This window comes from Chlorocebus sabaeus, chromosome 16 (genome assembly GCF_047675955.1).
Source record: "Chlorocebus sabaeus isolate Y175 chromosome 16, mChlSab1.0.hap1, whole genome shotgun sequence".
NCBI lineage: Eukaryota > Metazoa > Chordata > Mammalia > Primates > Cercopithecidae > Chlorocebus > Chlorocebus sabaeus.
In genome coordinates this window covers 47,330,953-47,619,310 of record NC_132919.1, presented here as the reverse complement: position 1 = coordinate 47,619,310, position 288,358 = coordinate 47,330,953, and the positions used below count along the sequence as shown (strand labels likewise).

General features: G+C 43.9%; 2 protein-coding genes, 1 long non-coding RNA gene, 1 other non-coding gene and 1 pseudogene across 13 annotated transcripts; 1 reads left to right on the top strand and 4 right to left on the bottom strand.

The window, feature by feature from the left end:
• Positions 1-3,757: 3,757 nt before the first annotated feature.
• Positions 3,758-7,579, top strand: LOC140708721 (large ribosomal subunit protein uL18 pseudogene; annotated as a pseudogene).
• Positions 7,580-17,680: 10,101 nt separating this feature from the next.
• Positions 17,681-21,835, bottom strand: TOB1 (transducer of ERBB2, 1). Its single transcript, XM_008011460.3, has 2 exons — positions 21,531-21,835; positions 17,681-19,627 (listed from the first exon to the last, which is right to left on the bottom strand). The coding sequence occupies exon 2, from the start codon at positions 19,482-19,484 to the stop codon at positions 18,447-18,449; it is 1,038 nt and encodes a 345-aa protein (XP_008009651.1). The 5' UTR covers positions 19,485-19,627; positions 21,531-21,835; the 3' UTR covers positions 17,681-18,446.
• A 20,387-nt stretch (positions 21,836-42,222) lies between these two features.
• On the bottom strand, positions 42,223-61,173 carry LOC103242915 (uncharacterized). Of its 2 annotated transcripts, XR_012088815.1 has the most exons (4): positions 61,076-61,173; positions 59,029-59,170; positions 46,293-46,347; positions 42,223-42,658 (listed from the first exon to the last, which is right to left on the bottom strand). It is a non-coding gene; the product is annotated as an uncharacterized lncRNA (long non-coding RNA). The 2 variants fall into 2 exon arrangements; XR_005238840.2 differs by lacking the exon at positions 46,293-46,347.
• Positions 61,174-117,414: 56,241 nt separating this feature from the next.
• Positions 117,415-280,487, bottom strand: SPAG9 (sperm associated antigen 9). 9 transcript variants are annotated; one of them, XM_073004939.1, is made up of 31 exons: positions 279,965-280,487; positions 240,396-240,516; positions 215,338-215,408; positions 204,120-204,214; positions 198,201-198,351; positions 187,826-187,867; positions 177,375-177,582; positions 176,382-176,481; positions 170,470-170,591; positions 163,655-163,712; positions 162,468-162,620; positions 161,314-161,365; positions 157,505-157,635; positions 155,546-155,602; positions 154,208-154,381; positions 152,015-152,144; positions 150,895-150,984; positions 150,504-150,671; positions 149,191-149,362; positions 145,870-146,088; positions 145,098-145,293; positions 142,516-142,641; positions 141,076-141,156; positions 140,300-140,367; positions 138,190-138,338; positions 135,461-135,632; positions 132,729-132,842; positions 131,468-131,506; positions 130,378-130,554; positions 126,313-126,462; positions 117,415-121,623 (listed from the first exon to the last, which is right to left on the bottom strand). In XM_073004939.1, the coding sequence occupies exons 1-31, from the start codon at positions 280,265-280,267 to the stop codon at positions 121,508-121,510; spliced, it is 4,005 nt and encodes a 1,334-aa protein (XP_072861040.1). In that variant the 5' UTR covers positions 280,268-280,487; the 3' UTR covers positions 117,415-121,507. The 9 variants fall into 9 exon arrangements, with proteins under 9 accessions (XP_072861040.1, XP_008009642.2, XP_008009643.2 ...); XM_008011451.3 differs by lacking the exon at positions 131,468-131,506; XM_008011452.3 differs by lacking the exon at positions 187,826-187,867.
• LOC119622232 (small nucleolar RNA U13) lies at positions 258,471-258,574 on the bottom strand. Its single transcript, XR_005238902.1, has one exon. It is a non-coding gene; the product is annotated as a small nucleolar RNA U13 (small nucleolar RNA).
• Positions 280,488-288,358: the final 7,871 nt, after the last annotated feature.

Here is a 288,358-nt window from a genome sequence, read left to right as displayed (position 1 = left end):
TCACTCCTCACCTTCCTGCACGCACTTGGCTCTCTCCTTCCTGCTCTGACCCTCAGTTTGCCTCTTCAGAGGCCTATTCCTGAGCGGCCTGTCTCCAGATCAGTCCCCAGGGCCTCTGGGGCAGGGCAGCTTGGCTTTTTCCACCCTCTGCCTCCCCCAGCACCTCCAGCCTGCTAGGACACTCTGCTCCATTGTCTAGCCAGCTGCTCTGTAGTCTGATGTCATCCCCCGGACAGTGGGGCTGGAGACCAGGGATGGAGTGGACCCCGACTAGGGAAGGGGGAGAATAAGTCCACAGCCTCGGTGATTGCCTTAAGCCGTGGGGAACTCCGTCCGTCCCCTTGTCCTGTTGCAAAACAGCAGCATGCGTGAGCACGTCCTATGTGCCAGGCACCAGCTCTTGTAAGGCCCACTGCAACTGGAGGAGACAGAAGGCTATTTTGTAGGTAGGAAAATTAAGGCTAGAGGGGATAAGAAACCTGTCCCAAATCGGGTGAGTGGCAGAGCCAAGACTTGAATCCTACCAGTCTGACTTCAGAGTTTTTGATTTGTTTTGTTTTGTTTTTAAGATGGAGTCTCACTCTGTCACCCAGGCTGGAGTGCAGTGACGTGAGGTCGGCTCACTGCGAACTTTGCCTCCCGGGTTCAAGAGATTCTTGTGCCTCAGCCTCCCTGAGTAGCTGGGATTACAGGCATGTGCCACCATGCCTGGCTAATTTTTGTATTTTTAGTAGAGACAGAGTTTTGCCATGTTGGCCAGGCTGGTTTCGAACTCCTAACCTCAGGTGATCCATCTGCCTCGGCCTCCCAAAGTGCTGGGATTACAGGCGTGAGCCACCGCACCCAGCCCAGAGCTCGTAATGCTCATGTTATGTTGTTTCTCCTAGCACGCAACACACACACACACACACACACACACACACACACACACACACACACTCTCACACACCCTGCTCTGGGCTGGGCAGTTGGAGTCCCATTAGGACCCCGAATGTTTCTAAAGAGGCTGCCTCCCGTCAGCACACACAAGCCACCCAGGGCTGTTTACAACCTCCCCGTGTGACAAGTATTTCTATCACACACACAAGCAGTCCTGGCCTACATTCATCAGCCTTCTGCCTACTCATCCTTCAAGACTCAGCTCCTTGGGGAAGCCTCTGCTGTCCCTCGGCTGCGTGAGCACTCCTCTCTGAGTCCCTCTCCCTCTGTGTTTGTGCTGATCCAGATCAGAATCATTGCCTAGGGCCTCCAGGAAGCTGTGGGCCCAGCTCTGAGAGCTCATGGAGGGGCCTGCTGGGTGAAACAGAGGGTCCTGGGAGCAGGGGCCATGCAGTGCTGCTGCGCTGAACAACCACAAGCCTAGAAGGGGCCTCTCTGGGGTCCTTCCTCTTTTCTCCAGCTCCACCTCCTGTTACCTCCTCCTCCTTCTCTTCCTCCTACCTCTCCGAGGAGTCTGAAGCTTCCCTCCTACTCTGGATAATTTGTGATTAATGCAGGCAGGAAGGGTGGCAGGGTTCCTGGGCCCTATTCTTGGCTGTGGCCTCATTCTGGAATGTGCCCTGAGGTCAGGTGACACTCCTCACTCTGGCTGTGTCAGGAGGAAGAGTAAACCTCCAGCCGGCATCTCCTGAGGGAGAGGGCAGGGTGGGCAGGTGGGCAAACCCCTCACCCCTCTCCTGCCTGCCTCCCAGGCTCCCGAGGCCCTCGACCCATTTCAGGGTCACGTTGGAGTCCCTGTGGTTCCGTCCCAAATTACCCCGGGACACGGAACTCCACTAGGTCTCCAGCAATACTCGGGCCACCCTCAACCCCACTTGGATGAGGGAAAGCAGAACCCAGCCCAACACAGACTAGCCTCTCCCGGAGGTGGGGCCTCTTCCCAGGTGTCTGTCGGGGCAAAGTGGGTACTTGCATGCTTTTGGCCCTTTTCAGGTCTTGAGGACACGGCCAGAGACCCGACGGGAGGAGGTGGACCCACCCCGATAACTTGTTTTCTGTTTTGGTGTGAGGGATGCATCCAATTCTGTCCATAGTCTAAGCGAGAGCAGAGGGTGGTGACTTTATCTCATTTCTGTGTGGGTAGCCTGGAAGCGAGGAGGGGCCTGGGGTTTTCTCAAGGACCCTGGGCAGGGGAGAAGCACAGTGCCAGCAGTGGGGTGGACGTGAGGATGCTAACCCCTGCGCCAGGCACTTTACGTGGACTGTCCAGTTGAATCCTCCCAACCCTCTGAAGGCACCATATTCTTTTACTATTTCACCACTTGGCAGATCACACTCTAAGCTGTAACCTTCAGGAGGGCAAAGACCATGCTTTGTTCACCTGTACGCCAAACACAAGCCTGACCATGTTCATTAGGTGTTTGTTGAATGAATGAATGAATGAATGAATGAGGCAAGCCCTATAGGCTTTATGGAGGAAAAGAGGCCTTCTTAGGTGCCATTTTACAGGTGCTGAATCAGAGACTCTAAATATTTAAAGAACCCAAGGCCATAGGGTCATTCAATGAAAGAGCCAAGATTCAAAGCCAAGTCTGTCTGAGTTCGGTGCCTATACTCTTATCATGATGTCACATATGTATTTTAACCATCGCAGTTAAAGGTTGAGGACCCCAAATGGCAGTTCCCCTTTCTAAACACCCATAACCACCACTTCCAACTGGTCCTTGACCTCTAGGAGTACCAAGAGTTTATAGAAGTTTTATAAAGCCATAATTTCCAATACTGTTAGTACTGAATTCATGTAAATGAATTTAAATTAAATAAAAATATAAAATTCAGTTCCTCAGTTACGCTAATTATGTCTCAAGGGCCACGTTTCATGTGGCTAGTAGCTGCCATATTGGACAATAGGCAGAATATTTCCAACATTACAGGAAATTCTATTGCACACCCTGTTATAAAAGATTGACACGAAATTCTCTTTACTCCCATTGTCTCATGACCCTGGTCTCAGCCTCAGTATCCCCTCATCTTTTCTCTTGAAAGGCTTATACATCTTTTTTCTTTTTTCTTTTTTTTTGTTTGAGACAGAGTTTCACTCTCTCACCCAGGCTGGAGTGCAATGGTGCAATCTCGGCTCACTGCAACCTCTACCTCCTGTGTTCAAGTGATTCTCCTGTCTCAGCCTCCCAAGTAGCTGGGATTACAGGCGCCCACTACCATGCCCGGCTAATTTTCATATTTTTTAGTAGAGACGGGGTTACGCCATATTGGCCAGGCTGGTTTCGAACTCCTGACCTCAGGTGATCTGCCTGCCTCAGCCCCCCAAAGTGCTGGGATTACAGGCGTGAGCCACTGCGCTTGGCCGGGCTTACACATCTTCATGCAAATAAAGTTCTTCATGGCCTCCCTCAATACCCCAGAGTTCCCAAAGAGGGACACAAATAAGCACGCACACATACACACACACACACACAGTACCAACAGTCACGACATGCAGGTGAAGATGAGTTCTCCAAACTTTTAGCTGAATATGGTAGGGGAGCTGCTGATAGGAAGGAGACAGTGGGAATGAGAGGCTAAGTCCTCCCATGGTACAGCACAGTGCCCATGACGGCTGCTGCCTCCCAGGAATCAGTCTGCCACCAGGCCAGTTATTCAGCAGCTCTTCAGAGACACCTATGCTGCAGCTGTCATCTCGTTTCTTGCATGGAAGTGCTGACTAAAAGTCTAATAATTATTTTGTTAGTGGTCATTGCCGCTATAAGTGAGCTGCATAAGCATTTAAAAAGAGGGCCTGGGGGCTCTGTTCCGCAGGATGGGGGTGGTTAAAGATGTCAAGAACAAGGCCTACTTTAAGAGATGCACGGGAAATTTAGAAGATGACAAGAGGGTAAAACTGATTGCTATCCTTGGAAACACTTGGTGATACAGGATAAAAACAAGTACAACATGCCCAAATACAGGAAAAGTCATGTAACTAGTAGAGATATTATTTGTCAGATTACTTATGCTCATATAGAAGGGGATATGATAGTCTATACAGCTTACACACATGAACTGCCAAAATGCAGTGTGAAGGTTGGCCTGACAGATGACACTGCAGCCTGTTGTACCAGCCAGTGCTGGCCCGCAGGCTTCTCAATAGGTTCGGCATGGACAAGATCTATGATGGCCAAGTGAAGGTGACCAGAGGTGAATTATAATGTGGAAAGCATTGATAGTCAGCCCGGTGCCTTCACCTGCTATTTGGATGCAGGCTTTGCCAGAACTACCATTGGCAATAAAGTTTTTGGGGCCCTGAAGGGACCTGTGGATGGATGCTTGTCTATCCCTCACAGTACAAAATGATTCCCTGTTTATGATTCTGAACGCAAGGAATTGAATGCAGAAGCGCATCAGAAGTACATCATGGGTCAGAATGTTGCTGATTGGATTCATTACCTAATGGAAGAAGACAAAGATGCTTACAAGAAACAGTTCTCTCAACACATAAATAACGGCATAACTCCAGACATGGTGGAGGACATGTGAAAGGAAGCTCATGCTGCTATACAAGAGAATCTAGCTGTGTTAGTCTGTTCTTGTGCTGCTATAAAGAAAAGCCTGAGACTGGATAATTTATGAAGAAAAGAGGTTTAATTGGTAGGCTATGCAGGAAGCATAGCGGCTTCTGCTTCTGGGGAGGCCTCAGGAAACATACAATCACGGCAGAAGGCAAAGGGGAAGCAGGCACGTCTTACATGGCCAGAGCAAGAGGAAGAGAAAGAGAGGGGGGAAGTGCTACATACTTTTGAACAACCAGAGCTCCTAATAACTTACTCACTATCACGAGAACAGCACTGAGGGATGGTGCTAAACCATTCATGAGAAACCACCCCCATGATCCAATCATCTACCACCAGGTCTCGCCTCCAACACTGGGGATTAAAATTTCACATGCGATTTGGTGGGGACACAGATGCAAACCATATCACCAGTCCATGAGAAGAAGCCCGAGAAAGAAGCTAAAAAGAAGAGATAGAACCGTCCCCAAATGTCCCCTGCCCAGAAGAAAGATTGGATAGCTCAAAAGAAGGCAAGCTTGTTTTCTCTGAGCCCGCTCTCACAAGAGTAAAGGAGCAGGCTGTGAGGACTAAACCAAACAACAATTTTCTTTCTGGTTTTTTTTTTTTTTTTTTTTTTTTGAGATAGGGTCTTGCTCTGTCACTCAGGCTGGAGCTCAGTGGTGCGATCTTGGCTCAGGGCAACCTCCACCTCCCGGGTTCAAGCAATTCTCCTGCCTCAGCCTCCCCAGTAGCTGGGATTAAAGGCACACCCCACCACACCAGGCTAATTTTTGCATTTTTAGTAGAGACGGAGTTTCGACATGTTGGCCAGGCTAGTCTCGAACGCCTGGCCTCAGTTGATCCGCCTGCCTTAGCCTCCCAAAGTACTGAAATTACAGGTATGAGACACCACTCTTGACCCCAGACAACAATTTTCTGTGAGGATTTTTCAGATGAAGACAATCAACATATTAAGCAATAAATAAGTAAATAAATTAATTAATAAATTAATAAGGGACCAGATATTTTAGGCCTCAAGGTCCCCAAATCTCCTTGCTGTCCAGGATGGGTGGCAGTGAGAAAAGATCACAGTCATGGCAGAGCATGGGCTCAAATACTGGCTTTGTGACTTTGAGTAGTTAACGTCTCTGTGCCTTAGTATTATCATCTATACCACAGAATAATAATGGTACCCATAGTGCCTCTCCAGGGTAGCTGGTCCTGGGCCTCATTGCTTCAGCTTGTTGGTGATAATTGCTGTTGCATGTCCCTGCCCATGATTGGAGCAAGAACCAGGAGGGGAGAACAGACCCCTCTCTCAGAGCAAAGCCAGAACAGATGCAGTCTCCTTTGCTGACAAGGAAAGAGTCCAGGAGGAGGGTAGCTGGAGAAGAGAGGGGGAGAGGAGGAGGGCAGGAACAAGAAGAAAAAGGAGAAGAGGGACAGGGAGACGCATACACACATACGCACACACTTGGGGTTGTGCAGTTGGAGGCCCAGGAAGCAGAGATAAAGTGTAGTAATTTGGTTAGAGATGGGGAACCTCTGAGACCTCCATGGAAGCCCTAAGAACATTCTGAACCCTTCATTCTTGGCTCCAGTACCTTGGGGCACAGAACGAAGCTCTCATTGACCCTTTATTTCAAGTGCCACTCTCTATCTCAATGTACCACAAGGGGCAACAGAATAAAAGGGGAAACAGCCTTAGAACCCTGGTATGATCAATAACAGACTCAAAGCAATCTTCACAATCATTACAACCAGCAATTTTACCCTGTGACCCTAATAAGCGCTGAAGCTGGTGTTTATGGATGACTAGAACACAGCTTTAGTGAGACTCACACAGATGGCAACCCATCCCTGTCCCGGGCCTCATAGAAGGTGGGCACCCTTTACCAATTAGATGCCCTTTTGGCAGAGTTAATAATTTCCGTTACTAAGAGCTTACAGCACTTAATATGTGTTCAACATGCATTGTCTCATTAAATATTTACAACCCTGTCATGTGTATATATTTTCACCTCCATTTAATAGTCTGTCCATTTCAGAGATAATGAAACCGAGGCTCAGGGAGATTGAAAAATTTTCCCAAACCTAGGTGTGTCTACAGGACTCCAAAGGCCACATACTCAACCCCATTTGTGATATTTTCCACCACAGATTCAAGAGCAGTCAAGTCTGGTTTCGTCTCATTTTTGTGTCCTTCCTTCTCCCTGCTAATATACCAGGAAGTTTTACTTCCTAGGATTCTCATGAAAAGGCACGTTTATGGCCAGTTGACCTCCCCTAAATAGGCTGAGCACATGTCCTTGAGGCTAAGCCATGGCGGGAGAAGGGGAGGATTTGAGCCCTCTCTCACCAGAGTAAAGAGAGTTCAGGTTATTCAATGTAGGGAAGAGGATGATGCTGAATGCTTTATTTATCTTACATACTCATCACACCAACCCTAACAAGTAGAATTTGGAACCCTTTTACAGATAGGAAATCTGAGGTGGAATCGTTTTAACAGTGCACTGCTACTTAAGGTTGAGTTTGGGATTTGATTCAAAGTCTGACCCCAGGCCAGGCATGGTGGCTCACGCCTATAATCCCAGCACTTTGGGAGGCCAAGGCAGTGGATCACCTGAGGCCTGGAGTTCGAGACCAGCCTGGCTAACATGGTGAAACCCCGTCTCTACTAAAAATACAAAAATATCAGCCAGGTGTGGTGGCGGGCGCCTGTAATCCCAGCTACTCAGGAGGCTGAGGTAGGAGAATCCCTTGAACCTGGGAAGTGGAGGTTGCAGTGAGCTGATATTGCACCACTGCACTCCAGCCCGGGTGATAGAGCAAGACTCTGTCTCAAAGAAAAAAAAAAACAACAACTCTGACCCCAAAGCCCATGTTCTTTCTCATAGAGGATCACTAGGAGTAATGTTACTTGGAGGCTGAATGAAGCCCCCTACACCACTCTAGAGCATTCTTACATCTGCAGGGAGAATAGTGGAAACGTGTCCCTGCTGGTCAAGTGGGTGCGAGACAAGGGTCAGACGCTGGTGTCTTCTGTGCCAAAGCAGGATCCATGCTCTGTACAGAGTAATGATGCTCCCTGAACAGTCCCAGGTCACATGAAGGAGCTTGGCCAGCTTGTGGTGGTATTTTCAGTGGATGACAGAGTGTTCAGCCACAGAGAACTTAGGGAAGCCTGGGGAAGGACATTGCCCGGGGAAGCGACCCAGGCGAAAAGTTATTTGGGAATGTTAATTTCTGGCTGAAATTTGTACAAAGCTTTCCCTTCAAAGCCTCATTCTTTGATTTATGTTCAAACCGGAAGATATTACAGGCGCCCAAAAAGCCAAACTGGAAAAGGAAACTACTGAGCTCCACAGACTTGTTACCTCGGCCAGGGGTAGGGTGTGGCAATGGGAGTGGCAACTGGGAGTGAGCTGGGGGTGTCTGAGTTTCTGCAATGAACACACACTTTCCACCACCACCAACTTCTGGAAGGGTGGTACCTGCGGTGAGCCCTGACATCACAAAACCAAAAGAGGCTTTGTCACTAAAGGTAGGAAAACAAATGAGATGACCCCTAGAGGGAGCTTCTAGCCTGAGGAGGTTTCTAGATTAAGCATGAAACTGAAACTGTCTTGAAAGCAAGGAATTTGACATCCCTCTGACACAGCCTGACGCCCCTCTCACTCCCACCTCTTCCTTCCTTGGACTTCTTACCGGTCCTCCCCATCTCACTCCCGGGTTTGATGAATAAAGAAGTTTTAAACTATTTCTCTTTCATAATGTTTCTGTACAAAGCTTGAAACAGTGAAAAAATAAGTTAAAATGTTCAAATTCAAAGCAGCTTCTCCCAGGAGAGATGGGCTGGCAGCAGAGCTTCTATTTCTGATTTCCTCTGCCTGTTTCCCCAAGGGTTAGCAGCACACATTCTTCCTACTGTGGATACATCTGATGAAGAACACACACACACACACACACACACACACACACACACACACACACACACACCAGGACCAAGGTTTTCCTCTCAACTCCCTGTTCTTTTACTGGAGCTGGGAATTTGAGGGAGCCCAGGCTTCTCCAGGTGCTTCCAGTGGACACTGTACCCATTCTTCATAGCTTGATATCTCCTCCCAGATCTAGAATCTCTTAGATAGGCACAGTCTCTCCCTTTTTTTTTGTTCATATCCCTACATATTCCTGTGTATTATGATTATCTGGGCGTGTGTGTTGTTCTTTGCTACTGTGTAAGCTCCTCTAGAGGTTCTGAAGGATTATATATATCACTACCAGTTCCTAACACAGGAGATGCTTAATAAATGTGTTGAGTAGATGAATACAGGAGCTGTTTCTAATCATATCTCACCTTGTTTGAGAAAGAATTTAGGGACAAGAATGGAATCTGACCCCAGGGCAGCCACTTGAGTCAACATCACCCTTTTGCTATCACAAGTACTAGTAAAGTTCAGGACCCAAGACTTCAGTATGTGAAGTGCGTATAGCTGCTTCTCAACAAATCTAATCATCCAGACAGCAGTAGTGATGTAAGTAAGTAAAGCTAGCACGTAGCTCTCAAACTCATATCTTATTCCATTGTGTTTTTGTAACCGATTTCCCTTTCCTAATTGTGCCTGGCAAAGGCTGATAGTAAAATAAGTTTGGGATTGCTGAGCGAACAATCACAAGTGAGGTTTGCAGGAGAGGGGGACCAGGCACAAAGTGCAGCTTAGATGACTTCTGAACAACCAAGTGTGGCTCTTTTTAGAAAATCGACCTGTTGAGGTCAACCAAAGGAGCAGGATAGTGTAATGGTTAAGGACCATGGACTTTGGAAACAGAATCCCACAGTTCAAATCCTAGCTCCACTGGCTGTGACTGTTGCAAGCTCTCTGCCTCCACTTACGTATCTATAAATGGGAGAAACAGTACAACCTTCAGAGGGTTGTTATGAAGCTGAACAAAATTTAAATGGGGCAGTGTCTAGCACATAGCAGATGCATATAAGGGTTGCCATTATTATTACTGAGCTTTTGAGGTTTGTCATTCCCTCTGGATTCCGTAAGACCTTGTGATAGTATAAAAATCATCCTTCAAATGGGCAGTGCTTTACATAGGAGCAGCTCCCCATCCTCCTTGAAAATCTGGAAAAAAAGCATACATACAATCTTCAGGAAACTGTGGTGTCAGAACTTCTGCAAAGCCTCCTTCCGGGGAAACTGATCTCCAGGGCAAGTTGTCAGGCAGTGTATGCGGAAGCTCTCTCCTTTACTATCCTTTCCACCTTTCCCAGGCCCTGGAAGCAAAAGCAGATAGAGGACATACATCCTGGTCCCTTGCCCACTGCCAGACCCTTCTCCTTTGGCAGATGCTCCTGAGGAGATAAGCTCTCACTTCCATCTCTCTATTTCTTTTACACAAAACTAAAAAAGTTCTTTGAACTTTAGTGGTTCAGAAAATAAACAAGAATCTTCTTTCTAAGTCACCAAAAAAAGTTTCCTTCCTTTCTTCCAGACTTTTTCAAGATTCACAAAGAAGAATTTCCCCAGGTAAAATCCTTTATAGCTGTGTGAAAACTGGTTGTTCTCAAAATCTTTAAAGAGCCTCTGGTGACACCTTAGTTTCTAGAAAGGCTGACTGCAAAGATTGCAGCTATCTTAAGCCTTGTATTAAAATGGTTTAAGAGATTCCCATCATGTTTTCTGGAAATAAAAAGAAATTAGAATAAAGTAAGTCATCAGGGCTCCACAAAACTTAGAATGGCAGGTAGTTTGCAAAACGGGGAGAGTTTTTTTTGGAAAAAGAGCTTTGAGGGCAGTAGGCAAATCCGGATAATCAGAGTGAAGAAAGAACAGGCATTCTCATTACAAAACAAAGCAAAATTCAACCTTCATCCTTACTAAAAATGCATTGATGGGGCCGGGCGCAGTGGTTCACACCTGTAATCCCAGCATTTTGGGAGGCCAAGGTGGGAGGATCACAAGGTCAGGAGTTCGAGACCAGCCTGACCAATACGGTGAAACCCCATCTCTACTAAAAATACAAAAATTGGCGGGGCGTGGTGACGACACATGCCTGTAGTCTCAGCTACTCAGGAGGCTGAGGCAGGAGAATCACTGGAACCCGAGAGGCGGAGGTTGCAGTGAACTAAGATTGTGCCACTCCAGCCTGGGTGACAGAGCGAGACTCCGTCTCCCCACCAAAAAAAAAAGAAAGAAAAAGAAAAAAGAAATGCATTGATGGCTAGTGGGGGGGTGGCAAGGGAAAGCCATCTGAAAGGAACACCTACATTTAGTGCAAAACAGAAAAAGATGTTCCTATGCCTAGGAACTACTGAACCTGTGTCACAAGGTATCTGGACCCTGTACTAAAATGTACAATATTTGCAGGGCACGATGATTCCATTTCTTTTATCTTTTCTTTTCTTTTTTGTTTTTGAGATGGAGTCTTGCTGTGTCGCCCAGGCTGGCATGCCGTGGTGCGATCTCAGCTCACTGCAACCTCCGCCTCCTGGGTTCAAGCAATTCTCCTGCCTCAGCCTCCCCAGTAGCTGGAATTACAGGCATGAACCACCGTGCCTGGCTAATTTTTGTATTTTTAGTAGAGATGGGGTTTCACCATGTTGACCAGGCTGGTCTTAAACTCCTGACCTCATGATCCGCCTGCCTCGGCCTCCCAAAGTGCTGGGATTACAGGCATGAGCCACCACACCTTGCCAATAATTCCACTTCTTAAACCATACTGACATGATACTGATAGTATTCCTTTCTATCAGTATCCAGAAGTCATCCACTTATACTCACCATTTGCTAGAAAACAAGCTAGACTGACGCCATGTCCATTCTTGACACTCTTTCTTTCTGGCCTAAAGGAAGCACGAAATTGTTTTAAGTCAGCCTTCCCACTCCAAAAGGGTGTGCACCATAATTTTCCAGCTTTCTCACTAGCACTAAGAAAGAGGAAAAAAGACCTCAAGAGCTGTAGAAGGGCATGTGGAGAATCAGCGTTTAAAAATAGCTGCAACCTGATGGCTGGGAAGGAAGTTTATGTTTAACATTCAGTGCAAAAAAATAAAATAAAATAAAATCAATGTCTAGCTCATTTTGTCAGTGTGGTTTTTCCACAATTATTTTTTGAAACACTTGAAGAGTCTATAGGCAGAAGGGATGTGACCTACGGTATATGCCAAGGTTTGTCTAAAAATATTTTACACCTGTTCTCTGCACTGCACACTGGTCATATTTTATCAGTGAAGTAAGTACTCATCATGCCAGACGGAATGTGTTTTTCCTTCCAAGTCCTCTATGTTTTTCCCTTTGGTAAAGCAAACCTCCTCTTTTCTACCTGCACTAAAATAAAGCTAGCACCATTATCCATATGACGTATCCACCACCAAGTTACATTTTAACTACTATTCCTCAGGCAATATTGTTTAAATAAGAACAACTATGTCAATATTTTTCACAACAGCATGGACATTTTAACTTAGCAAACTCTTATGGCTGCTCCCAAAAGGAAATGTCAACTAGTATACTGGGTTGCCAATTGTATGAAAGAATCAACTTGCCAATTGTGTGAAAAAGAATACACTGGTTTCCTTCAGTGCCTCAAAACTAGAAATACAAACTCCATGATATTTATTTTTATGAAAATAATTATATGTATTTTATGAAACATGAGCTTTTAGAATATTACTGTAGAATTTCAATTTTCTGTTGACTCAAATAACTGACAGCAAAATGTGCATATAAGAAGGCAGTTATGATCTTCACTTACTTTCCTGATTTCAAAAGGCAGCAAACATGGCTAGAATTCTGGACTTGATGGCTTCTAAATACTGTGAGCCCCTATGGACACATGTTCTAGTAGTTCACTGACAACTCTTAATAGCAAATGATTAGTTCTCATAGCTCCTCAAGGAAGCATATTGACATCACTGTACTCATTTTGCAGATGAATAAACTGAGCCATCTGAATCAAATGACTTAATACAATTAAGCAAGGAATTTAGACCCATAGTTTCAGTTAGCCACTAGAGAGGGACTGCCTCTTGATTAAATGGTTTCGTCTGAGGCTTGCCTAGTTGTGAGATAATCTCAAAGTTCTCGCTAACAGACTATATATACAAACCAAGTCCTCTAAGACATAAAATCTTAAAACTCAAATACGGAGAAATGGTTAATATAGGTTTTACTATTAATACTTACAAGTCAAATTCCATTAATAAGACTTTCAGCCCAATCTAAACCACCTAAAGCTCACCTAAGGGGTCAGCAATATTTGCTCCAATCAAATGCCAACTAACCCAACAATGTAAATAGTATTTAGTATAACAGGGTTTAATCCACATAGAAACTACAGAAATTCTCCTGAGCCATTTTTAAAATGGGCTTTTCTCTTTACTGTGCAAACATGTTCAAAACTAATAGCAACAATCAAAGGTATGTAAGCTTGTCCACAACAGCTCATGCTTCTAAAATGTGACTTTTTATTTTAAACCAAATTGTATTTTTTTTTCAAGAAAGGCTTTCAGAATGAGTTTGAAATGAGAAGTCAATTTGTTTATTTAATGTTTTAAAACAGGCTGGTCATGATGGCTCACGCCTGTAATTCCAGCACTTTGGGAGGCCAAGGTGGGTGGATCACTTGAGCCTGGGAGAGTTCAAAATCAGCCTGGGCAACATGGTGAGACCCCAAATCTACTTTAAAAACTATAATTTAAAAAAAGTTTTTAATGTTTTGAAATAAAAGTAAAAAGACCATGAATCACAATATTTATATGTACAGAAATCCTTAAGGTAGCTTTTCAAAGTAATTTAAAAACAAATCATAGGTACTAGAAACACATTGTTTGAAGGTGGGTCACTTGGCCTTGCTTTAGAGTGTTTATCAATAAGCACAGACAAGGAATGGTTGTGAAAATAGCCACAGGAGGTTAACGGTTACAACTTTACTTGTAACCGGCCACTAAATCTATAGTCAGGGAATCATCCGGTGGTTCTGAAAAGAGATGTAATTTATATGACTGAATTATGAAAACCAACAAAACTAGAGCATTGCTGGATGCAGTGACTCACGCCTGTAATCCCAGCACTTTGGGAGGCCGAGGCGGGTGGATCACCTGAGGTCAGGAGTTTGAGACCAGCCTGGCCAACATAGTGAAACCCTGTCTCTATTAAAAATACAAAAATTAGCCGGGTACTCAGGAGGCTGAGACAGGAGAATCGCTTGAACCTGGAAGGTGGAGGTTGCAGTGAGCCAAGATCGCACCACTGCACTCCAGCCTGGGCAACAGAGCAAGACTCCATCTCAAAAAAAAGAAAAGAAAAAAAAACTAGAGCATTGATATAACAATGATTTCTAAAAACATTTCCCTATTGCCTATGAGTTCAGTTTATAACCAATGGAAATACAAAGTCTCACTCAAAACATCATCATGGCATATTCTGAGCATGGTTAACAGCCTTCCACTAGACCCTTCTCATTAACACTTTGTAAAGATTCTGCAAATTACATAGCTAATACATCAAAAATGGTGCTATTACCCTGACTTCAAATCAGAATAACAACTAATCTGAGGGAACAAAGCATAGTGCTTAGGAGCACGAACTCTGGAACCCACTACCTGAGTTCGAATCGCCAAGTCCGCCATGTATTGGCCATGCAATCTTGGGTCAGTGAAGCTTTCTGTGCCTCAGTCCCACCCCTCTCCCCCCAACCCAGTCTGTAAACTGGGTTAGACCTACACTTGACACATAGTAAGTGCTATATGTTTATTTCCTGATTTAAAAGATTAAAAAAAAAATGGCTCCAACTACATGTTTACATAAGCCACTCAAAAATGGCTTCAAACTGGGCATGCAATTGGAAAATGCGCTAATTTTCCAATTGTATGCCCACAGATAATTGATCCTAAATCCTCTAAACAACAAGATGTAATCTTCCTAATATACCACAAAAACTAAAGCACTCTGATCTCAAATGACCTCCTGGGCCAAACTGATTCAGCATCAACTGATTGATATACTTAACAACGCAATGGGTTTTATTCAGCAGTGACCATTTTACATACTTGTCTTCTGTTTTCCTTGTATCTGTTCTTGCACTAGAGTTGTTACCCAGCGTCTGACAAAAACATGCATTTCCAGTCAAGCAAGGGTACATATCTGATGTTCCATGCCTATGCTATTTTATGTTTGTGTAGGGAAAGGATATAAAGGAAGGTTACCAACTGGCATTTTACTTCATTAGCTTAAGTATGTCCAATGAGACATACGTTGTTTCTTTCTGTGTTAGTGACTTATTTTAAAATAATCGAAGTCCTGAAGATTTATTAAGTCTCTCAATTAAAATGCCAGTACCTAAGACATGTATATGGGAATGGGATTTACACCCAACTGGAAAAACATTATTTTATTTTCTTGAGACTGAGTTTGGCTGTTGTCACCCAGGTTGGAAGGTAATGGTGCAATCTTGGCTCACTGCAACCTCCGTCTCCAGGTTCACGTGATTCTCCTGCCTCACCCTCCCAGCCTGTAGCTGGGACTACAGGCGCACGCCACCACACTGGCTAATTTTGTGTTTTTAGTAGAGATGATTTCACCATGTTGGCCAGGCTGGTCTCAAACTCCTGACCTCAAGTGATCCACCTACCTCGGCCTCCCAAAATGCTGGGATTACAGGTATGAGCCACAGCACCTGCCCTGGAAAAACATTTTAAACTCAGAGTAGCTTTAGTTTCACCTTTAAAAGCTAAGTTAATCACAGTATATATTATCTTTAAGGAGGCATTAGGGCCAGGCGCGGTGGCTCAAGCCTGTAATCCCAGCACTTTGGGAGGCCGAGACGGGCGGATCACGAGGTCAGGAGATCGAGACCATCCTGGCTAACATGGTGAAACCCCGTCTCTACTAAAAATACAAAAAAATAAGCCGGGCGAGGTGGCGGGCGCCTGTAGTCCCAGCTGCTCGGGAGGCTGAGGCAGGAGAATTGCGTGAACCCGGGAGGCGGAGCTTGCAGTGAGCAGAGAGCGGGCCACTGCACTCCAGCCTGGGTGACAGAGCGAGACTCCGTCTCAAAAAAAAAAAAAAAAAAAAAAAAGGAGGCATTTTGAAAAAGGCCTATATTTACATTTGCCATCTATTATAGGCGAAAAGGAGATTTCACAATGTACCTGATTTCAGAAAAGACAAGGCAGGGCAGAAAAGGAATACACTAAACTTAGAAAGCCATTTTTTTTGTATAATATTCCTTACTCATCCATGAGCTATGAAATCTGTAAGGCAACATTTTGGACACTGAGGGTACTCAGAGGCTGCTACAGTATCTGTAGCTATAGGAGTCAAAAAAATGGGAAAGGCCTATGAAAATAATGAATTCATCAAATTGTCAACCGAAACAGTCTCCACACAGAGAGTCAAAAGCGTGATAGCACCATGGGGAGAAAATGACTTGGAACTAAGACGTAAGCTTTTCTCAGATGTGCTAGACAAAAAAGCACCTTTTAAAAAATTCCCATTCCTAATGAACAAAAACGGCATGAAAACAGGGCCCTTGTTCATTTTTTTAAAAATTATGAAGTCCTCGCCGGATGCATTGGCTCACGCCTGTAATCCCAGCACTTTGGGAGGTTGAGGTGGGGGATCACTTGAGGTCAGGAGTTCGAGACCAGCCTGGTCAACATGGTGAAACCCTGTCTCTACTAAAAATACAAAAATTAGCAGGCGTGGTGGCAGGCACCTGTAGTCTCAGCTACTTGGGAGGCTGAAGCAGGAGAATCACTTGAACCCGGGAGGTGGAGGTTGCAATGAGCCGAGATGGTGCCACTGCACTCCAGCCCGGGTGACAGAGCAAGACTCCATCTCAAAAAAAAAAAAAAAATTCTATTGTTTATGTACTGTCCAGCTGCCTTATGATTTTCAGAAAAAGCACATTATACTTGAGCCTTTCTTCATTTGTAAGTAGAGTTTTCTCCCAAGTCTGTAACTTTATCAAAGTCTGTAGCAGAAACTAGTGCTTAAAGCCATTACCCTGATTGTTCTTACAGCTATTCAAACTTCGTGATCACAAAAGCATGTAAGTGGTGTTGGCAGACCAGATCTCTGCTGCTTGCACCCAGTATTCCAATACTTCTTCATAGCCTCATTCTGTCCACTAAAGAACAAAAGCCTCACCATGGAGCTGACGAACAGCTTAGCTCTGTTATTTCCAGTGCTTGTTTCCTTAAAACCTTTTATTGCTCTACACTGCATGGGTAAATGACAAAAGGCTTTTGTAGACTGGTGTCCAAAAAGCTCATGAGACCAAATTTATTTCACTGGTAACCCAGGCAGTGCTGGTTTCTTACTATAAAAGTACATATAAAGTTTTTTAAGACAGCTTTCTCACCAATACTGTGTCAACACTGTATCAATGGACATTTTTAACTTTTCTCACCAATACTATGTCAATACTGTATCAATTGACATTTAGTGAAATGACTCATTTAACCTTAGTGGTCTTCCAACTCTTCAGTTTTAAAAAATTCCATCCTCACCAAGTCTCTCCAATTTGATACAATGTCAATCTCTCTAAATCCTTCAAACCAGCAGGCTGGATACCCACTCACAAAAAATTAAATACACAAGCGTTTTTGCTGGGAAAATGAAAATCCTAACATCTAACAATCTGTCCAACTGTGAATAGATTTTGACCTTAAGATCTCTAGCTACGTGCAACGGCTAAACTTTAAAGATTAGTAAACTGATGTAAATTTTTCTTTTTAAAGTTCAGTCAGCCGCTTTGTCCGAGCAAAAACAGAAAACTGATCCAATGCTCTCTCCATATAAATTTCAAACAAATCATCTCAGATTACACGAAGAAATTTCATCTTATCACCTGACTCCCCCATGTCAGCATGACATTTTAAAACTTGCTGTATAGCTAACCATACCATACCACCTCTATCATGGGGTAGACAAATGTGGACTGAAGAGGGCTGTTAAAAAAAAAAATAAAGTTGTCCCAAGCACTGGTCAGGCTATAGTTTTGATAGCATTTTTTATGTGGCAAACCACGATCTGGTGCATTAGTAGAGCAACTGATTTCCATTATTCCTTCCTGACTCAATGAGTCAGGCCTTTTTCCATCATTAGCATTTACAACATAATAATAACTCCAGAGGTCGATCTTCAGAAAACACTTAAAAACAAAGACCACAATAGGCGTTTTTAATTTTAAAGAATTTTAATACAAACTTAATATAAACTATTTCAGTCCCTCTTAACATGTAAGACACTGACTCAAAATACTTTTTTATACCTTTTTTTCAAGTATTGCACAATATAGGTACAAAATTAATATTTACGATTACATTTTTCTTCCATAATATATAGCAAAAATCTTTAAACTTTTAACAGAAAATACATTTTTTTGAAAAAAGCAAATATTCGTACATTTTAATTCCACCACTAAAGGAATATCCTGTACACAATTTTTAGAATAGTTGATGTCTTTAAGATGGATATTGTACAATTTCAGTAAAAAAAATACAACATGAAGCTGCTGCTGTCACAGATCACTGTAGTAAAAAGATATAAATGCAATACCATGTCGTAGAAACAATATATATATATCCTCTGATATTTTACAAACTTTGTACTAAATTAAATTATACAATTAGAAAAGACCAATAAACCCACTTATTAGTGCCAATTTTTATAAAAAAAAAAATCAGCCATGTCCTTGCTATATCTTAAATACTGTAAGAGGCCATATCTGAGAGTATACTTTAAAATATACAGTCAGTATAAAATAACTTTGTGCTTGGTTGGCAAATGAAAAATGATGCATGTTTTATTATTTTTTTAACCAAGCTTGAATGTATCCTTACTATAAGCTTAAAAAAAAATTTCTCAAGGAGGTAAAAAAAAAAAACAACAAAATCCCCCTTGGGCCCGTGCATTTTAACTTGTACGATACATTTTCTTTTTTTTAGTTAGCCATAACAGGCTGGAATTGCTGGTTAGAATACTGCATGTTATTTAAGCTAAAATTCAAGCCATCTACAAAAGACTTCTCATTGAGGCCTCCATAGGCCGCAAACACATCAAAGGCATTACTGTACTGGAGAGGACTGAGGTTAAGGGGGCTGTCACCTGGGAACATTCCATTGGTACTACTACCTTGACCCTGCATATTAGGAAAAATAAATTCCTTGGCATTAGGAGAAAGAGCAGAGGTTTTCTGCTGTTGTTGCTGCTGTGGTGGTGGTGGTGGCGGTGGCGGCTGGGCTGGCTGCTGCTGTTGCTGTGGCTGCTGCTGGCTACCCAAGCCAAGCCCATACAGAGAGTGCATTGAGGAAGAGATGGCTTTCTGCTTCAAGAGGTCATTCACATTCAAGCCGAGGTTGATAGGAGAAGTACGTGCAACCTTGTTGCTACGGCCGCTATTCTTCATTTTGGTAGAGCCAAACTTGGTGGCAGCAAAAGTGGCAGTGGTAAAGGTTAAAGGCTGAGTGGACCGGGGCATGAAGGTAGGGCTTACAGCAGCAGAGTGACCAAAAGGAGGCGATGGAGAGCTGGACACTGATGAGGCTGGGTCACTTATGGGCATAAAAACCTGGGCCTCTGGGTTAAAGCTGTTTTTGATCTCCTTATCCAACTCACATCCATTTTCATTATTATCATCCACGTAAAGCACCTTCACTGGTCCCTTTTCACCAATTTGGTAAGAAACCTCAAATGGGTCGATCCAAACACTAAGATCCTGTGGCAGATTGCCACGAACATCATCAATGTCCAAACCACTCTCTTTGGATGCTTGTTCAATCACTGGGTCCACTTTCTCCCCTATGTGTATACATCTAAACCCCGATCCTTTGTATGGCTTTTCAGGATACCAGTGCCCTTCATATTTCTTCTTAAGAAGTCTTTCAAGTTCTTCACCAAAAATGTTGACACGTCTCCTGGGAAGCTTATTGTACAAATATGAAATAATAAAATTTAGTGCTACTTGGATTTCAAGCTGCATAGCTGCTACGCCACAAAATTAGGTTTCAACTCCCCCACCAAAAAAAAAAAAAAAAAAAAAAGTTCAGTTTGTGGCAGAGAAACAAATTTTCATTCAAAGTGCTGGTATTAGTAGATTATCCTTCACCTTGAGTGATCTTGTTCCTTAAAACAAAACGAAAGCAAACATATCCAAATAAGATAAAGGTAATATAAGTCCCATGACCTTTCCCCCCACAAAGTAATTTCACCTTAAAAAATGTCTAATATCCAGTGTTAGTTTGCTAAGGATAAAAAGAAGAAGAAAACGTCTACTAGGACAGAAAGCCTGAAAACTGTAAATAGTACAAAATATAAAATAGAAAATTGTTGATTAAAGTTTAAAATCACACAGGAAAATGTAGATTTACAGATGAAATAATGTTTTTGAAAACCTGTTTCTGAATAGAGTTCTAAGAAGAAATATCTCTAGAACATGTATTCTTCTCCCCTCAATTCTCACAAGAATATTTATTGTACTCAGCATCCTCCCTCCACCCCCATAGATATAGATGCCACTTTTAGGTAGTAATTTTTATTGTTATTCACCAACTTAGAAGTGAATCCACGTTTTAGTTTACTTTGGACATATACTATTTAAATCTGCTCTGTCATTGACATTTAAAAATCTGGTAAGTTAGGAAAATCATTTTAATTTCCATAGTACATGATGCTAAAATTAAAGACACTGAGTACTAAATGAATTTCATCCTAGTGAATAATTATGAACCAAATTATTCTATATAGTTTCGGCCTTAAGTATATAAAGAGCATACAATATAACAAAATCCAGCTTCTCTGGGTCTTTTGTTTTCAATGTGTATTTTTCTAAATCTGAAAATACCTATTAGGCAGCAAGTATAACAAAAGCAACGACACAAATTAAAACTATTGATTATTCTGTTTAAAGGCCAGGGTTTCTGAGTTTTAGTCTGATTTTAAAAAACCTCCGTCCGTCTTCCCTTCCTCCCTCCCTCCCTCTCACGGTAACAGCCGGAGAAGCAAGTATGGTAAGGTCGACCTTTAAACGTTTGCTGGATCAGCACTGGGTGGGGATAAGAAAAGATCAAGGGCAAACAGAAGATATTTGCGAAAGGGATCTATTTGCACACTGAAGTTGATTTAAAAGGACGTTTAAAAATCAAGTTGGTCTTAATTCGTCTGTTCTATTTTCCATATTCGTGGTAACAAAGGAAAAAAGAATCCCTGGCTGCCCCTAAACTACAAACACTTTCCAAGTAAAAAGCCTGAGTGCCGGCAGAGGCAGCTGATTAAGCCCAATTGCTTGAAGGTGCAGCCGAGCAAAATTCAGGCTCGGTGGAAGGTAGTTACAAAGCAACGCCTTAAGACAGGCAGGAGTGTGAAGAATTACATAAACAGCCAGTTAGATCTCATTAGATTTCTGCTCACAGCGCTCGGAGCCCAAGCGCTACAGCAGCAGCAACAGCAAGAGGAGGTGGAGGTGGAGGAGGAAGAGAGTACGAGCCTCCTTGGAGGAGGAGGAGGAGGAGGAAGGCCCGGGAAATGGAAGAGCAACCTCTCCCGGCTGGGCACCCAGCACCGAGCAGGTCGGGGCGCCGGGTCAGCCGCTCCCCTCCCCCGCTGTAACCCGACCCGCCGCTCCCCGCCCCGCGGCCCCCGCCCCGGGCTCCTGGGACCCGGTCAGAGCCTGGGGGAGCACCGGTTCCCCGGCACCATTTTCAGCCTCGCGGCCACCGGCCCCTCGAACCCCAGCGTTCCACCGCGAGCTCGTCGCTCCTCCGGGCGCCCCAACCCCCCGATTCCCGTCAGCACGCCCCGGGCCGCCCGTCCCCGGTCAACTGCCCGGGCCGAGCCCGACACGTCGGTGGCCCCTCGGAGCCGCTCCCCTCGGGTCCCGGCGCTGGCCCCTCGGCGCCCAGGGCCGCGACCCCGCCGTCCCGAGCTCCCGAGGGCCCAGGGCTCGACGCCGCTGCAGCCCCTCCTCCGCCGCCTGGGCCTGGGGCTCCTGTCTCCTTGCCAACCCCGCCCGGCGCCCCGAGATACTTACGGGCTGCTTCGGGGCGGCTTGGACCACAGACCCGCGGCTGGGCGGGGAGCAGCGCGGCAGGGCGGGGGCGCGGGAGGGTCGGGAGCGGCGAGCTCGCCGAGTGCAAGACGTCGCCGCTGCGGGGCTGAGGGCAGAGGACGGAGGCCTCGGGCGGGCCTTGGGAGCTCGCCGATGGTGGCTCGGGGTGGCGGGCGCGGGGGTCAGACGAGCGCGCTCACTTCTCCACACAGCCCGGTGCCCGGCCCAGCGTCCCCGTAGTGCGCCCGCTCCACGCCGGGCCAGAGCTTCACTCCTTCTGCCGCGGCGCGCGCCCCGCCTCTCGTTTTATGGCCTCCTCCCCGCCCCCATCCCCCTCCGTCGGGGTGCGCGCGCCCGCCAAGCGTCACACAGCTCCCGCGGCGCAGCCATTCCCTGCGCTCCCCGCCCCGCACCCCGGTCCCCCGCCGGCCGGCTCCGCCCCTGCCCTGCCCCCCGACGCCATTGGCCAAGTCCCGCCTGCCCCTGTCCGGACGCGCGGTGGACGCAGGGGTGGGGAAGCCGCACCCTCCGGGCTCCAGGAGGGCCAATGAACCGACAATCGGAGCACTGGGGACGGAATGAAGAGAACGTTTGGAAAGGGACTGTGGGGCGAGACGTGCCAAAGAGAGAAAGGGGTGGGGTAGGGCGGCTGACACCCGGTTTAGGCGGAGAGCGCCGGGCAGAGGGGGAGGAGGGCGAAGCCGGTGGTGAAGCGGCCGAGGAGAACCGGGGCTGGAGGAGCCCAGGACTCCGGGAGGGCGGCAAGGGCACCCAGAAAATGCCCTTTCCGCGTGGGGCTGCAGCCAAGGAGGATCCCGCTCATGGAATAGCTAATCAGCCTCCAGCCCACCCCACGGCGGGGTAGAGAAAGGGCAAACTGTGACCGGGATTCGAGCACCCGATTAATTGAATATTAATCACCCTAAGGCCTAGGCCAACCGCCACCCAGACAGTGGCAGCTGCAGAACCCAAAGTCGTGGAGCCGGACTGGGGGTGGGGAAGGGAGGCCGCCACAGCTCCCGCCCCGCCGGCAGTTTAACTGCTTCCGCAGCCTCAGGCCTCCCGGTGAGACCCTGGCTGCGACTCGGATCCGTTTATTCCAAATGTCCCAGCCCACGCCGTGCCCAGGGTGTGGCGACACGAGGCCAAATTGCGTATGTATCTGTGTCCATGTCTACACACACGCATGTGTGCGTTTCTAGGGCTTGCTGGAACGCAGGTGCACAGAATAAACGCGGTGCCTGCCTGTAGAGTGCGTTTAAGATCATTCTCTGCTGAAATATGTGCGGGTACCTAGGGAGTGGGGTAAGAGAGGGACTCGTGGCGGGGGGCGGGTGCCTTTTTCACAACCTGCCCCAGAGAAATACACGAAATTACATCGAGAGTGGAATCGAGCGTCCTTCTCAGCTAAAAATACTACTCACAGGTAGCAACGACGCCTGATTGGCCGCGCTGGTCCCTTCGCAACCAAGCGATTGGCTGCCTGGTATCCAGGAGACCGACGTCAAACTCCGACTGGGAAAAGGGGAAAGTCGGTGGGGAACGAAGGAGGGGATGGGGAGAAAGAAGCAATGAATGAAACGCCCATCGCCTGGCCTTCCCCTTTCCCCTTTCCCCTTTCCCCTTTCCTCTCCATTCTTGGAGCACTTCCTGGGAAAACACCCGTTGGGGCGCCGCCTTCCCCTCCAAACGGGGCCTGTACTCTCAACCTGCTATAAGGAAGTTAAACCGCAGCTCACCGAGGAGTAGGGTGTCTACGGTGCGGGCCCGTGTAGACCAGCTGTGCTCCTCGGGCACAAACCCGCTGTACATGTCAGGCCTAGAAGCTTTCGGCTTTATGGACGCAAAATCTGGTTGGAGCCGCCTTCTCCACCCTGACTCTCCCGCCTCTCCCTTTTAGAAGGAACCGCATTGAGAAAGGGTATTTCTGAAGGCTCAATGCGTAGGAGAAGGGGAGGGAAGATGGGTTTGTGGAATGGGCTGAGGGTGGGGAGTGATCAGGTGACTTATTTCATGTTTATTGTACAAATTCCTAAAACATAGTTTTACTAAGTCCTTAAATTATGATTAATGTGGTTTTTTTGTTTTTTTTTTGTTTTTTGTGTTTTTTTTTAGTGTTTGGGTTTTTTAGTTGCAAACAAAAGTGGAATTGAACTGTGAAAGTATGGCAAAACTGTGAAAGCATTTAAATGAAAATGTCCCTTCCTCTGCATTGAAATGTCATCAAAACGTCAAATATAAATGATTTGTTCAGTTTTCTTTTATTATTTGTTTGTTTTTGGTTTTCTGTAATGACAATTCCATCTGTAATAAAAGTGAGTTAAATTTTCTAATTAAGCACAGAAATTTCAAGAAACTAGATAGGGTATTCTTGGAATGCCTTATCAAAAGAAACACTTAATTTTTCACGTGTTCTAGAAGCACAACTTCTCTTACCATTAGGCAAATAATGGTACTATACTAAACATCTAGAATTGTGGGACCATGTGTCTTGATTAGTAATTTTATATTTGGGGGCTGCATATTAGGCGTGGCTGAGATTAAAACGTCTAAAGATATATGAATTGTAATTTTGTCAAACTTATCTGTACTTTTCAAGAATTCTCTCAAGAGAAGGGACAAGTTCTCTTTTCTGAATGTCTTCAATCTGTTATTCCAGGTTTAAAATATGAGAGCAGTCATCTGATAGGTACTGATTAAATATCAGTAGCATTAAAAGCATTTTTAAGTCAGAAATGTAGATGTCAAAAATTTATGAGTTATTGCTGCTTAGCCCAGGAGTGTAAGAAGATGTCTGACCAAATATGAACACACACACAAACACACACACACGAAGGCCCCATGGCATACTGGAAAAAGCAATGAAGGGTGGGTACTGGGAGATCTGAGTTTCACACCAGTTTCTATCAACTTTTAGTTTTCTCACCTATAAAAAGGGTTGAATTAGATCATGTCTAATGTCTCCTTCAATTAAAAAAAATTCCACACTTGGCCGGGCGCAGTGGCTCATGCCTGTAATCCCAGCACTTTGGAAGGCTGAGGCGGGAGGATTACCTGAGCTCAGGAATTTGAGACCAGCCCGGCCAACATGGTGAAACCCCATCTCTATTAAAAACACAAAAATTTGCCGGATGTGGTGGTACACGCCTGTAATCCCAGCTACTTGGGAGGCTGAGGCAGGAGAATTGCTTGAGCCCTGGAGACCGAGGTTACAGTGAGCTGAGATCATGCCACTGCACTCCAGCTGGCCGACAGACTGAGACTCTCTCAAAAAAAAAAAAAAAAATCTGCCCTTAAAACTCAATGTTCCTAACATATATAATGCAGCTCTTTTTTCAAATACAGATTGCAAGGCCAAGCATGGTGGCTTATGCCTGTAATCCCAGTACTTTGGGAGGCCAAGGTGGGTGGATCACCTGAGGTCGGGAACTCGAGACCAGCCTGACCAACATGGAGAAACCCTGTCTGTACTAAAAATACAAAATTAGTCAGGCATGGTGGTGCATGCCTGTAATCCCAGCTACTCGGGAGACTGACACAGGAGAATCGCTTGAACCTGGGAGGCAGAGATTGCAGTGAGCTGAGATCACGCTGTTGCACTCCAGCCTGGGCAACAAGAGCAAAACTTTGTTTCAAAAAATAAATAAATAAAATAAATAAATAAAAATAAAATATATATATATGGATTGCAAATACAAGGGAAAACCAATTCACATCTCTGAACATTGCCAGTCACGAGGTATAAAATGTTCTTTATCCAAGTTTTGCATATGGCTTATTACTATCTAACATTTACTTTGGAATTGTGCAGGGGAGTGGAGGGCTAACTGCTAGTTGTGCAGGGAATTAGACTTATGGAAGAAAAAAGAATTTGATATTAGGCTCCAAGTGTATTACAATCAAGAGGTATTCCTCTCTCTCAGCAAATGACAGTCACTAGAAACTACAGCCTTTGCCTTTCACATCCCTACATTCTACACAATTCCCAGTGGGCCCTTACAACAAAGGTAATTGTTTGGTAAAAAATAACTTCCAATATCTTTGTAAAATACAGTTCTTGAAAATGCCTTGAATTATTACCTAATCCACGCAAGGACACACACACACACCCCTTGACTTCTGAGATACAGACATCCTAAGCTTTCTGATTCTTATGTTTCCCTATAAATTGAGACAGGGTTACAGGAGAATAGCTATCACATGGTGTGTAATTATTAAGACTCATTTTTTGTTTGTTTGTTTTTTGTTTTTTGAGATGGAGTCTCGCTCTGTCACCAGGCTGGAGTGCAGTGGCACAATCTCGGCTCACTGCAACCTCTGCCTCCTGGGTTCAAGTGATTCTCCTGCCTCAGCCTCCCAAGTAGCTGGGATTACAGGCATGTGCCATCACTCCCAGCTAATTTTTATACTTTTAGAAGAGATGGGATTTCACCATGTTGGCCAGGATGGTCTCCATCTCTTGACCTCGTGATCTGCCCACCTCGGCCTCCCAAAATGTTGGGATTACAGGCGTGAGCCACCGCGCCCAGCCAACTCATTTCACTTCTAAGGAATCAACCTTTTACCTTTATTTGAAAATTAGACAGGCAGGGTGAGGTGGCTCACATGCTCGTAATGCCAGCGTTTTAGGAGGCTTAAGGTGGGAGGATCCCTTGAGCCTAGGAGTTCGAGACCAGCCTATGCAGCACAGTGAGACCCCGTCTCTATTTTATTTAAAAAAAAAAAAAAAAAAAAAAAAAGCGGGAGTGGTTGTGCATACCTGTAGTCCCAGCTACTTGGAAGGCTGAGGTGGGAGGATCTCTTGAGACCAGGAAGTCGAGACCAGCCTATGCAGCATAGTGAGACCCTGCCTCTATTTTATTTTATTTTTATTTTTTAAATTAGCTGGGCATGGTGGTGCACACCTGTAGTCCCAGCTACTTGGAAGGCTGAGGCGGGAGGATCTCTTGAGACAGGAGGTTGAGGCTGCAGTGAGCAGCGCCACTGCACTCCAGCCTGAGCAACAGAAGGAGACCTTGTCTCAAACAAACAACAAACAAAAACCCATAATGTTCTTATCGTGATTTTTATTTCTTTCTTTTTAGACGGTCATGCAACATAAATCATAGCACATACATTTTAAAATTAATTTTTTTTTTTGAGATAGAGTCTCACTCTGCACCCTGACTGGAGTGCAGCTCACTGCAGCCTCCCGGGTTCAAGCGATTCTCCTGCCTCAGCCTCCTGAGTAGCTGGAATTACAGGCATCTGCCATCGTGCCTGGCTAATTTTTGTATTTTTGTAGAGACAGGGTTTCACCATGTTGGCCAGGCTGGTCTTGAACTGCTGGGATTACAGGTGTGAGCCACCGTGCCTGGCCTAAAATTAACTTTTTAAATCATGCGCCAATCATTGAGTTATTGAAAACCAAGTAAACCAGTTCTTTTCTAAACATTTCTCAAAAAAAGGCAATCCAGTTACGTCTGAGGAAACCTCAGTGTGGTTTCCTGTGGCTTTTCACATGGGTTTGTAGTGGAGGGCTATGTAGTCTCCAGAAGACACTGGCACACAGACATTTGTAATTAAAAGATAACTAGATAACATTGAACGAGCCTACTAAAGCAACGTGGTCTGATAGGAGAATGTCTCCTTATAATTTGCTCACTTTCTATTATCTTGATGAACAAAATCCAAACCAAATATTGCAATTTCTTTCCATTAGCCAAGGAGAAAGATTTTGATTTCAGTAAAGAGATTATAGTGTGGATTCTAGGAGTGATACAGTGTTCATGACATTCTAAGTACAAAGAACATTTATATAAAGTAATCTGAGAGCAAATGTTATTAGAGTACTTTAAATACATTTAAAGCATGGGTTGCATATGTTATTATGCAGCTCTGCTAACTAAAATAGAATGTAATTTTATATATATAACCAATTGTGGCAGACACTATTGCCAGCTCACCCGTTTCCCATGCCCCATCCTCATTCCCCTGTCTTCCTAACTAAAGAGGCTAGAAGAGCTAAATGCATGTTTTCCCAGGCTTCATTGCAGTAGAGGTGGCATTGTGACACTGTTCTGCAGATAAGACGTAAACAGAAGTCAGCTGGGATGGTCTCTGAGAGTGCTAATGCTTTTCTTATCAGAGGGGTTTGTTCTAGTTACTATTGCTGCATGAAAAACTATCCAAAATACCCATTTATTGTGGCACAAAATGTCCATTTTATTATCCCCTTGGATCCTGTAGGTAAGAAATTCAGGCTTGGTCTGGTGGCTCATGCCTGTAATCCTAGCACTTTGGGAGGCCAAGGAGGGCAGATCACTTGAGGTTAGGAGTTCAAGACCAGCCTGGCCAACATAGCAAAACCCCATCTCTACTAAAAATACAAGAAAATTAGCCAGCCATGGTGGTTTGTGCCTGTAGTCCTAGCTACTCAGGAAGCTGAGGCAGGAGAATCACTTGAACCCAGGAGGCAAAGGTTGCAGTGAGCCAAGATAGTATCACAGCACTCCAGCCTGGGTGACAGAGAGAGACTCCGTCTAGAAAAAATAAATTCAGACAGGGCACAAGGGGATGGATGGCTATCTCTGCTCCACAATGTCTGGAACCTCAGCTGGAAAGACTCAAATGCTCAAGTATCATCTGAAGCAGGTCTAACAGAACTTCCTCCAGTGATGGGAATATGCTGTAACCATGCTGTCAAATATAATAGCCACATGTGGCTCTTGAGCACTTGAAATGTGGCCAGTGTGACTGAGGAACTGAGTTTTTACTTTAATTTAGTTTTAATGAAATTTAGATTTAAATAACCACATGTGGACAGCAGCTTCTGAATTGGACAGCACGGATCTGGAGGCTTTTTCAAAGCACATGTCTAGCACCTGGGTTGCAGTGACTCAAGGGCTGGGCTTAGTTGGTACTGTTGTTTGGAGCATTTCCACATGGCCTCTGAATTTCCCCTGTGGTTTGGGCTTCTTACAGCGTGGCAGCTGAGAGGAAGCAGAGGAGTTTCTGGAGAGTGAACTTTTTACAAATTAGAACAATTTTTTTTTTAAGTTTTTTGTAGAGATATGGTCTTCCTGTGTTGCCCAGGCTGGTCTCAAACTCCTGGCCTCAAACAGTCCTCCTGCCTTGGCCTCCCAAAAAGCAGTGGGATTATAGGCACGAGCTACCCTGCCTGGCCACCATGGAAGCTGCCACCATGGAAGCTGCATGGCCTTTTATGACCCAGTCTCATAAGTAACAATGCATCACTTCCATTATACCCTAATGGTCAAAGTAACCACCAGCCAGATTCAAGGGGAGGGGACATAACCACCACCTCTCAAGGAGGAGTACCAAAGAATTTGAGGCCATTTAAAAAAAAACACCACTGGGTCACTTCTCCCTTCTTCCTGCCTTGAACATGGATCTCATGGCAGGAGCTGCAGCAGCTCCTGCTGAATAAACCATGAATAAAATGCAAGTTAATCACAGGGATAGGGGTTCTCACCAATGCTAGTCACTGCCTGGGTCTGGTCTGCTTTTTAACCGACATTAAGTGTTCCATGACTTGCAGCTGAAGTATTTTCAGCAAAAACACGAATTTTACATCTTTTAAGGAAAACTGAACTTTTCCAAAAAAGCCAAAATAAATTTTTTTCCTCTAGTCTAAATTATCAGGGCTTCTTTCTCATTATAAAACCTGGAAATGCTCATTATAGCAAATTTGGAACACACAGAAATAAAGAAGAAAATAGCAATCATCTTTAATCTCTCCACGCAGTGCTAACCATCTTGCTCCATTTCTTTCTGAATGAGTTTCTGTCAAATACGCAATTTTCTATCCTGCAGGTCACTTAACATTGCATTTTTCCTGTTTTCTCCTGACATTAAGCATTTGTCACAATCATCATTTTTAATGACCGCATATTATATTCCACTCTATGGATTTAGAATAATTTATTTAACCGTTGCTGGGCACGTAAGTTGTTGAAACCATTTCTGTATTAAAAACAAACATATTTAACAGACATTTTTATATGTAAATCTTTAACTGCCGCTCTAATTATTTCCCTGGGCTAGATTCTATAAGCAAAGTTAGCCGGTGGAAGAGAAGGAACATTTTTTAAGGCTCGTAACATAATGACAATCCACTTTCCAGAGAGATTGTACTTTTTTACCTTCCCAGAGGATTCGCACTGCAAAATCACTACATTTTTAGACAGCACTGCCTACTAAAAATTTTTTTTTCTATCCTTGGCTAATTTGGTAGGTAAAATGATATCTGTTGTTTAATTTTTATTTCTTTGATTACATGTAGGATGAACAAAGTTTGACATGTTTGTCAGCTCCTTGTACTACTGTTTCTATAAATTTTTTATCTATGCCTTTTCTCCATGTTTCTCTTAGAGGTCTTTATGTTTTGCTTCAATTTGTATGAGTATCTTGCATATTGTGTACCAGATATGTGGCTGAACAGGATGCTGGTCATAAACCTCACTCTAGAACTTGCCCAAACATTTTAAACATGTGATTTTGATGCCTAGAACCTTGATTTTTGATCTACTATTTCACTTTATAAGGTTCTGACCAACTCCTGGGTTATCAATAAATGCTTTAAAAAAAAAAAAGCAAGCCAGGTACAGTGGCACCTATAATCCTAGCACTTTGGGAGGCTGAGACAGCAGAGAGGATCATTTGAGGCCAGGAGGTTGAGACCAGCCTGGGCAACATAGCGAGACCCCTGTCTCTACAAAAAAAAATATTTTATATATATATATTAGCAGGGTGTAGTGGCGAGCACCTGTAGTCCCAACTACTCAGGAAGTTTGGATCCCTTGAGCCCACAAGTTCCAAGCGGCAAAGTGATCATTCCACAGGACTCCAGCCTGGGTGACAGAGCAAGACCTTTTCTCAAAAACAAACAAACAAAAACAGTTCTAATGGTCTTTACTTAGGCCTCTGTCTTCTTGATCTTTCTGTCACATTTCACACTGTTTGCTAATAACTGCTTCAAATATTCCCTTTTAAGACTTTGCCCATTGTATCGACATTGGATGTCCCAACATGGCCCCCACTTCCTATCTCAGCTGCAGTGGAGCATAGAAGAAAAACTATGAATTTAAAATCAGAGAATTTGTGTTTGGGTCTTGCCATACCTGGTATTAGTTAGGTATGGCTGCTCGGAGTCTCAGCCCTCATCTTATAAATAATTAGAAGCAATAATTACCCTCGGAGTTGTGTGAGAATCAAATGAGGTGACACTTGTGAAAATGCTCTATGAATCGTCAAGCCCCCGATAAATGTGAATATTTTCTTCCTTCCTCTCCTCCTCCCTCTTCCCCTCCTTCCCTACTCTCTCCTCCTCCTCTCCTCCTCTTCTTCCTTCTTTGCTTGTTACATCTGGCAGAAATTCAAGTACCATTTGATTCAGCTCAAGCAAAAACACATGTGAAATTGCTTTTAAACTACAAACAAGTATTATTAACACTTCTGTCAGAAACGGTGTTGCCAACTCAGTCCTTTTCACCTTCAAAATACCTCTCAGAATCCCATGCCTTGATGTTTTATATTATTATTTAATTATTAGTTTATTTAGCCTTCCGTGTGTTTATGTCCTAGCCTTTGTTGGATTCTAAGCACTTTTTGTTTTTGAGACGAAGTCTCGCTCTGTCGCCCAGCCTGGAGTGCAGTGGCACAAATCGCAGCTCATTGCAAGCTCCGCCTCCCAGGTTCACACCATTCTCCTGCCTCAGCCTCCTGAGTAGCTGGGACTACAGGCACCTGCCACCGCGCCCGGCTAATTTTTTGTATTTTTAGTAGAGATGGGGTTTCACCTTGTTAGCCAGGATGGTCTCGATCTCCTGATCTCGTGATCTGCCCACCTCCACCTCCCAAAGTGCTGTGATTACAGGCGTGAGCCACCGCACCTGGCCGGATTCTAAGCTTTTTAAGAGCAGAAAGCATGTACCTTTACATGAGCTTTATAGTGCCTTGCAGTCAATCAGTATTGACTGATGGCTTTGCTAGGTCACTGCTTAATCCAGTGAAAGAACACAGAATATTTGAGGAAGGGTAAGCGGTTCAGAGGGGCTGCTGTGGATGGTTCCGAGGTGAGAATCTAGAGAGGAGGCTGGTTGGTAGGCAGAGGCCAGATTACCAAGGGTCTTGTATTAGGAAATCTGGAATTTTGCCTTTAACAGATGGGAAGATGTTGGGTGATTTTTCAGTTGGGAAATGACATTACTGGAATTCTGTTTGGAGCACATTTTATTTATCCCTAAATGCCCCAGAGCCTAGTACAGTACTTGATACTCAGGAATTGCCCTGCCAATGTGTGTTCAATTGCTAGACGTAGTTCTATCACCCAATGGAATATTCTTCAATTGTTTGCTTGTTCTGAAGAAGAAATACTTACTGTCTTTTAAGGAAGACATAGACCCCACCTGGAGACCAATACTTCTACCCACTTGGGAACAAAAGGAAAAGTTTTGGCTGGGCGTGGTGGCTCACACCTGTCATCCCAACACTTTGGGAGGCTGAGGCGGATGAATCACTCAAGGCCAGGAGTTTGAGACTAGCCTGGCCAACATGGTAAAACCCCATCTCTACTAAAAATGCAAAAATTAGCCAGCTGCTGTGGTGCGTACCTGTAGTTCCAGCTACTCTGGAGGCTGAGACATGAGAATTGCTTGAACCCAGGAGGTGGAGGTTGTAGTGAGCCGAGATCATGCCACTGCACTACAGCCTGGGTGACAGAACGAGACTCTGTCTCAAAAAAAAAAAAAAAAAAAAGGAAAGAAAAGAAAAAAGAAAAAATTATGTGGCAAGGTACAAGTCAAAAAACTTTTTGGTTTCTGAAAAAACTAAAACCTTTCTGTAGAAAATTCTACTGTGGTACCAGGAGGGTTGGTTTCTTTTACCTTTCCTTGTTATTAGCCTAGACAACATCTATTCCCCTTTCTTCCAGCAACAGTTGTGGTTTTTGTTTGAGAACCTATACCTCTCCCACTCTTTATCCATGAGCTTCCATTGGGACTCTTGCCAAGGCAAAAGCCAGGGAAAGCATGGCATTCTCCTAAGTACTGTGATGGGTTTAGGGATGGCTGGTCAGAGCCAATAACTCAATTCTGGGACTTCCGTCTGAGGTATTGGGATAAGGACTCTTTCCCATGAAATATGAACCTGGAGGTTTTCGTTGTTGAGGTTCCCAGGGCCATCTTAGTACCACCAGGAGAGTGCCTGTCAGAGAATGCAGCTAACCCAGTTAAAACCAAGAAACACCAAGTCCTAGAAACAGCCTTTTGAGCAGCCCCTGAATCAACTTTACCTGAACTTTCAGCTACAGGCTGTCTTAGCATTGGTTCCTAAATAAGCAGAGCCTGAGGCAAAGGGTTTTGTGCTACCACTTCATTTTTTATTTTTATTTATTTATTTATTTTCACTCTGTCACCCAGGCTGGAGTGCAATGGCGCTATCTCGGCTCACTGCAACCTCTGCCTCCTGGGTTCAAGCGATTCTCCTGCCTCAGCCTCCTGAGTAGCTGGGATTACAGTTGTGCACCACCACTCCCAGCTAATTCTGTATTTTCAATAGAGACAGAGTTTCGCCATGTTGGTCAGGCTGGTCTTGAACTCCTGACCTGAATGCGATCCACCTGCCTTGGCCTCCCAAAGTGCTGGGATTACATGCGAGTGCCACCGTGCCTGGCCTTATTTTATTTTATTTTTGAGACGGAGACTTACTCTGTCCTCAACCAGGCTGGAGTGCCGTGGTGTGATCTCAGCTCACTGCAACCTCCGCCTCCCAGGTTCAAGGGATTCTCCTGCCTCAGCCTCTCTAGTGGCTGGGATTAGAGGTGCCCACCACCACACCCAGATAATTTTTGTACTTTTAGAAGAGACAGGGTTTCACCATGTTGGCCAGGTTGGTCTCAAACTCCTGACATCAGTTTGCTACCACTTTAATAGGGAGTGAAATCCCAGGAAGCAGGAGAGAGGGGCAAAGAGAGTAAAACAGCAGAGGAGGAGAACCTATTCCAGGTTGTGTTATTAAACCAACTGCTGTTAACTACAATTGTTTGATTCCATGGATTAGTCCTCCAAGAAGCCGTATAAACTGTATCCCTTTATATGTGAGAAAAGAAAGGGGAGAATTCATCCATTGGTTCCCATCTCCCGCTGGTCAAAGAATTTATGCCATGTTGCATAACTGTATTTATTGCATGGGTGTGTGTCCCGTCTCTCCAAGAGGCCTGCATTGTCATGAGAGCAGGCCAGTAGCTTCTACTGCCCTGTGCCTACACCATCCACAGAATGCTTAGTAAATATTTGACTGAACTGACTTCATAAAGTTCAGCATTCTGCTATTTGATCATTTGCATCCCAATGTGCTTTCCCCAATTTGTGCTGTTTTATTAACCTGTTAAATGTTATCATTTGAGTAGTACTTATACAATCAATCGCCTGTGATTTCACATGCTCAGTGGCATTTGGATTCTAAAGCCAAATCATTATCCTTCTATTCTCAAGATGGTTAAAATGAAAAAATGTTAAATGACATGTAAACTAGCTCCAAGAGATCTGACGTTGACCAACACAGGGATTCCAGAAACTAAGAATAGAGAGACCAAGGGGAAGGAAATAACTAAAGAACTCAGAGAAGAAAAAATTGATATATCAGTTAAGTAACAAAGTTTCGGCTAACATAATTAATAAGCTTGACTTAGTAGATATCGATGTTCTTATGGGACTTTCCACATATAGACATTCTTTTCAACAACCCATGAACTAGTTTTAAAATTGCCTGTGTAATATGTAACCAAGAAAATTTACGTAAATTTCCCCAAATAAAAACCTTATGACCCATACTGTTCATAGATCATCAAAGCTAGAAATTAACAACAAATATAGCAAAACATCTCTTTACTTGCATTTGTTTTTTCAGACAGGGTCTCACCCTATGCCCAGACTGGAGTACAATGGTTTGATCACAACACTTTGGAAGGTTAAGGCAGGAGGATCGCTTGGGCCCAGGATTTCGAGACCAGCCTGGGCAACATGGTGTGACCCCACCTTTACAAAAATTTTTAAAAATTACAAAAATAAAAAATAGAAACAGAGCTTATTAAATGATTAAGAGCATACTGTGTACAACTACATTAAATTTACAATGCTTAGGGAAAATGTAAATCATCTAAATTGATTTCAGAAATAGTATCAAACCTAAATAGACCACCAATAATGGAAAAAAACTGGTTTAACATCTACCTCCGAAAAAGACACAAAGCCAAGGTGGTTCTATGGTAAGCTCTGCCAAAAAAATTCCTTTCAGAGCTTAGGGAAGCATGAAGGTCTTACAAACTCACTCTATGAGTTGGTATAACACTGATATCAAAGTGAATAATGATTTGAGCAACAACAACAGAAGATAAAACCAGGCGCGGTGGCTCATGCTTATAATCCTAGCACTTTGGGAGGCTGAGAGAGGCAGATGGCTTGAGCTCAGGAGTTTGAGACCAGCCTAGGCAACATAGCAAAACCTTGTCTTTATAAAAATAAAATACAAAAATCGGCCGGGTGTGCTGGTGTGCACCTGTAGTCCCAGCTACTTGGGGGGCTGAGGCAGGAGGATCACTTGAACCTGGGAGGTCAAGACTGCAGTGAGCCAAGATCACACCACTGCACTTCAGCCTGGGTAACAAAGTAAGACCCTTTCTAAATAAATAAATAAATAAATAAATAAATAAATAAATAAATAACCAAAGGCTAAATTTGTTTATGAACACAGATTTTAAAATCCGAAATGAAATATTAGCAAATTGGATCCGTGTACTAAAAGTATAATGCAAGGATGGCTGAACATTAGGATGTCTGTTAATGCAATTCGCTATATTAATAAACCAAAAGGGAGGAATGACCTTTTCAACTGATGCAACCAAAAAAGCATTTAATGAAATCTAATCCTCTTTCATGATTAAAAACAAAACAAAACTCTCTTTTTGTTTTGAAATAGAGAATGACATGTCTTTAACTTGATCAAGTATCCATTAGAAACCTACAGCAAAGGTTGTACTAATGGGGGAGCGTTAGAAACTTTTTGTTGTTGTTGTTGAGACGGAGTCTCACTCTATCGCCCAGGCTGGAGTGCAGTGGTGTGATCTCGGCTCACTGCAGCCTCTGCCTCCCAGGTTCAGGCAATTCTCTTGCCTCAGCCTCCCAAGTAGCTGGGATTACAGGTGCCTCCCACCACGGCTGGCTAATTTTTGTATTTTAGTAGAGATGGGGTTTCACCATGTTGGCCAGGCTGGTCTCGAACTCCTAACCTCAAGTAATCTGCCCACCTCTGCCTCCCAAAGTGCTGGGATTACAGGCATGAGCCACTGTGCCCGGCCTAGAAACATTTTAAACATATTTAAAATACTGAGACAAGCAGGGTTGATACCTTTGCCATTAGTATTGAGACAAACAGGGTTGGTACCATTGCCATTATTAAACAAGCCTAGAGTATCTAGCCATTTTAATAACACAAGAAAAGGAAATAAGAGGTATACATCATAAGAGGCTGAGGTGGGAGGATCACTTGAGCCCAAGAGGTCAAGACTACAGTGAGCTGTGATTGTGCCAGTTCCCTCAGCCTGGGTGACAGAATGAGACCCTGTCTCAAAAGAATAAGAATAAGAATATATATATATATATATATATATATATATATTTTTTTTTTTTTTTTTTTTTTTTTTTTTTTAAACAGAGTCTTGCTTTGTTGCCAGGCTGGAATGCAGTGGCACAACACAATCTCGGCTCACTGCAACCTCCATCTCCTGGGTTCAAGCAGTTCTTCTGCCTCAGCCTCCCAAGTAGCTGGGATCACAGGCACGTACCAAAATGCCCACCTAATTTTTGTATTTTTAGTAGAGATGGGGTTTCACCATGTTGGCCAGGCTGGTCTCAAGCTCCTGACTTCAGGTTATCTACCCACCTCAGCCTCCCAAAGTGGTGGGATTACAGGCGTGAGCCACTGCCCTTGGCCTAGAAGAATAATACTTTTTAATATTGTTGAATAATTTTGATGCATCTTGTACTTCGTGGCTGTTGGTGAGTTGGATTCATATAGATGGAGAAAATACTATGTACCAGGCATTGTTCTTCCTGCCTTACATTTAAATTTTCACAAAAACCCTATGAAGAAGATATCATAATTAATCCTATTTTATAGATGAGGGAACTGAGGCACAGTGGGGTATGCACTGGGCTGCATATAAAAGCGCACAGCTGGTAAGTGGCAGAGCTGAGATTTGAACCTCAACCATTTTGCTGTAGAGCCTATGGCTTAGTCACATGATATGATATCCTTGGAAGATAAGAAAGTCAAGAAAAAGAGTAATCTCACCTTTATTAAAAGTAGGCTGAGTGCAGTGGCTCATACCTGCAATCCAGCTCTTGGGGAGGATGAGAGGGAGAATCTCTTGAGGTCAGGAGTTCGAGACCAGCCTGGGCAACACAATGAAGCCGTATCTCTACAAATACATTTTTTTAATCCATCTGGTTAGACAGATGGTAAGAATAAAAACAAGCAAACAAAAAACAGGTGTGGTGGCGTCCACTTGTAGTCACAGCTACTTGGGTGGCTGAGGTAGGAGGATCTACTGAGCCCAGGAATTCAATGTTACAGCAAAGTATGATTGCACCACTGTATTCCAGCCTAGGTGACAGAGCAAGACCCTATCTCTAAAAAGAAAAAAAGTAGGCCAGGCGCAGTGGCTTACGCCTGTAATCCCAACACTTTGGGAGGCTGAGGCAGGCGGATCACAAGGTCAGGATATCGAGATCATCCTGGCTAACATGGTGAAACCCCGTCTGTACTGAAAATACAAAAACAAAATTAGCCAGGTGTGGTGGCAGGTGCCTGTAGTCCCAGCTAGTCGGGAGACTGAGGCGGGAGAATGGCGTGAACCCGGGAGCGGGAGCTTGCAGTGAGCCGAGATCGCACCACTGCACTCCAGCCTGGGTGACAGAGTGAGACTGTCTCAAAAAAAAAAAAGAAAAAAGAAAAAAGTAGAAAACATGCTTTGGTGCATAGGAGAAAGTAGTTACATTTGGTGAGGGGTAGCTCTGCGGGTGAGTGAAGGGACACTTCACTTTTGACTCCTCTCTTTATATGTTGCTTGGATTTTCCACAGTGGTCAGTTACCTTTGCAATTAAAAAGAAAATTTTGTTTTGTTTTGTTTGTTTTTTGTTTTTGAGACAAGGTCTCACTCTGTCACCCAGGCTGGAGTGCAGTGGCATGATCATGGCTCACTGCAGCCTCAGCCTCCTGGGCTCAAGTGATCCTCCTGCCTCAGCCTCCTGAGTAACTGGGACTAGAGGTATGTCTAGTCTTCCATGCCTGGCTAATTTTTTTTTTTTTTTCCTATGTTGCCCAGGCTGGTTTGAACTCTTGGGCTCAAGCAATCCTCCCACCTTGGTCTCCTAAAGTGCTGAGATTATAGGTGTGAGCCACCATACCTGGCCTAAAATCAAATATTAAATACATTGTAACATTTATTATATTTATGTATTATATATACTTTTTGTATAATTTGAATATATACATATATCATCTTTATATTTGGGGCTGACTTCTTTGTTTATGTAGTGTTTGTTTCCAAAAGCTTCCTTTATTATCTCTCACAAAAATGAGAACAGAATGCACACACCACACCTATCTGCCCCACATTCCAAAACCATTAATTTATCACATTGGAAGAGATGTTTTGTTTTTTTCTCTAGGTCTCTTCTGTGAACAGAGATTGATTTTTGTGCATTCTGAAATACCTATTTATTATAAGAACTCTGTAAATGGTTAGCTAACATGGCTTTAATTCAATCCTAACATACTCCTTAATAGAGAGTTAGACCTTTTGTCCTGTTTCCCAGGATCTGGACTCCCATTCCATAAGCATCGCTCACAGGACTACTCTGCTTGCTGGGTGCAGGAGAATAGGAGGCTGAGTAAGCCCCAGGCTAGTGGGACAGACACTTCCCAAGCCAGAAACCCAGGAGTCTTCTGGGACACCCCCTTTTGCTCACTCTGTCCCTAATCTCGAACTGGACCCATCTGCCTGACCTCCTACCTATTGATCTCATCCCTTCGCCACCCTGCAGGCCACGAGCACCTCCTCCCTGGACCACCACACCAGCCGCCTACTGGTTTCCCTGCCTTCCCTCCTGCCCCCATTGCTAACACCTTCTCCACCCCACAGCCGAGGGATGGATCTTTTAAAAATGCAAGTCAAGCCTAGGCAACATAGCAGGATCCTGTCTCTACAAAAAATAAAATATAAAAAAACATTAGCCAGGTGTGGTGGCATGCACCTGTAGTTCCAGGTATATGAAAGGCTGAGGCAGGAGGACCCCTTAAGCCTGGGGGTTTCAGGCTGCAGTGAGCTATGATCGCACCACCGCACTCCAGCTTGGGAGACAGAGCAAGACTGTATTAGAAAAAAAAAAAAAAAAAAAATGCAGTCCAGGCGCGGTTGCTCACACCTGTAATCCCAGCACTTTGGGAGGCTGAGGTGGCCAGATCACTTGAGGTCAGGAGTTTGAGACCAGCCTGGCCAACATGGTGAAACCCTGTCTCTACTAAAAATACCAAAATTAGCTGGGTGTGGTGGTACACACCTGTAGTCCCAGCTACTCAGGAGGCTGAGGCATGAGAATTGCTTGAACCCAGGAGGCAGAGGTTGCACTGAGCTAAGATGGTGCCACCGCACTCCAGCCTAGGCAATAGAGCAAGACTCCTTCTCAAAAAAAAAAAAAAAAAAAAAATTGCAAATCAGTCATGTTCCCATCGCCCTGCCTCCATTGGGTTGAACCCATCAGTGTCTCCCATGACTCTTAGGGTGAGGACCAAAGCCCTCACTGCAGTCTACAGACCCTTGAGGATCTGCTCCCTGCCTGCCTACCCAGCAGCAGGCCAGAGCTTGCCCAACCTTCCTCCACCCTCCCTTACTTCCTCAAATACACCATGTTCCCTCCCACTTCAGGGCCTTCTGCTAGTCCTGCCTGCAGCCTCTCACTTACTCCTCTCACCTCATTCATCCCTATGGAGCTTAGCATTCGGCTTTTATTTCCCTTCTTCAGGGGAAGCTGCCCCAGTCCTATTACAGCAAACCCCCAGCTATTTGCTCCCATAGTTCCTATGCAGTTATTTATTCAGTAGCTGTCTCCACCACGGAGCATTGAAGTCCAAAGGGATAGGATCTGTGTCTGCTTTGTTCCTTGCAGTATCCTGGGACCACAGCACAGAGCCCAGCTCATACAGGACTTAATGAATGAGTGAGTGAATGAATGAGTGAGTGATCTGGCTGTATTACCAGACAGATTGTGGTAGGGGCAACAGGTGCTGTGGGGGTTTGGGAGGCTGTCTTTGCCTGGGAGGTAGGGAAGGCAGGGCAGAGCCTAAAGAAGCCTTGAAGGGAGAGTGTTGCTTCATGGGCAGGGAAGGGAAAATGACATTCCAGACTCAGCCCCTATACAAGTGTGAGGCAGACTCCTATGGTTGTCAGGTCAGAGTAGGGAGAGGCAGAGATAAGGCTGTAATTGTGGGTGAGCTCAGCCTGGGAGGAGCTCTGCATACCAAAATAAGGACTGAACCTTGTGTAGGTAATGGGGGAGCCTGGGAAGGTGTTAGGCAATCTTTCCCCACTCCCTCCCTCTTTCCGTCTCTCCCCCTGCTTTCTTTCCTCCTGGAGATAGGGAGCAAGGTCTCCAGGGGCCAGGCAGGTGCTTCTGGTTGGAAAGGCCATGACCAGGACTTGCTGGGTTCATTTGACTCAACGGACCCCTTTCTTGGCCCTGTCCCCAGATGTGTAAGGTAGAGCTAGAGTCGTAGAAAAAGGGAAACACAGTCCTCAGGGCCACTACACTCACCCAGCAGGGGTCTGGGAGCCCCTGAAGCACCCAGGACCCCAGCCTCAAAAGTGGATGCTGGAGGGAGGAGTTGAGGGAGCAGGCACCCATCAGTGAGAATGACGAGTTAACGGCACGGCTGACAAGTGTCTGGGGGTGTGCCACCTCCCTGTGCTTCTTCTGAGCTGTTTGCTTTGCCTTGGTACTCTTGAGGGGTTGGAAGTCCTCAGTCTTCAGAGCTCCAGGTTTGGGGCACAGACAGGATCCACTTTGCTCAAAGCCAGGCAAAGGCTCCTCTCTCTGAGCAGAGGTTGCTGGGTCACAGGAGCTCAGGGTGGCACTGCACTCGGGATTCGCAGCTGCCTTGACATCACCAGTGTCCCAGGTGAAGGTACAAACTCCTGGCCTGAGGCGAGGCTGAGGGAGACAAGAGTCCACCAGGCTAGGCCAGCACTTCCCATGGGCTTAGACCCCTGCTCTCCTCCCTCCTCTGCTGACGTTTCAAATCTTTCAGAATTTCAAAACCATGGGACCTATTGGCTTCTAAGCTCCCCATCCTGCTCTTCGGGTTTAAGTTGTGCTTTCTCTCAACAGCATTCATTGAGTGCCAGCTCTGTGCAAAGCCCTGTGCTAATGTGCTAGGCTCTAGAGTCATAAAGATGAAAAATTTTCTTTTATTAAAACAGAGAACAGTCAGTCTTTGTTGCCCAGGCTGGTCTCGAACTCCTGGCCTCAACTGATCCTCCCACATTGGCCTCCCAGATACTGAGATTATAGGCGTGAGGCACCTTGCCCAGCCAAGGAATACTTTATGATGTTTTCAAGAGTCTTACAGTCTAGTTAGGGAAATCAACACAAACAGACCCTTTCAGAACAATGTAAAGACCTCAGAAGAGGTCAAATTCTAGGGGAACCCATGTGCTTTTTTTTTTTTTTTTTTTTTTTTTGAGAGGGAGTCTCACTCTGTAGCCCAGGCTGAAGTGCAGTGGCACTATCTCGGCTCACTTCAACCTCCACCTGCCGCAGCCTCCTGAGTAGCTGGGACTACAGGCGCATGCCACCATGCCCAGCAAATTTTTGTATTTTTAGTAGAGATGGGTATTTACCATATTGGCCAGGCAGGCCTCAAACTCCTGACCTCAAGTGATCTACCCGCCTCGGCCTCCCAAAGTGCTGGGATTACAGGTGTGACTTTTTACTATCTATAGGTAACTGCTATATATAATGCGTGATCTATAATGCATGACCCAACATTTTGTCATCTTTGCAATCCTTCTTGATTTTATTTTTTTCTGTAATATTTTGGGGTTTGAGATTATTTCCTTTGGTTTGGCTACAAGGAAGGCTAGATGTGCTTCAGAGTCTCCTTGAAATTTCTTCTGCATTATCAACCAGCTCAATCTCCTCTGAATTAGACCTTCTCATCTGGGAAAGGCAGATCTTTAACAGGTAGCTGGAAGCTACTGAAGGAAAAAGCCAAGATGTAGTTTCTGAAGAGTGGACAGGAGGGTCCCTGGCCATAAATATGTCCTTGATAAGGGCCTGAAATCCCACTCTTAGAATTTTATTTTTTTGAAGTTGTACGAGCACCCGGGAAGAATACCGCCTTAAATCCTGACCACTTATCAACTCTGTAAAGATTTGTTTATAGCCAAGGGTTCCCACCATGGGCCGAGGAAGAGCAGGGGGGCAGCCAGCTTTCCAGGCAGGCCCTAACATGTTATCCAGATTTTGAGGTTGTTTTAGTTATCCGCTGTGTAACAAACCACCACAAAACGTAATGGCTTAAAACAATGATTTATTGTTTCTCACAATGCTGTGTGTTGGCTATTTCGACAGTTCTATTGGTCTCACCTGGAGTCACTCCGATGGCTACAGTCATTGTAGATTAACTGAACTTCATCAAGGTGCAGTGGTCTCAAGGTTATGAGAAGGTGATCATAGAGGCAGGAAGACCTGTGGCTGGGCATGGTGGCTCATGCCTGTAATCTCAGCACTTTGGGAGGCCGAGGTGGGCGGATCCCTTGAGGTCAGGAGTTTTCCACTTTCTTGTGCCCTTCTGCTTAAACAACCTTTGTGCTTCAGCAAATTAAGTACAAGCCCAATAAAATGCAGCATGAATACAAGCATCAACAAATTAATGAAAATAACACACAAAGGGCAGCCTTGTCTTAGGATGGGAGGAGAAGATGCTTGTTTTTGAGGAAAGGTCTTGTCGTTTAGGATGAATATGGAAGGAGGGTCAGGGAGAAGAGCACCTGCAGACCAAGACAAAAGGAGAATTGAAGGCAAAAAAAAACCTGTGAAAACAAAAGGTGCTGGCGATGCTGACTCCTCCCCCAGCTCAGAGCTGTGTTAAGGGCTGAATGGGACAAGCTGGAGTCCCGGTGCGGAGATTTCTTTTCCAGGCTGGACTGACCCACAGGGGCCATCACCCAATCGCTTGGAGGTGAAACCAGTTTAGCCCAGCCTTCAGACTTTTCTGGAAGCACTCTGTATTTTCTGAGTGATTTCTAACTCCCTGGGTGTGTGTGACCTCTTCCTTGTCACACTGAAGCCTCCTTGAGGGAGGTGTCCGGGGGGCAGAAATGGCAGTGAACCGAAGATCGGGCTCCCTGTCGATCTGGGTGACAGAGAGACTCTGTCTCAAAATACTAAATAATAAAAAAAATTCAAAGCAACGCATATACTGTAAATGAGTTTTACTAGTTTTCTTGCGGAGGGGTGAACATGGAGAGTTGGAAGGAGGAAGGAAATTCAAAAAATGGAAAGATGATCTGAATACATCCTGCCTTAGACAGCTTCCAGGTAAGTCCAAGAGACAGACTTCAACACAGACCTGGGCTAATTGCCCATATTGCTCCCTGCCCTGGGGCCTATTGTTTTCCAGATTGCGTCCTCACTTGGGACTCAGTCTTCTTCTCTCCCTCACCCCCCTGTGCAGTCATTTCAGCCCAGTTGCGGAACAGCAGAACATGAATGGAAAAAAGATTGAGTCCACACTGCAGTAGCTGCAAAAGATGATTTAAGATCTAACATTCTGAGCAGTTTCCAGACAGTTGAGGACAAAGCCCAGGCTGGGGTCCAGAGGTGGGGACTGGGCAGGAGTAGAAGCAGTCAGAAGGCAGGATCAGCCAAAGCCCTTGAAGAATGCCAAAGGGCAAACTGCAGAAAGCGAGTTCAGGTGTCAGGTCCCAAAGGCCAGAGGGAGAGGACCCAGGGGGCCCTAGAATGGAGTGGGAGCAGGTTGGGCTGGAAGTGGGAAAACCATCACCCCCATGAGTGACCAGGAGCATTCCCAGAAGGACTGCACAGGTGCCCACTGTGATGGCGTGGATGGGCTACGTCAGCACAGGTGCTCAGGCCAGAACAGACACTTCATCCCTGGCCACCCAGCCTTGGCCATGGTCCTCACAACCAAGCCCCACAAGGTAGCCCCGAGCCTAGGCAGAGGAGCCCTGGGCGTGAATGCATCCTGAACTCTGCCCATCAGCCCGGATCCATGACAAAGTTTTTGTTCATCAGCTACAAACTGGGAAAAAAAAAACCCAAAAAACAAAACAAAAAAACCCATAAATGAGTTTAGTAATGTTAATTTTTGTTTCTAGTTTAAATTCTGATATGATGGCTGTTTTACTTTTGGTGATAAGATGGCTTTTCTTTTATGAAGGCATGCTGATGGGAGGTGATAGGGCTTTTTCTGGTTGTTTGAATTGCCTCACTAGGCCGGGAGCGGTGGCTCACGCCTGTAATCCTAGCACTTTTGGGAAGCCAAGGTGGGTGGATCACCTGAGGTCAGGTCGTTCGAGACCAGCCTGGCCAACATAGTGAAACCCCATCTCTACTAAAACACAAAAATTAGCCAGGCATGGTGGCACGTACCTGTTAATCCCAGCTATTTGGGAGGCTAAGGTAGAAGAATTGCTTGAACCCAGGAGGCGGAGGTTGCAGTGAGCTGAGATTATGCCATTGCACTCCAGCCTGGGTGACAGAGATGGTGTCTCAAGAAAAAAAAGAAAAGAAAAGAAAAAAAAGGAATTGCCTCACTTGGCTAAATTTAAAGTTGACAATATTGCTTCCCCGACTTGAGGAAATTTTTTTTTTTCTGAGACAGAGTCTCGCTCTGTCACCCAGCCTGGAGTGCAGTAGCACAATCTCAGTTCACTGCAACCTCAGTCTCCCAGGTTCAAGAAATTCTCCGACCTGACTCCTGAGTAGCTGGGATTACAGGCCTGCGCCACCACGCCTGGCTAATTTTTGTATTTTTAGTAGAGACAGTGTTTCTCCATGTTGGTCAGGCTGGTTTCAAACTCCCGACCTCAGGTGATCCGCCTGCCTCGACCTCCCAAAGTGCTGGGATTACAGGCGTGAGCCACCGCATCCAGCCCGAAAAATTTTGATGAAGCATCAAATCCCAGTCTGGTTACCTCTGCTATAAGAAACTAAGAAATCCTGTCCCTGAAACCCAGATCCTGGCTGCCAAAATAACACCATTATCCTCGCCATCAGCAATCACAAGGACACTTATATGGCATGCACTTTGGGCCAAGCTCAGCCTCAGCTTTTGCATACACTAATGAACTCCTCCCCTGTTTTGACCTCTTGCCCACTTACTATCTGCCGGATATCTTGATTCGGCTCTCTCTGCTCTGGGCTCTCACAGATCCCACTGTCACCTGAAAGCCAGTTCCAATGGCTCCCTTACTACAGGTTTCTGCAGGTCATATCCTGAGATTAGTTGCTGTCTTAAATGGAAGCAAAGGAAAGTGCTTCTCCACTAAGGTAGAAGGAACCTCCATTTCGAACTCTGTCACTGCTGCAAAATGTCCCTTTTTCCCAATGCTGCTAGGAATCTGACCCATTGACTTCTGTGGACCTTCAGCAAATATGTGTTCCCTGGACTCTGGCTGCCTACCTGGAGGCTGACTTTGCCTAGAAGTTTGCAGGCCCCTCTCCTTTGGAGATCTGGTACCTACTAACACCCCATCACATCCTTCATTCTTTCCTAGCTTTATCCAAATGACAGTCAAGCTGCCTGAGGTTAAGGAGGATGATCTTGGAGTCCTGCATATAGATGGTGTATGAGATTTAAAGAAGGTGTGATTTTAAAAAAAGAAAGTTTGTGGGACCCTATTTATTTTATGTTACTTAAAAAAGAAGAACCAGGATGCTGAAAACGAGGCTATTGATTATAAATAAGAAGAAAACGCTAGTCGGTTGAAATAGCCAGTATGGTCTTGGTCATTCATAAGGAAAGAATGGTCCCTATCCTGGGAGCTGGCTTTAGAAGAATCTACTGTGGCAGAACTGGTCAAATCCTCCACCATCTAGTACCTACAAGCTTTCAATTTCCTGCCAACAAGGCACCAAGGTCTGCCTGAGCCTTGACGTCTAAAAAGCTCATAATTGGCCAGGCGCGGTGGCTCATGCCTGTAATCCCAGCTCTTTGGCAGGCTGAGGCAGGCAGATCACTTGAGGCCAGGAGTTCAAGACCAGCCTGGCCAACACGATGAAACCCTGTCTCTACTAAAAATACAAAAATCAGCTGGGTGTGGTGGCTCGTGCCTGTAATCCCAGCTACTCAGGTGGCTGAGGCTCAAAAATCCCTTGAACCCAGGAGGCAGAGGTTGCAGTAAGCCGAGATCGAGCCTAGGTGACAGAGTGAGACTCCGTCTCAATAAATAATAAATACATAAATAGCCCACGATTAAGCCAGGCATGCTGGTCCATGCCTGTGCTCCCAGCTACTCAGGAGACTGAGGCAGGAGAATCCCTCGCACCCAGGAGTTCAAGGCTGCAGTGCACAATGATTACGCCTGTAAATAGCCCTGGCAATATAGCGAGACCTCATCTCTAAGAAATAAAAGCCAAAAGGTCCACAATCTGACTCACCAAAAGGTGTGTGTTCGAGGCATTATCTGCAGTGCCTGGCTGGACCTACTGAAGCCTGGGGAAAAAGGAAAAATCAATAATACAGGTTCTGTCTTCATTGATTATTTTGATATTTTGCTTCTCATGGATTTTTTGCACTAATTTGGATGTTGAAAATATTGCATTAAAATATTATTTATCTGGAGTATTGGGTTTTTTAGGCACTCCCTTAAATTTTGTGCCTAAAGTGAGGGCCTCACTCTCCTTGTCACAGTCTTGGCGCAGTGATGTCTACAAAGGCTAATAAGATTTACCTGTTACCAAGCTCCTACTCTAATAAACATACTTAGCTCATTAGATTAGCTAGTTGATACCAGCCCCATCAGCTCACATCATTGCTTCCCTGGCCCTTGTTTATCCAGAAAGTAGAGTCCTGCCTCAAAGTTCTTAGCCAGTGGCCATGGCTGTACTCTTCACTGCCAAACCCTTTCCAGACCCTTATACTGACTGCCTGGTTGGGCCTCCCACCGACGCTGTCAGACCCTCTGAACACTATGCACAACCCTAGGAAGGAGCACTAGGTTCCACCTAACTCTGGGTCCCTGACACTAACTCCCCAGCCCAACTGGACTCTTTCCCATTTATCGAGTCTGAGTCTCCTGAGCTTCATTCCACCCTCCCAGAAGTTTTTCCTTTACTGCTTGCCTCCTGGTCAGGTCTTCCCTGAAAAAATTCCGCACCTGTGTGTGAATCTTTCTGATTTCTGGGTCTCATGCCTCCCCTAAGCAATGCAAACCTTGAGTCAAGTACTGCGCTCTTGCCCCAGGCCTGGGATTGTTACGTTAATAACCACTGAGAGCATACCATGTGCCACTGACCCGTGCTGTCCTTGTGTTAACACACAGGCACCTCATCGTAACCCTATGAGTAGATACTATTGTCATCTCCACTTTACAAATGAGCAAACCAAAGCCCAGAGAGGCAAAGTTATCTGCCCAAGGTCACACAGCTAAGAAGTGGCAGAAATGGGCTATGAACTCAGTTTCTAGAGCCCAACTCTTAACTATCAAGTTACCCAGCTTCTCCTTACAGTCTAAGAAGTCCTGCATGGAAAGTGTGGAATCAGATGAGACTCAAATTCAAATCCCAGATGTTCGGTTTATGAGCTCCGTGGCTGTGGGGTGTCACTTTAGTTCTCCTGGTCTCAGCTCCCTCATCTTGCATGGCTTTGTAAGAAGTGACATTAGACCCGCAATACACAGACACAACCATCACCCCCAACCTTTCCTGCATGAAAACCCTAGCAACCACAAACATGCTGTGAGCAGGGCCTAAGGCACTTAATTCCACACTCTGGAAATGTCAGTAACAGCTGAAAAAAATAAAGCCAGCTGTATTTGTAAAGCATTTTACTGCCGATGGAGGAAGTGAAGTGCATGCTGCATTTGAAGGTTTGAGGCATGAACTCTAAAGGCTGGCTACCGAAGCTGAAGCCTGGATTCCACAATTGTGTGTGACTTTGGGCAAGTTTCTTTCTCATTTTAATTCCTTCCCCCCCCCGTTTTTTTTTTTTTTTTTTTTTGGGAGATGGAGTCTTGCTCTGTCTCCCAGGCTGGAGTGCAGTGGCACAATCGTGACTCACTGCAGCCTTGACTTCCCGGGTTCAAAAGATCCTCCCACCTTAGCCTCCCAAGTAGGTGGGACTACAGGCGTGCATCACCACAGCTGGCTAATTTTTTTTTCCCAGAGATAGGGGTCTTGCTATGTTGCCAGGGTTGGTCTTGAACTCCTGGGCTCAAGTGATCTTCCCAGCTTGGCCTCCCAAAGTGCTGGGATTATAGGCATGAGCCACCATGCCCAGCCTGGGCAAGTTTCTTAAATTCCCTATAGCTTAGTTATCTCATCTTTAACGGAGGGAGAATAATAATAATAGCACTACCTTGCAGAGGGTTGTTGCTGATTATAGAGTTAATAGACATGTAACAGCCTTAGAATAGTGCCCTGAACACAGAGTAAGCGCTTCAAAGTGTAAACTGATTGGTCTCTGAGATAAGGGGAACTGGTATGTCACCACCATTTTGCAGTCCGGGAAACAAAGACACTGAGGGGTTGAAGGATTTGCTCAATATCCCTCCGCTCTTGCAGAGTGGACCCCAAATTGAAATTCAGAACCTCTGGTTACAGGGTTGCTGGCTCCTCCATTTCATCCAGGAGTTTCTTATTTCCATTTCTAACATGACTGCAATTGGCTCTAATTCCCAAGCCACGGGTTTCCAACCTTATTAATGCGCTCCTGCAAAAGCTAGGCTCCTCCTCACAGGCTCTGCTGCTGTGCGGAGCAGGCCCGGGCTGCTGTACCTCACTGCTCCCCGACGGAGTGCTGCACAATGATGACCTTTGGTGGGGCAGACATTCGCCTCCATCAGGCGCCTAATTATGCAAACCCTGAACATGGGACTGAAGAGGAGACTGGCCTGCCCAGGGACGATTGATGAGGCTGGCTGGTTTTATCTTCCCCATTGTATAGGCCAGAGGCTTCATGACGGGAGCAGCTCAGCTGCGGTATCTCGGTTGCTTTGTTGCAGGCGCTGGGGCAACGAAGGGTGAACTGGGTTAATATAATGTGCTGGTGACTCACTCCCAGGAAAGAACCTGTGATGGATCATTAAGCTGTCTTGGAACTTATTTCAGGCCCACACCCGCAAGATGAACGCTCTCAATTTGTTTATCGGGTCTCCAACAATAGGCCACTATTCTCCTTCCGCACAACTCAGTTACACAATCTTTCCCCTCGCGTCTTTCAGCCACCTACTGAAAATCTGTCTGTGCGCTGAGCACGCGCTCCCCATCCCTCTACCAAATGCCTGGCTGGCGCGTCATCCCTGGCTCTAATGGGTACATCCACTTCCCTAGCGCTGGCTTCCCCTAACATGGAGGGACTTACTCTCCTTCTTGAGCCCGCATGCTGGCAGATTTGGTTCTTTCCCTCTCCCTCTGCGCTGAAGTCTTCTCACCCTCACTGACCCCACACTGGATCTAGACCTCTGAATGGTCCGTCCTAGTGCCTGTCCAGGCTCTGCCAGTTCCCCTTTAATCCAAAGTTCTTGGGTTGATCCTTTTTAAAAAGAAATTATTTTATTCTTTCAAACTATATATAAATAAGTCATGTTTATTATAGAAAAAAGAAATCAATTATAATCTTGCCACTCAGACATAATCTCTGTTAACGTTTTTGGGGTGGGGCATGGTGACTCATGCCTGTAATCCCAGCATTTTGAGAGGCCAAGGTGGGAGGATTGCTTGAGCCCAGGACTTCAAGACCAGCCTGGGCAACAAAATGAGACTCCATCTCTTCAAAAAAATAAAATAAAAAATAAGCCAGGCGTGGTGGTGTGCACCTGTGGTCCCAGCTACTCAGGAGGCTGAAGTGGGAGGATTGCTTAAGCCTAGGAGGTCAAGGCTGCAGTGAGCCGTAATCGCACCACTGCATTCCAGCCTGGGTAACAGAGCAAGACCTGCTCTCAAACAACAACAACAAAAGCACGTTTTTAGGGTATAATCTCTTGGACCTCCCCTCATTCCAGAATTCGCCTCTGTGCCCATCTTTGCTGGGACACCTCTGATAGGTGCCCCCATGGTCTACTGGAAGTATGCAAATGCCATTTCAGCTAGTTTTTTTCTTTCAAAGTCAGTAAGATAGGGACCTGGCAAATGCCACTTCTTAGTGAGCATGTATTGCAGGATAAGATGTATTTGCCAGCTTGCATGTGGATCTAGATTGTGGAATCACCTTCCTTGTGGCCTCTGCACATCTCCAAGTGAGAATGTCTTGCCTGCATTTTTGGAATAGCCTCCTTCTAGTTATGTGGCCTCCAGAGTGAGCAGAACAAAGACGCTAATGCATAGGATCACTCCTCTGATTGCAGCCTTCCGTGGCTTTGCATCCTGATTTGGGACAGGCTCGGGACCCTCACCTGCCACCTGTGTCTCTTCAGGGTGTGAGGCTTTGCTTGCCTTTCCAGTTTCTTCACTTGCCACCTTACCGAGGGTGTTCACGCTGTAGCCTCATCAGACAATTTGCTCTTCCTGGAATGGAATGGTTCTTTGCACCCAAGGATTGTTGTACGGGCTGCTCCCGCTGCCTGGAGTCAGTTTCCCTTCCCTGTTTCTTGTCTGACTAGTATTCCTACTCTTCCTTCAAGGCTTAGTCCAAATATCATCTCCCCTAACTACCCTGCCCCATCTTATCTCCTGTCACTTACGCGCGTCTCCTCTGTGGAGACGTAACAGGCCACTGTTAGACTTTGCCTCATTAAAAATCTGTCATCTGTCTCCCTCACCAGACTATGAGCTACCTGAGGGCAGATATTGTAGTTTTTCTTTTTTTAGACAGGGTCTCGCTCTATCACTCAGGCTGGAGTGCAGTGGCGCAATCGTGGCTCACTGCAGCCTTAACCTCCTGGGCTCAAGTGATCCTCCTACCTCAGCCTCCCAAGTAGCTGGGATTATAGTCATACACCATCGCACCCAGATAATTTTTTTATTTTTTGTAGAGACAGGATTTCATCATGTTGCCCAGGCTGGCCTCAAACTCATGGGCTCAAGTGATTCACCCATCTTGACCTCCCAAAGTGCTGGGGTTATCGGCGTGAGCCACTATCCCTAGCTAATTTTTGCATTTTTTGTAGAGACAGGGTCTCACCATCTTACCCAGGCTGGTCTTGAACTCCTGGGCTCAAGCAATTCACCTGCCTCAGCCTCTCAAAGTGCTAGGATTACAGGCGTGAGCCACCACTAGGGATTGTATTTTTTAACTCTTTTTTTTTCCTTCAGCCAGTCACAAAAAAATCTGGCCCACAATACATATTGAGTTCAAGAAGATTTTTTTTTAACTGACTAGAATAAAAGAATAAAAACTATACCTATAGCTGCTCAATGTTATTGTTGCTTAAGAGGTGAGCATTTTTATTAGATCCAGGTACAGAATAAATTTCTTTTTTTTTTTTTGAGACAGAGTCTCGCTCTGTCACCCAGGCTGGAGTGCAGTGGCGGGATCTCAGCTCACTGCAAGCTCCGCCTCCCAGGTTTACGCCATTCTCCTGCCTCAGCCTCCCGAGTAGCTGGGACTACAGGCGCCCGCCACCTCGCCCGGCTAGTTTTTTTTTGTATTTTTTAGTAGAGACGGGGTTTCACCGTGTTAGCCAGGATGGTCTCGATCTCCTGACCTCGTGATCCGCCCGTCTCGGCCTCCCAAAGTGCTGGGATTACAGGCTTGAGCCACCGCGCCTGGCCCCAGAATAAATTTCACAACTGACTCAGACAACAAGTTTTACACACCTATGATCTTAATGCTTTACATTATGTAAATTACCTCATGTGAATTACTTAATTTAATCCTATCTCAACCTCACAACAGCCACATGAGATGGGAATAATTTTAAGTTATAGATTAGCCAGACTCAGGGATATATCAGGATCTTACAAATAGTAAATAACAGGACCAGAATTTGAACCAAGGTCAAAATTATGATCGTTCTCTAAACCAAAATGATTAGGATTCAATTGTCTTTAAAGTTTTCTGGGGCCAGGCACAGTGGCTCACCCTGGGAGGCCGAGGTTGGCGGATCCCTTGAGCTCAGGAGTTCAAGACCAGCCTGAGCAACATAGAGAGACCCCGTCTCTACAAAAATACACAAAAATTGGCCAGGTGGGATGGCACAGACCTGTAGTCTCAGCTACTTGGTGGGCTGAGGTGGGAGGATCACTTTGAGTCGGGGAGGCTGCGTGAGCTGAGATTGAGCCACTGCACTCCAGCCTGGGTGATGGAGTGAGGCTCTGTCTCAAAAATAAATAAATAAATAAATACATAAATAAATTAATAAATAAATATTTTTGGATGCAGAAATTTGTTTCCAAAAAGGAATGTCCCTAAACTGGACCCCTTGGTCACCTGGTTCCTCATAATTTAGCAGCTGAATAATCACGGGTTCACATCCTTCTCAAAGGTTACTGGGTGTGGTGGCACATTCCTATAACCTCAGCTACTCAGGAGGCTGAGATGGGATGATTGCTTGAGCCCAGGAGTTTGTGTCCAGCTGGGCAGCACAGTAAGACCCTGGCTCTTTTAAAAAAAATGTAACTCGGTGGCTCAAGCCTGTAATCCCAGCACTTTGGGAGGCCGAGACGGGCGGATCACGAGGTCAGGAGATCGAGACCATCCTGGCTAACCCGGTGAAACCCCGTCTCTACTAAAAAATACAAAAAAATAGCCGGGCGAAGTGGCGGGCGCCTGTAGTCCCAGCTACACGGGAGGCTGAGGCAGGAGAATGGCGTGAACCCGGGAGGCGGAGCTTGCAGTGAGCTGAGATCCGGCCACTGCACTCCAGCCTGGGCGGCAGAGCGAGACTCCATCTCAAAAAAAAAAAAAAAAAAGTAACTAAGGTACTTATGACGAAATCTTTTCCCTTCCTTCGTCTCAACTATGATAAACTTTCTCCAGTCATCTTTCCTCAACCGAACATTTTCTGCATAACTTGGAAAAGTGGTAGATTGTTACCACAAACAAGGGACTGCTCGTCCAGGTAGTATATCGGGTGCAATGACGTTTTGAAGATCTTAACAGAGGGACTGTGATACTGGATGTTCTTTATGTGTAGAAAAGGGCCTTGTTCGACTTAAAGCTCTCATTCACTCAAAAACATTTACAGAGGACTTAATAATCACAGATAATAACAGTAGCTAATGTTTATTGAGGGCTTAGTATGTGAGAGGCACTGCTCTGCCTGCTTTATGAATAGTAACTCATTTAATCCTCAACAACCCTCAGGCAGGAACTATTGTTAAGACAGTCTATAGATGAGCAAACTGAGACAGAGAGGGCGAGTAACTTGCCCAAGGCCACGGAGCCTATAGTATGCTGCCTCTCCCCCCATGCACAAGGCTCTCAGCCAGCTTAGGGTAGATGACACAGGTCCTGCCCTCATGGAACTTATGTGCTCGTGCAAGAGAGACATGGAACAAGGAACTTCGGTACTTGGTTCTGGGGACGCATGCAAGGTGATAAGAGGTATAAGAAAGAAATGTTGGGCCAGGTATGGTGGCTCACACCTGTAATCCCAGCACTTTGGGAAGCTGAGGAGGGCAGATTGCTTGAGGTCATGAGTTCAAGACCAGCCTGGCCAACATGGTGAAACCCCCATCTCTACTAAAAATACAAAAAATTAGCTGGGTGTGGTGGCACACACCTGTAGTCCTAGCTATTCAGGAGACTGAGGCAGGAGAATCGCTTGAACCTTGGGAGGCAGAAGTTGCAGTGAGCCGGAGATTGCATCACTGCACTCCAGCCTGGGCAACAGAGCGAGACTCCATCTCAAAACAAACAAACAAACAAACAAACAAACAAAAAAAGTTGGACTGCTGGACTGCTAGCTGATGACTTTAGAGGAATCAGAGGAGGTGACATTTTAGCTGGATCCTGAAGGATAAGTAGGAGTTCAGTAGGTTGACAAGGGTGGGGTTTGTTGCGGAGAGTAACCTTTGCAAAGAGGATAAAACACGTAAAATGTGGAGGTGGAAGAAGAAGAACTTGTTGAAGAACAGCGAGAATTGCTGAGTGACTGGCTCCCAGGGTCCACAGGGGAAGCAGCAGGAAGAAGGCTGGAAAAGTAGGTTGGGCCAAATCATGGAGGGGCTAAAGGAACTGTACATTAGTTGGTGAGAAAGGAAGAGTTACTGGAGATATTTAAACAGAGGAGCAGCATGATTACATTTGTGTTATACTTATGAGCAGTGGGGCAGATGGACAGGGAGGTGAGAGTTTAAAAAGGAAACCAGAAAATCCATCAAAAGGCAGTTGGAGGATCACACCTGTAATCCCAACATTTGGAAAGGCCAAGGCAGGAGGATTGCTGGGGTGCAGGAATTTGAGACCAGACTGGGCAACATAGTGAGATCCCATCTCTTAAAAAAAAAAAGTTAGCCTGGTATGGTGGTGCATGCCTGTGGTCCCAGCTACTCAGGAGGCTGAGACGGGAGGATTGCTTGTGCCTGGAAGGTCAAGGCTACAGTGAGCCGTGATCACACCAATGAATTCCAGCCTGGGCAACAGAGCAAGAGCCTATCTCATAAATAAATAAATAAATAAATAAATAAATAAATAAATAAATAACTGACAGTTAGAATTAGCTAAGAAACACATAATCCCCCAAGGAAGGAATTGGTTGGCAAAGTATTTTAAGAAGCAGAATCAATAAAACTCAATGACCCCAAAGCTTCTCACCTGGGCCTGTGTGAATGGGGAGGACATTAACCTTGGCAGGGAATAAAGGAGGAGGAGCTCATTTGTTTGTCTATTTATTTGTTCAACAGACACTTGGTCAGAGCACAAGAACCTGCCTCAGGTACTGGGGCTACAGCGGCGATTCAGACACAGGCCTGCTCTCACAGAGCTCGTAGCTTCATGGGCAAGGCAGACAAGTAAACACACTGATTACAAGGCAAAGTAGTGTGTGGGCCACCCCCTGAGTCACAGTCTGATGGTGACATCTTGACATCTTGCCCTTGCTGGCATGGCCAGCCCTAGAGGCGGCACTGGTTCCTCTGGTCACTCTGCCACCCCCTCACTGAAGAGGTCCACCCTGGCTTCCTTAGGGCACAGGGGAAGAGCCTGATGTGGACATTTGGTGATGGCAGAGCTGGAGCCAGGGCACAGCTGCTATGAAGGCAGGGCAGAAACTGGGCCTTCCAGTGGGTGAGCCACATGAGTGCCCATCTGGGAAATCCAAGAGCCAAATGCTGGTAGAACTGGATAGAAACACCTAATCAAGGCTCTGGGGGGAACAGAGCCAAGAGTTTGTTTTTAATTAATTTATTTTTTTTTAGAGACAGGGTCTCACCCTGTTGCCCAGGTTTAAGTGCAGTGGTGCCATCGCAGCTCACTGCAGCCTTAAATTCCCAGGCTCAAGCAACCTTCCCACCTCAGCCTCCTAAGTAGTTGGGACTACAGGTGTGTACCACCACACTCAGCTAGTTTTTAAATTTTTTTGTAGAGACAGGGTCTCCCTATGTTGCCCAGGCTGGTCTTGAACTCCTGGGTTCAAGCGATCTTCCCAGCTTGGCTTCCCAGAGTGCTGGGATTAGAGGCGTGAGCCACTGTGCTCAGCCAAGAACCAAGAGTTTAAAGCTGGGCAGGTATGAGACAAGAACAAGCCAGAACATCCAGGGATGATTGCCCTAAACCCCAGGGAACTCGCTGTTTTCCCTCACAGCTGGTATGCACATAGTACTCGGGTTCTAGGGGCTGGCAAAGAGGGCCAGAAGTAGCCCTCTAACCAGTGTGCTGGTTTCTACATGCTGCAGAGAAGTGGCCCAGTCATCACATCCTTTTCCATCCTCCCAGATAACCCGCATCAGTTCATCCAGGTGTGCTGTGGATTGCAAGGCATGAAGATCGACTATCTGTAATTGTTTCTGCAGGAGGCAAGCTGCAGGAGACAGAGGGAGGTAGAGCGAGAGGCCAAGTACACAGAGAGCAGGGCCTGTGAGGAGAGGATTGTTGCCCACTCTCCCTCTCCAGTTTCCTCTCTTTAGAAAGAAAAAGGAATGGACAGAGTCAGCAGAATCTGGAGGCTGCGTTGAAGCTGCCTGTGCTTCTGAATGAAGCAGCCGGTGCCACTCGACCATCTGGGACACCTGTGGAATTCAGGGCCCCTCTCAGAACATTCAGGGCATGTGGACAAGGTCAGCTGCAGGGTGAGGGAGGAGGATAGAGAAAAAGATTACAGGAAGTGAGCAAGAAAGGGAGCTGCAAAGAGAAAAAAGAGAGCTGGAGAGGAGTAAAGAGGTGAAGGTCCTGTTTCCTGTCCCTGGATTCTTACTGCTCTGCTCACAGCAGCTTCATTTCACACAGTGGCACCACAGCTGATGTGGCCCCTTGGGGAGGTAGTAGTGGCGGGAGAAGGCTGGGCTGGGGACCAGCTGGGTGTGTCATGAGTTTCTGAACCTGGACTACCTGAAGCCTGATGCTCCCTGATGGGAGATGACAACAGGTGGACTGAGCCACTGAAGGGAGGGAGGCAACGTAGGAAGGGAAGGGATGCTACGGCAAGCATGTGGTTGAGGACACTGGTGGCTGGAGTCCTGGGAGTTCCGCAGTCTCCTTTTGGGGTTGATCGGAGCCTTTGGCAGCTTGGGCAGCAGCCATTCATTGCTGTCTTTTCATTTTATTAACTTTAATTTGTAACTGGGTTGATCAGCAACTGTTCTTCCTGGAGGGTGTAATTAGGGTTATAAATAAAGCCAAGTGGAGAGTTTGGACAACCAAGGGCTGTGTATTCTGTGCCACAATGAGCCTGGGGCCCCCCACGACACCCTCCCTGGAGGACGCCATTTTCCAACAATAGGTTTGTCGCCTCATTGACTCGAAGGGAAGACTGAAGTTGCACAGAGCCTCATACTTCACAATTTGGAAGGAGTCAGCTTTGGCAACCTTGATCTTCTAGAAACCAGCCATTTGGGGGTATTTCCTGGTGGAGATTTTTTAATTTAGAGCCCACAGCATTTAATTCATCCCAGATGTCCCAGCTTTTCCTTGACACCCTCCAGGTATAGTGCATGTTCCTCTCCACCTACCTCGTCCAGGCTGGACCCAACGTCCCTCAGATCTGACTGCTTCTCTCCACCCCTGCTGCCCAGGCTTTAGTTCAAGAACCACTCAGTTTCCCTCTGGATTATTCCTTGGTCCTCCTGGTCTCCCCATGGCCCTCTCACTGTCTCCAACATAACCATCCTAAAGTACAAATATCTCCTTGTTATAGCACTCCAGGACAACCCCAAACAGCCAGCCCCTCACATCTCTTGCCTTTGCACATGCAATTTCCTTCTCTTTGAATCTGTGTCTCTCTCTTGCCCTTACACGTCCGTCATTGCTGGGTCTGAAATTGGTCCTTACTGTCTTAAATCCTGTGTGTCAGTGTCATTCTGGATTTGCAGATGCATCTTGGACAGGGATCGTACCTCTGAATTTTTTTCTCTAAGGTCTAGCCCAGATAAGGCCCATATATAGATGTCCTAGGTGATAAGGTTCTAAATGTTCTACATGATAAAGCTGCTGCTATATATGTGGCTAAGTATCGAAACCAGCACTGTCCAATACAACTTTCTGTGGTGATGGAAATGTCTTATGTCTGCCATGTGCAGTATGGTAGCCACTAACAACACGTGGCGATTGAACATTTCAAATGTGACTATTGCAATGAAGGAACTAAATTAATTGTATTGAATTTTAACTTAAGTAATTTAAATTCAAATAGCCACATGTGGCTAGTGGCTACCATATTGGACAGCACAGGTTTGGCTCAAGCCAACTTGGAATAAGGGTTAGTTAACAAGACTTCCTACCTGTATCAAATTCAGTACCTCACAGCTATTTTTCAGTCCTTGAATAAAATAAATAGCAGTAATAACAATATTTAATCAGGGATTAAATACTGTTTTGATAGCTCAGACTGGGGCAATGTCAGAGGTTTATCATCCCAGGCAAACTTTTGATAGTCCAGGGCAATTTCATCTGTTTAAAACATGCTGAGACTGGTGGGATCTTGCCAGCAAGTGCCTTCTAAAGAAGGTGGAACATGGCCGGGTGCAGTGACACACACCTGTAATCCCAGCACTTTGGGAGGCTGAGGAAGATGGATCACTTGAGGTCAGGAGTTTGAGACTAGCCTGGCCAACATGGTGAAACCCCATCTTTACTAAAAATACAAAAATTACCTGGGTATGGTGGTGCACGCCTGTAGTCCCAGCTACTCGGGAGGCTGAGCCAGGAGAATCACTTGAACCTGGGAGCCAGAGGTTGCAGTGCACTGAGATAGCACCACTGCACCCCAGCCAGGGTGATAGAGCGAGGCCTTGTCTCAAAAAAAGAAGAAGAAGAAAGAAGAAAGAAGGAAGAAGGAAGGAGGAAGAAGGAAGGAGGAAGAAGAAGGTGGAGCATGATGAACCCAGCTAAGTGAGCTACTGCTACTCCAGGCATGAGCAGTGGTATTCCCCAAGCAGGGGAGAATGGTTTCTTAGGTATCCTGAAGTGTTAGAGAAATTATATCCCAAGAGTCTTACAATGATCTGAATTTATCCTACAAAGGTTATTTATTGGCCCCACTCTAAAAACTTTAAAACGGGTAGAAAAAGGACTAGCTCAGCAGATGTTCAGTGCCAGCCTGTTAGGTTTCCTTAACTCTTGCTCCAAGCGTAGATCCTTTCTGCTGCCTGTACTTTCTTGCAATGTGTCTGAATATAAAAAGAAAGCTTAATCCTTGTCTCTGGGCAGCTGCATCCCTTGAGTTAGTGAAGCCCGGAGCTCACTGGTGACTAATGGCAAGGTGGAACAATGGGTCAGACAGGGAGGTAAGAGCAGGGGTGGGACACTGACAGCAAAAATACAAAGTTCTCGAGCTCCAGTACCTACCCCAGTTATCAGCCTGTGCTAATGAAAAGCGAAGACTCAGGAAAAGAAACTCAACTGCCTTGGCCTCTGGAAGAAACAGTTTTGATGGGGGCTGGGGGAGCAGCAGGCAGGGGAATAGGATGAGGCTGCCAGCATGGCAGTAGCTCTGTTTAAAAACACACTTGGACAGGCGCGTGGCTCATGTCTGTAATCCCAGCACTTGGGGAGGCTGAGGTGTGTGGATCACCTGAGGAGTTCGAGACTGGCCTGACCAATGTGGTGAAACCCCGTCTCTACTAAAAATACAAGAATTACCTGGGTGTGGTGGCGCGCACCTGTAGTCCCAGCTACTCAGGAGGCTGAGGCAGGAGAATTGCTTGAACCCAGGAGGCAGAAGTTGCAGTGAGCGGAGATCGCATCACTGCACTCCAGCCTAAGCCACAGAGTGAGACTCCATCTAAAAAATAAAACAAAAACACTCTCACAGGATGGGAAGAGCTAGCAAAAGGAAAATAATTATAGCATTTTAGCCAACACAGTATCTGCTTAAATTCACATATAAATAGATCCTTAAGCCCTTCCCTACTCAGCATAGCCGCTTTAACCTCATCCATGAGCAGGGACTTTGAGGGGGCAGGAGAATGTTTTCTGGTGAAGCAAAGAACCACCCCCACAACCAAAGCACCATACAAACTTACCAAAAAAAAAAAAAAAAAACCTTGCTCAGTCCCTGGGGAAGAGAAAAGGCCAGGATATGGAACAGGGAGGGAAGGGCTGCATTCAAAATCCCGTCCTACCCATACATTGTAAAATGGTACAACCACTTTAGGAAACAGTTGGGTGGTTTCTTTAAAAGTGAAACATACACTTACCATGTGACCCAACAATCCCTCTTCTAGTTACTAATGCGAGAGAAATGAACACATGCATCCACATGATGATTTAGATACTAATGTTCATAGCTGCTTTATTCATAATAGCTGCCAACTGGAAATAACCCAGATGTCCAAACACAGGTGAATGGACACACAAACTGTAACATGTCCATATAATGGAATGTGTTACTCTGCAATAACAAGGAAAGAACTATGATAGACACAACAACATGAACGAATCTGGAAATCATTAGGCTGAGGAGGAAAAGTCAGATGTAAGAGTAGAGTAGAAACTCTATGGTAATGTATATGAAACATGCAAATCTGATCTGTCAAGACAGAAAGCAGATTGGTGCTTGCCTGGGGCCAGGGAAGGGGCGTGACTGACTCACAGGGGGCCACGGGGAACCTTTCAGGGTGACAGAAATGTTCTCCACCTTGGATATTGTGGTAGGTTTGCAAACATACAACAGTGCACCTACAATGGGCACATTTTATTGTGCGTAAGTTAGACCTCAACAAAGTTGACTTAAGAAATAATTCCTTCCTGAGAGCCTGGCCTACGAGGTGCGGGCAAACAGAGGGGCCTCCCTCAAGGCGCTGGTGAGATTGCCAAGCTGGAAAAACGGCTCGCTGGCAGCCTGGAAAAGGCCCTTCTCTGGCTCTTGATCCTTAAAAGGCTGGAATTTCTGGCTGAACAAGAAGGCCTGGGCCCAGTCCCCAGGGGGCAGCTTCTCCTCAGCCCTGGGCAGGGTGCCCGGCCACCCCTCACACAGGTGCTGGCTTGCTGCCCAAACACAGGACCAAGGGGCCTGGGCAGGCCCCCACAGCCCTGCTGGGGGAAGAGGAGGAGACCAGACCGTAGCCAGCCCAGCCTCAGCCCTGGCAGCCTGTGGCTGGCAGGGCCTCTGCCTACACAGCAAGCTCTCAGAGTGCGGGGATGGGAGCAGCGCCCAGGCACCCACCCAGCTCCCCCAACCCAGAGTGTCACCAGTGACCTTTATCCTGAATGGGGATGGTTTTAACAGCCCCTAGGGAGAGTCAGGGCATCTGTGACAGGACAGGGTCTGAGTCCCGGACTTTCACCTCTCAGCCCAGCGCCCTTTTCCCCACACCAGCCCAAGCTCCCAGTGATTCGCTGGGGGAGGGATTTCTAATGGGGCTGGTTCTGAAGAAAAGCTCTCTAGGGCAGGGCCTGTGAAACCCAAGGACTGACTGCTGCGGGGGCTGGGCAGCCTTTGGGGACAGAGGAGGGGAGAGGGTGGCGGGACCTAAACAGCTGCAGCCAGTGCCTTGTCCAAGGGCAACCCAGCCTCCCAGGTGTGGGCATCGCCTCTGCCTCTGACCTGAGTCTCAGACCAGAACCAGCTGAGGCCTGGGTGCTCCCTTCAGACCCTTCTGGTTCTGCAATTCAAGGTCCAAGTAACCCCCTGTGGGGTCATAGAGAAGCTTGCAGAGGGTGGAGCCTGGGACCCGATTCTGCTCACCCTGGGTTCTGTCCAGCCAGTACCTTCTGGCAGCAGGGATCCTCCGGGGTCCCAGGAGCCCTGGAACCTCCTCTGCTCCCTCTGGCTCTGGCTCTGTCTCCCGCCCCACCCCCTTCCCTGTTGCCACCTGTGCCTGTTTTTCTGGCCTTGCTCAATCTCTCCAATCCACAGGCTGTTTGTTCCCAGGGGTCGCCTCCCCTTATCTCTAAGGCAGCTGCTGGCCATGGCCTGAAGGTACAGAATTCATTGTTAACTCTTCAGCTTCCCTCACACACTCCACCCCCAAAAACCATAGCAGCAAAGAGCACCAGGGAGAGCCCAGGGTTGGGGGCTTAGGAAGTCTGTGGTCTGGCCCTCCCTGCTGTGTGACCTTGCCTCATTGTGTGATCTTGAACTGGTCACTTACCCCCTGCACTTCTGTTTTCTCATTGGTAAAATGAGAGCATTTTATGTTTTTATTACCCCAGCTCTGCCCCTCTTCCCCTGCCACACACACACTCACACACTCTTTCTTTCTCTCTCTCTGTCTGTTTTTAAAATGTAGGGCCATCAAATAGCACCTATCCAATAATTACTAATTCAGGAGCTGATTTTTTTTTTTTTTTAGATGGAGTCTTGCTCTTGTCCCCCAGGCTGGAGTGCAATGGTGCGATCTCGGCTCACTGCAACATCTGCCTCCCAGGTTCAAGCGATTCTCCTGCCTCAGCCTCCCAAGTAGCTGGGATTACAGGTGCCTGCCACCACGCCCGGCTAATTTTTGTATTGTTAGTAGAGATGGGGTTTCCCCATGTTGGCCAGGCTGGTCTCAAACTCCTGACCTCATGATCTGCCTACCTCAGCCTCCCAAAGTGCTGGGATTACAGGCATGAGCCACCGCGCCTGGCCAGGAGCTGATTTTGTATGAAACAAAACTAATCAGAGCTTCTGAGCAGCATGTCCTGGTTTTGTTTCATACAAAACAGAATCCTGAATTGGTAATTACTGAATAAATGTACATTTATCATGTTCCTCATTATAATTCCAGCAATGAAACTTGACATTTCAGTTAAGCCCATGAACCCTTCTCACAGATAAATGTTCTATTTTCTGTTAGGGTTTTAGAAAGATAAAAAACAGCAACAGGTGTCTTTCTCCCTGGTCTTTTCTGATCTGGGGTGGGGCGTGGGGAGCCAGGAACAGGTGATCTTCCAGACCCCTTGTATTGCTGGGTTAGGAGGCCCACGTGTGTCCCATTGGTGAATACACTAGTCAATCATTAGGCCCATCATCAGTCCAACCTACCAATGCCTGGCCCCCATCAGAGACCAGTACAGAATAGAAAAGGGCCAGCAGGACCGGGGTGGAAAACTCTGCTCCCATTACAAACCCTTCTGCCTCTGCCTGCCCAGCCTGCAATGAACACCGGAATTCAGAGCTACTGCCAGTGGAAATGGGAAGGGACCACTGCTGTAGGCACCTTAGGATTTCTCCAAGGGATGAGAAAGACTGGTTAAGAGTCCAGGGGGCACGGTGGCTCACACCTGTAATTCCAGCACTTTGGGAGGCTGAGGCAGGAGGATCACCTGAGGCCAGGAGTTCGAGATCAGCCTGGCCAACATGGTGAAACCCCATCTCTACTAAAAATACAAAAAATTAGCTGGGGAAGGTGATGGGCACCTGTAACCCCAGCTACTGGGGAGGCTCAGGCAGGAGAATCGCTTGAACCTGGGAGGCAGGGGCTGCAGTGAGCCAAGATCACACCATTGCACTCCAACCTGAAAAACAGAGTGAGACTCTGTCTCAAAAAAAAAAAAAAAAAAAAAAAGGGCCAAGCACAGTGGCTCACACCTATTATCCCAGCACTTTGAGAGGCTGAGGCAGGCAGACCATGAGGTCAAGAGATCAAGACCATCCTGGCCAACCTGGTGAAATTCTGTCTCTACTAAAACAGAAACAAAAACAAAATACAAAAAAGTTAGCCGGGCGTGGTGGCACGCGCCTGTAGTCCCAACTACTCAGGAGGTTGAGTCAGGAGAATCACTTGAACCCGGGAGGCGGAGGTTGCAGTGAGCTGAGATCGCACCACTGCACTCTAGCCTGGGGTGAGACTCCGTCTCAAAAAAGAAAAAAAAATCCATTCCCGACTGGATACTCCACCATGATGTCTTAGAGGTGCCTCAAATTCAATCTGTTTAAACCACCCCATTATTCTCCCTCTGGGGATGGAAGAGATGCCCCTCTGGCTGGACCCCCCACCTTTACATCTGACCATCAATCACCCGGGCTCTGCCTTCTGACCCTTAACTCCCCTCAGCCCCTGTCAGGACCTCTACGCCAGAGCTCCAGTTCCTAATGGTGTTTTCTCCTTCACCTTCCTCAGCCCAGGCCTCGCCAGGGCCCTCCTGGCTCGTGATGGGGGTCTCCCATCTTCCCACCCAGCACCACACTGAAGCCAGGGGGCTTGTTCACATGACTTGTGATTGATCATCCATAGCCTTTGTCAAAACCTTCAGTGACTTCATGCAAAGACACAGCATGTGTGCGAGACAATGGGGAGAAAAGCAGGGAGTAACTGAAGTTGTTGGGGGAAAGGTGGTGAACCATTGATCACTCCAGACCTTTAATTTCACAAATGAGAAATCTGAGACTCAGAGAAACAGAGTACCCAGCTCAAGGTCACCCAGCAAGGCAGAGGCAGACGGTGTATTTGGGGAACAGTGACGCTCTGTCCCACCTAGCATGCTGTCCACCCCCCATGTCCTCACTGGGCACTGCACTCCAGCCACATGGAGCTTCTGTGTGCCCTAAACTTACACCTCTTTCACCCTACTTCCTTCATGTAGGCATGTCCTTCCTCCCCTCCCCACATCCACAGTCCTAGCCACTAGCCCAAGCCCAGCTCAAGTGCTGCCTCCTCCAGGAAGGCTTCCCTGAATGCCTGTGCTGACCTCCTCTGCGTGCCTCCCCTCCCATCACTCAGCATTCTCAGGTTTGTTCAGAATCATTCTTGGGCATGTCCTCCAGGAGGGGTGGGACTTGCCTTACTCACCTTCATATCTCCAAGAGCACCCTACATAGTGCCTGGCCTGTCACAGGTGCTCAACAGGTATTTCTGGAAGGAATTATCATTACATTTATATTGTCGGCACTGACAGTTGAGTCAGCCACTGCGCTCAGTGTACGAGTCAGAACACAGGCGTCTTCAAAACAGGCCCAACGATTAGCCCCATTTCACAGATGAGGAAACTGAGGCTCAAAGGAAATTGATTGCTTGCCCTGGGTCTCACTGCAGGAAGGAGGCAGAGTTGAAACTTGACCCTGAGTGCAGCTGATTCTAAAGCCTGTGACTCTCTTTTTTTTTTTTTAAAGACGGAGTCTTGCTGTGTTGCCCAGACTGGAGTGCAGTGGCATGATCTCTGTTCACTTCAACCTCTGCCTCCTGAGTTCAAGCGATTCTCCTGCCTCAGCCTCCCAAGCAGCTGGAGTACAGGCACACACCACCATGCCTGGCTAATTTTTGTAATTTTAGTAGAGACGGGGTGTCACTGTGTTGGCCAGGCTGGTCTCGAACTCCTGACCTCAGGTGATCTGCCTGTCTCTGCCTCCCAAAGTACTGGGATTACAGGTGTGAGCCATAGTGCCCGGCCCAGCCAAGCCTGTAACTGTTAATCTCTGTGTTCTCTCTGCAGCAGGGATGACAGTGATCCTGGAGGCTGGCTGGGAAGCTGGCTGGGACTCTGCCACCCCCAATGGCCCTTGTAGCCTTGGGGAGTCCTGTGATCCAAGGCCGGAGGACTGAGTCCCCTCCAGGTCTCATAGCAGATGAATAGCAGGTTCGCCCAGGCCTGTTTTGTCGTGGACCCTGCCGCATTCAGAGGCCGCCCTCCTCTGTGGTTTAGAGCATGCCCTGGAATCCCTAGCATAGCCAGGTGATGAGAGTTCCCCGCTGGCCGCCTGCCACAGGAACACAAAGTACCTTTGCACATAACCTTTCTTTGTCCCCTGCTGGTGACGGCAAATAGGGCAGGCCCAGGGCAACGTGGTAAGGTGACAGAAGTTTGTTTTGGACAGTGTTTGCAGCTTCTCTGTTCCTTTTCCACCAGGGGTTACCTCCTGCTGGCTGACCCCTTCCTGTGCTGCGGGCTGGAATATAGGGTTTAACCCTGTTATAACCCAGAGGAACACAAAAGGAGGAACATCAGGCTTTATGGAGAGACTGGAAATGAAGTGGAGGTTTTCCTTGCTCATGAAACCTGGCTCACCCTACAGGTAGTCCCAAAGAGAGCTTGTGATTTTCTTTCCCCTTTGGTCCTCCCACCCCTTCAGAGCTCTCTGGGAAGCAATGCTCTCTCACTGCTTTCCCTCCCCTGATCAGAGTCCCTGTGCCAAGGCTCCCGGGTATGGGGGCTGGAAAACCTCCTGTCCCTTCCGCCACTCCTGTGTCCTCCAGGGAAGGGGTCTGGGATCTCGGGGCTCACCCCCACCTGTGTGCCAGCCCCTGTGCTAGGCCTGCACAGACATCAGCTCGCTGATCACTACGAGAACCTCAACACTTCTCCCCATTTCATGAGGACACCGAGGCTCAGAGGGGTTCGTGATACTCAAGATCACACTGCCAGAGCGTGAGTTGCTGGGATTTGAACTTTGGTCCGTTTGGCTGCAAAGCCCGTGCTGCTACGATTCTCTCTTTCCACTTGCTGCACCCCATGTCCCTCTGGGCAAGTCTGACAACCTAGCTGCCCTCAGCTGCCTGGCCCCGTGGCATCCCAGAGGGCGAGGGGAGCACAGGGACTGGGCACAGAGGGCAGCTGGGGTCAAGGCAAGGGGGCTGCCCAGCACAATGGTTCTGCTCTAGAGGTGCGGTCAGGCTGCCTGGGTTGGTATATGCCTGGGTCTGTCATCGTGGGCAACGTGACCAGCCTAAACCTCAGTTTTCTCTTTTATCACCTATTCCTGTTTCTGGAGACTCTTGTGAGGATTAAATGAGATAAAGTCCAAGCCAAGTGCTTTGCATAGTGGCACAGGGTAGGTGCTCAAGAAAAGTTTGTTGTCTGCCTGTGGTTTGGGTGGGGGCAGGGTGGGGCTATGACGGTGAAGAAATGACACAGAAACCCACAGGAAACTTCATCACCTAGATGGTAGATGGATGGCACACACAAGGGACGTAACAAAATGAGAAGAAAAAACTTTTACATTTTGGCTGAGCAAAGGCAACAATATAATTACCATCATTTGTAAAAACTGCCTCCCATTAATGTCTAATTCCCACAAAGCGCAACAATGATTATGTTATTAACTATGTGTCAGATTAACTTTGTTGCAGGTTTTATTTGATTAAAACAGTGAACTCACAACACGTACGCTCATTCTTCATAGTTTGTGGTTTCTGGAGCATAGTCTTCTGTTGGCAACTTTTTCTAAATTAGAAGGTATGTTTCTGGGTGTTTTTTTGAAATTTAGTTATCTGGAGTCCCAAAGCACCCAGGGTGGGGGGAAGGGCTCAGAGCTTCCTATTAGCTTTCACCTTTGGATTTGCTAAGGCCAGTGATGAAAGATGAATTATGTATCCATATTTTCAAGACTTTGGGGGCTGGGCTTGGGCTTGGGCTTGGGCTTGGGCTGGGTGCTGTTCCTCATGCCTGTAATCCCTGCACTTTGGGAGACTGAGACAGATGGATCACATGAGGCCAGGAGTTCACGACCAGCTTGGCCAACACAGTGAAACCCTGTCTCTACTAAAAATACAAAAATGAGCCAGTCATAGTGGCAGCACCTGTAATCCCAGCTACTCAGGAGGCTGAGCCCGGAGAATCCCTTGAACCCAGAAGGTGGAGGTTGCAGTGAGCCAAGATCATGTCACGGCACTCTAGCTTAGCCAACGGAGCAAGACTCTGTCTCAAAAAAAAGTATTATTCGAATATAATATTCAAACAGTGGAACCTGTTTTTCCAAGGCAATCTCATGCCGAACCCCCATGTATAAATCACAGAAGAGTGGAGCTGCTCGAGGCACTGTGAGCTGCTGCCTCCAGCTCCCAGCCTGGAGATCACTCAGTGGCCAGGCCCTGGAGCACAGAGGGTGAAAACCCAGCACTATCAGTCTGCAACTCACATTTTCAGACCTGATTCTTTTTCTTTCCTGTTCTCTTTTCTTTCTTTCTTTCCTCCTTCCCTCCCTCCCTCCCTCCCTCCCTGCCTCCCTCCCTTCCTTCCTTCCTTCCTTCCTTCCTTCCTTCTTTCAGACAGAGTCTCACTGTGTCTCCCAGTCTGGAATGCAGTCTCAGCTCACTGCAGCCTCCACCCCCTCAGGTTCAAGCAATTCTCCTGCCTCAGTCTCCTGAGTAGCCGGGATTACAGGCGCCCACCACCATGTTGACTAGTTTTTGTATTTTTAGTAGAGACAGGGTTTCGCCATGTTGGCCAGGCTGGTCTCAAACTCCTGACCTCAGGTGATCCACCCACCTCTGCCTCCCAAAGTGCTGGGATTACAGACGTGAGCCACCGTGCCCGGCCTCACACCTACTTTTCTAAACCTGCAAATGACACTGTAGGTTGCTTAAGGGCCCATGTACATAGTAAAAGTATGAAAACATGCATAGGAAGTGCGCTGGTTTCAAGTCAGTGGTCTCCTCTGATGAGGGAGGAAGGAGGATGGGCACTTCAGTTCTGTTGCCAAAATTCAGTTTTTTGATTGAAAGAGACCTGAAGAGAATATAGTGAAACACTAACATGTATTCAAACTTAGTGGTGGGTTAGTGGCTGAGATATTAATCTGTACTTTTCTGTATATTTGAAATCTTTTACAACTTTAATTTGAAACCTTAAGAAGGATAAATAAATAAAATCTGATCTCACCTTAGGCAGAGAATTTTTTTTTTTTTTTTTTTTGGGACAGAGTCTCGCTCTGTCTCCCAGGCTGGAGTGCAATGGTGTGATCTCGGCTTACCGCAACCTCCACCTCAGATTCAAGTGATTCTTCTGCTTCAGTCACCCAAGTAGCTGGGACTACAGGCATGTGCCACCATGCCCGGCTAATTTTTGTATTTTTAGTAGAGATGAGGCTTCACCATGTTGGTCAGGCTGGTCTCAAACTCTTGACCTTGTGATCTGCCCGCCTCGGCCTCCCAAAGTGCTGGGATTACAGGCGTGAACCACCGCACCCGGCCAGGCATAGAATATTTTTAAATGATCAAGTAAAATGTAACTTTCCCTCCCCACAACACTCTTGGTAATCCCTAAGGCCCCCCCCCACCCCGCCCCCCGCTTTCTGCTCTGGTAGTTCAGGAATGTAGGTGCTCAGTTGACCAAGGGTCAGGAGTTCTGGAGAAGCGGACAGAAGCTGAGCTTCAGTAAGTATTGACTCTACCTTTGGGGTATCAGGTATGTGGGGGGCCCAGGGAATTGAGACCCAACCCTGATTCAAGAGGAGCCTGATGGGGGTGAGACCTTTCATGGATAACCTGGCCTCAGGGATGGCTGTGATGGGCCGAGGGAGGAGGAGGGACCTGCCGCTCTCTAGCTCCCATGCCCCCAGCCTGCGGTCTCTGGGTGGACGGAGGCCCCTCCTCTCCATCGCTCACTGCTCTTCCCTATCCCTTCGCAGCTTGACTCTCCAATGCACTGCGGATGGCCTTGGACCCCTCTGGCCGAGTTTTGGGGAGTTCAGCTCACCCCTCTGAATGTGTGTGTGTTCTCCCCTGGGCCCCATCTCTGGTTCCTCCCAGTCACCCTTTCCCCCACATCCACTGATGAGGCCCCAAGCTCAGAAAGTTTAGGAGACCTGCCAGGGTCACCCTTCTGGGCTGGGCATGGCAGGAGGAGGGTTGTGGGAGGGCAGCCGTGTACCAAGTCCAGTGAGGTTATTTCACCCCAACAAACAGGTCCTGCTGGTTTGCCATTTGGAGAGAGTTTGGCCCCAATTCCCATGGGCTGGTTAAATGGTAACTTATCTTCAGTTTTTTGTGGAGATGTTACAGGGCACAGGCCACCAGCTAGGCCAGAAAAGCCGTGCGAGGCCCAGCTAGCTCTGGGCATTGGACTGCAAGCCACGCTTTGCTTCGCCCCTTCCCTTCCCTTCCCTTCCCTTCCCTTCCCTTCCCTTCCCTTCCCTTCCCTTCCCTTCCCTTCCCTTCCCTTCCTCTCCCTTCCCTTCTTCTCCTCTCTTCTCTTTCGAGACAGAGTCTCACTCTGTCACCTAGGCTGGAGTGCAGTGGCACGATCTTGGCTCACCACAACTTCTGCCTCACAGGTTCAAGCGATTCTCCTGCCTCAGCCTCCCGAGTAGCTGGGATTATAGGCACCCGCCACCACGCCCAGCTAATTTTGTAGTTTTAGTAGAAACAGGGATTTTCCGTGTTGGCCAGGCTGGTCTCAAACTCCTGACCTCAAGTGATCCACTCGCCTCTGCCTCCCAAAGTGTTGAGATTATAGGCATGAGCCACCGCGCCTGGCTCTTTTCTTTCTTTCTTTTTCTTTTCTTTCTTCCTTTTCTTCCCCATTCCCCAAGGTCTTACCCTGTTGCCCAGGCTGGAGTACAGTGGCATGATTACGGCTCACTATAACCTTGAACTCCCAGGCTTAGGTGATCCTCCAGCCTCAGCCTCAGCCTCTCAAGTACTAGAATTACCAGGACTACAGACACATGCCACACCTGGCTAATTTTTTTTTTTTTTTTGAGACTGGGTCTGGCTATGCTGCCCAGGCTAAGCAATACTTATTTTCCTTATTTTTTATTCTAATAAGATTCCAGAATCTTCCCCTTTCACATGTCTTCCTAGCCAGATGAGTAAGAGCAAGGAGTGGTGATGTTAATAACAGAGTGACACAGCCATTGAGGCAGATTTCTTAATCAAGAGCAGCTGTGCCCATTTTACAGGAGGAACAACTGAGACAGAGAGGAGTGAGGTCACTATGAGTCACTAGCCTTTCTGGCCTAACTCAGACTTGGCTCAATATGGCTGAGCCAAAGAGACAGAGCAGGCTGGGGGTGGGGATGGAAAGAAACTCTGGTTCTTCAAAGAGAGTTGACTGTCCTTGAGTTGACAACTCCAAAGAGAATTGACCATCTCAAGTGTGAGATGGGGATGGGGGCCCACTCCTTCCCTTTATTCAGTGCCTGCCTGATTAGAGCTGGACATATAGGATCTCGTCTGCTCCCACAACCACCATCTAAAATAGGCAGAGCAGGTTTTACTTGCCCTGTGTTACAGACAAGGAAACAGAGTCTGCAAGATTAGGAGCCTTGTCCAGTTCCACAGCTGGTCAGGCCCAGGGAGACCAGGCCTCTGGACACCAGCTCAAGATGCAGGCTGCGATTTTCAAGCTTATACCAGGCCTGACTCTGTTTCCAGCAAAAGAACCCCAGGACACAATGTTTCTGGGCTGAGTGTTACATAGATCAGGGGCTAAGGACTTGGGAGGACCTTTCTTGAAATTAACAGCTGCTTCGAGAGTGAGGCTTCCGACCAACCCTTTCTTCATTTCATCTGGGTCTGGTTTGGCAGACGTCCACCCCCAGCCCACAATCCCAGGTGGACACAGGGAGTTCTCTACAGCTTTTGGAGGCCCTGGGGAGGAAGAAGGCTCGCTCACCCACTCCTAGACAGTGTGTGTGAGCCCTCAGGCGCCCAGGGTGGGCAATGCTTCCCAGGCAGAGAGGGCATGCAATGCAAGTGAGGTGTTCATTAGACAGACCCGGGGCACTCCAAGCCCCATAGAGTGACTCACTTTCTCTCTTGGTACCCCCCAAATGACCCTACCTTCCTCAGCAGGTCTTGTGAAGGTGCAGTGACACAATGTGTGTGAAAAAGGCTTGAGCAGGGCCTGGTGCACAGTAGGTGCTCAATAGCTCCCCGCCCCGGCCCCCAACCACGGCTTCCTCTGCCCCTGTGCTGTGATTTCAGCCTCAGAGGAGCGGGAGACCCCAGGATTTCCCCAGGAGGGAGTCTGGCATCCTCGCCATCGTGGTTGGCCCCTGTGCTCACCCATCGAGGCCACTCAGTGCTGTGCTGGGGTGGGAGATTCTTTACTGAGGAATCTGCAGAGGTCAGGGGGAAGCAGGAGCCAGGGCCACAGGGAAGGCCGGCCAAGGACAGCTGCCCACAGCAGGCCACAGCTGGGGCCCTCCCCACACTGCAGTCTGGCTTGTTTTTCATGCAAAACCATGTTATGTAAATCAGTGCTGGGTTGAGCACACTCAAGTCAGAGTCAAGAACTGGGTCCCCCACCCCCCATTCAGGGTGTCTGAAGGCCTAGGCCAGCATGCTCATTATTCAACCACAGCAGGTGGCCGAGCCAGCTGGGCTCTTCCCCAAATGCTTTCAGGGAGGGACCCTAGGCCTAAGACGTGGGGTCCACAGCCCTGAGGGGAGGGGGCAGAGGATGCAGCCTAGCAAAGCCCAGTACCTGGTGAGTAGGGAGGGGTCCTCCCAGATGGTTCCAACCTTTGACCCAAATTCCTCCGTCTTGGAGGCAAAGGGAAAGGATGTGGCTGATCCACCCAGAGCCCAAGGCCAGCCACCATCCTTTCATGGAGCCAGGCAGCTTCGAGAAGCCACTGAGGCTCCTTGTGCTCCTCGTGTGGGCACAAAGTGTGGACTCCTGGAGGGGGTCCTTGGACCTCTATCTCAGCAGGGACATTCCTCCTCCCCCCACCTTCCAGACCTCCTGCTCCAGATGCCTGGCTTCTCCAGGGCACCCCAATGGGTGGCTCTGCCACCCCAGGACACTGGACTGGGACCACCCTTTCAGAACCGGTTTGAAGCCAAACAATGACACGTCGCAGCCCAGCTGAGCCGGAGGCCTCAGCAGGGTGATCACAAGTAAGGCTGTGGCCAAGAGGGGCATAGGTGCCAGGGACTCAGAGGCAGGCACGGCGCAAGTGCCAGCAAGCCCCTACTGCCTAGCGTGGCGGCCCCGTGGCTTCCTCTCTTCCCCGTGACCTGACCGCAGCTTTGAGGGCAGCACTTGCCCTCCCCTCCCAAGCAGCAGGCCCCTTCCCTGGCCCAGCGGTGAAGCAGGGTGACTTCCCCGGGGAGAGGAAGCAGAATGATGGCCTGCAGCCTTCCTGCTGCAGGGGGCACTTCAGGTCAGAATGGCTGGCTCAACCTCATGGAAGCCTCCCCCTGGATTGATAAATGACCGCTGTTGTGGCAGGAGGTCCACCTTCCCACAAAGGGAGCCAAGAGCCCAGAGGGGTCCCTTGGGCCCAGGGAGGGCGGGACACAGGCGTCTGGGTGGAAGTTGGACAAAGTCTGGCGGAATGGGGCACCAGGGCACAGGGAGACCGTGGCTGGGACACTGAGTGGGGACAATCCCCAGCAATTCCTTTGGAGATAAAGAGCCTGTGGCAGGTCCCAGGCCCTGACAGGAGACAGACAGGAGGGGACAAGCTGGTGGTGGGGGTGAGCTGGCTAGGCAGAAAGCTCTGTGGACACCTGAGGCCTCCTCCTGGAATTGCCCCAAGCCGTGTGGCTAAGGCCTAGGGAGACCCTCACCATGTGGGGTGGGGGCCCCTAGCCAAAGCTGGGAAAGGGCAGGGCCTGCAGAGAGCCTCCTGGGGACCGCAGCAGATCAGAAGCCCTCGAGGCCTTTCTGAGCTCCCCGCTGCCTGGCTTTCCTCTTGCCCAGCACACCGTGGGTGGACTCCAACCTACGGTTTCACTGATCTCAGAAGGCCCCACCCTCTCCCTCTTTGTGCTTCTGACTGTTTATTTCCTGCAGAGGAGTCGGCATTACTGCCACTGAGAACAGAGATGGCTCACAGAGAGAGCCTGCCCGCAGGGCACAGAGGACCCTTGCCTGTACCCCCCGCACCCTAGCTCCATCCTAATGCCTGGATATAAGCTTGGGCCTGTGTCACAGCTGCTTCCTGGGCCTCCAAATCCTCATTCCTGAGCTGAGGGTGTGAGACCAGAAAATCCAAGCCACCATCCAGCCCCAAATGTCTCCCCATCCCATGACTCTCTTCCCCAAATAACACGTCTCCCCAAATACCTCTCCTTCCCAGTGAGAGGAGGTGCAGTCTGGGGTGGGCAGAGGAGGGTTTTGGATAACTGTGCCTTCTCCTTCCCAAATCCCAGCCTCTCCTTCTGGATCCCACACCCAGGGACCCGGCAGTCATGGGGCTCAGGGTGCTCCCCAGCCTTTACAGTTTACCCATCCCTGCATAGTAGCTATGATTTCATTTCCTCCTCACTGCAAGGTAAAGATCGTTAGTTCTCTTTTATAGGTGAGGAGACTTAGTCTCAGACAGACCCTGAATCTTGCTCAAAGTCACCTGGCCAGTCAGGGGCAGGACTGGGTTTTGAACCCAGGGGCAGGCCCTCTCTGCACCCCCCGCATCGGTGCAGAGCCCTGGGTCGCCCTCCTCCAATGTCGTTGTGGTGTGAACAGCCAGGCGCTTTCATTCAGGGCCTGACTCTGCAGCCGCCAGAGCCTGGTGATGTCAGCGTTGCCATGGAAACCCTTCCCCGGGCGTCAGGCAGGACCAGCCTCCCCAGCGCAGTTTCCCTTTGTGTGGACTTTGCAATGCGTTGCCAAGGCAGTGGGGCCTGCTGGGCGGGTTGGCATGGGGTGGGGAAGGCAGACAAAAACCCACACTGCATCCCAGCAACTGGCAGCTCACAACAGGGCCCACGGTGCTTGTGGGAGGGAGGGGCCGCAGGCTGGTGGCCTAAGGCGTGAGAGTCAGTGGGCGGGGGGGTGGCCCACACCCCTGCTCAGGACCCCAGCCTGGCAACAGCCTTTTGGTGTCTTTAGTGCTCTTTTGGGGTCCTGCTGCACTTGGGCCTGGGTGTTGTGAAAAAGGCAGACCTGCTGGGCTGGGGTGGAGAGGAGTCAGTAGTGTAAACAAATCCCCAAGGCAATTTGGATATGCCACCAATTCCGAGGATACCTTCGGGGGAAGAATGACATTTATTGAGCACCTAGCTATGCCAGGCAGTCCCTTCTGCCTATTTTCTTTCTTTCTTTCTTTCTTTCTTTCTTTTTTTTTTTTTTTAAGACAGTCTCACGCTGTTCCCCAGGTTGGAGTGCAGAGGTGCAATCTTAGCTCACTGCAACCACCTCCTGGGTTCAAGCAATTCTCCTGCCTCAGCCTCCTGAGTAGCTGGGACTACAGGCACCTGCCACCACGCCTGGCTCATTTTTGTATTTTTAGTAGAGATGGGGTTTCACCATGTTATCCAGACTGGTCTTTAACTTCTGCCCTCAAATGATCCGCCTGCCTCAGCCTCCCAAAGTGCTGGGATTACAGGCATGAGCCACCACGCTCAGTCCCCTTCTGCTTATTTTCTCTTGCATTATAATCCTCACAGCAACCCTGAGTGGCAGAAGGGGACAGAAGAAAAATTTTTTGTGTGGTTTTTTTAAAAAATCCTCTTTTCCAGAGGAAGACGCTGAAACTCAGAGAGGTTAAATCTCTGCTTGCCCACGGTCACTTGGCTTAGACGTGGCGGAGTCCGGATTCTAACGCTGTAGCCTCCTTGCCATCCAAGCTGGGCCTGCGGCCTGGCAGTGTCCGCTTCCTCCTACTGCTGGTTTTCCAGGAAGAATCCTAAAGTACCTTTGGAGAGTGGGCCAGCTCTGTCCGAAGCCTCCCACAAGCTCCCAGATCTAAGAGGGGATTGAGCCAAGTGAGAATCTCCAAGCCCAGGCCCCTCCCCGCATTGGCTGCCTGCAGAGGCTTAGAAAGCCTGCCCAACCTAGTAAGGAAAACCAGTGCCCTGGCCAGAGTCTCTGCTGTCCTCCAGCCACCTCGGGCCTCCAGTCACACCCTCCTCTGTCCTGCAGGCTGCCCCGGCCTCTGTACTCCTTAAAAGGGCTCCTGAAGCCTCTGCTTCCTCCCCCTGCCCAGGGATAGGTGGCCTCTGACCCAGTCCATGGAGATGCTCCCTTCTTGGAAGTTTCCAGGAAGAGAAATTCAGTGACCTTTGCTGGCGATGTTGCAGAGCCTCCATTTACAACCGACAGCCTTCCTGTGTCCACCCTCCACACTTCTACTTTCTCTGAAACCTGGTTCCTTAAGAACTCTTTCTTTCTTCTTTCTTTCTTTCTTTCTTTCTTTTTCTTTCTTTCTTTCTTTTTCTTTCTTTTTTCTTTTTATTTCTTTCTCTCTTTCTTTCTTTCTCTTTCTCTTTCTTCTTTCCTTCTTTCTTTCTTTATCTTTTTCTTCTTTCTCTTTCTTTCTTTCTTTCTCTTTCTTTCTTTCTCTTTCTTTCTTTCTTTCTTTCTTTCTTTCTTTCTTTCTTTCTTTCTCTCTCTCTCTCTCTCTCTCTTTCTTCTTTCTTTTCTTTTCTCTTCTTTTCTTTTTTTTTGAGATGGAGTCTTGCTCTGTCGCCCAAGCTGGAGTGCAGTGGCACGATCTCTGCTCACTGCAACCTCTGCCTCCCAGGTTCAAGTGATTCTCCTGCCTCGGCCTCCCTGGTAGTTGGAGTTACAGGCGTGCACCACCACACCCAGATAATTTTTGTATTTTTAGTAGTGATGGGGTTTCACCATGTTGGCCAGGCTGGTCTCAAATTCCTGGCCTCAGGTGATCTGCCTACCTCAGCCTCCCAATGTGCTGGGATTACAGGTGTGAGCCACTGTGCCCAGCCTCTCTCTTTCTTAACAACCTCTCTGAGGGATCAAGGGGAAGGAACCCTGCCCTTCAGCCCCGGGGCCCTATTTTGCCTGCTAACTCTGAAGCTGAGACTCTGCCTGATGCCACAGCCCCAGGATCCAGGCCCCTCCCTCTCCACCTGCATCTCCTTTATTTCTCATTTATTTATTCATTTTTTTTGAGACAGGGTCTTGCTCAGTCACTTGGGCTGGAGTGCTGTGGCACCATCACAGCTCATTGCAGCCTCAACCTCCTGGGCTCAAGCAATCCTCCTGCCACAGCCTCCCAAGCAGCTGGGACCATAAGCGCCCACCACCAGGTCCAGCTAATTTGTAAATTTTTTTGTAGAGAGAGGGTCTCCCTTTGTTGCCCAGGCTGGTCTCCAACCCTTAGGCTTGAGTGATCCTCCTGCCTTGCTCTCCCAGAGTGTTGGGGTTACAGGCACCATGCCTAGCTGTGAATCTCCCTTATTAAAGGCCAGCAAACACTAGTGACCTCCATTGAGAGCTGGTGAGAGCTGACCTCATGCCAGGGATGCCAGGAAGGGTTGGATGGTGAATGATGTTGGGATTCAGCTTGTGCTGGGCACAGCTAAAGCCAGCCAGGGTTCCAGTCCCAATCATGACCGGCCCTGCCTGTCCCTTCATTGAACCAGTATTTCCTGAAGTCTGTGCTATGTATTAGGAAGCATTTTTTTAAAGTCCCCAAATAAGCCAATGATGGAGAATTAATAAAAGCCAAACAACTGAATAGCTGTGACCCCTGTGTCCCCATCATAGAAGAATGCAACCTAGTCATCGTTCATATTTGACTTTGGGATGAAGAGGAGGCATACTCCCGAATGCTGACAACGGTCATCCCTAGCTGGTGGCATTTTGGGTGACTTTTATATACATTTGCCATGCTTTCCAAACTTTCTTTGCTGTAAGACGAAATTTTTATAAGCAGAGGAGCCCCAGCAAGCCTGAGTATTTGTTGAGAGCCTCTTAAGGAAAGCTCGTCGTCTACAGCCTCTGGGTCTGGAGGATGGGGCAGAGGTCAGCTGGTCCATGCCTTCTCCTCCCTACAGGGGCACACCCAGACCGGATGATAAGTTCCCCGGCCCCACTTGTGCAGCCTGGGTGAGGCTACCTGGGTGGAGAGCCCGGGCCCAGGCGGCCCCTGGAGACTCTGACCCCAGCCAGAGTTCATAACAACCGAAGGACCAGAAGACAATGAATGGGTAACATCCAACATGGGCCGTATAACCTCCTCCCTGGTCCAGCCAGGCTGGGAAGCAGAAGAGATGGGGGTGCTGGTTGTCTCAAGGAGAGGGACGCCAGTGTGGAGCCATAATGCCTCTTGCACAGGCCGTTGGGGGAATTAAATGTGATGGCTGGCCCACAGGCCACAGAGGAGGAGGCACTCAGTAAACATTGCTGGGCACGTGGATAAATGCACAAGTTGGCCGTGCTCCCTTATGGGGCTGGAAATCCTCTCCACACTGCAGAGTTGTAAAATATCCTCTCCTTTATGATCTAGGTGAGAAGCACTCTCTGCTTCTGAATTCTCCCACACAGGCTGCAGCAGGATGCCCATGGCTGAGGCAGCCAGAGCCACTCTTGATATCTGGCTCCTGAAGGTCTCTCAGTGCCCTGGGGCCCAGGCAGCCCCTGTTGGAACTGCCACGTCCAGTCCTACCAGAGTCCAAGCTGTGGCCACAGAAATGAAAAGGGTGATAGCTTTGTGGGAAACTCAAACATTAAAAAGAATAAAAAATAAAAAACCTGTGAAGGCCAAAAGAAGTCCACCTGTGGGCTGCAATCTCTGTTCTAAATTTTAGCATTGATCTTACTAAAACAACACCTTTGCATTTTTATCGAGGCCTTTCTGGGGAATGATTTCCTCCAAAGAGAGAGACCCCAGTGGTGGGAATCTCAGGCCCTTTGGCCGTGCCCAGGTGGCACTAGGCATCTGTGTGTCCGGTGCTGACTGGCCAGCCGTGTTCCCCAGAATCCATCCGCAGGCACCAGTGGATATGAGATTTTGGCAACAGCCCAAGGCATTGAGGTTTTGCCAGAAAATAAGGTAGAGGCCTCTCCGGAAGCAGAGGGTGTCAGCTATGCCCTGTGTTTGCAGAGACCATGTGCTGCAAGGCTGTGGGTTTGGGATTCTGGGGCAGGTGGAGTCCCAGAAACATCCCCTCCCCAGGCTAAGCAGATTAAGGTTTCCACCTGTTCTTCCCTTCAATAATCCCTGCATTTGATTCTCCAACCAAACAGGAACAGGCCAGGGAGAGATGATCATGATTTCCATTTTGCAAATGAAGAAACTGAGGCTCAGCAAGTGACTTACCCGAGGTTGTATGGGGACTAAGTACAAGCCCTAAGAATTAGGACCATTTTATAGCAGATCTCCCAAAGGCCACAGGTATCTTATGATATTCTCCCCCAGGAGACTTTGTGGCTCGTGTGGCTAATGAAATTTCTTTCTCTTTGTAAATTTTATTTCTCAATCATTCATTACGCAAACTTCATGTTAATATCTATTACAAGAACCTCCAAAGACCAAAAGATAATCCATAACCCATGAATGTCATTATATTGTATTTTCACATTCTACCCTCCAATCATTGTTCAGAGGAAAATCCTTTTCCTTGCCTCCGAGATGCACAGTTTTCAAATTTCTAAACTACAAACGTGCATTTGTTTGTTTTGAGACAGGGTCTCACTCTGTTGCCCAGGCTGGAGTTCAATGGCACCATCATGGCTCACTGAAGCCTCAACCCTCTGCGTTGAAGCGATCCTCCCGCTCAGCCTCCCAAGTAGCTGGGACTACAGGCACGCACCACCGTGTCTGTCATTTAAAAAACCTTTTTTTGCGGGGGAGAGACGGGGGTCTCACTATGTTGCCCAGCTGGTCTCAGACTCCTGGATTCAAGTGATCCTCCAACCCAGGCCTCCCAAATTGCTGGGATTACAAGCATGAGCCACTGCGCCCAGCACAAACGTGTCTCATAGTTGATGTATACACACAATGTGCCTGCAAATGTGTGTGCATTTTCTTTCCACCAAAAAAAACCTGTCTTTGTAAATCAATTATGTGTCATATAATTAAGGAAATAGGATAGGTCATTTTGTAGAGAAGTAAGAAAATCATCAATATGATTTGCTTCTCACTTCATTCACTTCCCTTTATATCCCCTGGCACTGGCCAAGGTTTTAAAATAAAGACAATTCAGTATTTCCTAATCCCTGGCCAGCTGGCCACCTGGCCACCCCCACACCAGGCACTTGGGCACTGGAGCTAACTTTAATATAAATCAAAACAGCAAGAGGATGTGTATAAGCCTCTGCTCTAGAAATTCCAAGGGGAAATGAGAAGGAGAGAAACTAATGTTTAATGAGCATCTGCTATGTGCCAGCCTTGTGCGGTGGCATTGGAGGAGTGAGAAGGGCTTCTGTCTCCAGATTGTAAAGGAGAGGATGTTTCACAATTCTGAAGTTGGAGGGAGAAACGTTTCCAACTGAATTAAGACAGAAGGGCCCTGGCCCTTGGTAATTAATCAAAGTAAGGTTTTCTTTTTTCTTTTTTTGAGACGGAGTCTCGCTCTGTCCCCCAGGCTGGAGTGCCGTGGTGCGATTGGTTCACTGCAAGCTCCACCTCCAGGGTTCACGCCATTCTCCTGCCTCAGCCTCCCGGTAGCTGGGACTACAGGCGCCCGCCACCACACCTGGCTAATTTTTTTGTATCCTTAGTAGAGACAGGGTTTCACAGTGTTAGTCAGGACGGTCTCGATCTCCTGACCTCATGATCCGCCCGCCTTGGCCTCGCAAAGTGCTGGGATTACAGGCATGAGCCACCACGCCCCGCCCAAAGTAAGGTTTTCTTTTCAAAAAGTGTCTTTAAACTGACTATCTCTTGTAAAGCTGGTGATTTTCAGATGTGCCCTGTTCCCGTAGGCACCAGCTTCGCCTCACAGCGCCTGGGTCTGAGATGGTGCGCCTCAAATTGTGCTGAGTCAGAATCACCTGGTGGGCTTGTTAAGCTGCGGCTGGCAGGCCCCACCCCCAGAGACTCTGATTCAGCAGGCCTAAGGCGGGGCCTGAGATTCCGCATTTCTAACAAGCTCCCAGTGATGCTGACGCCACTGGTGCACTTTCGGATCACCTGAGGAGCTTTTGAAAAAAGGCTGGTGCCCGGCTCCCACCCCCAGGATCTGATTTCGTTGGCCTGGGTGCAGCCTGGCGTGAGGCGTGCCATGGCTCCACAGGTGATTCTTATGTGCTGCTCAGCCTAAGGGCCACTGGGTTTACCAAAAGAAGCCAGTAGACATGATGGGCGTTTCCTGAGCCTCTGAGATTCCTTGGATTTCAGGGACAACCTCCTCAGTCTTCCCAGATCAGGGCCTGCCAGGCAGAGAGTCTCTGAGGGATGGAGGGAAGCTGTCCTATGCGAGCCGTACTTCCACACCTGTATCTTCCATACCAAGTCAACTGTTTGCTAATGCTAGCGGGGAAAACCGTGCGAACTGATTACTAAGATTTCTGGCTTCTCTGGCCAAGCTTCTGGACCACATGGCTGTTGCCAGTGCTCCCTTAGATGGCACACACTTGCCAGCTTGCCACAGTACCCATCACCCCCTCGTGTGTTACCCTCCTTGGCCTGAGACTCACTGATTTGAGCTACCTGGCACCGCTGATTGTCCATCTTCCTGTTTGTGGTTGGGTGTGAATGGACAGGTGCTTTAGGAATGGGAACTCAGATCAGTACTTTCAAAGAAAGACAGGAGACACGGGGAAAGGACTCTGTGTGTGCTTTGAGGATGATGGTGAGCTCAGGCCCTGCTCTTAGCCTAGAAGGGGTGGGGGATGTTAGACTGAAACCCAAGAGACCTGTAATCTCACCCCAGTTGTGTCACTAATTTGCAGAGTGACTTTAGGTCACTAACACCATCTCTCTATGCCTCAGTTTCCTCATCTGCAAAGTGATTAAGGGTAAGACATGCTGAGCACCCGTGTCCTTCCTATTCTAGGAGCTGGAGAGAAAAGAGTCCAAGTCTTATAACTAAGAGTTGGGAGGAGGGGGACCCTGAAGCCTAGGGAGGGAGACAGCTGGGCCCCAGGATGTGGGCTGGGAAGGAGGCACGGCTTGTATCCAGTTTAACCGCAGGCCCGTGCCATCCCCAGCTCCTCAAAGCTGGACTCTGCTCCCTGCATCCATGTGTGCAGGTGAAGCCTAATTCTTATACTGACTCTGATGTGAGGTGCTGTGGGTAGTGGCTGAACCCTGGACTCTGGAGCCGATGGGGCCCAGTCCTGTGGCTCTGCCACTTCCTGGCTGTGTGGTCTCAGGCAGGTTACCAACCCCCCTGGAGTCTCAACATCTCACATGTAGCATGGGCTAGTAATGGGTTGCTGTGGGAATCAAATGAGCTGCACCTGGAAAGCATTTAGCTCTGTGTGTGGCAGATGCTCAGGGGTCACCGTCACCAGCGTTAAGAGGAGGCACTCAAGTTGTACCTGGGGCCTCGTTTATGCCCCAAAAATCTCAGCCCCAACCCCAAGATGTGTCTCTTTCTCTCTCTCTTTTTTTTTTTTTTTTTTTTTTTTTTGAGACAGAGTCTGGCTCTGTTGCCCAGGCTGAAGTGCAGTGGCATGATCTCACTGCAACCTCCACCTCCCGGGTTCACAGAATTCTCCTGTCTCAGCCTCCCAAGTAGCTGGGATTACAGGTGTGTGCCACCACTCCTGGCTAATTTTTGTATTTTTAGTGGAGACAGAGTTTCAACATGTTGACCAGGCTGGTCTCGAACTCCTGACCTCAGGTGATCCACCAGCCTCGCCCTCCCAAAGTGGTAGGATTACAGGCGTGAGCCACTGCACCCAGCCCCAAGATGTGTGTCTTGATAATAGGGATCCCACTGCCCTCCTTAATTCCTATGATTGAGCCCAGCTTCCCCGAAATGGGGGTCTGGCCCAGCCCAAGTTCACTGAATGGCTGTCAGACTCCCTACAGACCTGAGCTCTTGCAATCAGGTCTCCCTCTGCCCCTGCCCTAGTTTCCTCTGCCACCTGCCATACTCAGGTGCCCTGAAGCATCCTGGACATGGAGTCAGACAGTATAATCTCCCCTAGCTGTATGACCTTGGGCAGGTTACTTAATCTCTCTGTGGTTTTGTAAAAGGGGAATAATAACTTCCACTAGATCCTAAGCTCCTCGAGGGAAGGGATGGCGTTTGCTTTATCTACCAGTGTATACCCAGCATCTAGTCCAGTGCCTGGCACATAGTAGGTACTCAAAAAGTATTTGTTGGATCAATGAATGGGTGACCTAAGGGACTAAATTGAATAATATATGTGAAGCACAGTGCCAGGCACACAGTAGCCCCTAAATTAATGTTTCTTGGAACTGCACCTATGTGACTCCCTGAAAGTCTGTATTTTCCTTTGCGCTTTCTTGTGGCCTACATGTTGGGACACATTCCAGGAACTTGGACCATGGATCATTAAGACCTTGGTCATCATACTTGGCCCCCTACCAATACCTCTCAATTTCAGCAACAGAGCCATCCCCAGGGCCTGCTCCACAACCCTGGCCCACCTTATCTATCCTAACGAACTCAACAACCACGTGTGTGTGCATCCATCCATCCATCCATCCATCCGTCCATTCACTCATTCATTCATTCAACACATTTTAAGGAGTGTCTACTATCTCAATACTTCCTCCCCAGGCTCCCCGACAAGCTATGGATTCCTACACAACATGGGTTACTGGATATTTCCACCTGGGCCTGCCATGATGTTGTAAAAGGCCAAACCAGTCCCTCCTTTTCTCATACCCACATTTCCTCCAGGGCTCTCTAAGCTGATGGTGCCACTGCCAGCCTGGTCACCCAAAAGGGGAGCCCAAGAGTTACCCATGATACCTCCAGATGGGCACCCAGGCCTGACTATTTATTTCCTATGTTCTTCTCAGATATCGTCCCTCCCAAATTTTCTGCCCCATTAGCCTGGGAATCTCCAAGCTCTTTTTCCTGAGTTTCTCTCTCCTCACTGCTCTATCCCCCTTTCTCTCTCCCTCCTATCTATCCTCTCAATGCTGCTCCCAGGAGGCTCCATTTCCTGGCCCCACCTTCAAGCCTCCCAATTGCTTTCTGTCCAACCTGTTGGCCTGTGCTGAAGCCTCCCACAGTCTGGGGGCCCTGTGACCTGCTTAGCCTCATCTCCTGCTCTCTCTGTCTCGTATGTCATAAAGAGTCCCCTGACCAGTATCATTCTGTGTCACCTCCAGGGCTTACTCCTTCTGCCTGGAATGCCTTTCTTTCCTCAGTTCACCCCTTTGTTTGGCCAACCCTTACTCACCTTTCAAAGCCAGTTCAATGTCACCTGCTCCAAGAAAACTTTTCAGACCGCACCCAGCCTAGATTACAGACTCTTCAGCTCTGCTCCCATCTGACCCATGCCTGACTCCCTCGTTGTAGTTACCACATTATTTCATAATTATCTACTTATGTGTCTGGCTTTTGCAGGCTTATTCATTGTTCTACCCCTCTGTGCACAGTGCGAGTAACCCCCTTTGCAGATACTATTGCTCGGTAACGAATCACCCCATAAGTTAGTGGCTTAAAAGTGCTATTTAATTTTGCTCATGGTTTTGTGGGTCTAGAATTTGGGAAGGTCTCAGCCAGGCAGTTCTCACTTGAGTCCTGCCATGGGCTAGAGTTACCCAAAGTCTCAAGGGGGTGCATGAAAATGGGCTTGGGTTCTACCATGGCTGCATTGGATGCTGGCGATTGGCTGGGATTTTGCCAGGCTTTCCACTGACGTGTTACATGTGGCCTCTCGAGTACAGCAGTCTCAGGGTAGTCAGACTTCCCCTGGAACCAGCGTCCCAGGAAAACCAGAAGGAAGATGTATAGGCTTATCTAATCTAACCTTGAAAGTCAGGCAGTATCGCTTCCATCACATTCTATGTGTTACAAGTGAGTGGCTAAGGTCAGCCCAGATTCAAGGAGAGGGGACAGAAGCCCTGACTTTCAATGGGAAGAGTGTTGAAAAAATTTGCAGACATGCTTTAAAACCACCAGAACCCTCAACACATGTTTGTTGCATAGATGGTTGAAGAGGTGGATGCCAAATTGCTTTCCATCTATCCCTATCCTGCCCCATGAATACCTAGTTTTCTTTTCTTTTCTTTTCTTTTTTTTTTTTTTTTTTGAGACAGAGTTTCGCTCTATTGCCCAGGCTGGAGTGCAGTGGCGCCTTCTTGGCTCACTGCAACCTCCACCTCCCAGGCTCAAGACGAGGTCTCATTATATTGCCTAGGCTGGTCTGGAACTCCTGGGCTCAAGCAATTCTCCCACCTTGGCCTACCAAATTGCTGCGATTACAGATGTGAGCCACTGCACCCAGCTAGTACTTAGTTCTTTTCTTCCTGCCTCTTTCTCCTGCACCACTGTGACTCCGGCACATTTGAGGATAGGCAGAGTGGCCTGGTGGTAGAAGAACACAGGCTAGCAACCTATAGCTTCTGCCTCCATGTGCCTGCTGCCAGCTGGTGTGAGATGCTAAGACAAGTCCCTCTCCTGTCCTAGGCTTCAGTTTCCCTACCCAGAGAACAAAGTGCTGGGCCAGATATTCTCTAACATCCTCCCCACCTCCCACCTTCTACTCTAACTTTAGGCATCTCCATAGTTCCTACTTGCTTTCTGAAAAGGCAGCTGGAAGCACAGGCCAGCTCCATTCTGCAAAGCTGCCCTCCCCGCGTCATGTCTTTGGGAGTTAGCGTCTTAATGACAAGCACACACAGTACATTCTGGTGTGAGAAACTCAAATACTACGGAAGTATGCAGAGTAAAACGTGAAATTCCCCCACGACCTTCCTTTACGCCCTGCCTCCCTCCGAAGGTGGCTGCCTCCACAGTTCAGCGATTGCCCCGGCAGCCTTTTATACACCTACTGTCCGGCAACTTGAAGCTTTCTCAGAAGCAGAAAGCTTTGCTTGGGATATGTGGTTCGTTTTCTCTTTTAACACATAAAATCATACTGTCCATATTTCTGCAACTTACTCTTTTTCATGTAATTATGTGTATAGGACATCTTTCCACCACATACCCAGCCTTTTTTTCTTTTTTTTTTTTTGAGATAGAATCTCACTCTGTCCCCCAGGCTGGAGTGCAGTGTCACAATCACAGCTCACTGCAACCTCTGCCTCCCGGGTTCAAGCGATTCTCCTGCCTCAGCTTCCAGAATAGCTGCGATTACAGGCGCCCGCCACCACGCCCGGCTAATTTTTGTATTTTTAGTAGAGACGGGGTTTCGCCATATTGGCCAGGCTGGTCTCGAACTCCTGAGCTCAGGTGATCTGCCTGCCTCGGCCTCCCGAAGTGCTGGGATTACAGGCGTGAGCCACCGCGCCCAGCCTTTTTAAAAAGATGCTCTATAATTTGAGATGGTAGGGATGCTGCAAAGTTCATGTGACCATTCTCCACATTGTCAAATATTTTGGTAACTTCCAGTTTTAATTATTTTCTACAGTCTTGCAAAGGGCATCCTCAGGCCATGTTCAGCACTCCCCGGAATTGCAGGGCTGGGGGACACTCCATTCCTGCGTCCTAGAGAGCCTCTTTCAAGCAAGCACTTTCAAGCAAGCAAGGAGTGCAAATCCTCCTGCCTGCAGATTGCGGGCTGTGTGGCCTGGGCCAACTCACTGGAGCTCTCTGAGAACCTCTGTGACGAGCCGAGCTAACAATAGCCCTGCTTAGCAGCCCCGCGGCGGCTGACACGGTGAGGCCGGCAGGCCCGCCCCAGCCCGCCCTCCCTCCGCGGTTCGGGCAGGGGGGCAGGGGGTGCAGGGGCAGCAGGGCCCGGCTGGCTCGCTGCGGCCGCTTATCAGAGCCGGCTCTGGCGCCGGTTACGTAACCGGGCGGCTAATGCTGTTTTACTTGTCGATGGAACCCAAATTAAAAGAGGAAATTATTGTCCTGATGCTCAACTCGCCTAATCCCCATCTGTCTCTCCTCTGGTCCCCCGCGCTGCTGAGAGCTCGCATCTAAAGGTCTTGAACGCGTTCCAGATTTCTAATTTCGTTTGCTTATGCAACCAAAAATATTATGGCCGCGTTTCCTGGGGGTGATGAAGTCTATATTCTGGGCTACAGGCACACTAAAAACGGCAGCGCCAGGGCCCAGCGTCGCTCGCGCGTGCACCACGCGCCGGCTTTTTTTGGTTCCTCCGAGGCGCGGGCAGCTCTGCCGCCGCGGGGGCCGCAGGAGGTGGGGGCTGGACCGGCCCGGAGCTCGGGAGGGTCCGGGATGGCCCCGGGGAGCTCAGGCCCCAGAGTCGGGAGGCAGGGGCTGAGCGAACAAGGGCCGGCGTGGGGCTCCCGGAGACGCGGGGGCCCTTCTGGTCGCAGCTGCCTGGGTGACCTCTTGGGAACCTCAGCCTCCTCCTTGTTTTTTCTTCGACTCCGATCCCTGTGTGCTGAATCGAGGCTGTAGTGAGCTGTGATCGCACCACTGCATTCCACCCTGGGTGGCAAAGGGAAGATCTTGGGGGGGGGGGGGGAGAGAGAGAGAGAGAGAGAGAGAGAGAGATGAGGGAGACATTAACCACCCTGGAATATTGTGTAGATAATTTTTTTAAAAACAGGGTAGATCAAGATGTATTAACATGTATCAGATTGTTAAATTTCTTTAAGAAATAAAGTCATGGCCGGGCGCGGTGGCTCAAGCCTGTAATCCCAGCACTTTGGGAGGCCGAGACGGGCGGATCACGAGGTCAGGAGATCGAGACCATCCTGGCTAACACGGTGAAACCCCGTCTCTACTAAAACAATACAAAAAACTAGCCGGGTGAGGTGGCGGGCGCCTGTGGGAGGCTGAGGCAGGAGAATGGCGTAAACCCAGGAGGCGGAGCTTGCAGTGAGCAGAGATCCGGCCACCGCACTCCAGCCTGGGTGACAGAGCGAGACTCCGTCTCAAAAAAAAAAAAAAAAAAAAAAAAAAAAAAAAAAAAAAAAAAAGAAATAAAGTCATAGCAAAATAGAAAAATACAGAATATGGTTCAACTTGAGTTTTTTAAAATCCATGGAGTGGGGAGAAGCAAAACAGACTTCAGTGTTTTTACCCCACTTCTGTATTGTCTGAATCATCTGAAGAGACACCGTTCATGTATTTCTTGCATAATTTTAAGTATCTGCTTTTAATGATATGAGGAACGGGGGAGCAGGGGCCTTCCTGATCCTGTAATTCTCTGGAAGCAGTGGTCAGATCAGGAGTGGGACTGGCTGCAAGGTTTCTCCCCCCACCCCTGACCCCTGGCTGGGGCTTCAGGATGTCTGACCACAGTGTTCTGAGGGCCTCTGACCATCAGGAGGCCACTGGAAGTCTTACGGCTGAGGGAGGCATGGGTACCCAGCCTGGGAGGCCCGAGGCGGGCCCTTGCTGAGGGCAGAGCAAGGGCCCTGGAGTCAGAACCCTGGCTTCTAGTCCCTAGAGCATTGGCTCAAATGGCAGATTCTCCCTTGTTCCTGCGGCCACTCTGGGTCTTGAGACCGGTGGCATCCTCTGCCCTGACAGCCAGGCCAGGGCCAGGGCGAGGAGGAGCCAATGGACCTGGCCGGCTCCAAGGCTGCGGGGCTGGGTCTGAGGCCTCACCTCAGCCAGTTCTGGAGACGTGCCCCTTGACTTGGCTTCTCCGAGTGAGGCCAGGCTCCCTGTGGGCCCCAGATGCAGAGAACCAGAATATGTTTTCCAAGCCACGAGGTACCCCCCACCCCTGAGATGGGCCCAGCCTGTGTGCGTGGCACTCATCAACCAGATGCTTGGAAACATCCGCACAGTTGCTGGAGAAGCAGCAAAGAGGCCGCTTGAATACAGGGAGCCATCACCCATAGCACATCAGACTTCTCCAGGTGGACACCGAGGAGCATGGATTCCGACAAGGCGTTATACCTTCAAATCAGGTTCTAATAGCCAAGAATTGCAGGAACCCGTGATGAACTAACTTAAGCAGGTTTCTTTACTTTGGGACTTCTCAGGACCTTACCTACGCTTGGGTACATGATGACTCTCCATGAAGGTGTAATGAGTGCAACTGTTACTAGAAACCCACGGACTCAGGAGCCCTTTTCTTCCAGAGCATCTCACAGGGCTAGAGGGCTCCAGAACACTGAGCCAGTGAAGGCGGGGAAAAGGCACGGAGGGTGCAGGACCATTGCAGATAGAGTTTGGGAAAACTTAAGAGGAGGATAAGGCCTGGCACAGTGGCTCACACCTGTAATCCCAGCACTTTGGGAGGCCGAGGTGGGTGGATCGCGAGGTCAGAAGTTCAAGACCAGCATAGCCAAGATGGTGAAACCCCGTCTCTACTAAAAATACAAAAATTAGCTGGATGTGGTTGTGGGTACCTGTAATCCCAGCTACTCGGGAGGCTGAGGCAGGAGAATCACTTGAACCCTGGAGGCAGAGGTTGCAGTGAGCGGAGATTGCGCCACTGCACTCTAGCCTGGGAGACGGAGCAAGACTCCATCTCGAAAAAAAAAAGAGAGAAAAAAAAAAGATAAGGATGAGTAAGCACTGTCCTGCACCACTCAACAAGGGGGATATGTCCTGAGAAATGCGTCCTCAGGCAATTTCATCATTGTATGAACATCACAGAGTGCACTTACGCAAACCCAGATGGTGGTATGGCCTACCACACACCCAGGCTACTGCGCCTAGGCTACACTCTCAGAGAGCTTGTTACTCTACTGAATACTATAGGCAATTGTGGCACAAAATAGTATTTGTGTATCTAAACATATCCATACATAGAAAAGGTAGAGTAAAAACACAGTATTATAATCTTATGAGGTGGGGCCCAGTGGCTCATGACTGTAATGCCAGCACTTTGGGAGGGTGAGGCAGGTGGATCACTTGAGGTCAGGAGTTCAAGACCAGCCTGGATAACATGGTGAAACCCGGTCTCTACTAAAAATACAAAAAAAAAAAAAAAGAGCTGGGCATGGTTGCGGGTGCCTGTAATCCCAGCTACTCAGAAGGCTGAGGCAGGAGAATCGCTTGAACCTGGGAGGCAGAGGTTGCAGTAAGCCGAGGTTGTGCCAGGCACTCCAGCCTGGGCGACAAGAGCAAGACTCTGTTTAATCATCATCATCATCATCATCATCATCATCATCATCATCATCATCGTGTGGGCCACTGCTTTAGCTGCAGTCTGTAGTTGACTGAAGCGTTACGCGGTGCATGACTGTATAAGAAGGTGTGAGAAAAGTGGAGGCCACCTCCACTGTGAGAGATTGGTTTCAAAATCACGCCTGTCAATAGAACGCAGGTGGGTGGGTGGGAGGAAGCCCGTCAACTGAGCAGGTGTGGGACTAACATTCATCTCTTTTCTCAGAGTTTGACGCCTGGGCTCATGCACATACGTGCACCTACCGAGGCACATACCCCAAGGTACACACACACAAAGCTCACATACAAGCATGTGCTCACATGAAACACACACAAGCACACAGGGAAGAACATACATCTCCTCATGGGCACTCTCGCATACAGCAAAGCACACACCCATGCACACCCCCAGGGGTGTGCCCACGCAGACCCACCCGCCCAGGCAAACCCATACAAAACTCACGGAAACACAGATGGAGGCACGCGCATCCGCACACGTGAGCCGGAGCACGCACAGACATGCACGCAGCACAATACACATGGACACTCGCGTACACGCACTGGGGTGTGCGTGCGGAAGAGAGGTGCAGGCGCATGCTCAGAGCACACACCTGCATCCACACACTACGCCCTCACAAGCACAGCGTGTCTAAGGCCACAACAGCTTCCCTGCCTCTCTGTGGAGGTGGGGCCAGTGGGGGTGGGAGTGACACTGTGTTTTAGAGGGAAGCTGAAGGACTCCCAAGCACGTTGAGTAAAGCAGTTCACAGAAGGCATATGTCCTTTGAGTATTTTTATCTTTAGCACTCATATGTCTAGCAGAGTCTGGGTGGCTCCATATTGCTACCAGGAAGGAGGACAAGTGGCTGGATTTGAAAGCAGATGGCCCCTGGGTGCAGAGGAAGGACACCCCTTGCTCCCTCCCCCGCCACACCACGGCGTTTCCTACCCCAACATATGGGGTCCCCCAAAGGCCTGTGCAGGCCACCTGCTTCCCACCAGGAAAACAGCTGGCAGAGCAGACTCCCCAGCCCCTAGCTGGATGCCTGAAGAGAGGTTCCGACAGCCCGCAGTCCCTAACCTACCCCCTGTCTTGGGAGCTCAGGTCTCCAGAGCACTTTGGGCCAGGACCATCAGTCTTGGGTCTGGGCTGTGACCCACTGTGGGGGGCTCTCTGCAGCTGCCTCGAATGTGTACATGGGTGGTGTTTTCCACTATCCCTGAGCTGGCAGGAGGTCTGGGCACGTGCCCTGGCCCTCTGTTTTGGTCAAGGACAAGCTGATGGATTTCCAAAGCTATTTAATCCCTGGGTTCTGACGCACCCGGTTCACCACCAAGCGGGATCTAGTGCCCACAATCTGATGTCAGAGGGCGGGAGTGGCCTTGGCCAGGCCTTGGCATGACTCCATCCCCCTGCCCACATGGCAGCGTGGTGGAGCCGGCAGGGAGCAAGAGGCGCCCAGAGCCTTCGCCTCTTGAATCACAACCATTTGTTAGGCCCGCAAACATCAGCATGGCCTAGAAAATGAGGTAAAACAATAACAAGGAAAAATAATCAGGTGCTATTAAGTGAAAAGAGCAGATAAGCAAAACATTATAATCGTGTTTATTTGAGAACAGTAATATTTAGGCAGAGGGAAAAAACTGGAAAAACCAACAGTGACTATCTTTAGAAATTTACCATTCAACAAATATTTACGGAGTACCTGCTGTTAGTCAGACTGTTTTAGGTCCTGGGAATATAGTAGTGAAGAGACAAAACCCTTTAAGAAGCTTATATTCTAGAGAGTTAACAGGCAATAAACAAAATATACAAGTTCAATATATTGTCAACTGCCTGGGCTCAGTGGCTCAGACCTGTAATCCCAGCGCTTTGAGAGACCGAGATGGGCAGATTGCTTGAGTCTAGGAGTTGGAGACCAGCCTGGGCAACATGATGAAATGCCATTTCTACTAAAAATACAAAAACTAGCCGGGTGTGGTGGCTCATGCTTGTAGTCCCAGCTACTTGGGGGGCTGAGGTGAGACAGTCACTTGATCCTGGGAGCTCAAGGCTGCCGTGAGCTGAGATCGAGCCACTGCACTCCAGCCTGGGTGACAGAGTGAGAACTTGTCTCAAAAAAAAAAAAAAGTAAGTTAAATCGTGTAAATGGTGTTAAGTACAATGGGAAAAGGCTGGTGGGTTTGGGAATTGTGGGTTGGGGACTGTAATTTTTAATAGATTCAATTTTTTAAGATCAGTTCCAGTTTTACAGAAAAATTAAGAAGACAATATAGAGCGTTACCCCCAAACCCTCCCTCTAGCTGCACCCAGTTTCTCCCATCAGTGACAACTTACATTAGTATGGTACATTTGTTGCAATGAATGAACCAATATTGATACATTATTATTATTATTATTATTATTATTATTATTGGAGACAGAGTCTTGCTCTGTCACCCAGACTGGAGTGTGGTGGTGCGGTAATGGCTCACTGCAGCCTCGACCTCCTGGGCTCAAGCCATCCTCCCTCCTCAGCCTCCAGAGTAGCTGGGACCACAGGTATGCACCACCACACCGGGCTAATTTTTGTCTTTTTTGTAGAGATAGGGTTTTGCACGTTGCCCAGCCTGGTCTAGAATTCCTGGGCTCAAGCAATCCTCTTGCCTTGGCCTCCCAGAGTGCTGGGATTATAGACATGAACCACTGCACCAGGCCTTGATACACTATTTACCAAAGTCTATAGTTTATTTAGATTTTCTGGGTTTACCTAATGTCCTTTTTCTGTTCCAGGATCCCATCCAGGATCTCACATTCTATGTCATTGCTTTGCCTCCTGAGGCTCCTCTTGGCTGTGACCATTTCTTGGACTTTATTTTTGATGACCCTGACAGTTTTGAAAAGTCCTGGTTTGGTGTCTTGGAAGATGCTGCTATATTGGAATTTGTGTTGCATTTTTCTCACGTTTAGACAGGGGTTATGGGTTTTTGGGCGTCTGATCACATAGCCGAGGTGCCATTTTCCTCATGTATCCTATCAGAGGTCCTATGAACTGGAGTTATGAAGATGCTGACTTTATCGCAGGTATCTGTCAGGTTTCCGCACCGCAGAATGACCCCCTTTCTCCCTTTCCACACTGTACTCTTTGGAAGGAAGTCACTGTGTGCAGCCACACGTAAGGCCTGGGATGTATGCTTTCAGCCCCAACTCATTTAGGGTGAAATAGCGACATAAATTGGCCTGCCACGATGGCTCATGCGTGTAATCCCAGCACTTTGGGAGGCCGAGGTGAGCGGATCACCTGAGGTCAAGAGATGGAGACTCTCCTGGCCAACATCGTGAAAGCTTGTCTCTACTAAAAATACAAAAATTAGCTAGGCGTGGTGGCACATGCCTGTAGTCCCAGCTACTTGGGAGACTGAGGCAGAAGAATCGCTTGAACCCGGGAGGTGGAGGTTGCAGTGAGCTGAGATCACACCAATGCGCTCCAGCCTGGGCAACAGAGTGAGACTCCGTCTCAAAAAAAAAAAAAAAAGACATAAATTACTTGAAATTCTTCTGCATGGGTTTTTTCTGTGTATCTTCTTCCCATTTATTAATTAATCCAATCTCTTATTTATAATGGACTCATGGATATTTATTTATTATAACCTACTTGGGTTATACTACTACTTCATTTTGCTGCCCAATTGTTCCAGGGTTTGGCTGTTGGGAGCTCTTTCAGTCGGCTCCTTCATCCCTTTGTTACCCCCATTCCCAGCACCAATGCGGTTCTTTTCTTCTTGAGCCCTTCCTTAACTCTCTGGCACTACACGATGCTCCAGGTTCATCTTGTGCATTTTCTGTCCCAGTCCTGGAATCAGCCGTCTCTCCCAGGAGCCCCAGATCCTTTCATTGAAGAACGGTATTAGAAACCAAGGTACTAGGTGTGATCTTTTTGTTGTTATTGTTTTGAGACAGAGTTTTTCTCTTGTCGCCCAGGCTGGAGTCCAATGGTGTGATCTCAGCTGGGTGTGATCTTAGCTCTCTGCAATTTCAGCCTCCGGGGTTCAAGTGATTCTCCTACCTCAGCCTCCTGAGTAACTGGGATTATAGGCACCTGACCCCATGCCTGGCTAATTTTTTTGCATTTTGTATTTTTAGTAGAGACAGGGTTTTGCCACGTTGGCCAGGCTGGTCTCGAACTCCTGACATCAGGTGATCCGCCCACCTCGGCCTCCCAAAGTGCTGGGATTACAGGCATGAGCCACTGCACCCAGCCTGATCTTTACTTTTTAACATGGTGGTTAGTGAAAGCTCCTCTGAGAAGATGACACGTGAATTAAGATGTAAAGAAGTTGAGGGGCAAACCATGGGAGCTTTAAGGAGGGGACTTCAGGAAGTGGAGATACCCCTTGCTCCCTCCCCTGCCACCCCACAGCCTTCCCTCCCACTGGGTCCCCCAGAGGCCTGCCCAGACCACCTGCTTCCCACCAGAAAAATAGCCAGCAGGGCAGCAGGTGCAAAGGCCCTGGGGCCGACATGTGCACTGCGTAGTCAAGGAACACAGGCCAGTGAGGCTGGAGCCAAATGGGCCGTGGAAAGAGATGGTGTTGGAGAGGTGGGGCAGGAGCAGATGATAGAGGGGCCGCCCGACAGAACCTCGGCATGTAGGGAAAGCAGACAAGTGACACCATCAACTCACTTTTTAATAAAACCACTCTGGCTACCATGCTGGGGATAGCATGAAGGGGCAAGGGCCGATGCTATTTTAAGAATCCAATGAGTGATGATGTTGGCTTGGATTGGATGGTAGCAATGGAGGTTGGGTGAGGGGCTCAGTTTCTGAAGGCAGAGCCAACAACATTTTCTGACAGATTGGATGCTGGGTGAGAGAGAGAGAGGGATGGTGCTAAGGTTGTGCCTGATCATCTGGAAGGAGGCAGTTGTGATTAGTCACACTGGGGGAAGACTGGAGGAGCTCACATGTTGGACACATTAAGTTTGAGACTCCCATCATCCATCCAAACAGAGATGCTGAGTTTGTGTTTAAGTCTGGAGTTCAGGGGAGAGGGTGGCTGGAGGGATGACATGAGAACGGGCTCCCAGCCCAGCCCACCAGGTGGTCCCTAGGCAACAGATTTACACCCGTTGGCTTAGGCTGAATCCAACACAGGACCTGGACCAAGGAGCCAGCCCATAACCACACGGGGAGGGAGGCAGCTTTGAAAAAAACCTGGCCCCAAGTCCCGGCAGGTGGAGCAGATGCTACATGCGGCTCTCGGTCAGCTTCCCAAGGACCCCCGGCCTTGCTCTGCATGGGGGTGCGCCGCAAGCACCCAGGGCTTAGAACGTGGAGAGGCCCCAGGATGAGGACTGGGCTTTCTCTCCATCTGAGCTGCTCCCCAGGGCAGAACTTGGGGGCCACATCTACTTTTTCCTCAGCTCCCAGCCTCTGGCTCCTCGCCACAGTCATCAGAACTGCTGAGTGGAAAAAGGCACAAGGCCATATCCAGAGGGCAGCCTCTCTGACCTTTGGGAGGTGACAGCACCAGGTCACTGGACTCCCGAAACAGGAGGAATGGAGAGGAGAGGAGGAGCGGGGAGGAGAAGGGAGCGAGGGAGGAGAGGCCAGGGGACAGGACAGAAGAGAAGGAGAGGGAGGAGGAGGGGAGGGTCCAGAGGCGAGGGGAGGTAGGAAGAGGCTGGTGTCCTGGGCTGTGTCCTGGCCCCACAGCCTGGTGAAGGGGCAGCTGACTGCAGGGGTCCTTCTTGCCACCTGCCTGTCTCTCACATGCCACATCTAGTCCACCAGTCCATGCTGTGTCCACCAGCCGTGCCGTGGGCTCCCTCTCTTCCCTCGATGATGCCTCCACCCTGGTCCAGGCCACCCCTCTCTCTGACCTATGCCTCTGGAAGAGCCTCCTCCCACTTCTGTCCTCTACAGTCTGTTCTCAGAGCAGCCAGAATGATCCTTCTCAAACGAAACCGAGATGAGGCCATCGCTTCAGAAACCCTCTCCCTTTCCCAGAGTGAAAGGCCCCCCTCAGGCCTCCGAGTCTGCCCTCTGGTCTGCAGTTCCCCCTCCAGTCCTCCCACAGCAGCCTCCCTGCCGCTCCTCCAGCAGCCCAAGCAGGCTCACAGCTGCCGCAGGACCTCTGCACTTGCTGTGCCCTCCAACCGGCCTGCTCTGCCCAGCAGGCGCCTTGCTCCTTTGCTTCCTTCAGGTCAGCACCGAAGTCTCCTCCTCAGAGAGGCCGCCCTGCCCACCCAGTCTGAAATAGACCCCTCCCACCACCGCCACTGTTCCCTTCCCCAGCTTACTTTTCTTAAGACTTACACCACTTTATATATATATGTATGTATATATATATAAAGTGTATATATATATAAAGTGTATATATATACACATGCAGTTTATATATATATACACTTTATATGTATAAGAAAAAATATATATACTTTATATATATAAGAAAAAATATATATTTTATATATATATAAGAATATATATATATATATATTTTTTTTTAGACAAGGTCTCCCTCTGTTGCCCAGGCTGGAGTGCAGTGGCACGATCTTAGCTCACTGCAACTTCCACCTCCCAGGTTCAAGTGATTCTCGTGCCTCAGCCTCCTGAGTAGCTGGGATTACAAGTGTTTGCCACCACGCCTGGCTAATTTTTGTATTTTTAGTACAGATGGGGCTTTGCCATGTCGGCCAGGCTTATATAAGTATTAACACTTCCCCACTGGAGTAGAAGCTCCCTGAGGACCAGACATTTGTTTTGTCCACCAACGCATCCCGGCACCTGGAACAAGCTCCAGCAGGTGTGGGCTCCATGAATACCTGTTGAATGAATGCATGGCCATGCCTCACCTTCTATGGTTCCCTAGGGCTGGCTCAGGGAAGTTGGTTGGGCCTGGCTGTCCTCCTCAGGCCCAATCAATTTGGCTCTCAGAAGTTCTTAGACCAAAGTGGAACCTATCACACAAAAGATGGGAAGGACACCGGGCGCAGTAGCTCACGCCTGTAATCTCAGCACTCTGGGAGGCCAAGGTGGGCTGATCACTTGAGGCCAGGAGTTCGAGACCAGTCTGGCCAACATGATGAAACCCTGTCCATACTTAAAATACAAAAAAATTAGCTAAGCGTGGTGATGCACACCTGCAATCCCAGCTACTTGGGAGGCTGAGGCGGGAGAATCACTTAAACCCGGGAGGCAGAGGTTGCAGTGAGCCAAGATCACACCTTTGTATTCCAGCCTTGGTGACGGAGTGAGACTCTGTCTCAAAAAAAAAAAAAAAAAAAAAAAAAGAAAGAAAAAGAAAAAGAAAAAAGAAAAAAAGAAACATGGGAAGGAAATTCACCAAAACCTCTGCAAGCGAATGACTCCTTTCTCCCAAATCTGTAATTCCACCATGTCTTCCCCAATCCATTCCTCACACCTTCCTGATGCCTCCTCTTCCCCCATTCCCCAGAGCCTGCTATGCCCCAGGTCTTTCCAGGACACCTCTTTTATTTTTATTTATTTTTATTTTTTGAGACAGAGTATTGTTCTGTTGCCAGGCTGAAGTGCAATGGTGTGATCTCAGCTCACTGCAACCTTCATCTCCCTGGTTCAAGCGATTCTCATGCCTCAGCCTCCCAAGTAGCTGGGATTAAAGGTGCCCACCACCACACTCAGCTAATTTTTGTATTTTAGTAGAGATGAGGTTTTGCCATATTGGCCAGGCTGGTCTCGAACTCCTGGCCTCAAACAATCCACCTGCCTCAGCCTCCCTAAGTGCTGGGATTACAGGCGTGAGCCACCACTCCCAACCCAGGACACCTCTTAAACATCTCTGTAGTACCCCTCCTCTCTCCGGCCCACTGCCTCAGTGCTTATCAGCTCAGGGACCCCAGTGGTCTCCAGGGTTTGCTCTCATCACCACAAGGCAGTTTCCACAGAGATCCAGAATGATCTTGCTAAAAAAGCACGTCTGATCTGCTCACTCCCAGGCTTAACCCCCTTCACTGGCCCTCAGGATTAGGTCCAGAGTCCAGAGCCATCTGCCCCTGCCCTGTCTCCACGCTCCTGCTCCCTCCTGGGCTCTTCCTGCTGAAGCTCCTGTCTGACTCAGCCGCATACCCGCCGCCAGCCCCTCGTGCCCACAGCACCTGCTCCTCCTCTCTCAGCCCTCTTCTTGCTTGATTGCGATTCATTGTGTTACTGCCATCCAGACGGCCCATTTTGAGTTCCTGCGTGCAGCCTGCCTGGATGGAGACCTTAGCCTCTGCCCTGAGTCCTGGTTGCATGGGAAGTTCTCTGGTCTCAGCTTGGATGTTTGTGGGTGGGGAGCAGCTGCGGTGGGTAAAGGGTGGCTGATGAGGATCATGGGGTGTGCTGAGGCTCCCTGGTCCTTCCCTCAAGGACACCACTGCTGACACCACTTGTCCCCAGGCTCTAGAAGAACTGAGTCTCTCTCTTGTCCAGGACCTGCCAGGGAAGAGGCTCTTAGGCTCTCATCTGTTGAATGGTTGAACAGATCACTCTAAATAGTTACTGTAGGTGATTTTTGTTTTAGACATCACTGTATTTTCCATAAATAAATCATGTCCATCTTTTTTCTTTTTTGAGACAGGGGGCTCACTTGGTCACCCAGACCGGAGGGCAGTGGTGCAATTATGGCTGACTTCAGCCTCAACCTCCCAGGTTCAAGTGATCCTCCCGCCTCAGTCTGAAAGTAGCTGAGACCACAGGTGTGCATCACCACACCTAATTTTTCTCTCCTTCCTTCCTTCCTTCCTTCCTTCCTCCCTCCCTCCCTCCCTCCCTTTTCTTTCTTTTCTTTTCTTTTCTTTCTTTCTTTCTTTCTTTCTTTCTTTCTTTCTTTCTTTCTTTCTTTCTTTCTTTCTTTCTTTCTTTCTTTCTTTCTTTCTTTCTTTCTTTCTTTCTTTCTTTCTTTCTTTTCTTTCCCTCGCTCTCTCTCTTTCTCTTTCTTTCTTTCTTTCTTTCTTTCTCTCTCTCTCTCTCCTTCCTTCCTTCCTTCCTTCTCTTTCTTCTCTTTCTCTCTCTCTCTCTTTCTCTCTTTCTTTCTTTCTTCTGTCTTTTCTTTCTCTTTCTTTTTTGAAACAGAATCTCGCTCTATCCCCCAAGCTGGAGTGCAATGGTGTGATCTTGGCTTACTGCAACCTCTACCTCCCGGGTTCAAGTGATCCTCGTGCCTCAGCCTCCCAAGTAGCTGGGATTACAGGTGCCCACCACATCCGGCCAATTTTCGTATTTTTGTAGAGACAGGGTTTCACCATGTTGGCCAGGCTGGTCTCGAACTTCTGGCTGCAAGTGATCCACCCACTTCGGCCTCCCAAAGTGCTGGGATTATAGGCATGAGCCACTGCCTATCATTTTTTTTTTTTTTTAATAGAATGGGAAACAAAAACTTACCTTGGAAAATCATTTTTACTGAAATGTTGATTAAAAAGTAACACTTCCTGTATCTTCCAAAGCTGACCAGACACACACCCAGGCCCTGCCATCCCTGCCCTAGGTATTCACCCAACAGAAATGCATTCATATGTTCACAAAACACAGGAACTAGAATGTTCATAGTGGCACTATTCACCATAGCCAGGAACTGGAACCTCCCCAAATGTCCATCAGCAGTAACATGGGTGAATACATTTTAACAGAGTCACACAATGGCAAGCTACCAGCAATGGGGACGAACAGCCCTTGACTGCCTGTGAGAGTACGGACAAACCTCACAAACATAATACTGAACAAAAGAAACCAGACACAAAATGGCACCCACTGTATCCTCACGCAGTTCACAGAGCACTACTGTGCTCCACCTACACACAGTTCAGAAGCAGGCCAGAGTGCCTGTGGGCTGAGTAAGGAGAGAGGCTGGACTCGGGGATAGTAGGTGGAAGGGGTCTTGGGTGCCGGCGAGGTGCTGTTTTTCAATTTGGGTGCTGGTTGTATGGGTATGCAAAGCATGTGCAAATTCTTTCAGTGGTACACTTTGATTTGTGCAATGTTCTGTGTGTGTACTTAACTTCAATTTTAAAAAGTCTTTAAAATAAAAGTCATGTCTCTTGGAGCAGGTTAAATCCACCTCCCTTTTCTGTCCAAGGGCAGGTGGAGAGCAGGTGGCTGGCCTCCCTGGGGCACAACCACGTGTCCCCTCGTGGGTGCTACCAGAGTCCCTCCCCAGCCTGAGACTCCTGAAGCCCCAGACTCAGGGATTTTCTTTCCACTGAGCTCTGGTAAGTCCCACCATCACAGACCAGGCCTGTGTGGGCCCCAGAAGCAGGACCAGTGTTAGCTGCAGCCTGGCCCTCACTGGCTGAGTTACTCCGGGCCTCCCTTGCCATCGGCCACCCCCAGGCTTGGTGCGGAGGCGAGAGTGCAGGGGCGCAAGCCGCCTGGGTCCCCGGGTTGTGACAGGCGGCCTCCCTCCACCTTCTTGCCCCTGGTCGGGGGTGGGAGCGGGGCGGGGAGGTGGGGCTGCCGGTGCTCCAGGGTCCCCAGCCTCTCCCCACCCCCCGCAGAGGGCAGGGAAGCCCTGGACCTAGTCTGACCTTGCGCGCCAGCCCCAGAGGTCGCCGCGCTCTGCTGTCGGGGTTCAGGTGCCCGCGGTCGGGCAGGGGAGGGCGGTAATTAAGCCGGCCCGGCGGCCGGCGAGGGGCGCGGGTCCAGCGCGCTGCCCTCCGCCGCCACCCGGAGCGGTTATTTATAACCGCGGGTCGCGTTACCTCCTGACCTTAAGCTGGGGCCGGCGATGCGCAGCGATTAGCATCTATCTCCTCCCCGCCGCCCGCTGCGAACAAACACCCCTCTGTGCGCCCTCCCCGGCCCGCCCCGCGGGAGGCCCTGCAGGAAGCAGGATGTTGACCCGGAGCCTCCCTGCGCTCCTGCGGCGGCCCCGCCACGTGTGAGTGGCAGGCGGTGGAGTGCGGGTGGGGGGGAGAGGGGGAGCAGGAGCTTCCCGAGTTACTAATGTCCTGGTCTATTCTGAGTGACTGCCTTATTTACAATATAGGGCTCCGCAGCCCGGGTCTGCCCAAAGGGGTGCCGTCTCTTAAGCCAGTGGGGACCAGCCCACCCTGGTTGCGGCAGCACCTGCACAGGTGGTCCCAGAATCACAGGCTGCAGACCGCGTCCTCCATCAGCCAGGCCGTCGTTGCTCGATGGCAGCTAAAGGCCAGCGGGAAAGGTGGCTGCTTCGGGGTCCCACAGCCATGCATGGCGGACCCCGGCTCCTGCCTGGTTTTCCCCGTTGGCTCCCAGAACTCCTGATTCTGGTCTGGAGAAGCCTCGTGAAAGGAGGCTGGGGTTGGAAGATTGGCCCATTCATTCAACACATTTTTATGTTATGTATTTATTTTTGAGACAGGGTCTTGCTCTGTCAACCCAGGCTGGAGTGCAGTGGTGGGATCAAAGCTCACTGCAGCCTCAAACTCCCAGGCTCAAGTGAGCCTCTTGCCTCAGTCTCTGAGTAGCCACCATGCCCAGCTAATTGTAAAATTTTTTGTAGAGAAGGTTTTGCTATGTTCCCCAAGCTGGTCTCGAACTTGTGGCCTCAAGTGATCCTCCTGCTTTGGCCTCCCAAAATGTTGGGATTACAGGCATGAGCCACTGAGCGCCTGGACCATTCAAAACTTTTTTTTTTTTGAGTCGGAGTCTCACTCTGTCGTCCAGGCTGGAGTGCAGTCGTATGATCTCAGCTCACAGCAACCTCTACCTCCTGAGTTCAAGCAATTCCCCTGCCTCAGTCTCCTGAGTAGCTGGGACTACAGGTGCCTGCCACCACGCCTGGCTAATTTTTGTATTTTTAGTAGAGATGGGGTTTCACCATATTGGCCAGGCTGGTCTCGAACTCCTGACCTTGTGATCCGCCCGCCTTGGCCTCCCAAAGTGCTGGGATTACAGGCGTGAGCTACTGTGCCCAGCCTCAACACCTCTTTTTAAAGGCACCTGCTAGGTGCCAGGCACCTTGCCAGGCAAAAATCCTTATCCTGTGGAGTTGACAGTCCAAGAGAAAAAGTCCTTCCCTGGAGCCTGGGGCCCTGTGATGGAGGCAGTTGCTGAGGGCCTTGATGTGTGAGTCCTGGGGAGGAAGACTGAGGCAGGGAGTGGGAGGGCTGGGCTGATGATGCATTGTAGGACTGCAGCCTGCGCTGGGTATTTGCTGAGCAAGGCCAAGGCTATGTGAGACACTAACATCCTGGGCCTGTGAAGGCGTAGGCCCAACAGCGTGTGTACCCCATGCCTAGCTTAAATGACCTTGCACCCAGGGCAGAGGGTGAAAATCTCACCCAGTCTTGGGAGTCATCCTGGAAGAACTCATGGAAGAGGACCCACTGAGTCAGGACGTTTGAGGAGCACATTGAGAGCAGAGGGAGCCTGGGCTGCCCGCCTTTCTGCCATGCTCTCAGGCACTTGGGGGCACTTGGGAGGAGTTTGCCTGTGTGACGTGACCAGCCCTTGACCACTCCTTGCCCTCTCTGGGCCTCAGTTTCCACAAATGAGCAGTGAAGGGGTCAGCTGAGATGAGGCATTTCAACTCTGGTCGCCTGTGCTTCTGGTCTAGGGACACCCGCTAGGCCAGAGACTCTCCCACCAGAGCCTGGCTCAGGCCGGGTGCATCTGTCTGATGAAGCCCAAGAGGCTGGGCCAGGTGGACCAGGAGTAGCTGTGGCTGTGGGTAGCTGGTGGTGCCAGAGTGACTGCCGCTTCCTGGCCATGGGATCTGAGACGAGTCCCAGAACCTCCTTCCTTGAGCTTCAGCGTATGAGGGAGTGGCACATGCACATACGTGTGGGAGTCTGGTGTGCTGGGTGTGCCTCAGTGGGTAGGTGGCTGCGCAGGGGAGTGTGTGCTTGGCGTGTGTTTATGTGGGGGTGTAAAGAGTGTCTGCAGCAAGTGTGTAGGGGGTGGGCCTCACGCATGTAGGTCAGGTATGTATAGTGGGGGTGTGGGCAGATATCGGAGGAATGTCTTAGTGGTCAGGGGGAGGCTTGAGGCAGAGTAGGAAGGCCTGGAGGGGCCCCTCCCTCACTCTGCAAATCCCCCTCTGGCCACATGGTCAGCCTGTGGCTGGTGTGCCCTGACCAGTCAATGAACTCAGGGTCTGGGAGAGTCAGCGGCTTTTCCAACCTCTTTGCCAAATGGGATGTCAGCATGGGGGCAGGGGTGGTGGGGGTGCGGGCTGGGGAAGGTGGCAATGACTTCATGACCAGACTGCTGAGCAGCTGGGGAGAGGGGGCAGGGTGCCGGAGGCCGGCTAGGTGGGGGATCCATTCTGGGTGGGGAGGCAGCCCAGGCTCATGTTCCTCAGGACCCCTGGATTCCCTTTGTGGGGAGGACCTCCTGGAGGGTCTGCAGGGGGCTCCCTTGGACTGAGAGCCCTCCAGGGGCTGTTACATGGGGTCCCAATAATCTAACAACAGCTCTGGAAGGCAAGGCCTCTTGTCCCTATTTGACAGATGAGGAAACTGAGGCTGGGAGAGGCAGCCACACAACTGGAGTGAATGGTGAACTGGACTAGGAACAGGGGTGGGCGCGTTTCCCACGCTGTCCCACAGTGACACAGCAGGGGCAGGGACAGCCCTTAAAATCCAATCCTCTGAACACCTTGAATCCTCAAACCTCAATCCATCCAAAAGAGGCTCCATCTTGGGGAGGCCCTTCACACACTTCTCTACAATTCGGGGGACTGTCGGCCTCAATAACCACATAGTGGGGCCACTACAAGTCAACAGAAGCCTTTATATCACCCAGCAGACCCTCTCTCCAAAACCACAGCAGACCCTGTCCCCAACACAGACTACGCCTGGTTCCTACTTCCAGAACGCCGCGCTCCAGCCCCAGCATTGCTGACTCACGGGGTCAGGCTGGCGTTGCTCCTCTGTGGGGCTGGAGGGGCCCCAGATCACAGACCTGGGGGTGGGTGTGAGCACTGCTTTCGTACACAGAAGCTGAGGTCAGCTTTTGGGCTGCTCTTTCTTTAGCCATTTACTAGTTTCCCATCGTAATAATAACTACCCCTATCTAAGCTTTATAGCTCAGCAAGGACTTTCACAAACATTCTGTCACTCACACCATCCTTGCACCAGCCCTGTGATGAGGAGTTAATATGCCCATTTTATAGAACAAGAAGCTGAAGCTCAAGGAAGGAGGTTCTGGGACTCGTCTCAGATCCCATGGCCAGGAAGCAGTGGCCACTGGCATTCCTGACCCTGCCCAGACCAGCACCTTCCACAGCAGAGACCCCCTCCAAGGAGCAGGCGACGTGTGACTTCCCCATGGGTGGACTCTGCGCTGCAGCGTCGGCTAGCGGTGCCATCTTTAGTCTGGGAGCTGTGTGAAGCCTGCTCCCCACCTTCCCCTCCTGCAAATATTGGGGGAGGGGCACGGAGGAGTGGAAGATAGAAGCAAAAGTGGCAGTGATGGGTGCATGAGAGATTGGGAGATATGTGCTGGGGAGGGGGTCCCCTGGAGCAGAGCTGGCTGCCCTTGGCACTGGGCCCAAGCGGAGGAGTGGCAGGACCAACAGTTCCTGGAGCACAAGTCCATCAACAGGTGCCCAGTGCCAGCCATTGCCATGTTCTCATCTGCCCGCAGCAAAATGAGAAAAACAAGGACAATATAGTAAAGTTTTACTAAAGCTAGGTTTACTGAATCCAAAAGACTGCCCTTTTATCTGAGCTTTGTATTTTCAATCTTGTGTGTGTCTGTGTGTGTGTCTGTGTGTATGTCTCCGTGTGTGTCTGTGTGTGTGTGTGAGCGCAAAAGGACCTTTCCTTTGACATTTCCTTTTAATGACCCCAAACTCAGCAAAATTAAAAAAAAAAAAAACTGGTGACTAGCTGGTGTGGTGGCTCACGCCTGTAATCCCAGCACTTCAGGAGGCCGAAGTGGACAGATCGCTTAAGACCAGGAGTCTGAGACCAGCCTGGTCAACATGGTGAAAACCCATCTCTACTAAAAATACAGAAATTAGCTGGGTGTGGTGGCAGATGCCTGTAATTCCAGCTACTTGAGAGGCTGAGGCACAAGAATCGATTAAACCTAGGAGGTGGGGGTTGCAGTGAGCTGAGATGGCGCCACTGCACTCCAGCCTGGGTGACAGGCTCTGTCTCAAAAACAAACAAACCTGGGGACTTCAGCAGATCCTAAACTTTTTTATTTTTTTGAAATGTTAGTGATCTGAGAGATCCGAAAGGCTGGGACCCACTGAGCTAGCTTGTACATGGCTCTCGGTGAAACCTGGCACGGGGGGTGATGTTTTTTAATTGAGGGATGAATCTGAACAGCTGGAAGCTTCTCCCAGGCTGGAGGAGGGGCTGGGTTATTGCCCAGACTCGGCCCCTGAGGCCCCAGCCTAGGCATCCCCAGGAAACCTGAGCAGAAGGAACATTCACGTAACTGTACTGGGAATTCTGAGAAGGGCCTAGGAGCCAGTTCCCCATGCCACACACCCTCTGCTCATCCCTGACCGGGAGCCAGGAGGAAATGTTCCCTTAAACCCCACCCCGGCCTCCCCCAGCGCCCCCAAGGCCGGTTCCAAAATAGTCCAGGCCCTTGGAGGAGACATCATGGGTTAAGCTGGCTGCCTGTCCCCTGAGAGGACATGGCAATAACGCTGTGGCCGAATATAGAGGGACAGTAGACACTGACATGGACCCTGCGGCCTGGGGAGGCTCGCAGGCTCCACGGTGCCTGCTCCACCCCCATCCCTTCTGAGTCTGGACAGCTGGGAGGCTGGCGCCCCTCTCCTTGCCCAGCCCAGCCCAGCCCACCTGGGGACAGGTCCTAACAAGCCCAGGCAGAACAAGAGGCTGGCCTAGGAGGGCCCAGGGCCTGGGCTGGGTATGAGCGTGGGGACACCTCTCTCTGGGGACTCAAAGCATTTTATAAGCTTAACTTCCCACAGGACACCCCGAGATCAGGAGACCAAGCGGAACCAGGGTGTCTGCTGCAGAGCCACTCCCGCTCTCTGTTCTCAGCTTCCGAAGGAGAACAGGGCCATAAAGCTGGGGTGTGGGAGGCTGAGAGGAGGGCAGGAAGCCAGGCCAAACCCCAATAAACTGCTGGTTGAATCGAATCACAAATAATTAGTCCTGATGGCCAAGGTTGCCTCCACCCTCCTCTCCTGGGAATTAAAAGTCAAAGGGCAGAGCTGCTGACGCAGATGTCAGGGGAGACACGAGGTTTGGAACAGCTGGGACTCAGCTCCCAGGCTCCGCTGCCCCAGGTCGCAGGCCACAGTCGCCCTGGACACGGTGTCCCCCAGGTGGGCCCCTAGAGCTGCATTCCCAACTCAGGGAAGGGGGCTTTGCTCCCCCACCCTTCCCCTGGCGCTAGTCACCACAGCTTGACTCCAGGTTGATCAGGCTGCCCTGAAAACTGTTGCCAGATGACGGCCTGGAAGAAGCAGTTCCCAGCCTTTCTCCCTCCCACCCCTATAAGAGGAGGAAGAGATCTCTGCCTCCCTGTCAGAGGCAGGGGGAGCCTGGCTCCCTGAAACCCGCTGCGTCCCTTCCCCTAGGTCGGCCTTGCCGCAGGCACACCCTGGGCGGCTGCACGAGGTCTGCGCACCAGCGGTGACCCCAAGTGGTCAGTGCAGGACTTGAACCTGAGCCGTGGGCATGGCTGCTGCAGACTCATCACTGCAGCCTCAGCCCACAGCCAGTGACTTGGGAAGCCCTGCCGTGCGAGTGGTTTGGGGATTTGATCTTGGTAAGGCTGTTGCTGGCGTTTAGAGGTACTTCCTAGGTGCTGATTTTTCCTAATTGAACGGTGGCTGGATCTGGGCCTAAAGGTCCTACTGTCAGCAAATCCGTGTCCACATGCCTAAGAATGAATTCATCATCTTCTAGCCCTAAACCGGCTCCTCCTCCTGACTTCCCTATTTCTATTAATAGCACCGCCACCCTCCAAACCTCCAAGTCATCTTCAGCCGCTCCCCACACTGGGCGGGATGCCTGATCCTGCCCCTCCTCCCCCCGCAGGTCACCCTTGCATCCCTCTCCTGGATGCTCGTGGCCTCTCACCTATGTCACTGCCATCCTCAACGATGCTGCTGGCTCAGACGTGGGCAGGGGACCCACCCCTCCTCCACTTACTGGCTTCGCGACCCCGGGCAAGTTACTTAAACTCTCTGAGTCTCAGCTTCCTCAGCTGTAACGTGGGGCTAACAATCACAGCCCTTCTCTCACAGGGCATTGCATGAATTAAATGATAGGCTGGGTGTGGTGGCTCACACCTGTAATCCCAGCACTTTGGGAGGCCCGGATGGGAGGATCACCTGAGGTCAAGAGTTCCAGACCAGCCTGGCCAACATAGTGAAACCCTGTCTCTACTAAAAATACAAAAATTAGCCATGCCTGTAGTCCCAGTTACTCCGGAGACTGAGGCAGGAGAATCACTTGAACCCAGGAGGGAGAGGCAGGAGGCAGAGGTTGCAGCGAGCTGAGATTGTGCCACTGCACTCCAGCCTGGGCGACAGAGCCAGACTCCATCTCAAAAAATTTAAAAAACAAAACAAAAAATAAGTAAATAAAAGAATTAAATGATGGAATGGACTAAAGACCCTATCATGTAAGAAATGCACAATGGGTGTGGATTATTAGAAATCATCCAGTCCAATGCTCCCATTTTATAAGCAGGGAAACTGAGGCCCAGGTGTCTTTACAACATGCTCCATAGCCAGGGACTTGGAAGTTCCTGAATCTTGAAGCTCTTCCACTCTCCTCCTCCACCATCATGGCATTCTAGAACCCAGAACAAAAGGCCAGCTCTTGAGTCCTGTGGGCCCCTTCCTCTGCTCTCAGGGGCAGGTAGGCTTGGGTAAGTGTGGTAGTCACCCAGTCACACGAAGTATGTTCTGGAATGGGACAACCACAGCTGGTATCCAGCCGGCTGAGTCAGGGCCACCCATCTGCAAGGTGATGAGTGAGGCTCAGCACGTGGGCTGGCACAGCTGCCTGCCTCAGGGCACACAGAGGCGTGCTCACATGGCAGCTGTCCAAAAAGGGCAGACGTCTCTGCCTTTGGCAATCCTGCCCTCACCTCCCTCTCCCCACACACACCGCACCCCAGTCCCAGGGTGATCACACCAGGGTCAGAGGAAGGAGGGCAGGCTGATTCAGCCTCTTCCCATCTGGATCTGCTTCCCTGTGGGCAGGTGTCCTTAATATTCTACCCATGAATGAGCACCCGGCACCCACAAACTCCTTGAAATTGAAGGCGGGAGCCTTGTTCCAGGATGAGGGACATAGCTGTCATCAGATTTGGGGTTTTACTCCCAAAAAGGCAATAGGAAGAAAAGCAAGTGGGCTGGGCATGGTGGCTCACGCCTGTAATCCCAGCACCTTGGGAGGCTGAGGTTGGTGGATCACCCGAGGTCAGGAGTTCGAGACCAGCCTGGCCAACATGGTGAAACCCCACCTCTACTAAAAATACAAAAATTAGCCAAGCATGGTGGCACGAGCCTGTAATCCCAACTGTTTGGGAGGCTGAGGCAGGAGAATCACTTGAACCTGGGAGGCAGAGGTTGCAGTGAGCCGAGATCGCGTGCCACTGAACACCAGCCTGGGCAACAGAGTGAGACTCTGTCTCAAAAAGAAAAAAGAAAAGCAAGTGGACAGGCTTTAGAATCAGATGATCCAGGTTCAAACAAGGGCCCATCCTAGAGTTGGCACCTATTGTCTACGACAATGGTTCTCAAGTAGGGATGATTTTGCCTCCTAGGAACATGTCTGAAGACACTGGGTATGTTACTGGCATTTAGTGGGCAGAGGCCAAGGATGCTGCTACATGTATCCTGTAATGCACAGGGCAGACCACACTGCAAAGAATCACCCAGCCTCACATGTCAGTACTGGTGAGGTTGAGAACTGCTGGTTGAGGTGTCCTGTCAAATGAGGAAATCTGTGCCCCACAGCCGCCCTGGGGACTAAAGGAGGGAATGGATGAGGAATCCAGGACTGGGCCCAGCACACGCTCCACAGTTGCAAGGGATCTTCCTCTCCTAAGGACGTTTTGGCCTGGGACATGGTAGCTAGTGGGCAGAGGTGGAGTAGGCACATATTTTGGCTTTCACGAGAGAACTTTGTGAAATGATCTTGATGCTCCTGCCTCACCCAGCTCATGCCAGAGTTTCTCTAGAACAGTCCCATGCTCATTTATCAACAAGGAAAACCTGGGCATGGTAGCTCACACCTGTAATCCCAGCACTTTGGGAAGCTGAGATAGGAGGATTGCTTGAGCTCAGGAGTTCGAGACCAGCCTGGGAAACGTGGCGAAACACTGATTCTGCCAAAAATAAAAAAAAACTAGCTGGGTGTACTGGTGCGTGCCTGTAGTCCCAGCTGCCTGGGGGGCTGATGTGGGTGGATAGCTCGAGCCTGGGAGGTTGAGGCTGCAGTGAACTAGGATTGTGTCCCTGCACTCCAGCCTGGGTGACAGAGGGGAGACCCTGTCTCAAGAAAAAAAAAAAAAAAGGAAAAAGCGGGCTCTGGAAGGAGCCAGCCACCGTTGCCCTCTGGACACTCACCCTCTCACCCCTCAGGCTCCAACAGGGTTCCATGTGACCCGTCCCCAAGGGGAGAGGAGACTGCGGAGAGGATGGGAGGCAAAGCACCTCCTTCAAGCTCCAGGGAGGCAGGAGGATTTGTTTAGGAGCGGCCCTGTGCAGAGGCAGGGGCATGGCTGAGAACACCTTGGGAGGTGGTGTGAAGCTGAGTCTAGGAGCCGTCAGCCCTCCCTGCCACTCAGCTCAGCGGCCACTTGGGTAGCTTCAGCCTCAACAGCCGTGGGGTCAAGTGTCTCCTCTACAAAAATAATTCCCATATAAGTCATTGCCCTCACTCCTGGGACTGGCGGGTGCACCCAAATCGGAGTCACCACCCGGCCCCCTTAAGCATCGCCTTGCTGGCTTATCCATCACAGGCGGAAGAGCTGACAAGGCTACCACAGCGGGAGGGAACTGACCTGAAGCCGCAGGGAGAGATGGGACCCTGAGGGCCCTTTCTGGCATTACTCATTTGTTGGGTCTGGGGGATTAAAACACACTGTCCCTCTCTGGGTCTCAGTTTAACAGAGAGGAGACCACCACCTTCCCAACCTCAGTGACGATGTCAGGCTGCGGGTGGCGCTGGGGCTCTTGCGTCTGTGTCTGGAGACGCAGCTGACTCCCTGACAAGCCCAGACATGCAGCTGTTCCTGCAGAGGAAGCAGCAGGAACGGGGGAAGGGCAGAGCGCTGAGGGAGGGGGAGAGGGACCAAAGGACACCAGAGTGACTGCGTGCAGCGAAGTGAGTATGAGCAGAGTCCCAATCTCCAGCTCCCTTCTCCAGGGAAGCATTTTTGACTTTATTGGAAATTTCCTCCCATGTGACATCTGACCTCTACCTTCTCTTCTACAGATGAGCTCTGCTAATCCCAGCGGGCTGAGACACTGCGACTGCCCACCTGTCCCCAGGTGCCCCTTCTACACAGTCCCATCCCTTCCCAGGGATGCTCAGTGGCTGCAGCCAGCCTTGCTTTCTGCCACTCAGCCCTTGCAGGGGCTCCAAACCCCAAGAGGGCAGTCTGGGCTGGGGCTCCTAAGGCATTATCCCATCACGCACATTCCAGGCCAGACCCTGAAGGAAAGGGGCCCCGGACCCAAAGGCTCCTGCTCACCAGAGGCTCCGCCCAGGGACTCCTGTCACCTCTCCCGCCACTCCAACTCCTCTCTGGCTTTTCTGTCATCTCCCGATGCCACAAACCTTCTGACTTCCTCCCTCTTCCCCACTGAATTTCTTCTCCAGGCCCTTCCCTTCCTCAACTGGCTTCACACTGGACATTGCCAGCTGGTAGGATCTGCCTGTGGCTCTGCACAGGAGGCTGGGCAAGGGTGGAGAAGGCTGGGGCAGCTGTCTCCATGACCCCCGTGGGGGCGAGAGACAGAAGCTGCATCTGGGACCTATCGGCTGCAGTTTGGGGCATTCATACCCACGTGAACGTCCTGGAACAGCCCTGAATCTGGGCATCAAACTCCAAGCTTGAGAATGGCGAGCACTACTATTAGGCGCCCCTTCCTCTAGGCCTATGCCCACTCCCCTGTGCCCACGGAAACCGTGTAGTCCACGCTGGCTCTGACTCATGTGGGTGTCCTGACCGAGTGAGGCGGAGGCAGCAAGGGCCCTTTACTCTGTGCACTCCCAGCTCCCCATCCCGGCCAGGGCAGCCTCGACCCTCCTGCCCGCTCACTGTGCCATGTGTCAGGTGGCTGGGGTCATGCTCTTCTCCTTTCTCCATCAAGAGGATCCAACAGCATCTTGCAGCTAACACTGGGGCGTGGGAGTGAGGGAAACAAACATGGTACACACTCTTCGGCCCTAATGTTTAGAATCATGGGGCAGAAAATCATCCTAGAACTCATCTAGCCCAATGGTCATTTTACAGAAAACAGGACAGAGGGAAAATGACCAGCCTAAAGCTCATGGCTACTCAGGGTAGCTGGGACAGGGGTCTGGTTTCCTGGCATGGAGCCCACAGTGTCTGGATGTGCTGGAACTCGGCATGTCCCCTGACAGTTAGCTGCAGAGGTGGCGTGTGGGAGAGGAGGCTAGAGAATAGGCTTGGACGTTTCGTCCAGGCACACAGATCCTCTCTCCCTAATCCTCAGCCCCTCCTTTTCTCCCTTTCAGCAGCAGTTATAAAATCCAGGAAATAAATGTGGATTGATGGCCTACAAAGGGCTTAGTTAGTGCTGTGACCTGCTGAGTTATGTAACTGCTATTTATTATCGGCCTTGGATGAAGTTTCCATTGAAGCAACTCACTAAGCTGATTCCGTGACATTTCTTTTAGCCTTGTTCAGAAGCAGCAGCCACAGAAATTCTTCTGAAACTTCAAAGACTAGAAATTGGTGGCGTGGATGCTTTTAAAGATTCCCTTCTTTCATCCTTTTTTTTCTTTTTCTTTTTTTTTTTGAGATGGAGTCTCGCTCTGTCACCCAGGCTGGAGTGTGGTGGCGTGATCTTGGCTCACTGCAACCTCTGCCTTCCAGGTTCAAGTGATTCTCCTGCCTCAACCTCCTAGAATAGCTGGGATTACAGGTGTGCACCACCACGCCAATTTTTGTATTTTTAGTAGAGATGGGGTTTCACAATGTTGGCCAGGCTGGTCTCGAACTGCTGGCCTCAGGTGATCCACCTGCCTCGGAGTCCCAAAGTGCTGGGATTACAGGCATGAGCCACTGGGACCAGCCCCTTCTTTCATTTGGGTCAATGTTTGTCTCGTTCATATCAACCCTGTTCACCTCAGTAATGGTGCCAGGCTTTAGGTCCTTGGGTCCCTGGGCTATGGGCTGCATGGTGGGGGCTGAGAGAAGCTGTTTTCCCTGCCCCTGGCAAAGGAAAGGGGTTGAGAAGAACCCAGGGCAATGAGAATCTGGAGCAGCCAGTGGAAAATGCACAGAATGAAGTCAAGATTCTAGTCCAACCACTCTCGGGCTCAGGTTGATTATCAGTAAAGTGAACCGCTTCCCTCAGCTCTACAACTTGACCCTCCATAGTGCAGCACCCTCCTTGGTCTGGCTTGCTGTCATGCAGGGGTTGCCAGCCCAGTGAGGATGAAGAGGAGGGCCGAGGGGCTGGTAGGCTCTGGGTGCTGGCAAGCGGAAGAGAGGAAGGTTAACACCAACATGGCGCCACCGTGTGTTCAAAAGGGAGCAGAGCTGGGTCTCTCTCCAGCAAGGCAGCTTTCCTCTCTCCAACCCCTTTCCTGCTCTGGGAGTGGGTGGTGGTGGACAGCCGAGGATGTTCCTAATTCATCTTCACCTCTCAGCCATTCACCTTAGTTGCCAAAGGGGCCCTTGGGAGAAGCTCCCTGAAGGCTTTAATGCCATCCTAAAGTAGACTTTTGGAGACTTCCAAAAGGTTCAAGAAGGAAAAGACCCAAAGTAAGCCCAGGACCCAGATAACTCAACAGTGTCTCTCTTCCTAATTAAGACAGATTCCTCCCAGTCATGGAAGGGTTCATCCCGACGCCTCGGCATGAACGGGTGTGTCAAACAAAGCAGCTTGTACCAAGTGGTGCAGGTTACATGATTCCCTCCATTAAGGATCTGGGCACGTTTGTGAATATTGGGATCTGGCTGGGCATGAAGGCTGCTAGTCCACACAACCCAAGTTGCATTGGAAGAGATGGCCCACCCTCAAAGGATGTCACCTTCAACATAGCCTTACAGGCATCCAAGTCAAGTCTGTGCTTGTCCCCAAGGACAACTGGGGACCCAGAGAGATGAGATGACTTTTGATAGAGCAGTGGTAGGGAGGGACTCGAATCTACAGTTCTTTTTCTTCTTTTTAAAATAGGTTTTGCTATGTTGCCCAGGCAGGTCTCAAACTCCTGTGTTTAAGCAATCTTCCGGCCTTGGCCTCCCAAAGTGCTGGGATTACAGGCGTGAGGCACCATGCCTGGCCTTACTTTTTACTTATTTTATTATTTTATTTTTTTCGATGGGATCTTGCTCTGTCGCCCAGGCTGGAGTACAGTGGCATGATTTTGGTTCACTGCAGCCTCAACCTCCTGGGCTCAAACAATCCTCCCACCTCAGCCTCCTGAGTAGTTGAAATTACAGGTGTGTGACACTATGCCCGGCACATTTTAAAATTTATTTTTTGTAGAGATGGGGGTCTCACTTTGTTGCCCAGGTTGGTCTTGAACTCCTGAGCTCAGGCGATCCTCCTGCCTCAGCCTCCCAAAGTGCTGGGATTACAGGCATGAGTCAGCCACTAAGCCTGGCCCCAAAACCTACAGTGATCTTTACTGTGACTTGGTTTTTGAGATGCTAACTTCCAGCTCACATCTTAACACACCAGAGGGGTCTCTGGGAAGAAACAGCTGTCACCCTGTGGTCCCAGAAACATGGCTTTAAGATGGGTGGGAAGGTCTGATAAATCCTCAATCGAGTGAAGCCCAGGACTGGGTCTGTAAATCAGGCAAGGCCTGCCTAGAGGCATCTGCCCAGTTTCTGCTCTTCTCCAGCTAGGCTCCTTTAGGAAGGATCCATGTTTGAGATGTCTTTAAGAATCACATGCCACATTTCTGCTCCTAGTTCCTTACGAACAGCCTCAGGTAAACTCTCCAAGACAGAAATGTAGACGGCCTACACAGTAAAAGCCTGCTTGCTCAGAAGCATACCAGGCCAAAATGCACCAACAGGCAAACAGCTGAAAATGCTCTCCTGGATTTGGAACTCAAACCCACTGTCACTGGTCTGGGGCTGGCCAAAGGCAGGGGAAAGTCAGCTTGATGAGAAAGAACAGCAGGAAAATAAATGGAGGCCTCTATGGGGGAAGGATGCAAGTATCTGTTAACTGTTGAGTAATACTTCTTTACATGATCTCATTGGTTCTTTCCAACAATCCTGTGAATGAAAGACCATCATGACAACAGAACTGATGCGGAAATTCAAGTTTCTGAAACACCATTCCACTCTCTTTGGGTATCTCTGTACCTGAGACGTCCTGCAAAAAACCTTAATCCCACTTCATATTAAAGCCATGTTTCAGGAACCCCAAGGTGACAGCCCTTTCTCCCAAAGACCCCTCTGGTGTGATATCTGAGCCAGAATTTTGCATGCTTGCTTAGGAGGAGCGATACCAAACTTTTTAATCATGTAGAAAAGCATACGACCGTCCTCGCCACTGTTCCACACTGTTGTCCATCTGATGACGCTAATATCTTATTTGGTCCTTTTTATCTGCTCCACCCACTTATATGCAGTGATTGAGAGTTTAATTATTGTCATAAAGCATTATGAGCAACAGATACTGAATAAATGTTCTGATGGCATCTGACAATGTGAAATTCACCACTCTTTCATGCTTCAATATGCCCCTCAATGTGCCTGCATAGGAATGAAAGGTACTCTTAGATGTAAAAGAGAATATGAATTATCTTGTGTTTAATTTTCATGGAATACTCCTTTTCCTTAAAATGGGGTGGGGTGGGGCAACAGAGAACAGTATTCCCCCAAAAGGTCCAATAGGCCCAAGCGACCCCTGCTTCCTAACACAGTTCTGTTAGGAGAGACATGGCCTGGAACACCGGTAAATAGAATAGAGATAAGAATATTCTGCATTCAACAGGACTTGCACGCAGTTTTTCTTTTTATCGCATTACAAAGTAGATACCACACCTACATCATTCGTTCAACTACTGCTTCTAATATGCAGCCACAATACTTGACCATGTCATCATTTCCGCGTCTGCTTTCCTTGACTAGCCCAGTATCCTTGAGAGTGTCATAGTCATCTTCAGACACCTGGCATCTAGGAACCTCAAAAGTCTGCTACTGAGAGCCTAGCAGGGCCAGGTGGCAAGAACCCTTGGGGGTGTCACTCTTCTGACAGTAAGGAAACTATGAGTGAAGGGTCACAAAACTGGGAAACAGGAGACCCAGGTTCAAACCCAAGTCTCCTGATTTGAGATGTGGCACTTGCCCCAACACACCTGCAGTAACCTCCTGTGTTCAGTTGTTATTGTACCGCCCGATGACGCACCTGAGCCTTTACTTGTCTCAGTTGGACCTCTTTACCAATGGGCAAGGCCACACCTGTGGTTAGGCCTCTGGATCATCTAAAAGCCGTAACACTCTAAAAAGGGGGTTTCTTTTTTTTTTTTTTTTGAGACGGAGTCTCGCTCTGTCTCCCGGGCTGGAGTGCAGTGGCCGGATCTCAGTTCACTGCAAGCTCCGCCTCCTGGGTTTACGCCATTCTCCTGCCTCAGCCTCCCAAGTAGCTGGGACTATAGGCGCCCACCACCTCGCCCGGCTAGTTTTTTGTATTTTTTTTTAGTAGAGACGGAGTTTCACCGGGTTAGCCAGGATGGTCTCGATCTCCTGACTTCGTGATCCGCCCGTCTCGGCCTCCCAAAGCGCTGGGATTACAGGCTTGAGCCACCGCGCCCGGCCTAAAAAGGGGGTTTCTATGAAGATCAACTGTGAATTTATGGAAAATAAATTTGGAAAACACTATCAGATGTTATGCAAATGCAAGCTAGGCATGATAACAACTAGTTATGAATTTTTCTAGAAAAAAAAAATCAGGAAATAGCCCTGCCACATGAATACAAACTAATGGGAGATAAAATTGTTTCCTTTAAGCTTTTTTTTAATGTAGCAATTAAGTTCAAAATACCCTATACTTCAATTGCACATGAGTCAGGAAGGAAAGACTACTGGGGTGAGCCATGCTGGCAGGCCGTGATGTGCAGGTTTATTACAACTGGCTAAGAACGAAGGAAGCTCTGTGCTCCTGGAAGACAGATGTTTGTGAAGCCACCAGGGCTGTTGTGAGGTTTTTTGAGACTGGGTCTCACTCTGTCACCCAGGATGGAGTGCAGTTGTGCAATCACAACTCAGTGCAGCCTCGACCCCCTGGGCTCAGGTGATCCTCCCACATTAGCCTCCCAAGTAGCTGCTAGGACTATAGGTCCATGCCACCTGCATGGCTAATTTTTTATTTCTCATTTTTGTAAAGACAGGGTCTTGCTATGTTGCCCAGGCTGTTCTTAAACTTCTGGACTCAAGTGATCTTCCCACCTCCTTTCCCAAAGCACTGGGATGACAGGCATAAGCCAGCATGCCCAGCCTGAGTTCCTCTTGGGCAGATGTTCCTCCCAAATGGAAGGATCAGAATCACCTGGTAATTTTTTCTCCATGTTCCCTGATAGAGTCTGATATTCTTCAGAGGAGAGAAAAAGAAAAAAATGTTTATTCTGTGAAAAGCTCCCAGGGTGATTCTGGCCATGCCTCGCTCTCCTGGCTTAGCTGAGAACTACAGCTTCTAAGTTAAGTCGCTGTCCCCACGGAGTCAGGGCTTCTTTGTTCCACTTCTCCTTTGGTGCCTCAAATCAAATGATAACTTTTTATATTTTTTTGGAGACTGGCTCAATCTCCCCTGGGCTCAGGGGATCCTCCCACTTTGGCCTCCCAAGTAGCTAGGACTGCAGGTGCACACCACTACACTCAGCTAATTTTAAAAATTTTTTTTGTAGAGATGGGGTCTCCCCATGTTGCCCAGGCTGGTCTTGAACTCCTGGCCTCAAGTGATCTGCCTGTGTCAGCCTCCCAAAGTGCTGAAATTACAGGTGTGAGCCACTGCGCCTGGCTCCATAACTCCTTTATGTCTGTGGGTGGGAGTGAATGTTCTGTGATTACAAGCAAGGAGCTAAACTATCTGGCTTCTTTTGTAGAGTGTCATTCTGATAAATTGGAAATTCTAATTAATCCGATCCCACCCACCGGCTCTCTGGGCCTCATGAGGGACTGGGCGACCACGGACTCGCAAGCAGGAGTGGTCCTTACCTGTATAGACAACAACCAGGCAAATCAGAGCCAGAGCCACAGAACCAGGGAGGGTCAGAGCTAGGAGTTTTTAGATTACCTGACTAAGCCACCCTACCTTTTAACACATAAGAAAACAAAGGTCCAAATACATTAGAGTAGCATCCTTCAACCTCAGCTACATATCACACTTACCTATGACACTTTACAGATGCATGGGCCCAGACCCCACAGGAGGGTCCGATTCCACAGCCCTGTGTGGGGGACTCCGGGATACTATGTTAAAGGGATTTGCTAGGGTCACAGCCTGGCTTATACAGCCTTCTTTCACACCATACCACTGTGTCTTTCTAAAGAAAACGAGTTTAAAGCAAAACTGTCTCAATTACCCTGTAATATGTAAGGCATTCTGAGAAGTCCCCTAACTATAAATCCTTTCCTAATACATCGGCTGCTGCTGAAGATTAAGTCCAGGCCCCTTGTGATCTCCAGGCTTTCATGCCTGCACCGAGTCTGAGGGATCAGGTGCTGGTTAAGGAAGAGCCAGAGGGCTGAAGCACTCTCTCTCCACTAGTCTGAAAGATAGTTCTTCCACAAGGGTGACACTGCAGACTACTGTTCCAGTGATGAGGCTGGTGCGCCCACCCTGTTCCCCAGGGACTAAAGGGCAGGCAGGGTAAGGTCCTATAAAGACCAGGAATGAGCTGAGCTAGTTATTATATTCTAGGGCATCCAACCTCACTGAACAGATGACTATGCCTTCATCTAGTGAACGGTCCTATTAACATGCCAACTGGGGCAACTTCTACTATCACGTTAGAACCCCACGTTTCTTGAAGGCACAAACAAAACACTGGATGAGACTAAATCTCACCGCACTGAATCTGGATTCACATTGTGCTGCCGCATGATCAGTTTTATAATCATTCTTCCTTCCCGAGTCTTGCCCAAGCAAGTGGATCACAAATAAGCACACTGCGTTGTTAAAATTACATTACAACCTGCCACTTATTCTTGAATAATCTGGCAAATAGTATGCCTTAGTATCATGTGTGGGCTGTTACTCAGGGATCCCACATTTCTCCAAAGCCCTCTTGTCTATTCTTGAATCTCATCTGAACACGTGAGCCAAGCCGACCAGCATGAGTGTTCCCCACTGCTCACCTTCAGCTGGTGCCAAATGGCAACAGTCCTGGCCCTCAGGAATGACATGTGTGATGGGGAAGATTATTGGACTTGCAAATAAAAACCAAGTTCAGATCCCCAGGAACGGTAAAAACAAAACAAAACAAAACACACTAGACCTCATACATGTTCATATACATATTTATATATATTTCATGTACAAAGTTACATTCCGAACCCCAGGGATTCCATAATAGAAATAAATACTGAAATAACTACATTGCTAAATGAGCTTTTTGCTCATAGAAATGAAGCTCAGCCTCTAAGAGACAGCAAGTGGGACATTCTAGAACCCATTTTTCAGATTATAGAGGCAAGTAAAATTCTGATAGAATGTCTTGGACAAAAAATGAATTTGGAACATAAAATGGTTAAGATATATTCAAATATTGAGAAATGTATGACAAATTAATAAAACCTAATCTTTTAAGAGAAAAGACAGACATTTAGTGTTACAGAATAGCATAACCCTGTTAGAAAAGCATTTATGATTTCCACATTTAATTTTCTCTTCTACTCTTCCCATGTTACAAAGTGGGACCAAATGAGTCCCTTTCTGAACATGATCAATTAAGAAGAGCCCCAAATCTGGTTGAGTCCTTTGGTAACGGTCGTAATACTCACAAGGAAATAAATATTCAGTTCCATGGCATTTGCAAGACACATGTTCTTTAGGACAGTTAATCTTATGAGACATCTGTTTTATTTTGTTACTAAGGCAGCCTATGTTAAAGGGTCTAGTCTCAAATGTAGGAAGACCTTTACAATAAATGAACAATACAGTAACTGAAAGAATTGATTTTAGCCTTTTCTATGCAAACACAATCTGAAAAGTTATGTGCTGCATGTTATGCTCAAAATGTTTTACACTCTCCACAAGCTGCAATTAAGAGATTCATTCCTATTTTTAAAATTTAGATCCACATGAGTTAGAGAAAAATACTCTCAAAAGTGAGTTCCTAGAGAACATTATCCCTTTGCCTCACAGAGATTTTAACCCGCATTTAAGAGTAAGTATTAGGTTGAGGCATATGATATTGTCGCTTTTGCAGATCAGCAATGGTTGAACACTGGCAGTTTCATATGGTTCAACCTTGCACATGAACCAAGTGTAACAAAATGAGAAACCTTCAAGTATCCCTTATTTCTTCCAATAGGGGTACACTCTTTTTTTGTACGGTGAGACCAACCCAAAGTACGGAAGCCTCTTCTTTCCCTTGATGTGGTAGCTACAGGCAGTTAGTTACATTCCTTTGCTGCTTGTGAGAGCTTACATTTTGGCATTTTCTTCCAAAAGTTACCACGTTGACCAAAGTAAACATTACAAGAATATGAACTTGTTATTGGGGGAAAGGGGAAGTGAAGCAATCTGTAGAAAATATTTAACCAAAATTACAAACATAAGGACAAGCCTTTAAAGCAAATTATACAGGCATTATTGTCCTCTCTCTCTGGTCCCTGCAGTTAATTAACAGGGCCACAGATAATCTGACATCTTTAGATAAAATAACTACACAGCTATATTACTTAAGTTAAAGCCAGTAAGTTCAAAAAAAGCAATTACAACCATTTTACATGTTTGTATTTTTCATCTTTAACTCCTGATTTCCTAAATTACATTCAGTCATACAAACATGGCTGAACAACAGCAAATGGGATCTGACTCTGGGATGTTTACTTCTTGGGATTAAAATCCCCAAACACTTTGGTGTCTCTTTCTTGTGAATCTATACAACATTTCCAATAAATGTTTAATAATGATTTTTAAAAAGATATTGCCAAAAATGGCTCAGATTTAAGATGAAATAAAAACATAGCAAACAAGCTATGGAAAAGTAGCCTACGTTTTGGTGCCCTGAAAAAAAGTGACTAAGTAGCTCAAGCAAAAAATTATTCTTTTAATACAGCTTTTACCAAACAGTTTTAATACATGAGTGGCTACAATTTTATTGTATACACAATGTGCTTATAGTCACATGTGGCCCAATGGATCCAAATGCCTCCTCTGGCTCATGAAATCCCATATATTTCACCATCTAATCATGTATATGCATAAAAGCCACTGGTATATACTTTTTACAGACATCTTTGTATAATAGTTCAGGAAAAAAAAATCAGTGGTACTTAAGAATAATTAGACAATTTGAGATCTACGTTTGCTTTTTCTTTTCAGTAGTCCTTCTGATGATTAGGGGGCCTTTATCCCATAGGTTTATACTGTTAAAACAGTACATAAAATTACATTTAGCTTTGCTTCGGCTGGGCGTGGGGGCTCACACCTGTAATCCAAGCACTTTGGGAGGCCAAGGCGAGTGGATCATCTGAAGTCAGGAGTTTGAGACCAGCCTGGCCAATGTGGTGAAACTCTGTCTCTACTAAAAATACAAAAATTCGCTGGACATGGTGGCACACACCTGTAATCCCAGATACTTGGGAGACTGAGGCAGGAGAACTACTTGAACCTGGGAGGTGGAGGTTGCAGTGAGCTAAGATCACACCACTGCACTCCAGCCTGGGCAACAGAGCCAGACTCCGTCTCAAAAAAAAAAAAAAAAATTATATTTAGCTTTGCTTAGAGTAATACATAAAAAAGGGTAAATCACACATTTTCAAGAAGCTTGAGAGAGAAAAAATTGCAGCATTGTGGTTTTAAAAAACTTAAGCAAGAAAATCAGTGAAATCCAGACTTTAATCTATTTTTTGCTTGTTTGTCTGTTTTGAGACAGGGTCTTGCTCCATCACCCAGGCTGGAGTGCAGTGGTGCTATCAAGGCTCATTGCAACCTCCACCTCCTGGACCCAGGTGATCCTCCCACCTTAGCCTCCCAAGTAGCTGGGACTACAGGCATGTACCACTACACCCAGCTAATTTATTTTGTTTTGTTTTGTTTTGTTTTTTTGGTAGAGACAGGGTTTTGCCATGTTGCCCAGGCTGGTCTTGAACTCCTGGGCTCAAGCAATCCACTCGCCTCAGCCTCCTAAAGTGTTGGGATTACAGGCGTGAGCCACCATGCCCAACCTATTTTTTTAAATGGGCATTGTGAATGAAAATAAGTAATGTCAACTTTTACTTTATGTGGTATCTTAGCTTTGTCTTCTTCCCCTTAATAGTTTTGAAGATAACCCTTTAAGCTCAAAAGGGCACAAAAGCTAAAATGTTATTCATGTACAAAATACCAAGTATATAGCTGTTCTGCAGTTTGATACAGAACAAAAGAAAATAACTTTTCTAATTAAGTCTCTCATTCTGTACTTAGGCCAGACTCCATCCCACTCAAGTTTTCCTTGTATTAACAGGCTAAGAGCAGTCTAGGAACATTTGGCAAACAGGTACATTTTTCACATGGAAAAAACTCAATCAACATCACCATTCTCTGGTACAAGAAATACAAAACACATTTCCTTTAAAAAATCCTCCCACGATGAAGTATCTTCTAAGCTTCCCAGAGTATGTTTTAAGCTTTATAAATAATACACCTTTCAGACATGTCAGTATGAAAATGAGACTGGTCTCAAAAAAAACCCATCAGAATATTCAGAGAAGTAGGCCTCATAAACTTTAGAGCTCTAATAAGTCAGAAACAGGAAACGTTTATTTAAATAGTGTAGTCTTAATTTCTTTAATATAAAACCCCCCCAAATCTGATGAAAACAAAGTTTTATATACCATATAAACAAGATTTGTCAGATTTGAAAGTGAAAGTTAAAGTAATTTACAGTTAGTTTTTAACCCTCTCGGAACATTTAGATAAATCCTGATAATCCATCTTCTATTAGTGTGTGTCAATTTTACAATATACTGGGGAAAACTCGGCTATTGTATTTAATGGCACAGTTTCATTTATCAAGTGTTTCCCATTAATTCCATTATTAGTGACAGCTAACAAGTGACCCTACCAAATGAAGTGAATGATATTAGACTGTGGCAGAGTAAACCACATCTAGATTGCTTTCTATAACTCACCAGTTTGCAGGAAGTAAACATTCTTTGATTTGTTCATAATACACTGAAGTTCCCTATAACACTGGTGCAGTAAACAGCTGGCTCCTCTGTATTGTTATGGTAGAACGGATTTTGTAATATAAAGTTAACAGGAGAAAATGCTCACACATTATGTGGTGAAACTTATCTCACAAAAGAGCATTAAAGAAAAAGATAGAGGGAAAATAAACCATGCAGAAGAGACGGCTTCCCCATCTCCACCTGTTTCCTGTGGGCTCACTCACTGCCATACATCACTTGCCACACTATCAAGTGACTCCTTTCTGCTTTGGTGACAGAAGGTTCAAGTGGAAGATCCTCTCCAAGAAGTTCTGATTCTCCACCTTCATCACCTGGTGAATGATAAGAAGACTCAAGTTAGGCTGAGCACAGAAAATACAGAACGATGTGAGTCAGATGTAATGCTCGTGGTTAGTCCATGAATAAGATGCCCAAAACTTGTCTGGCTTTCACGGGAGAGTGAACAGTAAAAGAAATACTATGAGTCAGAATCCTCACCCATATTCACCCAAGCCACTACTTGACTTCAGAAAAGGTTAATTCATTTTTCAGACTGTATTTATAAAATCGAGTTCACTATACTATGTTGAAAAGCCATCCCAATATGTCTGCATACTGATGGTACCAGATATGGGAAGCTAAGAAGGCAATTCTGTGTTCGTCCAAAATGAAGAGTCTACTCTCATTTATTTCAAACTAAGAACTGAGAATAGTGTTATAAAATGCGTGAGCACAGATACAGAGCAAACTAAACCCAAATAACTCACACTTATTATCAATGACAGGTGTAACATTCTCCAATTGAAGATAATTGATACAAGCATATGGAAATTAAAATAATCAGCCTGCAGCACTGCAGATGGCAGATTCATCAGCTACTGGGCTTTTCTTCCAATGATTTTCAAGTTTAGGATAGGTTATGAATTAACAGTGCATAATGGAAAAGAAGAAACAGAGGTTGGAGTAGCAGCCAAGATATGGGTTCTTTCGCATGGCAGTTGAGTGAATGTGATCCACGGTGTCCTGATCAGACACTGGCTTCCAAGGCCCAGTGTGGGGTACACCATACTCCTCTCCCCAAGACCCAGTGCAGGGCATTACGATACTTCTCGATACAAGCTTGCATCAACTGTATCTGTTGTCACAGAGCAGGGTTATTTTGGCACAACCCAGTGAAAAGTTGTCTAGTGGAATGGATTCTTCATCAGAATCCTAAAAACATGTACACCACACGATCTAAAGATATATTCCACTGATCTAACAGAATTTTGTAATGTGCCCCATGTGAATTTCAGCTGGATAAAAGAAAATATTGATACCGTTGACTAGAAACAGCAGAAGAGAAAAAACACTAAATATCTGCATTTTTCTCTGCGGGCCAAACTTTCCCTTACCCAGTTCTGTAATGGCCTTTTCACAGCAATATCAAACTAGAGAGAGGAGAACACTCAGGACAAAATCTCATCTCTGAATTGAAACATAACCAGGTGGTTAGAAGGTAAAAAAATTAAGTTTGGCTCTTAAATTTTAAAAAATTTCAATGATAACAAATTAACTGGCTGAGACAAAAGGCTGTTGGCATTTCTTTTCTGAGTTGTTTTGAAGATTTTACTTGTAAGAAAATTATCCTGTCTGCTAGGGTCTCTACAGCTTAAGTTTTAAATTTAAATCATTAAAAATATGGGACTGTTAGAATCAATTTCTCACTGTTAAAATATTACAGGAAATGGAAAAGGAAATGGACCCCCAAAAAAGATCAAATTCAATTTTTTTAAAACAATATATTCACTATTAAAATTAGCCTATGCTAAAGACAAGTTCTGTTTTTCAGGCTGGAAATAACTAGAGATATTGCCAAACCTGGTTAAGCAATTTTTGTTCTATTTTCAGGATCCACAAATGGAAGGAATTTTTAGTGGAAATGGAAAAACCACATAGAGGTTTTATTAACAAACTCCTCAGTATGGTTCCAACTGCCATACTGCACTCCAAGACAAAGTTACAAAAATCACCCCAGCCAAGTGGAGTCCCTAACAATTCCTCTCATAAAAGGGAATTCAACAATAGTCAATTACTCAAAACACTTTGAAAAGACTCCATTCTTGATGACATCCCTGGAATCAATTTTTAAAGTTAACACTAACAGACTTCCCCCCTTAAAAGCGTCAACAAACTTTTTGCATCAGATATTAGTGACACTAATCACATTTGTCACACTGTCATTTAAATGACCCTAATTTTTTGTATTCCTTTACAGAATTCATATCTAAAGTATTTGTTACTGATCTACAACATTATTATATTCTCTCAAACCACCTAGTGCCTTATGTCTGGGAACTTTCTGAAGCACTGAGATTCTAGGTGAGTCCAAGGGATTAGTTTATGTATAGCAAATAAGCCGGGTGTGGTGGCACACACATGTAATCCCAGCACTTTGGGAGGCTGAGGCAGGTGGACTGTTTGAGGCCAGGAGTTTGAGACCAGCTTGGCCAACATGGTGAAACCCTATCTCTACTAAAAATACAAAAATTAACCAGGCGTGGTGGCACATGCCTGAAATCCCAGCTACTTGGGAGGCTGAGGTACGAGAATTGCTTGAACCCGGAAGGTGGAGGTTGCAGCGAGCCAAGATCTTGCCACTGCACTCCAGCCTGGGTGACAGAGTGTGAGACTCTGTCTCAAAAAAGAAAAATTATAGCAAATAAATAAACAAACATATTGGTACAGTGTCTTACAATTTACAAAGCACTACTCTTTTATGAGCATCAATTCTCCATGTTTTCTTTGTGTATCTCTGGCCATTCCTTCTCAGATCCCTCCATAAGCTCTAATAATCTTTAAATGGAGTATGAATTCAGGGTTCTATCCTGGAACCTTTCCTTTTTCTTTCTTATCTTTTTTTGAGATGGAGTCTCACTCTGTCACCCAGGCTGGAGTGCAGTGACACCACATCTTGGCTTACTGCAACCTTCACCTCCCAGGTTCAAGCGATTCTCCTGTCTTAGCCTCCTGAATAGCTGGGATTACAGGTACACGGCATCATGCTCGGCTAATTTTTGTATTTTTATTAGAGACTGGGTTTCGCCACTGGAAACTTTTCTTTTAACTCCCTGGGTGAACTCACCAACCCTCATGGCTTTTAGTACCACTCCACATGGACAGCTCCCAAATCCCTCCCTCCTAAGATAGAGGACCTGTATATTCAGAAGCCCAGTGGAAATTTCCCACCTAAATCACCACTACGCTCTTCAAGATCAACATGACTAGCACTGGACTCCTCTTTCCATCCCTCCAGACCTGCTTCTTCTGTTGACAGTCCTGAGCTCTATGGCCCATTCCTTGTTTCCCCACATCATGGGGAAACATCATGCTTCTTATCGGTTCCCACTGTTACTACCTTTCTTGGATATTCACTTGTTCCCAACTCATTTCCCTACGTCTAGTCTTGAACCTCCTTCACACAACTCTAATCACATTGCTCCTATAGTTCTCTTTTGCTTGAAAGATAAAGTACAATCTTCTTAATCTGGTATGTAAAGGCCTCCCATACTCCGGTCCCTCCCTCCCTTTTGACAAGATATTCATACTTTCTTCTACTCCACGCTCTTGTCATTTTAAAATAGTTTTTCTTGGCCGGGCGCGGTGGCTCAAGCCTGTAATCCCAGCACTTTGGGAGGCCGAGACGGGCGGATCACGAGGTCAGGAGATCGAGACCATCCTGGCTAACACGGTGAAACCCCGTCTCTACTAAAAAATACAAAAAACTAGCCGGGCGAGGTGGCGGGCGCCTGTCGTCCCAGCTACTTGGGAGGCTGAGGCAGGAGAATGGCGTGAACCCGGGAGGCGGAGCTTGCAGTGAGCTGAGATCCGGCCACCGCACTCCAGCCTGGGTGACAGAGCAAGACTCCGTCTCAAAAAAAAAAAAAAAAAAAAGTTTTTCTTCCATTAAGATGGTTTCATATCTCTAAACCTTTGGCCAAGCTACTCTCCTACCTCGGAGTGCCAATCCCTGGTCCTCCCCACCCCATTCCCCAATCTGACCCTCTGGGCTAAGACTGTGCAGCGCTGAGTCACTTCAAGCATCATTTCTTGACTTCCTTCTCTCCCTCCCCTTGGAAAGAACTGACTACTCACCACCAGAGCATCAGCAACATTTTCATTTATTAACATGTCTCTATCTCTGCACTGTTCTATGATCTACTAGATGAAGGCTTTGTCTGATTTGTTTCTGCATCTCCAGTTTAAGACTGACAGGTACACAGTAGGTGCTCAATTGAGCACTATATGTTTAATATAATATATAATAATATAATAACATATTTGTTAAGAAAATGAACAAATGAAGTTGTTTTGACACAAACAACACTTTAAGAAATATTTTTATTTCTCCATTTTGCCAGTTAGAAAACCGAGGCTCTAGGAGGTTGAATGACTTGTCCAAGGCCTTCTGACCCTAAATCTTATGCTTTTCACATAAAACTTAACATTGACCACATCCTGCTATTTCTAATGCTTTCAAACAATACATTTTGGTATGAAAAGAAATACCAAGGGCTGGGTGCGGTGGCTCAGGCTTGTAATCCCAGCTGGGAGGCCAAGGAGGGTGGATTACTTGAGGTCAGGAGTTTGAGACTAGCCTGGCCAACATGGTGAAACCTCATCTCTACTAAAAATACAAAAACTATCCGGGTGTGGTGGTGCATGTCTGTAATTCCGGCTACCTGGGAAGCTGAGGCAGGAGAATCACTTGAACCTCGAGGCAGAGATTGCAGTGAGCTGAGATCACGCCACTGCACTCCAGCCTGGGTGAAAGCGTGAGACTTCATCTCCAAAAAAAAAAAAAAAAAAAAAAGAAGAAACACCAAAAAGAAAAAAACAAAAAACACGAAATTCTTTCCTATGTAAAGAGCTAGAAGAGAACCTTTTATGAATTATTATCAGAGTGGTTTCTTATTTACTTTGGGAGTAAACCCAAGTCATAGCACACAGCGCACACTGAGCTCCCAGAACCAATGACGTACCCATTCGGAAGTCGATGTAGCCCTCTCCTCCACTGATGACAAGCATAGACTTCAAAGGCGTCTGACTACCAGGCTCCTGTGCAGATGGCCCTGCTTTGTCACCTGTCAGATCCGTGCCACTACTGCTACTTTGTGGGCTGATGACTTGACCTGTTTTATACAGAAACAAAAGTGAATATTACTTATCACAGAAGGGAGGCTGTTTTTTTTTTCTTTTTAATATTTGTAGAGTTAAACAAAAAGGTAAATATATTCTAATAACCAAATACTGGGGAAGCTAGAAAGCTATCCATGATTAGAAAACATTTATATGAAGATTTTAAGAACCCAATTTGAGGCTGGGCATGGTGGCTCATGCCTTTGAGAGGCCAAAGTGGGAGAATCACTTCAGGCCAGGAGATTGGGACCAGCCTGGCAAATACAGTAAGGCCTCATCTCTACAAAAAGAGTTAGCTGGGTATGGTGGTGTGCGCCTGTAGTCCTGGCTTCTTGGGAGGTTAAGGCAGAAAGATCACTTGAGCCCAGGAGTTCAATGTTGCAGTGAGCTGTGATGCGCCACTGTACTCCAGCCTGGGCGACAGAGCAAGACTTTGTCTCTAAAAAAATAAACAAACAAACAAAAAACCAATTTGAAAATCTAAGTAAAGCAATTTTGTAACAAAGCAGGAATAGGCCCCAAAACCAGTATGAGATATATGCATGGCAAGGTGGGTCTTAGCTGCCTGCCTCAAACTACTTTTTTTTTTTTTTTTTTTTGGAGACGGAGTCTCGCTTTGTTGCTCAGGCTGGAGTGCAGTGGCATGATCTTGGCTCACTGCAACCTCTGCCTCCCGGGTTCAAGTGATTCTCCTGCCTCAAATCCTGAGTGGCTGAGACTACAAGCGCGTGCCACCACGCCCGGCTAATTTTTTGTATTTTCAGTAAAGACAGAGTTTCACTGTGTTAGCCAGGATGGTCTAGATCTCCTGACCTCATGATCTGCCTGCCTCGGCCTCCCAAAGTGCTGGAATTACAGACGTGAGCCACCGCACTGGCCCAAACTATTTTATTATTATTATTTTTTTGAGACAGAGTTTTGCTCTTGTTGCCCAGGTTGGAGTGCAACGGCGCGATCTCGCCTCACTGCAACCTGTGCCTCTGGGGTTCAAGCGATTCTCTTGCCTCAGCCTCCCGAGTAGTTGTGATTACAGGTGCCTGCCACGCCTGGTTAATTTTTGTATTTTAGTAGAGATGGGGTTTCACCATGTTGGTCAGGCTGGTCTCAAAATCGTGACCTCAAGTGATCCACCCACCTAGGCCTCCCAAAGTACTGGGATTACAGGCATGAGTCACCATGCCTGGTCTCTTAAAAATTTTTAATGAAGTCTTGCTATGTTTGCCCAGGCTGGTCTCAAACTCCTGGGCTCAAGTGATCCTCTTGCCTTGACTTCCAAGTTGTGGAATTACAGGTGTGAGCCACCACACGCAGCCTACCTGCTGCAAACAAACTATTATAGTCTATATCTTTTGATCTGAAAGACAGTGGAAAAAGTCTCTCCCTTGAAAAGGAATGTGCTTATTTGTGTAAGAGACTGAGAAAAGTCTTCAACTTAAGCCCTGTGAGTTTGCATTGTCATCATTAACATTTAAACTTATTTCAAATCTATGGCTTTCCTCTCATATTTAAGGAAAGTACAGGTTATTTTTAATTTAGATTATGCAAACACAATTACTAGTAAATGTGCTGTTTGTTTTAAAGTTTAAGTTCTAAGGTAGAATCCTTGAGTGTGAAATAGTAGAAAGAGAGAAACCTTTACTATTCACTCTATGAACAAATGAGCAATCTCTAAGCCATTCCTCTTAGCAAGATTTAATTGTGGGATTTTTTTCCTTGTCAGAATCTGCTGTCCTTTGGTCAAACTACACAGACAGTGCCTCCAGGAGCTAGGTGGACAGTCATTAATGCGACACACTGTAACAAAATTAATGTATGTTGAAAGTGGATAGGATAGTCTGACGTATCCCCACAGGGATTCATTCATGCATTACTCAATTATACTTTGGAAGAAATCAAGCACTGCAGAAATGACTTCTGTTGGTAGACGAGTTAGCTCTGCCACAGCAGCAAGAGCACAGTGGTATTACTGATAAGGCCAACCAGAATGGTTTAATTTTTAGGGCCAACTGGCCCCACAACAACCATGTTGCTAATTCCACTTCTGGATTTATATCCAACAGAAAATTCTTGCACATGCACACAAGAAGGTCCGCTTCAGTACTGTTTTTAATAGTGAAAAAAGAAAGGGAAGAAGCCTAGAGGTCCATCAACAGAAGAATAAATAAAATGTAGCACTTTTATGCAGATATAAGAATATCAGTTAAATGAATAAACTAGACTTTTATGTATGAACATTGATAAATCTCAAAAAATGAGAAGTTGTAGAAGCATACATATGGAGCACAACATTTAACATGTAAAGTCCAAAACCACAAAACAATCATACTTTGTTTACAAATACATTCAAACATAATAAAAATACAAAAACATGGGCAAGAGGATATGCATCAACTTCAAGATAGTGGTTACCAATGGAGAGGAAAAGGAGAGGAGAATGGGATTAGAGAGGGATACAAAGGAGATTTAAAGGGGACTCTGTGATATTTCATTTTTTTTTTTTTTTTTTTTTTAAGCAAGAGAAACACTGTTACCAGCAATCCCATTTCTAGGAAGCAAATGACTACACAAATATATAAAATGTACAAATGAGGTTTCAGAAAGCTCATTATCACTGTTAAGAATAACTGAATAATTGCTTAGGGTAGCCCTTGCCCCATGTACATATAATCATTTACTCTTTGGAAGACCCTTGGGAAAATAAGTATGATGAGTAATTTGACTTGTTAGCTCAGTACCCAGATATTTGGTCAAACACCAGTCTAGATATCATTGTGAGTCTTTTTTAGATGTGATTAACATTTAAAACAATAGACTTTGAGTAAAGCTGATTATGCACCACAGTTTGGGTGGGCCTCATCTAACCAGCTGAAAGCCTTAGGAGAAAAAGACTGAGGAATCCCAAGGAAAGAGAAATGTTGTCTCCAGACTGCTTTCAGATTTGGACTGCAATATCCACTCTTCCCAGGGTCTCTAGCCTGCCAGTCTGCCCTGCAGATTTCAGACCTGCGAGTCCCTACAATTGTGTGACCCAGTTTCTTAGGATGTCTCTCTCCTCACACGCACATACGCACGCATCCTACTGGTTCTGTTTCTCTGGAGAACCCTGACTAATACACTAAGACACTGCTATTTCTACATCACACAGTTAGTTGGTGGGGCAAAATCAGATTTGAACTTTGCCTAGCTCCTAAACTTGCCGCTTATGGGAAAAAAAAAAAGAATTCAAAACATGGGTCCTGCTTAGAGATGGTCAGTAACATCACTTTAGTATTGTCAATGGATAATTTTTCATTTTTCACTGGACATCATCACCACCACCTTTTGTCTGGGTGGTGCTTTGTAGCTCCCAGTAGCATTTTCATTAATTTTCGTAACAAATGAAGTAGGCAGAGCAGATATTAATCACATCCACCTAGGAGTGAGGAAATTAGTCTCTGAGGTTAAGTGACTTGCTCGAGGTTAGTGGCAGAGACACAAGGCCCAGACCCCCAGGCCTCCTAGTCCACTGCTTTTTACTGTTAAGCTGCTAAAGGTACCAGAGTGCATTGTCTCTTCCTCCATGCAGCCTTGATGATAGAAGCTTCTTTCTAGTAATCTCTCTTATTAGGTCAAGACCATTTTTGGCAATCCACGATGATAAAATAATACTACTGCTTTTCAAAAGTAAGCAAGTCTCCTAAAGAAAAATCAACAAATTTGTCTTTGGGGGTGGGAGAGATATTTCAGAATAACTTCATTCAAGTATCCCTATACCACCTTACTCACACCTCCATTGCAGAACTTCCTTCGTATATATTGAAATTACCTGCAATTCGAGTACTTAGCCTTAGACTATTAGGTAGTGGAACCAAGAGATGACAGAAGAGAGACAATTACATGGAACATCTCAACAGAATAATCTAACATACCTGGGACTGCCACAAAGAATTTCACAGCATCCCGGTGCCCATGGAAGCAAAGCTGAGCATGTGCCATTGAACAATAGGGTATAAATGTCCCTGGAGTCACTTTATCACTGTTTTCATCACCATATACGCGGATTACACTTCCAGGACGATTTCCCGGTACACCTGAGGTTTTATTTGCTGCAACAGAAAAACCAAATACCAAATATTTTCCCCTAGAAAATAGTAATGGATGTAAGAGGTTACTGGTTAATCCTTATGATATTATCTAAAAGCTACAGCCAGTTGAGATAAAACAAGGATGGCAATGCCAATTCAAGACAAAGCTGGGAGAAAAAGAGATACAGCATGCTAGTTATTTTTAAGTACCTCAGTAAATGGAGTAGGGGATTTTGCCAGTCTAGCAATAAGTAAGCTTATTTTTTAAACACATCTATTCATTTAAAAGGTAATTTTAGTTAAAAACAAGAAAACAAATTTGAATCTTAGTTGTTTGTTTTGTTTTTAATGCCCATGTTAGAAAACTAAACATTATAAAGTAAATGGGTATATTTTCAAATAAAGTCTTTCTTTATAGTTTATCTTCGGATTTTTCTCCCTCGCAGTAAGAATATTTCCCTTGAGGGGGGTGGTAAAAAGCTGTGCTTACAAGAATCCAGCCACTACAATGAGCAGCTTTTATTGATAGCAGACTGATGGTGTGCTGCGTTACTGTAAAAGACCAGACTCACAAAACATCCCCATTCCATGGGCGAGTAAGTAAATGAAAGAAATATGATCGGTAACAAGAGTAAACGATGTAAATTAATGACAGCTTTAAGAGATGTTTCATGTTTATACTGGAAGGAAAACAAAGTCTGAAAGAAAGTTCAGCTGCAACAAAAGATGATAAATAGACTAAGCTGCTGAGCAGTTTGGTGGCCATGTAAACAAACATTAAAAAAAAAAAAAAAAAAGACACCTGCTGCAATGCAGTGACTGCAAGTGGATGACATTTAGGAACATTCAAGAGGGTATTCTAGAGGAGTGGTAACAGCCTTACAGTGGCTATTAGAAGCCAGGAAGAAGAGCTTGGTTCAGGATCTGCACTTACCCCTCAGCCCCAGTAAACGTCCCTGGTGGAGGATTACAGCTAAAGTGAGAAAGGAGGAAAGGGGACATGGAGAGGTGCATGACAGGGAGGAGAGAATTACTGTGAGCCACCACTCTCAGCGTCTTCTATCTGGCAAAACTGGCACTCAAAGCCTCTAATGAAAATAACAAGATCCCACTTGGCATAATACCAAGTAATACATAAAGTTCTTCCCAAGCCTTCTATAGAATCTCTGCTCAAAAAGGAAAATCTGATTTATGGTAGTTTTTTTTTTTTTTTTTTTTTTTTTTTTTAAATAATAAAGCAACTTTAGTGAATCTAAATCAAAACACTAAGAACTCAATGTGCAGCATTTCCTAAATGCTAAAATTCCTCCTTTATTTCTCTCTCTCTCTCTGTGTTTTTAAAAAGAAATCCTGTTCCAGTAACTATGCTAAAATGAAACTCTTACAAAGAACTGAAATGAACTCTAGGGGATCCTGGAATCTCTTAGGATATAAGGAGAGGTCTAAATATGATTTATAAGTAACTGCAGAAAAGACAGCTGAGATTGAAACCTTGGGTTCTTTTAAAGACTTCTGAAATACCTTCTAGTCTTTCTCCCTCCTCTGGCCTGAAAAAAGGGTGACTCTGAAGTGTATATTTATTAATGTATTTTATAGACTTACAGTATTTGCTTTTAAACCATTCCCTGCCATGAATTTTGCAACACAAAAACATTTACTTAATGGATGATTAATGTAATGGAACATTGTATGAGAAACACACAAGGTATATTTTACTCATAAAAACAATAAATCACATTCTTTTAAAATAGAAGATAGATGGAAAGGCTTGCTGAACTCCTGAGAAACTTCTTCCACAACTTTTTTTAAACTTCAAATAAGACAAATGGAATATACTAAACTACCTGCTAAGGAGATATGAAAAACTAGAACGGATGCTAGGCAGTATTTTTGGACAATGGTATAATAAGGCTTAAGAGAAACGGACTTTAACTTCTATTTCAAAGATGAGATAGGACCATGATTCCTGAACTGTGAAAACGTTTTCACAAGGAAAAACCTTTAATTATGACTACTAGTCTTGATACATGAAAACTTATTTTCCTAGAATTTATAAGTTTCATTGAGTGAAGTAACAATAGCTAGATCTTTGCCATCACTGATTTTCTGAGCTAACACAGATTTGAATTCCAGACATAACTATTTCCTATAATTCTCCTATTTGACCCATGGCAGTTATCTAAAAATATACTTACTTTCTGTCAATGGGATGGAGATAATGACACCATTTCCTGTCCCCACCCACAAACGATTACAAGACACCATAAGAGCTGTGATTCTCACAAAAGAGAAGCCCAGTTTTCCAGTACCTGTAAAGAAAGGAGAGAACACTTTATTGAGAAACTAAAGCAGACAGCGTGTTACATTCCAAGTTCCTTAGAAGTAGCAGGATTACAAAAAAAAAAAAAAAAAAAAAAAAAAAAAGGAAGTAGTAGTAGCAGGATGACACAACACAGAGGAAATGTGACTAGAGTAAGATGGATGTTTCCTGAAGGCTCGTATCAAAGTAAGCTCTTATTGGGGTTTATTGTCTGACAATTCAGGGTTAATGGAAAAAGAAAAGCGTAAAAGTGGGTAATGTAACATTATTAGTTAGGAGAAAAGTACATAGGAAATAGGGTACATCAGGAACTGTGACACAGGATTTCCTCAGGGAACTGTAAAAGCAAACCGACACATAGAACAAAAAACCCCAACAGAAAACAGTGAAACTGGCAGGGCATGGTGGCTCACGTCTGTAAATCCTAGCATTTCAGAGGTCAAGGTGGGATGACTGCTTGATCCCAGGAGTTTGAAACCAACCTGAGCAACATACTGAGACCTAATCTCTACAAAAAGTACAAAAATTAGCCAGGCATGGTGGCACATGCCTGTAGTCTCAGCTATGTGGGAGGCTGAGGTGGGAGGGTCACTGAAGTCCAGGCATTTGAGGCTCTGTGAACTGTGATCCCACCGCTGCACTCCAGCCTGTGCAACAGAGCAAGACTTTGTCTCTAAAAACAAACAAACCCAGAGAAATCAAGGGTCCTTTGATCTTATAAGCTGAAAAAGTTCTGATTTCCCTTAAGTTTATTTGCATAGATAAAAATCTTTGTAAACAAAATCTACATTTTTCCCCCTCATTTGTATATTTAGGCTCTAAAGCAGTTAAAAAATTTTAAGTATTATACACAAATAATTTAGGGAGAACAAATGCATTTTTGTATTTCAAGTTAATTTTTACAGCTGATCTTATGATCTTATTTTCAGTGACTTAAAAGGTAAATTTATTGAACAGGTAATACATTTAAGAAAGACAACATTAGCACTCATAAGTTCTACTTACAAGAACTGAGCGCATGATCGTTGAACTACAGAGTTAGAAGGAGGCTTAATTACCATTCAGCCTAACCTAGGAACGTTTAACCTCCAGTCAAAGTATGTCCCTGAAATTAGCTGGTGTTTGCATATGTGTATACATTTTAGGGAGAAGGCACATAGCTAGAAATAAGGTTTCTGAGGGCAGTAACTAATGGTTGAAAACCACTGGTCCAGTTCAATCATTTTTCATGAAAGGAATCCTTTATGACATTCCTAATAATCATTATAGCACTGGGTCCGGTGCTCAAGATAGAGCAGGGAACAAGACAATGATGGCCCCTGATCTTCATGGGGCTTAGGGTCTGTAGGGGAGAGATTATAAACAAGAATCACATAACACAGGTGCAATCACAATAATGACAAGCCCATGAAGACAAAGTATGACAGGATCTAAATGAAGGTCTTTCCTGAATATGACAGGTAGGCTATGACCTAAAAGCTAAGCAAGTAAAAAGGGACCAAGAAGAACTTCCCAGGTAGATGATACAGCAGCATATGTGAGGACCCTGAAATGGGAAGGAGCTTGTTGAGCTGTGGTTCGGTGTGAGCAAGGAGAGTGTTTGAGAACATGTAAGGTCTCCTGGTCGTGTCACTTCATCTCAAGGCAACAGTGGAGGTGTGTCAAGGTAATATCTGCACCTTGGTTACTAGGCAGAGAACAGACTGGAGTGGCAACAGGGAGCCCAGTTAGGAGGCTGGGGGTAAAAGGATAGTGGTAGAGACAAAGAAGTAACCGATCTAATACAGTTTTAGAGGCAGACTTGAGAGTTCCCAGTGACAGATTAGATGTGGGAAATAAGAGAGGAGGAGTCCAAAATGATCCCAACTTTCCGTCAAGAACAATAAGCGGCCAGGTGCACTGGCTCATGCCTGTAACGCCAGCACTTTGGGAGGCTGAGGTGGGCCAATCACTTGAGCCCTGGAGTTTAAGGCCAGCCTGGGCAACATAGTGAAACCCCATTTCTACAGGAAAAAAAAAAAAAAAAGTAGCCTGGCATGATGGTGCAGGCCTGTCCAGCTACTGGGGAGGCTGAGGTGGGAGATCACTTGAGCCCAGGAAGCCAAGGCTGCAGCCAGCCGTGATGGTGCCACTGCACTCCAGACTAGGCGACAGAGTGAGATCCCGTCTTGAAAAAAAGAAAAGAAAAAAACAAAAAACAGAAAACAAAAAAACGAGGCAGACTGAAACATCTGTCTGATACTTTCAGTGATAAAAGTTCACTATTCCTGAGGTAACTTAATTCATTGGTTCTACCCAGCATTTTAGACTATTTAAAAATAAAAACAAGGACTGGGTGAGGTGGCATGTGCCTACCTACAGTCCCAGCTACTACGGAGGCTGAGGTGAGAGGATCGCTTGAGTCCAGGAGTCCAGGGCTATAGTGTGCTATGACTGCACCTGTGCATAGCCACTGCACTCCATCCTGGGCAACAACGCAAGACCCCATTTCAATAAAGAGATTAGATAGATAGATAGATAGATAGATAGATAGATAGATAGATAGATGGATAGATAGATAAAATAAAACACCCTCTTTGGTAAAGATAAAACATGTTGGAAGCTTACCTAACATTTTGCTTACATAAGGCTCAATGTCCACATCCTGTAGATGTTGATAAGTGTGTGCATGATAGAGACGAAGCGTAGAATCCAAGCGAATGGAGACCCACACGCCGTCCCCCACCCACGCAAGCTGTCGTACTTGGCTCTCCTTCCTGGGATGTGCATCAAAAGATTTCTAGGAGAGATTGTCCAATCACAAAGTTACTTTTGCTACATAGGATTTCATATTTAAAACTGTGCTAATTTGCACAAGTTAGCAGACTATTGAAAGAGAAGTCCAAATACTATATATTAAACATGATTACTCATATACACAACTGTTTTCATCCTAGAATGCAAAACAAAATAAAGAACTAAGAACAGGATATTGGACTTGAGCACTATATAAGATATCACACAGCAATACTAGCATATCCACACTATGTAACAGTGTTCAACAGAAAGATTTTCTTAATTTTTTAAATTTTGAGACAGAGTCTTTGCTCTTGTCACCCAGGCTGGAGTGCAATGGCGCAATCTCAGCTCACTGCAACCTCCCCTTCCTGGGTTCAGGCAATTCTCCTTCCTCAGCCTCCTGAGTAGTGGGATTACAGGCACACACCACTATGCCGGGCTGATTTTTATATTTTTAGTACAGCAGGCTTTCACCATACTGGCCAGGCTGGTCTCAAACTCCTCACCTTAACTGATCTGCCCGCCTCAGCCTTCCAAAGTCCTGGGATTACAAGCATGAGCCACCGCACCTGGCCTAACAGAAAGATTTTATCTCCAGATTTTGTGTTGTTGCAGAGCCCCTGTGTTGAAGTAAAATCACAATTATAATTAATCAGGCTGGGTGCTGGTGGCTCACACCCGTAATCTCAGCACTTTGGGAGGCCGAGGTGGGAGGATCTTTTGAGTCCAGGAGTTTGAGATCAGCCTGGGCAACATGGTGACACCCCAACTCTACTATAAATACAAAAATTAGCTGGGCATAGTGGTGCACACCTGTATTCCCGGCTACTTGGGAGGCTGAGGTGGGAGGACTGCTTGAGCCCAGTAGTTTGAGGTCAGTCTGGGCAACATAGCAAGACCCCGTCTCTACAAAAAAATTAAAGAAAAATTAGCCAGGTGTAATGGTGTGCCTGTGATCTCAGCTACCTGTGAGGCTGAGGCAGGAGGCTTGCTAGAGCCCAGGAGTTTGAGGCTGCAGCGAGTTATGATTGCGCCCCTGTACTCTATCCTGGGTGACAGAGTGAGACCTTGTTTCAAAACAAACAAACAAAAATACCAAAATATAATTAAACTGAAAGGAACCCACACTGCTGTATATGTGTGTGAGGAACAGGCTGAGCATTCCCAATCCAAAAATCTGAAATCTGAAATGCTTTAAAACCCGAAGTGTTTAAGTGCTGATATGATACATAAGCCACCCTGAACACAGTATTTTTTCTACTGCACTAATGGTATATCATATTTTTCACTGTTATAAAGTATACAGGAAACATAAATAAATTTTATGTTTAGACTTTGTGTTCCATGCCCAAGATATTTCATTATTTATGTATATGCAAATATTCCAAAATCTGAAAATAATCCAAAATGTGAAACACTTTTGGTCTCAAGCATTTTGAATAAGGGATACTTAACTTGTGTGTGGATGGATGGATGGATGGATGGATGGATGGATGGATGGATGGATAGATGGATAGACAGCCAGATAGCTAGCTAACTAGATATATATAAACAGATATACAAATAGATAAATATAGAGAGAATTGATATTAAAAAAACAAACAAATGGTTAACTTTGAGACTTCCAGGGAAAGAAATGTGATTTGGGGGAGGGTGAAGGAGAGCTTTCACCTTACAATTTCCTGTATGCTTTTTTTTTTTTTTCTAAACAATTAGAATGCATTTATGTATTGTGGCAAAAAAAAAAAAAAAAAAAAAAAAAAAAAAAAACTGTAAGAAAACAATGCTAGGCTGGATGTAGTGGCTCACGTCTGTAATCCCAACACTTTGGGAGGCCAAGGCGGGCCGATCACGAGGCTGGGAGTTCGAGACCAGCCTGGCCAACATGGTGAAACCCCATCTCTACTAAAAATATTTAAAAAATTAGCCGGGTGTGGTGGCGGGCGCCTGTAATCCCAGCTACTTTGGAGGCAGGAGAATTGCTTGAACCTGGGAAGTGGGGATTGCAGTGAGCCAAGAACGTGCCACTGCACTCCAGCCTGGGTGACAGAGCAAGACTCTGTCTCAGGGAAAAAAAAAAAAAAAAAAAAAAAAAGAAATCAATGCTAGGAGGTTAGGAGGTTTTCATTTTTACAACAAATTCCCAGTGCAATGTTATTTCTGCCTGGGACACATATATGGATGTGCCTGGATTACACATGGGGAGGACAGGGAGGAATCCTCTTCTCAAACAATCCTCATATAACTAAACATATCAAGAACCATGTATTCAAACAAAAACACATACATATCTCTGGATACATACACTAACACACATTTAAACATTCATGTAGAAATCCTCTTTCCTTTTTAAAAAAGCCACTTCTTACCCTCACAGTCAAAAGTGGCAAGAGAGTTAAGTAACACAGAAAGCCTAAGATATTCAAATACATTACTCAAGTGCCCTAAAACACACAGATCCAGAAACAATTTCTAAAGAAGCTGAAAATAATTATAGTCTAATAGTCTTCGGATAATACAGATTCAATAAATATAGAAAACATAGGCTAATAACTTGCCTCTATTTTCATGGCCTTTGGCTGCACCACATAGATTTTGTTCCTATAGCCACACCAGACTTTGTCATGTACCACAGTCATGCAACGGATGGAATGATGAGGCCGTCCAAGGTCTAAGAGGTGATAGTTTGACAAATCCCACTGCCCATCTTTAAAAGAAATAAAAGGTTATAGTAAATGCATACCAACTGTTACTCAATTTCAACACAAGAAACATTGTATTTGTTGTATAATTAAAGTTACTGAAGAAGCACTCAAAGTCCCATGTACTAAGTATATCTTTTATTTGCAGCCTGGGTTCTTTTATTCCATAAGCTGCAAAGTTGGAAGAGACCCTCAAAGATCATCTGCTTCAAACTGCCACCCAGTACTCAGACCCCCTTTAAAACATGCTCACAAAAGCAGGGATGTGATGATAAATCAGTTACAAGTTATCTGTTTATCATAATATATTTAGAATTAGAACAGACTTAAGGTTATTTTGGGAATAATGTCTCTCACTCACGTACATTTTGATATATTTTCTTGGGTAGAAGTTGAGGGCAACTCATCGCTAACACTTTAGGAATTATGCATACTACATTTTCAGTGATAATAGAAATATGAAGGAGAACCAGTCACCAGAACCTTGCTTTGCGTTGTTAGTTTTTGTGAGCACACTGCCTCACAAAGCAGCCATTCCATTTTCAGACAGCTTTAATTGAAAAATACTACCCACACCTAGCTAAAGTCTGTCTTTTTGTATGTAATCACCCATTCGTCTGCAGTTTTGCAGAGTGGAAACAAAAGAATAAATCCAGTCCAAACTTCCTCTTTACAGCCCTATGTCTTCTCTTTTCAAAACCAAGTATCTTTGGCACGTGCTCTGTACCTACCACAGTTTTATAGACCCTTCGTCCTAACTCTGTTTTGTTGATATCCATTGAATATGCTGTCTTTATCTAGCCTAGTAGAGCAGGATTATCACCAGCCTTGTCCTGTATACTTTTTTTTCTTTGAGGCTTAAAGGCATTAAACTCATATTACCTAAAGTCAACCTTTAGGTAATTCTCACTCTTTAGACATGTCTCCCCATTTTGCTCTTCTGAACTCAAATGCAGGACTTTACATTGACACTTACTAAATGTATTTTACTTGTCTTATTCTGTCAATATTATTTTGAATTCAATTTACTAAAACATTCATTGTTTCACTTTTTTTCTAGGCTTTCCCACTTATTAGCTGAGTGGCCATGAAAAAGTGACCAAAATGCTCTGTGTTTCAGTTTCCTCATCTATAAAATGAGGATGGCCATGGAACTTTCTTAATAATTTAACGTAAAGATTAAATATAGATAAAGGGTTGAAAAAGGTAAAATGCAGCCCTCTCGCTCTTTGATGATATGGAGTCATTAATCAGCAATTTTCAGGTACCAATCAATTACAAAAGCACCTGTCATCTACTCCACATTTCCCCAAGCCCAGAAAGATAGGAGATTTTGGGAAAAGTTTTTCTAAAATCCAAATTCAAGGTATCTATGTTTCATAACACTTCCCAGATATACCAATCAAGTGGGTAGAAAATGATGTGTCATTTTTGGTTGACACAAGTACCAAGGAGTTATGGAGGAACACATACTAAATTCCCTCAACTTAATTCATTCAAGGTAAGGTTTCTGATACCACCACCCCTCTATAGATGAAACAATGGTTTTAAAGGGGGAAAAGTAAATAAGGTGACATGAAAATGATTAAACCTTACCCAATTAAAATTATTTAAAACAAAGTCCAAATGTTAAGCGGACACAAATTATTTTTAAAACATAGGACATTAAAATAATACCAAGTTTCTCTGAATTGCATAAGCATATGAATAAAAAACAAATGCCTCCCTATCACATTATTTAAAAGTACAATAAAATGCCCACTGTGGTAAACATATTTTTATTTTCCCTAAGGCATCTGTTAATGTATACCTCCATGCAGGCACTAATATATTTACTGATGTTGTGTATTGTTATTTATTCTTTATCCTACTGAGTATCATTTCTTTAAAACATAAGCCAATCTACTTAAAAATGCTTTGCAAAGCAACAAATTAGCGTCCATGTTATATACACATCACCACTCACCCACTCCTCTGTGAAAGATTGCAAGGGTGCCATCAGCCAGGGCTACTAACACGATTCCCTTCACGTGTCTGCAAACAGGAAAGGGGAGTTCAGAACTCTCCATTCAGGAATACAGAGGGGACCACAGGGTACTGAACTAGTTCAGGGCCTCACAAAGGACCAATCTGTGATGAGTTAAGGAGCTGACACCAGAACATCAATGAACACACCGCTTTCTTCATTGTGCATGTACTGCTGTGAAAAATGTCAGCTGAACTAAATAAACAGCATGAGTGGTATCTCAGTTGTTTTACTTTCTGGCCCAAGCTTCTCCTCTCATCACAGACAATCAACACAAATTCCAAAGACCAGAGACACGCACCTTGAGTAGAACCAACAGAGTCAGCTCTGTGGGCTCAGAGATAAACTGTCTGATTTTTGATAGGGAACACATAGAAAAGAACTAGTAAATCAATGCCCCAATCAACATATTCACAAGCCATAAAGAACATTCTAAAATAAACATAAATTAATAGGTATTGGTTCTTTCCTGTAGTACTAAAGAACTCCCAGTATGGTGAGGACTCAATCAAGCAAGTTTTCCTTTCTACTTGGTTTTCTATTATACAGTTTCATTCTCACTTAACTTCTCTAATTCCATAAAAAGGGTGAAAAAAAACAAACAAATCTGGATACTAATTTAGTCCTGAAACATGTATTAGCTTTCAAAGTCTTAAATTCTAGTTTATACCAAAATGCACAGTTTTAACAAGAAGAATTTCCAAAATAAAACTTACACAATACTGAGAATCGAATCTTTAAGTTTAATGGAATGGAGACATTTCCTCCACTGGGCTACAGATGAATGGACATACAAACTGCAAGAACAAAGTCAACACTGGTAAGGCATAGAGAACATCAAGACATTGCATATATCTAATAATGATTGAGAAGTTCATTCAGAAGGAAAGAAGAGTAACATAAATTTTAGGAAAAGGTGCTGCTGCTTTTGTGCAATGGTCAGAAAAGAAAAATGAGAGTGAGGGTAGGCCTAAGGTAGAGAAATAGGCTGCTGAGCAAAGAGAAACATATGAAGACTGAAAAGCAGGAACTAGTGCAATGCACAGTCAGTTTCACACACTTACTCCTTGGGCAAAACTCCTTTTTTTGAATTACCTTACCTCTCTACTAGACTGACCTATAACTTTTGGATGACAGAGTGGCCCACATAGGGAGTGGCAAACTATTGCCTACAGGCCAGATCCAGTCTGCCACCTGTTTTAATCCAGCCTGCAAGCTAAGAATAGTTTTTATATTTTTAAAGGTGTGTGTGTGTGGGGGGGGGAAATCAGGGGTATTTTGTGACAGGGGAGATTTATATGAAATTCAAATTTCAGTGCCCATAATGCTCTACTGGAAGACAGCTACGCTAAGTTTGCCAACTCCTCACTTTACAGTATTAGACTCGTATGAAAAAGACGTACTACAGGTTGAGTAACCCTTATTTGAAATGCTTGGGACCAGAGGTGTTCGGATTTCTGACTTTTTCAGATTTTAGAGTGTTTACATTATATATAACAGTTGAGTATTCCTAATTCAAAAATCCAAAATGCTCCAATGAGCATTACCTGCCAGCGTCATATCAGTGGTCAAAAAGTTTCAAATTTTGGATTAGAGATGCTCAACAGTAATCCTGCCTAACCTTTGGAAATGCACAATTTTGTAAAACTCTCCATGTGACTGAAAAGTGAACAAACCATATAATATTAGTTATCATCATCTGACTTTTCAGATTATGATTTGTTTTGCCTATCTTAGTAAAAAATTTATTAAAAGTTGGGATTGGGCCTTCCTGCAGCCAAAATGTTGGTTTAATCCCAGTTTTCCTGCCCACATTCTAGCCTACATAAATTAAATATTCTCTGTCTTTGTGCTGTTCAGGATCTTCTATTTCTGTATCAGCTCCATTTTAAAATTTTACGTACCTCTTCTTCCAAGAATATTATAGAAAGGGAACATTCTGTGACAAAGAAACATATGGCTTACCATTCAGAACCAGTGCAAGTCCAGTTTATGTGGTAGTTACAACATAACATCAAATTGTGTGTATATATAAAATTCTTTCCATTAATCCACACTTTTTGTATTTGTGTTTAGCATATTTTACTTATCTTCCAATTTCAAAAGCAAAAGTAAAACAATAAACATATTCTAATGTTAAAAGTGTTGGCACCTACCAGCCATTTTGAGCTCCAAGCCACATAGTTGGTAAAAGACTACTCATTTTCTGGGCTTCTTCTCTCACCAGGTCTTGTTCATTTGGCAGTACTGATATTTGATCTTTATATGCATCTGAGTCATTGCTGGAAAGGTAGGGCAAAAGGAAAGACATCTGAGTATACTTAACTATAGTTTTCAGGGACTGAATACTTCTATATTTAAGTTTGTTCATTTGTTTATTATTTATTTATTTTTTAGAGATAGGGTATCACTCTGTCACCCAGGCTGGAGTACACTGGCACAAACAGGGCTCACTGCAGCCTTGACCTCCCAGGCTCAAGTGATCTTTCCACCTCAGCCTCCTGAATAACAGGGACTAGAGGCACACACACTATCACACCTGGCTGAAACTTCTAGTTAAAAAAAAAAAAAAAGGAAACCACCAAAATTCCAGAGAAGCCAAAGTCAAAAGCTTACATCACATATTTCAACAATTGTATCAGAAATAACATTAACAAACTAGGAAGCCCAAGGAGCAGATAAGATAATAAGACATAGTAATGAAATACAGCAGTTAATATTCAGACTATTATTATGACTGTCTCTTATTTTGGGTTTTGTCATAGTTTCTTCTCAGGTGAGAGAGAAGGAGGGATACACACATGCAAAAAGAAGGAAGATATATAAAGAGTTACCTAAAATAAATTAATAAACTGAAATATGTTTAATGTTCTACCACAAAACTTTTCTTTTGAATTGTCAGGGCATAATAGCCAGGCTATCAAATTCAAACATGACTTATTCTTAAATTAATAATTCAGGCCAGGTGCGGTGGTTCATGCCTGTAATCCCGGCACTTTGGGAGGGCAAGGTGGGCGGATTTCTTGAGGCCAGGAGTTTAAGACCAGCCTGGCCAACATGGTGAAACCCCCCCCCCCCATCTCTACTAAAAATACAAAAATTAGCTGGGCATGGCAGCACATGCCTGTAATCTCAGCTGCTTGGGAGGCTGAGGCAGGAGAATTGCTTGAACCCGGAAGGCGGAGGTTGCAGTGAGCTAAGATTGCACCACTGCACTCCAGCTTGGGTGACAGGGTGAGATGCCATCTCAAAAAAAAAAAAAAAAAGAATTAAATGTTAACCCATTTATGCCAGAGATTGTAAATTTTTTTTTGTAAAAAATCAGGCCTTAGCGATGACCTTGAGCAGTAGGATATGAATAACTCCCATAATCTTAGCATTCCAATAATGGACCACTAGGCATAAATGGGTTATTAATTAATCTTGCTTACTTTATACACTAAGAGGAAGAATATTAAACTTTAAAAAGGATCTAGTTTAAAGAGACTCTCATCTAGAGGGGATCTAGAAAAGGCAAGAAAGAAAATGAAATAATTCACTAAATGGGCCTAGATTAACCAACCCTTTAAAGGAAGAGCCTAAAACAAATTGTTTTGTTTGTTTGTTTTCTGAGACAGAGTCTTGTTCTGTTTCCCAGGCGGCAGTGCAGTGGTGAGATCATGGCTCTCTGTAGCCCCCAGCTCCCAGGGCTCAAGCAATCCTCCCGCCTCAGCCTCCTGAGTAGCTGGGACCACAGGTGCGTGCTACCATGCCCAGCTAATCATTAAGTTTTTTGTAGAGATGAGGGTCTCACTACGTTGCTTAGGATGGTCTTGAATTCCTGGACTCAAGCAATCCTCCTGCTCTGGCCTCCCAAAATGCTGGGATTATAGGCATGAGCCACTGGAACCATCTGAATTGTTTTTAATAAAATATTTGCACAAAAACTAAATTCAAAAAGGTCATTCACACCCATGTGGGAAACTTGAACAATGGTAGATTTAAACAATGGACAATTTTGCTGATAACTGGAGTAAAAATTAGAGTAGGGATGGGATTAAAATGACAAAGAATTACTAATAGAATGGAAAACAGTAAGTACAAAAAAAAAAAAAAAAAAAGAAAGAAAGAAAGAAAAAAAAAAAAACAGACCAGAGGAGAAAATGAACAGGAAGATTTTGACTAATATATAGTCATACACCTGGTAAAACCATTTTGGAAAATGATGGACAGCATATATGGTGGTGGTTCCACACGATTATACTACTACATTTTTACAGTACCTTGTGCATGTTTACATACATAAATACTTATCATTATGTTCCAATTATCTACAGTATTCAGTACAGTAATATGCTATACAGGTTTCTAGCCTAGGAGCAATGGGCTACACCATATCGCCTAGGTGTGTGATAGGCCATACCATCTAGATTTGTGTAAATGCACTCTATGATGTTCACACAATGATGAAATCACCTGACGCATTTCTCAGAACATATCCCCATTGTTGAGTGATGCATGATTATATTTTTATAGATACGATTTTTTTTTAAGTTGGAAGGTGTACGGAAGAAATGGGAGGGAATATCCAGCGAGAATGATGGAGATGGAATACATGAAGATATCACAAGAATAGGTATCTTTTAGTCCACCACAGTGACACTAATTAGTGGAAATCTTTTGACTGTTTGAGATTATTTTGGTTCCTTTTATCTGTGCACTTCACCCAGTTTCCTAAGTTGATGACCTATTATTATACCTCGACTGATACACTGGGGAGAGGTCTTCTGGGATTTGAACTCCCAAAGGATCTGTAAAGACATGCTCTGTGTAGACGCCAGTTTGGGAGATGTCCACTGTGTCTTCAGCTGATCCCGCATTCCCTTCTGTAGCTTCAGTTGCTTCTTCTGCTGTTGGAACATTTTCATCAACCTCACTATTTTCTGCTTCCATTTCTACAAAGTAAATAAAACACTATTCCGAGTCTGGGCTTTTCTCCTCCAATTATTTCCCCACACAAACCCCTGTTACAGAATTCCATTCCATCTACCCACTCCTTCACACTGTATCATTAAATTAAGAATTCTTGATTCCATTTAACAGTCATTACAGCATCTTTTTTTTTTTGAGATGGAGTCTCGCTCTGTCACCCAGGCTGGAGTGCAGTGGCACAATCTCGGCTCACTGCAAGCTCCACCTCCCGTGTTCACGCCATTCTCCCTCCTCAGCCTCCCCAGTAGCTGGGACTACAGGCACCCGCCACCATGCCTGGCTAATTTTTTGTAATTTTTAGTAGAGATCAGGTTTCCCTGTGTCAGCCAGGATGGTCTTGATCTCCTGACCTTGTGATCCGCCTGCCTTGGCCTTCCAAAGTGCTGGGATTACAGGCATGAGTGACTGCGCCTGGCCTACAGCATCTTCTTTCAAGTTCTTTCAACCTTGTTACTTAAGATCTAAATTAAGTCCATAATGAGGCATCTGAAGGTAGCCTTAGACTCTATACAGATGGCAGGTAAAGAGAATGGATATACCTGGTGGTTTATCCATCACTGGAGAAGCACCATTGGTACTAGGTGAAGTTGCAGCTCCTGTCACACCTTCTGCAGAACAACCAACCACCGTGATGCCTCCTAACAGGCTGTCTGTCTCTGCTGAGCTGTTGCTTGTCATGCTTCCACATAAAGATGCTTTGTCTACCTGACCAGATTCTGAAAGATCTTCTCCTGCAGGGTAGTCTGTTTCTCGTGCACCTGAAAAATAAATCTTCTTGTAACAGCAAAGTAAACTTCTATAAATCACATTTTTTTCACTAAAACAATTACAGGTTTGAAATGTGAGGTGTACAGCTAGTTGAATACAGGTAACATTAAATTTACATAAACAAATCTTCAAAATATGGGAAGGCAACTTTAAAAAATGAAGATAATACTTCTATTAACACAAGTGCAAATAAACATAAAAATGTCAGAAAAGAAACTTTTGTTCTTTTTCTTTTCTTTTTTTGAGACAGAGTCTTACTCTGTCGCCCAGGCTGGAGTACAGTGGCATGATTTCAGCTCACCGCAACCTCCGCCTCCTGGGCTTAAGTGATTCTCCTGCCTCAGCCTCCTGAGTAGCTGGGACTACTGGTGTAAGCCACCATGCCCAGCCAATTTTTGTATTGTTGGAAGAGACAAGGTTTCAGTATGTTGGTCAGGCTGGTCTTGAACTCTCGGCCTCAAGGGATCCACCAATCTCAGCCAAGTCCTGGGATTACAAGCACGAGCCACCATGCCTAGCCAACTTCTGTTCTTAGTGAGCGCCTCAGCAACCACAGGTTAAAAACAATCTATTATACCTGACAACGTCAGTCAAAAAAAAATTTCTTTTAAATTATCAAGACTACTACTACTACTACTACTTGAAGTATAAGCTTCTATCCATTACTGTTAAAAATTAAATACCCCAAGTATATAGGGTGACTTAGTTATTAGTAAAACATTAAAAATTAAGCATTTATAATATAAAAAATATTTACAATGTAAAAATAAATCTCATTTTTTAATTTAGAAAATTGTTTTATTTATATCACACTAAAAACTTTTATTGCAGTAAAAAAATATATAAACAAAATTTGCCACTTTAACCATTTAAAAGTATACAATTCAGTGGCATTAATATTTACAATATTGGCATTAATATTTACAACACTCTGTAGCCATCATCACTATTTTTTTTTTGGAGACAGAGTTTTGCTCTTGTTGCCCAGGCTGGTGTGCAATGGTTCAGTCTTGGCTCACTGTAACCTCCGCCTCCCAGGATCAAGCGATTCTCCTGCCTCAGCCTCCCAAGTAGCTGCGATTACAGGTGCCTGCCACTGCACCCGGCTAATTTTTGTATTTTTAGTAGAGATGGGGTTTTACCATGTTGGCCAGGCTGGTCTCGAACTCCTGACCTCAGGTGATCCACCAACCTCAGCCTCCCAAAGTACTGGGATTACAGGCGTAAGCTACAATGCCAGGCCCTTTTTTTTTTTTTTTTTTTTAAAAAAAAAAAAAAAAAACAAAACACAGGGTCTTACTCCCGTTGCCCAGTGGGGAGTGTAGTGGTGTAATCACAGCTCATTGCAGCCTCGACCTCCCAGGCCCAAGTTATCCTCCCACCTCATTTTTTGATTTTTTTGTGGAAATGAGGTCTCACTATATTGCCCAAACTGGTCTTGAACTTCTGGGCTCAAGTGATCATCCCACCTTGGCCTCTGAAAGTGCTGGGATTATGAGGTGAACCTCCATGCCCGGCCTATTTCTAAAGCTTCTCCATCACCTCACACAGAAACTCTGTTTTTATGAATTTACCTCTTCTAGGCATCTCATATAAGTGGAATCATATATTTGTCCTTTGTGTCTGGCTTATTTCCTTTGGCGTAGTGTTTCCAAGGTTCATCTGTGTTAGAGCGTGTGTCAGAACTTCTACCTAGAGGATAATGCATTGCACTCTTAAACATCTGTTAAGAGGGCTGGGCATCCCAGTACTCTGGGAGGCCAAGGCAGGCAGATCACTTGAGCCCAGGAGTTCCAGACCAGTCTGGGCAACATGGTAAAACCCTGTCTACAGAAAGTACAAAAAACTTAGCCAGGTGTGGTGGTGTGCGCCTGTGGTCCCAGCTACTCAGGAGGCTGAGTTGGGAGGATCACTTGAGCCTGGGAGTCATGGTTGCAATTGAGTTGTGAATGCACCACTGCAATCTGGCCTGGGCAACAAAGTGAGACCCTGTCTCAAAAAACAAAAATAAAAATTTGTTAAGAGGGTAGATCTCAGGCTGGGTTCAGTAGCTCATGCCTGTAATCCCAGCACTTTGGGAGGCCGAAGTGGGTGGATCACTTGAGGTCAGAAGTTCAAGACTAACCTGACTGCCAGGCGTGGTGGGTCACGCCTGTAATCTCAGCACTTTGGGAGGCCGAGGCAGGTGGATCACGAGGTCTAGGGGTTTGAGACCAGCCTGGCCAATATGGTGACACCCTGTCTCTACCAAAAATACAAAAATTAGCTGGGTGTAATGGCTCGTGCCTGTAGTCCCAGCTACTTGGGAGGCTAAGGCAGAAGAACTGCTTGAACCCAGGAGGTAGAGGTTGAAGTGAGCTGAGATGGTGCCACTGCACTCCAGCATGGGTAACAGAGTGAGACTCCATCTCAAAAAAAAATTAAAATAAAATAAAAAGACTAGCCTGACCAACACGGCAAAACCCCGTCTCTAGTGAAAATGCAAAAAAGTAGCCAGGCATGGCGGCAGGCGCCTGTAATTCCAGCTACTCGGGAGGCTGAGGCAGGAGAATCACTTGAACCCGGGAGGTGGAGGTTGCAGTGAGCCAAGATTGTGCCACTGCACTCCAGCCTGGGTAACAGAGTAAGACTCTGTCTCAAAAAAAAAAAAAAAAAGTATCTCATATTAAGTGTTCCACAATAAAATATAAAATATAGAAAAGAACTTCATTCCTTTTCATGACTGAATAATATTCCAACATATGGATATATCACATACACCTCTTTAATTTTTAAACTAATGTTTTAACATCACATAATGTTTAATCCAAAACTTTAGAAGACCTTTCCTTATTAATTAATCCAAACAGTTCTCTGGCTCCCAGTTATCTTCTCAAATTCCCATTGTTTTATTTTCTTCACAGTTATTTTCACTACCTGAAAATATCTTCTTTATTTAATGGTTTCCAGTTTGTTTTTTAATCCTCCCCAACTAGAACATAAGCTTCATGACAGCAAGGTCAAGAACTGCATCTTCAGCTGCCACATCAATGTCCAGCAGGTAGGTGGTGTGGATGGAGGGGAGGGCAGAGAAACGCATGACTCACTCTTACCTGGTACACTTGCAATGCACAGAACATGAGAGTTGCAAACAGTGAAACTGTCTAGAATGTTGCCAGGTTGAACAGCATCAATAATAAGAACTTTTGTAGCCGAATGAGTGCTGGTACAGATCCAGACTAGACTGGATAATTCTTCTTGATTTTTTAACTCCTTCTGCTGTTCCTGTATAGACAAAGGACGAAAAATGTTTCAAACAATAAGTATGTGCAAATATTCATAAGGTGGTGCTGTTACAGTTAAAGGGAATACTATTTCAAATTTATTTCCAGATTATTTGGAAGGATAAAAATACAACCACTGATGTGGTTTGGCTGCATCCCTACCCAAAGCTCAACTTGAATCATATCTCCCCGAATTCCCACGTGTTGTGAGAGGAACCCAGCGGGAGGTAACTGAATCACGGGGCCAGTCTTTCCTGTGCTATTCTCGTGATAGTGAATAAGTCTCACGAGATCTGACAGGTTTATTAGAGGTTTTCACTTTTGCTCATTTTCACTTTTGCTCGTTTTCACTCTTCCTCATTTTCTCTTGCTGCCACCATGTAAGAAGTGCCTTTCATCTCCTGCCATGATTCTGAGGCCTCCCCAGAGGTTACCTATGTAATCCCAACTAAACTTCTTTTTCCTTCCCAGTCTTGGGTATGTGTTTATCAGCAGTGTGAATACAGACTAATACAACCACCTATCAATATTAATTAGTAGATGAAAAACTAGCAGTTAGGCTGGCAGAGTGGCTCACGTCTGTAATCCCAGCACTTTGGGAGGCTGAGGTGGGAGGATTGCTTGAGACCAGGAGTTTGAGACTAGCCTGGTCAACACAGTGAAACCCTCATCTCTACAAAAAAAATAAAAGAATTAGCCAGGTGTAGTGGTGTGGGTGTGTAGTCCCAGTTACTTGGCTGGCTGAGGTGGACGGATCACTTGAGTCCAGGAGGTTAACACTGCAGTGAGCCATGATCATGCCACTGCACTCCAGCCTATGTGATAGAGCGAGACTGTGTCTATAAACAGCAACAACAAAACTAACAGGTAAAGCAGAACAATGATAAAACGTTCTATTATCTTGATCACTGTAGTGATTACATAGGTGTACACATGTGTCAAAACTCTGCCCTATACCCCATTTCAAGTGCACATTTTATTGCATGTAAATTATACCTCGATAAAATTTATTTTAAAAGGGTGCTGAGGGACAGTAAGCCAGGGCATAATAATTCCAGTTAGAAGCTGGACCCAGAGGTGAATTTTGGATGAAAGAGTTAAACTCATAGTCTCATAAACCAGGTCAAATGTTACACACTTACCTTAAGTTCCTGATCTAACTTATCTAAACTACTCTGAGAGGCACTTCGCTGTTTACTGCCTTCTGTATCCAAACCAGCAACATCCTTGTAAAATACACTTGCTCCAACAACAGAACCACCATCTCTGGTCTTCCCACCAGATAAATTGACTCCAACAGCACACCACAGCTTCTCAGGTGAAAAAGAAAACAATATTAAGTCTAGAAATGTTTAGAATTTTCCTTTTTTCTTAAAATAACTAATGGTTGTAAATACAGGTCTTTAATATAACCTAAAATTATAAAATGAACAATAACCTCACCATAGAAGTAATACTTATGCTTTTTTGGTTTTAGAAAAAAAACTACCCAGAGTTTAGAAAATATCTCCTTTAAATTCACAATGAACTTACTTTCATTGATGTATCTTTTTCATCTAGAGGTCTGAGATAGACAGGCACAGGTAAATTTTTCATCTTATTTTCACCTTGACCATTGGTTACCTAATAATGGTGGAAGGAGGAGCGAAAAAGGCACATCAAAAGTGAAATTCTTACAGATCCACTGAGACATGAGCAAGCACTGCTGTTATTTACTCCCTGAAATCAAGCTCAGGTTTTTTTTTTTTTTTTTTTTTTTTTTTTTTGAGACAGGGTTGCTCTACTGCCCAGGCTAGAGTACAGTGGCTCGATCACAGCTCACTGCAGCCTCAATCTGCTGGGCTTACGTGGTCCCCTCCCACCTCAGTCTCCCAGGTAGCTGGGACTACAGGCACAGGCCACCACACCCAGCTAATTTTTTAAATTTTTTGTAGAGATGAGGTCATGCTGTGTTGCCTAGGCTGGTCTCAAACTCCCTGAGCTCAAGCCATTCTCCACCTTGGCCTCCTTGGCCTCCCAAAGTGTTAGGATTATAGGCATGAGCCAATAACAGGCATCATGAGCCGATGACAGGCATCAGCCAATTTTGCCATTCTTATTTCAGCAATTCAATAAACACGATACAATGGGAGCTCAAAAAGAGGCTCTAATTCACACATATGCGCACACATGCACACGCATATGTGTTTGTACATGAACATGTGAGTCTTTTGGGGTAGGAATTACGGAGTAGACAGATAAAGTTCCTGAAGACCTGAACTTAATTTTAAATGAACAGTTTGAAAAGTTCCATGCCAATGATTTTTTTCAATAATGACACTGGTTTTTCAAAAAACGAAATCTTCAAATATTAAACCAGAATTGCTCTGGTGACAGCAGAGCGGGTACCTCAAACTCCACGCACTTAGCCACCCTTTACTGACTCCTCCCCTCCTCACACACTCAGAGCATTTCATTTGAGTTCTACAGCTCCAGAAAACAGCCTGAAAACCACCACCCTCCATGCTTAAATGTGTGCCCAGTCCATGTGGCTGAGATGAGCAGGGCTGAGATGAGCAGGGTTGGGATGAGGACGGTGAATCCTTCATGCCCAGGCACACTCAACTCGCCCTCTTCTTTCCTGCTGGATGCTCTTACCACATGTGCATATTACCTGTTTGTACTTCTGAGGCAGACTCCAGCCAAAAGCCTGCACTCTACCATCTTCCTTCTGAACATGTGCTTTTACCTGACGATACTGCTCTCTCTTTTGTTCTCTGCGTGAGGCTAAACTAGCTTCAGTTCTAAAAGGAAAAAAGATTTTCCTTTTTAATTATGTGAATACATTTAATTACGTTTATCCCCAGTTTTATCTCTCCTCTGTCACTAAAACAGCAAAAACAACAAAAATTTACATGATTTCAAATTAGTTTATTCCAACTGTAACAGCTCCTTAAAAAGTGTTGTAACAGGCTGGGCACAGTGGCTTATGCCTGTAATCCCAGCACTTTGGGAGGCCAAGGAGGGCAGATAGCCTGACGTCAGGAATTCAAGAGCAGCCTGGCCAACATGGTAAAACCCCGTCTCTGCTAAAAATACAAAAATTAGCCAGGCATGGTGGTGCGGACCTATAATTCCAGCTACTCGGGAGGCTGAGGTAGGAAAATCATTTGAACCTGGGTAGTGGAGGTTGTAGTGAGCCAAGATGGCGCCACTGCACTCCAGCCTAGGGGACAAGAACAAAATACCATCTCAAAAAAAAAAAAAGGTGTTATACTAAAGCTGGTCTTTTTAAGTTTGTGTAGTGAATTCAGTGCCTAAGCTTTAACAGGTTAGCAAGCAGCTTTGTTACATTAAATTGAATCATCAGCCACCAAATTTATTTATTTTATTTATTTTTTTGAGACGGAGTCTCCCTGTCACCCAGGCTGGAGTGCAGTGGTGCGATCTCGGCTCACTGCAAGCTCCGCCTCCCAGGTTCACACCATTCTCCTGCCTCAGCCTCCCGAGTAGCTGGGACTACAGGCGCCCACGACCACGCCCGGCTGATTTTTTTGTATTTTTAGTAGAGACGGGGTTTCACCATGTTAGCTAGGATGGTTTCAATTCCTGACTTCGTGATCTGCCCGCCTTGGCCTCCCAAAGTGCTGGGATTACAGGCCTGAGTCACTGTGTTCGGCCCCAGCCACCAAATTTCTACCAGGTTTCAGATGCTGGCCATATGAAACAGGAAAATTCTTAAGTATTTTTGGCTTTTTTGTTGTTGTCGTTCATTCAACAAATATTTACTGAGAATATCCTAATGCCAGAAAATGTGCTGGAAGTGATTTAAAAATTGAATAAATCAGTATCTGCTTAGGAAGATTGATATAGGTTAGATTTTAGATCCCATTAACTTGTTTCAGAAGATAAAAATGCAAACTGATTTGGTAAACTTTGTACTTATAAGGTAAAATATTATTAAAATGATTTTGAAAATAATTTGCCATTCTTTTGGCCATTTAAATTTTCATAAGATGAGTTGCTATGTATATATACCACAGTTAACGTATCTACCTATATGTCAGATACTTTACAGATAATAATTGGATCCAATCACCTTTGAGATAGGTTATCAGATTAATTTTACAGACAGAGAAACTGGGGGCTCTGAAAGGTTAATTTGCCCAAGTATTTGTACCTAATGGGTAGTCAAATCAGGACAGAAAACCAGGTCCTTTGACACTAACAGAAATGTTCAGACATTTAGGATAAAGGCTCATTTATCTCTGAAAACCATTAACATTTCTATTAATAGGTATTTATCAATGTTATCATACCAGCAAAAATGAGGGATTTAAAAAAAATCCTCCTTTTATAAAAACTAAAATGCAATTTTCATAAAAACTGTTGACTATAAGTAATTTACTTAAAGATAGCCAAGTTACAGAAATGATTTTATTTCTTTATTTATTTTTTATTTATTTATTTATTTTTTGAGACGGAGTCTCACTCTGTCACCCAGGCTAGAGCAGTGGCATGATCTCAGCTCGCTGCAACCCCACCTCCTGGGTTCAAGCGATTCTTCTGCCTCAGCCTCCCGAGTAGCTGGGATTACAGCCACACGCCACCATGCTCAGCTAATTTTTGTATTTTTAGTAGAGACAGGGTTTCACCGTATTGGCTAAGCTTGTCTCCAACTCCTGACCTCATGATCCGCCCACCTTGGCCTCCCAAAGTGCTGGGATTACAGGCGTGAGCCACTGCGCCCAGCCCAGAAATGATTTTTTTATAGATTTACCTGAATCCTTATAGCTGATAAAAGGCCAAGAATATTCTGAACCATTAACTTAATTTAGAGTATAACAATTAATTTGAAGAGACTTACTCTTCACTAAGGAAATCAAAGGCTTTGGACTTATCCCCAGGGAGCTGAGATAAGGTGCTGCTTCTTTTCTTGACAGAGGGAGTAACATGAGATGTGGGTGCATTGTACTTCAGATTAACAGGTGGTTCAGGCTTCTTAGTTGTGTTACTTGAGGAGCTGAAAAGTCGGCTGAAACTAAAAGAAGAAAGTATGTCTGCATGTCACATGTACTGTGAGAAACAATCCTTGATGTTCCACAAACTTTTATGCGGAAGAAAATTTCAGAGCACTTTTACAAGGCAATGAATTAGAAATTGGCAAAAACAGTTTCTGTAGTCACACGCTGCAGCCTTAGCAATAACTCATAGCCAAACTCAGACATTCAGCGAAGAGAAACTATTGCTTAGATTGGCGGGTGCCTGTTCTTTAACCAGCAATTTCCATAATGAAAGCAAGAAGCTCTTAAGTAGAGGAAACTTCTCCTACTAAATAAATATATACTTTTTTGGTTTTTTTTGCTAGCTCCTACTTGGTGCAAGGTAAGAGCGATTGTTAAACAGCAAGGTTATGGCTGTGTGATGTGAATAGAAGCTTAGTATGTCAGTTCTAAAAATAGCTTATTATAATCAAGTACTAGCACACATATTACCATGTTAACACACATCTTATACATTTTCTGATTAAGCTCAATTTAAATAACTACTTTCAGGTCTATTTTTTTTTTAAACTGACACTTCCATTAAATAGCAGATTCACCAAAAATGGGTAAGTTTTAATCACAGTAAACACATAGTACTTCTAGCACAAACATAACCCAAGCCCAATACATATACAATACTACTCAAACCCTACAAGCACTAAATTCCTCATCTTCACTTTGTAAGGTTTCTTACAATTACAAAACCAGCCAATCAGAAACCTATTTAATGGGGATCCAGGTCACTTTCAAGTCTATAAATAATTCCCATTATTTAAATTTGGCAGAGGATTGCAACAAATGCACAATCAACATGATGCAGCTTACAATATCATATTTTTTGTCCTTGAGAACAGCCTTACCGAGTTGGCACACTATAGATTAAAAAAAAAAAAAAGTTCAGTTTAGCTACTTACCCATTACCCTAGTTTAAAAAAAAATGAAGGAAAGACACCAACATGGCACAAGTATACATATGTAACAAACCTGCACGTTGTGCACATGTACCCTACAACTTAAAGTATAATAATAATAAATAAATTAAAAAAAAAAAAAAAGAAGGAAAGAAAATGGACATAAAATCATTCTTGGAAATAAATTTTGACTGCAATTTTCTTGTCTCATGTGCTGTCTAACGTCTTCATTTGTTTTTCAATACTTACAACTGCCAAATGCTTGACCTTTTTTTTTCCTGCATGGCTGGATTTTCTCGTGATGCCCTACATTCAAAAAGAAAAGAAAAGAAATATGTTATCAGTGAGGTAGTCTACCTTTCTTTCTGAAGAACAAGAGACCCAAGAAGTTCATGGGATACTCAGAGAGTCAACAATTAAATTCAATAAATACAGTAGTTACTTTGACCTACCATGTGTCAATCTGCTAAAGCTAATTCTACCAAGAAAAATAAAATTATCATCCCTCCCTCAAAGAGCTTAGTCTACCGACAGAGGATTATAATATGTGCTAGACAGATAGCCAACATGCCTGAATGGTATTTAACATTTTTTATTGAAAAGACACCCTCTAACTTTCCCTTTTATTAAAATATTGCCTTGTAAATTCCCATCTTTACATGAAAGTCTCTATCACCTGTATTCACAGCTCTTACAAAATAGCTTGAAACTTTGGCGTTCTGAGGGGTCATTTTTCACAAGACTAAAACTTCTCCGTGACTGGAAAGATGACCACAGCAGGGAAGAGGATAAACTTGATTGACAGGTAATTCAACAAAATTTCAGAAAATAGGATATTCCAAATTGATTTATAAGGTGGTAGGGATTCTGCCATCATAAACAGAGCTCCCTTTTCATTACTTTTTTGTTACGAACTAAATTAAAAGCATTCTTTAATTCAGTGAATAAGTTAAAAGTAAGCTACCATTTCCTTTAATTTGTTGACTACCACTTGGCTGCTAGAGTTAAAAACAGCAATGGAAAGTGAAGTCCGGCTGGGCACAGTGGCTCACGCCTGTAATCCCAGCACTTTGAGAAGCCAAGGCGGGTGGATCACTTGAGATCAAAAGTGCGAGACCAGCCTGACCAACATGACGAAACCCTGTCTCTACTAAAAAAATACAAAAATTAGCTGGGAATGGTAGTACACACCTGGAAACCCAGCTACCAGGGAGGCCAAAGCAGGAGAATTGCTTGAACCCAGTGGGTGGAGGATGCAGTGAGCTGAGATTGCACCTCTGCACTCCAGTCTGGGCAACAGAGCAAGACTCCATCTCAATAAATAAAGTCCACTTTCAGTTTTTTGAATATTTACTATTTATTCGATATCCACTAAATACTGCAGTTAAGAACACACTTCTTAGTGGGTTAGTTTCATTGTCTAGTAAATATAGATTAGAATACTGATCTTCCTTATGGGCAGTTATAAGCAATTACAATTACAGCAAATTGTAAAATGATGTGTTAAAACACTTGATTCTAGTATAACATTGGTAAAGGGTACATAAACTGAAATAAATGATGTAATACTAAGGAAGTAAAAGTTGGCAATTAGGGAATATGCTCATAAATTTAAAAACAACATATGAATGTATACTATTATTGGTAAATCTGATGGGGACAGCTCATTTATAAACTTTTCGGGAGCTCTTTCTAAATTAAAGAAACACTATTACTGAGACTATGACCATTAGATGGCAGCATCGGGTGAGATTTAAGAGCCACCTGACTGAAAGATACCAATGGAAGGGTGTAATTGGCACAAACAGTTAGAAAAGAGGGAAAGACATCAAGCAAGAGTATTTGACAGAAAGACACTGAGTCAAAATAATTGATTTTCCTGTGTTGCATATGAAATTGTGATCTTTTCCTGACATTACCGGGAAAGTAGTATTGATTTCTACACATGAAAAATGACCATCATTCCTAAGTAATAATAATTGCCTTTTAGAGGTCATCGTAACATCCTCCAAGATCCCTTACTGGCCCAAAAAGCACCTCCTTTGATCACATTCTGTTGCTAATTCTGAGTGTTACTTTAGAAAGTCTCTCCTAGTAAACAGAGAAAGGGACTTGGATCTCACAGGGCAGGACTTTAGTTCCAAATGAAGGAATATTCAAACCTACAAAATAATAGTAGGAAAATAATGGAGTGCTTGTTATACACACCGAATCATCTCTGTCCATCGAACAGCTTCTTGAAGCTCCATCAATCTCTCTTTATACTGGTTTCTCTCCATAAGAACACGGGCCATTTCTACTCTAGTAAACCGTTTCCTCTGGGCTGTGGGAATATCACTCTATAATGACAAGAAAATGAGAGATCATTCTGGAAGCTTGTATATGTCTTGGTGTTCATCTCAGAGTTATGCAAAATCTTCCAGTTTTTAAGCATTCCTTAATTTCTAATCTAGTAGATCATTTAAAGAAAAATGGCCTTATAACAAAATCAACAAAGAGATTTTTTAAAATTATTTTTTAAAATATATTTTTTGAGACAGGGTCTTGATCTGTTGCCCACCCTGAAGCACAGTGGTGAAATCACAGCTCACTGCAGCCTCAAACTTCTGCGTTAAAGCAATCTGCCCACCTCAGCCTCCTGAGTAGCTTGGACTACAGGTACATGCTAACATGCCTGATTAATTTTTAAATTTTTTTGTAGAGACAGGGTCTCGTTATGTTGCCCAGGCTGGTCTTGAAATACTGGACTCTAGTGGTCCTCCTGCCTCAGCTTCCCAAAGTGTTGGGACTATAGGTGTAAGCCACTGTGCCCAGCCAACAAAGAGATTTAAATAATCACTCATGACTACAAAGATAAAAGGTGGCAATTTAATTTCTGAATATATACACACATATTTGAACATATTACAAAGAAATCATAAAGAGTAGTGGGGGTCTATTCTTGTAGTTCTTAAAAATATATGAAAAATAAGGCTAAAAAATAGAATAGTAGGGGGCAGGACACATTGGCTCACGCCTGTAGTAGCAGCACTTTGGGAGTCTGAGGCAGGTAGATTGCTCGAGCTTAGTGAGACCAGCCTAGGCAACATAGTAAAACCCAGTAGCCAGGAGTGGTGGCACACATCTGTAGTTCCAGCTACTTGGGAAGCTGAGGTAGGAAGATGGCTTGAGCTGGGAGGTCGAGGCTGCAGTGAGCCATGATCATACCACTGCAGTTCAACTTGGGCAAGAGAGTGCAATCCTGTCTTTAAAAAACAAAACTACAACAACAACAACAAAAAAACAGTAGGGCCAGGCATGATGGTCCATGCCTATAATCCTAGCACTTTGGGAGTATCACCTGAGCCCAGGAATTTGAGACAGCCTTGGCAATGTGGTGTGAGATCCCATCTCTACAGAAAATAAAAAATTAGCCAGGTATGGGGTGGCACACAACTTTGGTCGCAGCTACTCAGGAGGCTGAGGTTAAAAAAATAAAACTTGCATAGAATTGCTCGAGGCCAAGAGTTCAAGACCAGCCTAGGCAACACAGTGAGACCCTGGCTCTACAAAAAATTAAATTAAATTAATAGCCAGGTGAGGTGGCATGCACCTGTAGTCCCAGCTACTTGGGAGGTTGAGGTAGGAGGATCACTTGAGCCCAGGAGTTCAAGGCTGTAGTGAGCTATGATTGTCACTGGACTCCTCCAGCCTGGGTGACACAGCGAGACTGTCTTTAAAAAATAGTAATAATACTAAAATAAAAATAAAGAATAGTGCAGATTTTAAACTAAAACCAAAATTGTAGCCGGGCGCGGTGGCTCAAGCCTGTAATCCCAGCACTTTGGGAGGCCGAGACGGGTGGATCACGAGGTCAGGAGATTGAGACCATCCTGGCTAATACGGCGAAACCTCGTCTCTACTAAAAATACAAAAAAAACTAGCCGGGTGATTTGGCGGGCGCCTGTAATCCCAGCTACTCGGGAGGCTGAGGCAGGAGAATGGCGTAAACCCGGAGGCGGAGCTTGCAGTGAGCTGAGATCTGGCCACTGCACTCCAGCCTGGGTGACACAGCGAGACTCCGTCTCAAAAAAAAAAAAAAAAAAGAAACACCGAAATTGTTATCTACATAGATTTAATATGCTATTGTAAGTTTCAACTAAAAATGTTGCTCTAACATTATTTTAAATCATGCTCTGTAACAATTGTCACTCCGAAAATAGTTATAAGCTAGTTCCATTTATCTCAAATTACCAAACCACATACTCACCTGAGACCAGCATGAAGGGTAAACTTACTGCCTAGTTACCAAGGTATTCAACTATAAGAGTCGCTAAAATACCAACATAAATGTAAACAGATGGAGACAATTGTATTAGTCAGAATTACTCTTAGAGAGAATATGTGAATATAGAGTAAGCATAGGGGTAAGACCTCAAAGGAGCACGGCTCAAGTCAATGTCCTATAGGCTTTCATTATCCACATTTTGCATCAAAGCTGAAAGGTTTGGGACAGTAAGAAAGACGCTAAGCTTAGCCCTTAGCAGTCCTCCTCCTTTGTTGTTCTGTTATAGAACCTGGGCCTCTCCTTTCAATAAAGTTAAACAACAAGTGATAAAGATCTTAAGTTTATAACACAGCAAGCCCACTAGTAGGTATGTACTCTGGAAAGGCTACTGCTCCTGCCCACCTGGAGACTTGTACTGTAATGTTTGTAACAACAGCAATGTAAAAAGCTGAGACAAACTAAATATTCCTTAACAGAAAAATAAAAACATAAATTGTAGACTATTCATTCAATGGGGTATCATAAAGTAGTAAACATGAATGATAACTACAGCACTATATTAAAACGTGGATGAATCTCAAAAACATGCCACTGAGGAAAAGAAGCTGGTCCCCAAGACTAAATATAGTGTGAAACACAAAAAAGTAAAAATTAAACCATATATACATATGTGATATGATAAAATTACTTTTCAAAGTTAAGCAAATGATAAATATAGGATAGCAGCTTTCTCTGCAGGGGAGGAACACAGAATAGTTCAATGTTTAGCAATGTTCTAATGATCAGATTGGGTGGTAGGTTCAAAATGTTAATTTATTATGATTCATAACCTGCAGGCCTTACATGTTTTTGTGTGTATCATTAAATAAGATATTAAAAAACAGAGACTGAAGGGGCACCAAGTGATCATTCTGTCCAAAACAACCATATATCTTTGGTCTGACCTTTGACCTGCAAATATCTGTTATAAGAATGATTATGACGCTGGGCTGGGTGGCTCACACCTGTAATCCCAGCACTGTGGGAGGCTGACTGGGGTGGATTACCTAAAGCCAGGAGTTAAGAGACCAGCCTGGCCAACATGGCAAAATCCCACCTCTACCAAAAATACAAAAAATTAGCCAAATTAGACCTGTAGTCCCAGCTCCTTGGGAGGCTGAGGCACAAGAATGGCTTGAACCTGGAAGGTGGAAGTTGTAGTGAGCTGAGATCGCACTACTGCACTCCAGCCTCGGTGACAGACTGAGACTCTGCCTCAAAAAAAAAAAAAAAAAAGAAGACTAGAAGTATGCTAAGCATATTAGCAAGAAGCTCATGTTTATTCTTTTGTACTTACGTTCACAACAATATGAACTAATTGGCTAGTACTAAAGTTCTAGACTTCACCTTTTGTTTAATGCTATTAAATAATTATTATTGTTAAGCTTTCATATTTCTAAATTAAAATTTGAAACCAAACAACAATAACAACAACCAAAAACCCCAAAATGTCCCAGTTGGTCCTCAGACTTGAATATGCAAATACAGGTGCACAGAGGCACAGAGGGAAAACGAACACACTGCATGGAGCCAGAAAGCTCAGCATCTGGATACCATGTAAAAGCATGAGCTATCCTATTCATGACCATTAACATGTTTCCTGACTTTTAAAAATCTTTATAGTATTATATCCAAAGCTTACTTAGAAAGAGCTTCCCAAAATACCAAAACCTGGTAAGGTAAGAAAAAAAGTCCAGAACTGTAAACCTACATCATCATCATCTTTTGCTTTTTGCCTTGCATCTTCAGCTTCTGCTCGAGCTCTAGTGGGGAAAAAACAAAACAAAACATGTTATTTGAATTGAGCTCATCTTTTCAAAAAAAAAAAAAAAAAAAAAGAGAGAGAGAGAGTAGGTCAACAATTTTAACTACCACTAAAGGATTATTTTTCTTTTCCCAAACAGGGAAAAGAAAAATATTTAGCCACCTTCATTTGGTGGAGTATCATCATATCATAGCATTGTTTTCAGAAATAAACAGGTATTAAAGAAAGCGGGATTAAAAAAAATAATGTTTTAGGCCGGGCGCGGTGGCTCAAGCCTATAATCCCAGCACTTTGGGAGGCCGAGACGGGTGGATCACGAGGTCAGGAGATCGAGACCATCCTGGCTAACATGGGGAAACCCCGTCTCTACAGAAAAATACAAAAAACTAGCCGGGCGAGGTGGCGGGTGCCTGTAGTCCCAGCTACTCGGGAGGCTGAGGCAGGAGAATGGCGTGAACCCGGGAGGCGGAGCTTGCAGTGAGCTGAGATCCGGCCACTGCACTCCAGCCTGGGCGGCAGAGCGAGACTCCGTCTCAAAAAAAAAAAAAAAAAAGTTTTAATTTTCCTTATTATCAAAACAAAGATGTTTGAACAGTCTCCAACTTTTTTTGCATCATTATAGACATAAAAAATGACAGTACTTAGGCCGGGTGCAGTGCCTTATGCCTGTCATCCCAGCACTTTGGGAGGCCAAGGCAGGTGGATCACCTGAGGTCAGGAGTTCAAGACCAGCCTGCCCAACATGGTGAAACCCTGTCTCCACTAAAAGTACAAAAATTAGCCGTGTGTGGTGGCAGGTGCCTGTAATCCCAGCTACTCAGAAGGCTGAGGCAAGAGAATCGCTTGAACTCAGGAGGCAGAGGTTGCAGTGAGCCATGGCCTTGCCACTTCACCCCAGCCTGGGTGACAGGATAGGCTAGGAACTGAAGAGGCCTGCTCACAGCAGAGGCAATGGGCTGGGGCACTTTGCCCTCTCCCAGGCAGCTCTTGGCCTTCCAGGCTTAAGTGGACAGAAGGTCTCAGTCTCAGGGTTACACCCGTAACCCTTTGTGGCATAACTGGCAAAGAGTTTGGTTTAAAATAACACAGTTAAAACTTACTTCCTAAGCTCTTCCTCCAATTCTTTGTTCTTTTCCTCTAGCTTCAGTTTGGCTTGCTTCACAGCCTCCAATTCCCCTTGCAGCACATCTTTCTCACAGGTCAGTTCATCCACTTTTGCTATCAAATCATTCTTCACTATGTTCAAAGCATTTCTAAGAAACACATATTTCAAGTGCATCATTACAAATAAATATTCTTTCCATCTTTCAGCTATTCCTTTGTAGACTAAAGTAACTGTACAACCATAAAGATGAATAATTTAATACTTCAAGACATTCTACCTGATGCTGTTTGTAGATAAATGCAAAAAGAACACAAAGCAACAGTCTAAGGTTTTACTCATTTATCAAATGAATAAAACAAGACAGACCATCAATTACTAAAAAGTGAGAATATTAAATTTTAAAAATAGCATTCATGAGGTTACTATTGTTAATAATTCCTGAGAATATATTACCCAATCAATAAAGTAAAATTATTCCTTGATGTTACCTTTAATAAATAATGAGAAAACAGTCTAAACTGGAAAGTTAAGACAGTCTAAGCTGAAGAAAAAAAACGGAGATCCAGTTCCTTTGGGCATAGTGGGCATAGGACCTCATTATAACTGTATTCTGTCTTGGATATACACAGATGTTCCAAAGTTGCTCTGATACAGCAAACTGATAAAGGAACCCAGTCAGCTTTTCCACATGACTGGGGATCTGTCCCACTAAATGTGTCTGAGGGCTTAAGACTCCACAAATTGCACCCAAGGATGCACAGCTCAGGAAGGCAGCTCTGAAGAGGAAGGCTGAGAATACTTCAAAATATTTGTCTGGAAATAAAAGAAACCCCAGGAGAAGAGATAAGAAAACAGACAAATGTCAGGGGAGGGAATAAAAAAAAGTGTAAAACCAGGACAAATCCAGAAGATTAAGAAAAAGGCATGGATACTTATAGAGTGAAAAGGAGATGACAATTTGTTTCTCCAAAAAAACAGGGCAAGGAAACATATCCATCAGGGCAATGTAGGTCCCAACATTACATGCATGCGCGCGTGTGTGTGTGTGTGTACACTTAGAGGAGGGGAACAAGATGGGACAGGGAGATTCCATTAGTATTATGTTAAAATGATGAAGTGTCATTGACTTGGACAAGAATAAAATTCTTTATCTTCTGTTGTTAAAATTTCACATATACTTACTTGGTTTCCAACAGTTGTGTATTTTCTAATATAAGATTCTCAACTTCCCGACCCATTCCTATCAAAAGAAAAAAGATAAAGACTTTGAAAATAAATACATCAATAATCATATACATTTAAAATATAAGCTATAGTCACAAGTTTTATTTTAGAAATGTTATCTGTCCTTTATTAATCTTATTTTGTTTATTTCATTTGATGGATCTACTTTAATAGATTATAAAATTATAAATAATTATTCATTACAAACAAGGCTAAAGATTTTGTTGGCCAATTTCTTTCTTAAATCTGGATTGGCTTGCTAGGGAATGAGGCCAATTTTCAATATCTGTTAGTCTATATTTTATTTCTCATAGATAATATTTCAAAAGGATCAAGACTTTTCTGCCAAATATTCTAATATTCCAACATTATTTAGGGGAAAAAAGAACAGCTTTAATATGGATCTAAATTGTTTCTAAATCACATCTGACCTTGGAGGCTTTTGCCTAAAAATTAGACCTTATTAATAGAGAACAGGCAAAACCAAGGCCAAAGAAAGACAGAACCCCAAGGCAGATGAAACCTTACCAAAGAAATTATGGTCTTAAAGCCCATGCATTCCATGTAAAGCAAAAACAAAGAACAAGAAATGTTTTACGTAAGAAACAGCATGAAAACAGATTATTAATCTATAAAGTTTTATACATGATATGAAAAACATCTGGAATCACAATGTTATGATTTAATGTATAACGATGTGCAAAAGACAGAAATAAAGATGATTTCCTTCATTCATAAGGATGCTGATATACCTAAAAAATGCTTTACCAATTCTTTCTCATAATAAAAATGACTATAATTAGATTGAAAATCTTCAATCAACAATACAAACTTTCCTTCAAAGTGCCACCTATAAAATAATAATGTTCAGTTATCACTTGAGTGGCTATCTTTGACAGTGTTTGGCATTTTAATGACTACTGTGAGACAGGCACATACAGCATCCAATGCAAGATCCAATGGAGTGGTCTTTAGGGAGAAGAAAGCTAGTAATTTGATTCTCCTGAGAAACTGAAGAAATGAAACAACACACTAGGGAATACCACTCAAAAAACAAAAAGTCAAAGCAAAACAAAAAAAACCCAAAAAACCAAAAAAACCCACCAGTCACTCATCTCAAGGAATTGTGAGCTAATAATGTTGGAAAATCACATACAATGGAAGAAGTAATAATCATAACCCAAGTAAACAGTTAGAAAACTACACAAGACGCCTCTTTATTTTAAAAAAGGTAATTTTCCAAATGATTTTAAAACTACTTAAAACAAATACAGCCAACCTAGGAATGCTACATATTCTGTGCACCTGGACTCATATTGTGTCTATATTCTAATTTTCTCAAAGATCAAGGTACTTACACCAGAATGAATTAAATATCAGAAATAGATTACTTAATCATCTACCTATGTATTATCCACAAACTGAAACCAAAGCAAACAAAATAAAAATCCCAAAAAAGTTTCCAAATTCTAACTCCAAAACAATCTTTGGCAAGATATTTGCTTTAAACACTAATGCTAACTTTTTCTTCTTTTGTAGATACAATGGCTGGGAAAGTTAACTTTTTAATAAAGTTATAGAGACAGAAGAAATAAGAGTGTAGACTGGTTGAAAAAAGTTTATATAGTAACTATGTTTGCTATAAACTCTCAAGCACTTAGATAAGCGTGAAAGCTGAAAATATATGAAAGGCAAAAAAATAGTTGAGCAGAAAAAAATGATGAGAAAGCATTAGATGAGAACAGCAGCCAAGAACACCTAGCTTAAAAAGCAGTAATATTAAAATATTCAAAAATCATACACACCAGAATATTCCCCTAGGTAAGCAGCCCAAGAAAAAAATGAGTGAGAATCTCAATTAGATTGTTTTCAGAAAGCAAGAACTAAACTCATTTACTTTAAAAGAGAAGAAACAAAGAAATTGACAAGATGTAGAGAAACCATTAACTAAACACAATGAAGTGTAAATATTTATAAAAAGGAAAAAAATTGAAATGTGTTCTACAGGAAAAACAAATCCTATAATACAGTTTCTAAAGTTTACATTTGCCATGAAGTCAGTAGACAAGACAGATATTCTGCAAACTGGAGGGTATACAGGACATTTTTGAAAAGACACAAAGTCCTCAGTGGGCTTAGAAAATTCACTGTATGATCCATATATTATCCTACTCGGCTTGCATGTCTTCAGGTGCATGAATATACTGCTACTGGGTCCTCGCCATCACCTAAATGTGACTCAGGCTGTTCCACTATAATATGTTGTGAATTTCCCTGTACTGTACTTTTATTGGTCTTCTTGCATCGATGACACAACAGCAACAACATTTTAAAATTATAGTTAAAAGATTAACTGGCAATGTACAGAGTCTACTCTTAAGGGAAAAGACTACAAAAAGTCACGAGGATACCAAATGGAAACACATGATGGTGCCTCTGAGTATGCATGAGACCCGGATGAAGTAGAAATAAAGCCTTTCTGAGATGGCAAAAATAAATAAATAAAGTTTACATTAAATGTACACATTCCCAATGAAGAGTTACCTTAATATATGGTGTATAAATTGAATATATAACCAATAGGATTAGCTAAAATTTCATTTTGAAATGATCAATAAAAATTCTTTATAAGAAAAACATAACTTAAAGTGGCCTCATTTCTATTCAAGACTTAAATGAAGCACAAATTTAGGTCCAATAAATTTGAAAACTTTACTTATTAAAAACAAGCAAAAAAACCCAAACTGCCTGGCCGTTTTTAAAATCATAGAAGTTTTATTTGGATTTTAACACTGATTCTCAAGCTAGGTCCACAGATGAGCTTCAGAGTTATATGGTAATTCCTTGAGAAAATGCACAATTTTACCTAGTTCTATACGTGTATTTTTCCAAAGGTGCACTGCTCTCTTACAAATTCTCCTGTAAAGAATTTTTAATCCCAAAAGGAGAAGAATCACCGATTTTGAGGTGAAACAAAACCGTCAGAACTATTTAGCAATCCCATTCACTCAGCTGCTATGTGCTAAAGATGCAACCGTGAACAAAGACACAGTTGTCTCAGCCACATTGAACTTATAGTCTGTCCAGGGAGACAGGTACCTAAAAAATAACAGTAAAGTATGAAAAGTGGTATAATAAAATGCAGTGCCATGGGAATACATTTCAGGGAAAACTAAGGGGATCAAGGCAGAATTCCTGGAGGATGTATCACTTAAGGCAAGAAAAAAAATATATATATACACACACATATACATATGTATGTATGTATACACACACACATTTAGGAGAGGGAACAAACAAGCCTTGGTGATGCGCTGTGAGGGAAACTGAGAGGTGCAGGATAGAGAGCTATTCATTCACTGAAACAGTGCCTGTTGGTCCAAGAACAGCCTTGGGGGACAGAACAATAAAGATGACAAACTGAGCTTTATACATGTCAAATGTAAAGCCCTCCAGGTCATCTTAGGGGTGTCTAGTATGCAATTAGGAAATAATAGTCTTGGGCTCTAGAAAAAGATTTGGGATGGAGATAAAAACTTGGGAATAATTAGCCATGAAAACCAAGAAACAATGAGAACAAATATGATTTCTCAAAGTATCAGACCTAGGACAGGAGCGCTGATATCTGAAAGATGAGGAAAGGAAGCAGATCCTGTTAAGATGACTGAAAAGGTAGAGTCAGAGACTGGAAAGGACATAGGCAAGCTGATATCACAGAAACCCAGCAAAGAGAGTTTTAAATAAGAAAGTTGAGGGATGAGACACCAATCAAGATAAAGGACAAATTGTTGAGATTCTTTTAAATTAGTAAAATCAGAAAAAGGTTGTGCTGGCATGATGGTGCATGCCTGTAGTCCCACCTACTTGGGAGGCTACAGGCAAGAGGATTCCTTGAGCCTAGGAGTTCCAGGACAGTCTATACAACATAGTGAGATCTCGCCTCAAAAAAAGGGTAATCTTAAGTACTGAGTCCATATATAATGATTGAAATTTGTTATCACTGAATTACACAGAAGAGAAGCCAAGGACTTTTTTTTTTTTTTTTTTTTTGAGACAGAGTTTTGCTCTGTCACTCAGGCTGGAGTGCAGTGGTACAATCTCAGCTCTCCGCAACCTCCACCTCCCAGGTTCAAGCAATTCTCCTGCCTCGGCCTCCCAAGTAGCTGGGATTACAGGTGCACACCACGATGCCCGGCTAATTTTTGTAGTTTTAGTAGAGATGGGGTTTCACCATGTTGGCCAGGCTGGTCTCGAACTCCTGACCTCAGATGATCCGCCCACCTCAGTCTCCCAAAGAGCTAGGATTATAGGCATGAGCCACGGTGCCCAGCCAGGATCATTTTTATTTACCATCTTTGACCAAAAGTATTCATAAGTAACTAAACTTACAGTAATATATTAAAATATTCTAATCTGGACTATTCTAGAGGTAAATGTATCAACATCTACAAAATGGAAAAGATAGTTGGTAGTCTGTTTCTTATCTTTAAAGTGGCAAAGAAACCAAAGCATCAGGATATTACTTTTATTTGATTTAAAAGACCACAGATATTTCTAAGCACTATGGGGCTTCTAAATGCTTCATAAGAAAAGAAAGTTTGAGGCCACCAACCTTAAATATTTTGTCACTCATTATTGCATTATGAGGTAACACAGTGTACAAATTATATTCAGAAGTACTTCATTCTTGTTAATACAAACAGGCAGCATAAAGGAATTTTGTGGGGTGATGTATATCGATTCTGGTGATGAATTTTACTGCACTGAATATACATTTTTAAGTTCTTCTAACATTTTTTTCATCTGCTCCTCAATTTTGCCAGGGAGTTAGTTTTTTAAACCAATTATGTCTTAAAAGAAACTTTTCAGGTATAATTTGATGTTAACTAAAATTAAAACATAAAAGTAAATATAAAAATGGAGTATTCCTTAAGAATTAAACTTTCAGGCTGGACGCGGTGGTTCATGCCTGTAATCCCAGCACTTTGGGAGGCCGAGACAGGCGAATCACGAGGTCAGGAGTTTGAGACCAGCCTGGCCAATACAGTGAAACCCCGTCTCTACTAAAAAGACAAAAATTAGTCAGGCATGGTGGTGTTGAGCCAAGATCGCGCCACTGCACTCCAGCCTGGGCAACAGAATGAGAGTCTGTCTTAAAAAAAAAAAAAAAAAAAAGAATTAAAACTTTCTTAGCCCTCCATAAGAAACACAATTCATTCAATTTCTTCCAAAGTTTTACTTAAACTTTAATGGTGACAGTCCCTTTCTGTCTAACTGTATGTACTTAAAATACTTTCAATCTCTCTTACTAGATATTTGTTTATTTTTATGAGACAGGGTCTGGCTCTGTCACCCACGCTGGAATGCAGTGGTGCAACCCATGTTTACTGCAACCTCTGCCTCCCGGGTTCAAGTCATCCTCACACCTCAGCCTCCCAAGTAGCTGGAACTACTGGCATACTCCACCATGTCTGGCTAATTTTGGTATTTTTTGCCATGTTGCCCAGGCTGGTCTCGAACTCCTGAGCTCAAGTGATCCACTTGCCTTGGCCTCCCAAAGTGTTGGGATTACAGGCATGAGCCACTACAACTGGCCTAGATAGACATTTAGATAGAACTTGTGTTTTCCTTCAAAAACACTTTACAATGTCAAGGACATAACTGGGAATCAATAAATTTAACATAAAATAATGCAAGCAATGTCACTCCACCCCAAAGTCATAACAATTAACAAACGAAACCTTTTGAGAACAGTGTAGTCTGCACTATAATTATACCAATAGATACAATATTTTTTAGCTTAGTATCTCCAAAGGTATATATTTTTAATTCCATATAGTTTTTAATTTCTATAGGGTCTTAAGTTATAAGGAAGGTATACCAAAACTGATTCATATGAGCCAGAATCCTGCACTGAAAGGAACTTTAGAGATCATCCAGGGCAGGGGTTGGCAAACTCTTTCTATAAAGGGCCAGACAGTAAATATTTTAGGCTTTAGGTTTTGGTTGCCTATTCAACACTGCTGTTGGTAGGCAAAGGCAACCACAGACAATAAGTAAATGGTGGTGGCTGTGTTCCAATAAAACTTTATTTAAACACGCACACAAGAGATCAGCTGGATTTGGTTGGAGGTAAGCTGCAGTTTGCCAGATTCCTGAACTAGGGTCCAGCTCCTTCATTTTACACACAAGGAAATTAAGGTCCAAAAAGGTTAAGCCACTTGGCAAAGGTCAGTAGGCAAATAGTCTAAGAGCCAAATGCAATATTCTTTTCAAACCATGTATTCTTCTAGAACACAAACTTTAAAATGATTATATTTACCATAGAGCTACAACATAATATACTCTGTGAAAGCTTAGAAAAATCAAGTGTTATAATTTCTTATTTAAAGTCAACAGCATATAATGAAATTTAGGTAAGCCGGGAAATAACTAGCCATCAATCCATACATACACACACACACACGCACGCAAACACACACACACACACATACACACCATGTTCTTATGTGTAGCAGGAGTTCAATAAATTGTGTTGTATGAATTCAAAATATGAGTTTAAATGCAATTCAGTTTTAAGCATACCCATAAGCAAAGGTGCTTTCATTTAAAACTTTCATGATCACAAAGAATATGTTCCCAATAACTACCTAAAAGGGCAATAACCCTGTGCCACTGAGCAGTTGGGGACATTTTAAAGGACTTTTCAATTAAATCATTTAAAAAATCAATTTTAAAAACAGTATGATACTTCTTCAGATGAGCTATCATACCTAGTAAATCTGCTCCTTCATCCACATCTCCTATTAGGCCTGAGCCAGCTGAAGACAGTTCTTCAAAGAGAGATTCTGTATTGCGATCAAAAGCTTTGTTCTCTATGCCTTTGGTGGGAGTGCTATGCAACAAGAACAACAAAACCAAATCAACAAATGACAAAGACTTTTTAGACGCTGTAAAATGAATACAATAGGCTAAGCTACATAGGACTTTCTTACCTATAATTTATGTTTACTAGAAAATATAATTTAAAAAGATTTCTCAAAGGCTTCCTAAGAAATTCTCACTAAGCTCCATGGAAATAGCTGGTGAAGAAATTATAGAATGTTTTTCTTGTATGATCCCAGTAAACACAAGCAGTAACGGCAGCTCCTCTGCTCTATACCAAGTTCTGGTCTAAGTGCTTCCCAAAGATTACCTATGTCACAAGAAGGCAATTATGTGTGTAAAAGATGGTTTCTCATAGTGGCAAAAATTGAAATGAGCTAAATGACCGTTAACAGGGGACAGATGAGGTAAGTTATACACATATAAAGTTAAAATTTTTACCTTTAAGGTTAAAAACATAAATAGAGCTTTATAAACTAAAGAAACCCATTATACAAAGGTTTTCTTTTTTAATCAAGTTGCAAAACAGTGTATATACTATATGCCCTATTTTGCAGGGGTATATAGGGGAATGGGGAAGTGTATACGTTTGTGCCTGAATACTATTATTAATAGAAAAAACTCTGTAGACCATTTCCAGTTAAACATGGTAGAGAGAACATAGTCATTTATCATCTAATAACTCAGAAACTCAACTAAAATGAAAGTTAAGAAATTAAAAAGGTATACATCCAAAAGGACAAAGAGAATAGAAAAAGAAACTAAAGCAGATGAAATGTGAACAAAATTCTGTAAGATGGAAAACAGATGGGCAAACAGTAGAAAGTGATTCACTAGACCAGAGAAGGCTGAAACCTAAGCCACTGGGGTTTAGGGAGGAGGTCAATATGTTGCCAGAACCCCTGAAAGGCCTAGGACTTGAAGGTACCAGCAACCACAGGGAGGGCATGTAGGGAGGAACACGAAACAGAAGGACAGGATAAAAAAAACTGTGCAAGAGGCAGTACTGGACCTAGATACAATCCTCCAGAACAGTGAGACCTCCCTTCTCTTGGCACAGCTCCGTAACAATGGAAGCCAAGTTTAAATGTTATAGGCAGGAAAGTGGAGAATCAGCATTATTTACTTAAGTATGAATAAAACAGCCACAGAGTACCAGATGTTTAAAGAAGGCCTCTATTATAAAAGAAAGGGCCCAAAACAAAGAGGATGTGACAGAGACACTAAGAGCAAAAAAAGACAATGCACGCAGCAGCGACAACAAAAAAACAAAGCACTTAATTTTCTTCAGAATAAATGTTGCATTCGTAAAATAGCAAGATGGTGTAAGAAGTACCAACCAAGAAAAAAAACTTAGAAAAAAAAAGAAAGAGGGTTTAAAAGAAAATCTGCCAGCAATTAGTACAAAATAAAAGAGACAGGAAAGAGGGGAGAAAATAAATTATGACAGTCATTCCAGGATGTTCAATACATAGCTAATAGGTGTTCCAGAATGAGAGCAGAAGAAACAGTAAGAAGAAAGAGAGAGAATTTCTCAGAACTGGAAGATCGGAATGTTCAGATGAAAACAGTTAATTCATATAAGAAGATACAAAAAAGACCCCTACACCAAGCACAGCATCATTAATTTTTTAAAAATCAAGAAAGTAACAATCTTAAAAGATTTCAGAGAGTATATAAAAATGAGCAAGAACTCAAATAACACCCCCCTGAACTCAACATGAAAATGAAGTAATGTCTTTGCAATTCTGATGGAAAAAAAACTCCCAACCTATAGTTCTTTATCTAGCCAAACTATCAAGTATGTCTTCTTATGAAATTTGTAACATTCAAGTTCATAGTGCTCAAAAAAAAAAATTTACTTGTCATGCACCCTTTGCCTGGAAACCTAGTAAGGATACGTTCTGTCAAAACAAAGGCATAAATCAACAAGCAGGATGATGTGGCATCCAGGAAACAAAAGATACAACAGAGGAAAAAGGTGAAAAGAATTCCAGGGATGATAGTGAGGGCATATTCCAGAACCAGAGCAACTATGACAGTAGTCTCAATTGGAGAATGGGAATAGAAGACCGCAGGAGAGTGAGCCCTAAAAAACAGACAGGTTTTGTGTTTGGTCATATTAGGGACTTTTACATTTATGAATTTCATAGTGTCTGCCAATGATTTAGTAAAAGGAACACAGAAACATAAGGAAAAGAAACAAAATAACCCAAGGCTTTATTAATTTCAGAAGAACAAAAAGTTGTAAAGGAAATGAAATGGGCCGGGTGCGGTGGCTCACGCCTGTAATCTCAGCACTGGGAGGCCAAGGTGGGGGATCATGAGGTCCGGAGTTCGAGACCAGCCTTACCAACATGGTGAAACCCCATCTCTACTCAAAATACAAAAATTAGCCGGGTGTGGTGGTGCCTGCCTGTAATCCCAGTTAGGGGGCTGAGGCAGGAGAATTGCTTGAACCTGACAGGCAGAGGTTGCAGGGAGCCGAGATCGCACCACTGCACTCCAGCCTGGGCAACAGAGCAAGACGCCATCTCGGAGGAGGGAGAAAAAAAAGAAATGAAATGTAATTATACTATATTCTGTGGCTAAGTAGAATTACAGATTAATTTTATATAGTCATACTGATATAAATAATGAACATTAACGGAATTTGAAATATAATAATATTAGGAGGATGAAAAGATGGTGCTTTAGGCATTATATCCTCATCTACTATAGAAAGCCAACAGTTAACATCACAGCCTTTTTCAACCAGGGTTCCTTATTTGATCTACAGAATACAGAAAACGATTTAAGTATTTTCTCCATTCTCCCAAGGAAAGTACATGCCTAGAGTCCTATTCTAGACGCACAGGAGCATAGCTAATTCATTATATACAAGAGATGCCTTAGGACATTAGGACTGCATTTTCTCACAGAATCTCAGCTGAAAAAGGGAGGGATGAAGGAGGGGCAGGATGAGCATGTCATTTTAGATACCTGAAGACAAACAGCATAAGAGAGAGCTATGAAGTGATAGAGTCATGCACCCTTTACCGACAAAGCTAGTAAGGATAAGCTCTGTCAAAACAAAGGCATAAATCAAGAAGCAGGGTGATGCAGGATCCAGGAAAAAGAGTGGCGACAGAATGAGAACCTGTCTGAGAGAGTGAGAGAGAGAGAGAGTGAGAGAGAGAGAGAGAGAGAGAGAGAGACAGAGGGTTCTGGATTTGAATCCCAGGTCCACCTCTTGCTAGCACCTCTGGTAATCTGGGACAAGCTACTTGAACAAGTTCTAAGTCTCTTTATTTATAAAATAAGCATAAAAAGTCTACCTCATAAGGTTGTAATTAGGATCAAATTATATAAAATCATGATGAAAACAGTACTAGTTAACATTTACTGAATGGGGCATTTTGCAATGATTTATCACATATTGATTCATTTAATCTTTATAACCATCTGAGGCATTAACACAACACTGTTTTATAGATGAGAAAACATACCTAGGATTCAAATCCAAGACAGGATTTGAACCCACGCAGTTTTACTCTAGAGTCTGTGCTTTTAACCGCTATAGCATACTGCACAATGCTTAACAGAGATCAATAAATGGCTTTATTTTTATAGACATTAATTAATTAAAGGATAAACTTTATGGAAAAAATGAAAAGAAAGGCAGTAGCTCCTGTCTGACATTCTTGAGCATCAATGAATTTTGGATAATCCTGATTAAGATGACATCTAATCTCCCAGCTTTGGGAGGCTGAGGCAGGCAGATCACTTGTGCTCAGGAGTTCAAGACCAGCCTGGCCAACGTGGTAAAACCCCGTCTCTACTAAAAATACAAAAAGTAGCCCAGTGGGGTGTTGCACGCCTGTAGTCTCAGCTACCTGGGAGGCTGAGATGGGAGAGTTGCCTGAACTCCGGGGAGGGGGTGGGGGTGGGGCAGTGAAAGTTGCAGTGAGCCAAGATAGCACCATTGCATCCAGCCTAAGTGACAGAGCGAGACTCCATCTCACAAAAAAAAAAAAAAAAGGTGATATCTAACCATTTTCTTCCTACCACTAAACAGCTTTCCCATGTAAAATGATACTAAAATGAGACTAATTTCTTCCAATAATGAGATCATTACAGTTCTCAAGATGGAAGTACATTCTCTCTTCCTGATCTGGGGGAAGGTACAAAAGTTTATTCAAACATTTTTGTTTGATTTTTTAAATTACATTTATTTAGCATATGTACACATAAAAAAGAAATCACCTTCTGAACCCACCCAGCAGGAAACGTGCACAAACTCAAAGTAAGTGCTAGGGGGAGGGGCCCTGGCCCCAAGTTAGTGGCTGGGACAATGCAATCCTGTGAGTAAGCCCCAGTCAGGAGGGGGCTGGACTGAAGTGTCCGGCAGGCTGGAGTCCCCTGCTGCTGGCCCTAAAATAAGCATGCTCCATAGCCAAAGGTCTGTTTCATGCCCTCAAAGTAGCACTGCTGCCAGCCCTGCCATGTCCACTCTGTTACTTCCTTCACTCCTGCTTCTTGGTTTCCTCAAGTTACAGAAAGTATGGGATATGTCTTGGCTGTCTTTTTTTCCCCTAGTTTGAATGCGTCCCCTATAAAATTCAGCTGTTGCCAATGTGATAGTATTAAGATGGGGCCTTCAAGAGGTGATTAGGCCATAAGGGCTTCTCCCTTATAAATAGGATTGGGATCCTTATAAAATAATGAGGCTTTATCCAGTGTTCAGGGCTCACTTGTCCTCCTGCTATGTGAGGACATAGAGGTCCTCCCCTCCAGAGGATGCAGCAACAAGGCACCAACTTGAAAGCAAAGAGCAGCCCTCACCAGACACCTGACCCTGCCAGCACCTTGATCTTGGCCTTCCTAGCCTCCAGAACTGTGAGAAAATTAATTTCTGTTCCTTATAAATTGTCCAGGTGCAGTAGCTCACGTCTGTAATCCCAGCACTTTGGGAGGCTGAGGCAGGCTGATCACTCAGGAGTTCGAGACCAGCCTGGGCAACATGACAAAACTCCGTCTCTACTAAAAATACAAAAAAAAAAAAAAGAATTAGCTGGGCGTGGTGGTGGGTGCCTATAATCCCAGCTACTTGGGAGACTGAGGTAGAAGAATCCCTTGAACCTGGGAGACAGAGGTTGCAGTGAGCTGAGATCACACCACTGCACTCCAGCCTGCGCAACAGAACAAGACTCCGTCTCAAAAAAAATAAACAAGGATGGGCGTGGTAGCTCACGCCTGTAATCCCAGCACTTTGGGAGGCTGAGGCGGGTGGATCACCTGAGGTCAGGAGTTCGAGACCAGCCTGACCAACATGGAGAAACCCTATCTCTACTAAAAATACAAAATAAGCCAGGCGTGGTGGCACATGCCTGTAATCCCAGCTACTAGAGAGGCTGAGGCAGGAGAATCACTTGAACCTGAGAGGCGGAGGTTGCAGTGAGCTGAGATCACGCCATTGCACTCCAGCCTGGGCAACAGGCTCAAAATAAACAAACAAACAAACAAATAAATAAATATATAAATTACCCACTCTGGTATTTTGCTATAGTAGTACAAAATAGACTAAGACACCATCCTTCCTGCTCATACACCTAATTCATGATCCTACAAAGATAACATTTAACAAAAAATTTAAACCATGTACAGTGTCCAGTTTCAAGAATAGGAATTAGAATATAACACTAACATTTATTCAACAAAATATCTGAATCCATTTTGTCCAGTCAGAGACTGGAGAACAGCATTCATGGGAGTTGGGGGTGGGGAGGTGGAATATGTCTTCATCTGACATTTATGTTACCTTGAACCTTTATATCCACTGAGATCTTTGTCCATATCCAGCTCAGGAGTAGATTCAATGATTGCTTGAACTTCTGACTTCTCTTCATTTTCAGCAGAGCCTTAAAAAAGGACATGATGAAATAAACAATACATATATTACACAGTACCCCAATATAAAAATCCTGTTGTTTTTACAGTTGTAAAGGTATCATTTGAACATTTTTTAAAAATGTACAAGACTAGGTTTTAGGAAATACAGCATTATACAATATATCATATATTCAGTTAACAGTTCATATAAAAAACTAATAAGCAACCAGAGACAGTTTTCCTTTGTGTTTTGTGGAACACAGAGTGCAAGGTATCTAAGGCCCTGCTTTCATTCTTATTTAAAAGATGGAAGTTAAAGAAACTAAAGACAAAGACTAAACTAAGACAGCGGACAGAAAAGAACTGTCCTCCTGTCTTTTAGGCTCTGTGACCTCCTGGCCCCCAACTCCTGGCCCCAATAGTTTCTCTCCAAGACTAATCAAACATTACCTCTTTTAAGCACTGAATACAATTAAGTACAGTCTTATCTCAGTATCCATGGGGGATTGGTTCCAGAACCCACCACAATACCAAAATCTATGGATGTTCAGGTCCCTTATATAAAATGGCATTGTATTTGCATATAACTTATCAATATCCTCCCATATACTTTAAATCATCTCTAGATTACTTACAATACCTAATACAATGTAAATGCTATGGAAATAATTGTCATACTGTACTGTTCAGGTGATAGTAAGAAGAAAGTATGTACATATTTAGTACAGGTACAGCTATCATTTTTTTTTTTTCAAATATTTTCAATCTACAGATGCAGAATCACAGATACAGAGGGCCAACTACATCCGCCTATTTTATAAATACAAAGCAGGCAACACCCGTAAAGATATATTTTCTCATACCCACATTATCTGGGTTTACTGAATACTTTCCTAGTAAGTAAAGAACTAGGGTCACTCACCAGTAGATACATTTCTAGTTTCTTGGGCTACCTGTACTTCAATGTGTTTGCTTATCTCTGATTTATTTGGCACATCTGTAACCTTCACAAATCCTTCATTTTCTTCCTTTAAGGGAGTATCAGTAGGAATTGTTGCCACATCTGAATTAGCTGTTGATGCTGGAGTGGTAGCTTTAGATCCGCCTTGGCTAACATCAGAAAGCTCATCCTACAAATAAAAATAATTTAAAATAAAATTTTAAATGACGAATTTACTCTAAACCACATTAAATGGGTTAAGAAATAAATCTACCAAAGAAAGTTCTATTATTTTGTGTTTTTTTTTTTTTCCAAAATAAAGGCAATAAAGAGCCACTGATTACCAATAAGTACTCTCTCTAGACCCTCCGCAAATAATAGGGAAATATTTAAGTAAATTGTATTTTTTCAGATGAGATTTTTCTAAACAGAAAATTTGAAAATAGAAGAATTATTAGCAATAAAACTATACATTAATGTCAACATCATTCTTAATGGCAATTGCAATATTGTACAATCACTTGGTAATAAAGACCTACTTTAGAACATTTAGAACATATGGTCTGTAATAGCTGCTGTAAAACAGAAGTAGAATAAGCAAATTCTTAATCTCGGGGTATCTTTGTAAAGTGTAGTATTAAAATATCCTGCATCTAAAGCATGTGAAGTGCTTAAAGTGCTTGTTAAAATGCGGTGGCTCACACCTGTAATACCAGCACTGCGGGAGGCCGAGGCGGGCGGATCATGAGGTCAGGAGTTTGAGACAGCCTGGCCAACACGGGTGAAACCCCGTCTCTACTAAAAATACAAAAATTAGCCAGGCGTGGTGGCAGGCACTTGTAATCCCAGCTACTTGGGAGGCTGAGGCAGGAGAATCGCTTGAATCCGGGAGGCAGAGGTTGCAGTGAGCCAAGATCACGCCACTGCACTCCCATCTCAGCGACAGAGCTAGACTCCATCTCAAAAAAAAAAAAAAAAAGCAGGGGGAGGGGGCAGATTCCAGCCATGCACATGCCTGTAATTCCAGCTGAGGTGGGAGGTTGCCTTAAGCCCAACAAGACCCTATCTTTTTGAAAAAAAAGAAAAGAGGAGGGAGTAGAGAGGAGTAGACAGAGTCTAAGTCCAACTCTAGACTTAATGCACCGAACTTTGGGCAGTGAGAATAGGTCATCTATATTTTAACAAGCAATCCAGATGAGTTACATACTCACTGAAATTTGATTACTATTATAGGATCTACAGATAGGTTTCAAGAGGTATATGCAAATTGAAATTGTATGCAAAAATTTGTGTACAATGTATTTTTCTGGGAATAGAATTATAGCTTTTATCAGATATTCAAAGGGGTTTGCAGCTCCAAAATAATTATAAACAACTGTCCAGTGGCTATCAAGAATGAAGCAGTTCTTTTGGAGCACCCAGGTTTTAAGAAAAGAGAAACTGACAAAAAGTTTACAGCCACCACCACTAATTATGATAATAATAATAATAATAATAGGCCGGGTGCAGTGGCTCATATCTGTAATCCCAGCACTTTGGAAGGCCGAGGCAGGCAGATCTCCTGAGGTCAGGAGTTCAAGACCAGCCTGACCAACATGGAGAAACCCTGTCTCTACTAAAAATACAAAAAATTAGTCGGGCGTGGCAGCACATGCCTGCAATTTCAGCTACTCGGGAGACTGAGGTGGGAGAACTGCCTGAACCCAGGAGGTAGAGGATGCGGTGAGCCCAGATCGCACCATTGTACTCCAGCCTGGGCAACAAGAGCAAAACTCTGTCTCAAAAACAATAAAATAATAATAATAATAATAAGGATTAGGGTAAATTAAGTGAATTTATCATTCACTAAATGTATGACCTTCGGTAAGTTATGTATCCTTTCTAAACCTTTGTTTTATAATCTGTACAATAGAGATAATAGTATCTACTTCTTAAGATTCTTATTAAGTTATTCTACATTATGGCTTAGCAATGTATTTCACACAGACTAAGAATTTAAAATATTAACTATTATAATAGTAACTATTCGTACAATTATAAATACATAATTATATTTTTTATAATTTATATTTATAATATTTTAATTATAAATTATATATTTTATATATATAATTCCCTTAAGGGAGTATCAGTAGGAATTATTGCCACATCGATTTAGCTATTGATGCTGAAGTGGTAGCTTTAGATCCACCCTGGCTAACATCAGAAAGCTCAACCTACAAATAAAAGTAATTTAGAAGAAATTTTAATCGAGTAATTTATTCTAAAGTACTTTAAAAATGGGTTAAGAAATAAACTTGTCTGGAGAAAGTTATAATTTTTTTAAAAGGTAATAAAGAGTCACCGATTATCAATAAATAATCTCTCTAGCTCCTCTGCAAATAACTGGGAAATATTTAAGTAAATCGTATTTTTCCAGACATACACGAGATTTTTCTCTTTTTTTCTAAGACAGAGCCTCACTCTGTCACCCAGGCTGGAGTGCAGTGGCATAATCTCAGCTCACTGCAACCTCCACCTCCCAGGCTCAAGCCATTCTCATGCCTCAGTCCCCTGAGCACCTATGATTACAGGCGTGTCTCACCATGCCCCACTAATTTTTTGTATTTTTGGTAGAGATGGGGTTTTGCCACACTGCCTAGGCTGGTCTCAAACACCTGGCCTCAAGTGATCCGCTGGCCTCGGCCTCCCAAAGTGCTTGGATTACAGGCGTGAGCCATTGTGCCTGGCCGATTTTTCTAAATGGCAAATTTGAAAATAAGATATGAAAGGCATTAGCAGCCAGGCTTGGTGGCTCATGCCTAAAATCCCAACACTTTGGGAGGCCCAGGCAGGCAGATCACCTGAGGTCAGGAGTTCGAGACCAGCCTGGCCAACATGGCGAAACCTCATATCTACTAAAAATACGAAAATTAGGCCTGGTGGCAGGTGTCTGTAATCCCAGCTACCGGGGAGGCAGAGGTTGCAGTGAGCCAAGATCGCGCCACTGCACTCCAGCCTAGGGAATAGAGCGAGACTCTCTCCAAAAAAGGAAAAGCATTAGCAATAAAATTACACACTGATGTCAACATCATTTTAATGGCAGTTGCAATACTGTATCACTATTAATTACAGTATATTGTACATATTAATTATAATATATTGTACAATATATTTGACACAATATAACATAAAAATAAAATAGTATACCCATGTTTAAGAGTACAATACTTCGGCCAGGTGTGGTGGCTCACGCCTGTAATCCCAGCACTTTGGGAGGCCGAGGCAGACAGATCACCTGAGGTCAGGAGTTCGAGACCAGCCTGGCCAACATGGAGAAACCCCTTCTCTACTAAACATACAAAAATTAGCTGGGCCTGGTGGCACACGTCTGTAATCCCAGCTATTGGGGAGGCTGAGGCAGGAGAATCACTTGAACCCAGGAGGCAGAGATCACAGTGAGCCAAGATCGCACCATTGCACTCCAGCCTGGGTGACAAGAGTAAGACTCCATCTCAAAAAAAAAAAAAAAAAAAAGAGTACTTCTTACTTGCATACTTCAGGCATGCCTGTAATCCCAGCTACTCTGGAGGCTGAGGCACAAGAAGTGCTTGAATGGCCTGGGCAACACAGCAAGATCCCACCACATAAAACAGTAATAATGTATTGTACATTTAAAATTTTTAGAAGGTAGATCTCATATTAAATATTCTTACTACAACACAATAAAAAAGGCTGAGGCAGGAGAATCACTTGAACCCGTGAGGCAGAGGTTTCAGTGAGCTGAGATCGCACCACTGAACTCCAGTTTGGGCGACAGAGCGAGACTTCATCTCAAAGAAAAAAAAAAAAAAATTAGCCAGGTGCAGTGGCTCACACCTGTAATCCCAGCACTTTGGGAGGCCAAAGACAGGTGGATTAGTTGAGGTCAGGAGTTCCAGACCAGCTTGGCCAACACGTGGAAGCCCTGTCTCTACTAAAAATAAAAAAATTAGCCAGGCATGGTGACACATGCCAGTAATCCCAGGTACTTGGGAGGTTGAGAGGCAGGAGAATCACTTGAATCCAGGAGGCAGAGGTTGCAGTGAGTCAAGATTGCGCCACTGTACTCCAGCCTGACAAAAGGGCAAGACTCCATCTCAAAAAAAAAAAAAAAAAAAGCTAACTATTTTCTTTAACTGGTAACTGGCACCCAATATAAAAGTATCTGATAGAAACCTACTAATTCCAGCAAATTCATTTGTTTGGAGTTGAGTCAAAAAGACTGACAGTATTAAAAAAAAAAAAAACAAAAAACTGACAGTATTTAATACCTCTGGAGCCAAAGAGGCTGATAGTGCAAACAAGTACAAGTCCCTCTGAGCACCATTTGCATTGTCTTTGCTTTGATATATACTCTATTAAAAAATAAGTAGTATTTGGCTGTGCATGGTCGGCTCATGCCCGTAATCCCAGCACTTTGAGAGGTTGAGGTGGGCATATCACCTGAGCCCACGAGTTTGAGAACAGCCTGGGAAACCTGGTGAAACACTGTCTCTCCTAAAAATGCCAAAAATTAGCCCAGCATGGTGGTGCACGCCTGTAGTCCCAGCTATGAGGAAGGCTAAGGCATAAGAATTGCTTGAATCCAGGAGGCAGAGGCTGTAGTGAACTGAGATTGAGCCCATGTTATCATGTACATGAATTCCCATTCTTTAAAGGTTTCAAATGTAACACACACTAAAAAATATAAAATAAACAGTTTGTATTTCTGATAAACAGTGTTGATGAAAACACTTAAAACCCATTAAGACTACGGATTCAGAAAGCCCTAGAGAATACTGAGTTCATCTATACGAGCAAGTGATATGCCTTTGAAACTGTGTCAAAAATAAATAATTTGAGGTCAATCTTGGAATTGTCATTTACCTCTTAAATACAGAGAAATTATTTCTTCTTCCTCCTTATTATTCCAGTCTCCCACTCCCCACAAAAGGCAGGTTATTTTCACCTTAGAAAAAATTGTACTTAGTAATTTAAAAGTTCACAACATAAAAAGTATGGCAAAGGCTCACTTTCCAAATTCACTTGTGGATCCGGGGGCATGCAATAAAATAACCAGGAGACAGTCTAGATATCATGGGGTGAAAAGAAAAAAACAAAAAGAAAGAAAATAACCAGGAGAGAGCTGAACCTAAAACAGGAAAGGGGCCTGATACCTCAGCAATCCCAAGGTTTCAGGCTACAAGGAAGTGGTTAATCAGGATCTACTTAGAAGAAAATTATGTTTTAAATTTATCCTAGGCTATCCAAATAACATGAGATTTGCTTATACGTAACTTACTTCCCTTTTATATTTACCATATAAAAATATTTTACACTCTTTAAAATAGCTCACTGTGTGGGCCATACTTCTGACAACTAGATCCCAGAGATACAGCATGAGAGCTGAGAAGGGAAAAGCTCTGATTTTAGGGAGTGAGCCATTTTCTTTTTCTTTTCTTTTCTTTTTTTTTTGAGATGGAGTTTCGCTCGTTGCCCAGGCTGTAGTGCAATGGCACAATCTCGACTCACCACAACCTCTGCCTCCTGGGTTCAAGTGATTCTCCTGCTTCAGCCTCCCGAGTAGCTGGGATTACAGGCACGCACCACTACGCCCAGCTAATTTTGTATTTTTAATAGAGACAGGGTTTCTCCATGTTGGTCAGGCTGGTCTCGAACTCCCGACCTCAGGTGATCCACCTTCCTCAGCCTCCCAAAGTGCTGGGTTTACAGATGTGAGCCACTGCGCCCAGCCGGGAAACCATTTTTGAAAGAGGCCTTTCTTCTTGGTATCTCGGGCAGTGGTGACATAAACTTTCTAAGATTAGCAGAAAAGCACTTAGATGGGAAATCGGACACAGCATTTGGCCAGTGGTACAATATTCTTGTATTATACCTCACTAACTGCCTCCAACTAAAGATAGAATGAGGCTAAGCACAGTGGCTCATGTGTGTAATCACAGCCCTTTGGTAGGCCAAGGGATCACTTGAGGCCAGGAGTTCGAGATCAGCCTGGCCAACATGGTGAATCCTCGTCTCTACTAAAAATACAAAAATTAGCTGGGCATAGTGGCATATGCCCATAGTCCCAGCTACCTGGGCAGTTGAGGCACGAGAATCACTTGAATCCAGAAGGGAGTGGAGGTTGCAGTGAGCCAAGATCATACCACTGCACCCAGCCTGGGCAACAGAGCAAAACCTTTTTCCTTAAAAAAAAAAAAAAAAAATCATCAACGTGTTAAAAATTAAAATATACTTTTGGTCAACAGAACGCTCACAAGATAATACAATCATGTGCCATATCTGCATAATGACGTTTTGGTCAATAATAGACAGCATACAGCATATATGGTGGTGGTCCCATGAGATTAAAATGAAGCTGAAAAATTCATGTTGCCCAGTGATGTTGCAACTGCCATAATATCCCAGTGCAATGCACTAGGGTGTTAACAAAACTACTACACTGCCAGGTGTATAAAAGTATAGTACATACAATTCTATACCGTACATAATACTTGATAAACAATTATGTTACTGGTTTATGTATTTACTATAATTTTCATTGTTATTTTAAAGTATACTCCTCCTTCTACTTAAAAATAATAATAAAGTTAACTATAAAACAGCCTCAGGTGGGTGTTGCAGAAGTACCCTAGAAGAAGGCATTGTCATCATAGGAGGTGACAGCTCCGTGTGTGTCACTGCCCCTGAAAATTTTCCAGTGGGACAAGATGTGGAGGTGGAAGATACTGACATTGATGATCCTGACCTCGTGTAGGCCAAGGCTAATAATATGTGTGTGTTTTGGTTTTTGACAGAAAAGTTTAAAAAGCAAAAAATAAATAAATAAATAGACAAAAGCTTACAGAATAAAGACATAAAGAAAATATTTTCATAGAGCTATACAATGTGTTTGTGTTTTAAGCTAAACATTATTACAAAAAAGTCAAAAAGGTAAAAAAAAATTTTAAAGTTTATAAAGTAAATAAGTTACAGTAAGCTAATTTATTATTGAAGAAAAAAATTAATGTAGTATAGTTTAAGTGGACAGCATTTTATAAAGTCTGCAATAATATCCAGTAATGCTCTAGGCTTTCATATTCACTCACTGCTCACTCACTGACTCACCAAGAGCAATTTGCAGTCCTGCAAACTCCATCCGTGGTAAGTGCCCTATAGAGGTAAACCATTTTAAATATTTCATATTTTTTTTTTACTGTATGTTTTCTATGTTTAGGTACACAAAATACTTACCATTGTGTTACAACTGCCTACAGTATTCAGTACGTGCTGTACAGGTTGCAGCCTAAGAGCAACAGTCCATACCATATAGTTTAGGTGTGTAGTAAGCTATACCATCTAGGTTTGTGTAAATTCACTCTGTGATGTTCCTACAACAAAATCACCTAACTACACATTTCTCAGAATGTATCTCTGTTGTTAAGCGACACATGACTATGCATGCAAACAAGGGAAAATTCTTAAGAGGTCCTAACTGAAAAGCATTTATTACGAATCATTCAACATAAAGTTCCAGGGGAGTTGCATGCTGTTATTTCACACTCAATCTGTGGCTTCTTGAGACTGCAAATTCCTATTTTACATTAGACTTTACAGGTCACATGCCAGGTTGTGCTGTTTTGGCTAATACTGTTGACTGCAAATGACCACTGGCCTATCAAATCCTATTGTCTGACATCATTAAGATATCTTTTTCAATGGCATGAGTGGTGTCAAACATGGAGACTTACACAGTTGTCAAGTCTCTTTCTAACATATTTATTTTATAGCCCCATTTCCCCCTTTAGAGCCTTTAGGGAACTGCCACATCGTAGGTGTACATGTCACTAGAGAATGTTCACAAAAAGCTAGTACAAGATTTGGAAGTACATATAAAAGAATCGCATGTCCGTGCATATTTAAATTGTGCTTTGAAAAAAAATAGATGTAACACAAATGGCCAAGAAGCATATACAATGATGATCAACACCACTAATTACTGGAGAAATGCAAATCAAAACCACAATGAGTTATCATCACCTGGCCCCCATCAGGATGACTACTATCAAGAAAAAGAGGATATGAATACATTAGACATTTGTGCATAGTGGGTAGGATTGTAAAATGATGCAACCACTCTGGAAAACAGTAAGAAAGTTCCTAAAAACGTTAAAAATAGAACTACCATATTGTCCAGCAATCTCACTTCCGGGTATATATTCATAAAAGAATTATTCATAACAGCCATAAGGTGAAACCAACCCAAATGTCTATTAACAAATAAATAAACAAAACGTGGTGTACACATACAATCAAATATTACTCAGCCTTAAAAAGGAAGGGAATTCTGTCACATGCTATAACATGAATGAACCTTGAGGACATTACACTAAATGAAATAAGCCAGCCTCAAAAAGACAAATACTACATGATTCTATTTATGTGCATTATTTAATATGTGACATAGAATTCATAGAAACAGAAAGTAAAATGGTAGTTTCCAGGGGCCAGAGGAGTTGGAAAGGAAGTTATTATTTAATAAGTGTAGAGTTTTACATTTGCAAGATGAAAAAGCTCTGTTGCTGTTTTACAATAATATGAATATACATAACACTATTGAACTGTATACTTACACTATCGAACTTTATACTTAAAAATGGTTAAAATGGTCATTTTTTTTTTTCTCCCTGTAGAGACCACATCAGAGCTCATAAGACGGTAATTTTTACGTGTTTTTACCACACACACAAAATAAATGTCATTACTTTTAGTTTTACTTGAGATACTGCAGTAAAAGCAATCTAGTCTTTGTGCCATTTTCTTATGGGTTTTAGATATAAGGCTAAAAGTCTATAAGCTCTTCAAAATATTTTCATTTGTTCCATTTACCAAAGGCACCATGTGCTTAGTGCTATATAGAATATATATGTCATGTATTATCTGGCTTTGCAGCATAACTATTTTCTAACAGACTATAAACAATGTTTACAACTAGAAAAAACAAATTATCCCATTCGGTTCAACATATAGACACTACATGCCAATGTAGTGTTTTCCTGAGTAGCCTAACTTCTGAAATAAGCTATATAAAGGTAAGCAACTCTGCTATGTAAGTCTGTCTCTTATATTTGAGGATTTTAAGCAAAATGAAAATAAAGACAAAATTACAAACAAGCAACTAGCCCCACATAGGATCCCTCACTATCAACACAATTATAATTTTAGACCTACATTTCTTTCTCCCCAAGTAAAAAGTAAGTCTCTAAAGCATTGGTTCTTAAAATTCTTTTGATTTACAGCTATGTGACATAAAAAAGTTACAAAATGGTGCGTACATGCATTCTTCTGGAGAGTTTCAAATAATTTGGTTCCTAAGAGTCTGTGACCCAAAGGAAACACTAAAAACCTTAACTCTAGATACTCACATTTCGGTCAAATCCATCTAAGTGTAAACAGAATGGTAGCTTCAAGAGAATTCAAATTATTAAAGGAAAGGTATGAATGTCCTAACACTGAGTATATTTCGAAGGAACAGGATACTTTTTCACTGTTGATGCTAGAGGGCTTCCATGAACCCAGGTCAACCCCTGACCTAGCACGTAGGAGAAAGTCACAGATATCTTGTTATCCCCAGTGCCCAGCATATCAAGCCTGACACGTAGCAGGCTATTTTTCTTTCTTTTTTTTTTTGAGATGGAGTCTCGCTGTGTTGCCCAGGCTGGAGGGCAGTGGCACCACCTTAGCTCACTGCAACCTCCACCTCCTTGGTTCAAGCAATTCTCTTGCCTCAGCCTCCTGAGTAGCTGGGATTACAGGTGTCTGCCACCACGCCCGGCTAATTTTTGTATTTTTAGTAGAGACAAGGTTTCATCATATTGGCCAGGCTGGTCTTGAACTCCTGATCAAGTGATCCACCTGCCTTGGTCTCCCAGAGTGTTTGGGATTTCAGGCATGAGCCACCGCGCCTGGCCTGTAGTAGGCTCTTAACAGATGTTTGATGAATAAAGCTGGATGGTGCCCTGACTGGAGATGAAGAACTCTATCAAACTAAGGAAGCAGTCCACAGTAAGATGACACACTAGGCCACATCCAGGACACATATAAGTCATAAACATTATGCCCTGAGGAAGGTATTTCTGGAAAGTATACCATTACATAGAGCTAGATAAATGGAAACAGGCTGAATTTCACAGAACTTACTTATATTTTCTTTCCTTTATTTAAAAATGCTTACTTTGGGGAAGGAATAAATTACAGATTACAGTAAAGCCCTGACAACCACTATAGTGGAAATAGTTTTATATTTCAGTGAATTACAACAATAGTCTTCCAAACTGAGCATCTGATGTATTGAGAATAGCAGTTGAGGAAGTAATCAATAGTTAATCACTTTAGTGTACTTTTTGCAAAATGTTAAGAAGCACCATTCTCACCTCCTGTTCTACAGCCTTCTGAGGTTCAGGACTATTGCTGACCTAGGAAGAGGGAAGATTATAAAAGAGAAAAAAATTACGTGTTTACTAGGTTTTAACATAGCTGTATCTTTGGCTTGTACTATCTCCCAGGATACAAGATTCATCTATTATCTACTGTGTTTAAAATGAGAGCTTGGAGGCTTTGTTTTCTTTTGACTTAAGCTGACCTTAACACTCTAGTTGAAGTAATATCATGGTTCAGAAGCCACCACTTGGATCAATGTCTTATCAACATGCAGCTCATTATTTAACCTTTTTTTTCTACTTCCACTACCTTATGAAATCTTCTTGATGTTTATTCCAGTCCAGTCCCTTTGACTATTTAACATACCAATATTCCAGTGTAGCATACTCAGAAATGTTTATCACACCTCCTTCGATCATTTCTGAATTAGTTAGATAACACTAATGATCAAAAGATCACTAAAATCCAAATCCTTTTTCTTTTTTTTTGAGATAGGGTCTCACTTCTGTCGCCCAGGCTGGAGTGCAGTGACACGATCACGGCTCACTGCAGCCTCAACTTTGCAGGGTTCAGGTGATTCTCCCACCTCAGCCTCCCAAGTAGCTGGGACTACAGGTGTACCCCACCATGCCTGGATAAATTGTTGTATTTTTAGTAGAGATTTGGTCGCGCCATGTTGCCCAGGCCGGTCTCAAATTCCTGAGCTCAAGTGATCCACCTTCCTTGGCCTCCCAAAGTGCTAGGATTACAGGCATGAGCCACGTGCCCAGTCCCAAATCCTTTTTCATAAAAATCTATTTATTCATATTCTTTATTTCCATCTATACATTTTCCCTCTATGAGATGGATGTGTTTCTCTTAAATACAAAGCAACAGTTTTAAATACTCTTGGTCTGGAAATTCATCAAAGTCTTCTTGAAATGCTGCTAGCTCTCAGTTATGCCCTTAAAAATACACAGATTAGGCTGGCCGCAGTGGCTCACACCTGTAATCCCAGCAGTGGCTCACACCTGTAATCCCAGCACTTTGGGAAGCCAAGGCAGGTGGATCACCTGAGGTCGGGAGTCCGAGACCAGCCTGACCAGCATGGAGAAAACTCGTCTCTACTAAAAATACAAAACTAGCCAGGCGTGGTAGTGGGCGCCTGTAATCCCAGCTGCTCTGGAGGCTGAGGCAGGAGAATCACTTGAACCCAGGAGGTGGAGGTTGCAGTGAGCCAAGATCACGCCGTTGCACTACAGCCTGGGCAACAAGAGCAAAACTCCATCTCAACAAGATAAAAAATAAAAAATACACAGATTAGCAAGGCATGATTCACTTTATAGGAAACCAGACTGCCTCTTCTTTAATAGACGTGGTTTTTTCCCCCCTAGCTTTATTAAGATATAACTGACAAATACAGTATACAGTTAAGGTGATTTTTTAAATACATATTGTGAAACAATCACCACATTCAAGCCAATAAACACAACTAGCACGTCATACTTGTTTTTGGTGGTAAGAGCACTTAATGTTTATTTATATGATCTTTGATTCTGGATTCTCATAATCTTTAATCATTCTCTTCATCAAAAACCAGGTAAAAACTTGGGTAGTTCTCTCTATGTAAAAGTAGAAAGATCGTCAAGATATGTCATTAAATGAAAAAAAAAAAAATCAAGTAGCAGGAAAATACTTATAAACCCACTTATCTTAAAAAGACATTATATCTATGTGCACCTGTAAAGAAAAAGGCCAAGGATTCATCAACTATTTACAATGACGGGGGGGAAATGAAATTTAGGGCTGAAGAAACTTCCCATTCCTCCTCTATATTATTCAGTATTACTAAAAATTGTGAAACTGAATTAATATAAATTTTTTAGACACAGGATCTTGCTATATTGCCGAGGCTGGAATGCCATGGCTATTCACAGGCACCATTATAGTGCACTGCAACCTGGAACTCCTGGCTTCAAGCAGTTTTCTCACCTCAGCCTCCTGAGTAGTAAAATAACTGTTTTCTTTTTTTCTTTTTTGTTGAGACAGAGTCTCGCTCTGTTGCCCAGGCTGGACAATCTCGGCTCACTGCAACTTCCACCTCCCGGGTTCACGCCATTCTCCTGCCTCAGCCTCCTGAGTAGCTAGGACTACAGGCACCCGCGGCCATGCTCGGCTAATTTTTGTATTTTTAGTGGAAACGGCGTTTCACCATGTTAGCCAGGATGGTCTCAATCTCCTGACCTCATGATCCGCACGCCTCAGCCTCCCAAAGTGCAGGGACTACAGGCGTGAGCCACCGCGCCTGGCCTAAAATAACTTTTTAAAAGAAATATGAAGGCCTGTTTTAGAAAATATTTGGACCTCTGAGCACCTTAACAACATTTCTAGTACATGGCACTGTGCCTAATGCAGTGAGCATCAATAAATTTTTTTAAGTGAAAAAGGTAATTTTTTCAGTAGAAAATATGTTAAACAACTTCTTCTATTCTAAAAGTTTGTTTAAACAGTAAACATGAGTTTTTTTTTTTTTTGGGAGATGGAGTCTCGCTCTGTCACCCAGGCTGGAGTGCAGTGGCACGATCTTGGCTCACTGCAACCTCTGCCTCCTGGGTTCAAGTGATTCTTCTTCCTCAGCCTCCTGAGTAGCTGGGACTACAGGCGTGCGCCACCATGCCCAGCTAATTTTTGTATTTTTATTAGAGACAGGGTTTCGCCATGTTGGTCAGACTGGTCTTGAACTCCTGACCTCAGATGATCTACCTGCCTTGGCCTCCCAGAGTGCTGGGATTACAGGCGTGAGCCACCACACCCAGCCTAAACATAAGTATTAATAAATACCTATGTGCCAATTACCTCAGATGAAGTCACATTTAAAATACAATATTTAAACACCATCATTTTGAAAGCACTGCTTATTTACATTTTTACCAGTTTCCAGTCTCAACATACATAATAGGCATCTTGGTCAACAAACAACACAATAAAATCTTTACCCTTCTTTTCCTTCAAATCCTAACAGTCACCTATGGGTGGTTCCTAAAGTTATCACGTGAAGATATATGTGAGGGAAAAAAGCTTATAAGCAAAAACTGAGTTTATAGAACAAATTCCTTATCCACTGTCAAAAGCAAAAACAATATGAAATATTATAACACATAATCCATTTTTTCTTAAAACTCTACTTTTATTTTACCCTAGTATGTACACTAATACAAAATTCTATAAAGGAGGTATAAACTAATGGAAAAGCCCAAACCAGAAATAAAAGAATGAATAGTGCCTAGATCTTGGTTCCTAAATACCTTTCTCCCAAAAAATGTGCCAGAGCTCCTTTGAGAAGTAGTCCAATTTTTAAGAGTGGGGCAGGGAAAATACAACAGCATGGAACATCTTATGGTGCCAATAAGGAAGAAAGCACTCAAAAAGGATGGGGTATGTCAAAAGAGCACAGGAGCCATCCTGCAAGAGCTCTCAATGTCCAAAGCTAGAATAATTTGAGAACCCAAAGAAATGATAGGTTTGCATAGCCCACAGAATAAAATATATACATATATGCGTGTATACATACGTATATGTGTGCGTGTGTATATACACACATATATATAATCTCCATTGAATCCAAACTGGAATGGGGGAAGAAGACAACTCTCCCTGACAGAAGAATTCCAATTAATAAATGTAGAATGAAGAAAACAGAAAATAACTATTAGCAATATTTTACTAATAATTGTTATAGGCAAAATCCACTGTGGATGCTAAAATCAGTGAATGAAAGTTTGAACAGAAACAGGATATCTACATAGTCTCAAAGTATATCTACACCAAGACACTAGATTCTGTTGTATTCTCACCAAAAATACATAACCTCAATCTAATAATGAGAAATCAGAGAAGCCCAAATGGAGAGACATTCTACAAAACAACTAACCAGTACTCTTCAAACATCTCAAGGTCCTGAAAGACAAGACTGAGGAACTGTTACACGCTGGGAAGACTGGGGAGACATAATGTGTAAATGCAATGTGGAAGCCAGGTGTGGTAGCTTATGCCTATAATCCCTGCACTTTGGCAGGCTGAGACAGCAGGATCACCTCAGGCCAGGAGTTCGAGACCAATCTGGGCAACCTAGTGAGGCACTGTCTGTAATAAAAATTTTTTTTAAAAAAAGCAATGTAGGATCCTGGGCTGGATTCTGGAAGGGAAAAAGGATATTAGTGGAAAAACTGGTAAAACTCGAATACAGGTTTACCTAACAGTATTGTACCAATATTAATTTCATACCTTCGATGACTGTATTATGGTTAATGTCAGGGGATGCTGGGTGAAGGGTATATGGAATGCTGTACTATTTTTACAACTTTTCTGTAAGTCTAAAATTACTTCAAAGAAGTTATTTAAAACTGTGAGCTTTAACTTTTTAAATTACACATGCATTTTATAATAGGAATTGTAAATAACAATAGATATGATTTAACTACTATAGAGACTAAAGCTTGTGGAAACTAAACAAATAGGAATAATTTCAAAACTTAACCACAAATGGAGGAGGATGGAAAATTCTCTCAACAAGAATGCTGGCTCTGTTTAGACATTTCCTGTTCTGCATGCTAAGCACATCCCCTGAAGAATGCAGCACACATTGACTGGCTTTACATACCAAACTCTGCTAACAAGAGCTTCTCACAGCAGTTTACTAAAGTATCACAAGTCATGTGATTTTATGAGAACTCTCTGAAATTTTCACAAGTAGGTGTCCATCCAATTGGTTTAGTTAGTTAAAATTGCTTTTCTCAGAACTAAAGGTCACATTCTACTAATAATCAACAACCAAGGATGCTCTTCAAAGAAAAAAATACTTTTTTGGAGCACATATGTATACACATGCATATGTGTGTGTGCATGCTGTATGCCAGCCATATAATTTTCATGCTGCTTTGTAGGCCTTGGTTGGTTATTTACCACAGTATGATTTGTAACTGCAAATAATACAGCAAAAGTCTAGGAAAAACTGAAGCTGTCCCAGCAATGAAGGAGATCTGAGTTGTAGCTGGGATATGTGATCCCTTCCCCTCTGCCCTTCTAGGATTCTGATGATCAATTATCTTTCTTCACTCCCTTGTCTTTAACTTTTCGCTCTGTTGAACCCTTCTTGTAAGCATACCAACAACCCAGTCTCTCCCATTCTATACTTTTCCCTCTGCTCTGTTCATCTCTACCTCAAGTTATCCTTTTTCTCTCCTCCCACCACAATCACCATTTTGGGTAGTCTATACATGTTATTTCCTCTTTTTATGATTTACAGTTACTCCTGTTACTGCCCCTACAACTTAAACTGCTCAAATCTACACCTATACATTTACAAATTCAGTCCTCATTCTATGTGACTTCCCCACACCAGCTGACCCTGCTGACATCTTCTTCCATTCTAAAACTCCCTTGTGCCTTGTCTTTCAGGGCTCATGTCTCTTACAGTCTCTCTTCTCTGCCACTACAGCCCTCCACTAATGCCCTTCTTTCCCCATGCATCTTCTTTCTTCTCCACTCCAGCCCCGTCTCCCCCTACCACACACAGATGCTGCCTTCCTCACCTGCTCAGGGTCTGACACCCTATACCTGGCACTTCTCCTTGGGGAGGCTCTCATCATCCTGCTTAGGGTCTTGTACCCCCAAGCCTGGCTGCCATCCTGCAGGTATGTCCTTAATGCTGCTGGGGCCCTGACTCTTTACAGCAGGCTACCCCATATGGATTACCCTCCTGACTTTGCTTGGGTTATAACAATCCCACCCCTGCTCCTAAGCACCACGGAAAGCCTTACCTTCCTCTGCCCTGCCTGGTGGCTTTAGAACTGAATTGTGCAGAAAGGAAAGAGAAAGGGAAGATGAAGCAATACTATACCACCTGAATAATTAAGCTTTATAGTAAATCTTAATACCCGGTAGCGCAAGTTCTTGTACTTATCGTTCTTCAGGATTGTCTTGGCTATACTTGGCCTTTTCTTCTCCAATTCCTTCTTTATTTGTAGCTTCTTTGTGAACATAATTCAGTAAGATTAACTGTCTCACCTTAACATTTTGTCCATTCTCAGCCTTAGCCCATCATTATTATTATTAATTATTTTTCTTGAGACAAGGACTTACTCTGTCACCCAGGCTGGAGTGCAGCAGCATGATCATGGCTCTCTATAGCCTCAGTCTCCCAGGTTCAAGTTGATCTTCCTGCCTGTTCCTCCTGAGTAGCAGGGACTAAAGGTGCACACCACCATGCCTAGCTAATTTTTAAATATTTTGTAGAGACAGAGTCGCTTGACACTGGAGGAATAAATGTTTAAAATACATAAAACACAGGCCGGGCGCGGAGGCTCACACCTGTAATCCCATGACTTTGGGAGGCTGAGGCAGGCAGATCACTTGAGGTCAAGAGTTCGAGACCAGCCTGGCCAACATGGCAAAACCCCATGTCTACTAAAAATACAAAAATTAGCCAGGCATGGTGGTGTCCATCTGTAATCCCAGCTACTTGGGAGGCTGAAGCAGGAGAATCACTTGAACCCAGGAGGCAGAGGCTGCATAAGCCAAGATTGCACCACTGCACTCCAGCCTGGGGGATGAAGCTAGACTCCATCTCAAAACAAACAAACAAACAAACAAAAATATATATATATTGTGTGTGTGTGTGTGTGTGTATATATATATATAAACATTTTTTTTTAAAAAAAGGAAAAGAGATGGAGTCCCACTATGTTGCCCAGGTTGGTTTTGTACTCCTGGACTCAAGCAATCCTCCTGCCTTGGCCTCCCAAAGTACTCAGACTACAGGCATGAGTCACCATGTCCAGCCTGTAGCACTTTTATAATACACTTTTTAACAGAACAGCTTTGATCATTTAACATAAGGAGTTTCTTTTTATCAATTTCACTAGAAGTCCCCAGGTATGAAATTCCTGTTAATAAAGCAATACATAACTTCTCTGCTTTCTTGTTGAACTGATCTCTAAATTCGATTTGAGGACAATCAATAGGGTGTTAGTCTCTAGTGTGTTAGTGAGACTACATGTAAACTGTGATATTTGGACTGGCCTTGAATGAGGGTATTTCTACTGGTGGTAATCTAGGCAAGGTAAAGCATACATATGTGAGGAAACTATAAAGAAAAGCAATTAGATGCAGAGGTCTAGAGTCCACGGAAGGGATATGAGTTGGAGATTCAAATCTGTGAACACTGATGCACAGATGGCATTTACAGACATGGAATTTGATCTACCCAGATTAAGTAGAGAAGGGCTGAGGAGTACCTCAACATTTAGAGGTCCAAAAGCAGAAGAGAAACCAGCAATGGAGAAAGAATGGTGAAGAAAATCTGTGTGTGTTTGCCAGGGGGAATCCTGGAAGCAAACTGAAGGAAGTATTTCAAGAAGCTGAATATATTCAAATATATAAATGCTGCTAAAAGGTAAGATGAGGACTGCGAATTTTCCATTAGATTTGGAAAGATGGATTCTTCTGGCACCCTTGACAGAAGGCATGTTGGGGCAGTAAGTAGGACTGAAAGTCTGAGTGCAATGAAGAGAAAACCACCATATAAACATAATGAAGTTCTTCCCCACATCAGGGCCTTCACATTTGCCATCTCATCTTCCTCAACACGTACTCCTCCAGACCTTCCCATGCACCTGCACATCCCCATGCCAGGATGCAAGTCATCTTCCAGAGGCTTTCTCTCACACCCTAAAATAAGTGCCCTTCCTTACTAATTACTCTTTAGCTTTCCTTGCTTTAACAATACTTGAAGTTCTATTATTTCATTTATTTGTCGATCTCCATGGGATTGTGATAAATCAAGAATATGTACAAATACTTCTTTTTAAGAACTTGTACATTTTTCTAGGTGCATCATTCCTAGAAAATCCATTAGATTATTTATAACCTCACTCACCCCAACAAAGAAGGGCCATAACTTTACAATCACTGGCAAATCCCCTTATCTGCTCCTCTTCTGCCACAAAGTTTTCTGTCATTCTCTCACAGGGCATTTTCACCTTAACCTTACTTCACAGAAAAACTGTGGTAGTAAAACTAGTGTTAATTATAATTTACACCTTCAATTTTTTCATAATGAAGTCAAAACATGCCCTAAGATGGCTAGGTCATCCCCAATCTCAGGGGAAATGATATTTTAGAGTCTAGTCCAATTCCTGTTATACACAGAAACCAAAATGACAGGGCATGTGACATACCTGTGGCATAACCCACAAGTGAATCCTAAACCCCTGACTTCCAGCCCTGGTGAAGTAGAAAGTTATCTAGTGAACGACAAGGGCTTAGGTGAAAAATAAAATACTGTACATCCCAACTAGTAACATGATTTACAAACTAGACTTTGCCATTTTGTAAGCACCACCCCATTCATGGAAATCCTTATTCATTGAGTCTTTATCCCATTTAGTGACTCCATGTCCAGACCAAGTAGTGAGAGATAGGGTTTCATTTTAGAAACTCTCTGGGAAGGACACAAGAAACTCCTCTGCTTAAGTCTATACTAATAATTTGTTAATAATTTGTTAATTGGTTTATAACTTGTCAGTAAAGTTCTGGCACAGCCTATCAGTGGATTAAAAAATAAAGAGAATTATAATAATCTCTTAAGGCACACTTTTGGGTAGTAATTAAAATATAGTTACCATATGGAATTTTTTTGTACTAAAAGTATCCCTCCTACCTAATTTTGTTTTGGGAAAGTGGACATGGCAAGTAGGCGATTGAGACATGAGTGTTTTGGAAAATCTATTAAACCTACAAGAAGGCTAAAAGACCCTCTGTGGTACAGGAGTAAAGAAGGAGAGAGTTGCAGCCAGGTATGGTGGCTCACACCTGTAATTCCAGCACTTTGGGAGGCTGAGGCGGGGGGATCACCTGAGGTCAGGAGTTCGAGGCCAGCCTGACCAACATGGTGAAACTCCATCTGTATTAAAAATACAAAAATTAGCCAGGCGTGGTGGTGGGTGCTGTAATTCCAGCTACTTGGGAGGCTAAGACAGAAGAATTCCTTGAACCCAGGAGGAGGAGGCTGCAGTGAGCCAAGGTTGCAGCGAGTGGAGATCGCACCACTGCACTCCAGCGTGAGCGACACAGCAAGATTCCGTTTCAAAACAAAAGAGAGAGAGTTACCCAGTAACATCACTGTGGGCTAATACTGAGCACTATTAGCTTCTAACAAATTGAGCAAGAAGGGGGAAGGTAACCCTTATTGTTAAAAATGCTTTTCAGTGGGAGAAAAGCTATCAAATATTTACCAACTGCTTACTGTTTTGAGCACATTTCAAAGGTCAATAGAATGATTCTGAATGCCTCTACATTCTAGAGTTGAGAAAAAGACCACTTATATTGTCCTCAAAGATTCTTTCTAACATCTAAAACAAATCATTCACTCAACAAACATGTTCTGAGTACCTATAATGTGCTAGGCACTTTCCCAAGTGCTAGAGGGATACAGCAGTAAATAAACCTCATGGAATTCATGTTCTTAGGGAGGAGTCTAGAGACAAATAAATACAGTAAATGACAGTATTTTGGAAGCATTGTTAAGAACTATCTTTACATGCTTAGACCATGACAAGTATTATGGAGAAAAACAAAGCAGGAAAAGGAAATAAGATACATGTAATTCATTTCTGTTTATTGCAGGTGGCCTGTTTCATGATGAGTAGATTTTATAAGGTAACAAAAAATCTTTAATAATCAGTATTATCTTTGTGAATATTTCATTTTAAAAGATATAGAACATAACTTGAAATATTCTTAAAAGTTAATTATTAGTTCATATCCACTCTTAGCATATATTATTGTTTATATTTATCACTTATTTGATGACAAGTTCTTGGTCAAGAACATATCTATAATTAATTTATACCAGGCCTTTTTAGCTAAACAGAATGCATTTTTGTAGACTGTTCTATGAAGTGGTTTTAAAGAAGGAACAGTGTATTTGTTCTGTTTTGTTTTTCTGTAAGTGAAACCCTGCTAAACTGGAAAGCCTCTAACATGAACCAAGACTTTCTGGTAACAGCGATTTTCAGTTCTAATATAATTAGGCTCACTAGTCACCCTACCCTAAACTCATATAGCCTAAATCAAATAGAAATTAATTTTTGTCATTAGTATACTAATCAAGATGATATAATGCTTCACTTTTTTTCCTATATAATTTGAAATAAAATAGTAAAAAATACACTCTTTGGGAAGAGCTCGTTTTCAATTTAAAAAATCAGTTTTACACACTAAATGTATACAAACAATTACATTTTATTATACTGTGGTTGTCTAGCACTTCAATTAGGATAAGAAAGTTTATGAAATGTAAACTGACAATTTCAGCAGCTTAAAGCTTACCTTCAGGCTGGTATGAGAACGTGGTTGACTTAATTCCTGAAATTTCCATTGCTCAGATCCAGGGGTCTCTCCTCCTTTCTGAGCATCAGGTGTAAGCAATCCATCTCCAGCAGGTAATGGGAAAATTCCTAATGATATAGGACGTTCTTTTCTATTTGAAGAGGGGAGAAAAAATTCGGCATTCATTTATTTTGACTTTTTTTATTTGCCATGACTGTAAGTAAGCCTGGACTGTCACTGTTTTACAACCATCACTCGAAAATGACACTGTCTGCCCATCTGAATAAAACAGACTTACCAAAGAGGAAGGACAGTCTCAGTTTAGTTTAGCCTCAAGAAATCAACTAAGAAAAGTGGTAAGAAGGGTTAAGGAAAGTTTGTAAGTTACTGATGAGTTCCTTGCCCAAGAAGCAGTCAGTGGTCTAGTGTGGTCTGGAGAAGAGCTGCTGCTGAGTTTTTCATCATACGTAGCTTAGCCCTAGGGCAACTTGCAACCTCCTTCTTTGGAAGTGAGCCCAACCCTTCCCAAATCCTCTCGCTAATCCCTGGATGTTTACTGAAGCCTCTTCAGGGTATGCCTTTCCTGCCTAGAGGAAAATCAATATATTATCTAAATCGGGGTTACCTATTAAATGATGAAAAGAACTCAAAATATCTTTCTCCCCACCACCCAAGTAGGAAAGCTCTGTTTTTCTACAGAACCATTATATGAGTTCCTTCCAAGCATAGTACATATGAGAAAACCACTGTCAGTTTTTTCCAAATAAGAAGGCCAAATAATTCTATAAAAGATTACTGGATTTCCAGTGCTTTGTGGGAAGTTTCAATGAACAAGAGTTACAATTTTAATACTAACAGAATTTCAATGAGAAACACATCATTTGTTGACGCACAGAAGATTCCAAATCGAAGAGCTTTTAGAGGGTGGAAACAAGCCTACTAACCGGTCATCCTGGGTCATTAACTCAAAAGTGTAGAAACTAGAAAGAAATGAGACATTAAAGGATTGTTGCCTCCTGGAATTCATACCTCTACTGGTAAAAATGTAAGTTAGAATAGAAACAATGAGGTTATTAATAAAAGTGGGAAATTTTCAGTTTTGTTAAGTCTTTTATTCTGTAGCTCATTTTTATTCCAAGAAACTTCAGCCACTTTTGAAATGTGCCTTCACTTAATACAAAGGGTGTGTTCTTCCATTCCTAACAATCTAAAAGGACTAGTAAAACTGTTTCAATGCCTTCTTAAAAATGAGGTGAAGCAAAGGGTTTGAGAGATTACATTTAATCAAAGTTGTATGCACAAGGAAATAAAATTTAAAAACAGAACTTTGATTTAGGGGGAAAATTAAAAAGCAGGAAGGCAGTACAAAAAGAGGGTAGTTTTTTGTTTGTTTCTTTGAGACAGAGTCTTGCTGTGTCGCCCAGACTGGAGTGCAGTGGGATGATCGCGGCTCACTGCAACCTCTGCCTCCCGAGTTCAAGCAATTTTCCTGCCTCAGCCTCCCGAGTAGCTGGGACTACAGGCATGTAACACCACGTCTGGCTAATTTTTGTATTTTTAGTAGAGATGAGGTTTCACCATGTTGGCCAGACTGGTCTTGAACTCCTGACCTCACGTGATCCACCTGCTTCAGCCTCCCAAAGTACTGGGATTACAGGTGTGAGCCACCGCACCTGGCCAAGAGAGTAAATTTTAATACCAAATCTAAGTTTGTGACTATGAGCTGCCAGGACAACCAAATGACAAAAATTAAAGTGACTAGTCAGCTATCATGTTTACACCAGTTATTCCCAAATGCTGTTCAGCAACAAAGTTTTTATAATAAGTCCATGAAAAAAGAGGCATTATTATTTCCTTAGTGCACAGATAATGTAGTACATATTGTACACATATACATTCCAATATACTATAGAACCCTGTTCTTTCTTGAAGATGACTGACCCTTATTTTAAATTACATATTTTATTCTTTGAGTTTAAAATGCCCTTTCTTTCATTAAATGATGGTGACAGTGATAAGTAGCTAGATTTCCTTTTCATATCCATTCTGGACAAAATAAAAAGTTGTCAACCTGATGTTTTCCCCCCATATTTTGTGAACTGAAAATCCAAGGATTTTCTTAGTAGACAGTAGTAGCTCTCTACTAAGAGCTACTAGCTGACTTTTATTTATTTTCTAACACACCTTAATAAGTTAAGCAAAAGGTGACTGGGAATTTAATGACTGAATACAATGGAAATCTCTCTAACTCAAAATGCAAAGACAACCAGGAAGATGATATATAGACTTCATAAGATGCCATCACACTAACAGAAATCAAAATATAAACCAGTCGTTAGAATTATTTCCTATATGAATGACAACACATTCATTTTCACACATATCAAATGTTGAAAAAGTTTAAAACTATTGGGCGAAGAAGTCTTCTATGAATCCAAATTTTACTTTCCAAAAAGTAAACAAAATCAGTCAACAAAATCTACAATCCAAACTCAACAAAATCTACAATCCAAATTATAAGCAGAATTCTCACCTTTTTAGTTTGCTTGTATCAAACATTCAGACACTACAGGGAGGGGACATCTCTTCAGAGACTGACAGCTATCTGTCAAGTGGGTCAATGATGCTCTAGGTTACAGTGTTCCAACTCTGAAAAAATAATCACTACCTACTCCTCCCCTTACTTTACTTATAAATTACATAGAGTTGGGCTAAGGGAGAGAAGGGCGCATAATTAGGCCAAGTTCACGAGAATCCTACTTTTGAAAAGAAACCCTGAAAGGTAAACATTAGTCCGGTACTATGTTGGTATATATTAAATGCTTCAGTTAAACTCACAGAAGAAGAAATAAAATGAGATACGCATGGAAAACTATCAAGTGGCAGACTGACACCCGCAGACAGAAACATCTGCTATTACTTGTCTAGAAAACAAAGCTATCACCAAGTATCAGAATTCTTTTTTCTTAATTGCCCTACTTCCATATATCCATTTTTGAGTTGGATATTAAATGTTAGCTTATGTGTATAAATTATTTTACAACTACATTTTTGAAACAGCTTTTTGGCTATATTCACATTTGATACAACTAATTAGTAAAATCTACTTTATATATGAAGGCAGATAAAAGAAAAAATACATCTGTTGAACACTCACCACATAGTGGGTACTGAGCTAGATGATTTATTTACATTATCTCATTTAATCCTTATCAAGAAACGGGGATTATTTTCCCAATTTTCAGAGTAGAAAAAGTGATGCTCAGAGATTTTAGGCACTAGTAACTGGCAGAGTTTGGATTCAAAGCCAGTACTGTTCAACTCCAAGCCCTTTGCTTTCCTTGGAACTTCCTACTTGGAACTACCAACTTTTTGACAATTTAATCTTAATATCGAAGACTTTGATATCTTTATTTAATCAGATCAGTAGCAATTTTTGTGGTAAAGAACTTTAAAAATTTAATTATAAGGTATTTTATCAATAAAAGCCGTAGTTAAAACTATTTCCGCTAAAAATGGGCACATATAAGTAACTATGAAAATTATTTACTTGAGTAATTTACCATATATCTTACAACTATAATTAAATACAAAATAATAAAATCACTTGATTTTTAAAACCACCCAAAGGGGTATCTCCCGTCAGAAGAGAAAACTCAGGCAGAGAGATTAAGCAACTTGCCAAAGCTCCTACGGCCACGTGCAATAGAGCATTTGCACCCAGGCACTTCAACTCGAAAGCTTTGTCGTACCCACTTGCAGGCGCCACACAGCAGCTCATGGCACTGCCCTCTCAAATGAAGTCTAAACCCAAGACAGCCCCTTAACATTAGTCTTATTTTAATATTCTACAAATTAAGTTTGCTTTTAATTTCTTCAAAGCTTAAATATACAGATACACATATACAAATATTTTATGTACTAATATATATACAAGTAGTAAGATTATTCCCAATTTTTATAAATCAGGAAAGAAAATAAAAGACCAAGTATCTAGTTTTAAATCACAGATGAAATTTAATTTCTGGGCTTTCAACTAATATTAAACTTGAACTAACCTATAAAAAAAAGAAACACATTGAAGGAATTTACTACTTTAATTCTTCTTAATTTATCTAAATCTACAATTAGGGCTTAAATATTTTATAAACATTTAAATAATAAATAAAAATTATATACTATGAATTTTCATTTAAAACCATGCACAAAGCAGAAATCTGAACAAATCAGAGAGTGCTAGTCTGATGGTTTAGAAAACAAAAGAAACCACAACCTTAAGTCTCTAAAATACAGAAGATGGCTCTTAAAGGGTGTAAGTAGAGTGAGCAACAGTAAAGCTACAGAGATTAATGACTACCCCCACAAGCAGGCATGGATATTTGTCACCCAAGACTACAAAGAAAAGAAAGGGCAACATCTGACAAAACAATAGTGAATAGGCTTTGTAAAGCTTTCACAACTTTGATGTGTAAATAATGGGGAAAAATGCATTCCTTAACCTAAAAGTCTTAAATTTTTCACTTTAAAACATATTTTGTTTTAGGAGGAAAATATTTATAAATTGTCAGTTCCCATGAGCTATTATCAAAAATTACAAAAATAATACCTGAACCTCTATCATTCAAAGGATAATTAAAACAAAATAAACTATGGCCTGTATCTAACTGACTGCAAGTTCAAGTATAAAAGATATTTGTCCCTAAATGCTCAGAAGCTAAATGCAGAGGTTGTATAAACTTGGACCTGGTGCTCTACTCTTGCTCTCCTTTACTTTGAACATTCTGCTTAAAACAAGACCACACTGACCTTGTACTGTGTGTAAGTACAATATGAAAATCCTTTTCTTTAGTCGGTGGTTTCCAAACATAAAGCTATAATCCTAACTGATGGTCTATAAATTACTATAAATAACAATCAAAATCCTAGCTTCAGGCCATTTTCCATTGTTTCAATCTGCAACAGAAATGGTTACAAAGCAGACCCGTGGAGCTAAAAATTTAAGAAAAACCAGCTAAGCAGGGGCTTCTAAAAGAGACGGGAGTACCTGAGTATCCTTGGTAGGTTCTGCGTCAGAGCTGGCACACCGGTAGAAATAGAAAAGTGCACAAGCAGCAAAACAGAGAGAGATACTAAGATAGCAGAATTAATGACCACCGCCCCGCCAACAAAGCCAAACACAAACAGCAGCATGCATCCAGGACTCATGGCGCTGTGCTGGCATGGTGAAACACCCGAACCAGGAGGCCTACACGGGGGCCAAAGGGGTATCTTTGTAGTGAGGATCTGTCATTCAGCTTGCTGCCACAAAAACAATGCCATCAGCAGCAGCTTTCCACTCCATCCTGCAGCAGCTCTCAAGCGATGACGTCATTCCGTTCTCCCCACCTCATAACCATAGAGCTGCTGCTCCTAGCATTTATGCTGCAACCCCGAGCGACAGCCAGCCTATTAACTATTTTCCCCTCCACTAAGAGTCCTGGCTTAGCTCATTGGCTACAATGCCTGAAGATCTACATAATTTATTCACACTCCTACATCAAACAGATGGCTAGCTAACCCTTTCAAACATGCCTCTCTGTAACAAAAAGGACTTCAAACCAATTACACAGGAGAAATAAAAAATTTCAGCATTCCCACAAATTACAAAATTTTAAACCTAGTATAATCTCCATTAAGTATCAGAAAACAATCTAAATACTCAAATGTGCTGCTTATATGGATGGCTCATAATTTATTTTTTTAATGGTAAAAACGGTTTCTACTTTTCTGTGCTATTCTCTCCTGTAGCATTCCAATCACAGTGGAGAGCTTTTTGAATTAGCCTAACTATTGTTCCAGGATTAAAGAATAGAGAAAAACAGAAACAAACATATTATTTATTTTACTTTTTCTCAAGGCAAAATATATAACAAAGCTTACCTAATTCTACTATGAGCTGTGGATTCTAGTTGATCACTCCCTGAGAGCTGATGAAGTTTTGTTCTTTCTAAGTGTTCCATATAATTATGGATCATCTATTTTAAAGAAAGAAAAAAATACACAACATTTAAGGCTAATACTTGGAATAAAATCATAGTGTTAAAACTAGGAAAACATTTTTGTACAATTTTCTTATTTATCAGACTACTCAATTCCATATAAGAGAATATTAAGGAATGAAAAAAATTGTAATGGAAAGTAATATGCAAATGCTTTCATTTAAGGATGCTGGTGTCCACAAAAGTAGCTAATATTTTGCTTAGCATGGAAAAAAAAACCCACTTTTTTTTACAATATGTGATGCTATTAAAATAATATTGACATAAAGAACACAAATTAGTAAACAGACACTGGGAAAGAAGTGATAAAAGACCATGGGTTAAAAATAATAGATGGCATTTGAAAAACCCATTCACTAAAATGAGACACAACAAAGAAATTAATGTGAAACTTCTGAAGAAACCATATCCTTATGTGCTGATCTTTTCCATTTTAAAAGAAATTAACAGAATAAAGATCACTTTCAATTTAATTAATTTAATACCAAGAAAGGTTTCTTCTTTCTGTACATTTAGTTGAAAGAATGTTAAAATACTTTCTCCTTTGACTGTTACTGGTAACATTACTTAGTATAATCATCTATTATAACAGCAGCAAATTAATACAAATGAAAAAAATTAGAACACTTTTTGAGTCTTAGATAAGGAATCATATGATAGACAAGCTGAATATGAAAGTAAAAACTTCAAGAATATAAAGTGCATAAACTGCCAAGAACTTCTAATGTCCTATTTGATTCTTGATAATATATAGTTTCACTTTTAAAAAGCCTAAATTTCGAATTAAGACATAAAATCAAAAGGCCTTTGCTAGAGATACTAACATGACATGAATAAGAAAAAAATGAATTTTAAAAAACAAGAAATAGTGTGTTAGTATTTAAAGGGTGTAAATATTAAGAGGCAAGCAAAGGTTGATATCTTTCTTGGGAATATTACTTGAATTCTCTTTTTTTTTTAAATGTCCCTTCTTACCATTCCTAAGGAATATTACTTGAATTCTTAACACTGTAGATAGAATAGCTTTGGAAGTCACTAAACTTTAGCTGTATTAAGATGTATTTCAATCTCTCTATAACTTAAAATACGCACTGTAGCATATTAAGTAACAAAATAAATTTTTTACAAAGTTTAAATTCACTTTACAAAGCACGCTTTTCTTGCAGAAATTTTATTTGGTGTGTACAAAAATTACGAAATGTAAGTTAATTTTAAGATGTTATTTATCATCAAATAAACAAAAAGCTGAACTCTGATGCATGAAATAAAACAAATTAACCAGACTGTTCTCCAATGAAGACTAGTCCAAACAACAAATGTTAGCCACAAAGAATGAAAACAGAATCACATGAATATAGTATCTTAAGATTTTTTAATTGATATACTTTTTATTTTAAATTTATAGATTTTACCACCATTTACAAAACAGTTTTGAAGAAATACACTTTTCATCCATCAGCAAGTCAGAAATAATGAGCTTCCTTGTGTCAGGAAGAATTTTCAGGAACAAAAATCAAACCGAAACTAATATAACAAAGTGACTGTCAGGTTTAATCAATCTCAATTTAAACTTTCAAAAGGTTTTAGAACGCCTAAATTAAGGCTTTGCAGTGGCTCATGCCTGTAATCCCAGCACTTTGGGAGGTAGGAGGATTGCTTGAGGCCAGGAATTTGAGATCAGCCTGGGCAATATAGCAAGACACCTGCTCTAGAAAAAAAATACAACAACTAGCAGGCACTCGCCTGTAGTCCCTACTGCTCAGGAGGTAGAAGTGGGAGAACTGCTTGGACCCAGGAGTTCAAGGCTGCAGTGGGCTATGATCATGCCACCGGACTCCAGCCTGGGCAACAGAATGAGACCCCTTTTAAAAACAAACAAACAAACAAAAAAAAACCTTACAAATAAAAGAGGTCAGGTACAAAGGCTAATGCCTGTAATCCCAGCACTTTGGGAGGCTGAGGTGGGAGGACTGCTTGAGCCCAGGAGTTTGAGACCAACCTGAGCAACATAGGGACACCCTGTCTCTACAAAGTTTTTTTAAAAAATTAGCTGGGTATTGTGGGATGCGCCTGTAGTATCAGCTACTTGGGAGGCTGAGGCAGGAGGATCATTTGAGCCAGGGAGGTCAAAGCTGCAGTGAGCCATGATCATGCCACTGCACTCCAGCCTGGGTGACAAGAATGAGACTGGCTGGAGTGCAGTGGCGCAATCTCGGCTTATTGCAATCTCTGCCTCCCACATTCAAGCGATTCTCCTGCCTCAGCCTCCAGGGTAGCTGGGTACTACAGGTGCCAGCCACCAAGCCCAGCTAATTTCTGCATTTTTAGTAGGGACGGGGTTTCACCATGTTGGTCATGCTGGTCTCGAACTTCTGACCCCAAGTGATCCACCCGCCTTGGCCTCCCAAAGTGTTGGGATTACAGGTGTGAGCCACAGCACCTAGCTATGAATTCTTATATATACTGGATAGTAAAGTAATTGTATGTATGGAATTGATTTGTTCAAACGGAGGACCTAAGTTTCTTTAAGCATTCAGATGAAGAAAACAAACTTACCCCAGATTGCTTTATAGTATTCTATGAACTCAATATAGAAAAAGAATGACAAGCAAAATGCAAAGATAGTTATCCCCCAAACAGCCATTCTACAGATTGATTCTATATTATCTTATTCTAAACTTTCTTTTAATGACTAGTTCAATGTAATTACAGATATTCTTTTTTCCTCAGAAATCAAGATTTTATTTAATCGATATTTATTTAGTTTTATGATCCATGTCTACAAATCCTACAGATATCAGCTATTAATTTTTTGTTGTTTTTATTAATAGACTTGCTTTCATTAAGATGCTATTTGTATAAAGCTGTTCACTGCAGTTTTTTTTTTTTTTTTTTTTTTTTGCTTTTTTATTACACTTCAAGTTCTAGGGTACATGTGCACAATGTGCACGTTTGTTACATATGTATACATATGCCATGTTAGTGTGCTAGACCCATTAACTCATCATTTACATTAGGTATATCTCCTAATGCTATCCCTCCCCGCTCCCCCCACTCCTCAGCAGGCCCCAGTGTGTGATGTTCCTGTTCCTGCATCCAAGTGTTCTCATTGTTCAATTCCCACCTATGAGCGAGAACATGCGGTGTTTGGTTTTCTGTTCTTGCGATAGCTTGCTAAGAATGATGGTTTCCAGCTGCATCCATGTGCCTACAAAGGACATGAACTCATCCTTTTTTATGGCTGCATAGTATTCCGTGGTGTATATGCGCCACATTTTCTTAATCCAGTCTGTCACTGATGGACATCTGGGTTGGTTCCAAGTCTCTGCTATTGTGAATAGTGCCACAATAAACATATGTGTGCATGTGTCTTTATAGCAGCATGATTTACAATCCTTTGGGTATATACCCAGTAATGCGATGGCTGGGTCATACAGTATTTCTAGTTCTAGATCCCTGAGGAATCGCCACACTGCCTTCTACAATGGTTGAACTAGTTTATAGTCCCACCAACAGTGTAAAAGTGTTCCTATTTCTCCACATCCTCTCCAGCACCTGTTGTTTCCTGACTTTTTAATGATCGCCATTCTAACTGATGTGAGATGGTATCTCATTGTGGTTTTGATTTGCATTTCTCTGATGGCCAGTGATGCTGAGCATTTTTTCATGTGTCTGTTGGCTGCATAAATGTCTTCTTTTGAGAAGTGTCTGTTCATATCCTTTGCCCACTTTTTGATGGGGTTATTTGGTTTTTTCTTGTAAATTTGTTTGAGTTCTTTGTAGGTTCTAGATATTAGTCCTTTGTCAGATGAGTAGATTGCAAAAATATTCTCCCATTGTGTAGGTTGTCTGTTCACTCTGATGGTAGTTTCTTTCGCTGTGCGGAAGCTCTTTAGTTTAATTAGATCCCGTTTGTCAGTTCTGGCTTTTCTGACATTCCAAAATCATCTATATAATGAAATCGATTCTAACTCAACCAAACTAGCACTTAAAGGAAAGAACTGGCAATCAAAAATGACTGAGGGGGAAAAGAAAAGAGAGAACAACAACAACAAAATGGCAGCTATTATTTATTGAGCACTAATTCTATGTCAGTCAGTGCATTTACAGCCATTTTTTCTCCATTTAATCCTCACCGTATCATGATTTCATAGGTAAACTCTATCCAAGTTAATTGTCTGGTCAATGACTAACTTTTCAAGTTGTCACTAGCTTTGGGGCCAGAACTCTGGCCTGCCTGACTCAGTCATCTGAGCTATTAAGAATTGCAGGAGTCAAGCTTTATCTGCCTTTGTACTTAATTCTCTGAGCAGGCAATGAGCCCATTGTCCTTTCTTCCTCTTACCCACAAGAAAATCCCATACACTAAAGCATTTCCTGACGTCTAGAATAAAATGTTATGCACTATAGTCTATAAACACACAAAAAAGTATTAAAAAAATACATAAAAATTTAAATATTAATAAGGCCTCACAGTATCCACTCAGGTTAAAAAAAAAAAAAAAAAAAAGTGAGTGGGAGGGAGCACCAGTGTTGTTAGATAGAAAAGTGAAGTGACAAAATAAAATAGGACATGCTTCAGATAATCTATTCCTGGGTCCACCAGGCCCATCGCTTCTGGTCTCAGAACTGCAATTCTCAATTTTCTCAGGTATGCATATTAATTCACACATTCAGGAGTCAATTCAGCAATAAACAAAGCCACTAATCTTAAAGTTGTGGAGACGTCATAAAGCAAAGAGTCATAGAAAAATGTCAGGTTGAGGCTGGGTGTGGTGGTTCACACCTGTAATCCCAGCACGTTGGGAGGCCAAGGCAGGAGGATCACTTGAGGTCAGGAGTTCAAGACCAACCTAGCCAAAGTGGGGAAACCTTGTCACTACTAAAAGGACAAACAAAATTAGCCAAGCGTGGTGGTGTGTGCCTGTAATCCCAGCTACTTGGAAGGCTGAGGCAGGAGAATCGCTTGAACCCAGGAGGCAGAGGTTGTAGTAAGCCAAGGCCGCACCACTGCACTCCAGCCTGGCAACAGAGCAAGACTCCGTCTCAAAAAAAAAAAAGAAAAAAGAAAAATGTCAGGCTGGCATGATGGCTGATACCTCTAATCCCAGCACTCTGGGAGGCTGAGGCAGGAGGATCTCTTGAGCCCACGAGTTTGAGACCAGCCTGGGCAAGATGGTAAGACCCCGCCTCCAAAGAAAGAAAGAATAAGAGAAAATAAGAAAGAGAGAGAGAGAAAAAGAGAGGAAGGAAGAAAGGAAAGAAGAAAGAAAGGGAGGGAGGAAAGGAAAGGAATAGAAAGGGAAGGAAAGAAAGAAAGAAAAGGAAGAAAGAGAATTTAAAAATTAAAAAAAAAAGAAAAAGAAAAAGAAAGGGGGGGGAGGGAGGGAGGGAAAAGGAAAATGTCTAGTGGAACCTAAAGGTGTTAGTGTGTTTTTGTTTTTGTTTTGAGATGGAGTCTTGCTGTGTCACCCAGGCTGGAGTGCAGTGGCATGATCTCAGCTCACTGCAACCTCCGCCTCCTGGGTTCAAGCGATTCTGACTCAGCCTCCCAAGTAGCTGGGATTACAGGTGCCTGCCACCATGCCCAGCTAATTTTTGTATTTTTAGTAGAGATGGGGTTTCACCACGTTGACCAGGCTGGTCTCAAACTCCTGACCTCAGATAATCCACCTGCCTCGGCCTCCCAAAGTGCTGGGAAAACAGGCATGAGCCACCGCACCCGGCCAAGGTGTTAGTGTTATTAAAAGTTCAGGTAGACTGGGTGCTGTGGCTCCCGCATGTAATCCCAGCACTTTGGGAGGCCAGGACGGACAGATCACTTGAGGCCAGGAGTTTAAGACCAGCCTGGACAACATGGTGAAACCCAGTCTCTACTAAAAGTACAAAAAGTAGCCGAGTGTGGTGGTATACGCCTATAGTCCCAGGTATTTGGGAGGCTGAGTTGGGAGAATCACACGAACCCAGGAGGCGGAGGTTGCAGTGGGCCGAGATCAGGACACTGCACTCCAGCCTGGGCAACAGAACGAGACTTCGTCTTAAAAAAAAGTTCAGGCAATGGAATCTGACAAACCTGGCTTCAAATCTAATCACCAGTAGAATTTGGGGCAAATCATTTCATAGACTCTTTCTAAACCTCAATCTGTAAAACAGGAATGGATGAGAATTTGGTCAGAGGATAAAATGAGAATGCATTCAAACACTCCCTGATTTGAGGCTCTCCCAAGATTCCAAAGGGCTAAAGTTTTTGGTGATTAGCATACACACGTGGGCCCGAGTGCTTCAAAATTGTCCTTTATATTTCTTCCACTGCCCTCTTTAAGGCATATCTTCTTTTAAGCAAATTCAGTAATGTATACAAAAATTTGATTTAAAAATAGTTGACTACTTATTCTTAAATTTAAGAATAGTTATTCTTAAATCAAATCAGAAAAGGCCACGGCAGGTTTCCCTTAAGCAACAACGAATGTGTTTCATAAAAGTGCTAAACAACTATTAAAAGACATTACCTTCCTTGGAAGTAATAGTGAAAAGGTTAAGGTTAAACCCCTTCAGGCTTCCTTTCCCTGAACGTTTTCAGAGTTTATGTTTTAAGGGCGCCTAGTTCTTTGGCTTTAGATAGCTATTTATAATTGCTAATTGAATGACATCTCTAGAACAGATGTATAAACAGAAAAAATTGTGGGTTAGAGCAGAATAGATCCACATTTCAAAGCAGCCCTATCCATGTTACATAAACCTTCCTTCCTTGAGGCAAAACAAAATATAGGGAGGAGCCTATCAGGTCAGAGGATAGAAGCTGCTCATAACTGAGGGAAGAGATCTATGAAAAGAGCTTTTGGGCAGCATGGGAAACCTGCCTTGGTTACTGGACAGACCTAGCTCTCTGACTTGGTAATTAAAATTTTTCCTGAGATCTTGTTTTCTTCCTAGACTATCTTTTCCTCAAGGAATAGAAATAGACCAAAAAAAAATTATATGTTTTCATTTAAAATTAGTATGTCAGGCTTTTTTATAGATGCATATCTTCACCTTTATTAAATATACGGAAAAAATATGAAATTTCACTTTACAGTTATTTTTCAAGAATGTATATATTTCAGCCCAGGCATGGTGGCTCACACCTATAATCCCAGCACTTTGGGAGGCCAAGGTGGGTGGATGACCTGAGGTCAGGAGTTTGAGATCGGGCTGGCCAACATGGTGAAATCCCACCTCTACAAAAAATGCAAAAATTAGCCGGGTGTGGTGGTGGTGCACTCCTGTAATCCCAGCTACTTGGGAGGTTGAGGTGGGAGAATTACTTGAACTCGGAGGGCGCAGGCTTCAGTGAGCCAAGATCACTCCAGCCTGGATGACAGAGCAAGACCCAGCCTCAAAAAAGAAAAAAAAAAGTATATATTTTATATTTTATACTTCAATACATCATAATTTAACAATCATGAGGTCAGAAGTTCGAGACCAGCCTGACTAACGTGGGAAAATCCCACCTCTACTAAAAATACGAAAATTAGCCAGGCGTGGTGGCACGCTCCTATAATCCTAGCTACTCAGGAGGCTGAGGCAGGAGAATTGCTTGAACCCAGGAGACAGAGGTTGCAGCGAGCTGAGATCACACCACTGCACTCCAGCCTGGGGGACAGAACGAGACCCCATCTCAAAAAAAAAAAAAAAAAAAAAGGCATGCATGTTGTGGTCCCAGCTACTTAGGAAGCTGAGGTGGGAGGATTGCTTGAGCCTGGGAGGTTGAGGCTGCAGTGTGCTATGACTGAGCCAATGCACTCCAGCCTGGGGAATAGAGTGAGACCCTGTCTAATTAAAGAAAAAAAGACTCTCTCTCTATAGATACATAAAACATATATGTATTTATTATTATCAGCTTTAATAAGTACTACTTAAGTGAACAGTACATAGAGCACATTGTTTAGGCATTGAAATGAATGGTGTAAAAATCAATGATAGGCTTAGCAACCTTAATATCCACCAAATGTCATTAAATTTTAATATCCACCAAAATTAAACCTTAATATCTAACAAATGTCATTCATCTGTGAGGGCTTTTTTTTTTTTTTTTTTTTTTTTTTTTTTTGAAACAGGGTCTGTTGCCCAGGCTGGAGTGCAGTGGCACAATATTGGCTCACTGTAGCCCCTACCTCCTGTGCTGAAGTGATCCTCCCACTTCAGCCCCCTGAATAGCTGGGACTACAGGCGCAGACCACCATGCCTGACTAATTTTTGTATATATTTTTTTTGGTAGAGTCGGGGTTTCACCATGCTGCCCAGGCTGGTCTCAAACTCCTGGGCTCAAGTGATCCGCTCACCTTGGCCTCCCAAAGTGCTGGGATTACAGGATGAGCCACTGCTCCCAGCCAAAATGTGGGTATTTTTTACACACTGAAACAGCTGCTGTATAACCTGCTCTTGTCTTCCCTGAGTTCTATAGTTCCAGTCCTTCATGGACCATCCTTTCCATCTACTACTGGATATCAATTCTGTGACATTTCATGCTTTGGGTATCGTTATTAAGCGAAGATTGTAATAATCAAATCTCATGTGTCAAGGCTAACAGGGAAAAATTCTACACCGTACCCCAAGCAAGTGCTAACCACATTATTCAAGCGCAAACGCAACTGAGTGTGGTGTGGTTTTCTGTTCCTTAAAAGCAATGGCCAGTATTAAAACATTTTTTAAAATAAACAAATAAACAAACAAACAGCAACATCTGGGCACACCGGCTCACACCTGTAATGCCAGCACTTTGGGAGGCTGAGGCAGGTGGATTGCCTGAGGTCAGGAGCTCAAGACCAGCCTGGCCAACATGGAGAAACCTCATCTCTACTGCATTAAAAATATAAAAGTTAGCCAGGTATGGTGGCACACACCTGTAATCCCAGCTACTCGGGAGGCTGAGGGACAAGAATCGCTGGAACCCAGGAGGTGATGGTTGCAGTGAGCTGAGATCTTGCCACTGTACTCCAGCTTGGACAACAGAGCAAGACTCTGACACACTGACACACACACACACACACACACACACACACACACACACACACACAAAAGCAACAGAATATAGCTACAATACAATAATGTAAATACAATCTTTGTAGCATTAATATGCTTACTGTACACAGAATACAATCTGTGTGGATATTCTCCAAAACATGATTTTAAATTGTTTTATGATTATGAAGGTTTTTATGCTCTTCTAAAGAAAAACAACAACATAGTTTCTACCAGACGCAGAGTAAGAGATCACACAAACTAGGGAAAAGAAAAAAAAAAAAAAAAAAACGGGCTAAGACTGGAACCATAAGTATTATAGGAAATACAGGACTAGTGAGGGGAAAAAAAAGAGAAATTTTTTTTCATGTAACAAATATTGCATAAAGCTATAAAAATTCTACTTATTTGGGTATGTGAACCCCATACTGACCATGATATACAAAAATAATTTTCACATTAAGATAATAGAAACAAAAGCAACATGAGAGGCTGACAGGGAATCATGAAAAGGTTTAAAAACCCTCAAGTACATTTTCTTTTATTTATTTATTTGTTTCATTATTATACTTCATGTTTTAGGGTATGTGTGCATAACGTGCAGGTTTGTTACATATGTATACATGTGCCATGTTGGTGTGCTAGACCCATTAACTCATTATTTACATTAGGTATATCTACTAATGCTATCCCTCCTCCCAACACCCACCCCCCAACCCCCAACAGGCCCCAGTGTGTGATGTTCCCTTTCCTGTGTCCAAGTGTTCTCATTGTTCAATTCCCACCTATGAGCGAGAACATGCGGTGTTTGGTTTTCTGTTCTTGCGATAGTTTGCTGAGAATGATGATTTCCAGCTGCATCCATGTCCCTACAAAGGACATGAACTCATCCTTTTTTATGGCTGCACAGTATTCCATAGTGTATATGTGCCACATTTTCTTAATCCAGTCTGTCATTGATGGACATTTGGGTTGGTTCCAAGTCTCTGCTATTGTGAATAGTGCCACAATAAACATATGTGTGCATGTGTCTTTATAGCAGCATGATTTAAAATCCTTTGGGTATATACCCAGTAATGGGATGGCTGGGTCATACAGTATTTCTAGTTCTAGATCCTTGAGGAATCGCCACACTGCCTTCCACAATGGTTGAACAGTTTACAGTCCCACCAACAGTGTAAAAGTGTTCCTACTTTTCCACATCCTCTCCAGCACCTGCTGTCTCCTGACTTTTTAATGATCGCCATTCTAACTGGTATGAGATGGTATCTCATTGTGGTTTTGATTTGCATTTCTCTGATGGCCAGTGATGCTGAGCATTTTTTCATGTGTCTGTTGGCTGCATAAATGTCTTCTTTTGAGAAGTGTCTGTTCATATCCTTTGCCCACTTTTTGATGGGGTTGTTCGTTTTTTTCTTGTAAATTTGTTTGAGTTCTTTGTAGTTCTGGATATTAGCCCTTTGTCAGACGACTAGATTGCAAAAATTTTCTCCCATTCTGTAGTTTGCCTGTTCACTCCTCAAGTACATTTTCTAATTTCCTTTGAGGAGATTGTGTGCTGAAACTGTTAATTTAAAATACTGAAAACTCATGCAAAAAACCTACTTTTGAGTTATTTTGATTTAACACATTATAATTTGTGCTTATATTATTTGTTATGAGCTTAATGCAAATAAGTCCTTTACACTGGATAACAAACATAGAGACCCTTTACCAATAACTTACCAATCCATAATTTCCAAGCTGGTAACAAAACAAATCAGTTCTCTCATCTTAGCATCACAGAAACTTCATTATGTACACATAGGTTTTTGCTTAGCCAGCCAAGGAAACAAGTACTATAGCTGCCTCAAATAACTAAATTATTCTGCAGCATACTAATTCACCACATGAAAAGCTAATTCCAGAAAAAAACAAGAAAAGTTGACATTTGGTAACTAGGTAAATGTCACATGAAACTTAATGTTTTCTTGAAAGAATCCCCAAGAATTATTCTTTTTTTAAAAATTCTGATTTTCAAAGAAAAATTAAGACATGTTTTCTAAGGTTCATTTCTTTGTCTCAATAATAGTATTGTAATGAAAAACCTAGAAACCCACCTCAGTGTGTCTTTGATGTAATGCATTATATTCCTTCTTCAGTTCTGCTTCTCTTTCTTCAAGTCTGCTAACTGAAATTAAATACATACACTTGATCAAAACAAAATAAGAAATTTACTTGAAATAGTACATGTTTAAACTTAGAACGGGCTATCCATAATCCTTAGCAACTTTCAGACTCAGTGTTCCATATGCAAGTCTTCACAAAGTAGTGACCTCATTTCATCATCCTTAATAATTAAGACTTTCAGACAAGGGGAATACATTAGATTGGTTCTCTAATATTCCTATATTTATCAGGTCATCCCCCTAAACAGTTTTTTTTTTTTTTTTTAACATGATACAGAATTAACTCTTTCAAAAACACAAATCACCTCATCAAAGTTTTAAACTGGGATTATGGCCCAAATCATTTATTTCCTACACTACTCAAGCTCTTTTTTTAGCACTGGCAGTTTGCGAAAGTTGATTGTTTATAAGTACTTTTTTGGCTTCAGGTCTTCTCAATTTCAGGGACTCATCTTCTTTTATTTAGCTCCCTCTGCTGATGGGTTTTGTGAGTGGCACTGACTTGAGGTAGTGCTTACAGAGTACAACTTTAGGATATTAAAAAAAAAAAAAAGTTTTATTAATAGATCCTGAGGTACAGAATGTCAGGACAGGATTCCACAGGAAAGAATAACTGATAGCAAAGAGGAATGATTCAGGGAGGAGGTGGTATCCACACAGAACCACAAAGGATGAAATTACAGTACTCAAGACAGAAGGTAATGAGAGCATTCCTGATACTGTTACTACAGAGAAGGGAACACAAAACCATGCCAGTGGTGAGGCAGAGGGTGGTGGTGAGGCAGAGGGGAGACTGGCCAGACTGGAGGAGCCCATACTTGGCTAAGGAGCAGTGGGAGACAGTCTGGGGAGAAATAAAGCTAGTGCTAGAGGAGTTTGTCAAGGTACTCATATATGTCTGTTGGAAAGCCTTGGCATAGTTGAAAATGTTCCCTGGGTTTAAGGGTCAGCTGGCTGCAAACAGGCAAGGCTGTGTGTAATCTACAACTGGTGATTGTGGAGGACAGCTGTAGAAGGAACTAATATGAACTAATACTCCGACAGCAGATATATGAATGTTCTATATGCCTCCTAATATTAACACACCAGACACCAAACAAAACATAGCTTGTGCTGCCAAGAAAATTCATTTTGGGTTTGTGTACCTTTACTTACCATAATTTGTTTAAATATCTTGAAAATATGTGATTAGGAAAACTGTAGCTCTCTTTGTTTTGATTTGTTTCTAATTCAAGCCTATGTGTCGTTGGCTTATTACATTTGCACCATAGAGTAAACACACACTACAGTACCCACGGAGCACATTTTATCATGCCACGCAAATGTTGAGTACATCTGCTGCTCATCTTATCCTTTGGCTGAAAGCGATAATAAGCAAATTTATTATGCAGATGTGTTGTGATAAAATAATAGATGACAAAACCATAAATTAATTTTTAAAATAAATTTAATTCTACGATTTTTATTTAACAATAGGAAATCCAAGCAAATTATGGATATTTAATAATTTCAAAATAAACACTTTCTATTACTTCTTATCATTTAAGCTGATTAAAAGCTTAAAGGAATTCTGAGACTACTGGACAAACCATACCTATTTTCAACTGTTCATCTTTTTGAATCATTCTTTTATTGATAATGTGCGACAAAAACAAAAATTGGATGCTGAGGCTAAAATAAAATCCAACTATCATTCATAACCCTCAATTTCAAATTTGTGCTCAATAGTAGAGCCTTATTATTCCTGTCAGCTAATGATATAAATTCATAAATAAATTTATATCACCAACACCGCCACTATTAACAGCAGCCAACAATATCAAGTGCTTATTATGTACCATACAGTCCTAAGAACTGCATATAAACTAACTTATTTGAGCCTAACTTAACCTTATGATAAAAGTATTATTATTACATCCATGGTAGAGATGAGGAAACCGAAGCAAATAGGAGCTAAGGAACTTGCCCAAAGTCACACAGATAGGAAATGGTAAAGCAAGGATTCCTATCAGAATCTGGCTCCAGAATCTGTGTTCTCAATTCCCATGCTATACTGCTTCTCAGCAAATACTCCTTTTAATCTGTTTTGTATATTGGAGTTTACTTTAAGATTTCACTTTGCGCAGAGGGGAGTATGCTTCAAACAAAAACTTCCTCTGTTCTTACGGAAACAACCCATTCACAGATACTTGGACACAAAGGAATCAAACTGCCAAGCAAAATGTGTACCCAAGTCAGGGAGATGCACGTTAAAACCAACATGCAACACCACCATGCTTCTGAATGGCTACAATGAAAAACCCAATACACCAAGTGCTAGTACGGATGTGGAACTCCTGGAATTTTCATAAACTGTGGTATATGGTTTCACACGCTGGAACTTGGTATGCCCAATTTGAAAACTGTTTGACAAGATTTAATTAAGTTGAATGTTTGCCAACCCTATGATAAAACAATGTCATTGCTAGAAAACCTATATATTTGTTCACCGAAAGGCATTTAAAACAATGTTCAAAGAAGCACAGTCTGAAAACAACCCAACTGTCCATCAAGAGTAGAATGGATAAATATTCATGTACTGGAATACTGTATAATGTGAATATACAAATTATTGCCACACACAACATCATAGACCAATAGCACAAATATGATGTTGAAGGAAAGAAGCAGAAACAAACGAATACAAAATTCAAAGACAACACAAAACTAATCTGAAATGTTAGAAGTCAGGATAGTAGTTACCTCTGGGGAGGAGTTAGTGATCTGATGTATTTATGTCTGTACAGCCCCAGCCCACCTCAGTTCAAACACAATGGGCATCCATTCACACAGGCACTTTCCTCTGCTTGAATACTCATTCTTCCTTATGTTATCCAACAACGGCTATGAATTCAAGTAGAATGGGATTTAAACAAACTATTCGGAACCATAACAAACAACCTTTGTTGCTCTGACTTTAGTATTCTCAGAGAGAGAACAAAAATGTTACCAAACAGACTACATAAAGAAAATGTGGTGGCTCACGCCTGTAATCCCAGCACTTTGGGAGGCCGAGGTGGGCGGATCACAAGGTCAGAAGTTCGAGAACAGCCTGGTCAACATGGTGAAACCCCATCTCTACTAAAAATACAAAACTTAGCTGGGTGTGGGGGGGGGATGCACCTGTAATCCCAACCACTCAGGATGCTGAGGTAGGAGAACTGCTTGAACCTGGGAGGCGGAGATTGCAGCGAGCTGAGATTGCACCGCTGCACTCCAGCCTGGGTAACAGAGCCAGACTCCATCTTGAAAAGAAAGAAAGAAAAAGAGAAGAACGAGGCTGGATACAGTGGCTCATGGCCTGTAATCCCAGCACTTTGGGAGGCCAAGGCAGGCAGACCTCCCAGCACTTTGGGAGGCCGAGGTGGGCATATCACTTGAGGCCAGGAGTTTGAGACTAGTCTGGCAAATGTGGCAAAACCCCATCTCTACCAAAAATACAAAAATTAGCCAGGTGTGATGGCATGCACCTGTAATTCCAGCTACTCAGGAGGCTGAGGCATGAGAATCGCTTGAGCCCGGGAGGCAGGGGTTGTAGTGAGCCATGATTGCATCATCATAGCACTCCAGCATGGGCGACAGAGGGGAAACACTGTCTCAAAGGAAAAAAGAACGAGATAATGTCCTTCCTTGAAGCTTTGATACAGTATTTTTTTTTTTTTTTAATAAAAAGACAAAGTCTCACTCCATGGCCCAGGCTGGAGTACCCGGCTCACTGCAACCTCTGCCTCCTGGGATCAAGCAATTCTCGTGCCTCAGCCTCTCGAGTACCTGGGACTACAGACAAGCACACACCACCACGCTCAGCTAATTTTTTCTATTTTTAATAGAGATAGGGTTTCACTATGTTGTCCAGGCTGGTCTCGAACTCCTGACCGCAAGTGATCCATCCACCTCAGCCTCCCAAAGTGCTAGGATTACAGGTGTGAGCCACCACGCCCAGCCCAGAATAACTATTCTTATTTGTTCAACAGACACTTGCACCAATGCCTGAAGATATTAAAATGGGTGTCCTATGCAACATATCTTATAACCTCCAAATTGGAACCACTCTCAAATTTGTGATTAGGAGATTGGATAAGCGAACTGTGACAAGAGTACAGTGATAGAGTACAATGCAGTGGCTTTGCTACTTCTTTGTTATGCAACTTTGGGAAAGTTAACTTCTCTGGGCCTAAGTGTCCTTACTTGTAAATGAGGAATAGTAACAGTACATCGAAGTTGATTATTAGGATTAAGCGAGTTAATATTTGTAAAGTATTTCCTTTACAGTGTCTGTAAACATGACACTGTAAAGTCATGTCTTACAAACATGTGTTTTTTTGTTTGTTTGTTTGAGATAGAGTCTTGCTCTGTCACCCAGGCTGGGATGCAGTGGCATGATCTTGGCTCACTGCAACCTCTGCCTCCTGGGTTCAAGTGATTCTCATACCTCAGCCTACCAAGTAGCTGGGATTCCAGGCACGTGCCACCATGCCTGACTAATTTTTGTATTTTTAGTAGCGATGGGGTTTCACCATGTTGGCCAGGCTAGTCTCAAACTCCTGACCTCAGGTGACCCACCCGCCTCAGCCTCCCAAAGTGCTGGGATTACAGGCGTGAGCCACAGCGCCCGGCCAAAACTGTGTTTTTCAAGTAAAAAAATTAATTAGAGATACCTGTCAAAAGAAATGCAGTATATATCTGTAGGTACTGACACAAAACAGTGCCTAGAACTGAATTGGAAGGATGTTGAATATATATTGCTGAAAGTAAAAAATACAAAACAATATGATGCCACAAAACAATAAGATGTCTACAAAGCCACAAAACTGGACTGTCTCCCCCAAAGCTGCTCTTTCACACAGTCTTCTTAATCAGGCAAAAATCTTGCAGTCATCCTTTTGCTTTTCTCTTTCCCTCGTATCACTTATCCAGTCTATCAGCAAATTCTGTTTATTCTATGTTTCAAAATAAGTCAGAATCGCCGGGCACAGTGGCTCACGCCTGTAATCCCAGCACTTTAGGAGGCCAAGGCGAGCGGATCACGAGGTCAAGAGATCGAGACCATCCTGGCCACCATGGTGAAACTCTATCTCTACTAAAAACACAAAAACGAGCTGGGCGTGGTGGCGCACGTCTGTAATCCCAGCTGCTTGGGAGGCTGAAGCAGGAGAATTGCTTGAACCCAGGAGGCAGAGGTTGCAGTGAGCCAAGACTGTGCCACTGCAACTCCAGCCTGGCGACAGAGTGAGACTCCGTCTCAAAACACAAACAAACAAACAGAATCTCACCACTTTTTACCACCTTCATCACTCTCACCTTGACCCAAGACATCATCTCTTGCTTAGGTTATTACAATAATAATCCTGGTCTCCTGACTAGTTTCTCTACTTAGTCTTTGTTTCCTATATTCTCAAAATAGAGATGGAATCAAATAGTGACCAACCACTCAAAACTTCAATGCTTCTGATCTCATTCTAAAAAGGAAAAAAAAAAGTCTTACAATGGTCTATAAGACTTTTCTGGATCTGATTGTCAAGTCACAACACTCTTTGCTCCCCATCCCCACGGAGAACTCTTATTTCCTGACCTGACTGTTACGGACTGAATTGTCCTCCCTCACCCCACAAATTCTTAGGTTGAAGCTCTAGCTCCCAATATGACTGCATCTGGGGAATAGAGCCTTTAAGAAGATAATTAAGGGCCGGGCGCAGTGGCTCATACCTGTAATCCCAGCACTTTGGGAGGCCGAGGCAGGTGGATTACCAGAGCAGGAGTTCGAGACCAGCCTGGCCAACATGGTGAAACCCCATCTCTACTAAAAATACAAAAATTAGCCAGGCATCATGGCAAATAGCAGTAATCCCAGCTACTCGGGAGGTTGAGGCAGGAGGATCGCTTGAATCTGGGAGACAGAGGCTGCTGTGAGCTGAGATTGCACCAATGCACTCCAGTCTGAGCGACAGTGGGACTCTGTCTTTTTTTTTTTTTTTTTAAGGCAGAAGAAGGTAGGTAATTAAGGTTGAATGAGGTCATTAGGGTTGGCCCTGATCCAACAGGGCTGGTATCCTTATAACAGCAAGAGATAGGGAAAAGGCCATGTTAGGACACAGAGATAAGGCAGCCACCTGCAAGCTAAGGAGAAAGGCCTCAGGAGAAACCAAATCTGCTTGTACCATGGATCTCAGATTTCCAGCCTCCAGACTGTAAGAAATAAATTTCTGCTATTGAAGCCACCCAGTCTGTAATATTTTGTTATGGCAGCCCTAGCTGACTAATACCATTAGGTAAACCTCAGAGAGAAGCTTTTTTTTTCTCCTTGAGACAGAGTCTCGCTCTGTCCCAGGCTGGAGTGCAATGGCGCGATCTCGGCTCACTGCAACCTCCGCCTCCCTGGTTGAAGCGATTCTCCTGCCTCAGCCTCTCTGAGTAGCTCGGACTATAGGTGCGCACCACCACACCCAACTAATTTTTGTATTTTTAGTAGAGATGGGGTTTTACCATGTTGGTTAGGATGGTCTCAATCTCCTGACCTCGTGATTCGCCCACCTCGGCCTCCCAAAGTGCTGGGATTACAGGCGTGAGCCACCGCGCCCAGCTGAGAGAAGTTTTTATACAAGGCATTTGTCAACTGACTTGGTCAGAAAGCTGGGTGTATACCTTACAGAACAAAACATTATAATGCCACAAAACAAAATCAGGTCCTGACTGATTCTATGTCAGCTTCCTAATCAATGTCTGTTTGCATTGCTTTGTTGTCAAATGTATACCACCTAATAGTGAGATTAGGCCAGGAGCAGTGGCTCAAACCTGTAATCCCAGCACTTTGGGAGGCCAAGGCAGGCAGATCACCTGAGGTCAGAAGTTTCAGACCAGCCTGGCCAACGTGGTGAAACTCCGTCTCTACTAATAATACAAAAATTAGCTGGGCATGGTGGTCAAGCCTGTAATCCTAGCTACTCGGAAGCCTGAGGCAGGAGAATCACTTGAACCTGGGAGGTGGAGGTTGCAGTGAGCTGAGATGGCAACACTGCACTCCAGCCTGGGCAACAAGAGCGAAACTCTGTCTCCAAAAAAAAAAAAAGGCTTGTGGGAAGGAAACACATACCACAATATACCACTAATTTTGGGAGATTTCCAATATTTAGCTAAAGAATATGACCATTGTTCACATTAGCTTAGGTTCATCCATAAAAATTCCTTAAAATTCTAGTAATCATTTTGTTCTCCTTAAGCATTTTGAATTATTTCTATCATTAATTCCTTCAGCCTCCATTCACAGCTTTCTAACCCATCAGGGTTACTTTTTGCTAAATTTACTTCCATTTGGCGTCACAGTCTTACTTTTGCCTCAAAATAACATTTGATAAACTATCAATCCATTCTCTAACCATCTCTTTCAAAAGGTGAAATGGTTATATTTACTAACCTCATATAAATAATATACATACATATCTATTTTTTTTATTTAATAGCAACCATTTATCACAGAAAAAGGGCATTAAGCACATGCAAACTACCTGGAGTTACAGATGACTTGTCCCTTCTGTTAATTTTTTTTAATAGACTTCATGTTTAGAGCACTTTTAGGGTCACAGCAAAATTGAATAAAAGTACAGAAAATTTCCACATATTTGCAGACCCCCTACACAGGCCACCTCCCCTACCATCAACATCTAGAATCAGAGTGGTATACTTGTTACAATCGATGACCCTACACTGACACATGCTTATCACCCAAAGTGTATCAGTTACATTAGGGTACACTCTTGGTGTTGTATACTCTACAGCTTTTGACGAAAATATGACATGTAACCACCATTACAGTATCAAACAAAATACGTTCACTGCCTTAAAAATCCTCTGTGCTCCACCTATTCATCCTCCCTACCATCTCCCAAACCTTGACAATCAATTATCTTTTCACTGTCTCCATAGTTTTGCCTTTTCCAGAATGTCGTATAGTTGGAATCATATAGTACCTAGCCTTTTCAGATTGGCTTCTTTCACTTAGTAATATGCATTTGAGGTTCCTCCATATCTTTTTGTTTTTGTTTTTGAGACACAGTCTTGCTCTTTCTCCCAGGCTGGAGTGTAGTGGCATGATCTCAGCTCACTGCAACCTCCGCCTGCCAGGTTCAAGCAATTCTTGTGCCTCAGCCTTCCGAGTAGCTGGGACTACAGGCACCCACCACCATGTCTGGCTAATTTTTGTATTTTAGTAGACACAGAGTTTTGCCATGTTTGCCAGGCTAGTCTCGAACTCCTGACCTCAGGAGATCCACCCGCCTCCGCCTCTCGAAGTGCTGGGATTACAGGCGTGAGCCACTACACACAACCTACTCCACATCTTTTCCTGGACGAATAGTTTAATTCTTTTTAGCACTGACTAATATTCCATTGTCTAGATTACCATAGTTTATGCCTGTTATTTTCATAAGAGCTAAAGGTCTTAAAAGTACAGGCCTTAAACATTTACCATCTCTTTCACACACAAAATTTCATGTTTTTAATGCACAAAAAGTGGTATGTTAAGATATTTTCAACCTACTGTTGCATACTAGAAACTTGTATGCTGGTCGGGCGCAGTGGCTCATGCCTGTAATCCCAGCACTTTGGGAAGCCGAGGAGGGCATATCTTCTGAGGTCAGGAGTTCAAGACCAGCCTGGTCAAAATGGCGAAACCCCATCTCTACTAAAAATACAGAAAAATTTAGCTGGGCATGGTGGTGCATGCCTGTAATCTCAGCTACTTGGGAGGCTGAGGCAGGAGGATCGTTTGAATCTGGGAGGTGGAGGTTGCAGTGAGCCAAGACTGTGCCACTGCACTCCAGCCTAGGCCACAGGATGGGACTCCATCTCAAAAAAAAAAAAAAAAAAAAAATGGTGTACTGATGACGTCTATCTTTTCGCTAAGTTTTTGATACAAAATAAATCATAAAGTATACTTAAATTAACCTCTGTCTCAGCTTTTTATATAAATGTATTTTGTCTGTAACCTGTTACATAACAGGCAAAACACTGAATTTTGCAACATCTAAAATAAAAGCAGGCCAGGCATGGTGGCTCACACCTGTAATCCCAGCACTTTGGGAGGCCAAGGTGGGTGGATCACCTGAGGTCAGGAGTTTGAGACCAGCCTGGCCAACATGGGGAAATCCTGTCTCTACTAAAAACAAAAATCAACCGGACATGGTGGCACATGCCTGTAAACCCAGCTATTTGGGAGGCTGAGACATGAGAACTGCTTAAACCTGGGAGGCGGAGGTTACAGTGAGCCAAGATCGTGCCATTGCACTCCAGCCTGGGTGACAGAGCTAGACTCCATCTCAAAAATAAACAAACAAATAAATAAATAAATAAAATAATAATAATAAAATGGAATTTTAAAAAATAAAAGCAGACAAATTATCTCAGGGTAAAAATATCTACATAAATTAAACGTAAATATTATCCTCTAGCATAAGTATTATCCACTTCCATCTTTCTCTCCACTCCAGTAGATGAGTAAATTAGAGCCTGTTCATCTCAGTCTACTTACTCAAGGCCCTTAACTAATTCATTTATCTTTCCCATTAAAATCAAACAGGTTTATCATTCTGCTTAGTTATATTCAGATGTGTCACTGATAGCTAATTATACAAATAAAACAAGATGACTAATATACTACCGACTCCTGCAACCACAGCACTGTAAAGATGGTTCAAACATTAAGTTATCTACTTACCCATTTATGAACTAGGAACTAAACAAGTCAAGATGCCAAGAGGAAACCCAAGGAATATCTTCCCAAAGTGGTTTTTCATTATACTCAACTCTTCAAAACTATATTACTACAGAGTTTCAGATAGCAAAGTTAGAGTTTTGGTTGTTTCTAGCTCTGGTAGGATATATGGGCAATTGAAACAGGAGTGGAGGGTATCCCATAAAAGAATATTATTCAGTTATGAAAAGGAAGGAAGTACTTGACACATGCTACAACATTAATGAACCTTTATGCTAGGTGAAAGAAGCCAGTCACAAAAGACCATATATTGTATGAGTCTATTATTATGAAATGTCCCAGCTGGGCACAGTGGCTCACGCCTGTAATCTCGGGACTTTGGGAGACCAAGGCGGGCGGATCACGAGGTCAGGAGATTGAGATCATCCTGGCTAACACAGTGAAACCTCATCTCTACTAAAAATACAAAAAAAAAATTAGCTGGGCGTTGTGGCGGGTGCCTGTAGTCCCAGCTACTCAGGAGGCTGAAGCACGAGGAATCCCTTGAACCCGGGAGGCGGAGCTTGCAGTGAGCCAAGGATCACACCACTGCACTCCAGTCTGGGTGACAGAGCAAGACTCCGGCTCAAAAAAAAAAAAAAAAAAGAAAGAAAGAAATGTCCAGAACAGGCAAATCTAGAGAGACAAAAATTAGATTAGTGGTTTTCAGGGACTAGGGGGAAGCAGAAAAGCAGGAGTAAGTGTAACAGGTATGAGGGGGTGGTTCTTTTTGGGGTCATAGAAATGTTCTGGAATTAGTGGTGGTGGTTGTACAACCTTGAAAATTGTACTAAAAACTGCTGAATTGTACACTTCAAAATGGTGAATTTTGGCCGGGTGCAGTGGTTCACGCCTGTAATCCCAACACTTTGGGAGGCCGAGGCGGACGGATCACCTGAGATCAGGAGTTCGAGACCAGCCTGGCCAACATGCTGAAACCCCATCTCCACTAAAAACACAAAAAAATTTGCTGGGCATGGTGGCAGGCACCTGTAATCCCAGCTACTTGGGAGGCTGAGGCAGGAGAATTGCTTGAATCTGGGAGGCGGAGGTTGCAGTGAGCCAAGTTCACACCATTGCACTCCAGCCTGGGCAACTAGAACAAAATTCCATCTCAAAAAATATATATATATAAATAAATAAAATAAAATGGTGGATTTTATGATATGTGAATTAGATTTCAATTTTCCATTTTATTTTTAAAAAGAGAGAGTGTCTTGCTATTTTTGCCCAGCCTGGTTATGAACTCCTGGGCTCAAGCGATCCTCCTGGCTCCCAAAGTGCTAGAATTACAGGCACAAACCACCACGCCCAGCCTGGATTTCAATTTTTAAAAGGGTCATTTGAAACCTATCCCTTAACGCAAGCATAAGGAAATTACTTCTTAATTTAATAACCTATTTTTTAAAGAATAAAGTCAAATGGTAAGGGGTCAAAAAGAAAATCTCAACATTTATGCTATAAGAGAAGGACATTTAATGAAATGAGTATCTTCCTCAGATAATTCACAGGAGAAAGAATAGGCAGATGGTTGCTAAGCCTTAGGTACAATCATTCCTTTGCCTCAACACTTGGGCAAAATAACACACTAATGGCCCCTACTAAGGCTGTTAAGCTGAGGCAAAGACTGGCCAGACGTTAACCAAAACACTTTTCTTCTTTTGCTTGGACAAATAGCTAGGCTATCCATCCCAGCCCCTGCAGGTAGCCTCTGACTGAGTTATAGCCTATCAAGTAGTAGTAAAAGTGATGTGTGCTACTCCTAGACCTGGTCCAGTAAAAACCCTCCACACATGATGCTCCATGCCCTTTACCCTTCCTCCAACTTAATGCAGGTAAGACAAACTTAGAAGCTATAAAGTGGAAAATGCCCCTGTCTCTACAAAAGCCACCCACTTATCTGAAACATCCACTTTTTAAACTTTACATAAGCAGGAAATAACATTTGAGTCATTATATATAATTTTTGTGGCTAGTTCGCTATAGCAACTACAGTTAGCTTAACATGTATCAGCTTATAAACATGTACTAAAATCCTCTTAAAAGTCAGCAATCCAAATTCTCAAAGGTATGCTACCCCATTATGCTTTTTTTTTTTTTCCCCCTCAAGACAGGGTCTCGTTCTGTTTCCCAGGCTGGAGTGCAATGGCACAATCACAGCTTACTGCAGCCTTCACTTCCTGGGCTGAAGCAATCCTCCAGGCTCAAGTGATCCTTCCAAGCAGTTGGCACTATAGGCATGTGCCACCAGGCCAAGATAATTTTTTTATTTTCTGTAGAGACAAAGTCTCACTATGTTGCCCAGGCTGGTCTTGAAATCCTGGTCTCAAGCACTCCTCCCTCCTCGGCTTTCCAAAATACTGAGATTATAGGCGTGAGCCATTGCCTCCAGTCCCCATTATGTTTTAAGAATAGTTTACTTTGGCTACTCGGGAGGCTGAGACAGGAGAATTGCTTGAACCCAGAAAGCGGAGGCTGCAGTGAGCCGAGAGCATGCCATTGCACTCCAGGCTGGGTGATGGAGTGAGACTCTGTCTCAAAAAAAAAAAAAGACCAGGTGCCATGGCTCACACCTGTAATCCCAGCACTTTGGGAGGCCAAGGCAGGCAGATCATGAGGTCAGGAGATCAAGACCATCCTAGTCAACATAGTGAAACCCTGAGATCAAGATCATCCTGGCCAACACGGTGAAACCCCCTCCCTACTAAAATACAAAAAATTAGCCGGGCATGGTGGCACACGCCTGTAGTCCTAGCTACTAGGGAGGCTGAGGCAGGGGAATCGCTAGAACCCAGGATGTGGGGGCTGCAGTGAGCCAAGATTGCGCCACTGCACTCCAGCCTGGTGACACAGCAAGAGTCCGTCTCAAAAAAAAAAAAAAAAAAAAAAGGATAGTTTACGTCCGTTATTATAAATGATTTTCTGAATGCTATTCTGGTGGTATATTCTCTCCTGCCTAACACCTACAGCAAGAACCTGAACAGAAACTGTTTTATGACTTTCTGTATTTCATGTTTTCTTTACCTATACTGTGATTCTAAATTTTAGTATTATCTTTGTAGGTACTTATAATATAAATCATATAATACAAAGATCATATATAATTGATCATATAATACATAGAAAATATAAACACATACACCGAGATCAAATAATACAAATTCAGAACCTCTCTTTTCTGAAAATACTTACAATAACTCAGTACAACAACATATCCAATGAACTCAGCTTACTCAAGGCCTAAGTCCCATAAGGTAGTATAAACATTTTTGAGAAATCATTTTAACACGTGGAAGAGCCATTTCTTTAAAGTCCCGAATGCCACTAAGGAATCAGGTAAAGGGAAAAGTAAAGGAAGCAGAAGGGAAGGAGAAAGCAGGAAAGAAAAGTCCACCTGGGCAAGGACTATAGACATCCTCAAAAGCCTCAAGTACCATGAAGTTAACCTATACCTATACTGTTGCATTCCATTTGAAGTATATTAAAAGATCAATTCATGTTTAATAGTTCCACGTAAACCTAAACTTCAAAACGATCTCAGGGAAAATTCTAAATCCTTGTCATGTTACTCATCAAAACTAGCTCCAAGCCGAGATTAACTGGAAATAAACAAGATTCTGTTCATCCTACCTATCCCAAAACAACTGACAAGTAACTGTCATTTTTAAAATTGCTAATTTTCTGGGGAGTTAAAAAAAAAAAAAAAAAAAGGCAAATCATGTTACCTAAAAAGAAAAAAAGGTGAGGGGGCAAGAAAAAAGAACTATCAAAAGACAAATCCTAAATTTCCCCTTTATAATAATGAATGGAGATACTTCAGCCTCATTTTGAGCGCTCTTTCAATCCATCTTTCCAAAAAGCAAGAGGATAAGATTAAGGCAGGAAGAGCCACCTGCTCTGCCGGCTCAAAATCAGAGCTTACCTCCTGAGATTGATGGCCTTTGCCAAGTTTGGAACACCTTCCATCTCTGTTGTCTTCTGCCCCATCAGACTGCTGATAGGCCTACGGGGGGAAGAAAGAGAAACAGACCTGCTAGAATGCCATATCCAACTCATTATTTGCCTTCTCAAAAGGAATCATCAGTTTTTACTGTTCCTGGAAGGCAGATAGTCCAACTGTTGCTGGGCCTCAGAAGACTGACATGTGGTCTTTCAGAAACTTCTCCTTGAACAATTTAGCATCGGAAGTCCTAACAGGTAAGCAAGGCCGACTTAAGAGCAAAGAAATCTCAGACAACCACATCAAAACAGTAATAACCTCTCCTCACCAACTAAGTCCTTTACCATGTCTCTCAACTTCAAAAAATTTTCAGGTATTATATATTATTAATCAATGACACAATGTGAAATAACACATATTTTAAAGCTACCATGAATCAATGATTATATTCTCAAAACACAGTAGGATAACTTCAAAGAATTCCAGCGGTAGAAACTTCTAGTGATCCGACAGATCCCTGTCTTGAAGATGTTATCTAAGACATCCACAACAAAGTTGATGCTTCTCCTACCTGAAGTCTCTATGTAGGGACAGTCCACGTTTTACCTCTGCACATATTCCTGTGTATCACCCTCATGGCCAAGAAATACTTCCTCATGACCAACCAAAGCCAAAAAATTCATTTTCTCTCACTTTATGTTCCAAAATAACAGACAAACAGCTTGCTATACTCCTTACCCATCTCTTTATATGTTTGAAGGAATAATCAAATTATTCATATTTTCCCTGTTTTCTAAGCAAATCACCAAACATCCTTTAACTCTTACTCATAAACTTAATTTTCTGATACCTTCAGTTCTAGATATTAATTATAAATTACAACTTTAAGGTTCTCAATAGACAACACTAGACTACAAAAATCAAAGACCCCAAATACAGATAATAAAACATAAAACAGCTAAAGACCACAAGTATTACCTAATGAAGCAGAAGTAATGTTAGTGTTTGCAAAAACTATTTTGTGCCTAATTTTCTAATTTCCCACTCATATGGAGACTCTAAATAAGAAACAGCTGCTATTATTGTTTATTAAACATATATTCTTAATATTGCAAAAAACTAGATTCTGATTAAACAGACTAAAAGTAGCTTTCTAAGTAATTAACTTCCTAGTCATTCTTTTAAAACCAAAAGATATAATTCAAACTCCTAAAGCTGCCTCATTAAAAAAATACTTTCAACAAAAATACATATGATCATTAAAATATATATATATATATAAAATCATTGTAATCTACTTTTATCATTCTTAAAATTATGTAGACGGAATTGCCTATTAAGATAGAACTAAAATGGAAAAAGTGTCCTATTACAGTATTATTCAGTTTTTCCAAAATACTAACATTCATTGCTAATCATGAAGCACAGTAAAGGATCTGATAAAGTTTTGTGCAAGCCTAAACGTATTTTTTTAGGTGATTTGAAAAACAGTGGCAGAAAATATTTAGGCTCTCTCAAATATTAACTTTGACATGAAATGACACCTGGCAACTTTAAAATGGTTTATGTGCTGTGAAAACTCTTAATCTGTCAACCACCACCTTGTGTTGAAGGTCTGTTTTAAGCCATTTATTCCTTTAAAATAAAAATTATATTATTGTTTATGTTACTATCTCCCCCAACTTTCTACCTAGTGGAGTGTTTATTCTTATGACCAAGAAAAAAGAAGTGTTTTCCTTCCCATACTAATGTTTCAAAGTGAAGGCCTGAAGGTATTTTATTAGACTAAGATCTTGGTACAAGATGTAAAAAGCAAAGGAATGTTATATGGGGGACGAAAAGGGTAGAAACATCAGAGTATAAGGATCTAATACATTTGACTTCAGTGCCAACAACATTTTTCCATTTAATTCAAAAAAATGAATTTTCATTTAAAAGAAGGAAGGGCGGAATTAAAGAAGAGTCTAAATACAATAGCTTAAAATCACAGCCATGGGTGTAGTGGCATGCGCCTGTAATCTCAGCTACTCAGGAGGGCTGAGGTGGGAGGATTGCTTAAACACAGGAATTAGACCCTCATCTCTTTAAAAAAAAAAAAAAAAAAATTGTACTCCCCCCAAAAACATAGCCACCAAATTAAGAAGTACCCACTCAAAAAAAAAAAAAAAAAAAAAAAATTCACTGTCATCGAAATCTTTTCATCTTCTCCACAAAAGGCAATGGCTCTATACTCAGGGAAAAATAACTTGTAAATTCAAGAAGCCTGAGGGTAACACAAGCTTCCTAAGAGAGAATCAAATAATAGATGATTCTATATCAGCTGTGTGTGCTAGTATGTTGTAAATAATGGTTCAAATTCATAAGTTATGACAAGCAAAATGGAATTTGCTACTAACCCTTACTTCTCCAATTCTATTCACATTAGAAATGGCCAAACTATTATATGCCAAGAACCACTAAAGTTTCTTGACCTACTTCCTTAAATATATTCTAAGAAAACTACCAACAGAAGGGAAAACTTATAGATGTAAAAAAATATTTACTGCAATATGATTCAGTATACCAGGAAAAATGACCAACCAACCAACAGAAGTTTTTGGTTTTTGTATTTTTAAGTTTCTTACATTTATTTTACCCTGAGTCACCTCTTCATTCCACAAAGGATTTGAGATAGCTTACAATAGAGCATAATATATTCACTATACATGTATAAAACGTGGATCAAGAAAAAAAACAATTTAAATATGCCAACCAGGTAAGGTTCAAACTAGTTGTTATGGCTGCATTTCAACGTTTGTTCTGTTTCTGGGTTGCAATGGTAAAAAATGCAGTGGCCATTAAATAATTCTCATTAGAGGAAAAACTAAAGCATAGTCCTCAGGGAAAACAAAAATTATTAATAGATGGCATAGCTTCTGGATGGTGGATTTATGTGGACATAAAAAATAATAATAAAGATTATACAACAAGGAAAAATACTTACGATAATGTTAAGGAAAAGACACGAATTAAATATACATTCTAACTGCAATGATATAAAAACATAATATATAGGGAAAAAAGACTAGTAGGCCATATACATAATCTTCCTCTTCCTCCCCACACCAAACTACGATTTCTTTGACCACAAGGACCATATTATACTCTTGTGTACCACAACCATACCTAGGCAGAATGCTAGGCATACTGGACTAGTTTAATATTTTCAACTGTATTAAAATATCTATACTTGCTTGACTCAAATTTTAGATAATATTTGGCGTACAAGATAGAAATACACAACACACAACAGAGACAATGAATATAAAAAGTATTTTCTGACAAAGACCTATTACTGTCACACTATGAATGGCAAAGTTGATTACACTCCTTACACACTTGAAAAGCGCCAATAAGGCTTTCTCAATTCACAACTTCCTTATTCCACACAAAATTGATTACAGACTCTTCCTTAAGTTCATATTAATTAACAGGAAGTATTATTGCTACTCCTAGATAAGGAATAATATACAGCATTTTTAAAAAATCCTTTATTCATGTTGGAAAAAGTAAAAAATATTTCTTATATTGGTTTAGATTTTGAAAAGTAATCAGAAATCTCCAAAATCAAACATGATCAAAAATTGTTTAAAAATGTATTATAGACTCAACTTCTCAACATTGTTAAATCATGCAACGTGATAGATTCCACACTATCAAAAGCTGTAAAGTGTATCTTTTAATTCAGTTCCTATTTCTTTACTTTTTCTTGCTTCTCAAATAGCAAATAACTTTAACCAAAATTTCCCCTTTTAACAAAGGAAGTAGTCTTCAGAGCAGAACTTGAATTTTCATTGTGGCTATTTTTTAAAAGGGATATGTGCCCTAAAATCCGTTCATGAGAAATGACAAACTCAGTCTTTTAAAATTAAAGACACTAACACACTGTACAAATATAAACACAAAAATTAGAAAAGGTACAGTTAGTTATCATCCAGCACTCAAACAAATGGCACTCAGCAAAAAAACTGTATCCACCTCTCCTCCCACTACAGATACTGCCAACAGTCATCTCAGTGGCCCTAAATAAATGTTTATTTTAAAATAAATGTTGGGTTACGTTTACTTTATCACAAAATTCATATTTTCTTTTTTTGTTTTAGATGGAGTCTTGCTTTGTTGCTCAGGCTGGAGGGCAGTGGCTCGATTTTGGCTCACTGCAACCTCTGCCTCCCAGGGTCAAGCATTTTCCTGTCTCAGTCTTCCAAGTAGCTGGTATTACAGGCAAGCACCACCATGCCCAGCTAATTTTTGTATTTTTAGTAGAGATGGGTTTCCCCATGTTGGCCAGACAGATCTTGAACTCCTGACCTCAAGTGATCCACCCACCTCGGCCTCCCAAAGTGTTGGGATTACAGGTGTGAGCTACTGGGCCTGGTCTCATATTTTATTTAAAAAACAAAAAATCAGGCCGGGTGTGCTGCTTCACGCCTGTAGTCCCAGCACTTTGGGAGGCCAAGGCGGGTGTATCACCTGAGGTCAGGAGTTCAAGACCAGCCTGGTCAATAGGGGTGAAACCCCATCTCTACTAAAATACAAAAATTAGCCAGGTGTGGTGGCACACGCCTGAAGTCCCAGCTACTCAACAGGCTGAGGCAGAAAGAATCGCTTGAACCTGGGAGGCAGAAGTTGCAGCGAGCTGAGATTGCGCCACTGCACTCCAGCCTGGGTGACAGAGCAAGACTCTGTCTCAAAAAAAAAAAAAAAAAAAAAAATCAGTTATATTAAGATTAGATAGCCCAGATCATCTGTTTTCTATTATACCAAACAAGAATTAATGAATTCCTGACATAATATTTATTTAAATTTGTTTTCGTCTTTTAAAAAGCACTCATTCCCAATCTTGGTTTTCCAATAGTATAGGGAACTAATGACACTTAAAGATGACTTCCTACATCACCTTTTTAAAAACTAAGAAGTTTTTAGACTATGCGCAGTGGTTAATGCCTGTAATCCCAACATGTGGGAGATCAAAGTGGGCAGATTGTTGAGTCTATGAGTTTGAGATCAGCCTGGGCAACATGGCAAAACCTTGGCTCTACAAAAAATACAAAAATTTGGCCGGGCACAGTGGCTCATGCATGTAATCCCAGCACTTTGGGAGGCCGAGGTGGGCAGATCACCTGAAGTCAGGAGTTCGAGACCAGCCTGGCTAACATGGCGAAACCCCATCTCTACTTTAAAAAAATGCAAAAATTAGCCAGGCGTGGTGGCGGGCGCCTGTAGTCCCAGCTACTCGGGAGACTGAAGCAGGAGAATGGCGTGAACCTGGGAGGCGGAGCTTGCAGTGAGCCAAGATAGCACCACTGCACTCCAGCCTGCGCGACAGAGCAAGACTCCGTCTCAAAAAAAAAAAAAAAAAAAATTTGCCACGTGTGATGGCATGCGCTTGTAGTCACAGCTACTCAGGGATGAGGTGAGAGTACTGCTTGAGCCTGGGAGGTTGAGGCTACAGTGAGCCATGATCCTACCACTGCATGCCAGCCTGGGCAATAGAGCTGGAATGTCTCAAAAAAATTAAGAAATAAGTAATTTTTTAAATTAAAAATAAGAAGTTTTGATTCATATTGGAGATTTAAAAAAAAAAAAAAGCTACAGTGGTAAAGTGAAAAAACAGTCAAATAATTTAAAACAGTCAAATAATTTCCCCCCAGAAAAACTGGGGGAATGTTTAAGTGTGGTAAAATAAAAACTACGAAGAAAATTTAAGATATACTTAGAATTCATATTACACCAGTTAAGGCTTAGAAAAAAATAACAGAAGAGAAAGGAAAACAATTTGCTAGAAAAGAGAAAAAGACTGCAAGATCTCAAAAACAGGAGAAGTGAGTAAGTTCCAAAGCATTAATTAATAAAAGATGACTCAGGCCAGGCGCGGTGGCTCACGCATGAAATCCCAACACTTTGGGAGGCCAAGGTGGGCAGATCACAAGGTCAGGAGCTCGAGACCAGCCTGGCCAATATGGTGAAACCCCATCTCTACTAAAAATACAAAAATTAGCAGAGTGTGGTAGTACATGCCTGTAATCCCAGCTACTCAGGAGGCTGAGGCAGGAGAATCGCTTGAACCCGGGAGGCAGAGGTTGCAGTGAGCCGAGATGGTGCCATTGCACTCCAGTCTGGGCGAAAGAACAAGAGTCCAGCTCAAAAAATGACTCAGTTCATGGAAAAAGATTTTGTGTTATCAACTTTGTGCATCTGAATGGTCAATTTTGATTAACCACAGTTTGTAAGTTCCTTAATTGTTCTTTATACAGTAAGCTTTATTTCGGAATGGAAGAGCAGACTCCCAGGAGGAGAAATTCTTTGGAGGATAATATATTCATAACAAAAATAAAGTTTTTAGATCAAATTCAGCTCAAGACCACATCTAATACTTGATAAAGAATTTCTTCCTCCCTTCCCTAGAGTATTGTCAATTATTTTTAAATGATCTAATTTTTATAAAGTCTTCGAATTAAAATGGAAAACATAATTAATGCTTTTGGAGAGAGGAATGAGAAGACGGATACCACAGAATATGACAATTCCAAAAAAGGTATGACTCTTTGGACTGGATAACAAATCTGGGGCAATGAAAAAAAAAAAAAACTGACATACTCAAATAGTCTCCTAAATTGATTATCTCCCTTAATTAAGAAACCACTAGGCTGGTCACAGTGGTTCATTCCTATAATCCCAGCACTTTGAGAGTCCAGGGCAGGTGGATCAACTGAGGTCAGGAGTTCAAGACCAGCCTGGCCAACATGGTGAAACCCTGTCTCTACAAATACACAAAAATTAGCCAGGCATAATGACAGGTGCCTGTAATTCCAGATACTCGGGAGGCTGAGGCAGGAAAATCGCTTGAACCTGGGAGGTGGAGGTTGCAGTGAGCCAAGATCATGCCATTGCACTCTAGCCTGGGCAAAAAAGCCAGACTCCATCTCAAAAAAAAAAAAAAAAAGAAAAAGAAAAGAAAAAAAACCACTATATTTTGTTTACATTTACTAGAAAGGATCAGGAAACAGATTTTTTTAATTGAGTAATAAAAGGGCTAATATATGTGAAATAGTCATTCACTCCACTTAGATACTTTTGTGAAAAAAAGCACTATCTTCTGCTTTTTTGAGTGTGAGACATTTTAAAGGTACTTTGATATCAAAAATGCAATTTCAAGTACAAGGTAATTCTTCCTCTAATCACAGAAGACAAGTACTTAACGCATAAAAGGATTTTAGACAAGGAATTCCTTTCTAAGTCAAAAAAGCAATTCTGGTCGAGCACAGTAGCTTACACCTGTAATCCCAGCACTTTGGGGGGCCAAGGTGCAAGGATCACTTGAGACCAGGAGTTCGAGACGAGCCTGAACAACATAACAAAACCTGGTCTCTACAAAAAATTTTAAAATTAGCTAGGCATGGTGGCTCATGCCTGTAGTTCCAGCTATTTGGGAGGCTGAGGTGGGAGGATCACTTGAGCCTGGGAGTTTGAGGATGCAGTCAGCTATGATCGTGTCACTGTACTCCAGTCTGGGAGACAGAGCTAGACTCTGTCTCTAAGAAAAAAAGAAAAAGATCCAGCACTTTGGGAGGCCGAGGTGGGTGGATCACGAAGTCAGGAGATCAAGACCATTCTGGCTAACACAGTGAAACTCCGTCTCTACTAAAAATACAAAAAATTAGCTGGGGGTGACGGCAGGTGCCTGTAATCCCAGCTACTCGGGAGGCTGAGGCAGGAGAATCACTTGAACCTGGGAGGCGAAGGTTGCAGTGAGCTGAGATCGCACCACTGCACTCCAGCCTGGGCGACAGAGCAAGACTTCATTTCGAAAAGAAAAAAAGAAAAAGAAAAAGAAAAAAAAAATTTTTTCAGGCTGGGCAAGGTAGCTTATGCCTATAATGCCAGCACTTTGGGAGGCTGAGGCTGGTGGACTGCTTTGAGCTCAGGAGTTCAAGACCAGCCTGGGCAACATAGTGAAACCCTATTTCTACAAAAAATACAAAAATGAGCCAGGCATGGTGGCTTATGACCGTAGTCCCAGCTACTCAGGAGGCTGAGGCTAGAGGATCGATTGAGCCCAGGAAGCATAAGTCACAGTGAGCGGAGATCCTGCCACTGCACATTAGACAGATTGACAGACTGAGATCCAGTTTCAATAAATAATAATAATTTCTTATTGAAAACTTGGTACCCAGGCTGGGCACGGTGGCTCACGCCTGTAATCCCAGTACTTTAGGAGGCTGAGGCAGGTAAATCACCTGAGGTTGGGAGTTTGAGACAAGCCTGGCCAACATGGTGAAATGCCATCGCTACTAAAAATACAAAAATTAGCCAGGCATAGTGGCGCATGCCTGTAGTCCCAGCTACTTGGGAGGCTGAGGCAGAAGAATTGCTTGACCCTAGGGGGCGGAGGTTGCAGTCAGTCAAGATCACACCACTGCACTCCAGCCTGGGTGACAGAACAAGACTCCGTCTCAAAAAAAACAAAAAAAAACAAAACAAAAACAAAAACAAAAACAAAAACAAAAAAACAGAAAGAAAACTTGGTACCCTACAGATATCAACAAGAAAACTTAATACGTAAAACAATGAAAGGTAGGCTGAGTCTGTCAACTGTGCCTTTAGTGTTTGGTTCTAAAATATTATCTAATCCTTTCAGGCCAGGCATAGTGGTTCATGTCTGAAATCCCAGCACCTTGGAGCCCAGAAGTGTAAGACCAGCATGGGCAACATAATGAGATCTTGTCTCTGTGTCTGTCTGTCTGTCTATTTATCTATCTATCTATCTATCTATCTATCTATCTATCTATCTATCTATCTAAGACAGAGCTTCGCTCTTGTCACCCAGGCTGAGTGCAATGGTGTGATCTCGGCTCACCGCAACCTCCGCCTCCCGGGGTCAAGTGATTCTCCAGCCTCAGCCTCCGGAGTAGCTGGGATTACAGGCATGTGCCACCATGCCCAGCTAATTTTGTATTTTCAGTAGAGACAGGGTTTCTCCATGTTGGTAAGGCTGGTCTCAAACTCCTAACCTCAGGTGATTCGCCCGCCTCGGCCTCCCAAAGTGCTGAGATTACAGGCGTGAGCCACCATGCCTGGCCTTGTCTCTATCTTTAAAAAAGTACGATCAAATTAGGATTTAAATATTACATTCAATAGTTAAATTTTCTTTCTTGAACAGAAAAGGCTCAACTCTTGAAATGTACCAAAAGCTTGCAATTGCCACAAGACCATTTCTCCAGATGAGTGGTACTTATAGTAATGCGACTCCAGTGCTATATCTATTAGTGGATGCCCTGTGGAGTCACATCATGCAGTGCTCTAAGACTTCAAATTTTTTTCTTCTTTTGAGACAGGGTCTCACTCAGCCTGGAGCGTAGTGGCACAATCTCAGCTCACTGCAACCTCCACCTCCCAAGCTCAAGCGATCCTCCCACCTCAGCCTCTCAAATAGCTGGGACTACAAGTGTGCACCACCATACCCAGCTAATTTCTGTGTTTTTGGTAGAGATGGGGTTTCACCATGTTGCCCAGGCTGGTCTCGAACCCCTGAGCTCAAGCAATCTGCACGCCTCAGCCTCCTAAAGTGCTGGGATTACAAGTGTGAATCATCGCACCTGGCCTTGTTTTCTTAATTTTTTTTTTTATCATAAAGAGACGATCTCGCTATCCTGCTCAGGCTGGTCTCAAACTCCAAGGCTCAAGCAATCCTCCCACCTTCACCTCCCAAAGTGTTGGGATTACAGCTGTGAGCCACCACACCCAGGCAACCTCAAATTTCTGTGGAAGAAATCACAGAAGTCACTCAATGTATTCAATGTTAACAAAGGTATCCAACAACTCTGGGTATCCACAAGTCTAAAAACACAAAGCATGACACATGGCTCATTTTGTCTCGCTAAAGTTGGCTTCTGTTACCAAACATCCACTGGCCCTCTTCTAGGACATCTGCTTAATAGCCACTTGAGCTCTCCTTGAATTCTAGAATACTTGAACTCCAGATTTCTAGTGGTTTTAATTTAGCTCTATTCCATCTTTCCAGAGTACTAGAGAGAGAACAGTCAGTTCTCACACATGCTCCAAGACTGCTGGCAAAGGTTTTCCATCATGAATGGCTGTACCTTTATAGCTGGTGTCACTATGTAGTCTTAATGAGTAATGTGGATAGAGTAGCTACCTGGCCATCCTTTGCTCCCTAGGATTCTGAAAGTTTACAATGCTGGGAAAGAAAGGCAGAGAACTGTCTGCTTACCTACATCAGACATGAAAATAGGCCATAAAGTTTCTCACCTTTTTTTTTTCTAATTTTGACTTAATTAGGTCTGTTTTTATTAGCCAAAAGGGGAAAATCATCCTTGAGGTTTGAAACAATAATTTTAAAAACCAAGAAAACATGAAATTATATTAAAAATAAAATGATTCTGAAAAACGAAGTTCTGTTCCCCCAAATGGCCCCACTTTTCCATTAAAAAGGAGCAAAAAAGAGGATTCAGTACTTTTTCTCTAGTATCTAATTACATGCTTAGGTCATTCTTAAATACATACTTCAAAGCTGTAAGTTCATCTTACATTTTTACATTTCAAAGCAAAACAGAAAAAATGGAACTTCGTGTACTTGGTCAAAATTAGAGGAAATGATCCACACACACACACTTGCATAATGGTCACAGCATAACGTTACCTGCAAACAAAGGCTGAGAGCTAAACCGAAGAAGTTGAATCTGATAGGTTTAGTCACTTCTGCATACATGGGCACCATGTGAAAATGTGAATAAACAGGAACTAACCCTAGTTCCTAGGTCTCACTCCAGTCTGGGATGACAATTCCAAGTTTGTATTTAGAACCTTAGTCAAATTTCAGGATGAGTCATTGCACCATTAGAGCCCACTCTTTTTTTTTGGCGGGGGTGGGGAGGGGGAACACAGTTTCATTCTGTTGCTGAGGCTGGAGTCCAGTGGCACCATCTTGGCTCACTGCAGCCTCCGCCTCCCAGGTTCAAATGGTTCTCATGCCTCAGCCTCCCAAGTAGCTGGAATTACAGGTGCGCACAACGATGCCCAGCTAATTTTTGTATTTTTAGTAGAGATGGGGTTTCACCATGTTGACCAGGCTGGTCTTGAACTCCTGACCTCAAGTAATCCTCCCACCTTGGCCTCCCAAAGTGCTGGGATTACAGGCATGAGCCACCACGCCTGGCCAAGCCCAGTCTTTAGTGTACTTATGAGAAGAAATGTTTTACTTACTCTGGTCAGCATAGTTTTTTGCTTTGAGCTCAAGTTGTCTTGTTTGAGATTCTAAAGATTCCACTCGGGTCTGTAAGTCCTTTTTTTCCTGTTCTTGAGAGTCTTCAAATTCAATGAATTTCTAATAAAGAAGAACAAAATAAATTTCATCAGAGAAATTAAACGTTACATTTTCAACTCCTGTATTTCTTGGAATCAATAATCACAATTAGGTATTAACTACTTAGATCTCAGAATTATGAACTTGGGTTGATTTTTAGTTTTTCTATAAAAATTAAGTTTTAAAAAGCTCCCAAATATAGAAGAAAAAAATAAAATAATTAAGGTGTTTCCACTTCATATTATAGGCATTCCATATGATATACATATCATCCTACAAATATATAAACTCTTTTGTATACTTGCATATGCATCTTGATTTGCAGACAATTTAAAAATCTATAACATGTACAACAGAGAACAAAAGAATGATGGAATACTCAATAAATATTTGTTAAATGGTTGTGTGATTAACAGTCATAGATTCACCTGAACCATGGAGTTTAAATTCCTAAGAAAAGGATGTGTTCTAGGAATAACTCCACCACTCAAATCTAACTTACCAAACCTGTTCTCATAAACTACAGTAACACTAAGTGCAATCATTAAATCTCCGTCTTCATCTTGATTGTTGTATCAGCAACATCTGACAAGTAAGTGATTGCTCTCTCCTTAAAACTTTTTTTTTTTTAATTTGGCTACCAGGATATTTTCTTGTTTGCTGCTGGTTCTTGGTCTTCTTTGGTAGCACCTCCTTTTCTCCCCAACTTCTCACTCTGTCCTGGGACACATCTTCTCTTCCTTGTTTACACTTATTCCCTAGTGATCGCATCCAGTTTCATGGCTTTAAGTATAAACTACATGCTGACAACTTCCAAATTTCTCTCTCTAGCCCAGACCTGAATTCCAGATTTGTATGTCCAACTGCCTACTAGACAACTTCAATTGGATGTCTAAAAAGCATCTTAAGGCTGGGCATGGTGGCTCACGCCTATAATCCTAGCACTTTGGGAGGCCAAGGTGAGCAGATCACGAGGTCAGGAGTTCAAGACCAGTCTGGCCAACATGCTGAAACACTGTCTCCACTAAAAATACAAAAATTAGCTGGGCATGGTGGCGCGTTCCTGTAATCCCAGCTACTTGGGAGGCTGAGGCAGGAGAACTGCTTGAACCGAGACCCGGGAGGTAGAGGTTGCAGTGAGCTGAGATTGTGCCACTGCACTCCAGCCTGGGCTACAGAGCAAGACTCTATCTCAAAAAAAAAAAAAAGTATCTTAAATTGAGCATGTGAAAACTTGCTCCTCTCCTGGTCTTCTCTAGCTCATTAAATTATTGTGGTCAATAAATTATTGTGGTCAGTTGCTCAGGACCAAAACACTGGAGTCAGCTTTGACTCTTCTGTTTCTCTAGTACCTCACATCTCCAATCCATCAGCAAATCTACCTACAGATCTGACCGCTTTTCATCATTTCCACCACCATCCTGGTGTGTGCCACCATCATCTAATACCTGGATTACTGCAACAGTGAAAGTCTCCTAATTAGTCGCCTTACTTCCACCCTACCCTCTACAATATATTCTAGAGGATCTAGGAGGATTCTTTAAAAAGAAAGTCAGCCAGCCTGGCCAACATGGTGAAATTCGGTCTCTACTAAAAATAGAAAAATTAGCTAGATGAGGCCGGGCGTGGTGGCTCACGCCTGTAATCCCAGCACTCTGGGAGGCCGAGGTGGGCAGATCAAGAGGTCAGGAGATCAAGACCATCCTGGCTAACATGGTGAAATCCCCGTCTTTACTAAAAATACAAAAACATTAGCCAGGCGTGGTGGCAGGTGCCCAGTCCCAGCTACTCAGGAGGCTGAGGCAGGAGAATGGCAGGAACCCCGGAGGCGGAGCTTGCCGTGAGCCTAGATCTGCACTGCACTCTAGCCTGGGTGACAGAGCGAGACTCCGTCTCAATAAAAATAAATAAAATAATAAAAATTAGCTGGGCGTGGTGGCAGGCTCCTGTAATCCCAGTTACTGGGGAGGCTGAGGCAGGAGAATCGCCCGAACCCAGAAGACAGAGGTTACAGTAAGCTGAGGTCGCGCCACTGCACTCCAGCCTGGGCGACAGAACAAGACCCCCTCTCAAAAAAAAAAAAAAAAGGAAAGAAAGTAGGCCAGGAGCGGTGGCTCACGCTTATAATCCCAGCACTCTGGGAGGCCGAGGCAGGCTGATCACCTAGGTCAGGAGTTCGAGACCAGCCTGACCAACATGGAGAAACCCCATCTCTACAAAAAATACAAAATTAGCCGGGCCTGGTGGTGCACGCCTGTAATCCCAGCTACTTGGGAGGCTGAGGCAGGAGAATTGCTTGAACTCGGGAGGCAGAGGTTGCAGTGAGCCGAGATCATGCCATTGCACTCCAGCCTGGGCAAAAAGAGCAAAACTCTGTCTCCAAAAAAAAAAAAAAAAAAAGTAAAAACAGTTTACTCCTCTGCTCAAAACACTCTAGTGGTTTACATTCTTTACCATAGCCTCTAAGGATCTACACAATATGCTTCCACCATTCTCTTACTTCTTTGACATCATCTCCTATTTCTCTTCCTACCCTCCTCTCCTTCCCATTCTGATTCCAGTCTCCATGCAGTTCCTCCAACACTTCAAGCCTTAGCACTTGCTTCCCACTACCTAGAATTTTCTTCTTCCAGATACCCAAACGGCTTGCTCTCTACTTACTTCCTTCACATCTTTGTTCAAATGTCACCTTCTTGGTGAAGTCTTCTTTGGCCATCCTATTTAAAACTGCGATACTAGGCCAGGCACAGTGGCTCATGCCTGTAATCCTAGCACTTTGGGAGGCCAAGGCAGGTGGATCACTTAAGGTCAGGAGTTTGAGACCAGCCTGACCAACACTGAAACCCCATTTCTACTAAAAATACAAAAATTAGCCAGGCATAGTGGTACACGCCTGTATTCCAGCTACTCAGGAGGCTGAGACAGGAGAATTGCTTGAATCCAGGAGGTGGAGGTTGCAGTGAGCCTAGATCGTGCCACTGCATTGCGTTCTAGCCTGGGCAACAGAGCGAGACTCTGTCTCAAAAAAAAAAAAAAAAAAAAAAAAAACTGTGATACCTACTCCCTATCTCTCCTCCCTGTTTATTTTCTTTAGAGTACTTAACCTCATCCGACATGCTATTTTAGTAATTGATGTTACTTATTACTTGTCTGTCCTCACTAGAATGTGGGTTCCATGAAGTCAGGAATTTTTGTTTTGTTCACTACTGTATACCCAGTGCAAAGAATGATGATAGCGGGTTCTCAAATATCTGTTAAACAAATGAGTAAACGAAGAAAATTTTCCAAGTTAAAAAAACTGAAACACTTATAGAAAAATTTATAATTCACCAAAAACTTCGGTATCACTACAATATATCCTAGTTTTAATGTGAAATTGTCAGTCTATTACCTATTTTAACTGTCCTCAAACTTTTCAATCACTGCAGAGGACACTGGGTTGTTGTTGTTTTGTTTTGTTTTTTTGTCTACACACATTACGTTCCTTTGGGGAACTTTCTCTCTCCAGTTTCATACTAATTATATTCAGTCCATGTAATCTGATTGGTGATGACTCCATCTCCCTAGAGGTGGGCACAGCACTTGAACCAGACTGATCAGAGTCCTCTCTAAAAACCTAGCAGGCCTAGGCTGCAGACTGACATCTTTTTCCAGCATAGAGAAGAGCAGGCCTGAGACTAAAGCCAATATAGAGAAAAAGAACAAGGGGGAGAAAAACCCAATCCTGGGTAATTGTACCCAGGATTCCTGGAGCCAGAATTTTCCCAGTGTTTTTTGTTTTTTTCAGTTACAAAATCCAATAAATTCCTTTTTTACATAAGCTTGAGTTGGTTTTCTTTTTTTTGAGACCGAGTTTCACTGTGTCCCCCACGCCGGAGTGCACTAGTACCATCTCAGCTCACTGTAATCTCTGCCTCCCGGGTTCAAGTGATTCTCCTGCCTCAGCTTCCCGCACAGCTGGGACTACAAGAGCCCACCACCGCACCCAGTTAATTTTTGTATATTTTTAGTAGAGACGGGGTTTCACCATGTTGGCCAGGCGCCAGTCTCAAACTCCTGACCTCAGTGATCCACCCACCTCGGCCTCCCAAAGTGCTGGGATTACAAGCATGAGCCACCACACCCAGCCTCTTTTTTTTTTTTAAGATGTAGGTCTGTGTTGCCAGGCTGCTCTACAACTGCTGAACTGCTGGCCTCAGACTCCTGGGCTTAAGCAACCCTCCTGCCTCAGCCTCCAGAGTAGCTGGGACTACACGTGTGAGCCACCATGTTTAACTTTCCTGATCTTTGAAGCTTGGAACCCACAAACTCTGTAACGTTGGTTCTTAATCATTAGGGGGTCCAAAGACCAATTTGGAAATTTGATCCATCTATGCACCATATTTCCCTAGAAAAAATGCCCCCACCCATGTCAAATGCCACCTATTTTTCTCAGGGGGCTTAGAGACACTGTAGTTCCTTCCACAAACCCCAAGTTTAGCACCTCTACGCTATACGTTTCTATGAAAACATTTCATATTTGTGGGACTTCTGGGGAAATCAAGTTATTGTTTATTTTTCAGAATATTCAAGATGACCATATATAAGAAAAGTAAAGGTTACAGTAAATATAGGAAAAGAGGCAAACTAATAAATCATTCATGAAACATCTACTGGCTACTTACTATGTACCAGGCACAGGGAACATGACTATGAGTATCCAACTAGCCCTGCCTTCCAAGTGTTCACTGGCTACAACTGAATGCAAGCAGATGATATAAGGTTACATTAAACAGAAAAGCAGAAACTATGAAGTCTGAGTAAGTTATTTCAACATTTTACCTGGATATATAAGCAAAGACTAACAATTAATAGGAAAACGTAATTATTATTTTTTGGCCTGCTTTGAAAATGATGCTCCCTTGGCTAACTTAACTACTATATCTGGGAAACTAACCAAAAAGAAACAATTTTTTTTTAGATGGAGTCTTGCTCTGTCATCCAGGTTGGAGTGCAGTGATGCCATCTCAGCTAACTGCAACCTTCATCTCCTGGCTTTAAGCAATACTCCTGCCTCAGCCTCTGAGTGGCTGGGATCACAGACATGGGCTACCATGCCTGGCTAATTTTTTTTTTGTATTTTTGGTAAAGACAGGGTTTCACCATGTTGACCAGGATGGTCTCGAACTCCTGACATCAAGTGATCTGCCTGTCTTGGCCTCCCAAAGTGCTGGGATTACAGGCATGAGTCACTGCACCCGGTCCAGAAATTCTTATATTAGGCACCTCTTGTGTTATGGATAAAATGCTGTTTTAAAGAGCATACAGCATTATGTTTACCAAGAAACACTTCAGATGCTGTGCTATTAAACTGCTAACAAAAAATTTTACCACTATTTTGCTTTTTTGTTTGTTTTTTTTTGGGATGCAGTCTGGCTCTGTTGTCCAGGCTGGAGTACAGTGGCATGATTTCAGCTCACTGCAGCCTCCACCTCCCAGGTTCAAGCAATTCTCGTGCCTCAGCCTCCCAAGAAGCTGGGATTACAGGCATAAGCCACCATGCCTGGCTAATTTTGGTATTTTTAGTAGAGACGTGGTTTCACCAAGTTGGTGAGGCTGGTCTCGAACCCTTGACCTCAGGTGATTCTAGCACTTTGGGAGGCCGAGCTGGGATTACAGGCATGAGCCACCGTACCCAGCCCAGAAATTCTTAGTCACTTTTTGTGCTATGGATAAAATGCTATTTTTAAAAGCATACAGCATTATGAAGATGCTGTGCTACTAAACTGCTACCAAACAATTTTACCATTATTTTGCTTATTTACAACTTCTTTCTGCCTAATAGGAGACACCTCATAAGGGACACACAATTTCACATCTGCTTTGTTGCTTAGCGACAAAGTTCAGCTTCAGAAGATGGATACCATAGAATATGACAATTCCAAAAAGACCTACCTAGATGAATCAAGCTTCAGAATTTTTCACGTTTTATTATGATTACTGAGGCTTTTTATCTATATCACTTTAAATAAATATGGCAGAGAGAAAAGAGATTTTTTTTAAGTGATGTGATAGGTCTTGGATTGGCAAGGCTATTATCTTCAAAGAGAAATCTCGTTTCTTTAGTTTCCTTACATAGGAAAGTACGAAAAATATTCCAAAGCAAATACATACTTTGAGTCCTTTCCTTCAAACAAATTAAAACAGATAAACTTAGAGATTACAAAATGGAATGCTGTCTTTCACAAACGTATGTACATTTTCTCCTTTCTTGTTCCAAGCAGATCTTAAACTTCTTGGAATAATAAACTCTTTTGAGTATATTGTGAAAACAGATCTTATACCCACAAAGATAAATATTTAAAACTCAAAGCTATATACATTCATCAGTGCATCTTCAAATTCTAAAAGAAATCAAGCAGGATTTTTCCCCATTTATAAACATTGTTAATGTTGATTGTGTAGAAATAATTTTTTATTGTCTTGAAAATCCCAATTTTTTTTATTTTATTTTTTTATTATTATTTTTTGAGACAAAGAGTCTCACTCTGTTGCCCAGGATGGAGTGCAGTGGTGCAATCTCAGCTCACTGCAACCTCCACCCCTTGGGTTCAAGCAGTTCTCGTGCTTCAGGCTCTGGAGTAGCTGTAATTACAGGCATGTGCCACCACACTCAGCTAATTTTTGTATTTTTGGTAGAGACAGGGTTTCATCATATTGGCCGGGCTGATCTCAAACTCCTGACCTCAGGTGATCTGCTTGCCTCGGCCTCCCAAAGTGCTGGGATTACAGGTGTGAGCCACCACACCCGGCTGAAAATCCCAATTTTAAATGTGTATTGAGTTTTGGTTTGGAAACATACAGCTGCCATCCTCATTTAAAATGCTAATCACAGCCATGTGCAGTGGCTCATTCCTGTACTCATAGCACTTTGGGACGCTGAGGTGGACAGATTGCCTGAGCTTAGGAGTTTGAGACCAGCCTGAGCAACATGGTGAAACCGCATCTCTACTAAAAACATGATTAAAAAAAAAATTAGCTAGGCGTGGTGGCATGTGCCTGTAGTCCTAGCTACTCAGGAGGCTGAGGCACAAGAATATCTTGAACCCAGGAGGTGGAGGCTGCAATGAGCCGACATCCCACCACTTCACTTCAGCCTGGGCGATGGAGCAAGACTCTGTCTCCAACAATAAAATAAAATAAAATGGCCAGCACGGTGGCTCACGCCTGTAATCCCAGCACTTTGGGAGGCCAAGGTGGGTGGTCAGGAGTTCAAGACCAACCTGGCCAAGATGAAACTTGGTCTCTACTAAAAATACAAAAATTAGCTGGGCATGGTGGCAGGTGTGTGTAATCCCAGCTACTGGGGAGGCTGACGCAGGAGAATCGCTTGAACCTGGGTGGCAGAGGTTGCAGTGAGCCAAGATGGAGCCACTGCACTCCAGCCTGGGTGACAGTGAGACTCCATCTCAAAAAAAAAATAAATAAAATAATAAAATAAAAAATAAAATGCTAATCATTAATATGCATCTAAAATAAATATTCCTCAGTTCTGATAAGACATCCTTAATAGCTTACACAGGGCATTGAAAGCCTAGTAGGATAAATGTAATGCTAACTTTCAAAGAATAATCAAGAATCAAGAAAAAGTAACAAGTCACTGGAAGTTGCTAAATTGCTATCCAAGAAAAATATCCATCAAATAGTCTAGTTTTGGGCCATTGTTTTGAGAAATATCACTGACAATATAGGTAACCTCATGAACAAAAGTTGCTGTAAGGTGGAATAGCTCAGAAAGCGGAACACTCATAATTACAAAAATACTTCAGAAATGGCGTAGCTCTATATAGCAATTAGCAACCATGTGAAAGTGGGAAATATTGATATAAGAATTTAAGAATGAGAAAACTGGAATAGAAACAGAGACGGTGTCATGAAATTCAAACAGATGCCAAAACACAGCTCTTGGCAGAAAAAGGTTTGGATTCATGGTCCTAATAAGAGTCCTCTTTTTTCCTGGATGAGGGTTGGAAGTATAGCATAAGGGAAGTAATGAGAATAGTTTCTTTCTCTCTATACCTAACCTTTTCATACTATCAATAAAATACTTAGGCAATATGTGGCATGGGTTACACTAAAAAGAAAGTTCTCCAACAGGGCTTTCTGCTTCCCTTCTACATTCAGAGATCTTAGTTGGGCTGGTAGCACGTGAGTTCTGCTGAACCTCATTACTCGATTTATATAGTACAAGCATTGCTGACCTTCTTTATTTTTTAATTTAATTTTTAATTTTTATTTATTTATTTTTTAGAGATGAAGTGTTGTTCTGCCATCCAGGCTGGAAGTGAAGTGGTGTAATCATGGCTCACTGCAGCCTCAAGTTCCTGGGCTCAAGTGATCCTCCCACCTCAGCCTTCTGAGTAGCTGGGACTACAGGCACATGCCACTATACCCAGCTAATTTTTTTTTATCTCTTATTTTTAGTAGAGACAAGGTCTCACCATGTTGCCCAGCCTGGTCTCGAACTCCTGAGCTCAAGCGATCCTCCTGCCTCAGCCTCCCAAAATGCTGGGATTATAGGCATGCGCAACCATGCCCGGCCCTGATCCTCTTTTTAAAGCTTTCTTGATTTACTTCAAAGAAACATATCTGATTTCTACTTCTATAATTTCCACTTAACACACAAACTAACTGAGATAACACAAAAATAGGAAACATCCCAGTCCGTCACTTTGTAGTCAAAGAAAAAATTGTCATAGTTAAGAGACTAGGAAAAAGTTGTTGTAATAGTTAAGCCACACACCTATTCACAATGCCTATTCTCCATATGTTAGGCAGTTAGGCAGTATGACGACATTTACTATAAACTAGGTCATGTCATTCATAAGATTTATTCTTAGATAAAATAACATGTTAAATATAAAACTAAAACTCTTTGTCCACCCATCCAATAGGAGTACTCACTGTATGACAGCCATCAAAGACGTACCATAAACATTGACAATGTAACATGCTAAGTGCTATAATGAAAGCAGAGAGGAAGAAGTGACTAAATCTACTTTAAAAAAGGGAAGTCGGGGCCAGGTGCGGTGGCTCATGCCTGTAATCTCAGCACTTTGGGAGGCCGAGGGCGGATCACGAGGTCAGGAGGTCAAGACCATCCTGGCTAACACGGTGAAACCCTGTTTCTACTAAAAATACAAAAAAATTAGCCGGACGTGGTGGTGGGAGCCTGTAGTCCCAGCTACTTGGGAGGCTGAGGCAGGAGAATGGTGTGAACCTGGTCAGTGGAGCTTGCAGTGAGCCGAGATCACACCACTGCACTCCAGCCTTGGCAACAGAGTGAGACTCCGTCTCAAAAAGAAAAAAAAAAAGTGGAGGGGCCACAGTGGCTCACACTTCTAATCCCAGCACTTTGGGAGGCCGAGGCGGGTAGGTCACAAGGTTAAGAGATGGAGACCACTCTGACCAACATGGTGCAACCCTGTATCTATTAAAAATACTAAAATTAGCCAGGTGTGGTGGCATGCGTCTGTAGTCCCAGCTACTCAGGAGGTTGAGGCAGGAGAATGGCTTGAACCCGGGAGGCAGAGGTGGCAGTGAGCCGAGATCGTGCCACTGCACTCCAGCGTGAGCAAGAGGGAGATTCTGTCTCAAAAACAACAACAACAACAACAACACACACACACACACACACAGAGAGAGAGAGAGAGAGAGAGAAATCGGGGACGCGGTGGCTCATACCTATAATCCCAGCACTTTGGGAGGCCGAGGCAGGAGGATTACTTGAGGTCAGGAGTTCGAGACCAGCCTAGCCAACATGGTGAAGCCCTGTCTCTACTAAAAATACAAAAATTAGCTGGGCCTGGTGGTGGGCGCCTGTAATTCCAGCTACTCAGGAGGCTGAGGCAAGAGAATCACTTGAACCCAAGAGGTAGAGGTTGCAGTGAGCTGAGATTGTGCCATTGCACTCCAGGCTAGGCAACAAGAGCGAAACTCTGTCTCACAAAAAGAAAAAAAAAAAAAGGAAGTCAACAGGCGCACCTAAACCTTGGAAATCATCACTAAAGAACTTATCCATGTAACCAAAAACTACCTGCTACCCAAAAACTATTGAAATAAAATAAAATTATATATATAATTACAATATATATAAGTATATATGTATACATATACTTTTTCATTATATATACATATATATACACACACTTTTTTTTTTTTTTTTGATACAGAGTCTCACTCTGTGACCGAGGCTGGAATGTAGTGGCATGATCTCGACTCACTGCAATCTGCCTACCGGATTCAAGCAATTCTCCCTGCCTCAGCCTCCCGAGTGGCTGGGACTACAGGTGCCCACCACCACACCCAGCTGTTTTTTTGTATTTTTAGTAGAAGACAGGGTTTCGCCATGTTGGCCAGGCTGGTCTCGAACTCCTGACCTCAGGTGATCCACCTGCTTCAGCTTCCCAAAGTGCTGGATTACAGGTGTGAGCCACCGCGCCCGGCCATATATACTATTTTTTTAAAAAGAGAGAAGTAATTTTAGCTTACTCTAAAAGGAATGGCTTGTGTAAAACTTTTACTGAGATAAAGACATTCCAGGCAGAGGTCACACAGCACATGCAAAGGTCTAAAGATGATGGCATGCCCAGGTAACTACAATTCACTATTAAAATTTGAGTCGATGCAAAGGTAAACTATAAACCAAAGAATAAGTTGAGAATCTCTCTGATTCACAAAGGGAGTAAAAAGACAAATAAGATTCCGCGGTGGCTCAAGCCTGTAATCCCAGCACTTTTGGGAGGCAGAGGCGGGCAGATCATGAGGTCAGGAGTTCAAGACCAGCCTGGCCAACACAGTGAAACCCCATCTCTACTAAAAATACAAAAATTAGCCAGGCATGGTGGCAAGTGCCTGTAATCTCAGATACTGGGGAGGCTGAGGCAGGAGAATTGCTTGAACTTGGGAGGTGGAGATTGCAGTGAGCCGAGATCCCGCCACTGCACTCCAGCCTGGGCAACAGAGCAAGACTCCATCTCAAAAAAAAAAAGAAAAAAAAGATTACATTCATCCATCCATCTTTTCAAAACACAACTTGAGCCCCTCCTGTTTTAAATATTCCATGGTACTGGGAAATGTAATAGGTTACAAGAGAGCCCTGTGTTCTATTAATTGAAATTTAACAGAAGATGAAAGGTCTTAATCATGGGTAATTGCATTTTATAAAAAAGATGGATTTGCAAAAGATCTTGCATAATTCAACAGTCACCTAATTTGAGGTTAAGGCTGATAAGAGACAACTGATATTTCTGTTACTGCCTAGGTAATACCAACATAGGATAACAGCACAACATTGGTTTACAGCTCAGTCAGGTTTGCATATAACAGGATTTCTGAAGACTTTCTGAAATGAAAAGATAACATTTCAAACTCTGAATATGAAACGAAACTTTTAACAATCACATAGTTCAAGTCTGCACTGAAATTATATATGTGAACAAGAAAAAGCACAGGCCAGGCATGGTGGCTCAAGCTTGTATAATCCCAGCACTTTGGGAGGCCAAGGAGGGCTGATCACTCAAGCTCAGGAGTTCGACGCCAGCTGGAGCAACATAATGAAACCTTGTCTCCACGAAAAACATGAAAATTAGCCTGGTGTAGTGGTGTGCACCTGTAGTCCCAGCTACTCAGAGGCTGAGGTGGGAAGGGATCACCAAGCCCAGGAGGCAGAGATTGCAGTGAGCTGAGAATGAGCCACTGCACTTGAGCCTGGGCGACAGATCAAGACCTGGTATCCAAAAAAAAAAAAAAAAAAAAAAACGAAATGAATGCTTATAAAAAGTCTAGGATACTCATTACTGATTTAATGTGACTTAACTGATTGCCAGCGGCATGACTTTATAAAGTTGGTCAACCTCTGCTACACTTGGCAAACCTTAGAATAATCATTATAGAGTTAGGCCAACACCAAATCATGGCAGGAGAGGGGCAGGGTTTTTTTATTTGTCTGTTTTTTGGGTTTTTTGGTTTTTTTTGTTTTTTTTTTTTTGCAAATTATAAAACCATATTACTCCTGGAAATTCCAGCGAGCCTTCTCAGCACAAGAATTTGTCAGATCACTCAGGTATGTTGGTATAAAATACACATACTCTTCCCCTTTTCTCTGTTTTTCTCACACACATAAATACTTTTCTTTTTAAAGGCTAGGGGCATTAAGGGCCTGTGAATTAGCTTTTTCAGCATGTATAACAACACATCTTCACTAAATACCCCTCTCCCCTTTCAATAACTAACAGGCCAGCAACAACATTGAAGTGACTTCAGACAACTCTCCTGGGAGCAACTAGACATTGTTTAAAAAAAAAAATCAGTGGACAATACAGACTTATGTCAGGAAGAGTAAGCTTTGTGATGAAGCAAAATGCTTTCAAGTCCAGATGGCTTATAGGGACTGTTTCGCCCCACTGTTCTGGGGAAAAACAAATGAATACTTTGAAAAGACAAGCTCCCAAAGTTAAAAAAAAAAAAAATTCCCTAGAGGTTGTTGCTTGTTGGAATAAAGATGCAGAAGAAAAAAGAAAAGAAAAAGAATACCCATTTAAATACTTTGACTACAGAACTTGTCTAAAAAATAATATCAAATAAAAGGCTGACTTATTAAGTGTCCATCAAGATATTATATTAAATACTTAGTTAAATGTAATTGTTTTTAAATGTAATTTCTTTTAAGAAATAAGACAGGATTGAAGACCATATTAAATAACACTCAAGGGATGTAATCCTCCCAAGTCCAAAATGTGAAAAAATTTTAACACAAATAATTTGGTTTCTTCTACAATAAACGTCAAGTGGGGAAAAAAGAAAAAAAGAACCATTATATATAAAGAGAAACTTGAGACATATTGAATCCAGTATAAATGTGTAGACTCTCTTGTTTAGATACTGATTGAAAACAACCAACTACAAAACTACATTTGTGAGACAATTAGGGAAATCTGAACACTTATTAAGTATTAAATATTATTAAAGAGCAATTGTTTATAAATTTTAGATGTGATACTGATGTTGTGGTTTCTATATTTGTTAAACAGCCCTATCTCCTAAGGATACAATTATATAGTCTTGTCTGCCTTAATATTATGGTGAAAATGCTGAAGGGAGGTAGGGAAGCACACGTGAAAAAAACATTGGCTTGGCCAGGCACAGTGGCTCATGCCTGTAATCTCAGTGCTATGGGAGGCCAAGGTGGGAAGATCACTTGAGGCCAAGAGTTTGAGAACAGCCTGAGGAACACAGAGAGAGCCTCATCTCCACAAAAAAGAAAAAGAAAAATTTAGCTGGACATGGTGGCAGACACCTGTAGTTCTAGCTACTCAGGAAGCTAAACTGGGAGGACTGCTTTAGCCCAGGAGTTCTAAGCTGCAGTGAGCTATGATCACACCACTGCGTGAAAGCCTGGGCTACAGAGCGAGCAAATGTCTCTTAATTTTTTTTTTTTTCTAAAGAAAAAATACTGGCATATTGTTGGTAACTGCTGAAGTTGAATGATGGGTATATGGGAGTTCATATATATTCTACTATTCTCTCTAATCTTCAATGTTTGGATATTTCTGTAAAAAAAAAAAAAAAAGTTGGCCAGGCAAAGTGGCTCATGCCTGTAATCCCAGCACTTTGGGAGGCTGAGGTGGGCAGACTGCTTGAGCTCAGGAAGTTGAGAGCAGCCTGGGCAAAACAGCAAAACCCCTTTTCTTTTTAAAAAACAAAAAATAAAAATAAATTTTAAAACAGTTTAAAACAAACTGGAATAAAAGTATCAGTGGTGTTTAATATGAAAAGTTTGTCCTGCCATTAAAAAGCAAATATGCAGAAAGGGGCATGTACAAAGACATTCACTGAAGGGCTATATGTAACAGTTCAAAACTGGAAGATAACTTAAATGTCTATCAACAGACAGTAGATAACAAAATTGTAATAGAGTCATACTATGGAAAATATGTAATAGAAAACTGGTGTGGTATGTGATGATGGGAATGAAAACAGGAGAGTTCAGTGGAAGTCTAAAATCACTAGTTAGTAATATTCCTAGTAAGTAAACAGTCCCATAGCAGAGTGGCCAGGTGGCCTTCCTTGCTCACCCACATAGGAAATAAGAGGTGTGTCTTCTGAATAAACTGAACCAGAGATTTTAGACTAGGAACATTCTAGGCACAGCCAGGCAGGTGCCAAATGACAAGTGAAATTACATGAAAGTCTGAAGTCTACATACTAAAAACAGTAATAGGGCCTCCTTCCTGCCTTCACCCAGGTTGCAATAATGTAGATAACTAGGCTTACCTACCACTCCACCAGCCACCCCTCAAAGAGATTATCCTTCTCTGGAAAAACTCAAATGTCTCTACGAAAGGACCACGGGATACTGAAATCTGGGTTCCCAAGAGGCAGTAAACTGTATCCAGGCACACAAAGCTTCCAACCCTCCTTTTTTAGTGCCTCACTTTTAAAACATGAAGAGATAATTAAGAATTATAAGGCACTTTAAGTTCTAGCCTGAAAGAGAGAAACCAAAACTATAAGAAATGAAATTGGGACTCTGAAGAAACAGACAAAACAGGAAACAAATGAAAACTATAATTAATATACTCAGGGACCACAGAAAAGTCATTGCTCCCATGAAACCAGAATAGTATGCTATTTTTAAAAGTAGTGAGGAGAGAAGTAAAACAAGAAAGAACACTTGGAAATTATTAAAGTATGAATTGACGAATCCAGCACTTTTTGTCTTTCTTATATACAAACTATACCTTAGGGTAACCAAACAGTTGATGAGGGGAAGTTTCCTTTACAAGAAAATTTAGCTGATAAATGTTGAAGGAATAAATGGATTGAAATAGCATCATTTCCCAACCCCTAATGATATAATAAGGAATATCCAGTTTTCCAGGTTGTCTCATAAATGTTTTTACACTCACGATCCAAACAAGGTTCATACACTACATTTGGATAATATATCTCTTAAGTCTCTTTTAAACTCCAGATCCCCAAATAATGATCCTTTTCACCTAAGTGATGATCCTATATTGGAATACTATAAAACCATTAAAAATATATAGCTATATACTTCCAGACATATTTTGTTGCCAGTTTTCAGTGAATAAAACTGAATAGGCAATTCGCAGAGAAGTAGAATCACCAGTAAATGTAAAACATGCTCAAGCACACTAGTGATCTGACAAAAGCAAATAAAAATAAGAAGTGGCAGCCAGGCGAGGCACAGTGGCTCACACCTGTAATCCCAGCACTTTGGGAGGCCAAGGTGGGCAGATCACAAGGTCAGGAGATCAAGACCATCCTGGCTAACACTGTGAAACCCCGTCTCTATTAAAAATACAAAAAAAAATTAGCCGGGCGTGGTTGGCGGGCGCCTGTACTCCCAGCTACCGGGAGGCTGAGGCAGGAGAATGGCATGAACACAGGAGGCAGAGCTTACAGACAGCCGAGATCTCGCCACTGCACTCCAGCCTGGAGGACAGAGCGAGACCTTGTCTTAAAAAAAAAAAAAAAAAAAAGTGGCGGCACGGTGTAATCCCAGCATTTTGGGAGGCTGAAAGGGCAGATCATGAGGTCAGGAGTTCAAGACCAGCCTGACCAACATGGTGAAACTCCATCTCACTTGATCTTAGCCAAAAGTCAAGAAACGATGAAACCCCTTCTCTACTAAAAATACAAAAATTAGCCAGGCATGGTGGCGCATGCCTGTAGTCCCAACTAGTCGGGAGGCTGAGGCAGGAGGATCACTTGAACCTGGGAAGTGGAGGCTGCAGTGAGCTAAGGTCGTGCCACTGCACTCCAGCCTGGGCGACAGAGTGAGACTCCGTCTCCAAAAAAGGAAAAAAATTTATATATGTACATAGTGATATATATATATATAGTGATATATATGTATACACATGTATAGTTATATATATATGTGTGTGTGTGTCTGTGTGTATACATATATATAAGGTGGTTTCACATCTGTAATCCCAGAACTTTGGGAGGCTGAGGTGGGTGGATCACTTGAGGTCAGGAGTTCAAGACCAGCCTAGAGAACATGGTAAAATCCGGACTCTACTAAAAACACAAAAACTAGCCAGACATGGAGGAGGCGTGTGCTTGTAATCCCAGCTACTTGGGAGGCTGAGGCAGCAGAATTGCTTGAACCCAGGAGGCAGAGGTTGCAGTGAGCCAAGATTGCTCCACTGCACTCCGGTCTGGGTGACAGAGCAATACTCTGTCTCAAAAAAAGAGAAGAGAAGAGAAGAGAGAAAAGAAAAGTGTTGGCAAAGATATAGGAAAATAAGAAGTCTTTTCTACTACTGATAGGAATATAAATCACTGCACTCCTTTGACAAGCAATGTTACCGTATCCAGTTAATTTTACAAATATATATCCTAAAACCTGGCATCCTATTTCTAAAATATATACCTTTGAGAAGATCTTACACATGCACCGAATGTTACTGCAACAACATTTGTAATATATAATGTGGTAATGAAGATGGATAGTGGTATAGTCATGTGATAGAATACACAGCAGTTAAAAGGAAAGAATTAGATGCATATGTATATCAACATGGACAGATCAACAGATTAAAAAAATAAAATGCAAGATTATATAAGAATGTAACAGTGTCATATTGTGAAATACATACGTGGTCTCTGACCCAGTTTCCTAACATATAATTCCTAAAATCCTTAGAATTTCCAGAGAGATGTCTTTTTGTACATTAATGAGTAGATTCATGGCTGGCAGCCCCTATGTAGTAGCTTAAGGATGGGAGCTGGTCATTGGAAAGACCAAAAGCATAATTAGAGGGTTAGGACTTTCAGCCCACCCCACACAACCTCCCGAGAGGGGAAAAGGGCTGAAGGTGAAGTTGATCACCAATGGCCAATGGTTTCATACCTACATAGTGACGCCTCCATAAAAACTCAAAAGAACAAGGTTGAGAGATCTTCCAAATAGCTGAACACATGGAGGTTCCTGCAGGGTGACATGCACAGGGAGGGCATGGAAGCTCTGCACCACTAACCCCATACCTTGCTTTACGGATCTTTTCATCTACATCCTTTGTAACAGTAAACATAAGTGTTTCCCCAGGTTCTGTGAACCACTCAGTAAATCAACTGAACCTGAGGAGGGAGGTTGTGGGAACCCCGGTTTATAGCCAGTTGGAGACTGTACTGGACACAGAGGATTCATCAGAAATAAAAGACAGTAGCTGGGCAAGGTGGTACATAACTGTAATCCCACTGATTCAGAGGCTGAGGCAGGAAGACAGCTTGCACCCAGGAATTCAAGATCAGCCTGGGCAACACAGCAAGACCCTCATCTCATGAAGAAAACAAATTATAGTATCTATATTATACACACACACATATATATGTACATATATATATATGGCAGGTTGGTCAGAAGCACAGGTAAAATAACCTGAGTCTTGAGATTGGCATAAGTGTTGGCGGTAGTCTTGGGGACTGAGCCCTCAAACTGTGGGATCTGACACTATCTCCAAGTAGACAGTGTCAGAATTAAGGTAGATGACACCTAGCTGGTACCTGATGCAGAACTGATTGCTTGCTGGTAGGGAAAACCACTCCCATATTTTTTATTTGTTTGCTTTTTAAGATAGGGTCTCATTCTGTTGCCTGGGCTGGAGTGCAGGTGACACAATCCCAGCTCACCACAACCTTGACCTTCAGGGCTCAAGCATTCCTCCTGCCTCAGCCTTCCAAGCAGCTGGGACTACAGGCACATGCCAACACGCTCAGTTAATTTTTGTAATTTTTATAGAGATGGGATTTCATCATGTTGCTCAGGCTGGTTTCAAACTCCTGGGCTCAAGCAATCCACCTGCCTCAGCCTCCCAAAGTGCTGGGATTATAGGCATGAGCCACTGCACCTGCCCTCCCCCACACATTTGGTCACATAAGTCTTCTATGTTTTTTTTTTTTCAGGTCTGATGGGTAATGTGCCAATGTTGTAACAAGGTTCAAGGGTGGCATATCTCACACACCTGCATGAACACCCAATCATCATGCTCATGAACTACAAAAAGAGCAAGCTGATTGTTTTTGGTGTGACAGCAGAAGAAAGACAGTTAATGGGTTTTTTTTCCCACTCTTAAGCAATGGTTTCTGAATTAGAGGGAAGAGTGAGGCAGTTATAATCACAAACGCTCTGAGAGATTGTTTTCCAAACACACAGGCCCTGCCTAGCAGCACTTCTTCCACCCAGAGTCTCACAAGCCTATGGGGGTAGATGGGTTTTCTTTTTTTTTTTTTGAGACGGAGTTTTGCTCTTGTTGCCCAGGTTGGAGTGCAGTGGTGTGATCTCGGCTTACTGCAACCTCCGCTTCCAGGGTTCAACCAATTTTCCTGCCTCAGCCTCCCCAGTAGCTGAGATTACAGGCATCCACCACCACGCCAGACTAATTTTCTATATTTTTAGTAGAGACGGGGTTTCTCTGTGTTGGCCAGGCTGGCCTCAAACTTCTGACCTCAGGTGATCCGCCTACCTCGGCCTCCCAAAGTGCTGGGACTACAGTCATGAGCCACTGTGCCCGGCTAGATGGGTTTAAAGAATTGGCTACCTTGGGCCAGGCACGGTGGCTCACACCAGTAATCCCAGCGACTTGGGAAGCCAAGGTGGGCAGATCACAAGCTCAGGAGATCAAGACCATCCTGGCCAAAATGGTGAAACCCGGTCTCCACTAAAAATACAAAAATTACCCGAGTGTGGTGGCGTGTGCCTGTAGTCCCAGCTACTGGGGAGGCTGAGGCAGGAGAATTGCTTGAACCCAGGAGGCGGAGGCTGCAGAGAGCTGCGATCACACCACTGCACTCCAGGCTGGGTGACAGTGAGACTCCATTTCAAAAAAAAAAAAGAATATGATGTACCATTAATACAGTGAAAAAGTGGCCGGGTGTGGTGGCTCACGCCTGTAATCCCAACGCTTTGGGAGACCAAGGTAGGCAGATCACCTGAAATTGGGAGTTTGAGCCCAGCCTGAACAACATGGAGAAACCCTCTCTCCACTAAAAATACAAAATCAGCTAGGCGTGGTGGCGCAAGCCTGTAATCCCAGCTACTTGGGAGGCTGAGGCAGGAGAATTGCTTGAACCCAGGGGGTGGAGGTTGCGGTGAGCCGAGATAGCACCATTGCACTCCAGCCTGGGCAATAAGAGCAAAACTCTGTCTCAAAAATAAAAAAAAAAAGGAAAAAAAAAAAAAAAAACAGTGAAAAAGTAGTATGTTCAAAGTAACTTGTGACATCATCTCAGCACTCAAAAAGTTTCAGATTTTGAAGCATTTCAGATTTCAGATTTTCAGATGAGGAATGCTCTACCTGTGCTATGTTTGCTACATCAGTCAAGTGATGCCTTACTTTGTTATGCAGTTTTCTGCTTCTGTAGGTATATGGCCAACATCTTATATTTCTGACTTTAATTTACAGATCTTTAATCCTGACACTGTGGTTTTTGCTTCAACACTTGACTCTGTTATGAAAATATTCTTCTATTAATAATAAAAAAAAAATTCACTAGAAATTGTTACCTTAAAAAAGAACTGAACGGGTGTGGTGGCTCATGCCTGTAATCCCAGCACTTTGGTTGGCCGAGGAAGGCGGATCACCTGAGGTCAGGAGTTCGAGACCAGCCTGGGCAAAAAGGCAAAACCCTGTCTCTACTAAAAATAAAAAAAATTAGCCAGGCATTGTGGAATGTGCCTGTAATTCCAGCTACCCAGGAGCCTGAGGCAAGAGAATTACTTGAACCTGGGAGGCAGGAGTTGCAATGAGCCGAGATTGTACCACTGCACTCCAGCCCGAGCAACAGAGCAAGACTCTGTCTCCAAAAAGAAAAATAAAAAATTAAATAAAATAAGGGTAAATAAGCACTTCGCCCTTAAATGCTTCTTCAGTATGTCAAGGTAACAAACTTTAAGGCTTGAGACATTTAATTTGGCTGTTTAGAAGTCTGTTTAATTCCTGGCCCTTGGCTAGGTTAAGGATGGTTAAAACTGAGCCAATTACAGACTGAATTCCTAACTCAAGATAAAAGTATTTTTTTTAAGAGTTAAAACTAGGGTCGGGCACAGTGGCTCACGCCTATAATCCCAGCACTTTGGGAGGCCAAGGTGGGCAGACTGCTTGAGCCCAGAAGTTTCAGATCAGCTTGGGCAACATGGTGAGACTCTGTCTCTACAAAAAATACAAAAAGTAGCTGGACATGGTGGTGTCTGGCCTGATGCCTATAATACTTGTGACAGTGCCTGTCGTACCTGCTACTTGGGAGGCTGAGGTAGAAGGATCACAGGAGACTGGAAGTCAAGGCTGCAGTAAGCCATAATCATGCCACTGTACTCCAGTCTAGGACAGAGAGACCCTGTCTTCAAAAAAAAAAAAAAAAAAAAAGGCTAAGTGCAGTGGCTCACACCTGTAATCGGGCACTTTAGGAGGCCAAGGCGGGAGGATCACCTGAGGTCAGGAGTTCGAGACCAGCATGACCAACATGGAGAAATCCTGTCTCTACTAAAAATACAAAATTAGCCAGGCATAGTGGCACATGCCTGTAATCCTAGCTAATTGGGAGGCTGAGGCAAGAGAATCACTTGAACCCGGGGGGCAGAGGTTGCAGTAAGCCGAGATCGTGCCATTGTATTCCAGCCTGGGTAACAAGAGCAAAACTCCATCTAAAAATAAAAAAGTTAAAACTAAACAAAGCCAAAAATGAGTGTATAATTTCTGCCAAATGTGTCCCAAATCACATCAAACAAGTTCAAGTGGACTATTTTCATACAGAAACCATAGGCAATCATTTTCTTTAAAAGTTACCCTTATGGGCTGGGCACGATGGCTCATGCCTATAATCCCAGCACTTTGGGAGGCCAAGGCAGGCGGATCACGGGGTCAAGAGATCGAGACCATCCTGGCCAACATGGTGAACCATCATCTCTACTAAAAATACAAAAATTAGCTGGGCTTAGTGGCGCGCAACTGTAGTACCAGCTACTCGGGAGGCTGAGGCAGGAGAATAGCTTGAATCTGGGAGGCAGAGGTTACAGTGAGCCGAGATCACGCCACTGCACTTCAGCCTGAGCGACACAGTAAAATTCTGTCTCAAAAAAAAAAAAAAAAAAAAAAAATTACCCTTCTGGTTTTACAAAAGTCTGGTTTGATCCTACACTTTGAAAAACCCGCTTTACCTTTAAAAAGGTATTTGTTTTGCCATTATCTGACGCCTGGCAAAAAATAAAAATAGAAGGCCGGGCGCGGTGGCTCAAGCCTGTAATCCCAGCACTTTGGGAGGCTGAGACGGGCGGATCACGAGGTCAGGAGATCGAGACCATCCTGGCTAATACGGTGAAACCCCGTCTCTACTAAAAATACAAAAAACTAGCCGGGCGAGGTGGCGGCGCCTGTAGTCCCAGCTACTCGGGAGGCTGAGGCAGGAGAATGGCGTAAACCCGGGAGGCGGAGCTTGCAGTGAGCTGAGATCCGGCCACTGCACTCCAGCCTGGGTGACAGAGCGAGACTCCGTCTCAAAAAAAAATAAAATAAAATAAAAAAATAAATAAAAATAAAAATAAAAATAGAAAACAAACAAAAAAGGTATTTGTTTCTGACAGGTAGCAGTAACAAGACGTGGCTAGGCTAGAACAGGTAACTGAAAGAAAATTCAAATTGAGAAGCTCACAATTAAAAACAGAAATTTGATTTATACCATAATAGTCTTTTTTGGGGGGAGGGGCGGGGGGCGGAATTTCAATATTGCTGCCCAGGCTGGAGTGCAATGGCTCAACCTCAGCTCACTGCAACCTCCGCCTCCCAGGTTCAAGCGATTCTCCTGTCTCAGCCTCCAGAGTAGCTGGGATTACAGGCGCCTACCACCATGCCTGGCTAATTTTTTGTATTTTTAGTAGAGACAGGGTTTCACCATGTTGGCCAGGCTGGTCTCAAACTCCTGACCTCAGGTGATCCACCATCCCTGGCCTCCCAAAGTAATGAGATTACAGGCATAAGCTACTGCGCCTGGCCTGTACCATAATAGTCTAGCAGAGGCTTTTAACCAATATAGATTTCCATACCCCAAAAAATAATTATTTTTCTTTAGAACAAATGTTTTCTTCAGAAATAAATGTCATTTTACTAACCATTTTATCTGTTACTCTAAGGTACTGCTGAATCCTGATTAGAAAGGTCTAACGTGGGCCATGCACGGTGGTTCACATTTGTAATCCTAGCACCTTGAGAGGCCAAGGTGGGCGAACTGCCCGAGCTCAGGAATTTGATACCAGAGTGGGTAACATGGTGAAACCCTGTCTCTAAAACACAAAAAATACAAAATACTAAAATACAAAAAATTAGCCAGGCATGGTGGCACACGCCGGTAGTCCTAGCTACTTGGAAGTCTGAGGCACGAGAATCGCTTGAACCTAAGGGCCAGAGGTTACAGAGAGCTGAGATCACAACACTTCCAGCCTGTTATCCAGTCTGGGTGACAGCGTGAGACTTTGTCTACAAAAAAAAAAAAAAAAAAAAAAAAAAGAAAGAAAAAAATAGAAATGTCTAACATAAGAGACTAAACAAAGAGTTAAAATTAAGTTTTGGCACTCAATCTTCATTTGTATGGAAATTTTTTTTTTTTTTGAAGTGGAGTCTCACTGTGTCACCCAGGCTGCAGTGCAGTGGTATGACCTTCGTTCACTGCAATCTCCACCGCCTAGGTTCAAGTGATTCTCACGCCTCAGCCTCCCCAGTAGCTGGGATTACAGGTGTACATCACCACACCTGCCTAATTTTTTGTATTTTTAGTACAGATGGGGTTTTACCACGTTGGCCAGGCTGGTCTCGAACTCCTGACCTCAGATGTACTGCCCGTCTTGGCCTCCCAAAGTGCTGGGATTACAAGCATGAGCCACTGTACCCGGCATTATTAATATTATCACTATTATTTTTAGAGATGGGGTCTTGCTATGTTGCCCAGCTGGCCTTGAATTCCTGGGCTCAATCTCTTTTGAGTAGCTGGGACTTCAGGCGTGTGTCACTATACCCGCCTTGAATTCCTACAATACTTCTGAAAGTAATTCCAATGATCTTAACATTTAGATTTTTTAAATGCATAAATATTTATAGAATAGTATGTGTATAACAATGTAAGTAAAGTGTCTGAAATAAGTCTGAAATAATTATATCCAGGAGAAGTCATAGTTTTTCTGTATATGCAAAAGTGAAAGGACTTATTGAAAAACTTTTTGGAAGTTTTAGCATAACTTGGCACCAGAAGTAAGAACAATAATTTGAATGCACAAAGAGAACTTGAAATGGTTAGTCTTAGCAATCTGACCTTTAGCATAGTCATCCATCCAACCAACAAATTTCTGTTAATTATCTACTGCATCTTAGTTGGTGGGAGAATAAAAGCAATAGGTTACTTTGACATAGCATTGAAAGTGCTATAAGAAGGCAAGAGGACTGTAAGCTGTGGAAGGATACAAAATGTGCCCAATCCACACTGGATTGTTAAGGCTTTCCAGAATTGAAACCTGAAAGATAAATAAAATTAGGCAACAGAAAAGAAGAGAAAGTGAGTGCAAAGCAAAGGGATAGCTTTTAGGAAGGCCTGGAGAGAGAATACTTTTTGCAAACCAAACTCAAAATGTTCAGTATGGCTCAAAAAGAAACAGATGAAACTGACAAGATTGGGGCAGCTAAGATCACAAGGTCTTGTATGTTAGGAACTTAAGTCATTTTCAAGAGCTTTAGAAAGAGCAACTGGCTAGGCACGTGTGCCTCACATCTGTATTCTCAGCATTTTGAGAAGCTGAAGTGAGAGGACCACTTCAGCCCAGGAATTCGAGAGAAAGCCATTAAGGGCTTGTGGAATGATCTGATCAGATTTCCATTTTGGAGAGATGGGCGGTTTATAGGTTGGCCATACCGGAAGCAGAAAAATCAGTTATGGACTAGTTTTAGTTGTCCATTCATCTATTCAGAAAAATTTCCCTGGCACTTTCTATGTGCTAGGTACTGGGATATAGTGGTGAATGACAAACTTCCAGGTCTACGGAGTTTGCATTCAGGGTGAGAGAGATTGGTGGCCTGTACCAGAGTAGTATAAATGGATTTAGAAAGTAATGAGATTGCAGCAATATTTAAAAGTTGAAAACAAAAGAAAGTAGCAATGGGAATGAGGAAGAGTTAGGGATGGTAACCTGATTTCTGGCCAGGTAGATGGTAGTATCATTCAAGAAGATAGGGAACAAAAGAGAACCAGATTTGGGAGATAAGTTCAGTTTTGGACACATTGGGAGATATTCACGCCTGGTAAACAATCATAAGATGAATGTGAAATTCCAGAGAGAGATCTGGCCTTAAAGTTCTTAGCAGGCTATCAGTTCCATGAGTAAACAATCATAAGACGAATCTGAAACTCCAGAGACAGATCTGGCCTTAAAGTTCTTAGTAGGCTATCAGTTCCATGAGAGAAGGACCTTGTCTGTTTTACTCACCACTGTATGCCCAATGGGCACAGTATCAGGCACATAGTTGGCACTCAATGAAAGTATCTATAAGGCCGGGCGTGGTGGCTCATACCTGTAATTCTAGCACTTTGGGAGTCTGAGGCGGACGGATCACACAAGGTCAGCAAGTTCAAGACCAGCCTGACCAAAATGGAGAAACACCATCTCCACTAAAAATACAAAATTAGCCAGGTGTGGTGGCACATGCCTGTAATCCCAGCTACTCAGAGCTGAGACAGGAGAATCGCTTGAACCCAGGAGGTGGAGATGATGGTGAGGTGAGATCATGCCATTGCACTCCAGCTTGGGCAACAAGAGTGAAACCCCATCTCAAAAATAAATAAGTAAATAAATAATATCTGTTAGATGAGTGGGTTAAACATTTTGGAATAATCAACAAACGGTAATTGAACCCCTGGGAATAGAGGACCTTAGAAAAAATGCCCAGGAGTACAACATTCATCTGAGTAAGAGGAATCCACAGAATGGTCAGGTAGGTAAGAGGAAAGCCAAGGAATTTCAAAGTCAAAAAACCTAAATATAATGTTTCTCAGAGGAAGAAGTAGCCAAAAAACACTGCTGAGACATCAAGTATGAGAAGGAATAGGACAGAAAACAAGAAAGGCATTTATGAGAACTTTTCTGAATGTTCAAGAATGAGTAGGAGACAATCTGAATATGTATCTAAAGTTTCAGATCTAAATAATTACCTTATAAGATGAAATGAATTATTTGCTGCAAGAGCAGCTTAATCTTTTTTTCTTCCCTTTTATTCCCCAGTAGCTTGAAAAAACACTTAAAGCTTAACCTTTATTAACTTGTTTATTCCATCTAAAGTGTCTACCTCTTCACTGCTGCTTGCTTGGTTAAAAAAACTAAAATTATGGCCGGGTGCAGTGGTTCATGTCTGTAATACCAGCATTTTGGGAAGCAGAGGCAGGAGGATCACTTGAGGCCAGGAGTTCAAGGCCATCCTGGGCAACACAGCAAGATCCCCCCGACTCTACAAACGGGCACACACACACACACTAGCTGGGCATGATGGCATACACCTGTAGTCCCAGCTACTTAGGAGGTTGAGGTAAGAGAATCATTAGAGCCCAGGAATCTGAGGCTGCAGTGAGCTATGATCACTCACTCCACTGCACACCAGCCTGGGTGACAGAGTAAGACCGTGTCTCAAAATAAATAGATAAGAAAAATAAAATTAAAAAAAAAAATTTTAAGTAAAATAAAGTGCCTGCCACTCTAGTCTTTATCCCATCACCCTGTTTATTTCCTGCATGGCATCTATCACCATCTGTAATTAACTGGTTTGCTTATTGTTTATTGCAATATGAACTCCAAGAAAACATGGGCTACCTTCCCTGTCTGTTTCATTAGTGGCTACATCCCCAGGGCTTAGAACAGTGCCTTGCTCTGCCAGGCGCGGTGGCTCACGCCTGTAATCCCAGCACTTTGCGAGGCCAAGGCAGGTGGATCACCTGAGGTCAGGAATTCGAGACCAGCCTGCCAACATGGTGAAACCTTGTCTCTACCAAACTACAAAAATTAGCCAGGTGTGGTGGTGGGTGCCTGTAATCCCAGCTACTCAGGAAGCCGAGGTGGGAAAATCACCTGAAACTGGGAGGTGGAGGTTGCAGTGATCCGAGACCAAGCCACTGCACTCCAGTCTGGGCAACAGAGCAAGACTTCATCTTAATTTACCAAAAAAAAAAAAAAAAAAAAAAGGCCGGGTGCAGTAGCTCACGCCTGTAATCCCAGCACTCTGGGAGGCTGAGGCTGGCGGATCACAAGGTCAGGAGTTCAAGACCAGCCTAGCCAATATGCCTGAAACCCCGTCTCTATTAAAAATACAAAAAGTAGCCAGGCATGGTGGTGTGCACCTGTAGTCCCAGCTACTTGGGAGGCTGAGGCAGAAGAATCGCTTGAACCCGGGAGGCGGAGGTTACAGTGAGCCAAGATCCCACCACTGCACTCCAGTCTGGGCAAGAGTGAGATTCTTTCCATCTCAGAAAAAAAAAAAAAAAAAAAAAAAAGGAAAAGAACAGAGCCTGGCTCAATAAATAAATAAATATTTGTTCTTTCTAACCATCTACGTTTCTTTTTTTTTTTTTTTTTTTTGAGACGGAGTCTCGCTCTGTGGCCCAGGCTGGAGTGCAGTGGCCGGATCTCAGCTCACTGCAAGCTCCGCCTCCCGGGTTTAGCCATTCTCCTGCCTCAGCCTCCCGAGTAGCTGGGACTACAGGCGCCCGCCACTTCGCCCGGCTAGTTTTTTGTATTTTTTAGTAGAGACGGGGTTTCACCGTGTTAGCCAGGATGGTCTCGATCTCCTGCCCTCGTGATTCGCCCATCTCGGCCTCCCAAAGTGCTGGGATTACAGGCTTGAGCCACCGCGCCCGGCCCCATCTACGTTTCTATTTTATCCTTCCACCTACTTGGGGAAATGGGATAAGATAGAACTAGAAAATCATAAAGTTCCCATCCAGCTCTTTAAAAGAAACTGTAGGAAGGCCGTTCGCAGTGGCTCACGCCTGCAATCCCAGAACCTTGGGAGGCCAAGGCAGCAGATCACTTGAGACCAGGAGTTCGAGACCAGCCTGGGCAACATAGTTCGATCCCCATCTCTACCAAAAAATAATAATAATTAATTTAATTAAAACTGCAGGAAGAACAAGAGAGAAAACACTTTAAAGGGCAATAATAGCCGGACACGGTGGCTCACTCCTGTAATCCCAGCACTTTGGGAGGCCAAGGTGGGCAGATTGCAAGGTTAGGAGTTCGAGACCAGTTGGCCAATATGGTGACACCCCATCTCTACTAAAACTACAAAAATTAGCTGGGCATAGTGGCACACGCCTGTACTCCCAGCTACTCAGGAGGCTGAAGCAGGAGAATTGTTTGAACCCAGGAGGTGGAGGTTGCAGTGAGCCGAGATCATGCCACTGCACTCCAGCCTGGGCAACAGAGCAAGACTCCATCTCAAAAAAAAAGCTTAAAAAAAAAAAAGGCAATAATAGACAGGGCATGGTGGCTCACACCTGTAATCTCAGTTACTTGGGAGGCTGAGGTAGGAGGATAGCTTGAGCCCAGGAGGTTGAGGCTACAGTGAGCTGTGATTGCAACACTGCCCTCCAGCCTGGGCAATAGCATGAGACTCTGTCTCAAAAAAAAAAAGGGAGGGGGGCAATAATAGAATCCAGAATCACAAAAATTCTAGGCCTGTACCCCAAAGGAAATCTGATCAGCAGGTAAAAGAATTTCTCAGGCTCTATAATCCTGGCAGAACAGGTAAACAAGTCAGAAACAAGATATCCTGGAAATGAGAAAAGTAAAAAAAAAAAAAAAAAAAAAAAAAAAAAGATGGCCGTGGGGCAGTGGCTGGCACTGGTTATCCCAGCATTTTGGGAGGCTGAGGCAAGCAGGTCACCTGAGGTCGTAAGTTCAAGCCCAGCATGGTCAATATGGCGAAACCCTGTCTCTACTAAAAATACAAAAATTAGTTGGTCGTGGTGGCGAGCACCTATAGTCCCAGCTACTCAGAGGCTGAGGCACAAGAATCACTTGAACCCAGGAGGTGGCGGATGTGGTGAGATGAAATTGTGCCACGACACTCCAGCGTAGGTGACAAAGTGAGACTCTGTCTCAAAAAAAAAAAAAAAAGTTACTAGCAAAAATATTAAATGTAGGGTCAGTTTCTGTATTTCTATATCTCAAGTTTCAAAAAGGGGAAAAAATTATTTTGTTTTTGAGACAGGGTCTTGCTCTGTCATCCAGAGCAAGTGGTACAGTGTGCCAGAGTGCAGTGGCACAATCGGGGCTCACTGCAACCTCAAACTCCTGGGCTCAAGGGATCCTCCCACCTCAGCATCTCGAGTAGCTGGAGCCACAGGTGTATACCACCACACCTGGCTAATTTTTCTATTTTTTGTAAAGATATGGTCTCACTATGTTGCCCAGGCCGGTCTGGAACTCTGGGGCTCAAGCTGTCCTCCTTCCTTGGTCTCCTAAACTGCTAAGATTATAAGCATGAGCCACTGTGCCTGGTCCATAACAGTTTTTATCTAATAATTTTATTTATTTATTTATTTATTTTGAGACAGAGTTTCACTCTCGTTTCCCAGGCTGGAGTGCAATGGCACGATCTCGGCTCACTGAAACCGCCACCTCCCGGGTTCAAGCGATTCTCCTGCCTCAGTCCCCTGAGTAGCTGGGATTACAGGCATGCACCACCACGCCTGGCCAATTTTACATTTTTAGTAGAGACAGGGTTTCTCCATGTTGGTCAGGCTGCTCTCGAACTCCTGACCCCAGGTGATCCGACCGCCTCGGACTCCCAAAGTGCTGGGATTACAGACGTGAGCCACCACACCTGGCCAATGTGATAATTTTAAAACAAAACTAGCCGATTTTAATTCCATTTTATAGATCTTAAATTTTTTTCTTTTCTTTTTTTTTTTTTTTTTTTGAGACAGTCTCACTCAGTCTCCCAGGCTGGAGTGCAGTGGCCGGATCTCAGCTCACTGCAAGCTCTGCCTCCCGGGTTTACGCCATTCTCCTGCCTCAGCCTCGCGAGTAGCTGGGACTACAGGCGACACCTCGCCGGGCCTTTTTTTTTTTAGTATTTTTACTAAAATACTAAAATACTTAGTATTTTTTACTTAGTTTTTTTTGTATTTTTTAGTAGAGACGGGGTTTCACCATGTTAGCCAGGATGGTCTCGATCTCCTGACCTTGGGATCCGCCCATCTTGGCCTCCCAAAGTGCTGGGATTATAGGCTTGAGCCACCGCGCCCGGCCTTTTTTTTTTTTTTTTTTTTTTTAGATGGAGTCTCACTCTGTTGCCTAGGCTGGAGTGCAGTGGCACAATCTCGGCTCACCACAAACTCCACCTCCCGGGTTCAAGCGATTCTCCTGCCTCAGCCTCCGGAGTAGTTGGGATTACAGGCACATGCCACCATGCCCGGCTAATTTTTGTATTTTTAGTAGAGATGGGGTTTCACCATGTTGGTCAGGCTGGTCTCGAACTCCTGACCTCATGATCTGCCCACCTCGGCCTCCCAAAGTGCTAGGATTACAGGCATGAGCCACCGCGCCCAGCCTCAAATTTAAATTTCGTATAGAAAAGTAACTAAAATGTAATCACTTCCTCTCAGATGAGTTTCATTAATTCATTATAAACATATTAAGAAGCTAGTCAGCTCTATAATAACTGACATATACCGTGCTCTTAAAAATTAATTCAAATTAGTATAAGATGATCTTACAAAGATTCTCTTTTTTTTTCCGACAGAGTCTTAACTGTGTTGCCCAGGCTAGAGCGCAGTGGCATGAACACCTTACCTCAGCCTTGACTTCCTAGGCTCATGTGATCCTCCTGCCCTGGCCACCCAAGTAGCTGGGACTATAGGCACGCACCACCACACCAGGTTAATTTTTATATTTTTTGTAGAGACAAGGTTTTGCCATGTTACCCAGGCAGATCTTCAACTCATGAGCTCAAGTGTTCCGCCCACCTCAGCCTCTCAAAGTGCTGGGATTACAGGCGTTAAGTTACCACACCTGGTCCTGGAAATGTTCTCAAACATAAATAATATGGTGGTTATATGGCAGAATATTCTCATTTTTTAGGAGATACATACGTTAAGTCCCAAGGCAAAGTGTCATAATGTCTGTAATTTAAATAAATACTGAGGGGCAAAGAATCATAATGTCTGCAATTTAAAATGGTTCAACAATTAAATATGTGTATACGTGTGTATGTGTATCTACACCCACACATCCACATATACAGACAAATAAAACAATGACTGAAATCTATACAGTGGGTATACAAATGACAAATATACTTTCCATTTTTCTATATGTTTGAAAGTTTTCCTAATAAAAAGTTGGGGGGGTGGCGGAATTACTGAAAAAGTATGGTAATCTTAAAAAAAAAAAGCCCTAGCTGGATGCGGTGGCTCACGCCTGTAATCCTAGCACTTTGGGAGGCAGAGGCAGGCAGATCACTTGAGCTCACAAATTCGAGACCAGGCCGGGCGCGGTGGCTCAAGCCTGTAATCCCAGCACTTTGGGAGGCCGAGACGGGCGGATCATGAGGTCAGGAGATTGAGACCATCCTGGCTAACACGGTGAAACCCCGTCTCTACTAAAAAATACAAAAAACTAGCCGGGCGAGGTGGCGGGCGCCTGTAGTCTCAGCTACTCGGGAGGCTGAGGCAGGAGAATGGCAGGAACCCGGGAGGCGGAGCTTGCAGTGAGCTGAGATCCGGCCACTGCACTCCAGCCTGGGCCACAGAGCGAGACTCCGTCTCAAAAAAAATTTTTTTTTTTAAATAATAATTAAATAAAAAACAAATTCGAGACAAGCCTGGGCAACATGGTGAAACCCCATCTCTACAAAATATCAAAAATTAGCTGGGCATGGTGGTGCACACCTGTAGTCCCATCTACTTGGAAGGCTGAGACGGAACGATGGCTTGAGCCCAAGAGGCAATGGCTGCAGCGAGCCAAGATCATACCACTGCACTCCAACCTGGGCCAGACCTTGTCTAAAAAAAATAACATAAAATAAAATTCTATACCCTCAACTCAGCACTTCTCTATTACATTAATATATAAATTCCCATGGTTCAGTTCAAACATTTTTGGGTGTGCCTATTATGCCAAACTACTGAACGCTGTAATTCTTAAGAAAATAAAACACAGTATGGCCGGGTGCAGTGGCCCATGCCTGTAATCCCAGCACTTTGGGAGGCTGAGATGTGAGGATCATCTGAGCCCAAATGTTCAAGATCAGCCTGGGCAACATGGGAAATCCATTTTTACAAAAAATACAAAAATTAGCCAGGCATGACAGCATAATCCTATAGTCCCAGCTATTCAGGAGGTTGAGATGGGAGGATCATTGAGCCCTGGAGGCAGAGGGTGCAGTGAGCTGGGATCACACCACTGCACTCTGGCCTGGGCAACAGAGTGAGATCTCATCTCAATCAATCAATCAAAAAATCTATAAAAAATATAAAAATATGTGTTTTTTAGGCCAGGTGCAGGGGCTCATGCTTATAATCCCAGCACTTTGGGAGGCCGAGGCAGGGGGATCACCTGAGGTCAAGAGTTTGAGATCAGCCTGGACAACACGGTGAAACCCCGTCTCTATTAAGAATACAAAAATTAGCTGGGCATGCTGACGCATGCCTATAATCCCAGATACTCGGGAGGCTGAAGCAGGAGAATCGCTGGAACCTGGGAAGTGGAAGTTACAGTGATCTGAGATCATGCCACTGCACTCCAGCCTGGGCGACAGCACAAGACTCTGTCTCAAAAATAAATTTTCTTAAAAATGGGCTGGGCACGGCCGGGCGCGGTGGCTCAAGCCTGTAATCCCAGCACTTTGGGAGGCCGAGACGGGCGGATCACGAGGTCAGGAGATCGAGACCATCCTGGCTAACACGGTGAAACCCCGTCTCTACTAAAAAATATAAAAAATTAGCCGGGCGAAGTGGTGGGCGCCTGTAGTCCCAGCTACTCGGGAGGCTGAGGCAGGAGAATGGCGTGAACCCGGGAGGCGGAGCTTGCGGTGAGCTGAGATCTGGCCACTGCACTCCAGCCTGGGCGACAGAGCGAGACTCCGTCTCGGGAAAAAAAAAAAAAAAAAAAAAAAAAATGGGCTAGGCACAGTGGCTCATGCCTGTAATCTCAGCATTGTGGGAGGCCAAGGTGGGCAGATCACAAGGTCAGGAGTTCAAGACCAGCCTGGCTAACATGGTGAAACCCCATTTCTACTAAAAGTACAAAAAGTAGCTGGGCATGATGACGCACGCCTATAATCCCAGCTACTCAGAAGGCTGAGGCAGGAGAATTGCTTGAACCCAGGAGGCAGAGGTTGCAGTAAGCCAAGATTGTGCCTCTGCACCCCAGCCTAGGCAACAGAGCGCGAGACTCAGTATCAAAAATAAATAAAATTAAAAACTAAAATATCAAGTGTGGGCCAAGTGTGATGGCTCACATCTGTAATCCCAGCACTTTGGGAGGTTGAGGCAGATGGATCACTTGAGGTCAGGAGTTTGAGACCACCCTGGCCAACATGGTGAAACCTGTCTCTACTGAAAATACAAAAACTACCTGAGTGTAGTGGTGCACACCTGTAATCCCAGCCACTCGGGCAGCTGAGGCAGGAGAATTGCTTGAACCTGGGAGGTGGAAGTTGCAATGAGCTGGGATCATGCCACTGCCCTCCAGTCTGGGCAACAGAGTGAGACTCTGTCTCGGAAAAAAAAAATGAATGAGAACACTAAAACAAGAACAATGAATGTCAATACCTATTTTCCTGCCCATGAGTCTTATGGGTTCCATGTTCATACACTTCCAAAGATAAGAAGTGTCAAAAGTCGGCTGGGCGCGGTGGCTCACACCTGTAATCCCAGCACTGTGGGAGGCTGAGGCAGGCGGATCACGAGGTCAGGAGATCGAGACCATCCTGGCTAACACGGTGAAACCCTGTCTCTACTAAAAAATAAAAACTAGCCAGGCATGGTGAGGGGCACCTGTAGTCCCAGCTGCTCGGGAGGCTGAGGCAGGAGAAAGGCGTGAACCCAGGAGGCAGAGCTTGCAGTGAGCCAAGATCACGCCACTGCACTCCAGCCTGGGCGACAGAGTGAGACTCCGTCTCAAAAAAAAAAAAAAAAGAAGTGTCAAAAGTCTCCATTTAAACCAAAATCATTTTGTTACTGCTTTAAGTGCTGATTCCGTGGGAACAAGTTAGAAAATTCTCAGTAGTGTCTCTCACCTCTGCATTCAATCATCCTATTGTTTTGGTTTTTGGTAAGAAACAGGGTCTTGCTCTGTTGTCAAGGCTGGAGTGCCGTGGCCCTGATAGCTCACTGCAGTCTCAAACTCCTGGGCTCAAGTGATCCTCCTGCCTTAGCCTCCTGAGTAGCTAGGACTGCAGGCTCGCACCATCACACCCAGCTATTTTTTTTATGGTTTTGGGGGGAAAGGTGTCTCATTACGTTGCCGAGGCTTGAACTCATCCTTTTTTTTTTTTTTTAAGCAAAAGGCCACAAAAAAGCAGTCACAAAATCACACAATCCATTCCCAGTAAAGACATTCTCTCTTTAGCCCATTCTCTCCATGTATGAGTATATCTCAAAAAGGAGGGAAGATGGCCGGGTGCGGTGGCTCACGCCTGTAATCCCAGCAGTTTGGGAGGCCGAGGCGGGCAGATCACGAGGTCAGGAGATCGAGACCATCCTGGCTAACACGGTGAAACCCCGTCTCTACTAAAAATACAAAAAATTAGCCGGGCGTGGTGGCGGGCGCCTGTAGTCCCAGCTAATCAGGAGGCTGAGGCAGGGGAATGGTGCGAACCTGGGAGGCGGAGCTTGCAGTGAGCTGAGATGGCGCCACTGCACTCCAGCCTGGGCGACAGAGCGAGACTCCACCTCAAAAAAAAAAAAAAAAAAGGGGGGGTGGAGAAGGAGCTGGGCGTGGTGGCTCACACCAGCAATCCCAGCACTTTAGGAGGCTGAGGCAGGCAGATTACCTGAGGTCAGGAGTTCGAGACCAGCCTGACCAACATGGAGAAACCCCATCTCCATTAAAAATACAAAATTAGCCGGACATGGTGGCGCATGCCTATAATCCCAGCTACTTGAGAGGCTGAGGCAGGAGAATCGTTTGAACCCAGAAGGCAGAGGTCGCAGTGAGCCAAGATCGCACCATTGCACTCTAGCCTGGGCAACAAGAGCAAAACCCCACCTCAAAAAAAAAAAAAAAAGAAAAGGAAAGAAGATGGTGCATCTTCGTTTTTATGTGCAGTCTCCCCCTACCAAATGATGTTAAATGAGCTCTCACTTTGAGAATAACGGTGATAACATACAAGACCCACGGAATCACTAGGAACTAAATTCCAAAGGTAAAGGCTCTTTAAACTCGGATGTCTACTTTTCAGAAGTTTCTTTTTGTTGTTGTTGTTGAGAGGGAGTCTCACTCTATTGCCCAGGCTGGAGTATAGTGGCACGATCCCAGCTCACCGCAACCTCCACCTCCCAGGTTCAAGCAATTTTTCTGCCTCAGTCTCCCCAGTAGCTGGGATTATAGGCATCCGCCGCCACACCCGGATAATTTTTGTATTTCTAGTAGAGACAGGGTTTCACCATGTTGGCGAGGCTGGTCTCACACTCCTGACCTCAAGTGATCCGTCTGCCTTGGCCTCCCAAAGTGTTGGGATTATAGATGTGAGCCACCACACCTGGCCCTCTTTTTAAAATTAAAGCAAATCATGTCTGTTTTAAAAGAATCAGAAGTTGCAGAAAACCCCTAACATACCCAGTTATAACCTCTCTCTCCAGATCATTTTGTATCCAGATTTTTATTTTAAAAAGTCACTGGGCTGGGCACAGTGGCTCGCCCCTGTAAGTCCCAACACTTTGGCAGGATTCACAAGGCAGGAGGATCACTTGAGCCCAAGAGTTCCAGACTAGACTGGGCAACATAGTGAGACCCTGTCTCTATAAAAAATTTAATTAGCCCAGTGTGGTGATGCATGCCTATGGTCCTAGCTACTCAGGAGGCTGAGACCAGAGGATAACTTGAGCCCAAGAGATTGAGGCTGCAGTGAGCTGTGACTGTGCCACTACACCCTAGCCTAGGTGATTGCGTGAGACTCTGTCTCCAAAAAGAATTTAAATTTAAAAGTCACTGATTTAAAAATAAATTATTCAATAGGTTCACAGGGCTTATTCTGGACAGAGTCAACAGCATGTTCTGGCTGAAAAACTCAAATTTAAACAGAGTAGAAAGTGAGGAGCTAGCTATGTAAAACTCTAAGGAGAGCATTCTAGAGCATGGGCAAAGGCATCCGACGGGTCTTGGTTAAAGAACGGAGAGGTGTGTCACAGGCAGCCCCAAGGAGAGAGTGACGGGCATAAGATGACAGATTTCTTGATTAGCATCTGAAACAGGTCCAAATCTATCTAAAATTAGCCCTTCTTTAGGTCGTTTTTAAAGAATCCCTAAAACAGCAGACTAGCTCCACACTAAAAATTCAAATAAAAGCAAAGAAAAAAGTCAGAAGGTATTCAAAATATGTCCTATCAATATAAAGATTAAATTTCTGATGCCTTGCTGAGAATTCCTGCAAGCAAGAGATTATAGCACCTCACACACTCCTAAAACATTCTCACTATTTACATACCCACGTAAGTTTCCACAAAGGTGCTCAGAATTTACTCTCTCTGGTGATGGATAATTTCCTTGTTTTCAAATCATTTTTGCTATAAATACGCTGAGGCACTTACTTTTGCTATAATAGACTCTTGGTCTCCACATTAAATACACAAACAGGCCAGCACGGTGGCTCATGCCTATTATCCTAGCACTTTGGGAGGCCGAGGCAGGCAGATCATGAGGTCAGGAGACTGAGCCCATCCTGGCTAAAATGGTGAAACCCCATCTCTACCAAAAATACAAAAAAAATTAGCCAGGCATGGTGGCACAGGCCTGTAATCCCAGCTACTCGGGAGGCTGAGGCAGAAGAATCACTTGAACCTAGGAGGCGGAGGTTGCAGTGAGCCAAGATTGTGCCACTGCACTCCAGCCTGGGCGACAAAGCGAGACTCCGTCTTTAAAAAAAAAAAAAAAAGGCACAAAGCACTCACAGAAAACTAAACACAGAATTCACTCTACATATTGGCCAAAGGGAGACAATTTCTGGATACTGAGCAACACACGATTTATGATCTTTCATGAAAACCGATGGCTGGGGCCGGGCGCGGTGGCTCAAGCCTGTAATCCCAGCACTTTGGGAGGCCGAGACGGGTGGATCACGAGGTCAGGAGATCGAGACCATCCTGGCTAACACGGTGAAACCCCGTCTCTACTAAGAAATACAAAAAACTAGCCGGGCGAGGTGGCGGGCGCCTGTAGTCCCAGCTACTCGGGAGGCTGAGGCGGGAGAATGGCGTGAACCCGGGAGGCGGAGCTTGCAGTGAGCTGAGATCTGGCCACTGCACTCCAGCCTGGGCTACAGAGCGAGACTCCGTCTCAAAAAAAAAAAAAAAAAAAAAAGAAAACCGATGGCTGGGCCCGCGGTGGCTCACACCTGCAAGCCCAGCACTTTGGACAGCTGAGGTGGGCAGATTGCCTAAGCTCAGGAGTTCGAGACCAGCCTGGGCAACATGGTGAAATCCCATCTCTATTAAAATACAAAAATATAGGCCGGGCGCGGTGGCTCAAGCCTGTAATCCCAGCACTTTGGGAGGCCGAGACGGGCGGATCACGAGGTCAGGAGATCAAGACCATCCTGGCTAACACGGTGAAACCCCGTCTCTACTAAAAAAAAAATACAAAAAACTAGCCGGGCGAGGTGGCGGGCGCCTGTAGTCTCAGCTACTCGGGAGGCTGAAGCAGGAGAATGGCGTAAACCCGGGAGGCGGAGCTTGCAGTGAGCTGAGATCCGGCCACTGCACTCCAGCCTGGGCAACAGAGCGAGACTCCATCTCAAAAAAAAAAAAAAGAAATAATATATATATATATATATATTAGCCGGGTGGGGCGGCATGTGCCTGTAGTCCCAGCTACTTGGGAGGCTGAGGCAGGAGAACTGCTTGAACCCGGGAGGCAGTGAGCCAAGATCGTGCCACTGCACTCCAGCCTGGCGACAGAGAGAGACTATCTGATAACAAGATGTGTTTATGTTTGTGGCCTGGGAGTTGGCATATTTAGCTTTTCATAAATGTTCTCTGTTCTCAGGTCACGACCCTTTGCCCAATGGTTTCACTGCGGAGAATTTGTAGATGTGACTGAAAAAATATAGACTACAAATAAATTCACTGGATAACCTATTTTTTTAAAGTCATTTACTTAAGAAATTAATATGGAACCCAGAGTCTAGCAGTCGGTCAGTTTTGTTTTCTGATTCTGCAACCTGTGGCATATGGTTTTCTTGGCACGTGTGACCTTGGCATTTTGCCTATATTTACACAGACTGACAGGAGTTTAAGGCTGGAAGGAGCATTTATTTTATGTGAGGTAAAAGGTCATGTCAGGCTTGCTTGTCACCTGTGTGTACATGTGGTTAATTCCCAGTCACTTTCACGTATATCCACATACTGGCAAGGGCCAGTGAGCATGAAGCAGCAGCAAGCCCTCTCAGAAGTAGCACTTGACCTCTGTTCTACAAAGAGTGCTAACAAACAAGTGGAAATTGTGAGCCTATCATTATTTGGTTTTTCATCCCATCCTTCCCTATATGAAAGGAAAAGCTCTTGAAATAGTCCATTCTGGCGGGGTGCAGTGGCTCATGCCTGTAATCCCAGCACTGGCATGGTCAGCCCCAGGCCAAAGTGGGCAGATCACTTGAGGTCAGGAGTTCAAGACCATCCTAGGCACCATGGAGAAATCCCCTCTCTACTAAAAACAAAAATTAGCGGGGAGTGTTGTCCCAGTTACTTAGGAAGCTGAGGCACAAGAATCGCTTGAACAGGGGAGGCAGAGGCTCACCGGGAGGCAGAGGCTCACCAGGAGGCAGAGGTTGCAGTGAGCCAAGATCAATCCACTGCACTCCAGCCTGGGCGACAGAGTGAGACTATGTCTCAAAAAAAAAAAAAAAAAAAAAGAGTCAATTTTGTTTGGCAAATTCAATACCATTCCCTTGAGAAAACTGGATCCCACAATCAGAACTAAAAATCATCACTACAGTCAAGCTTTTAAAAAAGGAAAAGAACTATTTAACCAGATGCAAAGGTATACATGACAAAACAAAACAAAAATTTTTAATGGTGTTACTATTCAGTGTTAGGAAATGAGCTACAAATCTCACATCCTAAAAACTCTTCAAGTCTTTCTGAAAAATACCATGTCATTCCTTCAATAATTAGTTATTTCGCCTCCTTTGATCACCATGTATTTAACTAGGTGTACTAGGTGCTTGAGAAACAAAAATAGGACACTTCACCTGCCTTTGATAAGGTCCACAGAAATAACGCCAATGCAGGCTGAAAGCAAAAATCCTTGTCACTCTCAAAAGCCAAGGACCTATCACTTGCACCCTACAACTCCAAAAGGTTCACAGAGTCGAGGTGAGGGCGCCCAGGTCACTGCTCAGGTGCTAGAGTTAACAGGCGGCTAAATGCACGTATAAACAGCAGTCTGAGAAGGAAACTCAGACGGAAAAAGTGTCAACTGTCACCTATATCTTCCCAACCCCGCCCCCCAATCCTTTTTATAAATAAATGGAGGGTTTCTGAAGGGAACTGTCCAAGGTTACCTCCTGATACTGTGGAATGCTCTGGTTTGGGATACCCATGAAATTGTTTATATATTCATTGAATACTGCCACACAACATCTAAAAGTTGACAAAGTGTCAACCAAGGCACATAGAATATAAAATAAGACCTCTTTCTCAACAAGATTAAAACGTCAAGAAGAAACTGACCGAAAGAGGGAGATCTCTAACTTCCCAAAGCAAGGCAACCCCCTGGAAAGGTACTGGAACTAGCGGAAGTTACATATCCAGGACAGAAGTGTCCCCCTCCCCAGGGGTAAAACTTTGAACCGCCATCTGACTATCCCACGGTGGTCGGAAACTTCCCTCAACAACAAGAAGCAACCAGACACCCAACAATCTCCGCCCTTGGCTAACCCCATGTGTCCTCAGGCCAGGCTGTCGCTTCCTCCCCGGGCCCTGCCTCCTCCATCTCGCTCCCTTCCCAGGACACTCAGTAGCCGGCCTCGGCTTCCAACGCCGGCCTGGGTCCCGGGGTACCTGGAGGCCGCCGGGCTCGGTCCCGGGGGGCATCGGCCTCAGGCCAGCTCTCCAGGAGGCCCGTCGAGCCTCTAGTCCCCGACCGGGCCGCGACCCCCGCCCCGACCGCCCCCGGGGACGGATCCCGCGGCCCCCGCCCTGCCGCCGGCCTCACCTCCTCGGCGTGCTTGCGCAGCGCCTTCTCCCGCTCGTACTGGGTGATGAGCTGCTCGTTGTCGTCCCGCAGCAGCTCCAGCTCCACCTGGTGCTCCTGGTCCTGCGCGAACACCGAGTCCAGGTTCTCCAGTACAGCCACCACCAGCGGCATCAGCTCCTTGACCACCTCCTCGTCGTAACGCCCGATGAGCCGCTCGAACTCGCGGTAGATGGAGCCGGCCAGGCCGGACACCCGCTCCGACATCACGGCCCCGGAGCCGCCGGGTTCCTCCTGATACACCACACCGTCCTCCAGCTCCATGGTGGCAAGCGGGCGGGCGGGCGGGCGGCCCGGGGCGTCGCCGGCTGAGGGGCGGCACCGGCCCGCACGGGACTGGCCCGGCTTGGGCTGGGACGGGGACTAGGGCTGGAGCCCGGGCCGGGGCTGGGGCTGGGCCCGGCGGGGTGGGGGTAGGGGCCGGAGGAGGGGAGGGGTGGCGTGTGCGCTCTCACCCCAACCGCCGCTGCACCAACTGCCGGGGCGGCCGGGCCGCGCGCGCCACACGTCATCCGCGGGGCGGGGCTGGCGACGCGTCGGCCCGATGGGCGGGGCGCCGCGGGAGGCCAGGCGCGGCCGGGGGCGGGGCCATGCGTCTTCGGGCGCCGGCGGAGGAAGCCGTGGCGTCAACGCCCGGCGCCGCGAGGTTGATGCGGGAGCCAATGGGAAAGACTGCGGTCGGAGGGTGGGGAGAGTGTCCATCCACGGCGGGATTCGCGGGGCGGGTCCCAGGGGAAAGGGAGGGGTTCGGGAAGAGTGACGAGTTAACTTAGCTGGCATTTCTATGGATTTTTAAAGCTTACAAAGCACCTTCTCACTTCATCCCCACAACAGGCGTAAAGCGGCAGATGTTTGGACCTCGTTTCACAGACAAAGAAACTAGGCCCAGAAAAGTGGCGGTGCTCTCAAGGTCACGCCCCTGGAACGGGAAAAGGGCTGAGCCGGGACTCAAACCAGTTCTCCAGATTGAGAATTCCGGGCTCCGAAAAAAATAAGAAACAGAAAGGGAGGGGGAAAAACCATAACCAGGGTCTACCTAAGTGGAAAGGTGGTCTCGACTACAGTAGGGCTGTTTTGTGCTATGGAAGAGCAAGGGTGAGATGAGGGGAAATTGGAGTTACTGCTAATAGGTATGGGATTTCCTTTTGGGATAATGAAAGTGTTCTAAAAATTGATTATAGTGATGTATACATAACTCTAAATATGCTAAAAGACATTCAACTTTACACGTTAAGCGAGTGAATCATATGGCGTGTGAATTATATCTCAAGTTATTAAAAAATAAACAGGAAGGGTGATAGCATTCTGGAGAAGGGTGAAACTGAAAAGTTACATGTTGCACTTTCCCAAATAGTGTGTCTGTTACTTCTGGCCAACTTGGGACGGGGACATTTCCAGGCTCCAGCCACCCTCCTTTCCTCAAGTCTTGAAGTGGGGCGGAAAGGGTAAGTGGCAGGTTGGGGAGCAGAGGAGGAAAGGGGTGGAGTCACTGGAGTGAATAAGTCCCATGACAAGTGAGATTTCTGCCGCCTGGGAGAGCGTCACGTGTGGGGAATGACACAACGCCCACGCCAGAGCGGGCTGAGTCAAGATCGCTTCCCGGTGTGCTCACCTGACGTCCGCAAATGGGACGGAAGACACTCTCAAAAGTCCCTTCTCCCTGCCTTAGGTGACTCAGTTCTCCGTCCCGACTCGTTTAAGAAAAGGGGGAGGAAAGGCAGGATAAACATAGATTTAGGGGGAGAACTGGCCACCCACCGGGATCATAACTACCCTTAGCTTGGGGTTTACAAGTTCAAGTACTTCCCACCAAGTATGAAGTAGTTCCCTAAAGTTTCCTACGCATGACCCACCTGGAGACCCACAAAAACAATATGAAGGTTGGGCAAGAGCAAACCTATAAATTTGGAAGGACAAGGATGAAAATACGAAGTCTAAAGTGCCGGATGGGACTGAATTTGCTTCCTGTGTTTTCTCCATGCTCAGCCTCACCTCACATTCACCCTTATGTCATTTAGATGTTTGGGTAGTAGGAATGCCGACCAGCTGGTTGGCTGTGAGCTCCAAATGCCCTTTCTCTTCTTAACCTTTCATACTTGAAAACCAAAAAAACTCTTGATGTGAATCCTTTTATTTTCTCTTCCTGAGGGCTATCACTCACCTGATCTACCTACATACATGCCTCTCTTTTCCTGGGGGATCAGAAGAGCCGAAAAACATACGGGCAGGCTTTACTTTTTCTTTCCACAGTATTACCATACACATCAGAAAATTTAAAGAAAAAAGCATCGGCCGGGCGTGATGGTTCATGCCTGTAATCCCAGCACTTTGGGAGGCCGAGGCGGACGGATCACGAGGTGAGGAGTTCAAGAACACCCTGAACAACATGGTGAAACCCCATTTCTACTAAAAAATAGAAAAATTAGCTGGGCATGGTGGCGCGTGCCTGTAATCCCAGGAGGTTGAGGCAGGAGAATTGCTTTAACCCGGAAGGCGGAGGTTGCCATGAGCAGAGATCATGCCATTGCACTCCAGCCTGGGCGACAGAGTGAGACTCCATCTCAAAAAAAAATTTTGAAAAGAAAAGAAAAAAGTATCGATTTTTCAAGTAAGAGATTTTAATTGTCATTCCTAATAAGTATACTTCTTTAGGTATAAATTCAACACAGAAAGATATACACTTATGTCTTGATTATAAGCTTCTGCCAGTTATCAGAGATAACATTTAGTTAAAATTCAGCTAAATAACCATCAACCGATGAATGGATAAAATGTGACATATATATACAATGGGCTATTATTTGGCAATAAAAAGAAAGTCGTTGGAGGGGAGGGGAGTGGGCGTGGTGGCTCCTGCCTGTAATCTCAGCACTTTGGGAGGTTCAAGTCAAGAGGATGGCTTGTGCCATGAGTTGGAGATCAGCCTGGGCAACATAGTGAGACCTTCATCTCTGGAGAAAAAAAAATTTTTTTTGGCAGGACACAGTGGCTCACACCTGTAATCCCAGCACTTTGGGAGGCCGAGGCGGGCCAATCACCTGAGGTCAGAGGTCGGATATTCAAGACCAGCCTGACCAACATGGAGAAACCCTGTCTCTACCAAAAATAGAAAATTAGCCAGGCGTGGTGGCATGCGCCTGTATTCTTAGCTACTCAGGAGGCTGAGGCAGGAGAATCGCTTGAACCTGGGAGGCAGAGGTTGCAGTGAGCCAAGATCGAGCCATTGCACTCCAGCCTGGGCAACAAGAGCAAAACTCCATTTCAAAAAGAAAAAGAGTAGAAAAGAAAAAAGATGCCGGGCACAGTGGCTCACTCCTGTAATCCCAGCACTTTGGGAGGCCAAGGCGGGTGGATCACCTGAAGTCGGGAGTTCAAGACCAGCGTGACCAACACGGAGAAACTCTGTTTCTACTAAAAATACAAAATTAGCCAGGGTGGTGGCGCATGTCTGTAATCCCAGCTACTCGGGAGGCTGAGGCAGGAGAATCACTTGAACCCAGGAGGTGGAGGTTGCAGTGAGCCGAGATCGCGCCATTGCACTCCAGCCTGGGCAAAAAGAGCAAAACTCTGTCTCAAAAAATAAATAAATAAATAAATAAATAAATAAATAAAAGAAAAGAAAAAAGAATTTTAAAGTACATGCCATGACATAGCTGAATTTTTTGAGACAGAATTTCGCTCTTGTTGCCTAAGCTGGAGTGCAATGGTACAATCTTAGCTCACTGGAACCTCCGCCTCCCGAGTTCAAGCGATTATCCTGCCTTAACCTCCCAAGTAGCTGGGATTACAGTTGTGTGCCACCACACGCGGCTAATTTTTTGTATTTTTAGTAAAAACGGGGTTTCACTATGTTAGCCAGGCTGATCTCAAACTCCTGACCTCAGGTGATCCACCTGCCTCGGCCTCCCAAAGTGCTGGGATTACAGGCATGAGCCACCGCACCCAGCGACAAAGCTGAATCTTGAAAAAGCTAAGTGAAAGAAGTCAGTCACAAAGGACCACATATTGTACAATTCCATTCATATGAAATGTGAATTTAGTGATTGGCTAGGTCTGAGGGGCATGACAGGCTCAGATGAGGGGAAATGGGAATGCCTGCTAATAGATATGGGGTTTCTTTTTGGGATAATGGAAATGTTCTAAAAATTGGTTATAATGATGAATACAGAACTCTGGAAATATGCTAAAAGACATTCAACTCTACACATTAAATGAGTGAATGATATGATATGTGAATTATATCTCAAGCTATTAAAAAACTAAATGAAGTAAAAGTTATGGCTGGCCGGGCATGGTGGCTCACGCCTGTGATCCCAGCTGGGCCATAGACCGAGACTCCATCTCAAATAAATAAGTAAATAAATAAATAAATAAAATTTATGGCTATAATGATTTTTATAGTAGACCCAATGAAAGCACATCACTCAGTATGATTAAGGTGAAAGAAACTGGTGTTGAAATTAGGAAGCTTATATTCTAGTATGGACTGGTCATTTTGAACAACTTAGGGCATAAACAAAAGAGCTAGTAGTTGCTGATTACCCACTCAGTGACAGTCACAAGGATAAGGACTGTAAACTTCAGCTTATTCATCTGTATGATGAAGGGGTTTATTAGAAAATCTGTCCCAGCACTTTGGGAGGCTGAGGTGGGAGGATCAGTTGAGGGTAGGAGTTTGAGACAAGCCTGAACAACATAGCCAGACCATTTCTGAAAATAAAAATAAAAAATAAAGCCTAGGTTGTGCTTGTGCAGGCCTGTAGTCCCAGCTACTGCTTGGGAGGCTAAGCCATAAGGATCACTTGAGCCCAAGAGGTGGAGGCTGCAGTGAGCTGTGATGGCACAACTGCACTCCAGTCTGGGCAACAGAGCAAGACCACAACTCCATCAAGAAAGAAAGAAAGAGGAAGAGAGAGAGAGAGAGAGCGAAAAGGGAAAGAAATAGGGAAAGAGAAAGAAAGAAAAGAAAAATCTGTAAAGGCTTTTTTTGTTTTGTTTTGTTTTGTTTTTTGAGAGGAAGTCTCATTCTTGTCCTCCAGGCTGGAGTGCAATGGCACGATCTCGGCTCACTGCAACCTCTGCCTCCTGGGTTCAAGTGGTTCTCCTGCCTCGGCCTCTTGAGTAGCTGAGATTACAGGCGCTTCCCACCATGCCCAGCTAATATTTGTATTTTTAGTAGAGATGGGGTTTCACCGTGTTTTCCAGGCTGATCTCAAATTCCCGACCTCAGGTGATCTGCCCGCCTCAGCCTCCCAGAGTGCTGGGATTACAGGTGTGAGCCACCATACCTAGCCCCCCCCTTTTTTTTTTTTTTTTTTTCTGAGACGGAGTCTCACTCTGTAGCCAGACTGGAGTGCGGTAGTGCGATCTCGGCTCACTGCCTCCTGGGTTCAAACAATTCTCCTGCCTCAGCCTCCCAAGTAGTTGGGATTGCAGACATGTGCCACCACGCCCTGCTAATTTTTGTATTTTTAGTAGAGACGAGGTTTCACCATGTTAGCCTGGATCCTGAACAGTCTTGATCGCCTGACCTCGTGATCCGCCCGCCTTGACCTCCCAAAGTGCCGGAATTACAGGCGTGAGCCACTGTGCCTGACCTGTAAAGGGTTTTTGCAGTTCTAAAACCCTATGATTATCTTGTATAATAGGTTGTAATGACAGACAGGAGACAGGGTCTTGATATTGAATCCCGTTAGTAAACTCCTACTTATATAGGCAGTACTACTACCTCCTATATTCAATTGGCTGGATAGATTCCCAACTTCCACCCCTGACCCGCAATGAGAGTATCATTAAGTAAGAGTTGTTAAGGAAAAATCGGTTATCTTGTGGACTTCAAGTGTTTACTTTTGATTTCTAAAGGGAAGGAAATTCCATTTCAAGAGATTCCTTGGCCTTGCAAAAATAGTGAAGACAGTCACGGGGGCAGCAGAGGGGAGCAGTTAATGAGGGCAGGAAGGGAGGAGTTTCTTCCTAAGCACAATAACTATAATCACTGGAAGGCTGAAATTACTAGTCCTGTTGTTTGTCTAGCCTTCTGGAACACATACAGTTATTTCTGTGTGAATCAATTTCTCTGGTTTCACAAACGACATTTTCCCACCTGCAAGGAGAGAGTCACTGAAAAGGGAAGAGAAGACAGGGTTCCCCAGGCACAAGGCCCTCTGGTCATGGCAGTGTGAAATGATAAGTAATTCATCACTGGATACAAACTAAAACATGTTTGGTGAGGCAGTCTAACTAAGGAATTCCAGGCTCAGAATGAAAAACACAAGGGTATATTTCTGAGGCCTCAGTGTTTCCTTTGAAAGTCTTGTTTTTTTTGTTTCGTTTTGTTTTGTTTTTGAGATGGAGTCTCGCTATGTCGCCCAGGCTGGAGTGCGGTGGTGCAATCTCGGCTCACTCAACCTCTGCCTCTGTAGTTCAAGCAATTCCCCTGTCCCAGCCTCCCAAGTAGCTGGGACTACAGGCACACGCCACCACACCCAGCTAATTTTTTTGTATTTTTACTAGAGATGGGGTTTCACTATGTTGGCCAGACTCAACACAAACTCCTGACCTCAGGCAATCCGCCTGCCTTGGCCTCTCAAAGTGTTGGGATTACAGGCGTGAGCCACTGCGCCCAGCCTTTTGTTTTTGTTTTTGTTTTGACAGGGAGTCTCCCTCTGTTGCCCAGGCTGGAGTGCAGTGGCACGATCTCAGCTCAGTGCAAGCTCCACTTCCCAGATTCAGGCGATTCTCATGCCTAAGCCTCCTGAGTAACTGGGATTACAGGTGCGTGCCACCACGCCCAGCTAATTTTTATATTTTTAGTAGACAGGGTTTTCTGTCATGTTGGCCAGGCTGGTCTCATATTCCAAGCCTCAAGTGATCCACTGGCCTCAGCCTCCCAAAGTGCTGGGATTATAGGTGTGAGCCACTATGCCTGGCCAAAGTCTTTTTTTTTTTTTAAGAGGCAGGGTCTCACTCTGTCACCCAAGCTGGAGTACAGTGGCACGATCTCTGCTCACTGTAGCCTTGACCTCCCAGGATCAAGGGATTCATCCCCCTCAGCCTACCAACTACAGATACGCCACAACCCCGGCTAATTTTTTTTTTTTTTTACTTTTTATGGAGACAAGGTCTGGCTCTGTTGCCCTGGCTGGTCTCAAACTCCTGGGCTCAAGTGATCCTCCCACCTCAACCTCCCAAAGTGCTGGGATTACAGGAGTGAGCCACTATGCCTGTCCTTGAAAGCCTTTTTAATATGCCAAAACAAGATGGGTAAATGTATCCAGGTGGAAGTTAGAAGGCCTCTAGACAATAGCCATTCTGTTTTACTCCCTGTTCCTCAAGAGCTTTGGATTCACAGGAATTGCCTCTAAGAAGAGTCTGTACACGCGTTGAAGCAGGAATCCCAGTATTGAGGCTGTTTTTGATGGGGCGAAGGAATATTGGTCATATTTGTGTGCAGGTCTATTTTCTGTCTCCACTTTTTCTGACTTGGGCTGAGCGGACGAAGAGGAGGCCCACCACCACTTCTCAGTATACTTTGTACACATAGAGCTGCATTCATCTGGGAATAAAGGACATGTTTTCGAAACAGTAGGTTTGATACAGGACAGGCAAGCTCCCAAATTGGGGCTTAACCAGGGAGGGTCGTTGGCTTCTCCCAGGAAAGAATTCAAGGGCAAGCTGGTGGTGTTAAACAGCAACTTGTATTGAAGTGGCAGTGTATAGCAGCAGCAGAGGTACTGTTCCTAGCAAGCAGGGATACCCCATAGTGTGCCTAGAATAGCATCTCAGAAGCAGTTCTGGACTCATATCTATATCCACTTATAATCATATGCAAAATAGGGGGCAGTTCATGCAGACATTTCTAGGAAAAGGGTTGTAACTTCTGGGTTGTCCGGTTATTGCCATGGAAATGGGTGGTAACTTTCGGGTGTTGCCATGGCAATGGTAAACTGACAGGGCACGCTGATAGGTATGTCTTATAGAAAGCTGCTTCCGTTGGCTGGGCGCGGTGGCTCAAGCCTGTAATCCCAGCACTTTGGGAGGCCGAGACGGGCGGATCACGAGGTCAGGAGATTGAGACCATCCTGGCTAACACGGTGAAACTCCGTCTCTACTAAAAAAAAAATACAAAAAACTAGCCGGGTGAGGTGGCGGTCGCCTGTAGTCCCAGCTACTCGGGAGGCTGAGGCAGGAGAATAGCGTAAACCCGGGAGGCGGAGCTTGCAGTGAGCTGAGATCCGGCCACTGCACTCCAGCCCTGCGATAGAGTGAGACTTCCACCCTGGGGCTTTTTAAAGCCAGTCCTCAGTTTGGTCCAGTGTCCAACCCCTGCCTCTGGAGTCCAGTCCCTGCCTCCTA

What these genes read in the sequence shown, in the direction of transcription:
- TOB1 (XM_008011460.3), bottom strand. Translation starts at nt 19,484, where the DNA reads ATGCAGCTTGAAATCCAAGTAGCACTAAATTTTATTATTTCATATTTG.
- SPAG9 (XM_073004939.1), bottom strand. Translation starts at nt 280,267, where the DNA reads ATGGAGCTGGAGGACGGTGTGGTGTATCAGGAGGAACCCGGCGGCTCC. An exon ending in AACTAGAAATGTATCTACTG is followed by an intron (nt 176,482 to 177,374) that starts GTGAGTGACCCT and finishes TCCTTTTTTAAG; the next exon opens with GCTCTGCTGAAAATGAAGAG. An exon ending in AGTGGATATAAAGGTTCAAG is followed by an intron (nt 170,592 to 176,381) that starts GTAACATAAATG and finishes CTTGTTGCATAG; the next exon opens with CACTCCCACCAAAGGCATAG.